At 43.7% G+C, this 288,358-nt stretch overlaps 13 protein-coding genes, 1 long non-coding RNA gene, 1 other non-coding gene and 1 pseudogene across 21 annotated transcripts in view; 6 read left to right on the forward strand and 10 right to left on the reverse strand.

Moving 5' to 3' along the window:
• Nucleotides 1–71,530: 71,530 nt before the first annotated feature.
• On the reverse strand, nt 71,531–72,523 carry LOC112263574. Its single transcript, XR_002955511.2, has 2 exons — nt 72,332–72,523; nt 71,531–71,841 (listed from the first exon to the last, which is right to left on the reverse strand). It is a non-coding gene; the product is annotated as an uncharacterized LOC112263574 (long non-coding RNA).
• Nucleotides 72,524–72,693: 170 nt separating this feature from the next.
• On the forward strand, nt 72,694–79,801 carry LOC112263573 (G1/S-specific cyclin-D1). The gene is made up of 5 exons (XM_024439986.2): nt 72,694–73,138; nt 74,516–74,731; nt 75,112–75,271; nt 76,277–76,425; nt 76,564–79,801. Exons 1-5 carry the CDS (start codon nt 72,941–72,943, stop codon nt 76,717–76,719), a joined length of 879 nt encoding a protein of 292 aa, XP_024295754.1. The 5' UTR covers nt 72,694–72,940; the 3' UTR covers nt 76,720–79,801.
• Nucleotides 79,802–83,306: 3,505 nt separating this feature from the next.
• lto1 (LTO1 maturation factor of ABCE1) lies at nt 83,307–85,890 on the reverse strand. 2 transcript variants are annotated; one of them, XM_024439990.2, is made up of 5 exons: nt 85,646–85,890; nt 85,426–85,531; nt 84,541–84,611; nt 84,304–84,421; nt 83,307–84,048 (listed from the first exon to the last, which is right to left on the reverse strand). In XM_024439990.2, the coding sequence occupies exons 1-5, from the start codon at nt 85,696–85,698 to the stop codon at nt 84,031–84,033; spliced, it is 366 nt and encodes a 121-aa protein (XP_024295758.1). In that variant the 5' UTR covers nt 85,699–85,890; the 3' UTR covers nt 83,307–84,030. The 2 variants fall into 2 exon arrangements, with proteins under 2 accessions (XP_024295758.1, XP_024295757.1); XM_024439989.2 differs by having other exon boundaries at nt 83,307–84,076; nt 85,646–85,885.
• A 5,789-nt stretch (nt 85,891–91,679) lies between these two features.
• On the reverse strand, nt 91,680–91,752 carry trnaf-gaa. Its single transcript has one exon. It is a non-coding gene; the product is annotated as a tRNA-Phe (tRNA).
• Nucleotides 91,753–92,635: 883 nt separating this feature from the next.
• Nucleotides 92,636–95,934, reverse strand: ciao2b (cytosolic iron-sulfur assembly component 2B). The gene is made up of 5 exons (XM_024439996.2): nt 95,697–95,934; nt 95,470–95,549; nt 95,209–95,334; nt 95,029–95,074; nt 92,636–93,310 (listed from the first exon to the last, which is right to left on the reverse strand). The coding sequence occupies exons 1-5, from the start codon at nt 95,821–95,823 to the stop codon at nt 93,204–93,206; spliced, it is 486 nt and encodes a 161-aa protein (XP_024295764.1). The 5' UTR covers nt 95,824–95,934; the 3' UTR covers nt 92,636–93,203.
• Nucleotides 95,935–106,318: 10,384 nt separating this feature from the next.
• Nucleotides 106,319–119,167, forward strand: cdh31 (cadherin 31). The gene is made up of 16 exons (XM_024439991.2): nt 106,319–106,587; nt 107,013–107,127; nt 112,279–112,517; nt 112,716–112,856; nt 112,955–113,110; nt 113,202–113,346; nt 113,447–113,619; nt 113,723–113,851; nt 113,960–114,145; nt 115,532–115,776; nt 115,901–116,043; nt 116,157–116,381; nt 116,468–116,686; nt 116,817–116,947; nt 117,999–118,139; nt 118,327–119,167. The coding sequence occupies exons 1-16, from the start codon at nt 106,537–106,539 to the stop codon at nt 118,531–118,533; spliced, it is 2,646 nt and encodes an 881-aa protein (XP_024295759.1). The 5' UTR covers nt 106,319–106,536; the 3' UTR covers nt 118,534–119,167.
• A 2,683-nt stretch (nt 119,168–121,850) lies between these two features.
• Nucleotides 121,851–125,210, forward strand: snai3 (snail family zinc finger 3). The gene is made up of 3 exons (XM_024418762.1): nt 121,851–122,993; nt 123,870–124,481; nt 124,615–125,210. The coding sequence occupies exons 1-3, from the start codon at nt 122,795–122,797 to the stop codon at nt 124,794–124,796; spliced, it is 993 nt and encodes a 330-aa protein (XP_024274530.1). The 5' UTR covers nt 121,851–122,794; the 3' UTR covers nt 124,797–125,210.
• A 5,453-nt stretch (nt 125,211–130,663) lies between these two features.
• Nucleotides 130,664–148,014, reverse strand: LOC112249111 (E3 ubiquitin-protein ligase RNF166). Of its 3 annotated transcripts, XR_006084710.1 has the most exons (7): nt 147,263–148,009; nt 137,506–137,662; nt 136,338–136,450; nt 135,077–135,191; nt 134,762–134,869; nt 131,892–134,342; nt 130,664–131,843 (listed from the first exon to the last, which is right to left on the reverse strand). XR_006084710.1 is itself a non-coding variant. In XM_042330865.1 (6 exons), the coding sequence occupies exons 1-6, from the start codon at nt 147,430–147,432 to the stop codon at nt 134,177–134,179; spliced, it is 729 nt and encodes a 242-aa protein (XP_042186799.1). In that variant the 5' UTR covers nt 147,433–148,014; the 3' UTR covers nt 130,664–134,176. The 3 variants fall into 3 exon arrangements, 2 of the variants coding, with proteins under 2 accessions (XP_042186799.1, XP_042186798.1); XM_042330865.1 differs by having other exon boundaries at nt 130,664–134,242; nt 147,263–148,014; XM_042330864.1 differs by having other exon boundaries at nt 130,664–134,342.
• A 66-nt stretch (nt 148,015–148,080) lies between these two features.
• On the forward strand, nt 148,081–155,038 carry ctu2 (cytosolic thiouridylase subunit 2 homolog (S. pombe)). 2 transcript variants are annotated; one of them, XM_024418761.2, is made up of 15 exons: nt 148,081–148,428; nt 148,576–148,650; nt 148,859–148,937; nt 149,019–149,078; nt 149,249–149,309; nt 149,433–149,542; nt 151,034–151,329; nt 151,469–151,604; nt 151,793–151,924; nt 152,038–152,129; nt 152,845–152,945; nt 153,136–153,334; nt 154,060–154,126; nt 154,237–154,289; nt 154,449–155,038. In XM_024418761.2, exons 1-15 carry the CDS (start codon nt 148,373–148,375, stop codon nt 154,528–154,530), a joined length of 1,599 nt encoding a protein of 532 aa, XP_024274529.1. In that variant the 5' UTR covers nt 148,081–148,372; the 3' UTR covers nt 154,531–155,038. The 2 variants fall into 2 exon arrangements, 1 of the variants encoding a protein (XP_024274529.1); XR_006084709.1 differs by lacking the exon at nt 154,449–155,038 and having other exon boundaries at nt 153,136–154,126.
• Nucleotides 154,799–229,526, reverse strand: piezo1 (piezo-type mechanosensitive ion channel component 1). The gene is made up of 50 exons (XM_042330863.1): nt 228,521–229,526; nt 206,863–206,958; nt 189,680–189,802; nt 188,784–188,826; nt 188,321–188,477; nt 178,829–179,027; nt 177,794–178,007; nt 176,746–176,920; nt 176,549–176,653; nt 176,247–176,423; nt 175,780–176,040; nt 175,269–175,374; nt 174,804–174,985; nt 174,285–174,433; nt 173,890–174,048; nt 173,566–173,672; nt 173,214–173,377; nt 172,859–173,035; nt 172,315–172,440; nt 171,808–172,008; nt 171,485–171,689; nt 170,854–170,958; nt 170,496–170,652; nt 170,030–170,273; nt 169,801–169,897; nt 169,490–169,655; nt 169,227–169,316; nt 168,789–168,868; nt 168,504–168,575; nt 167,438–167,538; nt 167,163–167,292; nt 166,967–167,050; nt 166,660–166,832; nt 166,436–166,557; nt 163,456–163,629; nt 163,031–163,289; nt 162,394–162,582; nt 161,961–162,264; nt 161,712–161,835; nt 161,323–161,470; nt 160,835–161,049; nt 160,495–160,653; nt 160,209–160,356; nt 159,913–160,101; nt 159,622–159,714; nt 159,219–159,391; nt 158,979–159,101; nt 158,793–158,872; nt 156,504–156,702; nt 154,799–156,342 (listed from the first exon to the last, which is right to left on the reverse strand). The coding sequence occupies exons 1-50, from the start codon at nt 228,582–228,584 to the stop codon at nt 156,078–156,080; spliced, it is 7,653 nt and encodes a 2,550-aa protein (XP_042186797.1). The 5' UTR covers nt 228,585–229,526; the 3' UTR covers nt 154,799–156,077.
• A 1,457-nt stretch (nt 229,527–230,983) lies between these two features.
• Nucleotides 230,984–234,999, forward strand: LOC112236972 (DNA replication factor Cdt1-like). The gene is made up of 10 exons (XM_024405586.2): nt 230,984–231,684; nt 232,153–232,305; nt 232,513–232,745; nt 232,930–233,124; nt 233,213–233,358; nt 233,464–233,558; nt 233,646–233,837; nt 234,129–234,272; nt 234,376–234,577; nt 234,683–234,999. Exons 1-10 carry the CDS (start codon nt 231,154–231,156, stop codon nt 234,844–234,846), a joined length of 2,055 nt encoding a protein of 684 aa, XP_024261354.1. The 5' UTR covers nt 230,984–231,153; the 3' UTR covers nt 234,847–234,999.
• A 233-nt stretch (nt 235,000–235,232) lies between these two features.
• On the reverse strand, nt 235,233–238,124 carry aprt (adenine phosphoribosyltransferase). The gene is made up of 5 exons (XM_024405588.2): nt 237,964–238,124; nt 237,609–237,712; nt 237,120–237,253; nt 236,894–236,972; nt 235,233–236,699 (listed from the first exon to the last, which is right to left on the reverse strand). Exons 1-5 carry the CDS (start codon nt 238,086–238,088, stop codon nt 236,560–236,562), a joined length of 582 nt encoding a protein of 193 aa, XP_024261356.1. The 5' UTR covers nt 238,089–238,124; the 3' UTR covers nt 235,233–236,559.
• Nucleotides 238,125–240,204: 2,080 nt separating this feature from the next.
• LOC112236975 lies at nt 240,205–264,592 on the reverse strand (annotated as a pseudogene).
• Nucleotides 264,541–266,004, forward strand: LOC112236977 (trafficking protein particle complex subunit 2-like protein). Its single transcript, XM_024405592.2, has 5 exons — nt 264,541–264,634; nt 265,249–265,421; nt 265,512–265,599; nt 265,718–265,797; nt 265,883–266,004. Exons 1-5 carry the CDS (start codon nt 264,602–264,604, stop codon nt 265,926–265,928), a joined length of 420 nt encoding a protein of 139 aa, XP_024261360.1. The 5' UTR covers nt 264,541–264,601; the 3' UTR covers nt 265,929–266,004.
• A 32-nt stretch (nt 266,005–266,036) lies between these two features.
• LOC112236976 (embryonic polyadenylate-binding protein 2-B) lies at nt 266,037–269,158 on the reverse strand. Of its 3 annotated transcripts, XM_024405590.2 has the most exons (7): nt 269,021–269,158; nt 268,707–268,934; nt 268,070–268,172; nt 267,652–267,722; nt 267,394–267,500; nt 267,141–267,228; nt 266,037–266,986 (listed from the first exon to the last, which is right to left on the reverse strand). In XM_024405590.2, exons 2-7 carry the CDS (start codon nt 268,773–268,775, stop codon nt 266,666–266,668), a joined length of 759 nt encoding a protein of 252 aa, XP_024261358.1. In that variant the 5' UTR covers nt 268,776–268,934; nt 269,021–269,158; the 3' UTR covers nt 266,037–266,665. The 3 variants fall into 3 exon arrangements, with proteins under 3 accessions (XP_024261358.1, XP_024261359.1, XP_024261357.1); XM_024405591.1 differs by lacking the exon at nt 269,021–269,158 and having other exon boundaries at nt 267,652–267,719; nt 268,707–269,014; XM_024405589.1 differs by lacking the exon at nt 269,021–269,158 and having other exon boundaries at nt 268,707–269,014.
• A 2,168-nt stretch (nt 269,159–271,326) lies between these two features.
• The window catches only part of LOC112236970 (protein CBFA2T3), a 64,770-nt gene continuing 47,738 nt past the window's right edge, over nt 271,327–288,358 (reverse strand). The window contains 9 exon segments of the mRNA XM_042330867.1: nt 271,327–277,143; nt 279,403–279,593; nt 281,416–281,469; nt 282,210–282,278; nt 282,640–282,874; nt 284,372–284,457; nt 284,803–284,923; nt 284,926–285,076; nt 287,098–287,279. Of these exon segments, the coding sequence (XP_042186801.1) occupies nt 276,793–277,143; nt 279,403–279,593; nt 281,416–281,469; nt 282,210–282,278; nt 282,640–282,874; nt 284,372–284,457; nt 284,803–284,923; nt 284,926–285,076; nt 287,098–287,279 (1,440 nt within the window). The 3' untranslated portion in view covers nt 271,327–276,792.

A 288,358-nucleotide genomic window follows, 5' to 3' on the forward strand; every position in this document is an offset into this window, starting at 1 on the left:
GGCTTCTTAACAGCTTCTATCCCCAAGCCATAAGACTCCTGAACAGCTAATCAAATGGCTACCCAGACTATTAGCATTGTCATCGTCCCCCCCTCCACCCCCTCTTTTACACTACTGCTACTCTCTGTTTATTATCTATGCATAGTCACTTTAACTCTATCTACATGTACATATTACCTCGACTAACCTGTGCCCCTGCACATTGACTCTGTACCGGTACCCCCCTGTATATAGCCTCGCTACTGTCATGTTACTGCTGCTCTTAAATTACTTGTTATTTTCATTTTCATTTTTTACTTATCTTTTTTTTACTAAACACTTGTTTTTTTAACTGCATTGTTGTTAAGGGCTTGTAAGTAAGCATTTCACTATAAGGTGCATGTGACAAATACAATTTGATTGGATGAGTTGATGAGGGAAGTGAGGACTGGGAGAAGGTCTCCAGAGACGGTCTGGAGAAGCGAGGAGGGGATGGAGTTGAGCGGGCAGGTTGTCGGGCGCTGATCAAAAGTGTGCATTAAATAGGGAATAGGGTGCCTTTCGAGACGTAGACATACAGTCTTCTCAGTAGTGAGTGCCTTGCCTTGGCCTTGCCACTCTGCATGCTCAACTCCCTAATGCAGGAGCCTGGTTGGAGGAGCCTCCGCTGCCTTGAGCTTTGCCTGTTTCACTCACTAACAGCCTCCATGCCTGCTCCTTGTCTTGATGCCAGCTGCAAAAACATACACCACCCATTAACTTCATGGCGGAGAGATCAGATCTGCACTTCACCCTAGAGGAGAGCTTAATTGACTGATTGTTGTGAGGCAATCAGCTTTGATGTGTCAATCATTCAGCATCTAGCAACAATGAGTGACCGGAGGTTATTGTGGAATGTCTGTCATAAAGGAAAGGCTGTAAACCTCTAAAGGTGCCCAACCTTCTGCTAAGTAATATCATAAACAACATCTTCATATGCATGCAATGAATGACGATCGTTGAAAGAGGAGTGGGTGTGCAGACTTAATCTGATGACTTGTACACAGCCGCAGATAAGTTGATGCTTTCGATTTGCTGTCCAGGTTCTCACATGCACATCTCAAGGAAGTCAATTGTGTGTTTGTTTAGGGACTTCTTTGTGCGTGATGTACTGTGCCATGCAGCGAGCCAAAAAAGCAAGCCTATACTGATATGCATGTCTATATTACTCTTACTCCTATTTTGTTTGAATACAAATAAACCATTGTTTTATAACCTGGACTTGTTCTCTCATTTCAATAAAAAAAAATAGAACCTTCAGTCCCTGTCAATCTGCCAAGCACGATTGGGGGGCCAAGCTGTCACTTTAGTCATTTTCTGTAGGTAAAGTTCCATCCGAGCCCCCATCGCTACAGAGCTGACTGATTACCTTCCATTGGTTATGTAAATCCCTCCCACTAGTTACGCTCCTCCTTTTCTGCCGGGAGGCAACCAGGGCCTGAAAAAGGGATCATGAATGTTTACAAAAGGCAGTCATTTTGAATCAATCCCATTATATTGCACTTAAAGGTTTGCCGCCTTGTTTGTTCCTGTCTGGAGGCCATTTTAATCTCCTTGATGAGCTTCAATAAAAACGTCAGTTTGTCATCTATAAATGCATTTAACTGCATAATAACATGGCGATAAGAGGAATAGGCCATACACTATTTTCCTCCATCTTGTAGATAGATACAGTGGAGTATGCTATAAGTTACGTCCCGAAAGGTCTCAGTAAAAACATGAACATCTGTCAGTCATCCATTGGCAGCCAGTGGAAGATTTTCTCACGTTTTCAAAAGGCCCTAAGAAGGCTCTGTTTAAATAGTTGTACCACCTTGAGTGCTGCACCGATAATTCATCCTTTGCTACACGTTTTCACAGGCCATAGTAAATACCTCGCTTGCAGAGACAAGCTCCCATCCCTGATGATAAAGTGGAGAGAAAGATGTAAAGCCGTGTCCCATAAAGATCAGAGAGACCCTGATAAACATTGATATTGGAGGCTCTAAAACAAAACCACAATACAGATGTCAAAAACAATACATTGAAACCCATCTGGAACGTTAGAATGTCTCTCTCTCTACAAAGATAGAAAGCAGGAATCATTAACCAGCCATGGAGTTTGACACTGTGACCAATTCAAAGCCACATTGGGGGGGAAAAGCCAACATACGTTTGTAAATGATCAGGGACCTGGACCTTGTGTTTTGGAGCAATCCCGGACAAAGGAGAGAGGTGCTGTAGCGAGGCCCATTTGAGCCCCAGTCCGGCAGCCAGCAGCAGTGGCAGTGTGGCCCAGCATTAAGGAGCACTTGTGATTGATAGCTGCGATTGTGGCTCACGCCTCGGCACACCGCTCCATTGGGATATTCATTCCTACTTCCTAGGGCCTTTGTGTTCCCGAAGTTGAGGAAGGAGGAGAGGGGGCCAGTGGGGGCGAGGGGCACCCGACCCGGAACATTAGCATGGCGCGGAGCCCCCCAAGAAGAGTGGCGCTACCATCTGCCGCAGTAATTCACCACCCGCATGCCAGAGCAGCCACGCGGCCTCTTACGCAACGTGCCAGCGGCCCCCCGTACAATGTGCAGAGACAAATAACACAAGCCGGATTGGAATTTTTAAAAGAGCGTCTTTTTCTTTTCGGGAGCCAGCAGTGCAGCGAGATCACCCCATTCAACACGTTTGTTTGTACTGCACCCCCACCAGCTAAACCCCCTTACAGCCGATGTGAGGTGATACCAATAAGAGAGACTTCAGTCCTCCTCTCCCCTAAAACTTTCTCAATAGCACAGTTCCCTTTCAGAGCCCGAGCCAAGACAACATTCTCTTAATGTAGTTGATTCATTTATCAATTCATTGTATTCTTTTTTGTCAGTCTCTCTCTGTGAAGGTTCCAGATGGTGCACTGGTTCATTACAGCCTGCTTATCCCTAGATGTACTTAAAGAAACGCATTCTACAGTACTGTGATTTACCACCAAAGCACAGAATGAGATACCACACTACATTACCGCCCTATATCCACTCCTGCTCTCTCTCCATTTTTCATTTTCCAGGATCCAAAAGGATGTAGCACAGACAGGAAGAGCTGGAGGTATCCTAGCTTGTGTAATGGTACCAATAGATGAGTCTCTTTGTCAAAGAAGAGGTGGCAAAGCATTCACGTTGTATGTGTGTCAAACTAAATGTTTCCCCGGTTTCACACGAGGCAGTCAATCATAGAAACAATCAATCATTGTTTTCAACTTGTGGAAATGTACAAATTAGTTTTTTTCCCTTATCCTGGAATCCTGGGTTTTGATTGATGACCCCTGAGTCGTCTAGTTTTTTCACATCTTTTCATAATAACTCTTTCTATCTACATTAAGGCACAACATGGACACACCACAGACGCATTGACTTTGTTGCTATCCATATTATTGTCCCTAAGTTTGAAAATTAAAAACTAGGTATGTTAATATAAAGTGGTGTAATGATAATGACATTCAATATCTAGTCAGCCCAGTGGTTGGCCTCTCTCATCACCGCCTGGTATGGCAACTGCTTGGCCTCCGACCGCAAGGCACTACAGAGGGTAGTACAAACGGCCCAGTACATCACTGGGGCCAAGTTTCCAAGCTACCTCCATACCAGGCGGTGTCTAAGACTCCAGCCACCCTAGTCATAGACTGTTCTCTCTGCAACCGCACGTCAAGCGATACCGGAGCGCCAAGTCTAGGTCCCCCCCACACACACACACACACACCCCCTCTTTACAACACTGCTACTCTCTGTTATCATCTATGCATAGTCACTTTAATAACTCTACTTCCATGTACATAGTACCTCAAATAACCGGTGTCCCCGCATATTGACTCTGTCTCGGTACCCCCAATGTATATAGTCTTGCTATTGTTATTTCACTGCTGCTCTTTTTCTGTCTTTTTTGAAACGGCATTGTTAGTTAGGGGCTCGTAAGTAAGTAATTCACTGCAAGGTGAAATACCTGTTGTATTCGGCACATGTGACTAATAAAATTTGATTTGATTTGATATTGGGCGGGTTCACCGGCCATTAAAGCCATGGCTATAGTTCCAGCCCCTGATCACAGCGATCAGTAATTGGATCTCCTCAGCCAATCCAAGCCCTGGTTATTTACCCTCACTGGTGCATGGTGATGGGATCCAGGCATGTGACAGGAAGCTAAGGGGAACCACATGTGCCGCCCTGCCCACTCGGCAAGGTCACGGTAACTCCAGGCCTACCCTTCCAAACTCAGGACCAAACTCACCTCAGGAACGCCAGAGAACAACTGTTTGGCAGGCGTTGAGTCCAGAGTCCACCATCATTCCCTGGCCTCATATATTGTAGCACGAGGAATGTCTTCTTGAATGACAGAGTTCATCACCTTTTATGTTTTGTGCATCAAGTTTAGCAATATAGAAATTCAAACCTAAGAGGCTAGTTGATTTCTTGGAAAACTCTGCCTTTCCTCTTATAGCCCTCTGTGGAGAAAGTATATTGTTCCTACAGTACAGAACTTATGAAACAAATCAAATCAAATCAAATCAAATCAAATTTTATTTGTCACATACACATGGTTAGCAGATGTTAATGCGAGTGTAGCGAAATGCTTGTGCTTCTAGTTCCGACAATGCAGTAATAACGAGCAAGTAATCTAACTAACAATTCCAAAAAAAACTACTGTCATACACAGTGTAAGGGGATAAAGAATATGTACATAAGGATATATGAATGAGTGATGGTACAGAGCAGCATAGGCAAGATACAGTAGATGATATCGAGTACAGTATATACATATGAGATAAGTATGTAAACCAAGTGGCATAGTTAAAGTGGCTAGTGATACATGTATTACATAAGGATGCAGTCGATGATATAGAGTACAGTATCAACGTATGCATATGAGATGAACAATGTAGGGTAAGTAACATTATATAAGGTAGCATTGTTTAAAGTGGCTAGTGATATATTTACATAATTTCCCATCGATTCCCATGATTAAAGTGGCTGGAGTAGAGTCAGTGTCATTGACAGTGTGTTGGCAGTAGCCACTCAATGTTAGTGGTGGCTGTTTAACAGTCTGATGGCCTTGAGATAGAAGCTGTTTTTCAGTCTCTCGGTCCCAGCTTTGATGCACCTGTACTGACCTCGCCTTCTGGATGGCAGCGGGGTGAACAGGCAGTGGCTCGGGTGGTTGATGTCCTTGATGATCTTTATGGCCTTCCTGTAGCATCGGGTGGTGTAGGTGTCCTGGAGGGCAGGTAGTTTGCCCCCGGTGATGCGTTGTGCAGACCTCACTACCCTCTGGAGAGCCTTACGGTTGAGGGCGGTGCAGTTGCCATACCAGGCGGTGATACAGCCCGCCAGGATGCTCTCGATTGTGCATCTGTAGAAGTTTGTGAGTGCTTTTGGTGACAAGCCGAATTTCTTCAGCCTCCTGAGGTTGAAGAGGCGCTGCTGCGCCTTCCTCACGATGCTGTCTGTGTGAGTGGACCAATTCAGTTTGTCTGTGATGTGTATGCCGAGGAACTTAAAACTTGCTACCCTCTCCACTACTGTTCCATCGATGTGGATGGGGGTGTTCCCTCTGCTGTTTCCTGAAGTCCACAATCATCTCCTTAGTTTTGTTGACGTTGAGTGTGAGGTTATTTTCCTGACACCACACTCCGAGGGCCCTCACCTCCTCCCTGTAGGCCGTCTCGTCGTTGTTGGTAATCAAGCCTACCACTGTTGTGTCGTCCGCAAAATTGATGATTGAGTTGGAGGCGTGCATGGCCACGCAGTCGTGGGTGAACAGGGAGTACAGGAGAGGGCTCAGAACGCACCCTTGTGGGGCCCCAGTGTTGAGGATCAGCGGGGAGGAGATGTTGTTGCCTACCCTCACCACCTGGGGGCGGCCCGTCAGGAAGTCCAGTACCCAGTTGCACAGGGCGGGGTCGAGACCCAGGGTCTCGAGCTTGATGACGAGCTTGGAGGGTACTATGGTGTTGAATGCCGAGCTGTAGTCGATGAACAGCATTCTCACATAGGTATTCCTCTTGTCCAGATGGGTTAGGGCAGTGTGCAGTGTGGTTGAGATTGCATCGTCTGTGGACCTATTTGGGCGGTAAGCAAATTGGAGTGGGTCAAGGGTGTCAGGTAGGGTGGAGGTGATATGGTCCTTGACTAGTCTCTCAAAGCACTTCATGATGACGGATGTGAGTGCTACGGGCGGTAGTCGTTTAGCTCAGTTACCTTAGCTTTCTTGGGAACAGGAACAATGGTGGCCCTCTTGAAGCATGTGGGAACAGCAGACTGGTATAGGGATTGATTGAATATGTCCGTAAACACACCGGCCAGCTGGTCTGCGCATGCTCTGAGGGCGCGGCTGGGGATGCCGTCTGGGCCTGCAGCCTTGCGAGGGTTAACACGTTTAAATGTCTTACTCACTTCGGCTGCAGTGAAGGAGAGACCGCATGTTTCCGTTGCAGGCCGTGTCAGTGGCACTGTATTGTCCTCAAAGCGGGCAAAAAGTTATTTAGTCTGCCTGGGAGCAAGACATCCTGGTCCGTGACTGGGCTGGGTTTCTTCCTGTAGTCCGTGATTGACTGTAGACCCTGCCACATACCTCTTGTGTCTGAGCCGTTGAATTGAGATTCTACTTTGTCTCTGTACTGGCGCTTAGCTTGTTTGATAGCCTTGCGGAGGGAATAGCTGCACTGTTTGTATTCAGCCATGTTACCAGACACCTTGCCCTGATTAAAAGCAGTGGTTCGTGCCTTCAGTTTCACACGAATGCTGCCATCAATCCACGGTTTCTGGTTAGGGAATGTTTTAATCGTTGCTATGGGAACGACATCTTCAACGCACGTTCTAATGAACTCGCATGGGGTTCATGAAACATGCACGGTAAAGACCAAAGAGTGTTAATCTTTAGGTTATTGGTTTTTGTTGATGGGTAATGTTTATTAATGGGTAATAAAACAATCTGTTTTCTGTGCTTTGATCTTTACTGTTGTTATCTTGTGACACAAATATATACTGGAGGGAGACTTCCTGTTAAATATACTCCAACAAATGTAGGTGACAGGGGTCATTGGCGTGATAAGCATACAAGGTTCAACTCCTTGCTTGATCTTTGTCAAATCTCTCCTGCATTGTTCAGTAATGTGGTGTTGAAGAGACGCACCCTTCTCTCTGTGTAGTTACATGATCCCTCTCAGCACGGAACTATGTGTTCACATGACTCCCCATACCAAAGCACACCCACGCAAGTCCCATCAACTCTCTCCACATTTTCCCCTTAAGTAAAGTGTGTGTGTGGGGGGTTGTGCCTGTTTGTGTGTGTTCCCGCGTGTGCATGTGTGTGTGTGTGTGTGTGTGTGTGTGTGTGTGTCTAAGATGAGCATCGAGTCTGTAATTAAATATACAGAGATAATTCTTCACACTGTCTACATACTAAATCATACCACACACCTCCATTGTGAAGACAGTAAGAATACTACCAAAACAGAAATCAAACATACTTCTGATGTATATACATGCATACTTTATGCATACACCACTCTATCTGCCATATAAGACCTTTCAAAAGAAGGGTCCGATGGATGAATAGAGCTTCCTGTTGAGAGAGCTGTTGCATAGAGGGCACATTTTCAGACTAAGTCAGGCCCTCTCAGACTTGATCCCCCTCAGTCAGAGGACCTTTGCTCCCCAGTCTGCTGTGTCAGTCAACAGCAGAGCCTGATGAGCTAGGGGTAGTGTCAGAACTCGGGACCTTCAGTTACATTTGCAGGTCACAGGTTTGTCTGTCTGTCTGGCTCTGGGTGGCCCCGATAACCTTCCGTAGCTTAGACAAAGCACAGCGTATCCACTGAGTTCCGTGTTCTCAACAAACAGACATCATTTCCTAATCTAATGTCTTCTTTTGTGTGGTCCTAAAGAGGTGTCGGAGTGACTGGGGGCAATCTCCATCTGTCTTGTTTTGGTTTTGTCTGCGCTCCGAGAATCTGAAGGATGTGCTTTCGGGACTGCTGTCATGGGGGTTCCACAAAGAGAAGGTATTTAGCAGAACTTGTGGCCCTGCAGCTCCTGGGGAATCAGCGGTGCCCATCGGTGCAAGCCCTCATGGAGGCACTGGTGCGGAGCAGCCTGGAGGGCTGTTCCACCATGGGAGGGTTGGGTAGAGCTCAGATTATGACTTCCGTCAGTGGGTTCACAAGACAGACAGGAGAATCATAGCTGGGTGATGAAATGTGGATTATGCTGGCTTTAGCCTGGCACAGGATGTCATGTAGGCTGCTGTGAGACATCTGTATTGCAGTTGCAGCATTTTTTCCACTTTTACATATCCCCTTCAGGATGGCAACGAGTCAGAGCCTAAAAGGCTGTAACTGCTCTGCTATAAATTACACTTGTGTTGACATTGGGACAGGGTTACTTCCTGCTCATTTACTTACAAGGTGATAAATTGTATAGTACCTGAAATGTAAATGTTACCTTGTGTTTGTGTGTGTGCATGTGCGTGTGCCTGTGTGTGAGTGTGCATTAGCATGAATCAGGAAACAGCTCTATGAATATGAAGGTTGGAGCCAGGTGTAACTTGGACACATCCTATCCGGTTAATATTTACAAATTAGCATATTTTCGGGATATAGAGTAGAGAACAGGTTTTAAAAAATGATCAACAAATTATTTCAAGAGATTGTTTATAGCATTGCATATTAAATCATTCTGACAAAAAGCAACATTCAATTGGCTCACCTTTCACAATAAACCTCCGCACATCTATAACACAAACTCATTGAAGAACTCGTTTGGTCACATGGTATAAGATAGCAATGTGTTTATACTGTTATTGAGGGAGCAGTGGTACTGCTTTCTGGAATACTCATATTTTCCAATATAAAGTACATTAATAAAAAGGTTAAAAAAGCCTGCAGGACTGGGCCAGGGGGCCTCATAAATGAGTGCCCTCTAGCTCTCTTTCTCTCTCTCCCTCTTTCACTCTCTCTCTCTCCCTCTTTCACTCTCTCTCTCTCTATATATATCTCTCTCTCTCCCTCTAGTTTCATAAGAGTGGGTCTTAACAAGCCCCTGAACAACACAGAGGCATGACGCATGTGGCGGCCCCAGAAGGCCCTTTAAAGTGCTTCATAAGCTGAGCCTATTAGCTGCAGGTAGTGAAGTTTCTGCAGGTAGAGTGAAGTCTGGAAACTAGTCCTTGGTTAATGTGCATTGATTCAGTGTTTGGGTCATTGTCACCAGCACCAGTCATTAAGAATAGAATGTTATAACAAGTCTATGCCAGGCGATGGTGGGTGAGTATGACAAAATTAGGCAGGGATTCGGGGAATAGGACTGGAGAACAGCTCTGTTCAAACTAACATACATTTGTTGTGGGGGATGATTTTGGGTAAGGAGAAGTATCTGACATTTAATCTAACAGACAGGCGTAATGGGACTTTAATTGAGTTATAATGGTCTATAACACAGCCAAAGTTCATGCATGCTCATTATGAGTCATGCGTAATGAATCATTACAACTCATGAATGCATACCTGTCAGTTAAGTGTTATCAAAATGTCCTCCTAAGTACAATTAGTCAATGACCTTATCCATGTATATGCTAATTAACATTGCAGTTCCAGACATTTGACAAACAGTCCTCATGTTGATATGGGCTTGTCACACCTGAAGTCTTAACAAGATAAATGAAATTCTGTGACATTTGTTATTTATGACAGAAGGAGACTTCATAAACATATTTACCTGCATATATGAACTAGAGACTATGCAAATGACGCAGCGACCACAAACCGATGCTGGCACTAAGACGGCACTCAACGAGCTGTATAAGGCCATAAACAAACAAGAAAGTGCTCATACAGAAGTGGCACTCCTAGTAGCCGAGGACTTTAATGCAGGCAAACTTAAATCCATTTTACCTCATTTCTACCAGCATGTCACATGTGCAACCAGAGGAAAAATAACTATTTTTTTGTCATTCTTGTGGCAAATTTTGTATGTCTGTTTTTGTTTTTGTCTTTTTATTTTCTCGTGAGCACACACAAAGATGCATACAAAGCTCTCCCTCGCCCTCCATTTGGCAAATCGGACCATAATTGTATCCTCCTGATTCTTGCTTACAAGGAAAAACTAAAGCAGGAAGTACCAGTGACTACCAGGCGCTCAATACGGAAGTGGTCAGATAATGAGAATGCTACACTACAGAAATGTTCTGCTAGCACAGACTGGAATATGTTCCGGAATTCATCCAATGGCATTGAGAAGTACACCACCTCAGTCATTGGCTTCATCAATAAGTGCATCGACGACGTCATCCCCACAGTGACATTACACACATATCCCAACCAGAAGCCATGGATTACAGGCAACATCCGCACCGAGCTAAAGGCTAGAGCTGCCGCTTTCAAATAGCAGGACACTAATCCAGATGCTTATAAGAAATACCACTATGCCCTCAGACGAACCATCAAACAGGCAAAGCGCCAATACAGGACTAAGATTGAATCTTACTACACCGGCTCTGACACTCGTCAGATGTGGCTGGACTTGCAAACTATTAGGGACTACAAAGGGAAACTGAGCCGTGAGCTGCCCAGTGACGTGAGCCTACCAGATGCGCTAAATGCCTTTTATGCTTGCTTCGAGGCAAGTAACACTGAAGCATGCATGAGAGCACCAGCTGTTCCGGACAACTGTATGATCACGCTCTCCATAGTCGATGTGAGAAAGACCTTAAAACAGGTCAACATTCATAAGGCCGCGGGGCCAGATGGATTAAAAGGACGTGTACTCAGAGCATGCGCAGACCAACTGGCAAGTGTCTTTACTGACAACCTCTCCCTGACCGAGTCTGTAATACCTACATGTTTCAAGCAGACCACCATAATCCCTGTGCCCAAGAAAGTGAAGGTAACCTGCCTAAATTACATAAGAAAGCATTCATCCCGGAAACCCTAGACCCACTCCAATTTGCATACCGCCCCAACAGATCCACAGATGACGCAATCTCAATCACGCTCCACACTGCCTTTTTCCCACATGGACAAAAGGAAAACCTATGTGAGAATGCTGTTCATTGAATATAGCTCAGCGTTCAACACCATAGTGCCCACAAAGCTCATGACCCTGGGACTAAACATCTCCCTCTGCAACTGGTTCCTGGACTTCCAGATGGGCCGCCCCCATCTGCCACGCTGATCCTCAACACTTGGGCCCCTCAGGGTGCGTGCTTAGTCCCCTCTTGTACTCCCTGTTCACCCACGACTGCGCGGCCAAGCACGACTCCAACACCATCATTAAGTTTGCTGATGACACAACAATGGTAGGCCTGATCACAGACACTGATAAGCCTATAGAGAGGAGGTCAGAGAACTGGCAGTGTGGTGCCAGGACAACAACCTCTTCCTCAATGTGGGCAAGACAAAGGAGCTGATCGTGAACTACAGGAAAAGGAGGACCGAATAGGTTTCCGTTAACATCGACAGGGTTGTAGTGGAGCAGGTCGAGAGTTTCAAGTTCCTTGGTGTCCACATCACCAACAAACTATCATGGTCCAAACACACCAAGACAGTCGTCTGCCCCCTCAGGAAACTGAAAAGATTTGGCATGGGTTCCCAGATCCTCAAAAAGTTATACAGCTGCACCATCGAGAGCATCCTGACCTTTTGCATCACCACCTGGTATGGAGATTGCTCGGCATCCGACCATAAGGTGCTACAGAGAGTAGTGCGTACGGCCCAGCACACGACTGGGGCCAAGCATCCTGTCATCCAGGATCTACATATATACCAGGCGGTGTCAGAGGAAGGCCCCAAAAAATGTCAACGACTCCAGTCACCCAAGTCATAAACTGTTCTCCCTGCTACCGCATGGCAAGCGGTACCGGAGCGCCAAGTCTAGGTCCAAAAGGCTACTTAACAGCTTCTACCCCCAAGCCTTAAGACCAAATGGCCACCCAGGCTATTTACATTGACAACCCCCTCCCACCTTTGTTTTTACACTGCTGCTACTCACTGTTTATTATCTATGCATAGCCACTTTACCTCTACCTACATGTACAAATTACCTCGACTAACCTGTACCCCTGCACATTGACTCGGTAGCAGCACCCCCTGTATACAGCCTCATTATTGTTATTTTATTGTGTTTTTATTTAATTGTTAACTTTAGTTTATTTAGTAAATATTTTCTTAACACTATTTCCTGAACTGCATTGTTGGTTAAGGGCTTGTAAGCAAGCATTTCATGATAAGGTCTACTACACCTGTTGTATACGGTGCATGTGACAAATCATATTATATTATATTTGATGCCAACTTAATGACTTACTATAACTTATTATCCTCCAACGAAGGCTCGCACCACCTTTCTTCTTGACATTAACGTTGGCACAGACCTCAAACACTATGACTGCTCTCGTTTGGCCCTGAAAGATCTAGGTGGAATGGAAATGTTAATTCAGTCCCATCCACCATTGCACTATCTATGCCATTTGGCAATGCTATACTGTTGTTACTTGTGCTGATTGCCAGGTCTTGTCCCAAATTGCATCGTCAGTTCTAATGGTTTCTTTAGAATGAAAATTGAGTGTTGGCTATATGTTGCTAGTTTGGTCATGTGGGGAGAATTGGGCCCCGGGGCTGTTTACACAAGTCCATTCCGATTCGTCTGCATAGAAATACTGCTTTAAACTCCAGCCAATCAACCTTTCTCATGTAGTGTCTTTTACTTGTGCATTTATTCTGCATTGCGGTGTTAGCAGTAAACATGTAACAATCCTGGTGTGGCGATTGACACCTTCGGCACTTTCAGACTACAAATTTCGCACATTAGAGTGTGGCCCGAGCTAACTATGGTATTTGTCAAGAACCTGTGAGCATTTAGGACTTAGGTAAGAGAAGATTCTGCATCCTCCATAAACAAAGGCCAATTGACAAGCATGCTGGCCTCTGACCACATTTCTCCCGCTAGACCATGTTATAAAAATAAGTGGTCCTCGTCTTCCTATTTTGTGTCAGGGAGAACGGGGGAGGGCAGTCTTTGAGGATGAAGGTTGCGCGTGCATGTTTGGAGGGAAGGAAGGAGTGTTATTTATAGCTATTCCCATTGTCTGTGAGCACTGTGGAAGGCAGGCAGGAAGGAAGAACCTTCTGAACACAAATGGGGGACCAGTCCGACCCGACCATCCTCCTCAGCTCGGTGATAATGACTAGGCTAGTGGACCTAGGGGGTTCAAGAGTGCAGCTCCTAGCACAATGTAACGGATGTGCACCACCTAGCCAGGCCCTGTCCCCATCATATGATAGAGACTGCTTAGGCAGTCATTGTATTGTATGCTAATATTGTACTGTATGTTGTTCCAGACTTATTTGTGTTGATCTTCACGCTCGTTGGGCACTGCAATAAAGGGCTGCAAATGACTTCCTCACAGCCGTCAGGACAGAAATGTTTCATTGTGTTTGGCCTCTGAGGGCAGACATAAGAGTAGACTTTCCTTTTCTGATGTTTTCATTGTCTATGAAGAACAAAAGCAGTGGAAGTGGAAGGTTATTGGTTGTGTGTGGAATCAGTACACTGAGCTCATTTACACTGTCCTTGCTAAATCCGGTTCTGGTAAAAGGCAGTGCAGGCAACTTTTTCATCATGGTCCAGATCAGTGTGTTTCATTTTCGTTTTTGCTTTAGCACAAATTTTACCGGCCTCAGTCTGTAGCTAAAGTGGCCTGTAATGGTGAAAAGAACAGACACAAGTTTAGTCTGCGAAGTTCTGGCGCTTTCTTTGTTCTGAAGAATGTTTTTTTTTCTCTTGTTCAATTGTCTACTTTCTTGTTCGCACTTTTAAAACATTCACATTAAACAAGTGCACGCTTTAAATTACACAACATAACTGCACTTTACTTAAAGCAGAATTCAAAAAATGTTCCACAAATACCATGTCTTACTGAAAATCAAAAGAAATCAGTCAAGACCTCAGAAAAATAATTGTAGACCTCCACAAGTCTGGTTCATCCTTGGTAACAATTTCCAAACGCCTGAAGGTACCACGTTCATCTGTACAAACAATAGTACGCAAGTTTATACACCAAGGGACCACACAGCCATCATATCGCTCAGGAAGGAGACGCTTTCTGTCTCCTAGACATGAACATACTTTGGTGCGAAAAGTGCAAATCAATCCCAGAACAACAGCAAAGGACCTTGTGAAGATGCTGTAGGAAACAGGTACAAAAGTATCTATATCTACAGTAAAGCGAGTCCTATATCAACATAACCTGAAAAGCCGCTCAGCAAGGAAGAAGCCACTGCTCCAAAAGCGCCATAAAAAAGCCAGACTATGGTTTGCAACTGCACATGGGGACAAAAATCTGGTCTGATGAAACAAAAATAGAACTGTTTGGCCATAATGACCATCGTTATGTTTGGAGGAATAAGGGGCAGGCTTGCAAGCCAAAGAAAACCATCCCAACCATGAAGCACGGGGGTGCCAGCATAATGTTGTGGGGGTGCTTTGCTGCAGGAGGGACTGGTGCACTTCACGAAATAGATCGCATCCTGAGGGAGGAAAATTATTTGCATATATTGAAGCAACATCTCAAGACATCAGTCAGGAAGTTAAAGCTTGGTTGCAAATGGGTCTTCCAAATGGACAATGACTCCAAGCATACTTCCAAAGTTGTGGAAAAATTACTTAAGGACAACAAAGTCAAGGTATTGGAGTGGCCATCACAAAGCCCTGACCTCAATCCCATAGAAAATTTGTGGGCAGAACTGAAAAAGTATGTGCGAGCAAGGAGGCCTACAAACCTGACTCAGTAACACCAGCTCTGTCAAGAGGAATGGGCCAAAGTTTACCCAACTTATTGTGGGAAGCTTGTGGAAGGCTACCCGAAATGTTTCACCCAAGTTAAACAATTTAAAGGCAATGCTACCAAATACGAATTGAGTATGTATGTAAACTTCTGACCCACTGGGAATGTGATGAAAGAAATAAAAGCTGAAAGAAATCATTCTCTCTACTATTATTCTGACATTTCACATTCTTAAAATAAAGTGGTGATCCTAACTGACCTAAGACAGGACATTTTTACCAGGATTAAATGTCAGGAATTGTGAAAAACTGAGTTTAAATGTATTTGGCTGAGGTGTATGTAAACTTCTGACTTCAACTGTAAATTTAGACAAATACTTAAACAAATTGGTTTAAACAAAAATAATAAAGGGGTGTCTGTTTTTAGTAACTTTGTTTTCAACCCATTACACTAACACACTTGATTCAGCTAATCAACTCATCACCAAGCCTTTGATTAGAATCAGGTGTGTTAGACGCTACAACAACCATAACAATGTTCATCTCTTTGGGTCCCCAGGACCAGGGTTGAGAAACATTGTGTATGAAGCAACATTTTTTAATTGAAAACACTCACAATCAGCCCAAAACATCAATGTGACAAAAACGTAATGAGACCAGGTTGTGACATTCATACTATCTAACCTCTGCTCCCATGTTTCCTAGCTGAGCCTGGCCCCCTGGAAGGCAACCAATAGAAACTAGAACTGGTTTTCCCGATAACTTTATTTGAAACCTTGTCAAGAATCTAGTGAACTGTTACACACTATCTGTCGTTGTCTGTGTGAACATTAAACAAATCATATAGACATACGTTATACAGTTGTCCTTATCACATAACCCATTTCCCGTTACCCTCTATCTTCTCATCCTGTCCACCCACTATGTAAATTTAAGAAAACTCAAGCCATTGAGCCTAGCTGCAAGTGTTAAAGATAGTGAATGATAAATTACTTTAAGGGGTGCGTAACTGGTGGCAGGGAAGTTAGACGCAGGAGAGCAGAACTGGGTAATAACAGGAGCAGTTTAATTATCAAAACCAACGGCATCCAGAATAACAAAATATGGGTACAAAACCCATCTCGCATCAGTCAAAATGTGCACAAGCACTTACAACAAACAATTTCACACACAGACATGGGGGGAACAGAGGGTTAAATACACGACAAGTAATGAGGAAAATGTAAACCAGGTGTGTGGGAAAACAAGACAAATCGAATGGAAAATGAAAGGTGGATCGGCGATGGCTAGAAGACTGGTGACGTCGGCCTCCGAGCACCGCCCGAACAAGGCGGAAGTAATGACAATTACAAAGTGAAAATGAATGATAGTCCGACAATTGAATATTTGTGAAAATGAAGGCCTCCATTGACCACACACATGCACACACACACACACACAGAGACCCCTCCTCACCTCACCCCACCCACCAACCCAACCCGCTTGGCCACAATAATCTCAATGGGACAAGTTTATTCTGCATGTGGCCTATTACCAATGCACATTTCTGTGAAGCCCTGGGACAATGTGTGTCAACACATGAAAGTAATGCCTGGGCCTGCCAGAACAGTGGGGCTGGGGGGTGCGCTGCAGGTCGCCCCTCTGGAAGGGCGCCTGCACTTGAACTGCCTCCATTCATGGGCCCTTCTTTCATGTGTCCCCTGGCAGGGCGGCCGGGGCTGGCCTTTAATTCTGCTGACCCCTCTGTGATGTCCTACATTGTCGCCTAATCTTCTTTCTTTTCCTTCCACTGCTGCACCCCAGTCAGAGGGGTTGACTTCTTTCTCTCTCCCAGAGTCCCCTTCTCCTATCCCTTCTGGCTCTCTCTCTACCCCCCAAATCATTAAGCCCCTCCTCCCCCTGTCTCTGCTACCCCTCTCCCCCTCTTTCCTTTGCATTTACACCCCCCAACATTCCATGGCTCTTCCTGTCACACCCCCCCCCTCCCGGTGTGTCCCTCGGGGTTTTAGGAGGTGGGGGATTAAGACTGTGGCCTTGCGTTTTTTTGAGGGATGGAATACAGTGGACAGAGCCAGGGGTTGGTGGTCACAACAGGAGGACATGAAGGGAGAAATGGGAGAAACTACTGGTTTAGACAAGTGGTGTAAGAATCCTGAAGGCAACTGAACGATAAAACTATGCTTGTATCAGGCTGCTACTGTATGATACTGCAATGCACTTCATATATTTAGAAATTATGTGTTTGTACATTCTAGAGAGTTATCCTTTCATGACAGACCATCTGATAACTGATATTCTGCAGCTGTTCATGGATGTCCTTTTGACACATTCTACCGTTTGACAGGAACTTCCATGGAAGTAACTCATTTGCCCCAGACCATGACTTGTAAGTTAGAAACCACAGCCTGAGTTGTTGTACCATGACTTTGCAAATTGGTCGCATTATTCAGCATATTCGTGGTCAACTGACTGAGACTTTGGAATTCCGTCTCTGTAATCAAAATCACTGGTGTATTTTGCCTATCCTTGAATAACCAAGTTATTGAATCATCAAGTTGAAGCCGCGGAAGGCTTCATGCCCTTGTGACACATGCTGACTTACCGTCTGTGATTCTCCATGCCCGGGTGACACACTGATGGTTTATGAGGGTTGGCACCATGGTTCTGTTACTGAATTGCCAACAGTTTACTTGTCACTGGCAGAATACTGTAGCTGGTTGTTACACATTAGGGATTATGATACAAGGAAATATTGAGTCACTTCCCATAACTAAAATGCAGTGGTCAGTTTAATATCAAGAGATGGAACTGTGGAATTGAACAAAATAGTCCTCGTTTTGAAATAGTTTAAACTTCAAGCACTGGAATTGAAACTGATGGAAACTGAGTGTTGTATGAAACTGTCACCCTCTGAAAGTGACTTTCTTCAGGCATTGTGTGTTCTCTCTTTCCCTCTTTGTCTCTGTCTATATCTCACTTTCTCCCCCTCTCCTGCCTGTTTCTGCTTGAGCAACTATCAGTGGCCAATGGACCACATTCTTGATCGTCCACACACATCTGCCCTCCTCTACTCACCCCTCTCTCACACACACACACACAAGATATCCCCCTTTCATGTGTTGGGGCCCTGGAGTACAAGCTGAGAGGGGGGGGGGTATCCCCTGCTTGAGTGTGGGACCAGCAGCTGTGTCTAGAGAGGCCTTCCATGAACTCTTGATCAGTGATGTCACAAATGGGGCTCTCAGAAACACTTGGGCCACAGGGGCCACCTAGAAACTCTGTCATCTCGCCTCTTTCTCTGAATACAGCACTCTACAACACACTAGTGCCTAAATCGTGTTAAGAATTCAAGAAAACCTATGCCACGCCACTGAGCTTAGCTGTGGTTAAAGTAAATGAAAGTGAAGGATAAATGACAAGATGAAAGTGAGTGATAGTCAGACAATGGATTACAGCTACAGGCTCCACTAAGAAACCCTGCCATCTCTCTGATTACAGCTACAGGCTCCACTAAGAAACCCTGCCATGTCTCTGATTACAGCTACAGGCTCCACTAAGAAACCCTGCCATCTCTCTGATTACAGCTACAGGCTCCACTAAGAAACCCTGCCATCTCTCTGATTACAGCTACAGGCTCCACTAAGAAACCCTGCCATCTCTCTGATTACAGCTACAGGCTCCACTAAGAAACCCTGCCATCTCTCTGATTACAGCTACAGGCTCCAATAAGAAACCCTGCCACCTCTCTGATTGCAGCTACAGGCTCCACTAAGAAACCCTGCCATCTCTCTGATTACAGCTACAGGCTCCACTAAGAAACCCTGCCATCTCTCTGATTACAGCTACAGGCTCCACTAAGAAACCCTGCCATCTCTCTGATTACAGCTACAGGCTCCACTGAAACCCTGCCACCTCTCTGATTACAGCTACAGGCTCCACTAAGAAACCCTGCCACCTCTCTGATTACAGCTACAGGCTCCACTAAGAAACCCTGTCATCTCTCTGATTACAGCTACAGGCTCCACTAAGAAACCCTGCCATCTATCTGATTACAGCTACAGGCTCCACTAAGAAACCCTGCCATCTCTCTGATTACAGCTACAGGCTCTAAGAAACCCTGCCATCTCTCTGATTACAGCTACAGGCTCCATTAAGAAACCCTACCATCTCTCTGATTACAGCTACAGGCTCCACTAAGAAACCCTGCCATCTCTCTGATTACAGCTACAGGCTCCACTAAGAAACCCTGCCATCTATCTGATTACAGCTACAGGCTCCACTAAGAAACCCTGCCATCTATCTGATTACAGCTACAGGCTCCACTAAGAAACCCTGCCATCTCTCTGATTACAGCTACAGGCTCCACTAAGAAATCCTGCCATCTATCTGATTACAGCTACAGGCTCCACTAAGAAACCCTGCCACCTCTCTGATTACAGCTACAGGCTCCACTAAGAAACCCTGCCATCTATCTGATTACAGCTACAGGCTCCACTTAGAAACCCTGCCATCTCTCTGATTACAGCTACAGGCTCCACTAAGAAACCCTGCCATCTATCTGATTACAGCTACAGGCTCCACTAAGAAACCCTGCCATCTATCTGATTACAGCTACAGGCTCCACTAAGAAACCCTGCCATCTATCTGATTACAGCACTCTGGAATGCATGCTTCTCCAGTGTCCACTTTCCAACTACCTTCATCAGCAGCTGTTACCAAGGCAGACTTCATACTAGTATCCTGGTCTCCCCAGCCCAGCAAGATGTCTCTCTGCCTCTGCCATCTCTGCTTCAGGAGGACAGCAACACATTCGGCCTTATATTCTGAAAACTCCTGTGATTTCTGTTTTACGTTGTGTAATCGCTTACTGCTTGGACCCAACCCAGCAGCAACAGACAGACAGGAGCAGACGGACAGTGTGCAGATGTTGTCACGGATTTACACACGACAGCTGAACAGAGGACAGGAGATGAAAGGAGAGGCCCTCTGGATCCCAGGGACACAGCAGCAGCAGTCTCCACCAGCTGAACAGAGGGCAAGAGATGAAAGGAGAGGCCCTCTGGATCACAGGGACACAGCAGCAGCAGTCTCCACCAGCTGAACAGAGGGCAGGAGATGAAAGGAGAGGCCCTCTGGATCCCAGGGACACAGCAGCAGCAGTCTCCACCAGCTGAACAGAGGGCAAGAGATGAAAGGAGAGGCCCTCTGGATCACAGGGACACAGCAGCAGCAGTCTCCACCAGCTGAACAGAGGGCAGGAGATGAAAGGAGAGGCCCTCTGGATCCCAGGGACACAGCAGCAGCAGTCTCCACCAGCTGAACAGAGGGCAAGAGATGAAAGGAGAGGCCCTCTGGATCACAGGGACACAGCAGCAGCAGTCTCCACCAGCTGAACAGAGGACAGGAGAGGCCCTCTGGATCACAGGGACACAGCAGCAGCAGTCTCCACCAGCTGAACAGAGGGCAGGAGAGGCCCTCTGGATCACAGGGACACAGCAGCAGCTGTCTCCACCAGCTGAACAGAGGGCAGGAGAGGCCCTCTGGATCACAGGGACACAGCAGCAGCAGTCTCCACCAGCTGAACAGAGGACAGGAGGGGCCCTCTGGATCAAATCAAATCCAAATTTATTTATATAGCCCTTCGTACATCAGCTGATATCTCAAAGTGCTGTACAGAAACCCAGCCTAAAACCCCAAACAGCAAGCAATGCAGGTGTAGAAGCACGGTGGCTAGGAAAAACTCCCTAGAAAGGCCAAAACCTAGGAAGAAACCTAGAGAGGAACCAGGCTATGTGGGGTGGCCAGTCCTCTTCTGGCTGTGCCGGGTGGAGATTATAACAGAACATGGCCAAGATATTCAAATGTTCATAAATGACCAGCATGGTCGTATAATAATAAGGCAGAACAGTTGAAACTGGAGCAGCAGCACGGTCAGATGGACTGGGGACAGCAAGGAGTCATCATGTCAGGTAGTCCTGGGGCATGGTCCTAGGGCTCAGGTCCTCCGAGAGAGAGAAAAAAGAGACAGGGACACAGCAGCAGCAGTCTCCACCAGCTGTGCAGATCTGTGGAGGGACATAGGGGGAAAGAACATAACAATGTATTGGTCATGTCTATATCACTCCCTGCACATTTCCCCACAGGCAGCTCAGGGTTTCAAACCGGCAACCCGCCTGATACCGGCCCACCGCTCTAACCTTGAGGCTACCGCTGCGCCCCAAGTACTCTAACATGGGTTGGGTTCTTCCATTCCTCCTCAGTCTTTCTCTAGGTAGTAAGCTGCTTACACTGAGTTTGTTGCCCTGCTGGACAAGAGACTCTTGTAGTAAAGCAGATCAATCTTACTGGAATAAAAACCATGTGACCAATAAATGTTTCATAGCCTCGATTGGTCTATTGTCTTGTTTCCCACCCTCTGTTAAAAGCTTTGTAAGTGTCCCAATAAACTTGGGATCACTGTGGGAATGCTTTGGCAATGGTCTTCGGCCTGAGTGCTCACAAAGCAATGACATTCCTACCTGAAATTTGAACTCACCTTGCAGAACCATCTCCTCAAGAGAATAATTACATTACATTATGTCTGAAAAGTATGAGTGAATGTGACTTTTGACTCTTTGTCATTTCTGAGACTTTACTGCGCTTGCTGTTGTCATGCAACAATGGCTGGTGGGAATCTGGCCTAGGGCAGAGGATCAGTCTACTCTGGCTTAGAGGAGACAGAGTCCTTTTTTGCAGCGCTACCTATGAAAGCCCATGAGACTGAAGTCAATTGTTGCGGCTAGTTTAGCATATCCAGTGGTTGGCTGTGGTCCATAGTAATGGGAGAGGTTTGGATTTGCTACACCTTACAAGCTAATTGCGTCCCTTCTGTACAAATTGAATTGTAATTGAGTGGATCTTTGTATTCTCTCTCTCTCTCTCTCTCTCTCTCTCTCTCTCTCTCTCTCTCTCTCTCTCTCTCTCTCTCTCTCTCTCTCTCTCTCTCTCTCTCTCTCTCTCTCTCTCTCTCTCTCTCTCTCTCTCTCTCTCTCTCTCTCTCTCTCTCTCATGTGCAGTCCTCTTTTATGACAGCACATTCCAATGGAAACATTATATATTGAGAGAATGTTTTTTCTTTGGGGTCAAGTCCAGTAATTTGGCAACATAAATCATAAATATATTAGACACAGCCTCTGAGATTCCCCTGGACGGAAATACAAGACCTATAGCCATCCTGTCCTGCACTTTGGGGCTGGAGGTGGGGAGGGAGGAGGCCGTAGAGGCATTTCAGATGCAGCATTAAATCAAATTCCCCCACATCCCCCTTTTCCACTGATTTTCCGCATCCAGGTTAGAAGCACACAGACAATGAACTCATTTCCAGCCACCACGGGGAAACTGACGGGGAGGGGAAGTAGTCTGATCTCACTTTCACTGCAAAGGAAGTGCCAGGCTGCAGGCAGGCAGGCAGGCACCACAACCACAGATCAGAGCAGGCTGCTGGCACAGGGCCAGGGCCCAGGGAGCTCCATGCTGGGTGCATGGGATTGACGTATGGATGGATGATACCAAGGAGGCCTTTGTTTGGGCCCAATGGGGGAAGGGGGAGACAGGGGCATTCCTATCTGAGATTACAGGGGCATGGTGCCTTCCCCAGGGCCAGGCATCTATGGGACTGGAGAACAGCCAGGGGCAGGGTCCACTGTCAGACTCCTCAGTATTTGGGAACAGTGACCCTTTACTGAGAAGGTCATGAGGAGACGCAAGCCATGGAATTTCACCACACTCATATCTTTCTCTCTGCCAGTGTGTGCGTGCGTGTGTGTGTGTGTGTGTGTGTGTGTGTGTGCGCGTGCGTGCGTGCGTGCGTGCGTGCGTGCGTGCGTGTGTGTGTGTGTGTGTGTGTGTGTGTGGGGACTGAAAGGTATGAGCCAATGAGAATATCCCCCATTCAGCTGAATCAGCAGGCTGGGTGACAGCAGTTGAGGTTATCAATGGAAGACAGAGTAAAGGAGCAACCCCCTACTCAGCATCCCACCACTGCAGGGTGCCTGAGCGCGTCAAGAGAGTCGAATGGAAAATGTACCACTGAAGCAGCTTTGGGATTCTCACCACAGACCCTGAACCTGGGGGTTTAACACTCCATAGTCGCCTAGTTTATGTCATCGTTTGTTTTCTCCACTTTCCATATGCAAATAGCAATAATCAATCTTTATCAATATGTAATAATTCCATCACCATTTCCACACACTTGTGTTGACTGACATACAGTACCTTGCAAATAAAACCTGAGGTATTTCAGTGGAAACCTCGTTGGATATCCGAAGATCGAAACAAGGCTGCTATTTCCTCTGTCCGTGGGATAATCAACTGTGTAGTGCTTTCTCCTTCCCTTTTTGTGTGAGAGGAATTTACAAGTCTTTTATCCTTTGTGTCGCACACTTTCTTCCACTTTTACCACTGAGGGGAAGGGGGGGGCAGAGAAAAATCAGTTTGTCATTTAAAGTGGAAGCAGTGTTTTAATGAGCAGGCAGTGACTGGACAGGTTGGTCTTTGCAGTGTTTTGGCACCCTTCAGCAGCTGGGTTAAATTCGGACATCCTATATATGGACAAGGGCACTTAACATAAATAGACCTACTAAATATACCGGAGGCTTCAAGCTGGACTTAGAGCACCAATATTTTAGAGTGCTTTTATTTATGTTATGACATGAACAAGAAATGGGCATTTTCAAAAGTCCAGTACCTTCCTTCTTGGCGTAGGTGACACGCTGCATTTGATGACCTTTGCACCCCCATCCACATTACTTCCCAGGACAAAAGACTATCTCAGTAACATACATATTTTCCCACATGCAAGGCCCGAAATTAGAAACTTCCTCTAGCAGGCTGAGACTCTTTTTGGACGTCATGAAAGGCCAATGTGGGAGGTGAGGAAGGAGGGAGGTCATTCACCCTGCCGCTGCTTCGGCCTGAAAGGACTGAGAGCAGCTCCAAGCCTTTGTTTATCACTCTGGTTTCATTGAGTGAATCCAGTCTTTTGGTCATGTGTATTTATTTGAGTAGTGATATGTACGTTCTCAAGAGTAGTTTTCTTTATTACTGCAATGTACACTCTCTGGCTGGTTTTCTAAGTATACTGCAACATTGCACATACTACTGCCCTCTGTAGAGCTAGCTAGTAGCCCTATCTTACATTTAGCCCCCTAGTTTTGAATCATGTTGCAGGGTTAAGAGTAACCAGGGGCTCAAGAGGTGGGTAACATCCACAACTAGGGGTGACAGCTCAAATATATGTCCAGTTGAGATAAGCTCATCTGATCGTGGCCAGGACCTTAATCTGCTCAGCATTTTGTCCATCTTATTGGATAACATTCGAGCTTCAAAGCTGCAGCACAAAAAAGTTCCCAAACTGAGTGTACTCCTCGCCGATCAGGAGACACAAAGTTCCTGTTCTGATAGAATAACCCATATGACAGGTTGTTCCCTACCAAACACTGTAATTGGAACTAGATATCTAAACAATGGCAGCATGCCATTGGTGGAGGGAGTGTTGGACCTCAAAGCCTTTAATGGTTCCAGTCTTTAAAATGTGTTCTCCCACACACCATACCAAATCAGTAATAGCATCTGAACAAATAGAAGTGCAGGTGTTCTACATAGAAACAGAGAGGTTTCTAAACGGGATTTCCAGTTTTGTCAGATAAGGCGATAGCATGGCTAATCTGTAGAGGAAGTAAACATGACTTCACATGAAACAAACCAAACCACATTCCTCATGGGCTCTAACTGGTCTCTTTAGGGAATGGATCCATTAGTGCTAGAAAACATCCATATAATGCTTTCTTGAATCAGATTATTTTTTATATAGGAATTTATGCATATTTTCACAATGTCAGGGAGCAACTCTTCACTTGAATTGTTCACCTTATTTGATTACTTCAAACAGACTTCCTGTGATAGGGTTGTGTAACCTCTGGGGTTTAATTAAATTTGTTGGCCACCTTCCTTACTGGTGGATCAGTGAATGTAAGGTAAAAGGCTTCCCAGCAGAACTCCCTGGGTTGCCTGGGTTTTAACAAAACACTTAAGCTGCTCAACAGTGGGGGAGACGGTAAAGAGTTAACTACGGCCCACAGATGAGAAGAGGGTCAAATAGCTAGTGGAGGCAGTGGTATTAGTGTCCAGGTGTCGTCCGTGTTCCGCAAATGGTCGTCGCCTCTCCTCCCAAGTGACAAAAGTCATTCACATAGTTAAAACATAATTATGACTTCCACGTTTTATCTATTTTCCTCAAACACATTTTAGGTTGAAGAAATGTTTCATTTCAGACGTTGGAAAGTGATTGGGGGACAGAAAAGAGAAGGGGGTGGAACTAAACTCAACGCGGGCGGTGGCGTGTTACTAACTGCAGCGGTGCACAGTCTGCAGGCTAAAATAGATCCAGGAGTGTGGCCGTGATCGCATTCTGTGCAGCACAATCAAAGCATTCTCTCCCAGTCGTCGCATGTGTCTGTGATTTGGGCCTGGCCCGCTCCAGCCCAACCACTAAGCCTCCCATGTGAGAGCGAGGGGCGCCCAAAGGGGTGCAGCGGTTGAACTGGGGGACAGCTGTACCCTGAGGGCTTCCATCAACACAGCCCTCTTCATCCCCCCACCTCCAAAATAAAGGCCTGCACCACATCTAAGAGGAAACCCACTCTGGAAAAAATGCTTTTCCTACTCCATCTTTTCCTCCCTCCTTCAGTGTTTCTCTTCCTCGATCCCTGTTTCTCGATCTGCAGTTTCAGGCTTTTTCTCACCACTTTCAGACTTGAACTATGCTTAGCCAACATTTTGCACCGTCAATTGTCCTCCATCCTCCTTCATTGTTTCCATGTGAGTAATTATACAACAATTCATTATAAAAAAATATGTGTCACTTTACCACAAACTCTATCAGTTCAGTCCTGCCCCCCCCCTCCATAAAGGACCTTAAAGCTACCCCCTGACATATCCGTCTTACCGGGACACTTTTCTCACCCTTACCTCTGCCCCATGTCTGCTGTGCTGGATACACACCAGCAGTGTTCCCAGACTACCCCATCAGATACACTGACCAGAGGTCTCAGCTTACCTCTCAACTGCTGAGGAACATTGTACAGGTTGATGATACTCAATGATACTTCCAACATCCTGTTGAAACCTATGTTCCAAAGAAAGTACTTTTATAAATGTTTGTGGTTTTCAAATGAATACTTTACTTAACTGCGTGATGCTCCTCAGCTCCGCTTCGCCAACAAAACAATAATAATGGGGATTGGGCAGACAGTGGTGATGTTTCACCCTACCGCGGATTCCATCTTTAAAGGCAAAAAACAAACGTGTACTTGACATATCTCTCTTCTTTGTATACACCACTTAAACAGGCTAACAACCTCTGAAAGGAGGTAATATGCTTTTAATTACTCAAGCACATTGCGCTGTTACAATCTGTAAATGCAAAGAATGCAGCCGTCCCTATTTCTCTCAACACTCTGCTCAGGGCCATTTGTTGGAGTGTTGTTTGTTGCAGGAGAGAATAAAAGGACACCCTGCATAAGCAAACACCCCTATGCTTCTCTATCAGGGCTCCAGGTGGTTGCACCTCTTCATCGCCTGATTTTCCCATTCCTCCTACACCCTTCCACCCTTCCATTTTATCTACTTAATCCTAATGAGTTTGCTCAGTCCCAAATCAAAAGGGGGACTCCCATCAGGCACATCTTGGCCTATCTTGGCCCATCAGGCACACATGTTCAAATAAACGATTTGTCTTTCAATAGGTAACCAATCAAATGCAGGCTCCACATTTTAAAGGTCTCCCACAGGGTGGTCCCTAGCTTCTTCATCTTCTTTTTAGGGGTCCTACAGGGGTGACTGGGCAGTGGGGGTTGGTTAGTGGAACGATTTGGGGTTTTGGGTTTAGGGTTAGAGAGGATGAACATCAAGGAATTTGTCATTGCTTCCCTCTCATGTTTTCCTGTGTGGCTTTGGAAAGCAAGAACTAGATTGTGGTTCTCATATTACTGCTTTACCTGGACCTTGACGATGCAAATTGATTAAACTCTCACTGGAGACATTGTGTGACAAAATGTGGTTTGGTAACGATAATGGAAATTTATATCACACACATTTACAGTACATACCGTCTTTCTCTTAATACTGAATCAGGAATTTGAATAACTGAAACTGAACCATAGGTTTATTATAAACCAGAAGCATCCATGAAATACTATTAGCATATTAATACATTTGCATATTTCCTCATACACTCCACAAATGTAAAATTCCCAATATTGGAAGGAATGTTTCTTCAAACGGGAGAAAACATACTTGGAATAAAATACAGCAGGTGAAGCCCTATAGCCTTTTCTAGGCCCGAAACAAATCATTTGATTATATGTTATTGAGCTATTGAATCAACAAAATTATCTTTCCTGTGTCATATCAAACCTTTTGCCTTTTACATTTCGATGGATAAAAACTCATTTGAAGAATCTGACAATGACAATGGGGTCACACCGTCCATTGGACATTATGATAGAGGAAAACAATGCTCTCTCTGGTCTTTCTTCCCTGAGTGAAACAGAGACTGTAAACACACAGGTTATGGTGGGATAACAATGTGGCCCCCTCTGCCATAGATTATCTCTCTCTCTCTCCCCACCCCCAGGCTTGGCGAATATTCAGAGACATCCCTGGAATTCACTAAAGCCCACTTGGCCAGGGCCATTCACGCCACGTCTCCCCTTTATCTTTTGTGGGCGCTGTCACCACTCCTTCTCCCAAGGCCCAGAGAGGGGGAGCCATTCATCCCTTAATGAACTTCTGAAATCATGCAAACAGCCTCGTTTAATGGAGAAATGGGGGAAACAGTTGTGTTGTATTTTTTTTCAGTGGGAGAACGTGGTGCAGCGTAGGGAAAACCAGTTACGACAGCGATGTTTTATATTCTGTTTGAGGGTGAGAACACTTCAAGCAGCAAACAGAATGAAAAATAGATCAACTATCATATTGAGGGAGGAATTTTTGGGCACATTTGATATCATAGAAGCTCAAAGAGGATAAAGATATTTGAGAAGTGATGCTGGTAACACGACTTGGATAGTCCATCTGTTGATGCTCCACAGACTATCAGTAACATTTCAACTACTGTAACTACAGTTGAAGTCAGATCACCACTATATTTAAAGAATGTGAAATGTCAGAATAATAGTAGTTAGAATGATTTATTTCAGCTTTTATTTCTTTCATCACATTCCCAGTGGGTCAGATGTTTACATACACTCAATTAGTATTTGGTAGCATTGCCTTTAAATTGTTTAACTTGGGTCAAACGTTTCGGGTAGCCTTTCACAAGCTTCCCACAATAAGTTGGGTGAATTTTGGTTACGTTTTAGGACCACTATTTTTTTCACTATATATTTTACCTCCTGGGGATGTCATTCGAAAACATAATGTTAACTTGCACTGCTATGCGGATGACACACAGCTGTACATTTCAATGAAACATGGTGAAGCCCCAAAATTGCCCTCTCTAGAAGCATGTGTTTCAGACATAAGGAAGTGATAGGCTGCAAACTTTCTACTTTTAAACTCGGACAAAACAGAGATGCTTGTTCTAGGTCCTAAGAAACAAAAGAGATCTTCTGTTGAATCTGACAATTACTCTTAATAGTTGTACAGTCGTCTCAAATAAAACTGTGAAGGACCTCGGCGTTACTCTGGACCCTCATCTCTCTTTTGAAGAACATATCAAGACTGTTTCAAGGACAACTTTTTTCCATCTACGTAACATTGCAAAAATCAGAAACTTTCTGTCCAAAAATGATGCAGAAAAATGGATCCATGCTTTTGTAACTTCTAGGTTAGACTACTGCAATGCTCTACTTTCCGGCTACCCGGATAAAGCACCAAATAAACTTCAGTTAGTGCTAAATACGGCTGCTAGAATCCTGACTAGAACCCCAAAATTTGATCATATTACTCCAGTGCTAGCCTCCCTACACTGGCTTCCTGTCAAGGCAAGGGCTGATTTCAAGGTTTTACTGCTAACCTACAAAGCATTACATGGGCTTGCTCCTACCTATCTCTCTGATTTGGTCCTGCCGTACATACCTACACGTACGCTACGGTCACAAGACGCAGGCCTCCTAATTGTCCCTAGAATTTCTAAGCAAACAGCTGGAGAATGGGCTTTCTCCTATAGAACTCCATTTTTATGGAATGGTCTGCCTACCCATGTAAGAGACGCAAACTCGGTCTCAACCTTTAAGTCTTTACTGAAGACTCATCTCTTCAGTGGGTCATATGATTGAGTGTAGTCTGGCCCAGGAGTGTGAAGGTGAACAGAAAGGCTCTGGAGCAACGAACCGCCCTTGCTGTCTCTGCCTGGCCGGTTCCCCTCTTTCCACTGGGATTCTCTGCCTCTAACCCTATTACAGGGGCTGAGTCACTGGCTTACTAGGGCTCTTTCATACCGTCCCTAGGAGGGGTGTGTCACTTGAGTGGGTTGAGTCACTGATGTGATCTTCCAGTCTAGGTTGGCGCCCCCCTTGGGTTGTGCCGTGGCGGAGATCTTTGTGGGCTATACTCGGCCTTGTCTCAGGATGGTAAGTTGGTGGTTGAAGATATCCCTCTAGTGGTGTGGGGGCTGTGCTTTGGCAAAGTGGGTGGGGTTATATCCTTCCTGTTTGGCCCTGTCCGGGGGTGTCATCCATCTCCTGACCCCTCCTGTCTCAGCCTCCAGTATTTATGCTGCAGTAGTTTATGTGTCGGGGGCCTAGGGTCAGTTTTTTATATCTGGAGTACTTCTCCTGTCCTATTCGGTGTCCTGTGTGAATTTAAGTGTGCTCTCTCTAATTCTCTCTTTCTTTCTCTCTCTCGGAGGACCTGAGCCCTAGGACCATGCCTACCTGACATGATGACTCCTTGCTGTCCCCAGTCCACCTGGCCGTGCTGCTGCTCCAGTTTCAACTGTTCTGCCTTATTATTATTCGACCATGCTGGTCATTTATGAACATTTGAACATCTTGGCCATGTTCTGTTATAATCTCCACCCGGCACAGCCAGAAGAGGACTGGCCACCCCACATAGCCTGGTTCCTCTCTAGGTTTCTTCCTAGGTTTTGGCCTTTCTATGGAATTTTTCCTAGCCACCGTGCTTCTACACCTGCATTGCTTGCTGTTTGGGGTTTTAGGCTGGGTTTCTGTACAGCACTTTGAGATATCAGCTGATGTACGAAGGGCTATATAAATACATTTGATTTGATTTGGTCATCGGATGGGGCCACAGTGTCTCCTGACCCCTCCTGTCTCAGCCTCCAGTATTTATGCTGCAATGGTTTATGTGTCGGGGGGTCTAGGGTCAGTTTGTTATATCTGGAGTCTTTCTCCTGTCCTATCTGGTGTCCTGTGTGAATTTAAGTATGCTCTCTCTAATTCTCTCTTTCTTTCTCTCTCTCAGAGGACCTGAGCCCTAGCACCATGCCTACCTGACATGATGACTCCTTGCTGTCCCCAGTCCACCTGGCCATGCTGCTGCTCCAGTTTCAACTGTTCTGCCTGTGATTATTATTATTTGACCATGCTGGTCATTTATGAACATTTGAACATCTTGGCCATGTTCTGTTATAATCTCCACCCGGCACAGCCAGAAGAGGACTGGCCACCCCACATAGCCTGGTTCCTCTCGAGGTTTCTTCCAAGGTTTTGGCCTTTCTAGGGAGTTTTTCCTAGCCACCATGCTTCTACACCTGCATTGCTTGCTGTTTGGGGTTTTAGGCTGGGTTTCTGTACAGCACTTTGAGATATCAGCTGATGTACGAAGGGCTATATAAATCAATTTGATTTGATTTGATTTTGGCCCATTCCTCCTGACAGAGCTGGTGTAACTGAGTCTGGTTTGTAGGCATCCTTGCTCATACACGCTTTTTCAGTTCTGCCCACAAATGTTCTACAGGATTGAGGTCAGGGCTCAATACCCTGACTTTGTTGTCCTTAAGCCATTTTTCCTGCAGCAAAGCCCCCACAACATGATGCTGCCACCCCCATGCTTCACTGTTGGGATGGTTTTCTTTGGCTTGCAAGCCTCCCCCTTTTTCCTCCAAACATAACGATGGTCATTATGGCCAAACAGTTCTATTTTTGTTTCATCAGACCAGAGAACATTTCTCGAAAAAGTACCATCTTTGTCCCCATGTGCAGCTGCAAACCGTAGTCTGTCTTTTTTTTATGGCGGTTTTGGAGAAGTGGCTTCTTCCTTGTTGAGCGGTTTTTCAGGTTATGTCGACATAGGACTTGTTTTACTATGGATACAGATACTTTTGTACCTGTTTCCTCCAGCATCTTCACAAGGTCCTTTGCTGTTGTTCTAGGATTGATTTGGACTTTTCGCACCAAAGTATGTTCATCTTTAGGAGACAGAAGGCGTCTCCTTCCTGAGCGGTATGACGACTGCGTGGTCCCATGGTGTTTATACTTGCATACTATTGTTTGTACAGATGAATGTGATATCTTTAGGAGTTTGGAAATTGTTACCAAGGATGAACCAGACTTGTGGAGGTCTACAATTCCTTTTCTGAGGTCTTGGCTGATTTCTTTTGATGTTCCCATGATGTCAAGCAAAGCGGCACTGAATTCGAAGGTAGGCCTTGAAATACATCCACAGGTGCACCTCCAATTGACTCAAATGATGTCAATTAGCCTATCAGAAGCTTCTAAAGCCATTACATCATATTCTGGAATTTTACAAGCTGTTTAAAGGCGCAGTCAACTTAGTGTATGTAAACTTCTGACCCACTGGAATTGTGATACAGTGAATTATAAGTGAAATTATCTGTCTGTAAACAATTGTTGGAGAAATTACTTGTGTCATGTACACAGTAGATGTCCTAACCGACTTGCCAAAACTATAGTTTGTTAACAAGAAATTTGTGGTTGAAAAACAAGTTTTAATGACTCCAACATAAGTGTATGTAAACTTCTGACTTCAACTGTATTTACTAACCCTAACCCTAACCCTAGCTCCAACCCTAACCTTAAACCTTATCCAAACCCTAAACTTAACCCTTACCCTCACCCTTGTTCTAAACCTAACCCTAACCGTAACCTTAGCAAGCAGTTCCATATCAACAGATATTTGTTGATAGTATGACCATCTGCCGAGCATCTACAGATGGAAAATCCGGACTATTCAAATAAAGTGTGACCATGATTTATTTATCCATACACAAACACTCACTCACAATTGGTCATGGAGGGACCCTGTTGAAGACATCCGCTTACAACAACAGGTAGAAAAAACAACAACAAAGCAAACCAACTCTGCTGCTTTTTCCCCAGAGTTCCACATCATGGAAAGACATGCCTCATAAAACAGTACCGCAACTAGAACATCAACATGAAAAACAACACTCATTAAAAATATGTCAACCTCCACATCGGTAGTTTTATTTTCATTATTCCCTACATATTTAAGAAGCACGTTCTTCATAGTTGTTGCGTGTAAAATACCATGAAACATGTACACCCATTGCCAACTGTGAAAGCTGTTTCTTATCTGTGAAGCAGGGAGCAGCCCAATTGTTCCTCATGCCAAGGGTGTTAATACACGTATTCTTGATACTGTGTTTCTGCTGAATTTAGGTGGGCCTGTAACTGAAGCAGACATTGAGAAATGCACTGTCATTGTTTACACCCCCACCCACAACCTACAAGGTTAACCCTTTTTAGGTTAAGACCTCAAGAGTAGAACAATTGTTGATGGTTTTCAAATTGTTTAAGAGCAGCTGAACCGACAAAAAAAACGACATCTCTGGTTGAAAAAGGCCTATTGGTAGTGGTCATTAACATCAATTCTAGTCCCACAATTTACTAAAAAAGTGTAGGATAGCTTTGGTCATAAAGTCAGTATTTTCTAAAACTAATATTTGTGAGATTTAAGAAATTCATGACGTTGCCGATGTACTTGGATATTTGAGGGTTCACTAACACATCACAGCGTTTCAACCGGTTTCAACAATTTCTTAAGGAGGAGGAAAACCAAGGTGCAATTCAGCTCCCCCTTTTAAGCTTAACAGAAAGTTTCCCACCATTTATACCTTCGAAGGATCATCCACGGTGCTGATCTAAAACATATGAAAATGTTTCATCTCTTGCTCAACATAAATATGTTTAACATTCATTGACATTCATGACTCATCAACACAATAAAGGCTACCTAAACACTCATCATAGAGTTCATCCGACTTTTTGGTTGTTTTCTCCAATTGAGAGTGCACCTCTCAGACAGGAAGAACCGGACATAAAGCATAAACACATCTGAGGGAAATAATACAAAGAGTTTCTGGTCTGACAAATCCTCCCTTCCACCTCAATGCCTTCTTTCCTCTGCCTTCCATTCTGCTAAATCCTCCTTCTATCCCTACTGTCCTCCCCCATGTGCCAGCTGCTGTATTTTCACTGCACCAGCCCATTTCCTTTGCGAGTTCCACGCAGCAAAACCTGTATACCGACCACATGCGAAGAGCGGAATTTATGGCCATTTAACTGCTTTTTCCTGTCATGCCAACAGAAACCTTCGGAGGCAGAGAAGGAGACTTGTGGGACTGTCTATAGCTAACCGCACATTTTCTCAAGAAAGACACTCTTCCATCACTAAGCTGTCAGGTGAAACTTTAAAGCACGATTAAAGAGAGAGATGAGAAGGCAATAAGTGAATGGAGGAAGGTCTCTTCTCAGTAACCTATTAAAAGCAGGCAGCAGTATATCTGAAAGAGCAGAGGCTTTTTCACACTGTGTAGACACAATCCCTCCTTGTGATTGGGTGTCAGCCCAGCCAATAGGCGGGCCCCACTCTGCAGCCATTCATGAAAATCCAGAGGCACATAGTGACTGAGTGAGAGCACAGGAAGTACAGCGAATGTGGTGGCTATCACATCCCAGCACGCCTTCCTCTGCAGGCATCTCATTCAACCCCTCAAGGTTTCACTTCCTACTGTCCGTTGCCTAAATCGTCTTTATTTCTTAAGAGGCAGAGCACTGGCCGATGTACGAACTCAAGACTCTCTCACTCTCTTTATTGACATAATCTAATCTGTGAGGTCTTTGAGGAATTCACATGGCCTTACGGTGTTGTGTCTAAAACATATTCAGACTATTGAGTTGGGAATTTGACTCATGTCTCTAGCTGCACAGCATCAAGCATGTTTCTCAAAAGACTCTTTTATAGACCGCCAGGGTATGCTCATGGGAGGGTGAAAGGAAATGGACTTTAAATGTAATGATTTAGTCAGTGTGTGTCCCTTATCCGCACTCTCCTTTCAACATACTGTATATACATTTCATTCTTAACTGATGGTCTGAGCTCAGGAAAACACCCACCCTGAATTTCCTCAATTGTTTCCACTCTTCACTCTATTCACCTGCCACTCACATTTTTTCAGAAAATCTTAAAGGACATCTGTCCATAATCTATATCTAAGATTTCCCATTAGGGTTTAGTATTAGTTGCGTAACACTGGCCATACACAACAAACAAACAAATGATTTGAGACTGGATTTGGAATTTAATAGTGGCCTGTTGGGCGATTACATTGCAGTGTTGCAGAGCAGGTTAGTACTTGTCTTCTTTTAATTCCTTTACGGAATGAACTGCCATAGGACTGTATAACCTTGACCCTACGTAACCCCCTTACCCTAACACCTTGTGAATAGACTGCTAAAGAAGCATTTTATTTGCTGTTTTTATTGCAGAGCAATTTCACTGAAAATGAGATTCCTTACTAAATGAATGAACTGGTCATTGTGGTCCAGTCGGCTGACCCTTTTAGACATTAATAGAAAGGCTTTTCTGTGGCATAAAAAAATCCATTCTTTGAATGTTTTGGTCAGAGCTTCTGTGCAGTGATAGGGACCATGCTTCTTGAGTCACACAGTGTTTTTGTCTTGTTTATTTTCATTTCATTCTTCGAACAAGAGGCATTATTTGATGTCTCATATGACCCATTGAGATCTGGAAACGCCTCTGAGACAATCTAACTCTCTTATCTTACAGTACAATGTATTTTCCCTGATTGCAAGTTTATTATTGTCTGTGCCGTTTCTTTGTCTGTTTATACTATTCATTTGAGAAGTCCCCTTATTGTTTTTGTATCATGTTTTTTATTTCCTTATTTTAGTGGGGTCCTCCCTGGAAATCCTGTGTGCTGAATACAGCTGAATACATTGGGTTTTGAATGAGAGTGCGACAGATTGCTCAAGACCCTCCTCAATAAATGTGGTCTTATGCCCAAATGTTAGTCATTGTCCCCCTTGAAAAGGCAGATAGAGGAGTTTTGGGGCAGTTTCCTGTAGATACGATACTGCATGTGGTATGTATTGGTATGGGGTAGCGCAGAAGCAGTTTGGAGGATGGGTGGGTGGGTGGGGCATTATGTGGGGCTTGCTCTTTTGGCCCATCAAAATATTTGACATTCAACTGGCATCTAGCATTTAGTGGTGCCCTATTAGAAAACAAGTGTCTGGCTCATGGGAGGTCTAGTTAGATGCGTTGAGCCTTATAATAAAAGTTCTGTTTTTCAGTAATGGAGTTGAGTCACAGTGACCTTACAGCAGTCTGATTAACGACACAACAAGTTTGTATGATACGACTATGTCTTTGCAGCTTAGAAGAGTGTAATGATTTGCTCCTGTTTACTGTCTCTCTGTCTGTCTCTCTCTCTCTCTCTCACACGCACGAGGACACACACGCACACGCACACACAGGTACTATAAACCTGCCCTTTGGACAATATGACTCTAGTAGACAGTCTAACATGTTGACATCTTGTCTACCTTGGTCTTCTGTGCTGAAACCAGTTTGATGACCTGCCCTGTAATATATTTATTTTTATAAACTGGTTGGTTCAAGCCCTGAATGCTGATTAGCTGACAGTCATTGTATATCAGACCTTATACCACGGGTATGACAAAACATTTTATATACATTTTATATTTATACTCCTCTAATTTGTTGGTAACCAGTTTATAATAGCAATAAGGCACCCTGGGGGTTTGTGGTATACAGCCAATATACCACGGCTAAGGCCTGTATCCAGGCACTCCTCATTGCGTCGTGCATAAGAACAACCTTTAGCAGTGGTATATTTACCACATCCCTCAGGCCTTATTGCTTAAATACACTTTCTAGAAAAAAGGGCTCCAAAAGGTTAATTCAGCTGTCCCTATAAGATAACCCTTTTTGGTTCCATGTAGAACCTTTTCGGGTGCCATGTAGAACCCTCTGTGGAAAGGGTTCTATATGGAACCCAAAAGGGTTCTACCTTGAACTAAAAGTGTTTTACCTGGTACCAAAAAGGGTTATCCTACATCGGGACAGCCAAGGAACCCTTTTAGGTTCTAGATAGCACCTTTTTTCCCCTAAGAGTGTACTTTCCCATGTAAGCAGCCTGATGATCTAATCTACGCTGCTTTGTATCCAGTGTAAAAACTGAGGTCAAAGGCAGCGCTGCAGTCTGGAGCTGTTAACAATGCAGCCGCAGGATTTCATGAGCTCTGCCCCCTTTTGTGTCATAATTATCTGCAAACGCCTCCAGATGGTGCAAATGCAGACACTCCGCAACCATTGAAAACCTCTAGTGTTGGTGTCTAAACATTAGCATCAAACCAGCACCATATCCTCTCCATATGGAAACATGTCTAATAAACAAACGTGAACTTGATGTCAATACATGTGAAACAATGGCCACTTCTTTCAGCTCTGCAGCGGGCTTGATGTTCTTTTATGGGCCTGTAAAGCGAGGGGTCGTGGCATTGTCTCAAATGAGATGCAGACGAGCAGAGATGCTGGTGTACGGAGGAGGCCGAACAGACTCACACAGTGTTCCAGTGTCCCTGGCTGTTCAGACATAATCAAGCATAAGTGGATCAATAACCTCACTGGTCTTAATAGACGGTCTTACTGCATCTTCCAAGAATGGAGGGAACCCACCCCCCAGTCCCCCCGCCTCCCTAACTCCCTGCTGCATACATCTGACATCTTACATCCAAAAACCGCCAAAAATCCACCTGCACCACCCATTCTCATACGCCCCAGCCTTGGCCTTACTGAAACAAGCTCCCAGTTGTCTTCAGGGGAACACAGCTCCCTCTCCCTCCACCCCTCAGTACTCATTAGTGGGGGTGCATGGCATCCACCTGTCAGACTGTGTAACTGGAACGGGGACAGGAGATGGAGGGATAGGGGACAGTGAAGGCACGTCTCAGCTGGGACCTCTCGGCAACACATGGCTGGTGGTCTGGGCTGCGGGGATCAGGGCTAGGGGGGTTCCTCTTAAAGGGTGGTGCCATTGAGGATGGACCACAGACTGGCCTCCCATGCAAACTGGCCTCAGCCAAACTGTCGGGGTGCACGAATGTCTGCAGGTTTGGGTCCTTGTCTATTGTTCATGGAACTAGGCCAAGGTGCTGAGCTATCAAAATCTATTTGGCCTGTGGAATGATTGGAGAACGGGGCAGGGCAGAGCAAGCTAGGGGGAAGGTGGCTGATCACACTTGTTGATATAGACATAAAATCAGCATTATTAATCTGGGCCACCTCCTCTCAGGCTCTGAGCCAGTAGATGAAGTTAGTGGAGCAGGGCATGTGGAGACAATTATTATGTAACTACACTACCATCCACTTAGTCACTGTATAGATCTGTCTCAAAGTTGGACAATTCACTTGGTGTATTAGAATTATAGAATTACAATTGAATCAGAATATTAGAAATATAACAAGTCATTGTTTTATTAGTACTGTAACTACTAGTGATGGGGGGAAACATTGATAGTTACATATTGGGATATTCATTTTGACGATATATCCGTATCGATCGTTTTGACAATATCGCAATATTATTTTTGCGCTAGTTTGCTGTACACTGTCCCCTATCCCTCCATCTCCTGTCCCCGTTCCAGTTACACAGTCTGACAGTGCTGTACCTGCACCAAAACTCCAGAATTTTTCCTTCATAGCTTGTTCTTCATCTCCTTTTTAAATAGGGAGCCAATTTGTTTTCAGCACTTATTTCCATGACTGATCCAAACTTGTTTTCTCATGGCTCCCTCTTGTCCCTCTGCAGCAGACATGAGCAAAATGTTTGGAACATCAAATCGCAATAAAATCACAGTGTCGAATCGCAATACATATGGAATCCTGAGAATCGCAATACATATCATATCGGCACCAAAGTATTGTGATAATATTGTATCGTGAGGTCCCTGGCAATTCCCAGCTCTAATGTCTACAAAGCAACTAGCTCAAATTTTCAAACACCTGATGAGAAGTCGTAGTGCCATTTAATTTGTCAGAGTATATACCATTCAAGAAGAAAACCTTGTCTAGCTACACTATGTATACAAGAGTATGTGGACACCTCTTCAAATTAGTGGATTCAGCTATTTCAGCCACACCCATTGCTGACAGATGTATTAAAATCGAGCACACCGCCATGAAATCTCCATAGACAAACAATGGCATTAGAATGGCCTTAATGAAGAGCTCAGTGACTTTCAACCTGGCACTGTCATAGGATGCTACCTTTCCAACAAGTCATTTCGTCAAATTTCTGCCCTGCTAGAGCTGCACCGGGCAACTGAAAGTGCTGTTATTGTAAAGTGGAAACGTCTAGGAGCAACAACAGCTCAGCCGCGAAGTGGTAGGCCACACAAGCTCACAGAACGAGACCGCCCAGTGCTGAAGCACGTAACACATAAAAATCGTCTGTCCTTGGTTACAACACTCACTACCGAGTTCCAGACTGCCTCTGGAAGCAACGTCAGTACAATAACTTTTTTTTGGGAGCTTCATGAAATGGATTTCCTTTTCCAAGCTTAAGATCACCATGCGCAATGCCAAGCGTCGGCTGGAGTGGTGTAAAGCTCACCCCCATCGGACTCTGGAGCAGTGGAAACACGTTCTCTGGAGTGATGAATCACACTTCACCATCTGGCAGTCGGACGGACGATTCTGGGTTCGGCGGATGACAGGAGAATGCTACCTGCCCCAATGCATAGTGCCAACTGTAAAGTTTGGTGGAGGAGGAATAATGGTCTGGGGCTGGTTTTTATGTTTTGGGCTAGGCCCCTTAGTTCCAGTGAAGGGAAATCTTAACACTACAGCATACAATGACATTCTAGATGATTCTACGCTTCCAACTTTGTGGCAACAGTTTGGGGAAAACCCTTTCCTGTTTCAGCCTGACAATGCCCTGTGCACAAAGCGAGGTCCATACAGAAATGGTTTGTCGAGATTGGTGTGGAAGAACTTGACTGGCCTGCACAGAGCCCTAACCTCAACCCCATCGAACACCTTTGGGATGAATTGGAAAACCGACTACGAGCCAGGCCTAATCGCCCTACATTAGTGCCCGACCTCACTAATGCTCTCGTGGTTGAATGGAAGCGTCCCCGCAGCAATGTTCCAACATCTAGTGGAAAGCCTTCCCAGAAGACTGGAGGCTGTTATAGCAGCAAAGGGGGGACCAACTCCATATTAATACCCATCATTTTGGAATGAGAAGTTTGACGAGCAGGTGTCCACATACTTTTGGTCATGTAGAGTATATAGACCCAGATTAATTTGCAAGAGCTTTACACAACACTGGGTGATTTTGGCACCTACATAAGGTCCTAATAACCAAACCGATTACATCTCTTGCCAGCCAAAACAAGCTGCATGTGCTTGTAGAAATCCTGAATAGCCCTGCTGCGTCCTTCAGGCACAACCTGAATTAGCTCTCTCACTGCATTGTTTCTGAGGGCTAAGCCCAGTAATCACAGCAGCCTATTGGGCTCATTGGCCATGCATTATTTCAGGAGTTTGGTTAATCCCTTATGCTCATGTTCCTACCCCGTTGACATATGGGACTCTGAGATTGATACTTGGCGGGACTTACTGGGTTGTTCACTAACAAACCCGTTGAAGAGTGAGACATGGATCTCGCACATTAGGTTACGTTTTTAATAGTGTATTAAGTATTTAACATAATAGTGTAAGTATTAAATGACGTATTTATGATTTAATTTCCACCCCCCCAAGGCAAAAAATACATAAACTGTTAGCTTTCTTGTTTGACACGGTCATATAAATATAAAACGCTCTGCCGTGCTGCTTGTGGATTTTCTCATTATGTTATCTAAATGGTTATTGGTAAAGGAAGGGGTCCGGTGGGGGAAAGCCACTGGAAGGCTAATTGATAGACGTGTGATAATCAATGTGTCCAGCATCTGTGGTTCGAGACGGAGCTCATAGATTTAATCTAACAATATGGATTACTGTACATCACGCCCAGTTCTACCACTCAACGTGATCGTAACGGCGCTGATATTTCTAATTAAAAAACTATTGCCTTACATGACCCTTGTTTCACCCACTAAGTATTGGAGCCTGCGGCGAAATACTATAATCTGGACATTAATGTGATTTGATTGATTCCCTCCAGTAAGCCATTGCTTGAGCAGCACAGATGGTATGTGTAAAGCTTATACATCTCCAACAACAGGGTTTAATGAAGTCTAATGCTGTAAGAAGTATTGTTCTGTGTATCAGCAGAACTTCCAAAAGCCTTCATCAGAACAGTCTGTTGTTGTTGTTGTTGTTGTTGTTGTTGTTGGGTGACTCTTCTGTACGTATGGCATATAGCTGCTAGCAGTAATCCTCATGCTAGTTGTTCATTCCTTGGACAAATATGTACAACAGAGTGTCACATACTTTAGCTCAGGACCAATTGAAATAAAGATATTTCACCAAGGTAAAGTGATGTGTCACGTCGTAAGATAATAACAGTATTGTCGTAACTACAGTTTGGCGGTTTGATTACAATGGAAAATCACTGTTCATCAAATGTGTGTGGCCTCTTGGGTTTGGCAGGAGAGGAATGAGGAAACTATGAAAATATTTGTGTAACAACGTGTGCTTTGATAAAACATGAAACTCAAATATATCATGATGTGTCCTGCCATGGCCACAAACATTATATATTGTGTCCATGTAGTTTTAGTTTTCAATAGAATAACAGCCGATGACATAATCACTTGATTATTTAGATTTTACAATGAGATTTTATAGTAAAATGATTGTTTTCCTTTGACTATTGTTTCTTTGGTCGATAATGATTTGGGATCTTAAATATGTGCACAAAAATACTTGGCAGCCATGAGGTAAAAAAAGATAAAAACAACAAAAAACAATAAGCATTACATCATAGTACCCTACAAAAACATTTCCTCTACGCTCCACATTGATGTCTGGGTTAACTGTATGACCTCACCTCACAATATCACAAAATGTTGATTTGTTTATTTGAACAGTTTTAGAGTTGTAAAGTTGTACGTTTTTATTTATATCATGTTAGTAGATTAAGTTCAGTTCAGTTCAGTTAATTCCCCTTGATAATACACTGGATCCTTGTCTCTCCCAAGGTTTCCTGGGATCTTTCCACTCTCTTGGCTTTATTTGCAAAGGTTTTTATCCCATCCTCCATTCAGCTACCTGTATAAACCACATATCTAGTGAGGAAGCCACTGGACAAGATGTTTCACCTTCCTTTCATTGTCATACCGGGGTTCTTGGGGTCATATGATGTCAGTAACCAGAGTCATAACTACTCCTACTAACTGAAAGGTTCTCGTATGACCACGACCATGATTTGGCAGCCCTGACGATTGTGGTTCCGTCGATATGTAAGATTTCTTGATGGTCATGAGGTTCTGTCTGTCTGTCCATGGACAGCTGAGGCCCAGGGGCCCATGAAGAAGGCTCTGCATTGTTCCCCCTGGCCTGGTTGGAGCGTGGGCTAGAAGAATGTGAACCAAACACTAGCAGTTCACGTCTGCAGGATGTTCTTTGAGATAGTAATATGGGGCAACATGTGGTGCCTTATTCGCTCTTCGTTTCATATGGTCAAGCACTTACTGTGTTAAGCGTGATGTACAAGCAGCCAGTTGCCTTCGTCATGTAGCAGACAGGAATGCAAGCTGAGCGGGAGCAGTGCATGGCTCCGGAAGCAGAGAGACGTGTCATTGTTCCCCGCAGCCACTCCCAAGTCAGAACTCCCGCTAAAAGCCTGCTCCCAAGTCAGAACTCCCGCTAAAAGCCTACTCCCAAGTCAGAATTCCCGCTAAAAGCCTACTCCCAAGTCAGAAGCACCCATTACATCTCCTCATTAATAAAGACAGAAGGAGCCAGGATCACCTTCGTTATGTATTTGAGTGATTTCATATTACTCCAGAGAAGTCTCACTCTCCACAAAAAAATGTCCGGTGAAGGACAAAACATTTGCATTTTTTTTTATTTTTTTCCCCTGCTTCCAACTAATAGGTCCTATTACCACCTACCTACTACACTACTCTTGGTCACTTCCCATCTCATTAAAATGCTTGATTTGTTTCCTTGTCTTTGTCATCTTCTGTGTCGTGTTTCTTTTCCCAAATTGTCGGATTTTGTTACAAGGGCTACTAGAGATGTAGAAACTTGCAGAATCAGATGGGATGGGAAAGAAAAGGAGAACCATAATTGTCCTTCCCCTCTCTTTTATCATCTTCTAGTGGGCAAGTATGCGATAAAGAGAGAGAGAGAGAGAGAGAGCATTTCAGAGGCACCCGAACTAAAAACACTGAACACAGGCACAAAGAGGAGGGTCAGGGGTCACATAGCACTGCAAGGAAAAAAGCACTAAAGAACTCCAGACAATTGTCAGGGACCGGCCAGCGACGAGGGGTCTTGGAGAGGAGAAGCAAGACCAACTCAAGTTGACAAATGTCCACTTTTCCTGTCCTCCAGCCCACTCATTCTTTCTCCTTCTGTCTTTCTAACTATTAAAAAAGTGTGTTGTTCATTAACATGAGAATATTTTGGGTCTCTGATTGGGAAACTTGTTGAACAATGTAGAATACAAAAACCATCTGAATACAATACAATCTAGTTTATCTGTAATTCTCAGAGTCACACAAACACCTCTGTGCACAATTTCCACTTGTGTTGACTCATTTCTATTCAAATATGACCGGTAGATGGTCCTTGAATAACTTGCCAGCAGGGCAGTATTTCTGGTAATTAGTTGTCTGCCATTTGAGCGCCATAAAGGTCTATCCTGCTAATCAAGTAGGGCCACAGTCCAGGGCCTAAGTAGTTAGCTGGGTAGTGTGCTCCCTGGGCCCAGATGGAGCAGACACAAGGACTGTCCCCATCTCCGGATGCTGGATTTGTGGCTATGAGGGGGGATAATCCACCTGGATGTGTCACCTCGAAAGTCAAAAACAAACAATGGAAACTTAACTAGGGATCATCTGCTGTGTAATTACATATCATCCATACCCATCCGCACTTAGATGGACACCCCCCGCCCAGCAACAAAAACACCAGGCCCAACACACACCTAATCCTCGAGGCGACCATTCGGACCCCCTTCTGGGGCAGATGGGCCAGGGTGGCGCGCGTTCAGCATTAATGCCCAGGAAGATTTCGGGCCATGACCTTTTTGGTTTGATCCTATTAGCAGCTGAACGGGGAGGTGGACATTGGAGTGACAGGTGCCCCAGTCCCAGCCAGTGGACTGGAGCTCTGGAAGACTGTGGCCCCTGACTCATGTACTCATTAAGCACACATACGCCATCTCAAACCTGGCATATTGCAAAGACTTTGGATAAGTTCATGATGCATATAAAAAGTACATTCATAGATTAATAGACGATTACTCACTATATAGATTTAAAGCTTAATAATATGGTACTGGAAGGCCCCCTGCTTTGTGGGATAAGGACAAAAATAGAATTAACTAGCTTACAGTCCACTATGTAGTCCAGTAGCCAACACGCTTATAAGGGGTGATGTTTGTAGCAAAACCCAACTCTCATTCCTACCAATGAATTTGTGGAAGTGAACACAGTATCTTCTCTAGATTAATGGAGGACTTTTACGTAACATTAGACCTTATTGATGAGTGCCAGAACAGGAACAATATTCCCCCATGACAGGAAGTTCCAGTGATGAACATATTCTGGCTTGTGGTCTGAGGCCTCTTTTTTCATGTCTGAGCAGAAGCAGTGATCATAAAAGAGGTCTGAGAAGAAAGGACTGTGTGAGGGACATCTTCACCCTTGTTTGTGTACCTGAACTAATTTCAACAGTATTATAGTAGGGTGTCCACCCACTCTGCCCACTTTTATATAAAATACAAGACAAATATATGTATTAATGTTTTGAATAGTGGGGTCTTTCTCTAACATATCATTAGCATTATATCCAAAAAGTGGGATTTCGTAACCTAATACATCCGATAATAAGCACCGAGCTCTGTTGACATTGTGGTGCAGGTGTCTTGTAACAACTTTTGGGGATTTTACATTTTGTGGTTGTCGTCTTCAAGGTTGTTTCTGAGGGTATCAAAATTAGCGTGACACGAGCTGAATTAGATGTAAAAGGCTTTGGGGAAAAAAGCTTGATATGTACTCAGTGTTCCATTGACATTTCACAAAGAAGCACTTGTTTGTGTGAGAAATCCTCGAATCTTCAAATTAATACGAAAAGCGTATACTAAAATACTACATATCATGTTTCAAAATCGATATTTATCGGACGAGTTCAACGGGAAAGTCTAAAGTAGCCTTAATTCTTGCACAGAATCCAGCATAGCTGATTCGCTGCAATGTTCTTGATTATCTGACCACTTTTTCTTCTTCTTTGGCCTCCATTGATTTAGTCACTCTAATTCTGGACATCCTACAAGGGTAAAAACTCCCATAACTTTTGAATGGATTAGGATAGAGACATGAGGTTTGGACTATTAGTTTTCTTAGAGGATGATTATTATTATCTGTTTAGCCATTGGTCAAAAGATACGTTTTTGATTGGACAACCTAATTATAGTATACAATGTATTAGCAATGCTGGACCTCCTGATGTATTCCCATTCTATGGAATGACTGCAAAGAAAATATTTTACTGTCTGTAAAAAGTGTGTGTGCATGGTGTGAATGTGTATGTGCTTGTGTGTCTGTGTGAGAGAGAGTAGGAGTCTGATTATGTGACTGACTGCATGTGATGTCACTGTTAGTCTAGCTGCCAAATGTGTGTGAGTGTGTAAGTGTGTGTACATATAGGAAGAGAGCAATGGCTGGCTGGCCCCCCAGGCTGGCAAGACTGCTAAAACCAGAACACAAACCTCCAAAAAACACACACACACACCAGCCCCTCTGATTAGGGCCTGTGCTCAGATGAAAGGCGGTAGGGCCAATCAGTGATGAGTTAGGGGCACCGAGGGAGGAAGTGAGCCCGCCACAGGCATTCTGGGCCGTCTAGCTGTTACTATTGAAACAGTTCCCAGAAACAGAAACAAATCATAAAAATGGATGGTGGCGGTGGCAGGAGGAGGAGGACTGTGGAAAACTGTATTATAATCAACTTGACTTTCTTAGACTACAGCGTCTCAAAAACGCTGAATGAGAACAAGTTGTCTTTCAGAGGACCAATGTTCCAGTAGAAACTATGTTTGTTTGCCTTCCCCTGGCCTGTGGGAGAGAAATTATGGAGTTACCTCATGGTATGGCTTGGTAGCAAAGGTCTTGTGAACACTAACTGGTTGTGACACTCTTCAATCATGAAATTAATTAAATACAATTGCATTTTTATTGAATTGTTGTTTATCATTATTCAATCGAGCTGCTTTTCCAGGAACGTTGTATCTTGAGTCATGTCCATTTTCCCATAATTCATGGCAACATCCGACAGTTATTTTGAAACTGGCAATACCTCAGTAGGCCCATCAGGATCTTGAAGACAATGTAACAAACAGCAATTATCTTCCAAAACGTTGAAGTCCTTGCTAAGATGCTTTTGAAAGACCAATATAAATCCTGAAGTTGGCCTTAATGTCGTCAGCTGCAGTGTATGAGTCTCCTTTGTAGAATCATTGGCCGGACAGTGACAGAATGAGCATGGGACACAAGGTCTGTGTAGCGTGGCTATCAGATCGACCTCATCACAGAGACACAAACAGGACACTTGAATGATAAAGAGAAAGTATATAAGGAAAGATAACTTATTTAATTGGTTCCTGAAGATCAGTCTACCAGATGCATGGTAGAGACCTCCCTTTTTTGATGATTCCCAACAATGTTTGACTCTCACTTAGCTCCAAGTATTGAAAACTCTGAAGTTGTTTACTCCTTGAGGAGCAACCTGTTTGGCACCTTTATAGTTTGTTTGAATTTGTTTCTTTCCACACATCAGAGCGATTGAGCGTTATGGCTTACCGGGATGTAACATGCTTTGTGCATTTCCTGTGCTCTTGATGTGGTGAGGGGCACGGAGAGACAGGCCGAAAAACTGACTCACAGGACAATGGAGGGGGAGAACACGCTTGGAGGGGGAGAACACGCTTTGAGGGGGAGAACACGCTTTGAGCGTGTGCCACAAAATAGTTGCGGACGAGGCTCACGAGGCACCCGCGCTCTTCGATAGAGTAGACACGGTCTGGCTATTTAGTTTTCCACTGGTCTATGCTGTCTGTTCCAACCCCTCCTCTTCCTCTTCCTCCTCCTCCTCCTTTAACGTCACCATTTCATACTGACTCTTGGTGGGGTGGTTGGTGGTCCGTTCATGCTCTCTCTCTCCCCTCAGAGTAATATCTCATCAGACAATCATTATAATCTAAAAGTAAAAATATGGGCCGGGGGATTTCAAACTTCATCCTACTGAATGATCCCATCCCAGCCGCACTCAAAGCATCTATAGAAAGCTATTGCAAACACCACCTGAGTGGAGCATGCCCCCACCTTGAACATTTCCCTTTCATCTTCCCTAGAGACACAGAGTGTTTATTTGTCCTTGAGGGGGGAAGCAAAGCCAGACAAATGATAAGGGGCCTATATAAATGCTGCGGTTAGCAGGAGGCTGGGAGCACAACTCTGTCATGAGTTTTCAATTTCTATTGGAAATGGGTTTTTAATTTCACTGTGTTTGCCTTTTGGTCTTGAAAAGAAAGATATATATTGGCCTTCACAGACAAAAACACATGAGAAGCATAACATTCATTGAGTACTGTTACTGTACTGAGGTTCTGAAATTTCAAGGGGGGGAAAAATCAAGGACATGGAGTTCCAAGCTTTTTGGGGGGGGGGATTTTCAAATTGATATATCTGTTGTTGTGAAATATAATGAACTGTGAATACAATATGTATTGATCTGTTTCCAACATAAGTAACTGGATTTAGCCCAAAGCTCCTTACTATGCAATCACCTCTGCTTGGGAACAGAGGTCAATGACCAAGCCCGCCTTTTCTTGACAGCAAATGCCCTTCTCAAAACCAGCAAAGTCCAAGACAAATATTAGTGGATGATTAATCAATAAGGACAAAGCATACACCCAATTATCCTGATTATGACATAAGCAGAGAAACGTAGAGACAGACCATGTGCAGATTGTCAGAGGCCAAGTCGATGAGGCGACTGATGCCATAGATCAATAAAGAGTAGAACTCTAAACATGCAAATGCTATCTGACAGCCAAGTCCATATTCCCCTACCCTGGATAGAAGCTGAAAAGTCATGCATTTTCCCTCCAATGACCTGTATTTGCAAGGTATGGATTACATAGGGCTTCTTAACATCTAACATCCTTCTATCTGTTTGCAATCTAGTTGTTATGATTACAAAGCATGCCTTAGCAATTTTTGATAAGCAGTAAAAGAGGCTGTTCTGGTTTCCGCTAGGTATCTCATCCTCTCAGGGTAGATACAAAATAGTGACAGTGGCTGCCATGAAACTGGGATTCATTATTGGCCATTCTAAAATACTATTGGATAAATTGAATATGGTAGGCAGAACTATTCATCAGGAAATGATTTGTTATGCATCAGTGTAGCATCCTGCAAATATTACAACTGCCACACAGACCGGTATCTTTTGTAAACAGGAAAATCAGGGCACATAGCTAGCTAACTAGCATCAGGCAGATAAAGTTTGACTAACAACCCCATGTATTAAAACATGGAAGGCATGGTAGTTAATGATAGAGCCCTTTGGCAGATGGACAAACAGTTGAAGTCGGAAGTCTACATACACCTTAGCCAAATACATTTAAACTCAGTTTTTCACAATTCCTGACTTTTAATCCTAGTAAAAATTTGCTGTCTTAGGTCAGTTAGGATCACCATTTTAATTTAAGAATGTAAAATGTCCGAATAATAGTAGAGAGAATTATTTATTTCAGCTTTTATTTCTTTCATCACATTCCCAGTGGGTCAGAAGTTTACATACATTCAATTAGTATTTCGTAGCATTGCCTTTAAATTGTTTAACTTGGGTCAAAAGTTTCTGGTAGCCTTCCACAAGCTTCGCACAACAAGTTGGATTAATTTTGCCCCTTTCCTCCTGACAGAGCTGGTGTAACTGAGTCAGGTTTGTAGGCCTCCTTGCTGACACACACTTTTTCAGTTCTGCCTATACATTTTCTATAGGATTGAGGTCAGGGCTTTGTGATGGCCACTCCAATACTTTGACTTTGTTGTCCTTAAGCCATTTTGCCACAACTTTGGAAGTACGCTTGGGGTCATTGTCCATTTGGAAGACCCATTTGCGACCAAGTTTTAACTTCCTGACTGATGTCTTGAGTTTTTGCTTCAATATATCCACATCATTTTCCATCCTCATGATGCCATCTATTTTGTGAAGTGCAACAGTTCCTCCTGCAGCAAAGCACCCCCACAACATGATGCTGCCACCCCCGAGCTTCACGGTTGGGATGGTGTTCTTTGGCTTGCAAGCCTCACCCTTTTTCCTCCAAACATAACGATTGTCATTATGCCCAAAGAGTTCTATTTTTGTTTCATCAGACCAGAGGACATTTCTACAAAAAGTACAATCTTTGTCCTCATGTGCAGTTACAAACCGTAGTCTGGCTTTTTTATGGCGGTTTTGAAGCAGTGGCTTCTTCCTTGCTGAGCAGCCTTTCAGATTATGTCGACATAGGACTCGTTTTACTGTGGATATAGATACTTTTGTACCGGTTTCCTCCAGCATCTTCACAAGGTTCTTTGCTGTTGTTCTGGGATTGATTTGCACTTTTCGCACCAAAGTACGTTCATCTCTAGGAGACAGAACACGTCTCCTTCCTGAGCAGTATAACAGCTGCGTGGTCACATGGGGTTATACTTGCGTACTATAGTTTTTACAGATGAACGTGGTACGTTCAGGCGTTTGGAAATTGCTCCCAAGGATGAACCAGACTTGAGGAGGTCTACAATTTTTTTCTTAGGTCTTGGCTGATTTCTTTTGATTTTCCCATGTTGTCAAGCAAAGAGGTACTGAGTTTGAAGGTAGGCCTTGAAATACATCCACAGGTACACCTCCAATTGACTCAAATTATGTCAATCAGTCTATCAGAAGCTTCTAAAGCCATGACATCGTTTTCTGAAATTTTCCAAGCTGTTTAGAGGCACAGTCAACTTCTGACCCACTGGAATTGTGTTACAGTGAATTAATTATAAGTGAAATTATCTGTCTGTAAACAATTGTTGGAGAAATTAATTGTGTCATGCACAAAGTAGATTTTCCAAAACTATAGTTTGGTAACAAGAAATTTGTGGAGTGGTTGAAAAATGAGTTTTAATGATTCCAACCTAAGTGTATGTAAACTTCCGACTTCAACTGTAGATAGGCCAACTTTGGGCAACTCTTCTATAGTACAATATGTCCCCATGCAGCAGACAGCTCCAGGGCCGTGTGGTTGAGCCGGAAGTGGTGGTATGACAGGTGACCTTGGCCAGGGGCCGTGGTGTGGTGGCCCCTGCTTCCTGGGGACCTGATGGACAGGAACCCCCTGCCTCTGCTCTGAGGGGAGAGGAAGTGCCTGACATGCCTCAGTCAGGGTGGTGAAAAATAACCTGAACTGTAATTATAGCACTGTGTCATGTTAGACAGAGCCCCAAGGTACTACCCAATCTATGAGTGTCAAACATGCATGCTATAATTGTGTTGAAGCCTTTTTGTAAAGGTCGGGGGTCGTGTCTTCCATCTACCCCCTTATACAAAATTAAGATTGGAAATCATCATTTTATATTTCTCTGTAGTACAAGTGTGACTTTTTAATACGGACATCCTCATTTGCCATCACAGATCAGTTCACCAGAGACCACATAATAGTCATCTTACATACGCTGCAGTTTACAAAGAGAAATCAGTGAGTGAAATGTCCTTCATTGTTGCTTGATTGAGAGGAGTTGGTAACGCTCTAATTAGTTCATCAGGGGTTGGAGGTCAGTGGTATGCCAATTAGTCTAATTGGAGTGTGACTTTCTGTCTAGGTAAAGTGAGACCGCTGATGTTGGCATGAGTTCAAAGTGGCACTTTAGGTCAACAAGTGAAGTGCTTTCATGGGCACTGACCTAATGATTCATGAGTAAAACTCCATTCATAAAGATCTTTGGCATATGTTGCTGCCATTATGAAGGTTGCCTGCTGTTTGTGATAGAGGTCTGAAGAAGCTGTAAAATCAACTAAACTAAGTCCATTTTCCTACTTGTGCATGTGTGTGTGCACATGCGTGTGTGTCTACTTAGTATGTTGAAATGTGTTAAAAAAGGCATACTAAAGCAATGCAAATAATGTGTTAGAACCTGCATTTCAGGCGCTGTATGCAGCCATGGGGTAAAAAAAAAGGGAGGCTTTTCAGTGGACAGCCATCACAACGGATAATGGGTACAACATAATGGGTACCAGACTGTGCACACAGACATTAAAGCTGTGATTTTCTATGCATTTACCTGCTATTCTCAGGGCAGAGCAACCCCCTGCGCCTCCAACCCAACTTAGCACATGTTGAGATGGTGCCCAGGACATGGTATAGAATCTGAAACCACTTAAAGACGCTTTGTGAGCGAGCGACTGAGGGTGGGAATATGAGAAAACGAGTAGGGTTCCCCTTAAACTCAGGGCCAGATGAAAAGCACCCTCCCCCATTAAATACCCATCAAACTCTGGTGGAGCGCTGAACTCTTTTGGGGGGGTAGAACATGTCTGGCTATACCGCCACAGCCCCCCTTATTCAAGTCCTCCAGGATATAGTAAGATTGATCGTGATGGCCAAACATAACAACAGACCTGTTCCTATGGAGACAGGGGGCCTAGGTGCACAGACTTTGGAAGTTATGGCTTTCTTTTTCTCTCATTCTTGAAAATTATTCATGTTGATGTCATTCGTCTCTTTCGGAACACACATGTGGAGAGGAGAGGCACCGGCGAGAGAGACCAAAAAAAATATATCCGAATATACATCTTATGATGTTAGATTGCTTTTGTTTATAGCTTCATACATGTGTGTAGGGCATGCGTGTATGTGTGTGATTGTTGTGCTGATAAAAATGTGTCCATCTAGTTCAGAACCCCAGGGAATGTGCACGTCCAGTCAGTCGGTACGGCAGTAGTTTGCGGTAGCCATATTCAGAGACCTCAGGGGAATCAGATCAGGGGGCCCATGCAACCATCATGCACCATACTGCTACAGTAATATAGAGTGTCCGGTGGCCATTTATTGCAAAGTTCCAGTGGAGGAATGCTTAACATAAGGTTAGGTATAGGCTATGGGTGAGGGAACATTGAGCCAGTTGAGTACATTCGCCTGAGGAGTGCAATAAGAGGTTTTCAAACGGTTTTTGCATTTACCTCCTTTTATGTGTTTGGGAGATCAGGGGAAAGCTGAGGCAGACCTAGGCCCAGGGCAGTGACATTTCAGTACAGCAAAAACCAGTCACCAAAGCGCCCCTAATTTCATAATTGAAAGCATGAGTGTATGGGGACCCCCATTCATCGAGATGAGTGTTTTGATAAAGTTCAGGAAGTAGGAGGTGGGTTTGTGGAGTTTCTTGGTTTCGTTGAAAAATGGCCTTTGAGAATGTAATGCAATGGGCTAGGTAAGTAGGCTACTGTAGGTAAATACTGTACTGTCATTGGCATAAATCCGAACTCTGCTGTCTACCTTCACAAAGACTGACATTCATCATTCAACACACAATGTAACTTTTTTATTTTATCAACAACACACAAATGCAGAAATGTTGAAACGTGAGTTCTGATCTTTGTTATTTTTGGACTGTCTGGACATTATCTAAATGGGAATGGTACCAGCAAACACACTCTACAGTGGAGTTGAACAAGTCATAGGATGGCTTTCTGTGATATGAGCCTAGACTGGGGTCTGAGGCATAGATAGGACATATCAAAGATACAGGCGCTACTTGTTTCTATCGAAAGAAATGTAGAACACATAGTCCTACATGTAACACAAGCCTACATCTTAATGTTCATATGTTAGCTACGGGGTGTATGGAGGTAAACATCTATGTGCTTGATTTATAAAACATTGCAACAACAAGCAAAAATAAGCTGACAGTAGTATAATACTGAGCACACAGCCATGCAATCTCCATAGACAAACATTGGCAGTAGAATGGCCTTACTGAACAGCTCAGTGACTTTCAACGTGGCACCGTCATAGGATGCCCCCTTTCCAACAAGTCAGTTCGTCAAATTTCTGCCCTGCTGGGAAGTGGAAACGTCTAGGAGCAACAACGGCTCAGCTGCGAAGTGGTAGTCCACACCAGCTCAGAGAACGGGACTGCAGAGTGCTGAAGCGTGTAAACATTTCCTGTCTTCGGTTGCAACAGTCACCGACTTCCAAACTGCCTCAGGAAGCAACATCAGCACAAGATCTGTTCGTTGGGAGGATCATGAAATGGGTTTCCATGGCCGAACAGCTGCAAGATCACCATGTGCAATGCCAAGTGTCGGCTGTAGTGGTGTAAAGCTCGCCACCATTACACTTTGGAATAGTGTAAACACGTTCTCTGGAATCACGCTCTAACATCTGGCAGTCCGACGTACGAATCTGGGTTTGGCGGATGCCAGGAGAACACTCCCTGCCTCAATGCATAGTGCCAACTGTAAAGTGTGGTGGAGGTGGAATAATGGTCTGGGAATATTTTTCATGGTTCGGGATAGGCCCCTTAGTTCCAGTGAAGGGAAATCTTAACATTCTGTGCTTCCAAATTTGTGGTAACAGTTGGGGAAGGCCCTTTCCTGACAATGCCCCTGTACACAAAGCAAGATCTATACAGAAATGGTTTGTCAAGATCGGCGTGGAAGAACTTGACTGGCCTGCATAGAGCCCTGGCCTCAATTCCATCAAACACCTTCGGGATGAATTGGAACGCCGACTGTGAGCCAGGCCTAATCGCCCAACATCAGTGCCCGACCTCACTAATGCTCTTGTGGCTGAATGGAAGAAAGTCCCCGCAGCAATGTTCCAACATCTAGTGGAAAACCTTCCCAGAGTAGTGGAGGCTGTTATTGCAGCAAAGGGGGACCAACTCCATATATATTAATGCCCATGATTTTGGAATGAGAAGTTCGAGGAGCAGGTGTTCACATACTTTTGGTCATGTAGTGTATGCAGTATAGAGCTCACCAATGAGAAAAGCAGTTATAGCCAACCCTATTGAATGTTTTTTGATCATATTGTTTTCTATCATTGTTATCATTCAGAATACCTTCAGGAATGTGCCTATCCATACTAAGTGGCATTCCAATGATGTGTGGCAACGCCAACTGTGGAAAAACCTTAACTCCAACTACATTTCAAATTCAATACATATTATTAGATGTTGATGGAACACTGGCAGCAGACGTGGATAGAAGTGAACAGCTTCAGTGGAATTGTTAAGTCAATGCCAATACTTACCTCAATGGCAGCTCATGGGCCTTCTGTTTTGGCTGTTGTTCTGCGGCTGCCATTGTTAATGTTCTCCTGCAGATTCTTCATCGGGACTGAGTGAAATGTCCTAGGGCACCTTCACACACCACAGGCATTCTGCACATCTCAACAAGCACCCCGTAAACAAACATACATTTTATTTTTTCACTAATGTGTTTGCTTTGATTTCATAAATGGGCCCCTGCACCACTACAATGTCAGTTGTGGTTGTTCAGAAATGCAGTGCTACCAGCCTTATGAAACTGAAGTTTCCGTGTGTGAGACATGCTGCAGGCTTGGGCAAGAACAGACTGTCTCTAAGCCTTCTTGCTCTTGTCGTTTGGCATCATGATCCCTGTATAGAACCTTGAAGCCTGGATCATGGGAACGGCACATCCTCTGGCAGCCGAAAGATCAAATGGAGCTGGAATGACATGGAGGCGTTTCAGGTATTTTCACTACATGCTCCCCATGTTTTTCACTTCAACTCCCTGAAACCTTGTTTGGTTTAGAGGGTCGGGGTGAGGGGGATGCCCCGGTTGGCCCATGATGGCTTTAGCTGCTGCTCCGCTGGAGCTATGGAGGTCGTAAATGTCCGTCAGGACGGCCTGTTAAAGTTGTCCCAACCACTGGTTTCAAGTGCCTGCGGTGGTGCCTTTTGACGTGGGCTTGGGTGACGTCAGCCAAGGAGGCTCGTCCTCTCTCCTCAGGAACTTTTACCCCCCAACAAAACAAGCACCTTCACCACCAGCACCGCCTCAAAAAACACAATAGGGGCACTTACTGAAACACAAATTAATGGGTGTTCCAACCAACAGACAGCCAGAGCTCATTGTCCCCTGGCCCATTATTAAGGATCAGGATCAGGATGGGGGAAGTTGGCAGGAGGTTGGGGAGAAGATGGTCAACGGGGGTTTAACTGGTTGACTTAGGACAGGTCTTAAGGAGAATAAAGAAAGAAAGTCTGCAATAAAAAAAAAGTTGAAACTCAAGTGTTGAATTTGAGTTTGATACCATACTCTGCATCATTATACTTCGGGCGGCAGGGAAGCCTAGTGGTTAGAGCGTTGGACTAGTAACCGGAAGGTTGCAAGTTCAAATCCCCGAGCTGACAAGGTACAAATCTGTCATTCTGCACCTGAACAGGCAGTTAACCCACTGTTCCTAGGCCATCATTGAAAATAAGAATTTGTTCTTAGCTGACTTGCCTAGTTAAATAAAAAGATATCTCTGTCAACTAATTTGCATTGTTCTAACTTTTAGCTACACTAATTGCCTCAGCCACTAAGTGACTATCCACTGGTTGCAAGTGTTACATTATGCATGTCAGCCCAATGTATGCAGACTCAATGATGAGCCAAATGGTCTTGATTGCTAAACTCCCAATGACTGCGTTAGAAGGACCTGTTTCCCCCATGCCTCTATATTTAAATGCTCAACAATCAAGTCTCTATTGTGGACATTCCAGAATCTCTATGTAAAAGGTGGTGAGACCAGGCCCTATTACTAGCGGGAAAGAAGAGTAAATAAACAAGCTTTTCATTTTCAAGAACCTCTGTAATACAAACCACCATCCTTAACTGCTGACTATAGTGCCTGGAGTACCAATTGTTCTGTATAACAAATGAATCCACTTTAGCTATTGCTTAGCCGTATGGCTGCTTCAGTTGAACAATCCCATGAGAATAAAAACGTTGTAGGCCTGGAAGTTTTCTTCTATAGTTTCTTCTACAGTACAGATAACTTTGGGTTTTCAGAGGGAGACGGCGGGCCTCCAAAATGCTAGTCGGATCACTTTGAACTGGGACGCATTGTAAGCTGCTTGAGGAAGATCTGTTTAAGCCCCAGCAAAAAGGTCACATTCCCTGGCCCTTGGATGGCACAATTAATATTTATAAGGATTTAATGCCAGAGACATCCTCCTACCAGCACACACACACACACAAACGCATACCAGCACTCACACACACGCACACACATCACAACATGCCGTTGGTAAGAAACATTCCGTAAACACTGTTGTCATTCTGACATTTCTTGTTGTCATTCTGAAATGATGAACAAAATTGAGTTCACTGGCAGCTAAACCCTAGTCAGCACTGTCTATTGTGTACACATTGAGTATGATTTTAGAACATAAAGAGGGATGGAGCAGGGAATGACGTTCTGGATGGCCGTCCTGACGGTTTCTGCTGCCGGCGGATGGAGCAGGACTAACAGGGCTAACCTGATTGGAGGCTCCCATCGCTCCTCTCTTTCTTTGTTTATGCTCAGTTTTGTCCCTGACCCGGGCAGCAGTTACAATGGGATTACGTCCTCTTTTGCAAGGGGAACAGAGGAGAAGACGGAGCATCCTAAATGGCAGGGCGGCTAACCCAAAGGAGAAGAAGAGAGACTGGGAAGAGAAGAGAAAGGATGAGAGAGGGTCCAAGTCGGCTCTTTATAATAAGCCTGTCCGATGTGGTTCTGGTACCCTAAAGGCATTCAAAAGGACAAGAGCGTGCGCTCCCAGCACAAGAATGTCATATTGTGTACAGAGACAGACAGAAAGAAACAGAGAGAGAGGCAGGCATGCAGGCAATATTTTGTGTGATTTAACTGATGGGGTAACATTGGTGGGAATCCTCTCCCTTCCTCCCACACATCATATAAGCTATTTGGTGCTGCTGTAACATGTCCTTCTGACAGTGACATCTGACCTTAAGTATTGTTAGGAATGTGATATCAGGTTTTAAATACTTGGATCTATGTACAGAGAGAATAAAATGGAAGTAAGAGTCACAATGCATAATAACTGTTGCTCACTCTTAACTAAGTAGGATTTTTTCTTTAACTATTCCTTTGAAGCTTAAAAGCAAACAAAACAGTTGAAAGCTCCAGTCTTGTATTGTAGACCATTTAAAAAATGTGTTAGCGCCAGGACAGATCCCCCCCATTCTTTAAGTTTGAGGTATTTTGTTATGACCAACTTTTAAATGTTTAACACACTAATTCGCCTACCACTTAAACCATAATAACAATTACAGTGCTTTCGAAAAGTATTCAGACCCCTTGACTTTTCCCACATTTTGTTACGTTATAGCCTTATTCTAAAATTGATTAAATAAAAACATTCCTCCTCAATCTACACACGATACCCATAATGACAAAGAGAAAACTGGTTTTTAGAAATGTTTGCTAATTTAGTAAATATGAAAAACAGAAAGACCTTATTTACATAAGTATTCAGACCCTTTTCTATGAGACTCGAAATTGAGCTCAGGTGCAGCCTGTTTCCATTGATCATCCTTGATATGCTTCTACAACTTGATTGGAGTCCACCTGTGGTACATTCAATTGATTGGACATGATTTGGAAAGGCACACACTTCTCTGTATAAGGTTGACAGTTCACGGTTCATACCAGAGCAAAAACCAAGCCACGGGGTCGAAGGAATTGTCCGTAAAATTATTTATACACAGACTCCTTTTAAACCACATTCACTATTCAATGTCAGACCACATTGCCTACACATGATCATGCAGTACTTATGCATCGAAAAACACAATATGCTGAATATTTTTTTCATGAAATGGTGGTGTAATAGAGGGATTCCAAGTACTTTTCTGTACATTTGAACAATTCAAACAATTCTCCTTGACCTGAGTAACATATCGAGACGAAAAGGAACCTTGCTATGCTTTAGACAGCCAATGCAAAAGTAATTCAAAGTTATGCAAATTAACAATGTGGAACGTGTCACATCGAGACCAACATTTTCATGAAAGCTCCAAAGAATCCCTGAACGAACATGCTTCCCTATTTTCTTCCTGGTTTTGCTCATGGAGTTTCCTGATCCAAAATGTGAAATCCGATTTAGCTTTCACTTGAATCACAATGGAATAAAATACACAAGAATGAAGCTATATGCAGGGGGTACCAGATAAATGTGCAGGGGTATGAGGTATTTGAAGTAGATATGTACATAAAGGCAGAGTAAAGGGCATCAGAATAGATAATAATAAGAGTAAAAAATTAAGAAGGAGGGAATGGTGCACTTCACAAAATAGATGGCATCATGAGGTTGGAACATTATGTGGATATATTGAAGCAACATCTCAAGAAATCAGTCAGGAAGTTAAAGCTTGGTCGCAAATGGGTCTTCCAAATGGACAATGACCCCAAGCATACTTCCAAAGATGTGGCAAAATTGCTTAAGGACAACAAAGTCAAGGTATTGGAGTGGCCATCACAAAGCTCTGACCTCAACCCTATAGAGAATTTGTGGGCAGAACTGAAAAAGTATGTGTGAGCAGGGAGGCCTACAAACCTGACTCAGTTACACCAGCACTGTCAAAAGGAATGGGCCAAAATTCACCCAACTTTTGTCGGATGCTTATGGAAGGCTACCTGAAACGTTTGACCCAAGCTAAGCAATTTATAGGCAATGCTACCAAATACTAATTGAGTGTATGTGAACTTCTGACCCACTGGGAATGTGATGAAAGAAATAAAAGCTGAAATAAATAATTCTCTCTACTATTATTCTGACATTCTTAAAATAAAGTGGTGATCCTAACTGACCTAAGACAGGGAATTTTTACTCAGATTAAATGTCAGGAATTGTGAAAAACTGAGTTTAAATGTTTTTGGCTAAGGTGTATGTAAACTTCCGACTTCAACTGTATATCGTGTGTATATACAGTCTTGTGAGTGTTCATAGAGTCAGTGCAAGATAGGGTCAATGCAGATAGTGTGGGTAACCAATTAGTTAACTTTATTGAGCAGTCTTATGGCTATTTAGCAGTCTTATGGCTTGGGGGTAGAAGCTGTCTCGGAGCCAACCTTTGTAGCTCTTTGCGGTCTAGGGCGGTGCATTTGCCATACCAAGCGGTGATGCAGCCAGTCAAGATGCTCTTGATGGTGCACCTGTAGAACTTTTTGAGGATCTGAGGGCCCATGCCAAATCTTTTCAGCCTCCTGAGGGGGAAGAGGAGCTGTTGTGCCCTCGTAATGACTGTGCGGGTATTTGTGGACCACGTTAAGTCCTTAGTGATGTGGACGCCAAGGTACTTGAAGCTCTCGACCCGCTCCACAAATGCATCGTTGATGTGAATGGAGGTGTGCTCTCCCTTCTTTCTCCTGTAGTCCACGATCAGCTCCTTAGTCTTACTGACATTGAACGAGAGGTTGTTGTCCTGGCGCCACACTGCCAAGTCTCTGATCTCCTTCCTGTAGGGTGTCTCATTGCTGTCGGTGATCAGGCCTACCGCCGCCGTGTCGTCAACAAACTTGATGATGGTATTGGAGTCGTGGGTGAATATAAATCAAATCAAATTTTATTTGTCACATACACATGGTTAGCAGATGTTAATGCGAGTGTAGCGAAATGCTTGTGCTTCTAGTTCCGACAATGCAGTAATAACGAACAAGTAATCTAACTAACAATTCCCCCCAAAAAACTACTGTCTTATACACAGTGTAAGGGGATAAAGAATATGTACATAAGGATATATGAATGAGTGATGGTACAGAGCAGCATAGGCAAGATACAGTAGATGATATCGAGTACAGTATATACATATGAGATGAGTATGTAAACCAAGTGGCATAGTTAAAGTGGCTAGTGATACATGTATTACATAAGGATGCAGTCGATGATATAGAGTACAGTATCTACGTATGCATATGAGATGAATAATGTAGGGTAAGTAACATTATATAAGGTAGCATTGTTTAAAGTGGCTAGTGATATATTTACATCATTTCCCATCAATTCCCATGATTAAAGTGGCTGGAGTAGAGTCAGTGTCATTGACAGTGTGTTGGCAGTAGCCACTCAATGTTAGTGGTGGCTGTTTAACAGTCTGATGGCCTTGAGATAGAAGCTGTTTTTCAGTCTCTCGGTCCCAGCTTTGATGCACCTGTACTGACCTCGCCTTCTGGATGACAGCGGGGTGAACAGGCAGTGGCTCGGGTGGTTGATGTCCTTGATGATCTTTATGGCCTTCCTGTAGCATCGGGTGGTGTAGGTGTCCTGGAGGGCAGGTAGTTTGCCCCCGGTGATGCGTTGTGCAGACCTCACTACCCTCTGGAGAGCCTTACGGTTGAGGGCGGTGCAGTTGCCATACCAGGCGGTGATACAGCCCGCCAGGATGCTCTCGATTGTGCATCTGTAGAAGTTTGTGAGTGCTTTTGGTGACAAGCCGAATTTCTTCAGCCTCCTGAGGTTGAAGAGGCGCTGCTGCGCCTTCCTCACGATGCTGTCTGTGTGAGTGGACCAATTCAGTTTGTCTGTGATGTGTATGCCGAGGAACTTAAAACTTGCTACCCTCTCCACTACTGTATAGGGAATAGAGGAGGGGACTAAGCATGGGACCCTGAGGGAGGTGTTGTATTTCAAGTGATCTGGGATCACAAGGGATCCTGGTCAATATAAAAACTTTCCCTGAGGCAAATGACCAATTCTGGATCATCATTTTACTCTTTCTATAATTACTCTACTACTTTTCCATTCTCAATGTTCAAGGTCTATGCAAATTACTTTTGAGGGACGTAAATGGTGTTCTTAGATAGAGATATTGTAAGTATATGTTTAAGGATAAATGGCACACATATATTTAAAGGTGTTCATGATTATGTGTTTCATGAGTCAAGCAAGAGATCCCCCCCCATCTACACACACAAACACACACACACACCCTACCCACCCCACCCCACCCCCAGTATGCATTGCTTTGTCTATAACAAGATAGGAGAATGGGGAAGAAAGGAGCGTTATTCAGAAGCAAATGAGCATCAGTCTTACAGCTCTGAGACCATCAGACAGAAAGGATCTGGGATCCTCCTTAAGCCACCAGAAGCTTCAGAAGACAATCCTGCCATCAGCACCATGGACTTTATGAATGGCTGTCAGGATGGGGGCTTATTGACACATAATTGTCAAAAGAGCAACCAACTGACTACAGATTGTTGGATGTGTTTATTTCTGTTCAAACCAAAAACTATGACTGTGTGATGTGCACAGTATGTATATGTGTACACGTACATGCACGCTTGTGAATGACTTTGGGGGCCCATTAGGCTCCAACTTTCTTCCATAGCAGATATGGGCCATATAAGTAGAGGTTTTTCCTTCATTATGCTCATCCCATTCCTTGTCTGGAGTCCCCAATGTTCCAAGGCTCTGTAGGCCCCCACATAGCAGGGACAAGGTCCTTCTCTCTCCCAAGGGCCTCCATTGTTCAGGGGAACTTTCCTCTCATTGCTGCCCTTGGCCGGACATGGCCCCCAACCACCCACCCAAGCCAGTGGTGTCAGGTCAGGCACGGTGCAGGCGTGCCCTCCAGACTGGACCCCCACCTCTCCCAGTTTGCGGATCACTAAACAGGACAATCACTCAATCCATCTTTTCAGGGGGCATTGTGGAGCTGCCTAGAGTTGAGAAAGGGGCTTCTTTCAGTGGGAAATCTTTTCTCTCTTTTTTTCGTTACGCTTTTTTGGGGTTGCGGATGGGTTAAGTCTCACAGACTATGTGTCTCTTATTGCAAGGCCTTCTCCCTTTTTGGAGCACATATCCAGGATATGAAGAGGAATCAGGACATCAAAGCTGGAGAGAATGCCTCCCCCATCCTCAATATTCAAACCAACTGTCAATATACCTATCAAGGAGTACATTTGCATGCATAGTAACAATATTAAACTGACTATGGCAGTAGGCTGAGTATGGCATTAGTCATGTAAACACCTTACTGTACTTATCTTAATCAGCGTAAGGTCATTAAGAAGTAAGCATATGCTGGTTAAAACAGCTGTTTTTCTGAGCAATATTTTGAATTATTGGGACATGTAAATAGCTTAATGGGAGTTGCAGCGGTGTATTTAAGCTGTGCACGTGCTAGCACCAGCAGACCAAGACTCCCTGTTTTGTGCGAGTGAAGTGAGTTCGGATTTTTTTTTTAAAGTATGCATCTTAGAAATAGTTTTCACATACAAACTTTATATGTCCGAACTCAAACAAACTTCATGTGGTCGCTGTGGTAGAATGTTTATTTTGATCTGCGATTTTCTTCAGTTATCAAAGTCCCATCAGGTAGCTTTATTTCAGACGTGTCCATGTAAACGGGATTATTAGAGAAATCGTAGCCCTGCTTCCACCAGATTTGTCATTGCTATTGACGCCCTGCATTAAAGCTACAATATCTAACTTTTTGGGCGCGTATTACAGACGTGTCATTCTCATTGAAGACAAGTCTAAGAAGTTAGTTCTATCAAAATCTATTTCTATGCTTCTTGTTCTTGAGTTTCGATTTAGCATCTTTTACTTTCGTACAACTGCTTCAAACAGCTGAAAATACAGTATTTTTTATAAATATATGATTCTCTATACAGTGACTGCTTGTTGATTTGGCACATAAACTGAAATTAGGCGAACTATTAGAATTTTAGCAACCAGGAAATGTTGCATCTTTAAGTGGCACAGCTGGTAATACACTGGTGTCCCCCAGCAACCGGTTCTTACATAAAACATCTTCTATTTAGGCTGCAAAGGTGTCAGTTTCCTCCTTAATTTTGATTTAATGATCCGCTGGTCTGACAAAAAAACAAACAGAGAAAATGTTGTACTGTCTTGATGTTTGTACACCACCATTTTGATGTTGCACACCATGTTCAGCCAATCAGGTTACACCCGTCTGTTTTCTACCTCTGAACGTGGTGCGCAACATCAGGAAGTAGCATTTGTCACTCTAGCACGGTGGTGACTGTGTTTTATTAAGACAGTATGCATATTTACCCTGTTTTTTTTAGTCCGGCGGGCCATTAAATTGAGTTAAGGAGGAAACAGACGTCTTTGCAGCCTGAATGGAAGATGTTTTATGTAACAACTGGTCACTGTTTTGGTAAACAGCTGAGGGATGGGGCTGGAGAAATGTAACCACTCTTAAATTCATAGACAGGGCTATGGATGCAAGGACTGACCATCCCTGATATCACCATTATAGTTTTAACCATGTTTTGAGGCTATACATTGTTTTTCAAACAATGGAGTAAAATTTGATATTTTGGGTTATGGAGTACGACAATTGAATTCATCTCATGAGGCATTTATAAGTTATATTCCTAGAGAATCAAACATTTTAAAGTCTAAAAAAATGTATGTACCAATTGCTGGTTGCCCTTTTAAAGTTATTTCAGGACATTAATCAGTAGTCAGTTATCAACAGAAACTTGTCAAATTTGATGAAATTATCCTATTACATTTCAATAATGATAGTCATCTTACATAAAACAAGTAAAAACAATTTAGGTAGAGTTGTCAGAGACAAATTATATTCCGTGATTTGTAAAGCAACAGACGGTTGTTGTGACAGATAAACATAAATATAAAGTTATTCAATTTAAATCAGCTGACACAATAACTCAAATTTCATTCATTGGTGTATGCAAAGTCATTACAATTTAAGAATGCCAAATGTGCTTTCAGTAACTGAAGATTCACTGAAAAGTGTGAGTAAATCATCTAATGATAGTGTTTTTGCACCGTTACACCCATAATGTGGGAGGACACTATTGTTTGTTAAATTGACAGATATGACACAAAGCTGTACTGACAGTAGTGGCATTTTCATCAAAATGTCACAAACTGGTTTTTTGAGTTTGAGGCCAATTTCATGACTCACTTAACAAGAACTTGAATGAGCGACATACCCACTCCAGACCCTTAATTTAAAGGCAAGTTCCAACAATATGAGACAAGATCATAAAAAATGCAATCTGCTAAATCCTGAGTGAGATGATCATGGTAGATATTTAAAGGCATATTTCTAGTTTTGCAGTTCAAAATCACACACACACTTCTATCACAACACACTATCCATTTCACCACTTACGCAACACTCTGTAACGGAAAACTGTCATTTAAACATGGTAATGCTGGGTATTATCAACAGTAAAATACTGTGAAACATAATTTGTTGGCAGGGAAAGAGTTGCTGTGTTTCGAATGGTACTATAATTCCATCCCACAGAAAACAGTACCGTACCATATTTTTGAATGGCAAAAACCTTTTGACCATTAGTGGTTACATGGTATTGTTGTTTCTGGCTCATTAACATATTTTGAGGTGTGCCTTGTAAGAGGCTAAATTTGCTACATCCGTTAGTGAGAGTGCTATAGGAGTTAGTTGGTATGGGGTAGTAGTGCCCCATCAATTTAAAATGTATAGGGGACAGATTTGAGTGGCAGCAAGTCTTAAACCATTAAAGCGCAACTGCCCCTAAAAAAATAATATTGTTTTCAAATTAGCCTATGCAGTATTGATATGAGTCAATCAAAATTGACTACAAAGTGCCAATAGAATAATTTTTGTCATAAAGTCAGTCTCGTCCAAAGCGGAGATTTGTGAGATGATAGGTAAAAAAATAGTATGTCTAGGAATGAAGGATACCATAAACGTTTTCCATGGGTTGGGTTTATTTTAATCCTGCCCACATCCCCACAGCTGGGAGCACTCAAGTAATCTTCAATTTGGAGCGCTGCTGCATAAATGCCGATGGTCAATTTGGTTTCACATTCGATATCCCTATGGGGTTAGTTAGGGGCCATCAGTAAATTACACAATGTACATGGGACAATATTTTAAAAACCTCAAACCAACTACACATTGTAGAAATGAATCTATAAATATTGAAAGCATTTAATGAGACAACTAAAAAATGTGCAACATGAAAACATTGCCCAATTTACATTGTGTAATTTATTGACGGTCCCTAACTATCCCCAGAGATAGGCTATCCAAAGGCAAATCAATTTTGCCATGGTAAAACACCAGCTGGCTGAAGCTATTTGGCAAAATAATTTGGGTAACTCCTCCCACCTGCAAACACACACACACACACACACAAGACACACCCAGATTTAACCACACCCAGAAACCAACTCACGTTTGAATTCAATCATGTCATGGCCGTTAGCATTTCTTAATGAACCAAATCTAAAATGACGCCAAATCAGGAAGTGTTATCCTCCTTTAATGGTTTAGCATTTTGCCATGTGCTTTTGATCTGTTTTTCCCTGGAGTCGCTGCCAATTTAGAAGTCTTTGTCTTTGTAGAAGTTGCCTGGCTACCCAGACTCCTTGTTCTGGCCAAACGCCACGCCATGACCAAAGACGTTGCTTTCTTCTCTCCGAAATGAGTCTGGAGCTGAGTATCTCCTGGACCCTTCACAAAATGTGAACACATTGGGGCCATCTGATTGATCCAGAAACCGATGGGTTGGGCCAGAGCCAGAACTCACGTGGGTAAAGCAGCAGTTTGGAAATCAGTAATTTACTTTGATACTCTGGTTAGAGACTATTCAATCGCTGATGACTTTGTTTTGTACAACGCCCCTCGTGCCCCTTGTCACCACAAATGACTTCAATGATTGCAGTCTCAGACTAAAGTATATAGCGAACGACAGAGGAGCGGAAGAATTTAGTGTGAGTCGTCAGGCTATTCTAGAAGTGCAAGTGATATAAAACACCAAATATTCATTGATGTGCTGTATGTGTAAACACATTACCTAGCAGCCAACCTGCTTGCACCAATCCCATGTAATTACAGTAAAATACTGTGAAATACAAACCCTACCTCCCCACAATGAATTTCATTCATCCATTTATTCACACATTCATTACGATTACAGTAGCATTTTTTTTGCATTGATACTGTATTTAGATTACAGTAGGTATACTGAAATATGAAATACAGTAACTTACTTGCCAATGAGCTGCCTGTAAGTTACTGTCAAATTCAATACAACCCCTTTACAGTGTACATTATAGTTTTAAATCAGCACGAGTTGACCACATGAGATGGCCAACATAAATGTCAGGCACGCAAGCTTCCTCTGACCCTTAAACCCGGAGATACTTCTGGTGTCAACCATGCTCTGTATGAATGGACCGACTGACTATCAAATGTGTTCCCTGTGGCCTTTTTGCCAGAGCCCCTGATCGAGAACAGAGATTCCTGTCTTTCTCAGTCTGATGTACGGAGTCAGAGCATCTCAAAACTCATTGAACCGTTCAAGCAACCAAACTTCTGAGAAACAGCACTTTGCAGAACTGTAATTCTTACTATGGTAGTCCCATCAGTAATCTATTTACTATTATTGGTTTGATGTCAAACCAAACATTTGAGTTTTACTCTTTTTTGTCTTTGAGTTGTAGAGATATGGATGGGAAACATCTGACCTGACAAGGGCTATAGGCCTCCTTACAGACATGGACACAAACAAGCACAGAGAGACAGAGAGAGACAGAGAGAGAGAGAAAGGGAGAGACAGAGAGAGAGAGAGAGCGAGAGAGAGAGACAGAGAGAGAGAAAGACAGAGAGAGAGAGACAGAGAGAGAGAGAGACAGAGAGAGAGACAGAGAGAGAGAGAGAGACAGAGAGAGAGAGAGAGAGACAGACAGACAGACAGACAGACAGACAGACAGACAGACAGACAGACAGACAGACAGACAGACAGACAGACAGACAGACAGACAGACAGACAGACAGACAGACAGACAGACAGACAGACAGACAGACAGACAGACAGACAGACACAGAGAGACAGAGAGACAGAGAGAGAAATAGAGAGAGAGCAATCTGCCACATCTCCATTAATCTCTGGGGCCTGCTTAGGGTTTGGCCTCCACTGGCAGTGAGTTGGGAATTCTTTTGACTTCATTTGGCACCAAATTCATCTTGATCACCATAAGCCAAATAAAAGGTGGCTTTGAGGAGAGAGTGTCTTTGGGAGTGGTGGAGATGGATCACAGAGACTGGTGTGGGGGAGTGTTGGGCCCCTCAAGATGAAGATCAATCTTGTGAGTCTCATTGTCTAATTGCATGCAAAAGTGATGATGTAATTTGTGTTGAATAAATATTATTTCAATAATTGAGAGGCCATGTATGTTAATACATTATGTGTTAGTGAAAAAACAGTGGAGAGTGGAGAGTGGAGAGTGAGAAAGAAAGAGAGATGTATGTACAAATCAAATCAAATGTTATCGGTGGCATATTACACATATTTGGCAGATGTTATTGCGGGTGTAGCGAAATGCTTGTGTTCCTAGCTCCATCAGTGCAGTAATATCTAACAAGTACTTAACTAAACATGGTGGCTTAATTCTGTGGCAGCCAAACCAGATCACCATCAACATACAAAACGTGTGTTTAGTTTATAATGATGGTGGAAAACATTCTAACCAGACCCAATTTATGACAAATTACTTTTGATGACCTTTTTAAATTGAGCTTTCACTTATTAACAGTGTTATGTGGAAGATATTCAGATTCCCCATTCAGGTTTTGTGAAGTGCAGACTTCAGAGCTGTTCTTTTGATTTACAGCAGGGGTCGTGCACTACCATAGCCCAAAGACTGAGAATGCTGCCCATTAATCTTTGATACCTGTTACACAGTACTTTAGCACTCCTTGTGTAGTTGGTTTTCCATTATAGGTCTGTGATTTATTGTGGCATCAGGGTGTCCCTGAGGTGGTCTGTTTCAAAGGGCCACGATTTATACTTTCAGAGACGTCGCAACATAGGACCAGCCCCTCTAATGAAGGAGAGGCCTGGACTTCCATGGACCAGCTGGTTCTGAACTCCGTAGTACCAGGTCCCCATACTAAACTATTACTCACTAAAGAGTAAGGCACAGAGAGTTGATCCATCAATGGAAATAAACAATCTACACTAATTCACATATTCACACAACAGAGCCTTTAACTAACAGTTGCCTATTAGTGTAAAGTCTTCCATTTTCACAGCTCAATATGCCAGAAATCTCGCTCGGTAATGTACAATAGAAACACACAGCTACACTTTAACCCACATTACTAAAACTGAAACTTCATGACCAGCAAACTTTTGCAGAAGTTTACCGAAGCACATTTCACAATCCATAGGCTATACTGAAAATGTTGCCCCGCCCTTGGGTGGTTAACCTCTATAGGTCAAGGACGTTTGAAGGGATGACCCTGTATTAGCATAGGGCGACACCCGCTTAGGAAAGAAAGTGAACTCAATGCATCTGAGTCCATGGGGGGAGGGGGGGTGGACGAGTATCAACATGGAGAAATCCTCAAAGACAAAGAGAAGTGGGAGGAGGCAGTGGCTGGGAGATGGTGGGAGGTGGTCAGGTGGACGTTGTGTTAAGTGATTGACAACCTGTAATCCTCTCATTAGGCAGCTATTTGTTTTGGGATATGCAGCAGCGCAGGTTGGAGGCAAGACACCAGCACTCGTCACCCGGCCTACAGCTGATTTACTGCACACCTGTGGGAGGGAGTTGCAACAGCAGCAGGGCCTCGGGACACACAGCCAGGCCACCCTCAACTATAGAGCAGCATTCTAATTCCTAGAGAATCGCTCTGTGTTTTCTCTCTCTCTCTCTCTCTCTCCCTCTCTGATAAATAACTGAGGTCCGTTCAGACAGTGAGCATGTACTCTTTAAAACACACATATACTTCATATATTAACATAAACACAATACAACATACAGTACCTGCTATATACAATAGATAATACCACCCATGTTACTAATAAAGCAGAACTCCTTCAACAGACTACAGATCATCTCACTTCTACGGCTATAAAAACGGCATTGCTTTCTTTCAGAAGGGGAGAGGCACATAATTGTAGCTTTGCTATCACATAGAATGAGAAAGGAGTGAATTCCTAGTGCTCATGAAGCATTAAACCAACAGAAGGGCCATGCCATAATCTACCACAAAGCTCTGACATGTGAAAATGAAGTATGCATGTCAACCAGTGTGAGATCATGCTAACAAAGAACGGAAGGAGTGGTAGTGTGTACTGCAGCTGCAGAAGGAATTAACTAGAGTTGCCTATGGATGTCATCATCATTCATGAATCCAAAATTTGCCAATGATGGGCCCCATTGTACAATAAGTGTCTCAAATACCTGTGTATTTATGTGGTAGTAAAATGTATTCACACCCCTTTACTTTTTCCACATTTTATTGTGTTACAGCCTGAATTTATTAATGGATTAAATGGATATGTTGTGTTACTGATCTACACACAATACACCACATAATGTCAAAAGTGGAATTTTGTTTGTAGATTAAAAAAAAGAAAAGAAAAACCTGAAATGTAATGGAGGCAATAGGTATTCCAATGTCATTTTAGAGAATTTGGCAATACGTCCAACCGGCTTCTCAACCGCAGACCACGTGTAAGCACACTAGCCCAGGATCTCCACAGCCGATGTCTTCACCTGCGGGATCGTCTGAAACCAACCACCCAGCTGATGAAACTGTGGGTTTGCACAAACAAATAATTTCTGCACAAACTGTCAGAAACCGTTTCAGGGAAGCTCATCTGCATGCTTGTCGTTCTCACCAGGGCCTTGACCTGACTGCAGTTCTGGTCAGGGACTTGACCTAACCGACTTCCGTGGGCAAATGCTCACTTTCGATGGCCATTGGCACGCTGGAGAAGTGTGCTCTTCACGGATGAATCCCAGTTTCAACTGTACCAGGCAGATGGCAGACAACTTGTATGGCTTTGTGTGGGCGAGGGGTTTGCTGTCAACATTGTGAACAGAGTGCCCCATGGTCGTGGTGGGGTTATGGTATGGGCAGGCATAAGCTAAGGACAACAAACACAATAGCATTTTATTGATGGCAATTTCAATGCACCATAACGATACCATGATGAGATCCTGAGGCCCATTGTCGTGCCATTCATCACCTCATGTTTCAGCAAGACAATCCACTGCCCCATGTCGCAAGGACCTGTAAACAATTCCTGGAAGCTGAAAGTCTCCCAGTTCTTCCATGGTCTGCATACTGAACAGACTTGTCACCCATTGAGCATGTTTGGGATGCTCTGGGTCAATGTGTACGACAGCGTGTTCCAGTTCCCGCCAATATTCAGCCACTTTGCACAGACATTGAAGAGGAGTGAGACAACATTCCACAATCAACAGCCTGATCAACTCTATTCGAAGGAGATGTGTCGCATGCCTTGGAGGCAAATGATAGTCACACCAGATACTGACTGATTTTCTGATCCACGTCCCTACTTTTTTAAAAGTTATCTGTGACCAACAGATGCATAACTGTATTCCCAGTCATGCGAAATCCATAGATTTTATGAATTTATTTCAATTGATTGATTTCCTTATATGAACTGTAACTCAGTAAAATCTTTGAACATGTTGCATGCTGCATTTATGTTTTTGTTCAGTGTATATTTAGTCTCCAAATGTTTATTGAAAACATCAATACATTTGAACAATGAGCACTTTCTGTCCCTCAAATGCATCTTTACAGTTGTTGGTTAGCTAGCTTGCAATTTTTTGCCATATTAGCATGGACATGAAATGATTCAAAACACCGCAAAACAATACCAGAGGGGTATCCTACGAAGCAGTTTTAAGGAGTAAGCGAGCTAACTTTGGTCAACTCTGAGTTCAACTCGGGATAACCGGTCATACGAGTGGCTCACCTTTTAGCCAAGGTACATTTCTATGGCTATGAATCCTTCAGAACTAACTTGCTCCGGAGCAGGCTAACTCACGGCTAACTGATTAAATATTTTATTAATTAAAATGTTTTTCTGGTGTGTTAATAACTTGTAATGTCACACACAGTATGACTCAATGTGCTGGTGGTTGTGCATTGATAAGCACAACAAAGCACACCGAAGTTGGCATTAACGATAAGCAATAAAATGAAAGGCCATTCTAAAAGCCTATTTTATATCATCTCATGTTGAATTTGCAAACAACTTTTATTTTGGCACAAATGAAACTGTGGCACTGACTCGTCCGTGGATTTAGTTTCAGCATTGTCTCAATTAAGAGTTTGACGTTTGACTAGCCATTTGCGACATGCATGTGCAGTTACAAGCCTGCTAGAGTTAGTGGCAGGTGGATGAGCAATATCCACCATCATAGTACTGAAGAAGCCTGAGCTGGAATGTAACCTTTCAGTTACTGGCCCAATGCTCTAACCACTAGGCTAGCTGCCACCCCATGTAATGGCTGAGTGTTGGAGTGTGCCCCTGGCTATCAGTACATTATAAAAACAAGCAAATGATGCCATCTGGTTTGCTTAATATAAGGAATTCTAAATGATTTATACTTTTACTTTTGGTACTTAAGTATATTGAAAACCAAATACTTTATACTTTTACTCAAGTAGAATTTTACTGGGTGACTTTTACTTTTCTATTACAGTATCTTTACATTTACTCAAGTATGACAATTGGGTAGAGGTATCAAGAACAAGATACAACTAGCTGAAATGAGCCACCTACCATTCCCCACATGGCAGCTTCTTGTCATTGTTGCTAGCTATCTGACCATTCAGAAATCATAACAAAGCAGGGCTTCTGGCCCTATCCATGGCTGCGCATTATTTTGTGACTTTGTCAGCCAAACAGCATGACTTTTCTCTCAAAACAGTGCAGAGGTGGAAGATGGCTGTGGTAGGAAATCCCCCACTGTAACTTTGCCATACCCTACATTTAGCTGAAGCCCCTGGTCAAAATATGTAGGGATTTTGTCACATGGTTTTTGCATAATGTTCAAGAAGTATGAAGAAAGTTGAAAATAGTGCAATAATGTGCAACTTGGGTGATAAGGATAGTAGGCCTTCCTTATAGGCCATATGGGTTAATGGTAAAAATCGATTTTTATTGAAAATAAGTTTTGTTAATAAACTTGTAAATGTGAAAGAGTGTAGATGAAAGAGTCACCCACATTCGTCAACAATAGCAAGTCTTGACAAAAAGAAAACTTATTTTGGTAGTTTTACAGTAGCTATTCAATAACCTGTTGAGAGGAATGTTAAGAATGCAAAAAAACTCATATTCCTATTGAAACGACTGAGATTAAACGTTATTGCGACTCTTAGAAAAAGTGTGATAAATCTGATTTCGACTATTCACAGAATTGATCCTTTATTTAGATCCTCTTTCACACAACAATAATATTGATAGTCCACTCCCATGACTTGCAACTGTTCTAAAGGTAAAAGAACATACCATTCTGTTCAAACTTGTTTTGTTATTGTTCTAATGTTATATAACAGAACGTTTAACATGGCTTACAGCCAATGATATTTTAATGAATCACATGATTATCGATAACTTTAATTTGAATACAACATTTCAACACTCCCATAAATGCTTGATCGTCTTCTGCCTGGTAACAGCAATTCCTCCTATTGGTTAAGACTCATTTCGGTCTCCTCCCTAGTCAGAGAGAGAAAGAGAACTTGTGTGAGAGTGTAATATTTACTGTACATTTTTTATTGTTTATTTCACTTTTGTTTATCTACTTCACTTGCTTTGGCAATGTAAACATATGTTTCCCATGCCTATAAAGCCCCTTGAATGTATTGTAAAGTCAGCTAGTGCACTTTTGTTGTACCATGTTTAATGACATCAAATTAAACTCAAACCTGAAATCAATGTTGTTAACAAGCTACTTTGTCTAAATTAGAGATGTTTATAATGCTATTATTATTAGGTTAGGCTTTAACGTAAACGTCGTTGCACGTCGTATTTTACTTTTGAAATATTAAATAGCCTGCCTTACTCAATGGCTCTGATAGTAGCTTTTCACAGGTTTTGTGATGCATAGGTATATTGAATATGCCTGCATGTTAAAGTGACTTTTAAAAAAAAGACATGTCCCACTGTTAAATGTCTTTGTGTGGTAGAAGCTTGCCCATGTGCTCACCTCATGTTCGACTTGGTGACGAGAAGAGAAGCCGGGGCTATTCTTTGAGATGGCTTTTTCTAACAGGAACGTTTCGTGAATGTGTCTATACCGCCCCCTATCAAAATGGAACCATTTCACATTCATCTCTGCATAACCAACTTCCCTATACCGACACTAGCCTTTACATCCCTCCGCCCTCAAACCCCCACCACTCAGCGTCCGTTCTCTTCACCCCCTCCTGACTCCCCTCGGCTGTATAGGCTACGCCACCCAGAATACTGGGACCTCCCATTTCCATACCTATAGGAGTGGTTCAGCAGCGATTGGAAGGACTTGGAACTTTAGAGGGGTAGTTCTTTAGAGTCATCCTCCTCTCGCTATAGACTCCTTAGCTCGGCTCTCTCAGACTCGCTATTGCTTTGATCCCCTCCTTAACAACAGTTAACGTCATCGCATAGCCATCTGAAGGAGAGTTTTGTCTAGAAGCGTGAAGAGTTGGAGCTCTCAGAGGGCTACATTGTAGGAACAGCCAAGCAGCATCCACGGAGCCTCACTCACTCCTAACAAGAAGCACCTCTTTTGATTATTTATTCAGCTCAGAAAACGCAAGCTACTACCGCAAAAGATATGGAACACCAGCTGCTGTGCTGTGAAGTGGAAACCATCAGAAGAGCTTACCAAGACGCCAACTTACTAAATGACCGAGTTCTACAGACAATGCTCAAAGCAGAGGAAAATTACCTTCCGTCTCCGAATTATTTCAAGTGTGTCCAGAAAGAAATAATACCTAAAATGAGGAAAATTGTGGCTACATGGATGTTAGAGGTGTGTATATTTATGATGTCTAAATGTATTGCTGAAAAGTTTGTCCAGACACTAACCATGCCCTTTGGACGCAATGTATTGAATTGGTCGTTTTATGCATCGTACGTTTATTCTTTCCAAGCATGATCATTCATATTATGTAAACTTACTGACATATAGTAGGCTAATGTTTCATTTGTGTACGGTTGTCCAAGTAGGCTAAAATAGATTTGGAACACGGTTGTAGCCTATTAGGCTATTTCACAGGTATCGTGTGTGTTCAGTAATTACAACACTCGCAATGTAGCTGCTCGATTATTTTCTTTTGTCGGAGACTTATTTAATGTAATTTTGTATTTAGATGTAATTTCCCCCCCCAAATTAATAGCAATGTACACGTATGCAGTCTTACTCTTGCCAGTATTATGCGCCATCTTTGTTGTCGTATGCGTAGGTTTTTAATATAATTAAAAATATTTAATAATGTCAGCTATGACAGTAACTGAATCAGCAAGTCGAAAAGTATATCTTGGGTATGCATGTGTAATCCTGTCGCATGGATAGCGAAAAATGATTATATAAAACCGTAAAGTTTTGTTTCGGTTACTGATCAGGCTGCTGTTGCTGCAGTTTATGAAGGTCGCTCTGGAGACATGATCGTTTTCACAAAAAATGTAAATAAGAATGCATTTTAGATGGTCGGCTATGATACTATATCGATGAATCAACATTTACATGTAGTTAGAGATTGAGTCTTATGTCGACATACATTTATTATTAATTTCAGAAATTGAGAGTCAGCACAAGATCTAAATGTCGCAAGCTCCACGAGAAAGAGCGTTGACTTGTAAATTCAATTGTTTTCATGGGTTTACTATGAAAATTCGACATTTCATGAAACTATCCGATAAGGTATACCATAAGGATCATTTACATGCTAATTTGACAAACAGGGACAATTTTTACGTATTTTTGATTCTTTTTTGAAAAGATGACGAACTAGAAATTTAAGGGGAAAGTTGCATTGACGCCACCTTTGTGTCTTTCCAAGAAGCGACTGAAAAGACGAAATTCTCAACTATTTCAATTTCCGTTTTAATTAGGCCTAAGCAACTTTCAGCTTTTCGAAATACATGATTTTATGTTCATTGCATTGGCAGACTATAGCCTACTCTGCGCCACCTGAAGCCTATAATTAAGCCATAGCTATTGTTTTAAGGACAGCCTTAAGAAATAGAAGGATAATTCAATAAATATGTTGTCATTACAGTATTTCGTTTTCACTCGTGGACAGGCCTATTTATTGGTATATACAACCGACCTGAATGCACTTATAGGCCTATATTATAGGCTACTGTAATTTGAGGCTATAGGCTAAATTGCTGTTTTCACTTCTAGGTCTGCGAGGAACAGAAATGCGAGGAGGAGGTTTTTCCCCTGGCTATGAACTACTTGGATAGATTTTTGTCTGTGGAGCTCACAAATAAAACCAGATTACAACTCCTGGGAGCTACTTGTATGTTTTTGGCCTCAAAGATGAAGGAAACGGTCCCTTTAACTGCAGAGAAGTTGTGCATTTACACCGACAACTCCATCCGGCCCAGCGATCTATTGGTAAATGAGCAATGTGAATCTTCTAAATAGATACACTGTATATGGTTGTAGTTGTAATCCATTTAATATCGTCCAGACAATTGTAATGAGCATTTCCATAATATAGGCCTATAGATAGCCTACTACTTGTCTTAGTTTCTCTTTGACTGGATCTAAATCATTATTGCATAATTTTTGTTGTTAATTTGAAAGAAAGTTTGCATCAAAGAACGTTTGGTTTCTTATACATTTCAAAAGATAGCCTAAAGCGGTTAGGCCAGTGTAGCGCAATGACATGAGGAGGGCGATATCTCCCTCTAGTGGATAACGTAGAACAAATTATGTGAAGCCACTTGTGAAGTTCGATTGTCTCATTGCGCACATCTGTCTTTTTTTTGTAGCAAATGGAACTACTGACTCTAAACAAGTTGAAATGGGATCTAGCATCAGTAACACCGCACGATTTCATAGACCATTTCCTCTCCAAGCTACCAGTCCATCAGAACACGAAGCAGATTCTGCGCAAGCATGCCCAGACATTCGTGGCTCTCTGTGCAACAGGTAGGCCCACATATGAACCACCTGTTTCCTGTCACTGTTCCATAACCAATTTTTCAGGGACCAATGTCTAATATATGTGTCAGATTTTGTCTGCATTCTTTTCCCACTTGCCAGGATAACTCTTCCTCCTTGAAGGACCCAGGTGGCCAATGGTCAATGTAAACGGTTGGGGGTATGGGCTCTGGTGCAGGAATGTTTGAGTGTACGAGGCCTAACATGTTTTATGGGGGGTGTCTCAGTCACTGTGTAGTGTGGACAAGTAGAGGAGATACTGGAATGGAGTCGGTGATCTCTTTTTCACCAGATCAGTTTTATGTGATTATGGGTTTGCTTCTAACATTGCTTTGATGTTTCTCCCCAAAGTCAGGGTTTGCTCAATAGATTTTGAATCTGTTGTTACTGGGGTATGTTTTAGGGCTATTGTGGAAATGAAATCGGTTGTGCTGTCGATGCATTTATTTGTGAAAATATATCTACTGCATGCATGGGGGGGATGGACACTGTCCACTCTAGATTCATGGTCACCTTTCATGCACTTGAGTAGGAAATGGGATGCTAACCTCTTTAGAGGAGATGAGCTCAGTGGGGATTAAAACTATAATTTATATGAGGGAAATGGGTAGGAAGGAGAGTGGTATTTCCTTCTTGGAAAAAGTTTTACGTGGTGTACCCATTGAATGCGTGTGCTGGAAGTACTTTTGTACCTGTTCTATTTTGTTCATGAGTTAGATTTATTGTTTTTGGAAGTGTGTGCATGCGCACCGGTGTCCTGTCAGTGGCTGGTCATGAAATAAGGCACATTCAGGATATTGTGAGTGGAAAGGAGCAACAGGATATCCATTGTCCCCTACATCATTATGCCACAGCCTAGAATGGCCTCCCTCACATAACCTCCACATTACTCTTATTGAAAGCTCATGTGTACTATTTAGTCAATGATCTGTTTCAGATGTTTTGCTTTATGACATAAGTACTTACCGTCTCTTTCTTTTGCCTTCACCGTAGATGTCAAATTCATCGCCAACCCTCCCTCCATGATCGCAGCGGGCAGTGTGGCAGCAGCGGTCCAGGGGCTGTACCTAAAGAGCAAAGACGGTGCACTGTCATCCCAGAACCTAACCAACTTTCTGTCCCAAGTCATCAGGAGTGACCCGGTACGTCAAACACAGCTCCCCCGGGCCTTTACATTGCACCACACACATGCTTGCATTGACTATTTGTCACAAACCCTTTCGCTACTATTGTCTTTCAGATATTTTGCTTCCTTATGCTGACAGTATCTCTCCTCACAGGACTGCCTGAGGTCGTGCCAGGAGCAGATTGAGTCTCTGCTTGAGTCTAGTCTGAGACAGGCACAGCAACATAATGTCTCCACAGAAACAAAAATGGTAGATGAGGATGTGGACCTGTCCTGCACCCCTACAGATGTGAGGGACATTAACATTTGAGTGGCATCCTCTACATTTTTTGGGAAATATCTTTGAGGCTCTGGCCTTACTAAGAGGCCATCTGGGAAAAGAGGACACCAGCGCACCCTTGAGTCGTCACCCTCTGAACACCCTCTGGCAAATGCTTTTGTGCCACACCTGTTACGGTGCCCCGGCCTGTATGGCCTCCCAGTGACGTGTGGCCGCCCTCAGCCAGGGCTGTCAAGAAAGGACTGAACACCTCACTTTTCTGAGACCACCACCAGTCATATTCCCTCTCACTCTCCCATCCTGTCCAGCTCAAGACCTAGACAAGGATGATAGGAAGATACACAACTACATTGATGAAACAAAAACATTAGTTTATGTGCAAGATTAAGCCACAGAAATATACATGGTTACCACCCAATGTTGAACTAGGATTTTTAAATACCATAGACTGACTTTACATGCTTACTTAAAACATTCAAAATAACAAGTAGGTATTTTTAGTCTGTCTTTGTCTAGGTTTTTATTTGAAGTATAAATTCATTTATTAAAGAGAAGGGGCATTTTTGTTCTCTAATAGGCATTTTGCTTGCCATCAGAGTTCCGTTTTTTTTTTTTTTTTTTTTTGCATCTAGGCATCTGTGTATCCCTGCTTGCTTATGCGTTTAGTCACTTTATTATATTGTCTAGACTTCTAAAGAAATTTTGAGCCCCTAGTTTTGGCCTCTTCTCTTTTTAACTGGGTTGTATAACTCAACAGTATACTTTTAGTATATATTGCTCTGTTTTTATTGTTTAGATGATTGTGGATTGCTGGTGCTGAAGTTTGGCAAATAAGTTCATTCAATATAAGGACATTTACTTTATATTCCATTAGGAGTAAATTGAATGAACCAGCATTGTTTGGCTGTTGATTTGACTTATTGCCACAAATGTACATATTTCAACAGCTATGACATGATAAACTAAAACCTAGCATTAATTGCAAACCTTTACCATGCAATCCACAGTTTAATTTTTTTGTGGTTATATCTTTCTAATACCATTCCATTTTTAAAAGCACTTTTAGTCAGTTCTTTTCTGACTCCTAAAAAATCACATTGAAAAAAAAATGGAATGGAGTGGAGCAGGTCTCTTTTTAACTATGGTGTTATGTGTGTTACAATTTTGGGTACAAGTCAACGCAGCCCAGCAGCGATCCTGTGTCCCCTTGATGTAGACGGGTATTATTTTGGAGATTGTTATGCCACAGTTCTTACAGGAGAGGTCTAGAGTGAGACGAGCATTGGGTGTGGCATGTTTCAGCATCCTGTATCCCATCGCTTGAACGGCATCCAGAGCATTTGAAACACTAAAGTATCGAACTTGAAAGCTAAAACAAAGATTTAGGTTGTTTATTATTGCAGATTTTCCTATTGGAGCCAGTACAGAGTAGAAACAGGATGCCAAAGTCTGTCTCTATGTAACATTTTGTACACAACTATTTACCATAGTGCTTAACACATGCCTGCCCTACAAATCATGTATGACAGTGTTTTCTCAATGCAAAACTGAAAGAAAACACCATAGTTAAAATGCTGTTTAGAATATGTGTAGTTGAGGGGATAAAAATACAAAAAAAAATTGTTTCGGTTTAGAGATGATTTTGCACAAACCTGAAGACTTAGGCTATGTTTGCTTGCCTAAGATAAGAGGGAAGGGTAACGTTGAAAAGTGGGAGTGGGGGAAAAAGGGAGGCAAAAAGGGTGAAGGCATGTTTTTGTTGACTTGCTGAATTAAGGTGTTTGACTGTACATTGAGAAAAAGATGAGAAAACAGGATAATGGAAGAGCACACTCCTCCTTTTGAGCTGCTATGGAAGAATTCCCAGCAAAGTGTACAACAAGAAAAAAACTGCTTTTTCTCCTATTGTTTGCTGCTATTATTTTTTAATATCCATATAAATGTTGATATACTGCCATGTGATAGGTCTAATTTTCTATGAGAAAATTGTTGACATCTTTGTTTTTATAGTTGTCATCAGTTTTTACTTTGATTTCAGTGCTATTCCAAAAACAGTAAAAATGAGACAATAGACATGGTTTTTATCAACAATACCTCATATTACAGTCAAGACATCTTTAATCTATTTTTTTCTTTTTTTTTTTACTAGTTTGTTCAGTGGCTGACAGTCCTGTTTAAACTGCTAATGGTAATGCATTGATCATTACCCAAATGGGTCCTGATGTGAGCAAGTAATCTGGATTGTATAACTCTTCTGAGTGTTAAGCTGTCTCATTGAGAGTCTTTATCCCCTTTAGGCTCCTGAAGGCCCTCCTATTTTATATTTATAAAACATTTGCTCGAGTTCAAGCCCGTAATGAGTTTGAGTTTGTTAAATACCAAGCCATAGAATTACTTTCAAATCATCATGCCGTTATTCCACACAGTTCAGTTCATGCTATTCTAGATATCTTGTCCTCCCAAGAAGCATAGCATATTTATGTCAACTGCACAATAAATGGTAAATAGATTTAAATCTTGTAACACTGCAGTTTTTTTCTTAACTGAACCGCTACTGGTACATTGAAGCCAAAATAATGGGCTACTGATATTGTTGGCACACTTCCATTTGACCCAGACATCCTTCAATCAGAGTTAATGAGTGTGAGAGCCAACAGTGGTTCACTTAGCCATAGACATGATGCTGCTATATGTTCTGGTTGTAGATGTGAGGTAGGCCTAGTATTTGACAAATGATGTTGCTGCTCAAATTTCTACTCGCTAACACAGGACCCAGGATGGAATTATTGTTTTTCTGTCTAGTGTAAGAAATACTCGTTACCTCAAATGGAGAAAAAAATACAAGTTGATGCCCCTGTGAGATGACATTACATATTTATGTCATATTAAAAAAGTGCTGTTAGTAATTTAAAAAAAATCTTTGTCCAAACAGAATGTGCTACAGTGCCCCCCCCAAAAAAGCTAAAATGGTCAGCTTTTTACCATTGCTTCTATTGTTAATGATGGTCGGGTAGGTCGCCCCTCTTACTGAACTGTTGTTTCAGGATCTGTGTTCATTGCAATGGATCAAAGGTCATCTGGGGTCCAAGAAAATAAAGCAAAGATTCTGAAATGTCTGCTTTATGTCTGTTTTGTGTAACAGTCGCTGGTCTGTTTACTTGCAGATTCATTCTATAAACATGATTAACATCAAACTAAACCAGAATTAAGTGGATTAAACACATCCTGTTTTGTCTCCTTGATGGAAAAACAAAAAATGTTCATGTCTTTTACAATGTCACATGATACATATTTCTTTCTAAAACAAAGTTGTGTTCCATACATACATAACCATACATCAATTATGATCAGTGATCATACACTTTGAATAGGAAGTTATAGATTACTGACAGTGACTGAATCGTTTTCCAAAAAAGCAACATTGACATACATAATGATATTAAGGACATTTTACAAAATCTAAAGTTGAAATGCTTTGTGGGACTAATGATTACCCATGCTATTGGTCAAAGCATGAGTGTGTGACAGCACTCATTGATTTATTATGCAAGGAATTCCTTTGATCAGGGTTTTCTGTAAAGAAAAAGGTGTAAAATCCTAATCCTTTCCCACAGCCCTGCAATCGTGAGCTGGACAAACAGTGGATAAAGGGTTTCAGCACATAAGACAATGCGGCACCAAATCCCTGCTGGCACATAGACATCTCTCTCTCTCTCTCTGAACATCATGCCACAAAATGCATCTTATAGCATTTGTAAACTAAAGGACTAATACAACTGCAGCCATAATGCTCACTATTTAATTAACAAGCACCAAAACAACTATCCTAAAATGCCTAATCTAACCCTGGGTTATAACTGTTTTACTAATGATTTATTAACCCTAGCCTTAACACTAGCCCTAGTTTTAACCTGTTGTTGATTATTTGTAAACTTTCTACATCCATATCTGACCAATCAGATCAGCTCTTTTGCCAATTATCAGCGCTGCATTTTATCACTGGGGAAATGTTCGTACACATCACTACATAAGGCTGGGAGTCCCTGACTACAAGAAGGGTCCAGCACTGGCTACTTTTTGTATATAAAGTTGTTCTTCAGACACTCCACAACAACCTCAGCTCACGTATTAACTGGAGATCCAGCAATTTTCCGACCCGCTCTCTGGACTGGCTTGTTCTGGAGGTCCCGCAGGTACCCATCAGGCCACCTTGAAATTAGACTTGCTTGTCTCCACTGGACAGCTTAGATTGAGTTTAAGGGAGGTGATATGTGAGAGTTGTGATTGTTTTGATTAATCTTATATTTATTGTATTGATATTGTATATGTACATGTTTTGTATTTATTAAGGATCCCCATTAGCTGCTACTTTTCCTGGGGTCCTGCAACATTAAAGCAGTTATATACAATTTCAAAATAGTACATTTCAATAACACTTTTCACATGTTCACTGGGCTCCCTTGCAAATGAGACCCTGGTCTCATTGATGACCCCACCTTATATAAATACAAGTAATTGACGGATAGCCAGGGCCACACTCCAACACTCAGACATAATTTGCAAGCGACGCATTTGTGTTCAGTGAGTCTACCGACGACAGGCAGTAGGGAAGACTAGGAATGTTATCTTGATAAGTGTGTGAATTGGACCATTTTCCTATCAAAATGTAATGAGGACTTTTGGGTGTCAGGGAAAATGTATGGAGTAAAAAGTACATTATTATCATTAGGAATGTAGTGAAATAAAAGTTAAAGTTAACAAAAATATAAATAGTAAAGATACCCCCAGAAAACTACCTAAGTAGTTTTCTGGGGGTATTTTTACTTAAGTGTAAAAGCAACTGATTGTTGGGTACTGTAGGTCACAATAAAATGTCAAAGGCTTTCAGATGGGCCAGAGTAAAGAAAAAATGGTACCCACTGGTCTAAGGCCCTGGGCATTTGTGAAGGAACTCTTGAGTATTTCACATAAACCTGTGGGCATCTGAGGTTCGCATTAATAAGGTGTCCTCAACCTCTGACATCTTAGCACTTGCGGTTTCAGAGGAAGGATCAACATTGCTCCCCAAGTGACATCAAAGGGTACAGGGATGGACTCGTCAGGACATGCTACCTCAGTGTGGTATCCTTTCAACATTTTTACCCATGGTTGTAGCTGTGATGCAGATGCAGAGCAGCTTGTGACATCATGCATCAAGGTCTTTTAAAAAGTTATGAAATCACTTGACTTCCACCGTGATACCTATCAACATTAAAATATTAAACTGAGTAGCTGATTCTGGGTGCCAAGATTAATTGTAACTGAATGTTCAAAAAAACAAAAGCATGAAAATATATACTGGCATTCTTCAGACATACTGCATAATGGGCTAGACAGCTGTTAAAACTGAGCTGATAGCCATCTGCCTCCAGGACTGGAATGGGGGGGTGCATGAGGCACCAAGGCAGGGAAACACTATGCCACAATTTAGTTTGGGGCTTTTTCCCCTCGAAGTGCCTGGCGGTTGCATTTGTCACGTCTTCTTTTCATGTCACCACTCGCCACCTGCTCCAGAAATTCCAGAACATTCTCTAAACCCTCCAGTGCCCCCATATCCCTCTCTGCCTCCTCCCTTTCCTTGGCCCCATCCACTCTGCTTGCCCAACACAAGGAATCAAAGAAACAGTGCAGCTACAACTTTCATTCACTGGCATACCCCTCTCTCCCTCTGTTCTTTTTGCATTGGACTCAAACACACACAAGTAACTACGAATCAGGTCAGACCGCACAAAGATGAGCAGTGCACTGGCAGTTCCTTCTTCCCTCCAGCTCATTTGGGATTTATCTGTCCCGCTCAGAAGGTGCCTCGGGGCAGTGTTCACCTGCTGCTGCACAGTGCATCAACCAGCTGCCACTGGCCCCCACCTCCCCATCTGGTTTTGTCTATCTGAATTTATCCGTACAGCGAATAGAAAGGGGGGACCACGAACAAAAAACAAGCGCTCCGCAGCCCCTGCCATCGCTGGTGCCCCTTGATACCATTGTTACAGATAGAGGCCAATCCCACACATGACTCAGGAGAAGGGGCTGAACATTAACTGACTGCTGACCACCAGTGAAATGAGGCTGAAAGGCCCAGTGGTGGAATTTCATGGGGATGGAGTTGGTTAAACAAAACCAACAGACAGTGATTGCTTTGTGCCTCTGGCAGGAGAATCCACCCTCCTGTCATACTGTATATAGTCATTTTACAAACAAAAACAAAGTGACTTAGAAACACATACCACCTCAGTTTGTATTGCATAGTAAAGAATTGTGGTTTTGATCACTTATTTCATATAATGTTGAGTTTAATTCATGCCTGTAAACTAATACACCATAGCCGACAAGGAGATCCATCTCCATACTCTTCCACATTATCTCAGCCTGAGGAGCTCACTAAAACATGGGTGTGATATTTTTCATTGGCCACAAGGTGGGGATGTTGAAGTTTTGGCTATCCATATGATCTCCTACTACTTGATCATTTCAACCACTGAAATGATGCATCTTCTTGTGACCATTTATGTTTTAGCAAGTGTGAATAGAAAAGGAAACAAATGTATTGGAATATGCTAACATACATACTTCACAAGTACTTGAAATAAATAGCTTTTTATTATTATTTCACATCAACCAGTAGTTTAAGCAATCCCTCATTCTCAACCAGGTCACTCAAAATTGATCTACACTATTAGAAAAAGTGTTCATTGGGGTTCTGTATAGAACATTTAGGGGTATATATATAAAGCAAGCAATAGACTCCTTATTTATTGGTTCCATTTGGAACCTTTTTTTTCTTCAAAGTGTAGATAAAAAAAAAAAAGAAAATCACTCATTTATCTAGAATCATTAGAATTACAAAATAATATGATGCAACTCAGCTCTCTCTTACCACCCAGACAAAGCAGTAAACATCAAGGACTATAGAACACCAGTTAGGCCTATGTAGCACTTCCTGTTCACTTTGTGTTCTCAGTAGCACTCCATATTTCAAAACTAGACTGATGCCCCACCAATTGATATCCTAACCTTTGTCATTCAAAAACACCAATTCTTCATAATACCAACTGATAGCATACTTTATGCTCCACCATTAAAAGTCAGTTAACTACACTACAGACCAATTCAGGACCTCCTGTTTACATAAGGGCAGGCCCACCTGCAGGTTCCACCTCCTCAACTGTTCTCCTATCTTGTCTTCAAAGCCACAATGCTTCACAGGAAAGGTTGCATACAAGGATCCCCCTTCAGATCCTCAAGCCGTGGGCTTTAGAGTTGCCAGTTCCCTTCAGAAGGATATTCCTCCAGACCCTCCAGACTTCACATAATCACTGAAGTCTGTTGGCACATTTAACAGAGAGCAGACCTAAAGGTGAAAGAAATTAAGAGGAGCTAAAGACCAGTACCTAGTTTTTCAGTTGACATTAGTTTAGACATCAAAATAAGAGCATGAAAAACACTGCTGGCCAGTGGCCAGTTTAGGTCATGGATAATCTAAAGGTCATGAACCTTTACAATGAAAAACGTTTGAGTGAACCATGTTTGTTTCCAAGAGCTTATTCACACAATTGACTTGTGGTTTGAGTGAGATACCTGTCTAAACTTGGCCCGAACCTTCTCCATGTCTTCCTGGAGATGTTCATATTGAGGTTCTTCATGGGGGAACTTCTGAATCAACCCAAGTAGAGATTCCAAAACTTTCAGCCTTTTTCTGAAACATAAAAATAGACAAACTGACGATCATATTATTTGCATGAAAGTCAACAGGAACAAGTGACCGATGAGTAGATGAGCTATAGGCATTTTATTACTGCAGATGAGAGGTCAAACCTGGCTTTCACGTCTGTGTTGTTTTGAAGAAGGCATTTCCAAGTGATTCCAAATCCATAATAGAAGGAAACCTATAAAAATAGGTGAGTGGAGTAGTTGGGGAGAAATTAGTTGTAAAACACAAAATCACACTTATTTAACAAAGCTTTTTTCACAAACCAGTAAGCCTATACATGTAATGTGCGTGTAACAAAACCATGTATGACTTTTGTGAGTAACAAATCAGCTGCGGTAACAACACTGGCTTTCCATGCCTGCCCTGGGGGTTTTGACTAGCTATTAAAAAGTGCCTAGTCAGCTTCCCGAGTGGTGCAGTGGTCTAAGGCACATTTGTTTGTTTCTAAGAGCTTATTCACACAATTGACTTGTGGTTTGAGTGAGATAGTCCTACCTGTCTAAACTTGTCCCGAACCTTCTCCATGTCTTCGACATTTTTGCGTATCAAGTTCAAATCATCTTAAGTGATTTTGTTGAGCTTCACAATCCATTTTAGATACTTTTGGAAGATTTGAACATGATATGCGAAAAATAACTCAAGTCACATGACGAATGGGATTTGTGACAAATGCTAAAACGTTAGCACGTGGAAACAGAAACGTTAACAGCGAAACTAAACCAACGCATAGCCTGCTTACTACAGGGTAAGGAAACTAATATGTCATTTTGAAATTTGCGTAAACTATCCTCTTAATAGCTAGTTTTCACTAGATGGTTTACAGCTTGTCAGAATTCACTTTTTGTAGCATGTTAGAACTTATGCAGTAGGTTAGGATAATTCGGTTAAGGTTAGGAAAATCATTATGTTTTGCTCAAATGCAACAACAAAAAATATCAACTTTTGACGTCAATTTAGACATGACCCTGGATAAGTGATGCTCAACTTGCCTCCATTGAAAGCTTGGCACCATGTGATGCCCCATGTTTCCGACCATCAATCATTCCTTGTCGCGTGCCTTCACCGAACCCCTCGCGGTACCCCTCTACATGGAACCTGAAATCATATAAAACTCATACGGTAATCACGAAACATTGCTACAACTCTAGCTGACTATAAACAAACAAGAGTCATGCTAAATAAGCTAGAGCAAGGCAGTATTTAGCCTACCTGTCGTCCGCCATGAGTATACAGTCAAATAAATCTTCACTTTTGTGGGCCATTTTCGAATATTATTAAAAGAGTATCGCCTAATACAAATATTACTTGGCTATATAGCCTAGCCAACAGCTCTCGCTTCCGCAAACATTAGTTTGTGGCTACAGCATTGCTTTGGAAAGCCCAACAGTTAGTTCGCGCATCACTGCCATCTACTGTGTTGGAGTTTGTTGTCCTTCGATTAGGTATAACGGCGGTTGGCATCCAATGTTAATGGTGCATTGCCGTTACCAGCTGGACGGGGTATTAAATAAAAAAACGAAAAAATATATTCCGGAAAAGGGGTAAAACGATATCATACAAAATATCTAAAAAAACAAAACCATCATACTTCTTAAATCACAGTCCACTACAAAATACATCTGTGATAAGGCTACGTTCACCGACAGGAACGTTCAGCGGCATTCACAATGATTCCAACTTCTCTGCTTGTGCTGTACAGTTTATGACCATTGCAATAAATAATACAAAGTCCACCTTTTTAACATGCAGCATTTCACTATCTCTCAGTTGATGAAAAAACTTCACTGGTATTGGTGGCTCTACTACCATTGCTTCTTCCACGCCACTCGTTCCTTCCCATTTTCTCACCGCCTCCAGATAGGTGATACGCTGGACACTCCATGACTGTATAGTTCCCTTAAGGAAAAGCACCTTTAGTAAATCCGCTTTCTCTGTGAGAGCTTCCCATGTCTGGAATACACTGCACCACATATCACACTTTCACAAAATGCATGAAGACATGGCTAAAGGTCAATCATATTTGTGAACATAATCCCTAGCTGTGTATTGCTGCTTTCCATGTTGTCTGTAGCTTGTGAGGTGTAGAAACACTTTATTGCTTTTATGAATTTGGTCTTGCTGATTTTTGTGCTATGTTGCTTTGTCTTGCTTGTCTTATGTTGCTCTGCGTGTGCTCACTGCTCAATGATTGTCTATATTGTAATTGTTTTTAATAACTTGCCCAGGGACTGCTACTGAAACGTTGATTCATGTGCACTGTCCCTGTAAAAAAAAAAAAAAATCAATTCTCCTTCAACAGGGCACTCCAAGAATTCAGGTGTATGTACACATCGACAGGTGCAGCATTTTCCTTCATCTAGCATACAATATTCTTCCCTTCTGCATGCACTTGACACATGACCAAATATTTTTACATGTATGACACGGAAGGGTCTTGTGCACAAGAGCTCTTACAGGGTATCTCATGAAACCTAATTTTGTATGAGAAGGGAGAGACTCAGTAGCATGGATGAAGTGAACTTATTTTCTCCGTCCACCATACAAGTCAATCGACTTGCACAAACCACTCCATCAATGTATTCAGTTATACCCTCTGCCTTTAGTTTGCACCACCACAGAAATAACCCCCTTGAAAGGCACCCTGCTACGAAAATCCATGCAGGAAACATTCCACTCCGATATCTTTTTGAGTCTTAACACACATTTCTTCTGCTCCACAGACACACAAAACATCTAAATGAGACCACTTCTTGTGACTCTCCCCGACTCCACACTTTCTTCCAACACATTCCAGATTTTCCTGGAAACGTTAAATGGATTTCCCAAGTAGCATTCATCCAAAACCCTGACTCCGACCAAAAACGAGTCTAGTGGTTTCCTATTTTCCAACATAGATTTACTTCTTTTGTTTCCCTTTTTCTTCACCACTCAGCACCCTCCCCAGTGCAAGCAGTGGTGTAAAGTACTAAGTTAAAATACTTTAAAGGATTACTTAAGGAGTGTTTTGGGGTATCTGTACTTTACTATTTATATTTTTGTCAACTTTTACTTCACTACATTCCTAAAGAAAATAATGTACTTTTTACTCCATTCACTTTCCCTGACACCCAAAAGTACTCGTTACATTTTGAATGCTTAGCAGGACAGGAAATTGGTCCAATTCACACACTTATCAAGAGAACATCCCTGGTCATCCCTACTGCCTCTGATCTCACAGACTCATTAAACACAAATTCTTCATTTGTAAATTATGTCGTGTTGGTGTGTGCTATCCATAAATAAAAACAATTGTGCTATCTGGCTTGCTTAATGTAAGGAATTTGAAATGATTTATACTTTTAATACTTAAAAAGGTCATAATGATGAGTGAATGGCTATTATTTAATCCAGTAGCCTATAATTCACTTTAACTTTTCAAGACCTCAAATTACACAGGGCTATAAATCAAATGGAATATACATATTTAAACAAAACATAATACATTACAATCAATGTTTTGACTTAGATAACTTAAGGCCTAATTCTCTTATAAATCATTGGTCATGGCATGGCCAACCAGTCACCTAGGATTTTGTTGTTCCCAGGATTGGCTATGGGAAAAGGGTTATAATCGTACTGATAAGCTTCAATTGACACAAGGTATGTTGAACAGTATAAAAAGCATTTCTGGAAAGCTTTTGTAAGAGACGAGGCACAACAGTAAATAACAGTATCATCAGCATAAAAATGAAGTTGCGCATTTTGGACATTTTTGTATAAATTATTTCTATAAATAGTGAATAAGAGAGGACCAAGTACAGAGGCTTTGGGCACACCATTACAGACAGACAATTTAACAGACACGAGCCTATCAAATTGAGTACACTGAGTTCTATCAGACAGATAGTTAGCAAACCATGCAACTGCATGCTCCGAAAGACCTACACTCGACAATCTCTGCCTTTTAGTATAGCATGATCAACTGTATCAAAAGCCTTAGAGAGATCAATAAAAAGTGAGACACAGTGCTGTTTTTTGTCAATGGCTGATATCATTTAAAACCTTCATGGCTGCTGTAAATGTGCTATGCTTCTTCCTGAAGCCCAATTGGTACATTGATAAAATAGAGTTAGTAAATAAAAACTCTTTTAGCTGTTCACTTACAAGGGTTTCAAGTATTTTCACCAGGGGTGACAGCTTTGAGATTGGCCTATAATTATTTAAAAGAGTTGGATCTCCCCCTTTTAAGAGTGGTAGGACAAATGCTGATTTCCAGATCTTTGGAATTTCATTGCATTCCAGGGTTAGATTGAACAGATATGTAAGTGGTTCAGCTATGGAATCAGCTGCCAGATTTAAAAAGCAGGGATCCAAAAGATCAGGACCTGCAGGCTTTCTCTGATCTAAGGATTTCAGGGCTTTCTGTACCAAATGCACTGAGAATGGCAAAAAACTGAAAGTTTGACCAGCTCTCACTGGTTCATCCACACAGGGTTGTACAGAGACAGAGGACACTGAATCAAACAGCCTACCAGATGAAACAAAATGCTCATTGAAACAATTCAGCATTTCAGTTTTGTCATATATAGCAACAGAGTCCTTCAAAACACATGATGGTAATTCATTAACATTACTGTTACCAGACATAGACTTAATAGCCTTCCAAAACTTTCTAGGGTCATTCAGGTTATCAGTGGTAACAGACATATAAAATATTCAGACTTGGCCTTCCTGAGAAGAAAATAACACTTGTTTCGTAACTGCCTAAAAATAAGCCAATCAGCATCAGAACATGATTTCCTTGCTTTAGCCCAGGCTAGATTACAGTTGTGAATAATACAAGACAGCTCAGAAGAAAACCATGGATTATCCCGCCCTTTAACCCTGAACCTGCGGAATGGGGCATGTTTGTTTACTATTTGGGAAAAACCATCATGAAAGAATTTCCAGGCAGTTTCCACATCAGGGATAAGCTCAATCTTGCTCCAGTCAAAATAAAACAAATCATGAAAGAAAGCCTGCTCATTAAAACGCTTCACATTTCTCTTACGAATAAAACGTGGGTTTGTCTTTGGAACCTTAGTATTTCTAACAGCAACAACAGCACAATGGTCACTTAAATCATTACAAAAAACACCAACCGCAGAATATTTATGTGGAACATTTGTCAATATCAAATCAATCACGGTAGATTTTTCTGGGCATTTAAGATTTGGTCGAGTTAATCAACTGGGTAAGATTCATAGAATTACAAAACATTTTTAAATCATCAGACACCAGCTTTAACCAACACCAGTTGAGTTCACCAATCAAGATCATTTCACTGTAAAGAAGTTTAGACATAAGGTTCATCAGAGAAGAAAATGCATCACCGAGAGCAGAGGGGGGTCTATAACAGCCAATCACAGTTATAGAGAGCACTGGGGGGTCTATAACAGCCAATCACAGTTATAGAGAGCAGAGGGTGGTCTATAACAGCCAATCACAGTTATAGAGAAGCCCTTTGAAAACTCAATATTCAAAGCAAGAAATTACAACTGTTTACAAATAGTTTCAGACTTTGCCACACTTACAGGGAATTTAGATTTTTACATATATAGCCACACCTCCACCTTTCTTAACCCAATCAGTGCGATAAACATTGTAACCACTTATACAAATATCCTTATCAAAAACAGACTTGCTGAGCCAGGTTTCAGAAAACACAATTACATCAGCATCAGTTGATTTAGCCCAAATCCTAACCCCATCAATTTTTGACAACAGGCTGTGTACATTTAAATGAAAAATACCAAAACCAGATCTTGATTTAAAATCAGAGGGGACATTTGGAGACATTGCATATCAGGGCCAGGGTTAGGTGCACGTTACCTGATATCAACAAAAGAAGAATAACTAGGCACCTCTGTTTAATAACCTTGCACGGCTTCTCTTTTTTAAGAGACCTACTGCAAGCGAAATCTACAAGTGAGTTTCTAGACAATACAAAGCAGTCATTTAAAACCATTAGACTTTGGTAATCCATAGGTTTCATTAATGTAATTCAGACTGTTTTGAAGTTGATACAACTGGTTATGATAGCTGAGGTTCATAGCTAGGTTCTGAACTAATATGTATACCAAATGTTTTATGGACCATACACAGATCGGCTACATAACTAGCTACACATCCATAGGCATACAGGTATTTTTTTTAATCCTCCACTGCACAATAAGCAAGAACATAGCTAGCTACGTTATTTAATCTATCTCCATTGCATGGCAAATATCAGCAAGGCAAGCATACAAAATTGTACATTCAATTTGCAGTAAATGCTTTAGCTAGCTAGATTCTTTACATCAGAAGGTATTGACAATTACATGTTTCACAAGACGACAGTCTGGTTTGCTGGTTGTTTCAGGAGTCCCTAAAACAGAAAAAAACCTGAATTACAATTTCATACTCATGTCTCAACACCCATAAAATTAGCCAGCTAGCTGGCAAATGTTAGCTAGGCAGCAAGCTTGTTAAATTGTGAATTTTGTAAAAGTAACTTTACGATAAAAAAATATGCATAATCTTTGTCTACATTAACTGACATATTCCTGTCAACTGTACATTTTTTGCATGATTCGTTATTACGCTATAACCACTTACATGTGCTTCCATCATAGCATTTTTGTCAGCCATCTTTGCTGAAGAAAGTCTCCAAGCCTTGGGTAGCGTGGAGTCAAATTCGTCATGGGAACCAATCGATATGATTGGTCATCGCCCAGCGGTCGCCGCTAGCGATTTGCATAAAGTTGAAAAACGTTGATCTTTTTCACCGGCTCCCACGCCACCTTCGCACCGCCCAAAGGTCCCCCGCCCTCTCCGCCTCTCACCGCTTTCCTTCCTTTGGAAATGAATGGGAAGCTGTGTTTCACCGCGCAGCACGGTGTGCTAGTAAACACCGGGCAGCTCATTCTCCACTCACGCGTCATCAGGTAAATTACGTTTATACAGTGTTGGATCCCAAAATAAATGTGTAAAGTCATAAAAACAAATGAAGTCATTTGTGCAAGACAAATTTGAATTAGTAACATCATACGTTTTGCGAAATCTTAACATATTGTACATTTTGCTAATTCGTTACATTTAGGAAATTCGTAACATATCATACGAAAGGGATGATAGACATCAACAAATAATACATACAATATGAAACTTAACATATACTAAACAGGTTCTCAATGTGAAAACTCCGTTTTCTGGTCTAAATTAGAACAGTCTCAAAAATGACGCCTGCCGAAACCCGGGATCGAACCAGGGACATTTAGATCTTCAGTCTAACGCTCTCCCAACTGAGCTATTTCGGCTACACTGTAAACTAGTCCCATAAGAATTAGTCATACTTTTCTAAGGTCTGTGGTTGTTCTTTTCAAACTGCCAGAAAGACAGTGCTTCCACCGGCTCACACATACTTTCAGTTAGAATTTTTATTAAAATGAGGCTAACCTTTTACTGACTACTGGTACAAAAAGGAGCCTCAGTTGATCTGGAGTCGTCTTGCTAACAGACACAGGCTCTCAATGTGTAATGGAAGTTCTAGAACTGCTCAGATAAAATTACCTATTATTTTATCCATTGTCCATGAGAGTGTGGTAGTGAGCACATCAAATTTGCACGTACCCTTCTGCATGACGCAATATTAATGTGGTCTAACACAACCATCTATTAGTCACAGTTTATGTATTGTAATAACTTATAGTATTGTTTATAAACATTTTAATACATTCTTTGTAAAGAAAGCTCTCGTTTTATTTTGTCTAATCATAACTGTATGTCGGTATTGCATAAAGGCCTTTTTACATTATATTTTTAAGTTGTGTTTTTTTCCCCCTGCTGAAATACCGACATGTAAAAAACATAGCAGAGGATGGTTTCGATCCATCGACCTCTGGGTTATGGGCCCAGCACGCTTCCGCTGCGCCACTCTGCTACCTATATGGCTAGGAGAAAAGGTAGCATTTGATCCTGTGAGACCAGCTTATTACGTATGTACGCACTGAAGTTCTTAAAAGCTCCCTAGAGAGAATTCGAAAATAATACTTCTTCCACTGCCATAGTAAAAATAAATGTAGACTAATCTAATGACAAAATTAATATCATTAAACATTAATTTTCTGTCTAAAATGTTTTTGTTCATTAAGTCATTTAATTTATTTACAACCACACTAAAAAAACACAAATCAAATGCTATTTCACAGATTGTATACTATTTTATTTTAGACAAATATGAAACAAGGCATCTGATGGAAATCCAATGGCACAAGTATTATACTATATATAATTTCTCCCCAAGACATATGTTATAAACTAAGGCCTTTCTTATTCAGTGTGCCCAGTGTTTGGGCTTTCATGTCATTGTGTACGTTGAGATTGCTTCATTTATAAGAGACGTATGCACTTTCTTTGTTCTCTTCCCAAATGCCATGAATATTTAGGTATATTTTCAATGACATAAGATATAACCCTGTATTTTATTGCTTTACTTGTATAATAAAGGATATAATGCTTCTCTATAATACTGTTAAACTGAATATGTCAGGAATATAGTGAAGACATACAAAACACACAGTATAGTTATCTCTGCCTATAGCAGAACTACATTGGAATTGTTAGATTAAAATAATACAATGGCAGCATACATGATACATTTGCCATTTACTCAACATAATCTGAACAACCAGTCCAGTTAGCATGTAAGGAGAGAAACATTAAGTCTAGTCCTGGACTAAGGAGAATTTAATTGATCCATCAGGAGGGATCAGCCTGTCCTTGCATTGGATATCAGACACTGGTTGACCACCTCCAGAAGCTGGGAGTTCTCGAGTGCAGCAGCCACTCTCTCTTTGTCTGCCAGTTGTTTGTTGACTGGAACAAAAGCAAAAACAAAGGGTTTAGTTATAGGGGCAATTCCACGGTAACTGGATGATGCTGACACTCAGATACTTCACTTTAAGATATACACTACCGTTCAAAAGTTTGGAGTCACTTAGCAATGCCCTTGTTTTCTATGAAAACATACATGAAATTAGTTGCAAAATGAATAGGAAATATAGTCAAGACGTTGACATGGTTATAAATAATGATTTTTAATTGAAATAATTGTGTCCTTCAAACTTTGCTTTCGTCAAAGAATCCTCCATTTGCGGCAATTACAGCCTTGCAGACCTTTGGCATTATAGTTGTCAATTTGTTGAGGTAATCTGAAAATATTTCACTCCATGCTTCCTGAAGCACGTCCCACAAGTTGGATTGGCTTGATGGGCACCTCTTACATACTATACAGTCAATCTGCTCCCACAACAGCTCAAAAGGGTTGAGATCTGGTGACTGTGCTGACCACTCCATTATAGACATAATACCAGCTGACTGCTTCTTCACTAAATAGTTCTTGCAGTTTGGAGCTGTGCTTTGGGTCATTGTCCTGTTGTAGGAGGAAATTGGCTCCAATTAAGCACCGTCCACAGGGTATGGAATGGCGTTGCAAAATGTACCCTGTACAAATCTCCCACTTCACAATTAGCCTTTTAAAATTATAAACTTGGATTAGTTAACACAACGTGCCATTGGAAAACAGGAGTGATGGTTGCTGATAATGGGCCTCTGTACGCCTACATAGATATTCCATTAAAAAAACTGCAATTTTTAGCCCTCCCGATTGGTCTAAGGCATTGCATTGTAGGGCTTAGCTGTGCCACTAGAGATTCTGGGTTCGAGTCCAGGCTCTGTTGCAGCCGGCCACGACCGGGAGACCCATGGGGCGGCGCACAATTGGCCCAGCGTCGGTCGCCAGGCGTACAGTGTTTCCTCCGACACATTGGTGGGGCTGGTTTCCGGGTTATGTGGGCACTGTGTCAAGAAGCAGTGCGGCGGGGTTGTGTTTCAGAGGACGCAGAGCACTAGACCTTCACCTCTCCAGAGTCCGTACAGGAGTTGCAGCGATGAGACAAGACTAACTACCAATTGGATACCACGAAATGGGGGATAAATGGGCAAAAAAAAATCAATAATAATAAATCAGCCCTTTGCAGCTACAATAGTAATTTACAACATTAACAATATCTACTGTATTTCTAATTATTTTAATGTTATTTAAAAGAACAAAAAAAACAAGGACATTTCTAAGTCACACTACCGTTCAAAAGTTTGGGGTAGGTAAAACAAAATCCAATAATTGCAAAGTTAAACAACCCATACAACTCTACATACAAGGACTACTTTGAACAATTTCCACAAAAACACATTTACTTCCGTAAAAGAATGACAGCAAAAAAGCACAAACGGTCATTCTGTTAACAAAATTCTCTTCTGCACTGTTGTTCTAGTAAATGTGTTTTTGTAAACATTTGTGGAAATTGTTAAAAGTAGTCCTTGTGCATAGAGTTGCATGATTTGCTTAACTTTGTAGTCATTGGATTTTGTTTAACATACATTTTAAAGTGAAAATTCATAGTCTCAGTATCACTGTTACTGTGGAATTGATGTTAAGGGCTTCTCAAAAAGGGAAGTCTACAACAGTCGTCTTGAAGGTGTGATTGTTGGTCTCAGCCTCAATGTTGAGTTACTTCAGAGGCATGTCACTTTACCTGCATCTTCTGAGGCATGCGTCCCAGGAGTGATGTGCACATCAATCTGCAGAGATATGATTAGGCATAGATGGACATGACCCACCATGTTAATCTTAAATGTCCAGACAATTAAATCATATTAAAGCTTGTTTTCCTCTCACAGCTCACCAGGAAGCAGACTTCATTTATTTCACCCACCTTAAACCTTTCTGGCAGGGACCGCAGCAGTTTGACTTTGATGGACAGGCCTATGAGAGTTGCCATGCTGCAGTGGGGTATAGTGGGGGTGAACTCCACACCCACTGTGTTCTCTTGGTCATCTACCTATAAAGAAAAATAAAGTTGATGGTTTTATTAGGCTAACACAGTATGGACTATCTGCTGTCCTTAGTAGCTACACAAGTGTGTCTGTGTCGAACATCTAACTGGGGAAAAAGTTGTGAAAGGAGTTTAACTCACGCGCACTCGCACTTGTTCCACGACATTCAACTCCTCGAGGGACAGTGGGTGTTCAGGATCATTAATGGATCTGATGAGATGTAGCACGGGTTAAGGTGAAATCTGATAACACAATGTTGAGAAATTAGCTTTCTTATTAAAGAATTAAGCATAATATGGTAAGTTACTTAGTATGACATTGAAAGCTCAAGGGATGTATCCTTAAACTAGCAACACAGAAAGGATATCAAATATTTCTCTGTCGTCGATGGGATCAGCAACATCTTCGTCCTCGTCATTTGCGGTCTGAAGTCTCTCGCCTGTTCGTTGAAAAATCAAGGGATTCGCGTTCTCTAAACGGGCCCCACCTGACATTTGTGATGTTGAAATTAAAGAAATACGTTTATTTGTTTGTGCTATCGTTTTTTTACTCTGAACCACGGGCTGAACAATCCACTTCCGGAAACTGTAGACGTCAAAATGTACGCAGGCGCAGCCCACCGATTTAGTGTCATGTTGGATTTCCAGATGTATCCGGCAGGTGGCAGCATACTCATCTTAAATTCTGAAATGTGACTGAACTACAATGTTAATATACAATTGAACTACAATGTTAATATATAATGGTTATGCTACACAGAAGCATGAAAATAATGATCCATGTACAAAATATTGTTTATGCAAAAATGTTTATTAAATAAAACAGCAATTCATTTAGCCCTCTTACACATGTGAATTGTGAATCCAAGGCAAAACAGCATTTTACCAGACTCAAATGATAAGCTCTAGCTAATATCTTTAGTAGCAGTATAAGTAACATCTGATGACTCAGAATACATCTGCATTGCACCATTTCAAAGTCAAGCCTAATCCATAATTGTACAATTAATCACCTGTGTCTGTGAGGGTTGCACATTTTGGGGAATATCCAGAGGTGGAAACTTCCCGTTGGAATTAACGGGAATATATGGGAATTAACGGAAATATACGGAAATTCATATTAATACCATTTAAATGTAGATGTTTTTTGCATTGGATATATTTACAATATCATATGGAGACAGAAACATAAACCTTTTACCTTATGTAGACATAATTGCAAATTATTAAATCCTTCCAATAGAAAAAAAAACAATTTAGTTACGAATTTAACTTTATTTAAATGAGTTGACTCTTCAAATGGGAGAGTCACCAATTTTTCAACCCTTGTATTGGTCAGCCTGTTGCGTGCTTTGGTGTGTGTGTTCCCAAACAAGGACCAATTGCGCTTTGAGGCAGCTGATGTTGGTGGGATTTGGAGGATGATGGAGGCAACAGGGGAAATAGCCTCAGATCCACAAAGTCCCTTACATCAGGTGGCTGATGAGATATGTTGGCACGGCTGCCATATTGCATCTCCATCTCAAAGCCATGATTGGAAGTGTACTTCGCCAGACTGCCAAGAACCTTGTCTTCATCCAGGCCAAGGTGGCGAGACACGGTAGTGATGATCCATAGGGCTTGTTGATCTCTCCACCAGACAGGATGATCTTGCAAGCATACTTGGGGTCCAACATGTACGCTGTGGCATGTATGGGCTTCAGGGAGAAGTCTTCATGCTTTTTGATATATTTCAGAACTGCAGTTTCCTCTGCTTGGAGCAACAGTGAAGTGGGCAGGGCAGTACGGATTTCTCCTCTTACATCTGCAAGCAGAGTCTGAACATTAGACAGGATGGCATTGTCTCCTTCAATCCGCGCAATGGCTACTGCTATAGGTTTCAGGAGTTTCAGGCTGCTTACCACTCTCCCAAAATACATCATCCAGACTGTGACATGGCCATTTCTTGGAAAGACTCCTAGGCTACTATTTACTAGTTAACAAAAATAATGTATGGCATATCAAATATATTCACCCAACCCAGTATTGTAATCAAAACTTACCAGAAAGAATGTAGTCCTTAGCTCAGACAGTATAGTAGTGTGGGCTCAATAGCATTCCATTAGTGTGCAAGATCTTGAGAAGCCGCTGTAGATGTGATGGAAGAATGCATTGTGTATGCAGAGGGTTGCAATTCCATTGAATTATGGATAGTTGAACCAAAATATGCCACAAGACATAGAATTGCCTTATGTGTATCCCATAAAAAAGGCTCACTGTTTGTTATAAGCTAACTTTTTTGATGAATTTAAGCAAAATTCTCCAAATTCCAGGGTTTAACTTCCCATGGAAAATTACCAGAACAATTCCGGAAATGTATCGGAAAGTTTCCGACGCTTTGCAAACCTTGTGTCTGTTGGAACGGTTTATAGTCGGTTTATACTGTACTTTCACTATGTACACTACCGGTCAAAAGTTTTAGAACACCTACTCATTCCAGGGTTTTTCTTTATTTTTTGCCTTTTCTACATTGTAGAATAATAGTTAAGACATCAAAACTATGAAATAACACATATGGAATCATGTAGAACCAAAAAAGTGTAAAACAAATCAAAATATATTTTATATTTGATTTGAGATTCTTCAGCATGGCTACCACAGCATTCTGCATCGATATGTCATCCCATCTGGTTTGCACTTAGTGGGACTATCATTTGTTTTTCAACAGGACAATGATCCAACACACCTCCAGGCTGTGTAAGGGCTATTTGACCAAGAAGGAGAGTGATGGAGTGCTGCATCAGATGACCTGGCCTCCACAATCCCGACCTCAACCAAATTGAGAGGGTTTGGGATGAGATGGACAGCAGAGTGAATGAAATGGGATGAGTTGGACCGCAGAGTGAAGGAAAAGCAGCCAACAAGTGCTCAACATATGTGGGAACTCCTCTAAGACTGTTGGAAAAGCATTCCAGGTGAAGCTGGTTGAAAGAATGCAAAGAGTGTGCAAAGCTGTCATCAAGGCAAAGGGTGGCTATTTGAAGAATCTCAAATATAAAATCGATTTTGATTTGTTTAACACTTTTTTGGTTACTACATAATTACATGTGTTATTTCATAGTTCTGATGTCTTCACTATTATTCTACAATGTAGAAAATAGTAAAAAATAAAGAAAAACCCTTGAATGAGTAGGTGTTCTAAAACTTTTGAACGGTAGTGTATGTTTATAGTATCAATAGCAGCTGACAAAGTCAATGTTGTTTTGTCCAGATTTGGAGTGATACATGACATAAATGACTGTCTTGGGTGATTCCTTTTACTGTGCCAAATAATCTAAATAGTTGAAAGACATTAACTCTTAGAAATACTGGAAACGCACTATTGAAATACCCCAAACCCATTTGTTGAGTGTCACCAACGCAAACAATAACATTGAAAACCACTACTGAAAAACCTTGGTAATATATCACTAAGGACTTCCTTTAATCTGAATGCAAACAATCCTTCTCTCTGTCTATCTTGTCAACAGCTGTTGAAAAAATACCTGGTTTGCTCACTCCAGTACACAATGAGCCTCCATTGTACCCTAAAGCCTGTCTCAACCTGAAATACCTGTTTAGATGGAGCCTGATAGCACACCTTCCTTATTCCATTTGCATGCGCCCAGCTTGGCTGTAAGGAGGCAGCGGTATCTTGTTGAACTTTATTCAACCCCTATAAATGATCAGAGTGTATCCTAATCCAACAAAAAATGTTCACTTGAACTACAAGAACTGTGACTGTGCATGTATTTCAGTATCAAAGCTTGTAAAGTATAAATACAGTGTGCCAACTGAACATTTTAAACTAGTCCTCACCCTCGTTTAAAAAAAAAAAAAAGTTACTCATTCATCAGCACAGTCAGAGGGATAGTTCAGTGGGGCAGTTAGCTGAACGACCCACATTCGGTGTCAACAATAACAATTAAGGTAAAGACAGGCAGGAGTTTTGGGTGTGGTTAGCTTGCTCCAGGCTAAGTGCTGGGCTGCTAGCCATTCCTCCAGGGACATTTATCAGCATGCTATCCTTGCCCTAGTCTTTGCCTACCCAGGCAATACTATGCACAAGTAACTTTTCACCTTACAAAGAAAGAGAGGGGTCAGGAGACTGTCAAAAAGGTGAGTGAGCATCGGTGCGCCATCTCTCTACAGGTGATGAAGCACAAGGAAGGAAACACAGACAGACAGGGTAAGGATATATTTTAGCACCTACCAGCATAAAATCCTTTTAGCCCTGGAATGTGGAGTCAGGTAGCATGTGTGAGGGATTTGTTTTCATCCCAATGACCCCACCCTTTCAGAAGGTAATGAGATGTTCAACAGTTTCTGCATGACACTCCACAGTGACATCACAACAGCTTTGAGAACTGGTTGAGAGTGCCTTGGGCCTCACACAGTTTGCTGAAACCCCCGTGAGCCTGGAGCCCTGCAATTGAGACAGCATGGGTCCTGTCTGGGTGCAGTGTTGCAGGGGTGCCATTTCATCTCAATACTTAAGAGTGTGGAGAGGAGGGGTAGAGTCACAGACACCCCCATGCCTGAAGCCGGGAAGCTTAATGTAGCTCTCCTGAAGACGGGAGGTCCCATCACCAGACATTCCAGGAAAACAAAAACCCAGGCACAACACAAGACAGGTCTTGTCTATCCCCAGCCCTGGCTGTTGCTCTAGACAAATCTGAACATGCTGTAAAGCTTGGGGCTGGTTAATCCGGGAAAGATAAGGATGGCTGGCTATTTAGAAACATGATTCCATAACCTAATCAGATTGTGGAGGATATGCATGCATAAACATTTTATAGAGTTTACTTCCGTCATCATGAAGTGATTTGAGAGACTAGTCAAGGATCATATCACCTCCACCCTACCCGACACTCTAGACGCACTCCAATTCGCTTACCGCCCCAATAGGTCCACAGACGATGCAATCACAATCACAATACACACTGCCCTAACCCATCTGGACAAGTGGAATACCCATTTAAGAATGCTGTTCATCGATTACAGCTCAGCATTTAACACCATATTACCCTCCAAACTCGTCATTAAGCTTGAGACCCTGGGTCTTGACCCCGCCCTGTGCAACTGGGTCCTGGACTTTGACGGGCCGCCCCAAGTGGTGAGGGTAGGAAACAACATCTCCCCCCGCTAATCTTCAACACTGAGGCCCCACAAGGGTGCATTCTCAGCCCTCTCCTGTACTCCCTGTTCACCCACGACTGCGTGGCTATGTACGCCTCCAACTCAATCATCAAGTTTGCAGATGACACTACAGCGGTAGGCTTGATTACCAAAACGAAGAGACGGCCTACAGGGAGGAGGTGAGGACCCTCGGAGTGTGGTGTCAGGAAAATAAACTCACACTCAACGTCAACAAAACAAAGGAGATGATCGTGAACTTCAGGAAACACCAGAGGGAGCATCCCCCTATCCACATCAACGGGACAGTAGTGGAGAAGGTGGAAAGTTTTAAGTTCCTTGCCGTACACATCACGGACAAACTGAAATGGTCCACCCACACAGACAGCGTTGTGAAGACGGCGGAGCATCGCCTCTTCAACCTCAGGAGGCTGAAATTTGGCTCGGCACCAAAAATACACAAACCTTTACAGATGCACAATCGAGAGCATCCTGTCGGGCTGTATCACCGCCTGGTTCGGCAACTGCTCCGTCCACAACCGTAAGGCTTTCCAGAGGGTAGTGAGGTCTGCACAACGTATCACCAGGGGCAAACTACCTGCCCTCCAGGACACCTACACCCCCCGATGTCACAGGAAGGCCAAAAAGATCATCAAGGACAACAACCACCCGAGCCACTGCCTGTTCACCCCGCTATCATCCAGAAGGTGAGGTCAGTACAGGTGCATCAAAGCTGGGACCGAGAGACTGAAAAACAGCTTCTATCTCAAGGCCATCAGACTGTTAAACAGCCATCACTAACATTGAGTGGCTGCTGCCAACATACTGACTCAAATCTCTAATCACTTTAATAATAAAAAATGTATCACTAGTCACTTTAAACAATGCCACTTTATTTAATGTTTACATACCCTACATTACTCATCTCATATGTATATACTGTACTCTATACCATCTACTGCATCTTGCCTATGACGTTCGGCCATCTCTCATCCATATATTTATATGTACATATTCTTATTAATTCCTTTACAATTGTGTGTATAAGATAGTTGTTGTGAGATTGTTAGATTACTTGTTTGATATTACTGCACGGTCGGAACTAGCACAACCATTTCGCTACACTCACATTAGCATCTGCTAACCATTTGTAAGTGACCAATAAAATTGGATTTAATTTGATTTGAAAAGCCTCACTCCGCATGGATGGGCTTTTAAGGGCCGATGGTGTCGAGAGGAAGTCACTTACTGGACAATGGAGGGATATTGACTGATCACAGCATTTAAATTGATGTCCACTGACTACTTCAGGTCAATGGGTGAGATCATTAGGAATGTACAGTATACAATTACCAGAGTACTGCACATAGGCCTACACTGAAAAAGTGTCATATCTCCAAAGAGCATTTCCCTTCAATCTTGATCCCTTGATCTTTGTGGGAGGGATTTAATAAGGATCTTGTCATGCTAGATCTTTGATGTGAATGAGCACAGAGACGAATGAGTGTGCTGGCTGCTACTGTGGAGACTAAATACAGGAAGAGTAGGTGTAAATACAGAACCAGGTCGCTTCTTTGAACATATAACTTACCCCTCCCCCACCGCCTCACCTTATTAACTGCTGTCGCCCAACAGGCTCTATCAGCCCTCTTTCAAAAACCACAAAACACAACATCAACATATAGAATTCATGATCAACACACTGTAACTAGTTTGCTCTCTGGTTGGTAAAACTTGGCAGATGTGGATAACAAATGCTTAAAACTTTATTGTTGTATTAAGCCTAAGTGGCAAACATATCCCATTAGACAGATGGACAATCGTTAAAGATAGATGTACTATAATAAGCAAATGCTTTAATCAGGAGATGTACAAGTCTTTGCTAATTACAATGCTTTAAAAATGATTTCCTGAATGTTTTGCGTAGGTTTCAGCCTCTATCATTTCAATAGGGACAGTAAGGTCGAAACCATTTACATTCTTTACACATTGGTAAATAAATGACAGACTGCCCCTATAACCAACCAGCCTTGACAGAACCCTTCATGAGAAATCAGCTAGACTTGTTGAAACCATTGCGCATCTGCGGAAAAACCCTGTTCCATTCCTTCAAAATTATAATCTTTGATTCTTTAAACTCATATGTAGAATAAGGGAGACAACGTTCTTATGGAAAACCTGAAACAGTAAACTTTTTTAAATGAATAATTCAAGCGTCAATTGTCATTCATGATTTTATACTCCCAAGGATTTTAAACAAAGTTACTATGTGACTTTTGCTCCAGTACTTCTTTAACCATTAGGCAATGTCTCTATCAGGATAGAATTCCCCAGAGATTTCCTGTTAACAATATGACCACATTAACAAGTCAGGGCACAGTCAGTCTCCCAGCCATACAGAGTAAAATAAACCAATGAGATCCTGAATGTCAGACTGTGTAACGGGATGGCAGTCTAAATGCAAAACTAATACATAAAACACATTATCTCGTTATAATATAGTCTACACTTTCACTCCTGTGAGACCATCTGAAGGGAATCTGTGAACTGAGCTCCAATTTTGCATTCAAAATGGATGGCCAATCCAATTAAGAGGAACATTAAAGTCCAATGTACTGGTGGTGATGATATAATGAGCATTCACTGACACACATGCAGTACTGAGTCTGGGAACTCTCTCCTAGAGCATCCTCACAGTCACGTGTTATATCACAGTTTACTTTACCACACTCATTGGAGTATTTGTCCTTTGGGGTTAATATACAAGCACAGATAGGCACACAACCAAATAATGATTAACAAGATTCCCGTTGCCTCCTTTCCTCTTGGACTTAAAGAGTTGGGAGTCTTCCTCCTAATTAGCACAAAGTCAAGTCCAGCTAGGGAGTGTAGTTCTGGAGAATCTGTTATACATTCCAGCATAGATAAGGAAAACTGAAGTAAATACTGTCCTTCAGTGGAGGCGAAAACATGGTAACATTTACAAGGACGTCTCATATGAGACGTGAGTCTCACACAATGGATAAAAAGTGTATGATATGTCTATCTAGGACTGCAGTAGCAAATTACCCTGTAGTGTGTTAATGTATTCATTATGAGCAAGAAGTTCAAATGATTTGTGATGTTCCGAGTCAGAAATGGGATGTAAAGCCTAAAAATATATTCCATCAAACAATACGCCACAGTATCTATCTGCTGGGTCATGAAGTGAGGCATGTGATTAAGTCAGCTGTTAGATATGGACTACATACCATGTCATTTCTGATTGGCCACCACTGTTCATACTTACAAAACACAGACACGATCATACAATACCAGCTGCTGTTTATTCAGTGGATCTATACAACACAAAGAAGGGAACTGGAAGAGAGAAGATAAGATCATAAAATTGCTTCTCACCATTTCCTACTTTCATGTCAAGTGACTGTGGACCTGTGAGCATCAGATGATTTCTAAATAGAAGTTCTGATAACTGTCAAATGGTTTGAGTGGAGACAACTGGATTATATTTCATATGGTGTCATTTCCTCTTTTAACACCACTTTGTGTGAGGATAATTTCCTATTCCGAAACATCACAAACTGCTCAATATTACTTATAAAGCAAGTATAAAGCAATGCATTACTTGTCAATTGAATTATGGGACCTACCGAGGTGAGACTTACAAAACATGGCGGAAATAGAAACAGACAAAAAACGACATGAGGTAAAGAGATAATTAGATGTAAAAATACAGTAACTAATCATCTGAAGCGCTCTAATATAGAGCGCGAATTTATCACATTCGCACACGCCAATCTCAATTCTGCTGCTAACGTTACTGTCATGCTTTGCAGTTATCTATTCAGGAATTATAGCTAGTATAATAGTTAATAACAACAAGAATAGTAGAGCACATTATTCAAGCAAGTGGTAAGTGAATTTCAAACCAAAACAATCTTTTCCACATTATCAATTGTTGTCAGACTTGACTTGTAACTTTTTACAGGGTAAATGCTAGTAGTTAGCGAGTTAACGTTAGTTGCCCCATGGCAAATGGGCCAGTTCCACAGGTTAGCTAGCTAGTAGCTCAACTACAGCATGCTTCTGACCTTTTCAAAACAGTTGTCGGAAATGTAATGGTAGCGTCAATTCACTCAACCAACTTGTTGGATTGCAGCTTTCTGTAGGCTATTTAGCAACATTATGCCACGCACATTACCAACTCACCGGATGGCATGCAAAAGATCGTGGCTAGCTAACGTTAGCTCGTTTGAAAAACATGCTCTCATGTCCAAATACATCTTTTTTAACGGCCTCAGACATTCGTAGTTTGACTCTTTGTGATATCACTCAACATTTATTGAGAATAAAATGGAAATTCACTTACAGTGTTGTTGTTTTAGTGAAGACTAGTCAGGAGGGTTTAACATCCAGTTTGGCTTTGATATTTGAACTTTCGGCGCCATTGAAAACAGCATCAGTTCAATTGCAGTCAGTAGTTTTGTGCCTATACTTATGCCATTGGCAATCATGGATAAACAGGGGAGGGACTGCTAAAACCAATTTGGAGCTTATGATTATGCTAGCTAGCAATGTATACCAATATTGTGAATCATGAGTAGAAGCCTTAAAATTGAAGGAAGTGATGTTTGGATGTGGGTCACAAACTGATTACATTTGAAACTCATGATCCACAATATTATCTGTACTCGTAAGGTCACTGACTGAATGGATAAAGAAATATCTTGCATGTCATAGTTTCCCTTCCCTTTGGAACCCTCAAGCACTTTTATTTTCTCCAACAGGCCAGTCTCTCCATATCTTAATCATTTAATTGCTATTATATAGGTTACTTACTACCAAAGGCTAGGTCTATAGGACTTATTTAGTTCTACAAGGTGACACCATAGACTTGTGAGTCAACTCACGTCATTCAACCATTGCTTCACAAGGCTGCTGGGAATCCAAAGCAAGCAGGGTCTGTAATGTTGATCTGCCACCATGTCTAGGGTGAGGATAATGGAGATGTGATAAAGAGGATGCATGGAGGAGTTCCTGCTGCAATTTTTCCTGTATTTGTAGCCAATCAGGTCCACAGAAAACCTCAGGTAGCAGAGTAAAGCCCATCTACAATACATCATTTTTTGTACTGATATGTTATGCTGACTGGAGATGTTTAGGCTACTCATTGTGATTATGTTTAGCTCAGTTGTGTAGGGCAGCCATATAAACTACAGCAGTATGAGCGTTGAGGAGTAAAAGTGAGCTCAACATAAATAGTATTTAAGTACTATAATGGTTTTATGAAATTGGGTTGTTTTTAATAAAGTGTCTCGTTCCCCAACTGGACAGGCTTTGGGATCATGCAGTCTGTGGTCAAACTAGCAAAATGAATGTTTCCTTTGAGAGAAGTGGTAGTGGTAGGATAGCACAGGGTCTCTCACATTGACACACAGACTTTACTACAAGCTGAGGAAACATATGGTGAAGAATATCTACAGCATTTATTTCGACTAGGCTAAATGGAGTAATGGTATATGTTTTTTTTTTTAACCATGATTAATATAAATGTATTTATCAGTCATTTGTTAAAATGTAAAGTTTATTTTGACAAATTATAGCTTTTGACAAATATAGACAACTCTTGCTGACTGTGTTTGGTTTGAAACTATTTTGATCATGAAATGGAATGACTGACATCCGTGTTTGATCCTGAACCCACTCTTCCTCATCAGTGCTTCTCCTCTCGATCGGAATTCTCAAATTATTGTGAAATAATTTGGCACATAGGACCCTGCTGTGGGTTTCTGGATTATGACAATTTACCTGTGTTTCATAGGTGCGGGTATAAGGAGCCGTTCTCCTCCATGACCATACTTGGAGCGAGCGGATGGGCGAGGTCACCTGCCTGCACACGGCACTCACCAGAAACTACCTGCTGAAACTCATTCCTCCAATTTAACCGACAATCAAGAAGGCACACTTTTGAACAAGAGAGACTTTTCCCCATCTACGCGTAAACTGATTACTTTTTACTGTTGGTGGAACGACTTCTGAAGTTATTCAAAACAAATGGGGGCCTTTTGGTTCGTGGAGTTGGGGATATTAACATTGTTTCTCCAGGTAAGATTTTTTGTTTCTACTCTGAAAGTAACCTGCAATGTAGGCTACGCCATTTACCTGGGAACACTAACCTACAGATACTGATTCAGCCTAACGTTACTGGTCTTATTTAACTGATTACTTTTTCATGATTTGTTGGGTATATTTGTTTTAGCCAGCGTTGGTCGATTATTTAATTAACGTTACCAGGTTAACGCACCCGGATATTTGTTTTGTATTATTCTTAGCTTTTATTTATACTTGTTCCACATTTCGCAGTAGGGTGCTGTGGTATTTGTAGAAGGTCAACAACAATAGTAATGAGTGGTAATTATGATCGTATAATAGCATTTCTAAGGTAATCTGGTGAATATTGATTTCATGACCTTGTGTAGTTGATTTTTAAATAATAAAACTGAAGTTATTTGCTTTTTCCTTTTTGTAAGGCTTTCAATCCAGGGTCGTCGGAGGAGTCAAAATGTCTGCCGGGTTTCAATTCAGAAATGTACATTTTCAAAGTAGAAAGAAATCACTTACAAAGTGGCCGGAGACTAGGAAAAGGTAAGAACTAACTTAATGGTAGCTTAAACGCTCTTAGCATATGACTGAGCAAAACATGTATAACGCCGCGTTCAAAACAACTGGGAACTCGGGGAAAAAATTATCTCCGACTGAAAGAAACATTTTGAACTGTCATCCAACAAAGAATTCCAACTCGGGTCTCTTTCAAGAGCTCAGACCTGAAGATCAATGGCGTCATGATTTGACCGGTGTTTTTTCCCGAGTCGCAGTTTTGAATGCTGCATAAAGCCAACAATTTAAAAAATAAAAAAAATTAAATGGTGTCATCACTTCAGATTACATTTTAGTTTCTGCTTTGAATATTTCAGTACGCATTGATAAATGTTTATCCGTTGTTCAATTCGAAGTATTTTGTGTTTCAAGATTTGGGTTGGTCTCCCCTGATTCCTAATCAAACTGCCACCGTTCTACATTGTACAGACAAACCATTACTTTGCAAATATGGCATGGCACTGACCTTCCCCTGTTTTGTTAGTTTGTTTACGATAACATTGTGGTGTGTTGTCAGTCTAGCATTGGGACTAATGGAGGGATTTTTCACACCTTTGCTTTGCTAAGAAAGCAACGTGTCACAATTGTGTGACCAATTTAGTAGGCTAGATTTGCATTATGGCTTTTAATTATGTTTTCATCAAGTTGTGACCTAATTGAAGGCTGTTTTTGTCTTTGTATAACGGTTGACTAGACAGGGTGAACTAATTGATGAGACATGCTACATCTCTGGTAGTTTAACTGGGCGTGTAGGCACAAGATCTGATCAGTAGAGTGAAACTGGTTAGACTTCCTGGAAACAACCATTAGGCTGGCCTAGATTCCTCTGAGTGACTTTGATTGTCATTCACGTCAACTGACAGCATATGCGTTATTCATTTGTAGTATCAATAGGAAATGAGAAATCCCTTTGTGTAGCAACCTATTTCCCATGATCATGTTTCATGATTTAGTACCCAATATTACAGTAATAAGGAGGTAGTCTTAGTCATTGCTTTACAACTATTCCTCCTCCCTTTGGGATATGTTACGGGAAGACATCTACAGACTCTCAGTATAATCTACACTTGTCTCTTATGATACAGAAAGTTTGGTACTTTCATCTACATGTTGTGGCAAGGTCAGGAATCCATTCTAGTTTCACTCCTAATCCATAAGATTGACGTCAGTGTCTTGCTATTGTTGGGCAATATTATGCGGGTATAGCTAGGCCTGTGGGGATCATGAAATGTCAGGTGGATATTTTCATGCAACTAAGTGCTGTTCTTAACTTAGTTCTTAACAGTGTGGTTCCATATGGGACCGAGATGATCATCTCTAAACTTAAAGTGGGAATCTAAAGATGCAACAACTAGGATGGGTTCACTAATATAACTAAGATTGTGCCTTTTGGCTTCTCGACAATGAAAGAAAGTTTATGGAAACCAATAAAACAGGAGAGAAATGCTGGTTTCAATGGCATATGAGGAAGTCTATATAAAATAATTGCCTCCGCATTTCTAAGGTGGAATTTTGGCGAGGCTGCTTTGAAGCAAGGTAAGACATGCCCCATAATATGGAGTAAAATGTTCGGGTTTCAAACATCAGTATTAAAATGCATAGGCCTATAGCCTCCAGCTCCTATTGCAAAGTGGTTGAGACATGTGATAGCCTGCCTACCTTTTCTATACACTTGTCTGCAAAGGCAATAGAAAGCTGGGATCCTCTTATTAATCGTGGCCACCAAAACCATGTTTTTATCACACAATTGCATTTATAATTGTTGCGCAGTGACTAGCAGCATCCAGCTGTATTGCAGGTGATATTCCCTGAAACTAGGCTCTATGCTGTGCATGTGTGATAAATAAGATGCATGACGACTAATGAAATAGAAACATCAGCAATAATTTACACTGAACAGAATAGAAATGTAACAATTTCAAAGATTTTACAGTTCATATTAGGAAATCAGTCAGAATAAATCAATTCATTAGGGCCTCCCGAGTGGCACAGCGGTTTAAGGCACTGCAACTCAGTGCTAGAGGAGTCACTATAGACCCTGGTTCGATTCCAGGCTGTATCACAACCGGGAGTCCCATTGGGAAGCGCACAATTGACCCAAAATCGTCTGGATTGGGGTTTGGCCCGGGGTAGGCCTTCATTGTAAATACGAATTTGTTTTTAACTGACTCGTCTAGTTAAAAAAAATAAAAAATAGTCCCTAATCTATGGATCTCAGATATGCATCTGGTCACAGATACCTAAGAAGGTAGGGGCGTGGATCAGAAAACCAGTCAGTATCTAGTGTGACCATTTGTGTCATGCAGCGTGTGACATCTCCTTCACATAGAGATGATCAGGCTGTTGATTGTGGCCTTTGGAATGTTGTCCCACTCTTCTTCAATGGCTGTGCGATATTGGTGGGAACTGGAACAAGCTGTCGGACACCTCGACCCAGAGCATCCCATACATGTTCAATGGGTGACATGTGTGAGTATGTTGGCCATCGAAGAACTGGGACATTTTCAGCTTTCAGGAATTGTGTACAGATCCTTGGGACATGGGGTTGTGCGTTATCATGTTGAAACATGAGGTGATGGCGGCGGATGAATGACACGACAATGGGCTTCAGGATCTTGTCACAGTATCTCTGTGCCTTCAAATTTCCATCGATAAAATGCAATTGTGTTTGTTGTCCGTAGCTTATGCCTGCCCATACATAACCCCACCGCCACCATGGGGCATTCTGTTCACAATGTTGAACTGAACTGCTCGTCCACATGATGCCATACACACGGCCTGGTACAGTTGAAACCGGGATACATCCGTGAAGAGAACACTTCTCCAGCGTGACAGTGGCCATCGAAGGTGAGCATTTGTCCACTGAAGTCTGTTACAATGCGAACTGCAGTCAGGTCAAGACCCCAGTGAGGGCCATGAGCACACAGATGAGCTTCTCCTTTTGAATCTATTTTTTACTTTCTCTACAAAAAATTATCTTTTCCCCCTCTTTTGTGGTATCCAATTGGTAGTTAGTCTTGTCTCATTGCTGCAATTCCCGTACGGATTCGGGGGAGGCGATGGTCTAGAGCTGTGCGTCCTCGGAAACACAACACAACCCAACCAAGCCGGACTGCTTCTTGACACAGTGCCCACTTAACCCGGAAACCAGCTGCACCAATGTGTCGGAGGAAACACCGTACACCTGGCGACCGTGTCAGCGTGCACTGCGCCCAGCGTACCACAGGAGTCACTAGTGCGCGATTGAACAAGGACATCCCTGCCGGCCAAACCCTCCCCTAACCCGGGCGACGCTGGGCCAATTGTGTGCTGCCTCATGGGTCTCCCGGTTGTGGCCGGCTGCAACAGAGCCTGGACTCGAACCAGGATCTCTAGTGGCATAGCTAGCAACTACTACGCAGTGCCTTAGACCACTGTGCTACTTTGAAGGCTAGATGAGCTTTTCTGAGATGGTTTCTGACTGTTTGTGCAGAAATTCTTCAGTTGTGCAAACCCACAGTTTCATCAACTATCCTGGTGGCTGGTCTCAAGACGATCCCGCAGATGAAGAAGCCGGATGTGGCGGCCATGGGCTGGCATGGTTACACGTGGTCTGTGGTTGTGAAGCAAGTTAGTCGTACTGCCAAATTCTCTAAAATTATATTGGAGGTGGCTTATGGTCAAGAAATTAATGTTCAATTCACTGCACTGGGTTTTGAAAATGCAAGTTTCTGAAATCTAAAGTGACCCCTGATGTGACTAGGCTATTCATTATTTGAAAAAGTTGCAAAAAATAGCTTCTCAGGCTGCACACACGTTGGTTGTTCTCTCAAGTGATCATATTTTCACCCATCAGACTATTCTCAATTTAATATTGTCTTTACTAATATGTACAATTAGTTTTAATTTAGAATGGTTTATCAAATTGGCAGGGGAAAAAGACATGTCATCCGTATGCACTAGAAATGCGACTGGAGCATTGAGTCATGATAATCTCCATTTAGCCCCCTCCTGTACTTCCTGTTCACCCATGACTGTGGCCACACGTCTCCAACAGCAGAATCGAGTTTGCAGACGACAACAGTGTTAGGCCTGATTTACCCACAATGACGAGACAGCCAGTTGTAAAACAAATGTTTGTGTGACAGGTGGTCTGATTATTTATTGCTCTGCACTTTACCACCTACAGCTTTCTTTAATTTGTTCAAGACTGTTGACAACCGCCTTCTGGCCTAAAGAGTGGTAGTTGCTGTACCTCTACCTACCTGATTCTCTAGTACCTAACTATCAATAGGATAAGCAGAAGTGTGTGTACTGGGGCATACCACAATTCAGTTTTACTTCTCAACCCCACCGTTTTTGTGTAATTACAGAGTTTCTGCATAACATCTAGCTAGTTCATTAGGGTTCTAAACAGATATGTTTTATGGGCAGTCTAGGCCTAAATGAAAACTATAGAAAGATGTGAGGGGAAAAACAGAATTCTAGGTCCTTAAATACTATTTTGTTAACATAATAGGGGCATAATGAGCCACTCACACCTGAGTGACTCAGACTTCTTTTGTAGAGCTAGGTCTGCCTCAGGATGTTTAGAAGTAGTAATGTGAAACCAGGGGCTGCTGCCCACCTGTCCTTAAGTCTTAACCCAGGGCCTGTCAACTCTGCTCTTTCTCTGTCTACACAGGATGATTATGGTAGACCACTTGTATACAATGACAGCTTCATCTCTACCTGGTACATTGTATATTGTTCTAAGTTGCACAGTACTAGTTATACATGTAATGTTAGTTACATGAGGATATCGGTCAATTTACTCCTTTGCAAGTCAGACATGTTGGAGATTTTTACATTATGCAGGGCTTATTTGTACAATGTCTTTGCAGCAGATCAGAATTGTGCTCATGATGTGATTTAGGCCTAGCTTGTTTTTTTTAGAAGGCCATTTACTGCTTTGTTACTATGAACAGTATTCCATTCATAAACTGCCACCAGACTCACTCAGTAAATTTATCTAGAAAGTACTGATGGAATAGGGCTTTTTGTTATGAATTTGAGATTAAAGCAACAGTTCTTTAAATATGCTCCTATTGTTGAATCACAACCACATACGAATTATGGTTGTGATATTTTTTAAATGATATCTTCTCACCACCTTTTCAGTGGTTTTTGATGACTGCACCAGCCGCACCAGCTTTCTCTTTCACTCCGAGGATTCACGCTTCAAAGTAGATGGCGACGGGACGCTGAAACTGAAGAGGGGGGTGACTCTGCATAATGGACATAAGGAGTTCTATGTCTCTACCCAGTCCAAGGGCAAGAAGATCACGGTTCCAGTCAGAGTGCTGCATGAGGCCAGACACGGCCACCACCATCACCATGAGATGACCACCCAGCCCCAGGTATATGACTGGTCAAATTAACATTGACTATGCTGTCCTCTAGTGGATAGATGGGCATTGAAACTGATTATTATTATTTTTTTCAGGTCAATTGATGACATTTGCTGGCAGTTTTTGTAAAAAATATTTGTTTTATTTTAGTGCCTGTAAACCAAACCATATACTTGATATTTCATGGTTTTTGTTTCAATTCCACAGCCTGGATCAAGTCTGTCTCTACCTGTTCTGAACTTCCCCAAGTCTTCAGGAGGTCTGAAAAGAAGGAAGAGGGACTGGGTCATTCCTCCCATCAACTTCCCAGAGAATGGTAGAGGCCCCTTCCCAAAACATATGGTGCAGGTAAGTGTCTTGTAGGTTAAGGATTGTTCTTACATTACTCCAATATCAGTGTTGGACATTTTGTAATTGACGTGAACATTATCATCCTTGTAAACCAGATCAGGTCCAACAATGATAAAGAGGTGAAGATCCTGTACAGCATCACTGGTCCTGGGGCTGACCAACCTCCTGTGGGACTCTTCACTGTGGACAAAAACTCGGGGTTTCTCTATGTGACCCAGCCTTTGGACAGGGAGAAAAAAGACAAATACATTGTGCGTTTTGTGTATCCTAATTTTCTTCCCTTGACTTAATTGAAAACTGATTTATATGTAGTTTTAAACTATCTGTTACTCCTCTCTGTAGCTCCTAGCCCATGCTGTTGCAGTGGGTGCAGGTAAGGCTGAGGCGCCCATGGATATCATTGTGAAAGTCATCGACATGAATGACAACAAACCTGTATTTACCCAAGATCCATTTACGGGAACAGTCCCTGAGGCATCAAAACCAGGTATGTTCATACACACACTCAGTATTTACAATACTTAATGATGTGATGTTTAAGGAAAATAATGCTAGGATGATTCTGCAATTTTTTTCACTCTGTTCAGGTGATGAGGTCATGCAGGTAACAGCCACTGATGCTGATGAGGAGGGCTCTGCCAATTCTGATGTCAGATACACCATTCTCAGTCAGGAGCCTCAACTACCAAGCCCCAACATGTTTGTCATCAACCCTGTGACTGGAATGATTCGGGTTAACGCAGCTGGGTTGGACAGGGAGGTTGGTCTCTTTTCAAATCGGTAGTCTTGTTGATCATTTATTCATTGTGTACATTCTACATGCGTTACGTTTGTGATTTAGTTTACTACTTAATTTGTTTCAGAATATTCTTAAATATACTTTGGAAATCCAAGCTGCCGATTTGGAGGGAAATGGCCTTACCAGCTTTGGCAAAGCCATCATTACAGTAACGGACAGCAATGACAATGCGCCACAGTTTGTGACGCCTTCGGTAAGCACATTTGTGAAGACAACATTTCAAATTGAAGCCTTAAAACCGTGTTAATGCATAATGGAATTGCCCTTTGCTGCTTTATAATCATGCTTCTCTCCTTTGCAGTACACCGTGTCAGTCCCAGAGAATAAAGTGGATGCCTTGGTGGTGAAAATGCCAGTGACTGATGGGGATGATCCTCACTCCTCTGCCTGGGCCACCACCTTCAAGATAGTTGACGGGGACCCTCAAGGCCTTTTCAATGTGAGCACAGGCCCTAGCAAGATGGAAGGCATCATCACGACAGCAAAGGTATGTTGAAATCCTCTCCTTTAGATGTATTTGAGCTGCTACTTTGGAGGTGTAGCAGAAGCAGCCTGTCACTAGCTTTTTAGCTTCTACTCTAGAATGGTATCCTGTAGGAAGCTATTTGCACTCCCCTTAGTAATTTATTTGGATAGTGAAATTGAATTTGGCTCTATACATTTTTTTTATTTGAGATTAATGTTTCATATGAGGCGACCATACACTATCACTTTTTTTTGAGAGTATTTTCATACATATCGCCCCCGCAGGAGGCCTTTTGCCTTTGGTAGGCCATCATGGTAAATAAGAATTTGTGCTTAACTGTCTTGCCTAGTTAAATACATTTAAAAAAAAAAAAAATAAAATGTTATACCGTTTAGAAATTAAAGTACTTTGTTTCTAGTCCCCCTATTTTGAAGGTGTCTTAAGTATTTGGACAAATTCACTAATGACAGAAACATTATATTAAGCAGCACATTCATGAGAGGCTTAAAATCCAATTATAATACAAAAGTAGTGTGAAATGCACAACCCTCCAACCATTGACGAGAGGATGATTTAAGGTCTACATGTACACTACAAGCAACATGTGCGTATCACCAACTTATGCGTATCGCTCTCGTGCAGCAATGTTTGCAAACACAAAAATGCATCGGTAAATAATGTATTATCATTTTGGAGTCTTTTATTGTAAATAAGAATGTTTCTAAACACCTACATTCATGTGGATGCCACCATTTATTATGGATAATCATGAATGGCTCTTGAATCACGATGAGTGAGTTCGAGGGATAAGTATCATACCCCCAAAAAATGTTTATTGGTAATGGTGAGAGGTTGGCATGTTTTTGGGGGTATGTGCTTTCTCACGACTCATTATTTACGATTCCTTCAGGATTATCCATAATCATGGTAGCATCCACATCAATGTAAAATGCATCAGAAGCATATTCTTATTTACAGTAAGTGATTCTTATTTACCATTCATTTCTATTGGGCACAACAATCTGAAAATGCGTCCAGGAAGTTTGTAGCCGCAAGCTTGATGTGGTCATTGCGTGCTAGGAATATGAAACCAAATACTAAACTTGACAACTTTTAATACACTGATAATACACAAATACCTATGACTCTTTCAAATGGGGGCGACTAGATGCATAAAGTGCTTTTATTTATAAATGGATATTTATGAAAATACCTGTTATGTACCGTTGCTTCATATGAAACATTTGATCTAAAATGCTGTAGTATAGAGCCAAATTAAGTTCGGGCTACACTGTCCAAATAAATATGTAGGGGAGTGTATGCTTGTAGATATAAACACCATTATCCTGATTCTATAATGTCTGACGGATTCCTATTCTGACGGGTTTTTCTGTTCTTTCATCACAGCCGCTTGACTTTGAGAAGAACAACAAGTACACTCTGCTGGTCACTGTGGCAAATGAAGTCCCATTTGCCGTCCCCCTGCCCACCTCCACTGCTACTGTTATAGTGAATGTGGAGGATGTGAATGAAGCTCCAGTCTTCAGTCCAGTGGAGAAGATGATCAAAAAACCTGAGGACCTCCCTGTTGACAGTGACCTGGTTCTGTACACCGCCACAGACCCAGACACTGCAAGGAATCAGAAAGTCACGTAAGATTAGTACTTCATTTACAATTTATTATATTTTTTTGTAAGATTTGAAGAGGATAATTTTTTGACAACTCAACAGGTTGTAAGCAATGCATATATTAATTTTTGTACATTTACTAAACAGATACAAGATACGCAATGATCTTGCTGGATGGCTCAGTATCAACAAAGACACTGGGCTGATCAAAGTCAAGAGCCCCATGGACAGAGAATCCACTTTTGTCCAAGACAACAAATACTCTGTTGTTGTTCTGGGCACTGACAATGGTATTTCAATTAGCCCTTTCTCTAATATTAACTGTTAAAAATATTTCAAGTTTAGAAGATGACCACAACCTAAACTTGACTTTGAGTGACAGTGCTCTAATTTGGATTTGCAGATGAAATCCCAGCAACTGGCACTGGCACCCTTATCATAGAGCTGGAGGATGTGAATGACAACCCTCCAACCATCGACGAGAGGATGATTAAGGTCTGCAACAAGGAGTCCTCCCCACAGCTGCTGTCAATCACTGATAAAGACGGAGCGGGCTTCGCTGCTCCATACACAGTACAGCTTCAGGGGTCGTCCCTTTCGAACTGGACTGCCAGAATGAATGACACAAGTATGCGTTGATTTTTCCCAGAACTACTGTACTATCCCCCCCTTTAAAAGAATTGCGTTGTTTGATGTTAACGTTTTCCATTTCAGAAACGGGCATTATCCTGACACTGAAGACTATGTTGGACAGTGGAGATTACACGGTTGTCCTGAGAGTGTCTGACAACCAGGGCCTGCACCAGGAGAGCACCATCCAGGCCTCTGTGTGTGACTGCAAAGGAGCTGATGTCCAGTGCATCGATAAAGCTGTAGCAGGCTTCGGCCTCTCTAGCATTCTGGGAATTCTAGGAGCCATTTTACTACTCCTATGTAAGTTGTTCATTTGTTTAACCCGGCACTAAAGTGTTTGGTCATTGCTGTCCTTGAAGCCTACATGTGTAGATAACACACTTGCACTTCATTGTGTATTAAGGCCCTGTGTGTTTGTTGTGCTCCACAGTGTTGTCTCTTCTGCTGCTCATGTTCCTGAGGAAGAGAGGTGGTGAGAAGAAGGAGCCTCTGCTGCAGGAGGACGATGTCAGGGACAACATCTACTACTATGATGAGGAGGGAGGTGGCGAGGATGACCAGGTGAGGGAAGAGCACACCAGACTAGGGCTGCGGTTCAGCCTTCTAAGACACACCCTCGTCCACTCACCTTCGCCTTATGCCCTTGGGGGAATCTCTGTCGCCGTCTTGGAGGGCGGTTCAAATGACTAGCCAAGCAATGGAAGTTTGCAATGTAAGCCCCTCAGCCCTTGTTTTTAGTCGCGTTTGCGAGTGTATAATTATGTTCTCTCCGGGGCCTGAAACTCTCCATAATTCAATTTGTGACGATTGTACATCTGCTAAGAAAAGTCGGCGAACACTTAAACAACATCAATGGAGAAGTCAACCTACAAGTATAAGTAAAAACGAATGCAAATAAGTTAGAAATTGTGCTAGTAATGCAAACGATGACTCAAACGTCTCGTAAATGTGTTTTTTTTGGTTTGGTTATCTTTTGGAAATTGTAGAAATAAAACATTTTCCAGTTCCAGCTAGGCAGCCTAATGTTAGTTATCTAATTAATTTGCTAGCTTTCATACAGTAGGTGTATATTAATAATATATTTAATGTGTAGACATGCACTCATAATTGACTGTAGTGCATATAAAGCTACCGGCGGCTAAAAACACCATTGTGGGATGAACGAGTGATGATTTTCCGGCAAGGGTGGTCCATTTTTAAAAATCAATCCTTCTACCCTTGCCCTGCAGGTGTACACTCGTCAGATGTCATCAGAAGTGTCCACTTAATTTGAGAGCTCAGGGGTTAGTGTGTGTCTTAAGTGTTTGGACTGCAGCCTAGCTCAGAACAAGCCCACTAGACTCTCCCATCTCCCAAGTGTCAATTTTATTATTGGGATATGCAATAACACATCTAAGGTTTCTGTGTCTTCTGATTGATTGATTTAACCAGGTAGGCTAGTTGAGAGTTCTCATTTGCAACTGCGACTTGGCCAAGATAAAGCAAAGCAGTTTGACTTACAACAGAGTTACACATGGAATAAACAAACACACCATCAATAATACAGTAGGAAAATCTATATACAGCATGATCTTGTAATATAATGCGTGTCTGTACATCTTTCCACCTTCAGGATTTTGACTTGAGTGTTCTGCACAGAGGTCTGGATAACCGTCCTGATGTTTTCCGTAATGACATCGCTCCAACCATGGCCCGGCCAGAGTATCGCCCACGACCCGCCAACCCAGCCGACATTGGCAACTTCATTGATGATGTGAGTAAAGTCTTGAACTGATTAATAATGTGAGTGGAATGCACAGTTAAGATCATATCAATGTCTTCTGGGGATGATTTGTCATTCAAGTAACTGGATTTGACATGGATAATGTCAGTTTATGCTTGTTTAGAATTTGTGCTGTATATTCACCAAGGTGGTAAAATGTAATCTTTCTGTTGACCAGAACCTGAAGGCAGCTGACAACGACCCCACTGCTCCTCCCTACGACTCCCTCCTGGTGTTTGACTATGAAGGAGGTGGCTCTGAGGCCGGCTCCCTCAGCTCCCTCAACTCCTCCAGCTCAGGAGACGACCAGGACTATGACCTCCTTCAACAGTGGGGCCCGCGCTTCAAAAAGCTGTCTGACATGTACGGAGGAGGAGAGGATTGAGAAGTCAGTCAGCCTCTCAACCTTTTTGCTTGGAAAGTGTCCAGTTCTCCACACTTGGGTCTGTAGGCTGAAGACACTTTCTTACTTTATTTCCCCTTTTGTGTGTTTCGGGCACATTTACAGTTTGATTTGTGCAGACGTGGGAACATTTTAGAGAATGGTCTTCAATGCTCGTCTTCAGCATGGGGAGGGTGGCACACTCTTGGCTCTGCACTGGCAGGATGTTGACATGGATTTTACACAATTCAGCAGTGCTTTCTAATGGACTCTTAACAGCCCCAGATTGTACTTGAATTTAATATGCATTGTTTGCTGGTTCTTGCTTCCATGTTGGTGTCGTATCATAAAGTTTCTATAAAGACTATACTTTGGCATGAAATGTAAGTTACTTGAAATCCAAATCAGCCTTAGGATTTTTTTTGTTAACTGAGATGAATTATCAAGCTCAAACGCTTTTTAAAACATGTAAGTTTGGGTGTTTGTATTCCTTTTCATTTTAATCATATTAAATGTTTGTTTTTTCTTTGTATTTGCTTCTGAAGAAGCACACTTGTGAATTTTGTTTTTTATAAAGGATATCCCTTTGGTACATTGATGGCCATGTGAATAGTGTTATTAAATAAATTACAACATATATTTTTTTATTTGAGCCAAATTATTCAAATTCACAGATGAGGCACTAGATGGCAATGATTGAATGAAACAGGTCTGGGTCAATGAATGATTGCATTTCCTTGTTCCACAGAATAGATTGTACAAGTTATATTTAAGCAATAATATACCGTGGCTAAGGGCTGTTGAGCACAATGCAACGCGGAGTGCCTGGACACAGCCCTTAACCGTGGTATACTGGCCATATACCACAAACCCCAGAGGTGCCTAACTGGTTACCAATGTAATTAGAGCAGTAAAATAAATATTTTGTCATGCCTGTGGTATACGGACTGATATACTACGGATATCAGAGATACTCTTAATGATCGGCTATGAAAAGCCAACTGACATTTACTCTCGAGGTGCTGACCTGTTGCACCCTTGACAACCACTGATTATTATTTGACATTTATGAACATTTGAGCATCTTGGCCATGTTCTGTTATCTCCACCCGGCACAGCCAGAAGAGGACTGGCCACCCCTCAGCCTGGTTTCTTCCTAGGTTCTGGGCTTTCTAGGGAGTTTTTCCTAGCCACCGTGCTTCTGTACCTGCATTGATTGGTGTTTTAGGCTGGGTTTCTGTACAGCACTATGAGATATCAGCTGATGTAAGAAGGGCTTTATAAATTGATTTGATCAGCCAATCAGCAGGGCTTGAACCACCCAGTTTATAATGTGTCTAGAATCACATGTACAAGAATCTGTGGCTAAAGTAGCCTATAATCTCCATTAGAAACTGGGTGGTTCCAGCCCTGAATGCTGATTGGCTGACAGCCATGGTCTATCAGACTGTATACCATAGGTAAGACCATATGTATTTTTACTGCTCTAATTACGTTGGTAACCAGTTTATAAACAAGATAGAACTGCCAAAGGGGGCGGTGTTGCAATCTACTGCAAAGATAGCCTGCAGAGTTCTGTCCTACTATCCAGGTCTGTACCCAAACAATTTGAACTTCTACTTTTAAAAATCCACCTCTAAAAACAAGTCTCTCACTGTTGCCGCATGCTCTAGACCACCCTCTGCCCCCAGCTGTGCTCTGTATGCCATATGTGAACCGATTGCCCCCCCATTTATCTTCAGAGCTCGTGCTGCTAGGCGACCTAAACTGGAACATGCTTAACACCCCAGCCATCCTACAATCTAAGCTTGATGCCCTCAATCTCACACAAATTATCAATGAACCTACCAGGTACCTCCCCAAAGCCGTAAACACGGACACCCTCATGGATATCATCCTAACCAATTTGCCCTCTAAATACACCTCTGCTGTCTTTAACCAAGATCTCAGCGATCACTGCCTCATTGCCTGCATCTGTAATGGGTCAGCGGTCAAACGACCTCCACTCATCACTGTCAAACGCTCCCTCAAACACTTCAGCGAGCAGGCCTTTCTAATCGACCTGGCCTGGGTATCCTGGAAGGATATTGATCTCATCCCGTCAGTAGAGGATGCCTGGTAAAAAAAAATGTATGCCTTCCTAACCATCTTAAATAAGCATACCCCATTCAAGAAATTTAGAACCAGGAACAGATATAGTCCTTGGTTCTCCCCAGACCTGACTGCCCTTAACCAACACAAAAACATCCTATGGCGTTCTGCATTTAGCATCGAACAGCCCCCGTGATATGCAGCTTTTCGGGGAAGCTAGAAACCAATATACACACTCAGTTAGAAAAGCCAAGGTTAGCTTTTTCAAGCAGAAATTTGCTTCCTGCAACACTAACTCAAAAACGTTCCGGGACACTGTAAACTCCATGGAGAATAAGAACACCTCCCAGCTGCCCACTGCACTGAAGATAGGAAACACTGTCAACACTGATAAATCCACTATAATTGAGAATTTCAATAAGCATTTTTCTACGGCTGGCCATGCTTTCCACCTGGCTACCCCAACCCGGTCAACAGCACTGCACCCCGCACAGCAACTTGCCCAAGCCTTCCCCATTTCTCCTTCTCCCAAATCCAGTCAGCTGATGTTCTGAAAGAGCTGCAAAATCTGGACCCCTACAAATCAGCCGGGCTAGACAATCTGGATCCTTTCTTTCTAAAATTATCTGCCGAGATTGTTGCCACCCCTATTACTAGCCTGTTCAACCTCTCTTTTGTGTCGTCAGATTCCCAAAGATTGGAAAGCAGCTGCGGTCATCCCCCTCTTCAAAGGGGGGACACTCTTGACTCAAACTGCAAACTGCTACAGACCTATATCTATCCTAGCCTGCCTTTCAAAGGTCTTTGAAAGCCAAGTCAACAAACAGATTACCGACCATTTCACCATACCCTCTCTGCTATGCAATCTGGTTTCAGAGCTGGTCATGGGTGCACCTCAGCCACGCTCAAGGTCCTAAACGATATCTTAACCATTTCTACTTTGCACATTCTTCCACTGCAAATCTACTATTCCAGTGTTTTACTTGCTATATTGTATTTACTTTGCCACCATGGCCTTTTTTTTTTGCCTTTACCTCGCTTATCTCACCTCATTTGCTCACATCGTATATAGACTTGTTTCTACTGTATTATTGACTGTATGTTTGTTTTACTCCATGTGTAACTCTGTGTTGTTGTATGTGTCGAACTGCTTTGCTTTATCTTGGCCATGTCGCAATTGTAAATGAGAACTTGTTCTCAACTTGCCTACCTGGTTAAATAAAGGTGAAATAAAAATAAAATAAATAAAATAATAGCAATAAGGCACCTCGGGCGTTTGTGGTATATGGCCTGTATCCAGGCACTCGTTGTGCATAAGAACCCCTTAGCCATTGGCCATATACCACATTATTGCTTACATACGCTATTTTTAAACATGTTAAATAAAAATATTTGTTTTGTCTTACACTTTAGAAGTAGGTGGTTAAGGTCAGTATATTCTTAATTTGTTTTTCTACACAATGAACTGCTCAAGGAAGTGAATAGTTACACACCATCGTAAAAAAAAAGCTTTCAGTCCTCCACACCAATGACCTCTCCTCCTTGACCGGTAGTTCGGCTTCTTCAATAGGACGCACTTCACGGAATGGAAAATGACAGGTCTGGGAATGCGCTTTGTTTCCGAAGCTTTCAAATTGAGACATGGAAAGAAACTGAGAATAATAGACGAGGAACCTCTCTCGAAACACTTCAAATCTGTCTTTCTATACAAGTAAGCATAGGATACAAAAGTGCATTTATTCATTCAAATAAACACCTATAGTTGGCCTAATCATAGGTCTGGACTTTGAGCACATTTTTAGGATGGAGGTGAATAACGTTTTTGACGGCTAGTTCAACCAACAAAAAAAAACATTTATTTGGCATTTTTTGCTATACCATGTGATTGTGCGAACGTCTGTAGAATAAAGAAAAATGTAGAGAATGAAATACCGGTATGCCGATATTTTTTTTTACTAATAAAGCCAGTCAGGCAGGGCAAATTCAGATCGCCTGTCTACGGGCTTGCAGACTACTGTATACAGTGTTTTGCGATGCACCTGTTTTGTTGGGGTATGCTGATCGACGCAGAGGTCCGCCCCGGTGCACTTGTCCTTTCATTCTAATTGGTCCGACAGGGTGTGTATGCAAATTTTTAGCGACCCCTGCACCTGACTCTCCACTCCACTGAAGAATGCAAGGCAAAAGACAGCCTCCAAGAGCTATTTATTCAACAGGTCATCCTACTAGCACTCACTTGTTACATTATTGCGGCGCTGCAGACTCATTAATAACTCAGAGCTATATGATAAAGATGCCAAGGTCGTTTCTGGTGAAGAAACATCTCACTAATAAGAAGCCAAACTATGGAATTCTGGATTCAAAAGCAGACGGTACAGTTATTTTTTTAATCTACTTCAATTATATGTTTCTATCGTTGTGTTGTATATTCTCATCTACAGTAGTTCTATAAAAAAAAATTAAAAAAATATGTGAATACCTTTGCTATTTTGTCTGTTGGCTATAACTTGCATTATTTCAGAAAAAAACAAACAAACATATCCATTCATAGCCCATTTTATTCTTGCCGTGAGTAATTGAACACAGTAGGCCTATAACTCAAACAATATGATAAGAGCATAGTCTAAAATTATATTAGTTATAGGAAAGTAAATAATGATTGATTTAACTGATACCTTGGAAGAGGATACGACAAATGCGTTTCTGGAGTTTAGCAGGTGCAAAATCTGTCAGACAAAAGAAGAGTTTATTATTAGTCCCTCATGGGATCTGAAGGGTCCTATTAAACGCGTTCAAGAGGCTAATGTAGTGCCCTCCGAGGCTCCTTTTACCCCAAAATGTGCCTTAAGTCTGTGTTTTTGTTCCAATTCACCCCTTAAAGCGAGCTAGCCTCCCACCCTCCCGTATTGAACTGTCAAAGATTACCATTATAGAGGAAAATAAAATGTATGTGACTAAAATCTGATTATGATTATGATTATTTTTTTGTAAGGAAATTAGAACCGTGCCAGTTGGCTATGCTATGTGAATGCATTGGAACTTTGGATGTTATGCAAATCGATATGCACAATACAGTCCCTCTGTTACTTTGAGACTGCTCCTAATATTGTAAATTAATGTCAAATATTTAACTATATGTTTTAACTTATTACTGAATTCAACCTAATTATTATCATAGAGCATTATTACAACATTTGAGTGTACTTGTAAAACAGTTTTAACATAAAATGGTATTTGTGTCATTACAGATCTCTACACCAGCCTGGTCCAGCCTGAGGTAGCCTGTTACATCCCCAGCACTCCTCAGCCCCTGGAGGGTTGGCTGCCAGGGCCAAGTCTCATCCCCACACCAGCCTCCATGCACTTTCCACAGGTAGACAGGCTGCCTTCAAGGGACACCAGCTTGTCACTGCATAGCTCAACACAGGAAATCCTCTACCCCCTGTCAGTGTCTCACAACAATCTGCTAAGAGACTCACACTCCGGACTTGAGCCCCTGGGAACCATGGAACCCCAGACCTTCCTGCTCTCACAGGACTTCAGACACCTGGAGGAGAGGGGCAGCATGCCTAATCCCCTCATGGGCCTTGTTCACTCTAGTGTTAGTCAGGAGCGCTTTGAATGCTTCGACTGCCACAAAGCCTACTTCACCTTCTCTGGGCTGGCCAAGCACAGGCAGTTGCACTGTGAGTGGCAGTGTCACAAGTACTTCAGCTGCAAGTACTGTGACAAGGAGTACGTGAGTCTGGGAGCTCTGAAGATGCACATCCGAACACACACACTGCCCTGCGTCTGCAAGCTCTGTGGGAAGGCCTTCTCCAGGCCTTGGCTGCTCCAGGGACACATTCGCACACATACAGGTACGGACAGTAATGTACAGCCGGCAACACTTTTCACCTTTATTCACCTGTTTCATGAATTGAGCTTGACTTCACACTATCCCATATTCAGTTACCCACTAGGGCTCTGAGTTGATCAATTCCCTTTTTTCAGGTGAGAAGCCCTTCTCCTGCCCACACTGCAGCCGGGCGTTTGCTGACCGCTCCAACCTCCGAGCACACCTGCAGACACACTCTGACATCAAGAAATACCAGTGCAAGAGCTGCTCCAAAACCTTCTCCAGGATATCTCTGCTCTCCAAGCATGAAGAGTCTGGCTGCTGCCCACAGTCCTGATGCCATTTACTGCCTGTGCTGCCCACTCTGAACCTGTTGCCTACTTGCCTAGGCTACGCCTGGTTCTACTAACATCAGACTGCTGTGCCCTCACAACGCACTGGAGAAAGACTGCTATTAGTGACACGGAGCTCTGACTACTGTATGTTTTTGGTCTCTGACATTTCAAGCTCATGAAATATGGACTGTGTCCAAAGACGTTCTTATGTCATATATTTGATATATGAAGTAGTTGTTTGACAAAAAAAAGAGAAAAGTTATCGCATGCTGCCAAAAATACTTGAAATTTAAAAGCCTTGAAGTTTTGATTGTGTTATTGATGATTACCCGTGCCTTTTGAGGAAATGTATAGCGGGAGTATACAATTTTGTATGAACTTTGTTTGTTTAAAAACAATAAATACCTACTTTTGTACAATATGCCTAAATATGAAAACATGCATCATCATGGGAGACATGAACCACTGAGATGAAAGCACAAGCCCTTGTCTAAGTCAAGCCCTGTCTAAGTCAAGAAATATTGAAGAAACTCACTTTTCTAAAAATCAAAACAAAGACTGAGTGACTGCTGAAGAGTGCACAAGTAGAGTATTAGAACTAAATGTTAGCGCTTTCCTATCAGTGACCCGGCACGTTCCTACTTTACGACCATTTCTTGGCATTGTGAGATCACTGGCATACTGTAAATATCCTCATGGGCACACAGGAAACTGGAGAATAAAGTGATTAGGATAAACAGAAAACAGATAATGTGGGTGACTTTCTGGTAGTGTTCTTGTGACACCCCTATCCCCAGGCAGGATCTCTCAGGGGTCTCTGAGACGGGATCATTTAAATCACAGCCCCCCATTTTTCCTCAGCTAATTAATGTCTTTTTGGACGGCAGCTGCTGAAGGTGGATATTTTAAGAGTCTAAATAAAACCGTGATGTTTCCCATTTGTAATGGTGGAAAATTCTTATTAAATATATTGGTTTATTGGCAGGTGGAGGGAGGCCAGCTGCATGCCGCTGTGGCGCCATGCCAAGCCTTGCGGGAGGGGAGACGGTGGGGGCTTGGTCGACTCTTTCCAGTTGCTCAGCACAAGTGGAGCAGCTGAGTGGAGAGAGCTCCCTAAACACATGGCCAGTCACTGCCGGCTGGGAGAAACGCTGCTTTTCTTCAGCAGAATCCAAAACATGTCTGGCATGTCCCAAGGCACTCCAAACACGCGCAGGTTGGTGCAACTTGGCTGTCTGTTAGATGATTTGTAGAGTAGAAGGATGAATGGGGATTGGGTGCTGTGTTGGCACTGGCCGGCAATTAAATGTTTGTCAACTGTTTTACTTGTACACTGTTTCACATATTCGGCCACGGCAGCAATAGCCAGCTCTGTACAGTAGCTGCAACTGGAGATGGTCAACCCCTTTTGAACAATAAAAATGTTGTTTTTGTTGTTGTTGTTATAACTACCACTCATTTAATAAAATAAAAAAATTAAGAAATCCATAAAGGGTGAACAAATTAAAATATCTATGTGCTAAATGTTAAAATGTACATTGATTGCACATATTATGAATTGTCTGACAAATCAGGGTTCCCCAAACTCGTTTTTGTTTTTGCCCTACACAGCTAATTCAAACAATCAAAGCTTGATGATGAGTTGGTTATTTGAATCAGCTGTGTAGTACTCGGGCAAAATCCTGTGCTAAATGACCAAAATGTTAATATACACAGTAGGTGATATAGTTGTGGAAATAAAGAGACACCTGGATGTTTCTAAGTTGGGAGAGAAAGGGTATCTTGGGCCACAAAACCCATAACTTAGCAGGAAGCCCACGCAGAGCAGAGCTCATCGAGCCAGGCCAGTGTTTTCAGGATGCCAGATCCCATGGGGCAGGGCTCTGGCACCACGGTCACAGCTCCCTGGGGTGTTGCTGGGGGGATTTTAGTGGAGACTGACATGGCATTCCTCAGCATATCCTGCCTGGAGCCGTCTCGGCCCATCCTTCACCTTTCTGACACACTAAATGTATACCAACATAATTCTTTAGCTGCAGGACACCATGGACCCGGTCAACCATGGACAAGTTCTACTACTACTAAAATTGTGGAGATCAATATGAATGTAACCGTTTCGGAGGTCTGGTAAAAATGTTGACCAGCCTTACTAGAAAGACCCAGAGGATGAGGATGGTAAGACAAACACAAGGTTCCGGCTCCAGACGTGATCTTGACCTCTGTCACCATTCTCCATGACGTGTGCATCAGCTGACACAGCAGCAGCTCCTAACTATAGCCACTGTGACTCCACAAAAGACCACTCTCACCCTATAAATACCCTGTAGCCAGGGTAAGAGAGGCATGGACCTGATACCCTTACAGCAGCAGACAGGTCAAAAATAGAGGCAGTGTGGCTATTTCTGACCCAGTGTGAATTGGGCCTGGTCAAACTCTAGCTCCTGGGTTGGGTGGAAGAGTGGAACCTAGAGAGTCTCCAATGCTCTGCGCGAGTCAGTTAGCTTTCTCCAATTCCATAGAGCTGTGCCTGGCTGTTTCCCTTTGGAACAATCCCTGGGCCTGATCCAGGGATTCGCCTGCCAGTAACCCCCCTGCTACTCTGCTGGATACAGCCAGGCTCCTGCGATGATTTGATAGCATAAAGGTCAACGAGTTCCCGTCCATCGAGGTAGAGAAGGTGCTTTGCTTTGATATATCTGTCTTGAGGGTTTATGTTGATCAGTTGGCAGTAGTGATGGGAATCTACTGTAGATTAGTGGTTAAATAGTATTTATGTGCTTTGGATAAAACTAGTGACAGCTATCTCGCGATTATAGCTCATGTCACAGACCCAAAACATCACAGAAATCATGAAAAGCACATGTACTCTAGAGAAGAGAGTGAAGGAAGATAAATCAATTATTTGTCTGTAAAATGTTTGTTGAATGTCGAAAATTAGTCTGTGTTGCCGCCAACAGACACAAATGAAAATACATCCGTGTTGTATTTGAATATCATGGTCTTGATAAAAGCTCTTGCAAAAGTATTGTGGCCCCTTAGATTTATTCACATTTTATTGTTGTACAAAGTGGGATTCAAACGGATTAAATTGTCCGTTGTAGTCCAATGACAAGTAACCCTATTTCAAACTGGTTTCCAATAGGCCAACGTGGCATGGGGTCATACAGTATTAGTCTATTGGAAAATCTGAATCAAAGAAAAGACCATGAAAAGACCATGAAAAGACCATCTGGTAATAGATCCATTTAGAATAGCACTGTAAATTAGGGATAGTGACTACAGCCTTTAGACAAAAGAAGAATCCTGTATCTGCACCAGGTTTATGATTTGTGATTAGCGAGTGGATCAAAGTTGACGCCTCTACCTACACCGACCTGTTGCCATGGCAACATTGTCAAAGCATGAACGCCTGCAAGCTCAATTTGACTTCGGGGGATATCCAGCCAGGTCGTGTCTATATGGATATTAATACAAATGTTAGGCCTATAAATACTGGATAACCTGTTTAGAATAAGCATGCCACTACTCCATTGCTAGTATCATAGTAATACCATCCCAGTTGCCACTTATAGCCCCTGTGAAGACAAAGTGGGGCTATTTTTAGTCTATCCAGCGGATGCTATCTGGCCTGCTGGGATATTTTTGTGAACGACCTCAGCACAGCCTTGCACCGATTCAGAATATTTTCCACAGTGAGTGTTGGGCATTTATAAATATATCTCACTCCTGTAGCTCCCTGACACACTGCGTATTAATGCTATGTGTTGCGCTTGTTACCAAAACCCTGCCACTATGCTGCTGTGGACTGGGGATGGGAGGATTCAGGGGGGTAGTTATATCTGTCCACTTGTTGTGGAAAAAAATGTCCTGCAGGCCTGAACAGGTGCTGCTTGGTAACATTTAGCGGCCCGTCGAAATCAGCCAACGCCCCCGCCCTATTTTCCATCTGATATCTGAGATTGTTTTCGTCCAAGCGCTCCTGCTTGCTCACCACATTCGTTTTCCATGGCCTGACCTTTAACCCCAAAGTTCAAGTTGTCCCATTATTCAAAGGAGTCCATCTTCAGAGTGCATAGCGATAATAACTGTGAAACACCTATATCATTTTCAACATTTGATTAATGACCAGCCAACAGTAAAGGTCCTGATGTTCCAAAATGATTTGGCTTGCCATGCTAATTATGTTCTACTTACAAAACATTGTATTTATCAAGAAAAAAACATTGTATTTATCAAGATTATGAATATGTGTGTGCACTTTTGATGATAATCAGATGCAGCTTTGTTCAACAACATTGTTTCATATGAAAGCTCAACCGACAGAAGGGTATTTCTGCATGATCCCTCACTATCTTTTCGATTTAGTCTCTTTGCCTGTATGTGTGCACTGCCATTCAATAACACACTTTCTCTCTGATATAATGGCAGAGGCCTGCACCTCATCAGTGGCTGACCCATGCCTGGTTCCCAGGCCCCAGTACGAGGGTGGATAGGGAGGGAAGGGGGTTCAAGGGCCAGGTGTTTTGGGGACAGCAGAGCACTGGGCTACAATGGTGGTCACTCTCAAGGGTGGAAGATTGTCGGCTGATGCACTCAAAATGAATAATCCCATATTTAATGACAAGCGGCAAGATGATAAACTCATTATTTTCACAACATATTATTTCGATATTAAATAATTAGATAGGTTGATTATGAAAAAACGCCAAAGCCTTCTTTCTTCGTTATAAGGTCATTGTAGTGTCACTTGTCATTTCTTTCTCTCGGGGTAAGTGTATTTTCTTGACTGTTTTCACACTCTGTGACACCAGTCATCATTAAAACCTGCATAGAGGTGAAACACAAACAGAGGATCTTAGCGATAACAAACGGGTAATGAGGAGAACGTTTTGTCAACCGGTCTGAATAGTGTGTGTGGAGTTTGAAAGGTCTTTATAACCAAGCCTCAGTTATATTAACATAACACAACAAACGCCACCAATCCACAGCTCAATCAAAACATCCTCCAGTGTGGCCCAGGTCACAAGGGGCTGCCCTCTGCTCTGTTTACACTGTGGTTAATTGGACCACTTCACCTTGAGTAACTAATGTGTAGGACCCTCGTGTCGTCTTATAACCTATCCCAGACTATTGCAACACCTCCACACTTGCTCAAAACACAAATGCCTAAACTTAACAACTGGACAAGGCCATATCCATTCACCTGGCACCCAGCTTCTGTCCCATGTAGGAAGGTAGACAATGACATTATTAATATTGCCAGGGGGCTAATCACAAGCAACAGAGAGAAATTATTGTTGGGTGAAGCGTTTAAAGTTCTGACACCAGTCCAGGCCCCACCACAGAGTAAAGGTCTGAGTGGGAGAGCAGTTTTGCTTCAGATGCCAGTCTCCAGACACCACACCGGTTTGGAGGCTCTGCATGCTTGCCGCCTGTCTTCCGTCACCTCGGCGCTGCAGTGTTGTCACAAAGGCCCCTGTCGCCTTCCATTTTAGAGCACCTCCAAAGCCAGGCATCTCCCTGGCAACCAGTGGTTGTTTACAGGCCTCTTGGGTTCACAGTGAGCTCTGGGTCCCCCATTCTCCAGTTGAAAAAGGCCCCCACTAAAGGAGATTGTAAGGCCTCTATTCACTGCCAGTAATTACACGTTGTCCCCAAAGTCTCACACCACCCTGTGTACTCTACTTGTTACATACCAGCAGAAGACCGGGATCTTCTGACAATACTCCTGATTAAAATTACATCTCTAATTTCAGTTCAAAGATCACAACACAGTAAATATGTTACCCATTCAATGTGAAGTTAGTCGTGGGGGTATCAAATAAAAAAATCTAGCGACAACATATCAGGAAGGAAAAAGAGAGAGTGGGATGGGTCAGTGTTTTTATTGAGGGAAAGAAAGATCTGCTACAAATACAATATCTTATTAAACTTCAAACAGTGTTATAACTTGAATATCCACATTGTTATTACTGGTATTATTACTTTTTTTCAAGAATGCATAAATCACATTTAACACACACAGGCCCTGACAGTAGGGCCAAATCCCCAGGCTGGGTCTCTAGGGTACATTGGCCCTGAAGGAAACTTCCTGGTTCAAGTGACTGTAGCGCAGACCCCCCTGGGGAGGACAACATCCGCCTGTGTCTATACGGAGTGACATTACATACACTCTCAGGGCAGCCAAGTCCTGGGGGGGACACAGTCAGAGACACAGGCTCTGTCTTCTCTGATTGCTGTGATACGGCTCTATATGGCAGTCTATTTCCTGTCAGCCTTACCAAGATTAGAACAGACAGTCTCAGTAAGGCCCTCTTGAGAAAAATGACCCAACAAAGTTCATACAAATACTTTCCTTTTCACCGTCCTGTTTTTGGTGTATGTCTTTGTTGCAGGTGGTCTATCAGTGTGTGACCTGCAACATTGAGTTTATTTGACAGAGATTGGGCTGGTTTTGACCACAAGCAGGACATTTGGGATGATGATGCACAGTACAGTGGCATTATGCATGGATGCAACAGTACACAAAGAGTGAAAAGTATACATTTGAGGTATACTCCATACAAAATCTACATTGGGCTACAGCTGTGCACGTGAACACTGATCTAAACATACAATACCTTTGACCTTACATTTCTAAAATAGCATCATTATTAGGCAGTAAAAAAGGCTGAGTAAGTGATTAAATTAAAGATGCGTGACAATTCCTTGGTGCTCCAGAAGAAACTCAGGACTTCTCAAGGTGACGACAGTTTTTCTCTAATGGCTACAGCTGTCAATACTGTGCCACCAACCAGTACATTACATTTAAACACCGAAAATATAACATGTCGATGTCTTTCAAATAAGGATGCATTATCTCCAGGAACACTTGCGACTAAGCCGAGAGTCCATTTTGATATGCCACACTATTGTGCATCTGGGATGGTTTTCTCAGTTGATTCTGCAATCTATACCCATCTATAAAATATTAATGACACAACAGACAAATACATTTTATACCAGTCCAGTACTCCAAAACAACATGTTTGACTGAGATCATACTTAACCTTCCCTCTGCTCTTACACAAAACCTTCCCTCTGCTCTTACACAAAACCTTCCCTCTGCTCTTACACAAAACCTTCCCTCTGCTCTTACACAAAACCTTCCCTCTGCTCTTACACAAAACCTTCCCTCTGCTCTTACACAAAACCTTCCCTCTGCTCTTACACAAAACCTTCCCTCTGCTCTTACACAAAAACAGCCACAACTTACATTGTCATCCACCATGAAATGGACACATTGGAACTAATTAAAGTAAAAGAGAAAAAAAATGACAAAATTCCTACCCTTCAAAATATATTTCGGAATTAAAGTGCAATATTTCAATGCATTGCTCTGGGAAAAAGATATAACTTGTGAAACGTTAGACCTAAACCTAAATGTTGCATTCTCTACCGTATGTACAATTCCCCTCGGAAGCAAGGAAAAACACAAATGGACAGACCATTATACTTCTACTAGTCAGCCTAGTAACAACTAATCACAATACACAATATCTTCCTCCATTGCTTGCTATATAAAGAACAATCAAACCAGTTTCCCATAATGCATCCTTCATCAGAGTGAACCTAAGCATTCTCTTAAACCTCCATATATCAATGCTAGCTCAACAGGTACACTACTACTCAAACATGGCTTATAATTGGACATTTACTTCGGGGCAACGTACTTTTATAATTTTATCCCTTTGAAGCAAAGTGCTGTTAGAGAAATTGATCTCATAAGATTGAATATGCAGCTGTTCTGAACAGTTCTGTTTCAATCCAACTTGAATAATTACTGCGCTATCAGAAAGTGGACGACTTTAACAAACCATTGGAACATAATGATTCAATCTCCCGTACACATTCCAGGCCTGTTACAAACAGATTTTCACAGCTCTGATGACCAATGGGTTTTGGGGAGACCCCACTGAGATTGGAGCAGTGCGGATCCTGAAAGGTAAATGGCCTAGGAACATTGGTGTTCAAGACAATAATTAACATAAAACTGGACTCTTATGGGACAGCATCCAACTCAACCACAAGGATAGACTTATCCAACAGTACTCACGTCATAATATTGCACTTCTCCTAGTGGGCACTAAACCAAACAGGTCATATATTTAGGCAACACATGGGCATTCTTCACAATACTGTGAATGGGTATAAACATGATGACTTGGAGTAACACTGACTGAAGAACATGGCTTTGAATGACTATTGCCAGGTCTATTTTGAGAGTGGGGCGCCCTCTTGTGTTTGAGAGCGTATTACACATGGGCTCTAAGCTCCTGCTAACAACTGATGCCAGCAGTACAGTACCAACGGGTACTTAGAAAAAGGTGGTAAAACAACGAACACCTCTCCAATAAACACGTTTCTTATTGTTAGTACACCATTTGAAACTGGGACATTTTCCAAAAATATATTTTTTATCTTGTCTGGTGCTTCATAAAAATATCAGCAGAGTGAAGAATGAATGGAGTACTACAATTCTGTTTCTCAACTGTGAAATAAGAACAATCTATAGTTCAATTATGTAGAAAAATGTGACAAGTGCAAGTATTCACACGAACTCTGAATACAAAAAGGGGATAGTTTGAGAGTTTGTTTTGATTCGCGTTGCAAATGTTAAGAGTGTGTTGTTGTCGTGATGGGGGTGTAAGAATGTCCTCACTGTCTGTGTTCAACTGGTCATGTCTAGACTGTCACCCAGCGGTAAGATTATCACACTGAGAATGGGGTCAAGCCATTCAACTGTAGTCCCTCAATCAAAAAGCCATCAAACTATGCACTTGAGAATAAACTTTAACAGAACTAATCTGTGGTACTTTTACCAGAACGTGTGTCAAGTGATGGCATTTTCCTGGAGTTTGAAAAAGTTTCATTTGAACAGTGAAAAACAAAGAGTAAAAGAAAATACCTTAAATCATTCTTTTTGGGAACCCTCATACTTCCTGCAGAATAACAACAATGTCCATGCAGTACTCTCTGGTTTGCATTGCAGTGGTTTTAAATTGCAACATTTATTGGGAGGCCAAGCTCCCCTCCTCCCCAGTATACAGGAAGTGAAGGGGCTGCTGCCAGCTGAGAGTATGATGTAATGGGACGAGTTAAGCAGGTGAGCAGAGTGGATGAAGGGCCAGGCAGAGGATCAGGGACAGGGTTAGGAGATAATCTCTCTGTAGCTCTCCCAGAGTGGGAGTCTTGGCCAGGGCCAAGTCCTTCCAAACGTTCCCTGTGAGGAGACAGTGGAGGGGGCTGGATATGGGGTGGATCCAGAGAAAGAAAGAGAGCTAGTGGGGTGTCGGGATGGAAGTGAGTCCCCAGACAGCAGAATGGGGGACTCAGAGGACTCTCAGTTCTCTGCCATGGAGAGAGCCAGGGCTGCCTGTAGTGCCGCCTCTTCATCGATACTGTAGTCCTGTAAACACAGAGTCAGACAGTCACTCACTTTAACATTTGATTTGACAGGACAGGGCCATGGCTGCCTGCAGTGATGACTCCTCGTCAATGCTGTAGTCCTGCAAACACAAAGTCACACAGTCAACCACTGAGCAAATAATGCCTGACACCAAATAAATAAAGCAGACTGCTTTGAGATATGCAGTGCATTCATGTTACAGTACTAGGATATCACAGTGACAGTACTAGGATATCACAGAGACAGTACTAGGATATCACAGAGACAGCACTAGGATATCACAGTGACAGTACTAGGATATCAGTGACAGTACTAGGATATCACAGTGACAGTACTAGGATATCACAGTGACAGTACTAGGATATCACAGTGACAGTACTAGGATATCACAGTGACAGTACTAGGATATCACAGAGACAGTACTAGGATATCACAGTGACATTATTGACAACAGAACTGCTCTAGTCCTATGTAAAAAAACAGACGACACAGAGCCCAGATCCCAACCCTTATCCTCACCACAAATGTGTCGTAGGAGAACTTGTGCCGGTGGAGCAGGTGCTGGAGGAAGTTGGAGCTCTTGTAGCTGGGGTCCCCCCAGGGCATGGCTGAACATACAGGACAAACCTGGAGGCACACCAACCAATCAACAACCCTGTCATTACCTCACCAGTACACCAAACCAGAATGCAGTAGAATCTCTTGCAGTGACATCAATGTCGCGTAACACTTCATATCAGCACATAAATGCTTAAGGAAATTCAGACTAGGACAGAGTCCATAGTTCCGACTACGACAGTGTCCATAGTTCAGGGTATAACATAGCAGACTGACCACTTTGTTGGGATCGTTGCGGTGGTTCTCCATACAGTGTTTGACCAGCTCCTGTTGGTCCAGATTGCGGGCTCCACAGAACGGGCATGAAAAGGTGGAGCGGTTTGGAACATTGCTGCAGGCAGGGAGAAAACACACATTTAGTAGGAGCCATAATGGATAAAACATGGGTATGCATCACACACACACGTTGCCAGACACACACAGATGGTGTGTTGTTGTCTGTGTGAATATAACCCCAAAGTCTGAGGCCCAGTTTCCAGACATTAGCAGGATGCCAATCATGTCCAGCAGCACACCTGGAAGGACAGCTGGTCTGCGTGGACATGAGGGTCAGAGAGCAATGTGCTGCAGTGACAGTTACGCTAGCCGAGCAACACACACACATAGAATAGGGTCCTTAACAATGTGTTCATTAACTCACTGCTTCATCAGCACCACACCAAGACAACAGGGCCTATTCACACACTACCCTCCACAGCTGACCAGGGGCAGCCCATTAGAGTCCCATCAGACTTAAGGTTGACAGGTCTCTCAGGTAGGACACAGTCTACTAGCTAATGGGAAACGTCCATTTGACAGACGTCTATTTGATAAGCCAATAAGGGTGCACACTATACTGTAGACTTAATGGAACAGCAATGTCCTCAGAAAAACTCCACAAAATATACCAACCAACCATAATTGCAGCCTTGGGCTAAAAAAAAGAGTGACAATTTAGTCAGAATAATGACTTTCTGACAAGTAGAAAACACCAGCAGATGGTCCACTGTGTTTCCTGGGCCTTCGACTAGATGAGACTCTGCCTTTGTGGTGCTGGCAACATCGCCCAATTAAATTGTGTTTTGGAATGTGGTAAAAACAACAACCTTGAAAAGACACAGATAAGCTGTTCTGTGTTCACTCGTGAGTTCCAGATGGTCACTATGGACGTCACAGAACCTGATCACAGCACTCTTCCTCAGACTAGTAGCTCAGTGCTTCTAGCACACATTGGGAGTGGGACCTCCTCTGGCTGAGTTGTTCACAGACCCTCCAGACAGAAAGACCCTATCCCAGGTATTCCCAAACTGGGGTATGTAAAAGTGTGATTCATATTTTAATTATTTTTTAAATCTCTCTTCACATTTTCAAATTGTCCATTAATAAGCCACGGGAGGTTTTTGGAGCGAGAATTAAGACAACCTTCGAGTAGTAAGACATGTATAAAAGCAAGATACCATTAATTAGAATTAAATAGAGCGAGGCAGACAGAGATTACCTGGGAATGGGCTGTGAAGTGGGGACCACAGGCACAAACTTTGGGCAGTTGGCCATCTGTTCCTGGACTTTTGTGCAAGAGGAGATGTGTGACCTCATTTTGACCAGAGACACCTGGAGCCCGCCAGTGGAGAGAGGATGAGAGAGGGGGGGGGCATAGAAAGAGAGCGAGAGAAACAGAGGAACAGGAGAGCGAGAGAGACAGAGGAACAGGAGAGAGAAACAGAGGTAGAGGAACAGGAGAGAGAAACAGGGGAACCGGAGAGCGAGAGAGACAGAGGAACAGGAGAGCGAGAGAGACAGAGGAACAGGAGAGCGAGAGAGACAGAGGAACAGGAGAGCAAGAGAAACAGAGGAACAGGAGAGCGAGAGAAACAGAGGAACCGGAGAGCGAGAGAGACAGAGGAACAGGAGAGAGAAACAGGGGAACCGGAGAGCGAGAGAAACAGAGGAACAGGAGAGAGAAACAGAGGTAGATGAACAGGAGAGAGAAACAGGGGAACCGGAGAGCGAGAGAAGAGAGACAGAGGAACAGGAGAGCGAGAGAGACAGAGGAACAGGAGAGCGAGAGAGACAGAGGAACAGGAGAGCAGAGAGAGACAGAGGAACAGGAGAGCGAGACAGATGAACAGAGGAACCGACAGAGGAACAGGAGAGAGACAGAGGAACAGGAACAGGAGAGAAAACAGGGGAACCGGAGAGAGAGAGAAACAGAGGTAGAGGAACAGGAGACAGGAACAGGAGCGAGACAGAGGAACAGGAGAGAGCGAGACAGATGAACAAGAGAGAGCGAGACAGAGGAACAGGAGAGAGCGAGACAAACAGAGGTAGAGGAACAGGAGAGAGACAGGAACAGGAGAGAGACAGGAACAGGAGAGAGCGAGAGAAACAGAGGTAGAGGAACAGGAGAGAGACAGGAACAGGAGAGAAAGACAGAGGAACAGGAAAGAGAGACAGAGAAACAGAGACAGAGGAACAGGAGAGAGAGACAGAGGAACAGGAGAGAGAGACAGAGGAACAGGAGAGAGAGAGCAAGACATGCTATTAAGTGAATAAATGGGCAGGGAGATGTTTTGAGAGTGTGTGTGAGTGGTAGTGTGTATGATCAAGTGTGCGTCTGTACAGTATGTGTGTTGGACAGAGTGGCAGGCCATAGTAGTGTAGTTCACCTTCTTGCTGCAGCCCCGACAGGGGGCCTTGTAGTTGGACAGCTGTTTCTCCACACTGGAGGACTTGTCCACCTTCTTTGGGTCAAAAGGCATGCGGCACAGAGGGCAGAGGGGAGAGGTGACCTGGAGACAAGGCTGCAGACACTCCCCACAGAACCTGCACACACACACACACACACACACACACACACACACACACACACACACACACACACACACACACACACACACACACAGAGACCGAGTGGCAGTCAGTCGTTGAATGATACGTAAAGTCTAAACACAAAGTGAATCCGAGCGATTATTCGGAGCGAGTGTTCCCGAAAAATGTGTGCAACGTGGGCACCGCTGGGTGCTGGGCCTTCGAAATGCCCCTGTGGTGGCATGCAAACAGGCTGAGTGATGGGCCAAGGTGGGGCTTCGAAATGCCCCTGTGGTGGCATGCAAACAGGCTGAGTGATGGGCAGTCACCTCCCATGATGACATGAGTCAGCAGTCAGCACTGCCAGGGGGACCTAAGGGGGGCTAGCATAATGCAGGGAGGGAGACATCAGCAAACAGAGGGCCCAGAGAGCTGGTCCAGGGCTGGCCGCGAAACCTCCCCTGACAAATGAGCCAGGGGTTTATACTGCCAGAGTACTGAATCATTGCGGATTTTTACAGCGCTGCTGGATGCTTTATGGCCCTGTCAGCCTGATGGCGAGCGGGTAGGGTAGGGAGGGGTCAGATATGTAAGGAGCCATGTTGTACTTCAGAATTCAGATCTCGCTGCATAGCCACAAACCAGTCTTGGTTCTAACTTTGCGGGTCTACTACTGTTCTTCTCTTTCGGCTGGTGACCAGAACTCACCGCTTGTGGAAGAAGCCGTGCAGTCTGCCCTCAGGCAGGCTAACCAAGTGGCTAATAAACTCAACACAGAGGAGCGCTACATAGCGTCAGTCTATTAAAGTAATGGCCCTGTGTTTAAGCACCTTAGTTATCACATTAGCATGGGCCTAGTTTTCATAGCTAAACATCTCTCACTTCACTCCATCCATACTCAACCAGCTACATGACCCATGTGACCTCCTCTGGAGTCACTTCCTTCTTCCCAGTCACACAGGAAACCCCGAAACACTGCCAGTCTTTCAGTCAAAATGCAATCTAGACAAAACATGTTCATAATATCCACAAACTCTGTTGTTTTCCATCCGCCCAACAACACTGTTGAGCTGAGAAGTGGATGAAGCACAGCCTATGTGCCTACATTAACATTCAAAATATGCTAATAAATTAGGCCTCGTGAGTAGGCCCAGACCAATTCTCAAGAGTCCACAATACTTGGAAAGACATTTCTTTGAGAAATTATACATGAGTGCGGAGGCTGCTAATAATATTCTCTGGGGCGATCATTGCCTCGTATTCAAAGGTATACTCAGCTAGCCTAGGCTATAGAACTGCAGCACATCTCAATATCGGAGCAGTACAAGTCGTTTGCCGTCCTTTTCTACTACCTTGCTAAACCAATAGCATCATGAAAGACGCTGGCCAAATGATTGCTACAATGCTGACACGAGGATCCAAAAACATAACATGTTACTGTTTGTGTGTGTGTGTGTGTGACTCAGCTAGCATAAATGTCCCTGGAGCACATTGCTTTCTGAACCTCATGTCAGAGTCAGTTGCTCCGTGAGGTGTTGTTCGAAGTGCGGGCCTGTGTCTACCCTGCAAAGTGTGGTGTCTATCAGGTTAGATCAAAATAACGTTTGCAGTCTGTCCTCATGCCTATTCACGTTCCCAGACACTCCAGAAAACGATCCCAAAAACCTATTTATAGATCAATAAAAACACATAGGTGGGAGGAAGGGACTCAAACTTTTTTGCAGCTCCCAAACAGATCGTTTGGGGACCCGTTTGATCATATGAGATGTAGTGAAGCTCTCCGTCTGGACAGTGATGAAGGACTGTCTCGGGTTGATACGGTCTCAGAGACTAGAGAGACCAACTTGAGAGGAGCAGCACTGAACAAAGCACATATTCAAACAGCACTGATGAATACTAAGAGCCCACAGTGCTAAAACACCATCATTTTGGCCTGTCACACTGACAGACAGACAGACAGACGTAAAGAGAGAGTACAGGACAGGCAGAGCTGCGACAGTGTCGAACTACAACGGTCTGCAGGACATGCAGCGAGCAACACGAGCCCCTTCAAAATGCTCATCTCCCTCTCCTGCACAGTACAACTCCTCCACATAAACGTCTGTGGGGAAACTTATCTCCATATCAATGAAATACAAATCTGTCCCAAGTACCCCAGCGGCAGCAGAGGTCTTTCAAAGTAAGCATCCTGAACGGCTTGTAAGCCAACTTATCTTCTAGCCTCGTCTGTCATCACTTGAAAGATGCCTGGGTTTAGTAGACTGCTATTAGACACTTAAATCACCGCCACTATATTTAACATTCAGACAGCAGAACGCCACCACCTGCAGGCTCACACACACACACACACACACACACACACACACACACACACACACACACACACACACACACACACACACACACACACACACACACACACACACACACACACACACACACACACACACACACACACACACGTCTAACTGAGAAGGGGCTAAAGAAAGAGTTGTGGTCAAGTGTGTGGTGACATGGGATTGACAAACACTCAAGGGTGAAAATGGCGTTGTTGATATACTGTTCTGTACTGCCTAGTTGTACACATTTTGGCCATGCCCAATATGCTTCCTGAGTATTTACATGAAATTCTCATCCATAGATAAAAGACAGGCAGTTGCCTACTATTTAGAATATGACACAGGAATGTGATTATTGGGCTACCTAAGGGAGGTGTTAAAGGAGAGGGTGAGGAACGGCCTATTCCCCCAGGAGTCAAAGAGAGTCACCAAAGAGGCCTGGCTATGTGTAAAAATAGTGCCATCTCCCCATTAGAGAGCGATAGCGAGAGAGACATTGGCCTCGCCTGCCGCCACAGCGCAGCACACACCTGGCCCAAGGATACCGGGATGACTTGCTGATGCATATGGATTATATGATGACGTATGGTGTTATAAGGAGAGAAGCTCCACAACTGTCTATGTTTGATCTCCCCTCTCCACCTCCCTCCCTGAAGGAATGAGGCGAGCTGACCATATTTCCTGTGCAGAGAATGGAGAGGAAGCTTTCGTGGAGATACTTGCTGCCATTTCAGGAGCTGCAGAGGTAGGCTAATGAGCGCAAATGAAGCCAGGTGCTACTAGAACACAGAAGCCTCAGGGTCGGCTCCACGCCATCTGCACCTCAGCTCAGTTCAATCTACTTCTCAGAACTACAGGAAAGTAGACACTGCAGAGCATAGAGTAGGAGTAGGAACTCATGGGTGTTTCTCCCCCTGAACAGACACAGTCTTCCACCTTAAAACAATCGGATTTAACAGAGCAGAGAGGGTATGAGTTTGCGAGGGCCTTTCACACATTCAGCAAGTTTGACATGCCAGAACATCTTTACATGTGACTTTCAGAAGCTTCGTTCTCCGCTGAAATGAGGCTCTTCTCACACGCCGTCAGATGGGCTTGTCACTGTAACGTCACAGGACAGAATTAAAGGCGTGACATCACAGAAAACCAGCAGCAGAAATGAGGGAAAGCATAGAGCTAGCCTGTATAACCTCCTGCAGTATCAGAGGAGACTACTGCCCATTCCAAACAACCCCTTGCTTATACATCCCCTGCCAGCCCATTGAAACACATGGCTTATGTGACACTCCACTGGGGTGGGGGTGAGGACAGTTCGTTTTGACATGACACACCTCAAGGTTCTCTCAGCTGGACATCCTCTGAATGCACCGTAACTCCAAAGTCACTGTATCTCAACGCAGAAGGAAAAGCTTCAACGTGCAAGCGAATCGCTCCCATGGATCTCAACAGTATAGCCTAGAAGACTGTAGTGGAATGTACATCATTGTGAGCACTAGGAATGAAAATCCAGCAGTAGGCTAGGTTGTGAAACAAACATTTTTCACAGCGAGTGTCACGTGTGCTCCCTCTCCGGCCTCTAGGTCACCAGGCTGCTCATTATGGTGCACACCTGTCACCATCGTTACGCGCACCTGCACGTCATCAGAACTCACCTGGACACCTCAGCGCACATCGTTACAAAATAACACCTCGCCTAAGGAAGTATAAGGGATTTTATATATATTTTTGTGTCAGGTGAAATGACGTCGGGTTCGGGAGCCGCTACAGGCTTTCATTCCTCCGCCGGTTCGCCAGGCTCCCCTGCCATAGCCGGTTCGCCAGGCTCCCCTGCCATAGCCGGTTCGCCAGGCTCCCCTGCCATAGCCGGTTCGCCAGGCTCCCTGCCATAGCCGGTTCGCCAGGCTCCCTGCCATAGCCGGTTCGCCAGGCTCCCCTGCCATAGCCGGTTCGCCAGGCTCCCCTGCCATAGCCGGCTCGTCATGCCTTCACTGGATCGCCAGGCTGCCCTGCTTCCGCTGGCTCATGCCTCAGCTGGATTGCCAGGCTCCCCTGCCTCAGCAGGGGTGACCTGTCTGCTCCTGATCCCCGGGATCGTCCCTTTGGTTGGCGTCCTGCGGCTGAAGCCACGCGTCGGGGAGGGGGTACCGTCAATAATATTCTCTGGGGCTATCATTGCCTCGTATTCAAAGGTATACTCAGCTAGCCTAGGCTATAGAACTGCAGCACATCTCAATATCGGAGCAGTACAAGTCGTTTGCCGTCCTTTTCTACTACCTTGCTAAACCAATAGCATCATGAAAGACGCTGGCCAAATGATTGCTACAATGCTGACACGAGGATCCAAAAACATAACATGTTACTGTTTGTGTGTGTGTGTGTGTGTGTGTGTGTGTGACTCAGCTAGCATAAATGTCCCTGGAGCACATTGCTTTCTGAACCTCATGTCAGAGTCAGTTGCTCCGTGAGGTGTTGTTCAAAGTGCGGGCCTGTGTCTACCCTGCAAAGTGTGGTGTCTATCAGGTTAGATCAAAATAACGTTTGCAGTCTGTCCTCATGCCTATTCACGTTCCCAGACGCTCCAGAAAACGATCCCAAAAACCTATTTATAGATCAATAAAAACACATAGGTGGGAGGAAGGGACTCAAACTTTTTTGCAGCTCCCAAACAGATCGTTTGGGGACCCGTTTGATCATATGAGATGTAGTGAAGCTCTTCAGCCGCACCTGGACTCCATCACGTCCTTGATGACCTTCCCTATATATGTCACTCCCTTTGGTTCCTTCCATAGGAGTCATTGTTTCTGTTTCTTGTTTTGTATTATGTTGCGTTTACTTATTAAAACACTCCCTGAACTTGCTTCCCGACTTTCAGCACACATCGTTACAGAGAGGAAGCCAAGAACAGTCTCAGTAATGGCTTAAAAATATCCACCTGCTCTTTGTAGAAGAACCAAAATAGATCTGAGGACATTTAAGGACTGTTTCTGCAAATTATCATCTGCATGAGAGGCAATACAAACCCTTCAATTCTGACACTGTACTGAGACAACTAAATGAAAGACACTTAAGTCAGCCTTTCAGGCTACCGCCCACCCACACAGGAAGGTTCAGCTAAAGGTATCCTGATGCAACATCAGACCACACAAAGTGCACGATCAGTTTTCTGCCAGGTTGCAATGCCAATCGTGCTTGGCAACAGTCTTTAGTAGTCTACTGTTTTTGTTGCTACAATAGTTAAACAGCATATTGCCCTTTTCCACAGACCCATTTAGCAGAGTGGAGAGCTGATTAGAAAGCCATATTGGCCAGAGGAAACAGACTTCAAATCCAACAGTGGGATCCATGCCAACGCCACAGGGGGCAAAGCAGGTGCACGAGTCCGTGTGTATGTGATTGTGTGCAAGTGAGACTGCATGCTTAAGCAATGCATGCACACAGTAGTGTAGAAGGTAGTGAGTAGTCTCCTCCATGGCCTGGGGGAGCAGTAAGAGGCTCTCATGTGAGATCTTTGTTCAATCTCCCCAGCAGCAGCTGGGCTAGAGCAGGGGAGAGAGAAAGAATGGAACGAGAGACAGCGAAATGTATGCCGCCACACTGCATAGCTGAGTGAGAACGTGAGAATGCAGAACAACCTTGAAGGAATAAGAGCTCCTGTTTTGCTCCTTTCCTCCCTCTCTCAACGGGCAAACTTCATCAAATCACCCCAGACAAGGAGGGAGGTGGGGTAGGAGTCAGACTGCCTTGGGTTCAGCCCACTAACAACACCACGTGGGGAAGAGAGGGATGGAGGGAGAGAGATACAAAAAAGAGATAGTAGGCGAGGGACGAAGCTTAGGTAAAGGCTTTGAGCAGGTGTTACTGGACGGTTATGCTGATGCACACTGTATGAGATGCACCCATTTCTCCATTGAAGCTTTTGTCTTATGTTCAAGAGAAGATTGGGGTAAGGGGTTGAAACAGCCAGATGGAGACTTTACCACTGAGTGGGATACGGATTAGGTCTGGCCTCTGAGGTTTCAACAGATTGGGGTTTGCGATGAAGACTAAAGTGCATGCTCTGGAGAGTCTGAGTGAGATAACGTTGGGATTGTGGAGCAGTCCTTTTGGGGGAGGGATTTGGAATTGACAAAATGATATACGGTTCCTATCTCAAATCAAATTTTATTAGTCACATGCGCCAAAAATACGGATAAGAATAAGAAATAAAAATAACAAGTAATTAAAGAGCAGCAGTAAAATAACAATAGCGATACTCTATACAGAGGGTACCGGTACAGAGTCAATGTGCGGGGGCACCGGTTATTTGAGGTAGTATGTACATGTAGGTAGAGTTATTAAAGTGACTATGCATAGATGATAACAACAGAGAGTAGCAGTGGTGTAAAGGGGGGGGGGGCAATGCAAATAGTCTGGGTGGCCATTTGATCAGATGACTTGATCTTATTCATAATATTGTCTATAATGCTGATAGACCGGAGTCTCTCAGTTTTGTCCAGGGCAAGGTAATACAGACACCTGTTAAAAGTCATCTCATACCAAGATCAATGGCTAAAAATGAGTTGTCCACATGGATACAAGCCTGTGAGTCACTGGAGGCTTCAGAGGAGAGGACGGCTCATAATAATGGCTGGAATTGAGCCAATGGAAAGGTATCAAACACCTGGTTTCATGTGGTTGATACCATTCCATTGACTCATTCCAGCCATTATTATGCCGTGAGTAGGCCTTTAGCGTCACCATGACAATAAGCAGCGCCAGGACATGTGCGTGCAAGTGTACTTTTCTACTCAGCTCTGCGTGTGTGGTAGTGCAATCATGACAACAGTGTGTAATTCCATCATCCCCAGCCCTGTTTTCTCCCACTGGATTACATCCATGTACATTCCATGCTTCAAGTGTTATTGTCGGATAATAGCACAGACAGGACCTTTAGTTCTGGGTTCAACCAGAATCACTGACCTCAATAATGAGGTTTAATAGAAAACACATTAATTCTCCCTGTGGTTATTTCTATAATTAGACTGACTGCATGCATATGTCCCCAAATGAGAGTTATATGCCCCTCACTGGCACAATGCTGTATGGATACAGAGCAGAGAACAGGTTTTTGTACTTAAGAGACAACGACATGACCACTCCGAGTTGAATTAACTTTAAACACAAAATAAAAATGTACAGCATTAGCCCATATTACACAATGTCATGTTTTCTACACACTTTCATGGCTGTTGATATCTGCTTGGACACAAACTCCTGACGAGGAAGAGGATGGCTCGTGTAAGTGTTAACCTCAGCAGTGGTGTGTGTGATGTGAGATGTTGACATCCACAGAGCCGACCTCACACAGATCGGACTAGCCTACATGCATGTCAGATAGAAGTGAGCCACAGAAAAGCCGTATGTCACTGGAGGGAGCAGGCAAATGAAACTCGAGAGGAGTTGCTCTGAGTACCTCACCCAAATGTCATCAGCAAACTCAGTACTGCTGGTGGGACAGGCTAACAGACAGCCACACAGCAAACAACATCTAGAGCAGACTATTCAATCCAACCACCAGACCCACATTACACCCCTTCCTACAAGACAGACCAACAAAAAACAAAAAAAGATGGGGCTCTGAGGTCTGTCTGACTCACGTCTTTAAATGAGCGGCCATATTAGCGCTCCCACTGTCAGAAAAATGCAATCCTCAAAAGGGCAGGAGGAACGGTTTGTTTGGCGAGTGACAATGCAGTCAGCTTCAAGTCAACCCTACACATTCATTCCTGTAGACACACAGAAGGTGTCAAAAAGGAAGAATAGAAGGGAGCTGTTTTCTGTTTTCAAAACGCCAGTCATCTTTAGTGTTGACAGCACAAGAATGGGCATCAAGTTGCCCTCAAAAAATAACATTTTAGAGTAGACTACATCTAGACCTTTTCTGTGTAACTGTTGGTGATGAAATTCACAAGAGGCAAAAAAACAAAAAAACACAGGTGGTGTTACTTCGGCTACAGCCCTACACAGATGTTCATTCATGTTCAGATTAGAGGAACTAGGCACAATTGGTCAATAACGGGTGAAGATGTGGCTCCTCCAAATAGCTTTTTTAAACTAATTCAAATGGCTTATAAAACTGGAGCATTCAGACCCCTTGGTTTTCAACCTTGTGGTGTGTGTTCCTACCAAAACAAGTGTGGCCTAATGATTGTAAAAATGTGTGTTATTGAGGAAAATTAATGCCATGTTCTCAACCTAACTTTTACAACCACTATTCAGGGAGCTTCCTTTCACAGCTGCAGTCTTTTCGTGTACATGTGAAATGTGAATTGATCACAGTGAGAGAATGGTGCAGGCAGAAGCTCCGCTCAGTGTTCCAGCTCTGCTCAGTGTTCCAGCTCTGCTCAATGTTCCAGAGGCAGCACCTCACAGATCAAAGGCAACTGTCATGTGCCACACTGAGGTTGCATTACCCACGTTCCCGAGGACTAGTCAAGGACATTGTGGCAAGCTTATGCAGTGGTGGGAAACAAACATGAAAAATAAAACCTTAATAATTCGGCTTATTCTCTGACTGAGTGCTAAAACGCTACAGAAACATGATAGATCAAACAATGCAATGAGCATCATGAGGATCCAAAACATCCCATTCAACATTTGAATATTGTTGTTTCCACATATCCTAGTGCTGGCTTAAAGTATACAAAACGGTCTTCCTCTTTTCGACAACACGTCTCATTTTAGCCTAGGCAGCCGATCGTGGGCACCATCTAGTGCCTACTATCAGCTGCCTCGGCTAATCTAATTTGTGTTGAGTTAGCCACGCATTTCCTCTGTCTGTAGCTATTATGTCTTTATTGTGAAAAAGCTGTTTGTCCAACATTTCTCATCAAATCCGCTATAATAGCTTAGCTAATATTTTACGTCGATATTGCGTTTCGAGAGGCACTGAACTACCACCGCTATAGCCCGCTTTGTTCTGTCTGAGCTCCCTTGCATTCCCTTTGGCAAGTTGGCATCCCAAGAAAAACAATAACATTATCCCTATCCCAGTATCAGTGACGTTTTTTCTATCATAGATGTGCCATTTTTGCTGTGAATCATAAGCATTTTATAACAAAACCGTTACTTTAATTGACAAGCAAAAATAAGATTGACAGCTCAGTATCTGCAGACTGATAAGTGACAACAACTAATACAAATACGAGAGACTATATGCTATATACAATAGCACGTTGTTGTTGTTTAAGTGAGAGACTTGTCTGAGAAGCAAGCGATCACAAATCCGTCAACTTACGTGTGGGCACATCTTCCAATGGTGACAGGTTTATGATACACCTCCAGGCAAATTGGGCAGGAGAACTGGCTCTCGAGACTCTCGCCAGTGGCAGCCGCGGCTGCCCCGTTTTGTTGATGCTGCCTGAGCTGATGAGTAGCCGACACAAAACTGCGAAACATCGCCATCATGAACGAGGATCTTGCTCGCACTTCGTTCTCGACTATGGCTGCAACTACCTGGGTGTATTCACATCGAGTATTTTCATCGATTGTGCACGATGGACATCCTTCGTGTGAATAAAGCGTATGAATAAAGTTACCCAACCTATGAACTGTTTGTGTCAAATAATTTAGCAAACAGACACTACATCAGTCCGCTACACAAGCGCTCGAGAGGACACGCCGAAGCACGAAAGAAGTAAACATTACAAGACAGTGCTGGTTGTCGAGAGGACACGAGCCGGGCGCGGAGCAGATTATTCGATCTTCAAATCATTTTGATTTACATACAACTGACCAAAATATATCCAGATTATTAAAAGATCGGGGAATTTGCACAACTACAAATTCAGTGCGACTCTCACGAACAAGCCGTACAGCTACAACAAAAAAAATACGTTTCTGGGCATTGAAGTCTCGTTCGCGATGTCACCAATTCAGTTTACAGCTGCTTCAAACTACAGTCCCAGAATACATTGTTTCATTGTGTTGTAAAATGTTTACGTTATTAGAGTTATACTTTTCTCTTTTAAATATGTGTTGCAACATTGATTAATGTGATACATCCACAAAAAGAACAGTGATCCAACCACAAAACGCTCTTCACATGACTATGGAAATAATCTATTACGTCATCAAAATGCGCTATGTTGTTATTCCAGCACGAGCCTTTTAACAGCTATAAGAAATAGGCTGAATTAAATACATCTCGAAATAGCTAAACGAATCTAATGAATTTCTTTTGCTAAATAGAGTTTCGAAAAACTCTGGTATCTGCTCACATAGTTTTAACTGGCTCGCAGGCAAGCTTGAACCGAAAACTCTGTTACAACCACATTCTGCAATTGTTAGCTAGCAAGCTACAATAAATTAGAGCTCCACATAGCTTGCTAACTCGCTCAACTCGACCATGTGCCAGGTTGATGAGGAATACAATGGACAGCTAGATCACAGAGTGACCCCACGGTAAATTATTTGCCCATTTAACAGCTAGATTACCCAGTTGCTTTAGCTGCAGTCAAGCTAATGTAGCTAACCTTAGCGTAGCTATTTAAAGTTTTGTCTGCTGTAGCAACTGCTTCCAACTGCTCACAATATTTTTTTTTATCGCAGTGTCTCCAAGAAGTGTGTCAAATGCAAAGAAAATACAACTGTATTGATCATCCGAGCTGGAGATGCATTTTGCAGGTAACGTTACTTGCAAAAATAAGTTAAATTATCACAAACTAGATGTATTTGTCTCAAGAACTGATCCCACAGAATGTACTGCAAAAATTAGTGCTAATTTATACTTAGTTGTGCATTTTTTGCTCTCATTGTCAGCACATATGCTCTTTGTAGCTAAGCTACCCAAGCTGAAAAGTAATGCATTTATTTGGGTATGTCTTCTGGCCAGGGGCTGCTTCAAGGAGTACTTCATACACAAGTTCCGGGCCATGCTGGGAAAGAACCGGGTCATTTTCCCTGGAGAGAAGGTATTGAATATCCATCTCTAACATGTTTGTAACGTCTTACATAAATCAAACAACTGAGTTGGCATTGTTTCTCTATTGTAGGTTCTTCTTGCAGTGTCTGGAGGGCCAGCCTCTAGCTCCATGCTGTCACAGGTTCAAGAGGTAGTTGGGTCAATGTCTTCCTAGATGTGTAGTCCCACTGTATGTTGCAATTACTGAAATATCACAGGGCTGACATTTTAGATGTAACTCATTAACAGTGTCTTCAAATTATTAAGGGTTTCAAATGGTTTTTGTTTTTTGAGTGCAAATTAACCATTTTCTTCTTTCAGGGTTTGAGTCGAGACGCACCCAAGAAGTTGAGATTTGTCCCCGGAATTATCTACATAGATGGTAATGCACAGATGATCATCGCTGCTCTTTGGCAAAAACATTTTTATTTTGTCACTTAGCAGGTGGTTCTGGCCCATTAGACTAGCTCATGTGTGATGATGGTCTATTACTGTATCTTGACAGAGGGCGGTGCCAGTGGTCAAAGCATGGAAGAGCGGAAGAGGGCAGTGGCTCAACTGGAGTCAGTTTTCAGAGCCACTAATTACCATTACCACATAGTCCACCTGGAGCAGGTGAGCTGCCAAAAGATGGGTCAGGATTTTTTTTTTTTGTACTTCTGTCTAGGATGTGAGACTGAGCTTTGATCATGGGAATTAAATATGTACCGGAATTAAATATGTACAGTGCCTTCGGAAAGTATTCAGACACCTTGACGTTTTCCACATTTTGTTACGTTAGAGCCTTATAATTGTTTACTCCATGTGTAACTCTGTGTTGTCTGTTCACACTGCTATGCTTTATCTTGGCCAGGTCGCAGTTGCAAATGAGAACTTGTTCTCAACTATCCTACCTGGTTAAATAAAGGTGAAATAAAAAAATAAAAATTTTAAATTCAAAAATGTGTAAAAAAAATTAAAAATCCTCAGCAATCACAGCCAAGACAACACAGGAGTGGTTTCGGGACAAGTCTCTGAATGTCCTTAGGTGGCCGAGCCAGAGCCCAGACTTGAACCCAATCTAACATCTCTGGAGAGACTTGAAAATAGCTGTGTAGCGACTCTCCCCATCCAACCTGACAGAGCTTGAGAGGATCTGCAGAGAAGAATGGGAGAAACTCCCCAAATACAGGTGTGCCAAGCTTGTAGCATCATACCCAAGAAGACTCTGCTGTAAATCACTGCCAAAGGTGCTTAAACAAAGTACTGAGTAAAGGGTCTGAATACTTATGTAAATGTAATATTTCAGTTTTTTTTAATATATATATACATTTGCAAAAACTTCAAAGCCTATTTTCGCTTTGTCATATTATGGGGTATTGTGTGTAGATTGATGAGAAGAAAAGAAAAAACGATTCAATCAATTTTAGATTAAGGCTGTAACATAAAAAGTCAAGGGGGCTGAATACTTTCCAAAGGCACTATATTATAGCTTGTCATTATTTAGAGCAGGTATTCCCCAAGTTTTTTGTTTTGTTTTGTAAAAAAAAGTCCATGTATATTTTCCAACAGGGCTATACATTTGGGTGTTTTTTTTTCTCCCTCGCCTGAGTAGCCTTGTTTCACTGCCAAAAATAAAATTAAACCATCTAGTGTTCAGCGAAATAACGGCACAATGTCAAATACAGACAGACAGCCTAGTCAAATAGTTAACATCCAATCACATTAACCGTTACTCTCTCACGGGAATTCCACTAACGGTCCGTATGTAGCCAAACGTAGCTGCTGCTCATGTTGGTATCTGTACTGATGGCGCAAAAGCCATGACACATAGTGGAGAGGTAACGAGCGTGCAAGCAGTTGTAAGAGCTCTTTGTCACTTCCCACGAACCGGGTTGTGACAAACTCATGCTCATTCTTATGTATAATAAATGTATCGTATAGTGTGTGTGTGGGAGGCGTACAATGATTTGAGAGTGCGCTGACCCTGGTGCTAGAGGGGGTACGCAGCTGGAGGTTGAATGTTTTGAAGGGGTACGAGACTATAACAAGTTTGGGAACCACTGATTTAGAACATATGGTTGCACCATCACGTCTTATTGTCTTTCACTTCCCATGGTGTTTCAGGTACTCAGTCTCCCCAGCTCCGTGCTAGAGGCAGGATCCTCGGCAACGGGAAAACCTCCGACTGGGTCGAGTTATAAAGCTGCTGTGGACCACTTAATCCCGACCAGGAAGAACCAGAACCAGCACCCAGACCTCTCTGTGGAGAATGCCCAGAGTCACCTGTCCAATCTGAGCATGCAGGAGGTCCAGAATGGAGTAACCAGCCCCATCACCCCTGAACACACCCAAGCCCTTAAGAGACTGTTTGCCTCTGTGAGGACGCCGACAGCCAAAGAGGATTTGCTACATACACTGAGGTGAGAGATTAGACAGTATCTCTGAGACATGCCATTTACACATCCAAGCATATGGGGGATGAACATGTATGAAATGCTTCTGAAGGTCTAGTTTGTGTAAAGGCCATTTCTGACAGGTGTAACGTGTGCCTTTGTCCAGGCAGCACCTGATTCTCCACACAGCGAGGACGCAGGGCTACACCAAGGTGATGATGGGGGACAGCTGCTCCCGCCTGGCCATCAAACTGCTCAGCAACATCTCTCTGGGGCGAGGGGCATCGCTGGCAACGGACACGGTGAGGGGGAAAAAGACCTCCCCTCTTTCAGCTGTAAAATAGTGAACATGATGTTTATGCCCCTCCGTTGCAATATTTAAAGTACCGTTCGAAAGCATCAATGTAGCATTACCCCACGTAGGCATACATTGTGTATTGAGCTCTGGCAGCAGCAGCTGTGTCATTTTGAAATGTTGCTATGTTCACAGGGCTTCTCAGATCCTCGCCACGGAGACGTGGTCATTGTCAGACCCATGAGGGACTACTCCTCTAAAGAAATAGCCTATTACAACAGAATGTTTGACATCCCCTCGGTCTTCATCCCTGGCCTGGACTCTAAGGTGAGAGTCGGCTGTGTTCTGATTACTACCATTGTTATCCAGGGTGGCACTGTGTGCCCAGCCAGTATTTTTCTCAAGAGTATTTTAAGAGTTTTCCTCACCGCCTCTTCCAGGCACAAGACAAGGCCAGCATCCAGCGCTTGACAGAGAGCTTTGTCACCAAACTCCAGACGGACTTCCCCTCTACTGTCAGCACAATCTACAGGTGAGGATGGGTAGCACAAGAAGGCACACTAGGAACCAGTTGTAAGAGCGACTTCTATATGGTGCAGTATTTGTAAAGAAAATAGTGGTTGTGTAGGGTTAAAGTAGATTTTTGGGGGTCTTCTAAAGAACCCCACCATTGATTGTTGTTATTAGTTTGCTTACGTGCCATTGTACTTATGCTCACTGTATAGCTGAATATTGAGGCCTTGGTCTGTGTCTCTGCCAAAACCCACAGCCCGGCGTCTGTGAGAGAAGGGACCGAGGGGGATAGCGAGACACAGAGAGACAGCGTCTGTTTTTCTCTGAAACAAGGGCAGATTTGCATACTGCTGAGACAGGTTCTCAGAAACCTTGTGTTGAGAATAACTTGTTCTTTGAGCTGCACATTCAGGTTTTGACATAGGAGATCCTTTTGTTTGGGGCAGAACTCAGGAGAGACACCAGTTGTATGTTTGATCTTTGACTTCTGTCTACAGCTCTATTTTGATCAAAATTGTTATGATTTATAAGTGCACGTTTTGCGTGTTCCTTATTTGTTAAGTAAATAACAGAGACCAGAAAAGTGGAGCCAACAGTTGAAAGGGGATTTTGTTAAAAGAAGGATACTATATCAATCTTAAGTGAGCCTGTTATGCATCTAGACCCGTGTGAAGAAAGCTGTTGATAATGTTTGAGGATTTTGGTATTGAACACCTGTGATGGTTGTCCTCCAGGACCAGTGAGAAGCTCCACACAGCATGTCCCCCTCAGAATACCAACACACAACTCTCTGCTAAGTGCCTACTGTGTGTCTGTGCCTTGGACACTAAACTAGGTGAGTCACACTGCCAATGTACTAAGATGGCATCACATCACGGAAATGGACTGTACTCACTAAATAAAAATACACGTCATTTTGTCCTGAAACGAGTTGTATTTTTCATTTAAATTGTAATACCCTAATCACGTAAATATCTCTTATCTCTACCTATCCCCCCCTCTCTCTGCCTCCCCCTGTACTGTAGAGGAGTTCTCTGCCTACCAGGCCACACTGATCTCAGAGCAGCTGTCTCAGAGGCGGGGCCCAGGCCCTGAGTTCACCCCTGGTACAACAGCAGCTCCAGGGTCGCCTCCAGCCTCCTCGGCAGGCCAGGGACACTCCTCTGGAGGGGGCCAGAGTCAGGGGTGTGAGACTGGAGATGGGGGCTGCTGCTCCTCTGCTAAGTCAGTAGGCATTCATGTCTCCTGTCCCCAATGTATACGTCTCCAATGTTTGCATTACTGTACAGCTGGATTATGTACACTGAGTGTACAAAACAATAACACCTTCCTAATATTGCGTTGCACCCCTCCCCCTTTTGCCCTCAGAACAGCCTCACTTTGTCGGGGGCATGGACTCTACAAGGTGTCGAAAGCGTTCCACAGGGATGCTGGCCCATGTTGACTCCAATGCTTCCCACAGTTGTCAAGTTGCCTGGATGTCCTTTGGGTGGTGGACCATTCTTGATCCACACGGGGAACTGTTCAGTTAGAACCCAGCAGCGGTGCAGTTCTTGACACCGTTGCGCCTGGCACCTACTACCATACCCCGTTCAAAGGCACTGAAATCTAGTCGTGCCCATTCAGCCTTTGAATGGCACACATACACAACACATGTCTAAATTGTCTCAAGGCTTAAAAATCCTTCTTTAACCTGTCTCCTCCCCTTCATCTCCACTGATTGAAGTGGATTTAACAAGTGACACCATTAAGGGTTCGTAGCTTTCACCTGTTCAGTCAGTCAGTCATGGAAAGAGCAGGTGTTGTTCATCTTTTGAACACTCTGTGTATATTCACGTGTTTACATTTTAGGGTGAAGTGCCAAGCAACAGCTTGTACAATAAGAGGCTGTGTTTAATTTGGGATGTTGATCCTATTGAATGAATAGAATACTGTGTGTGTTCTTTCAGGGAGCCAGAGACAGTGGATCTTAAAAGCCTGTTGTGTTACAGTTGTAGACTGACCATCAAAGACATGGTAAGGGAAAGGACATTCATCACTTCACATTACTCCTAAACATGACCAAGATCATCTTTACAAAGACTACAGCAGGACAATGTGAACCATGGCCTTTCTCTGTTCTACAGACTGCATTAGATGCCCTTCCCCAGTACATACTGTCAGAGGCTGAGAGGAGAAGGTGAGATTAAAACTACATTCTTTACTCAAAAACAAGAAAAACTTGTGAAATAGCTATTTTTAATTTCCCCGTAATGTCTGCATAGAATATTGAGTTATTACCAGTAGAATTGCACATCCTTCTATTTACCTTGTTACTTCTCTTTATGGACTTGTCTAGGTCTCAGATGAGGGAGGAGATCAGTGAGTTCCTGCTAGATGAGGAAGAGGATGAAGCCATCCCGAGGGTCAATGGGTCATAGTGACTGGACACTGTCCATCGGCACTGCAGTGACACTGTTCCCTTGGCAACTCTACAGCCAAGGCTGTTTGTCACAATATAAACGAATACCAATTGCTTTTCTTATTTATTTTCAGTCAGTTTATTAATTATTTGTCTATAAGACAACTATAGACAGTTTAAATCAATCTTAACTGCACACAAAATGATTTGTACAAGGCACTGCTTGGTGGTGAATCTAACATTGATTCAGGTCTAACTAACGAATTGAATATATGATGCTGAAACAATTTGTTTTTCCATGTCAGGAATGAGAAGGATCATTTATTTGTACAGATGAACAATATTTTCATTGGTTTAGGAGCTGAATCACATTATATTGGAAATAGAAATGATTATTCTTCCACAACAGAGATCCCATAGCAACAACCTACATGGTTCTACATTAGAACTCCCATCAGCATCACACAGGTTCTCTGAAAATGAGAGCAAACATGGCAATAAAGTAAAACACATGTTTATTAAAGTTAGTAAAGGTTTTGGTTTTACGTTTTTGCATATAGATTTATGCATATTGGCAACTACTCAAGCAATGGTTGAACCATATTGTAACAATTCAGAAAAAAAGATTTAAGGCACAATGGTAGATGTGTTTCCTGTATAGAGTCACAATTTGTCGAACTACTCTAGCACAACATTTTCTAGAAATGGGGCTAATGTTGCCTTATGCGTTAGTCCAGCATGGAGACATTTTGTATGCTTCAGTCTTTACTCTGTACAGTGTCGCTATACTCTCATTTAACCACAATACATTTTACACTTGTAAAAAAAATGTAAGATTCAAGTCTTGCCATCAATAAGCCTGTAACTTGTTGCAATGTACAAAGTTAGCTTTCCTCCCAACTGAAGTGTTTCAATTTGTAAACAGTTTGAGTAAGATTCAGAGATTTGGCTGAATATGATCTAATAATGTTTTGATTAGATACAAACACCCTACTTTGGGTCCTTTTTCTCTCAAATTGGCCCCTTTGGCGCTGCATTAGTCCACACTGTGCTGGTCAGCGTAGTGAGGATCCAGCCTCTGACCTGTCTGGTGGCCTGGCTCTTCATTAAGGGGTAGTGTCTGTAGGTCGAGCCGGCCATCACACCTCATTCAGAAGCCGATCTTTCTGTTGGAACACAGGCAATAAGACAAGAGGAGCCTGGCTTTTGTCTGTGGGCAAAGTGCAAAGCATCTAACCTGCCCTTCTGATTGGAGAGGCCTAGCCAACCCTTCCATAACCAGGGGACAGGCACTGGAACAGACCCTTGGCCGTCACACAGCCTCTGGCTCACTGTCTTCTCAGTACAGCCCACCAGCAGAGGCAAATAGCACTCTTTAGTGTACAGAAACAGACAAAACATCCCTTTCCCCCTGGTTAAGAGAAGGGGTTAGTGCACAGTGAAACTAGACCCACTGGAGCTAGCATTGGGTCTTTTAGAAGAAGACCAGGTAGAGGCACCCCTGTGTGTGAGACAGCCCCAACCAGGGGTGCTCTGGATGGGACAGGACAGCTGGGGGGAGGGGGGCTAGCGATTGTCACTTGATAGCTTGTCTCTTGTCCACTTAATCATAGTCTCTGGTGAGCGGTAGAGGAAGATGAGTTTGGAGTAGAGCTCCTCTTCCAGCTCTAGCTCTCCTGTCTCCCTGACCAGGAAGATGTCTGTGCACAGCTTGAGGATACGGTTAACACAGGGCAGCTCCTCAAACATAATGGAGTGCGAGATCTCACTGAAGAAGCCCCTCACAAACTTCCCGATCACCAGCACCACAGACACGTACAGACCCATGATCCTGCAACGGAGAACAAGTGTAGACTGAGCATAATTGAACATAGACCTCTCTTCTATTCAAAATACAGTAATTTCCCACTCAATAGTTTGAATGTAAATCTAGTGTATTAGATTAGCTGGACTTGGCTACCATTGAGAAGACCGGTAGGCACAGATCCTTACCCATATCCTGCCAGGAAACCTAGGCTGGGGGGGCTGACTTTGTCGTTGAAGATGACCATGGGCAGGACGCCGCAGGCCCCTGTGGACGGAGGACAGTCGGCGATGCTGATGTCCCACCACTCCTGGGCCCCACGGGTGCTGTTCAGAGAGCGGTCCCTCATCAGAGACAGTGTTACATCCTGGTAGCCCTCCTCGTCACCTGCAACATAACATGGTGTCAGAGAGACAGTAACACAGACTGACTGCCTATGTTTCAGCTTTGAGCTTCCTTATAGACGGGTTGGTTGTCTAGTAACATAACCGATGCGTGCGCAACTATGGGGCAAAACAGACGGAGTTGGCTTAGATTGTTGACACCATGTCAACTATATACAGTGCCTTGCGAAAGAATTCGGCCCCCTTGAACTTTGCGACCTTTTGCCACATTTCAGGCTTCAAACAGTGGAACAACATTTATTGGATATTTCAAACTTTTTTAACAAATCAAAAACTGAAAAATTGGGCGTGCAAAATTATTCAGCCCCTTTACTTTCAGTGCAGCAAACTCTCTCCAGAAGTTCAGTGAGGATCTCTGAATGATCCAATGTTGACCTAAATGACTAATGATGATAAATACAATCCACCTGTGTGTAATCAAGTCTCCGTATAAATGCACCTGCACTGTGATAGTCTCAGAGGTCTGTTAAAAGCGCAGAGAGCATCATGAAGAACAAGGAACACACCAGGCAGGTCCGAGATACTGTTGTGAAGATGTTTAAAGCTGGATTTGGATACAAAAAGATTTCCCAAGCTTTAAACATCCCAAGGAGCACTGTGCAAGCGATAATATTGAAATGGAAGGAGTATCAGACCACTGCAAATCTACCAAGACCTGGCCGTCCCTCTAAACTTTCAGCTCATACAAGGAGAAGACTGATCAGAGATGCAGCCAAGAGGCCCATGATCACTCTGGATGAACTGCAGAGATCTACAGCTGAGGTGGGAGACTTTGTCCATTGGACAACAATCAGTCGTATATTGCACAAATCTGGCCTTTATGGAACAGTGGCAAGAAGAAAGCCATTTCTTAAAGATATCCATAAAAAGTGTCGTTTAAAGTTTGCCACAAGCCACCTGGGAGACACACCAAACATGTGGAAGAAGGTGCTCTGGTCAGATGAAACCAAAATTGAACTTTTTGGCAACAATGCAAAACGTTATGTTTGGTGTAAAAGCAACACAGCTCATCACCCTGAACACACCATCCCCACTGTCAAACATGGTGGTGGCAGCATCATGGTTTGGGCCTGCTTTTCTTCAGCAGGGACAGGGAAGATGGTTAAAATTGATGGGAAGATGGATGGAGCCAAATACAGGACCATTCTGGAAGAAAACCTGATGGAGTCTGCAAAAGACCTGAGACTGGGACGGAGATTTGTCTTCCAACAAGACAATGATCCAAAACATAAAGCAAAATCTACAATGGAATGGTTCAAAAATAAACATATCCAGGTGTTAGAATGGCCAAGTCAAAGTCCAGACCTGAATCCAATCGAGAATCTGTGGAAAGAACTGAAAACTGCTGTTCACAAATGCTCTCCATCCAACCTCACTGAGCTCGAGCTGTTTTGCAAGGAGGAATGGGAAAAAATGTCAGTCTCTCCATGTGCAAAACTGATAGAGACATACCCCAAGCGACTTACAGCTGTAATCGCAGCAAAAGGTGGCGCTACAAAGTATTAACTTAAGGGGGCTGAATAATTTTGCACGCCCAATTTTTCAGTTTTTGATTTGTTAAAAAAGTTTGAAATATCCAATAAATGTCGTTCCACTTCATGTTTGTGTCCCACTTGTTGTTGATTCTTCACAAAAAATACAGTTTTATATCTTTATGTTTGAAGCTTGAAATGTGGCAAAAGGTCGCAAAGTTCAAGGGGGCCGAATACTTTCGCAAGGCACTGTATATCGCCTCCAATGTTTATTGAAAAAAGAAAGAAAGCTGAACAATGAGCACTTGTCTGTCAAATAAGTCGTCACAGCTAGCAAAGTTTTGCCATATTAGTTGACATCAGACAAAACATGACATGGTATCAAGAACAATATCAAACAAGCTGAAACAAGCCACTTACGATTCACCACAGGGCAGTTTCTTGTCATTGTTGCTAGGTATCTGGCCATCCAGAACCACAACACACTGCCTTCTGCCCCTTTGAAGCGTGTGCATCGTTTTCATGACGTTGTCAGCTAACCCGTCTATATTTCAAGTACTGTATGGCAAGAAGGATGTTTATACATAAAACCCGCTCTGACCTTCATACAGCTGGTCGACTGGTTTGGCCTCGGCTCCGTTCGGTGCTCGGATATAGTTGGGGAACATGTGAGGCACACGTCTGATAAAAAAACAGTACAGATCATGTCAAACAGAATTCAGGACAGGATTTCAAACAACAGAAATGTAAATACTACATTTGACTTTGAACGGAGAGCAGAACATACACAGGGTCTGTGCGGTTCCCCACTAGCAGTGAAGCCAGGTCTGCTCTGACCGGGTTGCCTGGATCCAGATCGATGGAGTACTTGTCAGATGTGTGCTCCACAGTGCCACCCTTGCCAAGGTCCCTGAAGAAAGAGACAGACAAAAATATCTGAAATATAGAAAACCACACACAAACAGGTGCATACACATACAGGTGCACACACACCCGTGCACACACACACACACCACACCCAGCTGACCTCTGGAAGGTCCAGGCCAGGCGTAGGGTCATGTCCACAGGGCTGCCCAGCAGCTCCTTGACCACCTCCTGTCGACTGGGTGGGCTGATCCTCCACACTGACCCTGAGCTGCCCTCGATCTTAGCTGTCACTATGTCCTCATAGCTGTAGAGGGTGATGAACTGCATAGCCCTCTGCAGGGGACACACACAGACAGTCAGAAGTTACAACTGCCTACCGCAGAGGCAAATAGAGAGCAGCAGAGCTCAAGTCCATGTTTGCAGTATTCATCATCCAACAGGGATCACTTACTCACAGTCACACAGTTGTACACAATTTGTTTAATTATACTCTAAAACAGGGCGCCCGAGGGAAGGAAATTAGTTGAGCTCTTTACAGTAGAGTTGGAGGTATTATTACGTACAGCATTGTCATAGAAGTTGGTGGTGAGTTTGTTGTAGTCCTCCTCAGTGAAGGACTGAATGGACTGCTGCTGGACACTCATGGTGAACAAGGGCTATGGAGAGGGACAACGGTTCACGTTTCAGTACAACAACTCTAACATGAGCACATATCAAATGTATCTTCCATAGATTCTCCATTGCTTGCTTTTTAGTGCTGGACTAGACTTGCTGTTGAACATGACCATGGGCAGTATGGGTTTGCTGCCCTTAGAGTGTAAACTGTGCTCACTATAATTCCCCCCAGTAATTACCTCATATCCTCCTAGCTTGACGGTCACTGTGACATCCACAGGGTGATTGACCACGCCCACAACCGATCTGACCAATGAGATGAAGAGCAGCGGGAACCAGATGATGCAGATGAGGAAGAAGATGATGAGTCCTCCCATCCCATACTTCACTATCTTCTTCTTCTTCTGGCCTTTGGGCTGAGGGTATTTCTGCAGATGAAGAGGAACCAGCTGTAAAAACCGCTGGCCTAATCACATACTACAACAGATGGCAAGGGATTTTATCAACTGCATTTGTAACCTAGAGGTCTTTGTACCTTCTCTGTCTCACGGCTGCACTTGATGATGAAGATGTTGGCGTAGATGTCTTCCACACACATCCAGTTGGAGAGGGACAGAGTGGTGTCAGTCCACACCCAGTCCATCACTGCCCGGAGCTCCACCAGGAAAGGCACCAAGCGGAACCTGAGACAGACAGACAGACAATATCACCCTGTACCAATACCCAACCTCATCCCATCACCTCCCTGAACAGGGAGACTCCCTGACACAAACATATTATATGGTGTGGCAGAGTAGGAGATTATGAATGGACAGACTCACCCTTGGAAGAGGAAGAGGTTGAGGTGGTTGAACTTCTTAGTGAGGAAGTTGCCCAGGATCCGGGTGGGGTAGCCACAGCGGATCTGATAGGCCGATAGGGCAAAGTAGATACACTTGAAGAAGTACCAGAGCTGAGCCACCGAGTTTTGACTGAACATCCTGAGAGGACAGAGAGAGGGAGACACCTCAGTACACACCTCAGAGATATGATGCAATCGGCACAGCGCTTAAGGACTGTCGAACATCACGAAGATAGACAAACATATCGTCCTAAGGGTGATTAAATAGACCAGATGTAATGAGGTGCATCACTCTGCGGACACACCTTCCTCTTCCTCACCTCTCAGTGACAGCAGGCAGGATGAAGAACATCCAGAGATGGATGCCGAACACCAGGATGATCTGGAAGATGAGCTTGCCCAGGACGGTCTTGCGGAGGTAGAGGGCTCGGTCGATGATCATGGTGCTGAACTGGATGAGCAGCATTACCAGGAAGGCCTCGGGCACCTGGTCCTCTGACAGCGTGGAGGCAATGTCTGCTGCGGCCGAGTGTTTCTGAGGCACAACGGGCGAACCGTTAAGTCCACAGAATGCTGTTATAGTGTCCTATGACCAAGCACAGAGCTTCTAAAGATGGCGTGTTGATGGTTTCAATCGGAATAACATGTAGGTGGTGACGCAACAATGAGTAATACAATATCGGAATTGTTTTGAGAGGTTTGAAAAGTTTGAGAGATTTTGCCGGCGCAGGTATAGGAATAGGTTGTGGGCCAAGAGTGACCTCGTACACAAAGTGAATTTCATTGCAGTCATGTAAACAGTACTCACTCCAAAGGCCCAGAACCCGAAGACAATGATGATGAAATCCACCACGTCAGTGAGGAACATGAGGGCGTAGACATCAGTGGCAGCACGGTATGGCGCATGTAAAATGTCACTGATGAATTCGTGACAAGGCTTGTAGACATCCCGCACACTACAAAGAGGATTGGGAAATCAAATCACCGTCTCATGCCCAAATACGGCAAGATTATAGAGGTCCACTGATTCGTACAGCACAGTAATCGTGTCACAACCAACTACACTTCTAAATGCAAATCAATCCCCACAGAATGATTTACAAACAATAATAACATGATAGAATCCACTTGTTATGTAATTGTGTGACGTCTGTATTGTCTGACGCGCTCTCCAGTGAGTGACTTCTGTGTACTTACGTGGTGATGGTGAAGTGCTTGATCTTCTCTCCCACTGCTATCAGCTTCTTACTGGCTGCCTCTCTACGCTTACCCTTCTGTTTCTTCTTCTGCTCCTTCTTCTCAGCCTTGATATCTAAGGCTTCTAGGATACAAACAGAATACAAATCATTTCACTGTAACTCAGAGGAGGGCAGTCATAAGGACACACAAGCCCTTAATTCATGAACGTCTTCATTCTCCCTTCTACTGCTAGTTTCTTTAACTCACCTTTGCTTAGTTGTTTTTTCTTGCGGAAGCGCATGATGCTGCCTTTCTTCTTGGGTCCCTCCACAGGCAGGCTGGGGGGTGGCTCTGGGGTAGGGGCTACGCTGGTGCTGGGCTCTGGTTCAGGCTCTGGTTCGTCCTTTTGGTTCTTGTCCGGTATGAGTTCCTCCAGGTCCATGAGGCTGGGTCCTGGGCTGGGATGGACAAGGACCTCCACCCCTTCTCCTCCCTCCTTCTTGTTGGCCTCCTTTGATGGCCGCGAGGGCTTCTCCTCCAGAGCACATTCCTGGTCCCACAGGCCATACCGCTGGTGAGAGACAGTGAAGAAACAAAACCGTTATGAGTATTGAATCCAAATCTTGTGGTAAAAACGTATGATTATGAATGCCAAGGCCAACAGAGTCACGGCTGAGAGTTCAATGGTGGGCTGGTATACCTGTAGCAGTGAGCGATGGAAGAAGAGAGCCAGCAGCTGCAGCAGATCATAGCGGATGTAGTTATCCGTCTTCTCCAGGCCCAGGATACGAGGTGGGAAGAAAGGCTTGTCCTCGTTCAGCGTGAGCTCATATACACTGTTCCACGGGAAGAAACCAAACTGGAACAGGTACTTTACCACCACCATGACCTGAGTAGAACCGGAACCAACCAGAACAATGCAGAGGGAAACATAGTTTAACATAAAGAAACGTATCTAATACATGACCATCTGTTAAATGTTATTTGTATTTATTTTTGTAAAAGCTAACAGCCTGGAACGGGAACAGAGTGGAATAAAGCCCTAAATTAGGCCTGGAAATCTGGAATGCAATTTGGTTTCTACCGTTGGTTTACACCAGGTGTTCAATAAAAAAACAGTCTTACACATGACATACTTCACATCTTACGCATGTTTACACAACTTTAGCCAACGAAGGCAAGAGGAGGGAGAAGAAAGCATTGCACAGGTGCAGACGCTCACCATGTCTCAACAGGCTTGCATAGGTGTGCACTACCATACTATATCGGTGCAACAATAACAATCCATAAACCAGCTCTGTCTTGATACCAACATTTTCAAACCAACAACGACCCACCTCAGTATAGACAATAGCGGTCATCCAGAACTTCTTGGTGGGGCGTGGCACGGCCAGCATGGCCCAGAGGAAGATGAGGATGGGCAGCACCACTGAGATGACAGAGGCCGTCACCATGTTGTTGAGCACGATGATGAAGTAGCACACCAGCTCTGAGTTGGCAGCCAGGAGGTTGTACAGGGCAAACTGCAGCTTCAGCAGACGGTTCTGAGAGGAGTAGAACTCTCTACACTGGACCAGCTCCTCCACAAAGAACTGCCTGAGTTAGAGGTATAGAGACATTGGGGTCAGTACAGTTCATACACGCAGGACATACACACGTGGGGAACAGTTGGCAGTCTTGAGTCGATCAGGCTTGAAGCTGGAGTCTGTAGCAAGTCAACTGTAAAGATCTTCTGGGAACATTGTAAGGTGTATGTCAGTACCGGTCAGTGAGCATCTCGCTGGCAGTCCTGGAGTGGCGGTAGCGGCTTATGCGCTGTGGTTCTGGCTCCACCCCCAGCAGCTCCAAAGTGGGCTCTGAACAACACAGGGTGGTGCCGCTGTGACGCTCACGCTCGCTCAGCTCACGCTCGCTCAGCTCCTCCAGCTCCAACCCACTACAACATAACACACAGGTAAGCAAAACACTTAACACTGACTGAATTATATACTGAACAAATATATAAATGCAACATGCAACAATTTCAAAGATTTTACAAAGTTACAGTTTATATGAGGAAATCAGTCAATTGAAATAAATGTATTAGGCCCTAATTTGTGGCATTGTGTTGTGTGACAAAACTGCTAATTTTATTGTCCCCTGCACAAGTTGCACCTGTGTAATGACCATGCTGTTAAATCAGCTTCTTGATATGCCACACCTGTCATGTGGATGGATTATCTTGTCAAAGGAGAAATGCTCACTGACAGGGATGTAAACTAATTTGTGCACAAACTTTGAGAGAGAGAAGCTTTTTGTGCTCATGGAACATTTCTGGGATCTTTTATTTCAGCTCATGAAACATGGGACCAACATTTTACACTTTGCGTTTAAACTTTTGTTCAGTGTAGATCAGGTATTCCCAAACTGGGGTACGCACAAAGCCGTCGGGGCTACGCCAAATAAAAATGTGATTAACATTAAAAAATAAAAATAATAATTAAATGTTTATTTTCTTCACAGTTTCAAACAATCCATGTATATTTTCCAACGGGGTTATACATTTGGGTGAGTTTTTTTTCTCTCGCCTGAGTAGCATCGTTTCCCTGCCAAAAATAAAATCAAACCATCTAGTGTTCAGCAAAATAACAACACAATGTCAAATACAGGTAGCCGAGTCAAATAATTAACATCCAATCACATTAACCGTTACTCTCTCGTGGGTATTCCACCAACAGTCCGTATGTAGCCAAACGTAGCTGCTGCTCATTTAGTTTGCTCAGAAATGGTTCAAAAAGTAAGGCCCACGTCCATAGAGACACATACCAGCTCTACTGGTGGTACTGCTACTACCAGCAGTACTACACCTGCACCTGTCGACAACACAAGTTGTTCTGCTTCCACGAGCACATCCAATGCTAGCATTGGTAATTCTACATTTGTTGTTAGCCCAGCTAGCATGGACACTGACAATTGTGAATCTGATGCAGCCGAAGAGATGCCATTAATAAAAAGGGGCTAGAAGCGTCTTATATGGTGAGCTACTGAGTGGCTTTTGTGGAGGACTTTATTCTTCCTGCTGCCATGGATATGGCTGGGACAATGCCGGGGGAAAAGGCCCCCAAAAAATACTGCTTAGCATACAAGCCAGTGAATTCTATGCGTTATAACTGGATGAGTCAACAGACGAGGCGGGCCTGGCACAGCTCCTGGTATTTGTCCGTTACGTTTATGGGGGGGTCAATTAAGGAAGACATCCTCTTCTGCAAACCACTGGAAACCAGGACAACTGGAGAGGATATTTTTAAAGTACTGGACAGCTTTGTGACATCAAATGGGCTTTGGTGGTCAATATGTGTTGGTATCTGTACTGATGATGCAAAAGCCATGACAGGGAGACATAGTGGAGAGTTAACGCGCATGCAAGCAGTTGCTCCTGATGCTACTTGGGTACACTGCAGCATCCCTTGAGAGGCTCTTGCCGCCAAGGGAATGCCTGACAGCTTGAAGATGTTTTGGTAACTACAGTGAAAATGGTTAACTTTGTTAAAGCAAGGCCCCTGAACTCTCGTGTATTTTCTGCAATATGCAATGATATGGACAGCGACCATGTAACGCTTTTACAACATACAGAAGTGCACTGGTTATCAAGGGGAAAAGTATTGATACGATGTTTTGAATTGAGAGACGAGCTTAAAGATTTTACTTGTCTGACCACTTACATGATGACTATCTGGGTGATGTTGTTTCTCGCCTAAATGATCTGAATCTAGGATTACAGGGACTCTCCGCAACTATATTCAATGTGCGGATAAAATTGAGGCTATGATTAAGAAGTTGGAGCTCTTATCTGTCTGCATTAACAAGGACAACACGCAGGTCTTTCCATCATTGTATGATTTCTTGTGTGCAAATGAACTCAAGCTTACAGACAATGTGAAATGTGATATAGCGAAGCACCTGAGTGAGTTGGGTGCGCAATTACGCAGGTACTTTCCCGAAACGGATGACACAAACAACTGGATTCGTTTCATGCCCTGCCTCCAGTCCACTTACCGATATCTGAACAAGAGAGCGTTATTGAAATTGCATCAAGCGGTTCTGTGAAAATTTAATTTAATCAGAAGCCACTGCCAGATTTCTGGATTGGGCTGTGCTCAGAGTATCCTGCCTTGGCAAATCGCACTGTTAAGAGACTGATGCCCTTTGCAACCACGTACCTATGTGAGAGTGGATTCTTGGCCCTCACTAGCATGACAACGGAATACATTGCAGAGTTATGTGCATCCTTTCAAGCACACCCTTCTCATTAACCTGTGCTGAGTTAGTCACAATTTTCGATGAACAAATAAGGTTTTATATGTAAGATGGCTAAATCAAGACCCAAATGATTGATTATTATTATATTATTATTTGTGCCCTGGTCCTGTAAGAGCTCTTTGTCACCTCCCACGACTCGGGTTGTGACAAAAACTCATTCTTATGTTTAATAAATGTATCGTATAGTGTGTGTGTAGCAGGCTTACAAAAAAACAACATTTGAGAGTGCGCTGACCCTGGTGTTAGAGGGGTCATGCAGCTGGAGGTTGAATGTTTGAAGGGGTATGGGACTATAAAAGTTTGGGAACCACTGGTGTAGATGATTACAAACTAGTAAGAAAAGGACATATAAATTCTGTTAAATTCTATTCTGTTCCTCCCTCGAAAGAGATATTCAATATTAATGTGCCCAATAGGTTAAATGGGCCATCACCTTTACCAACCTGGTGGCACTGGTTCTATTCACGTGGTCCATGTCTCCCTCTATGTCACCCAGACAGGTCTCCATAGTGGGGCTCTCGCTGCCCTGGGACAGCTGATCCTCCATGGGCTCCCTCAGAGATCCCTGTAAAACACTACAGGGTTAGGGTCCATCACTGGTCATACTGAGACCGTGGCCCACTAGAAGTAGATGACTTCTGCTTGTGGGAGGTACTTTATAACTGACCTGGCTGACGTTGTGTATGAGGTGGTAGCGTTCGTTGCACAGCACGGTGGAGGTGTCCACGTACTGCTTGGTGATGAGGTTGAGCCACTCTGTTAGGCCATCCACCATGGCCAGGAACACGATCCACAGCAACATGAGGATGTCCAGGATCCTCTGCACGATGTCTGCCTTCCCTGGAGCACAGCATGAGATTACATTGCACTAGGTCATACAGACAAAAAAAATGTGTGAAACTTAATGAATAAATGGCACTATATAAAACACTGGGAATATAGTGGGCAAAATATGAAATAAACCCCCAAAATACCTGAGCCCTCTCCTTCAAGTTCGTCATTGTCGTCTATCTCTTCGTGTGAGATACTTTCTTCAAATTCAAGACTACCTTCATGACCTGCAACAGAAAAAACAACAAAAAGTTAAACACTGTGTATGTGTGTGTGTGTGTGTGTGTGTGTGTGTGTGTGTGTGTGTGTGTGTGTGTGTGTGTGTGTGTGATCTCTGACCTGATGCTGGAGAGCTGTCCTGTTCCCTCTGCCGTCTCTCCTCTCTTTCCAGCCTCCTCTGTTCTTTCTGTCTCTCCTGGCGTTCCCTCAGTGTTGCCTTGGCGCTGGTCACCCACGCCCGGTACGCCAGCTGTGAGGGCACAATACTGCATTGTGAAAAGCAAGCTTTGGAGTATCTTGAGTAATATTGTTGTTTTTGCACATTTCAGTGCAATTTAACACTGTCACAATGCTGTGGTGGCAGAGGCTGTGTTTACTGTCTAAGGTGAACTCACCTGAAAGGCAGTCTGTTTCTGAGGCTTTTTTTCTTCTGAAAATAGTTCTTCTTCCTCCTCACTGTCTGACTCAAACAAGTAGTAATCCCCAGAATGCAACACTGCAGAGGTAAACAGAAACCATCCAGATGATATCAATACACGGGGACAGGACAGACCATGGGTAGTGAATAATGCATTCTCCGGTAGTACACCTAGTCATAACTCATATACACCAAGACCACTTCAAACCCAGGAGCGTTTAGTGCCTGATTTTCAAACAAAACTGAAACTAAGGAAACTGACTAGCAGCATTGGACAATGCCGTTCTGTCTGAGGAAGGAAATACTGAAAACAGATGTGGGAAAAGACAGGCCAAATAGACCGGGAGATTACAATCCTCTACTGGTCTGCAGCTGCAATTCGAAGAGTATAGAGAAATATGTGTACTACCCCCATGTGTAAGACCTATTCCATTATGAAACACTATAGGTCTGCTAATAAACTGTGACAAACTCTGATTGGTTTTGTCCTAAGGCAAACTCTTCCAGATTTCAAACTGTGCATGTAAACAGTGCAGGCCGGCTCATCACTGACAGAAGACATCAGATGCAGATGCCGCTCACCGCAGGAGAAAAATACTCCTATTTCAATATCAAAGATCCCAGACAAATCTAATTTCCGGGCCTCCTGAGGCAGACAGATGGAAGGTATTTTATTTGAGCTAAGGGCATCTTGGGACACATCCCAGCCTCGAGTAATGACGTGATTCTAACTGACTGCATGATCTTCCAGAAGAAGTCTCTCAGACACAGTTGCATTACAGAGGATAGAGAGTGTACAGTCACATAAACATATGCAATATTATATACATGGATGCTCATAGACACACCCGGAACATGCACATACAGGCACACGACAAGCAGCTGCATGCACAAACACATGCACAAACACATCCACTTAAGAACTTGGTGTGAGATAAATGCGGGGTCAGATACTGTGGAGATGGAGGGATGTGGAGAGAGTCAGTCTGGCACTGACATATACACAGACACAGGGCTATATAGTGGTGGGCTATGGAGCAAACCTTTAGCATGGTCCAGCCAGGGCTCTTGCCACTTCTTGCCACGCTTGTGGCTTCTCTTTTCCCTCTGTGGCTCTGTGGGGTGAGATGAAGGGCCTCAGGCTTTACCAAACAGCAAACACACAACACAACCACCCTCAAACCATAATCTGTAGCGGTGGGTTGTTGAATTTCTTCCAAAAAATTGATTAACGGTTAATAGGATGATTCATGACAGCGAGAGCACAAGTCCAAACCAAAGCTCATTTCATGCCTGCTGGATTAGTACAGAGTAATGAAGTTGAGTACCTGATGCCGGATCCGCCTTGGTGTCCAACTTCCGATGGCCCTCTTTGCACTTCTCCTGTTTGGAGCGGATCCGTTCCATCCTGAGGGGAAGGGCAGACGTAGTCTGATGTCATCATGACGAGCACTGACTACTTTACCCTCTCTCTCTCGTTCCTCTCTCAGTTTTTCTACATTACTTGTATATAATTAAGCGGTCATATATGGCACTTGACCACACTACAATCTTGGTTTTGGACATGTGTTTTCCAGAGATCGTTCATCTGCTGTCACATTCATCAGACATATTCAGAGGGAGATTAATGGCCTTGCTAGTGGACATTCTTGGCTATTGGTTAGTTATGAGAGCTGGCTCTCTCATTAGCCTGTTTTAGCGTGATACATGAGGAATGGCTCAATGTGTTGAGAACATGGAAAGCGGTCGTTTCTATGGCTACTCACGATCTCTTGAGCTGTGAGAGGGACTTCTTCTCTACTTCCTGGTGGAAGCGCATGTTCTTCACAATGCTGGCCCTGAACAGCTCAAAGCCCCTGTCCCAATCAAAACATCAGGTCAACATAACATGTTTCCATACAGTACATACAGACTGAACACACAGCAAAACAGTATCAGAGTGAGTCCATCAAAACTCTGTGGCAGTTGCAGGGGAATGTCATGGCTTTTAGGGTGCCCTCCAGGGGGTGCTGTGGAGACCAGTGCTCACCGGGAGGCTTGGCGGGCAGAGGCCTGCAGGTCGGCTGTCACGTGCAGGAAGTAGCAGCTGAGGAATACTCTCCTTTGCAGCAGGAGGAAGAAGAAGCAGATACTGTCCCAGATGATCCCTGCCTCCTCTACAGGCAGAGTACACGCCTTATCGCTCACACTCTTAGCTGTAGAACACACACACACACAAGCATACAAAGTCCGCTTTGGTTATTCTATAATATCATTGTTTACCTGCCAATTTGGAGGGTGACGTGTGTTCACTCATAGAGATAAAATAACTGTATCCATCTGTATGTGTTGAGTACTCACGGTCATAGTAGCCCTTGACTGTGCAGACCAGACTGAAGAGTTGGATCACCCAGCAGAAACCTCTCTGCATCTCCACCACAAACACACAGGCCAAGATCTGGGGACAACACACACTCTCACTTAAAATGTACGCAAGCCTAGCAGTTCACCTAACCAGGTTCATTTCCACCCTGTATAGGCGTATGGTTACAGTATGTGGTTGTCCACAGCGAGGTGCATAGCCACTCACAGACAACATGTTCTTGGAGATGATTACGGCCACATTGTAGATGATGAGGCAGTCCCACATGACCAGGCGCGTGCGGGAGGGCTTCCTGAGCAGCTTGGTGCCGAAGAGCAGAAAGAAGAAGCAGGCCAGCAGGTAGCCCAGGCCGAACACACTGATCCTGGTGGCCCCCGTCACAAACACCACCGACAAGACAAACCAGAACATGTGACGGAACACCAGCACCTTGGCCATGTCCAGGTAACACCTGGCGGAGAGGGGGAGAGAGAGAAGAGAGTTAATGTTGATACTGTATACTGGTAGGTGTAGTTGAGGATGTATAATAATTAGTGCAGAGTTTTTCCTGGTCAGGTCGCATGGTCAGGAAAAACTCCCACCCCTCATAATAATGCCTGAAGGGTATAAAGAGGAGGAGTGTGGTTATAGCTGCTGTTAGGTCAGTTGTTATCGGTGTCTGGTTATACAGTACCTGCAGTTGATGAAGTTGGGGGCAGGGTTGAAAGGTCGCTCATCCATGGGGTTAGGGTCGTCTGTGTTCTCCCCAGCCAGAACCATCCACTCCTCCCTCTTCTCATCCTCAAACACCTTCCACTGCTGAGAGGCACACATCAGGAGGACAAAGTCCGCTGGAGGGACCAGATACAGACACAACCATCAGCATCAGACAGGAGGAACACTACAGTAGAACATCAGCAATTTGCTACTTAACCATTTTTTAGATTATGCATCTATGACCAGGATATTTTGAGGTCAAACAAACACAGGTCGTAGCGTTAGTAGGCCACAATATCACTGAGGTCAGGGGTCAGATGAGACAGGAGACTCACCAATGAGGTTCTTAGAGTTGGGGATGGTGTAGAAGTCTGGGAGGTAGATCCATTTGATGAGTGCTGAGTTGATTATGATGGGGGTGTTCCATCGCCAGGGGTAGTCTATAGAGGGAGGGACATACACTGTCAGGTACTGTAGGTACCAGGGGTAGTCTGAAGAGGGAGGGACATACACTGTCAGGTACTGTAGGTACCAGGGGTAGTCTATAGAGGGAGGGACATACACTGTCAGGTACTGTAGGTACCAGGGGTAGTCTGTAGAGGGAGGGACATACACTGTCAGGTACTGTAAGTACCAGGGGTAGTCTGTAGAGGGAGGGACATATACTGTCAGGTACTGTAGGTACCATGAGTAGTCTATAGAGGGAGGGACATACACTGTCAGGTACTGTAGGTACCAGGGGTAGTCTGTAGAGGGAGGGACATATACTGTCAGGTACTGTAGGTACCATGAGTAGTCTATAGAGGGAGGGACATACACTGTCAGGTACTGTAGGTACCAGGGGTAGTCTGTAGAGGGAGGGACATACACTGTCAGGTACTGTAAGTAAAGAAGGTGATGTTCTTGTACAGCTACTGGGATGCTGGCAACAATGGTGATACGTGGAGATTAATGAACCCCACTCACCTATACAGAGTGCAGGGGGAATGCCCACACACAGTATGTACTGGTAGATCATGAAGATGCTGAGGAACAGGCAGTACTTGGGCCAGATCTGAGCGATGGCCGCCCGGCGGCGCCGTACCATGATGGCCACCAACCAACAGCTATGGATTATGACTAGGAAGTTCATCCGCTGGCCAATCACATTCACCGTCATCATGAAGCAGATCTTGGAATGATACATGGACAGAAAAAGACATGGTAAGATATGAGAGGAATCCAAAAGCATCGAGAGATACACCAACATGCTTTTGAATAGTAACTCCAAACAGCAGCAAGAGGCCTACCTCCAGGCCAAACTTGTAGAAGCTGTAGTTGAGTAGGTACTTGATGCAGGCCAGCAGGCCCTGGTCCAGGGTGTCTCTGGTGGCCTGGGGGAAGATGGCTGGGATGAGGGGAGGGGACCTCTGCTGCTGCCTGTAGTGGTGGTCCTGGTGGCGGTTCACTGTGGCCTCAAACACCAGCAGCATCAGCACCAGCAGGTGGTTCTAGAAGGACACAAACACGACAGCATGAGCTAGGTCCAGTACACTTGTTATTTGACCTAGTACCAAAGTTGTCAATTCAATTTCAATTCCAGTCAATTTAGAAGGTAAACAAAATTCTAATAAAGAAATGTTCCTCATTGAAAAGCAAAGAAGAATTGGAATTTCAGTGCTCTTCCTGAATTGAAATCGACCCCAACCCTGCCTAGTACACATATAAAAAAAATGAATCATGAAGACGAACATAGCTCAATGACATTTCCTTATAATCATAGTAAAAAAAACTGTCCCGAAGAGCATTGATCTCACCTTGCTATAGCCCAGCACGGTGGCATCCTTCCTGAAGCCAAACCAGTTGGCTGGGTCTACAGGCTCTCTGTACAGAGTGGAGTTCAGGACCTCAGCATCTTTCAGATTGGTTTCATTCGCCAAGGGCTATGATGGAAAGAAAGAGAAATGGAGATGGAGCGAGAGAGAGAAAGAAAGAAAAAGAAAGAAAGAAAGGGAGAGAGAGAGAGAGAGAGAGAGAGGGAGAGAGCGAGTATATATGAGACTGAGGAACTGCAGCCAAACGTCGCTGCAAATCACAGAAAAATAAACAAAAGGCTGTTCTCCACTAAATGGCCGTAAAGCAGGTAGACTAAACACGTCAACAGAATTCGCACATGAAACTGCCTGTAGTTAGCACCAAGGTATTAGCTTCTCACCAGGGGTAAATACTAGCATAGCGTGCACTCAGCAGAACGCTGGCAGCAGGAGTGTGAAAATGCTATCAATATAAACAGAGAGCATAGCTCTGTACACTTTCATCTGTACTCCACTGTCTGTGTGTCTTTCCAGACTGGTGTCTCACCACAGTACAGTTGTTGGAGTACTCGACAGGGTCGACGATGCTGAGCTGGTAGAGCATCTTGCAGACGATGATGATGCAGACCCAGACGGTGGACAGACAGCAAGCCATGTGACGGAAGCGGGAGTAGGGCATGGCAAACGCCCAGAGCACCACCAGAACCAGGTTCATCACAGACGGCTGAGACAGACAGACAGACAGAAAGAACGAGAATAAGACAGAAAGAAATAGAGAGAGAGTGCGAGAGAGACAGACAAAGAGAGAGGCAGTTTAGAAAAAGAGGGGGGGATAAGGGCTTGCTTCCAAATTCACAAGGTGCATAATAGACTTTAACAGATGACGGCTGTGGACTACTGACCTCACCCAGAGCCACCCAGACCACGAAAAAGGCCACCATCTTGAGGATGTGCAGCTCCAGGACCCTCCAGATTAACACTTGGATCTGGGTCAGCGTGTCAGATAACTTCCTGAACAGAACTACCAGCCTGTTCACCACCAAACCCCACTTACTGGGCATCATCTCTGTACAGCAGAGAGAAAGAGAGCGAGACACCATTATAGACACGCCACATATGAAGAGACACTTGCCTTGTACTGTTTTTGTTTGTACAATTGTAAGCGGTCTTTGGGTCCTAGAGAAGCACCATACAAATCCAATGTATAAAGGGTTGCCCGGAGACTGCATGAAGCTCAACAACACCTGTGCTCACCATCATCCTCTGATTCGTCATCCCCCAGATCCGTCACCAGGTCATCCTCCTCAAACACAGCCCCATCATCACAGCGGCGGACCTCTGGTCTGTGCCTGTTCCTCTTCCTGTGGGATCAAAATAATGTCATCATATAGGATATTATTTTCTGCAGAGGTGGACAACGGCTCTGTCCGGCAGTGATGTTAAATGAGATGGACGGCACACGACTGAACTCTCATTCACTATGGACTCTATTACGTGGGCATTTGAGGAGCATATTCTCGATCATCCTCTGTCTGGCAGTGAGTCATACTGTGTGGGAGGAGCCCGAGAGGAGCGTACCTGTGTATGGGCGTGACGTGGTCCAGGTCTGTGATCCTCATAAAGGGTTTGTGGAAGTAGTGCAGCTGCAGGATGCAGGCCAGCAGGAAGAAGCCTGGGATCAGGATGCTGGTGAACAGCTCGGTCAGCTTAAAGGTCTCCAGGCCGATGTCAGCCAGCCTGCAGGGAGACAGAGGAGCAGGACTCGCTAGAATTTCCAGAGGTTTCTACTATACTCATTGTACACCTCAAACCCAGATGGGAGTGATCAGGACACCATAGAACATCTGGAAAAACCACATCCATGAACCCAGATCGATGTTAATATAGGCCACTTCATCATCAAACATAATGACAAACCTAATAAGAAAGTGTGTATTAGTCTTGACCACACAGTGAGGTGGGGAGGAACGTACTGCTCTTCAGTGAAGCCGGTGAAGTTCTTCCAGTAGGCAGGGAAGTCCTCAAACTGGAAGGTATAGATGGTGATAAGGACCAGCATGGTGTAGGCCACCACCAGCCACCAGAAAACCTTGAGCAGCCTTCTCCACAGAGAGTAGTACACCTGACGATATAGGTTACAGTGACAGTCAAGGTGGGGGTGGAGAACAACAACAACATTCCTTAACATGTCAATGACCAGTCAGTTTGACCACAGGTCAAATCGAGGTAACTGAGTTATCCCCAGTGCGACCAGAGGCAATTTGCCGCATAAAAGCAGTTTGTTGTGTGCTGCACTGAAGCTGACCCTGTGTTACACTAATGTTTGTTTCTGTGTGGAAGGTTGAGAGCAGAAGCAGAAAACACACGTACGAAGTAGCAGTTGGACCAATAAAGTAGTATTGTAATATGGAAATCACAAGGAGTTGATGATGGGGGTCATAGTTTAAAGGACTTCAGAGTGTGACCCCCCTGGACTGATGGTGCCTACCTACCTGGTAGAGACAGAGGCAAAGCAGGAAGAGCAGCATGTAGATGATCTTGTAGCCCACCAGCTTGCCAGCGAAGCTGACCATGATGAACATGCCTCCACACACGTAGATCCAGTACTTGGCATAGCAGCTCATCACCAGTCTGCCCACAACCTTCAGAACCGACTCGTTCTGCCCGCTCCCCTCTGTGGACCCAAAGGGAGAAGGAGCACCTTGTTACTAACCAAACTGAAGACACTGCCATAGTGCACGGCGCACATGATTCGCAGTCAGTGCGAAAATGTATGCTCTCACTACTGTAAAGGTCGCTCTGGATGAGAGCGTCTGCTAAATGACTCAAATGTAAAATGTAGATAGTGGGAGAGAATGTTACTGGGCCAGACCATACTAAAGCACACACCTGGGAACTTCACAACTTTCGTGAAGTACTTCATTTTGTAGAGAGAGTGTGAATCGGAAGTGTCTCACCTCCAGTGGTGACCTCCTGTAGAGGGGCAGACCCGCCCTTCTTCCTGCTGAAGTTGTCCTTCACTGACTGGCGCAGGAGCAGCCAGAACGTCAGCGTGTACAGCAGCTGACAGGATCAACAAAACAGACCGAGGGAGAGAGGAGCGGAGGAGAGAGATGAGACACCATCGGAGTCTTGACACTGTTAGGGAGATTGACTGCAGGATCGCACTTTTAAGTGGTTCTACACCTTTAAGAAAGTGCAGGAGCATATACTGTTAAATAGCCTATTCAGCATATGGGACAGGCATGTTTTACACATAAAAGATTTGCTGAGTGGTTGAACTTTTCAGGTACGCACTTAATGATACCTTGTGGACATGTTTCCTACACCACTTGAGTCTTCAGAATACAGACTACTGCACTGTCAATTTCCTGTAGGCACTTAACAGGCTGCATTCATTGACATTTCCCAGCGCCTTTGTCCCACTGCTGACCCTGTCCCCTCCACCCCTACCCCCTCTCTCCTCACCATGGCCCCCAGTCGGAGGCAGGGGTACTGGGCTCGGTCCAGACCCAGCTGCCTGAGGCTCATGGTGCCCACGGTGCGGGGCAGCTCCGGCTGCAGGTCCATGGCCCAGACGTACTGCAGGAAGCAGAGGGCCAGGACGTAGAGCAGGATGAAGGGAGAGCACAGCATGGCGAAGTGGCGCCTCGCACGCAGCATCCAGATCAGACAGGCCCACAGCAGCAGCACGAACGTCAGCCAGCTGTGGTAGGTGATGCTCCACACCTGCAGAGGGGCATCATGGGAGATGGAGTTCAGGTAAAGACATGACATACCCTCACTGAGAACTGCGGTCACAGAATTAAGGCATGGTTCCAATATCCCATGCATTCTTAGTGGTATTCTAGTGTGGATATTGGAACATAGCCTAATGTACCCATAGGGCTCACAGAGAGGATACATTTAGAATGTGAATAAGATTTCAGTGTTACCATCATGGCGATGAGAGCACACACGTAGCTCTGCTGCATGACCACTCTACCCAGCAGGTGCAGAGGGTGGTCCCCGTGCTGTCCATCAGGGGCGCTACTGAGCCCTGGGCCAAAGTCCTGATGACTGGAGCCATTGGTGACGCCGTCTACTGTGCTCTCTATAGACTGAAGCGTGTTCTGGAACACATACACAACACACCTTTATAAATAACACCACCAACGCACAGTCAGAGAATGGCGGACAGTAGTACATTGGAATGCATGGAGCAGGGCAGGGATGCTATCAGGTATCTCATGCCCACCTCAGTGTCGCCCTGGCTGGGTCGTCTCTGAGCGGACCAGGGCTTCAGTTCCACCTCTCCTCCTCCAGCCTCTGTTCCTTTGACTAGCTGGGCCCCCTCCTCACCCTGTCATATAAGCAAGTACTGATTCAGTAAGCAGCACATGTCAATCAAGACAGACAGGTGTGTTTCATGCCTCGGAGTGCTGATGTCAGTACCTTGTCAGCCGATCCATGGTGGCTGCTGATCTTCAGGACCGTCGCCACGGTGATGTACAGGAGAAGCAGGATCCCGGGGTTGACATACACCGGCCAATCATGCTCCGTGTTAAGGATGAGGTCATAGGAGGCGGAGCAGTTGCCAGGTTTGATGATATCCTTGAGGCCAAACAGTCTGGGGGTTGAGAAGAGGGGAGAGGGAATGTAACAGAAGCCTGTATATGGAGTTGAGGAAACATGGTTTCTCTGTGAAACGGCATCAAACTTTAACGCACAGTTTAGCCCTGGGTTCACCCTGCCGTGACACCCATTGGTTATAGTTTCAAGGCAGGGGAAATGTCTGGTTAGATTTGTGAGCTGGAACTGACTTCTAATGTTGATGGCTGAGTGTGGCTGAGAGCCAGAGGTAGAGAGGTGAAGATAGAGAAGGAGAGATAGAAGGAAAGATCACAGGTGTTTCCACCTGGGAGGCCTTGATAACAGCAGTACATATCTCTCTCCCTCTATCTCTCTTTAGCATCCTATGCCAAAACCCCAAGGCACCGAGATAGAATGCTACAGGACGGCTTCATCACACCCACCCCATTTGGTAATATTCCAAAAACAACTTGCCAGTATTTCCTCACATAGCTTTCACACTCTCCCTCCACTCCTCCCCTCTCATTTCACTCCATTCCTCTTCTTCCCCCTCCTTCCCTCCATTGATACTTAGAACTATGACACAAAACTGAGAAGTTTCTCATTTCCATTCATCTGCTGTTAGGTAATAGTGCAGTCTGCAACTGTCTCAACAAGATCACAACCCCAAAAAGATGATATGTTTAAGGTTATCAGAACCATGTGAGCCAAGGAGTCATTGCATACAAATCACTTCTGAATCTATATGTTTGAATCACAATCTTGAGCTAGTGTGCCAACCAGGAGCATCGCTATGGCTGTGGCCAGTCCCTGTGAGAAGTAAAGCTGTGTAGGTACTAGAGACATGGAAAACAATGACTAAAACAGAATAGAATGACTTATTTGGGTCGAGGTGGGGTGGGGCACTGACCTGGCCCACAGGCTGGCAGGGGGGAAGATGCCCTGGGCAATGGGGCACTGGTACAGGTAGAGACACACCAGGTGGCCCGCCGTGAAAAAGCCCACCATCACACACAGCACGTTGAAGCCTAGGTGGCTGATGGGAAAGTGGCAGGCCCACCACGTGCACACGCCGATGAAAAGCAGGAAGTAGATTGCAGAGAAGGCCGAGGGTAAGGTGATGCCTGGGGAACAGAGATACAGACGAGGGACTTAATCAACACAATACAACAATACGTTGCATGTCGTCTCTCATATACAACAGATCATACATGGACATCTTAAAGCAGTTCCCCCCCCCCCACTTCAATGCAGGGATGGGTAACTGCCGGCCCCCTTTTGAAGGCCCTCCAATAAATTTCCCACCAAAATTAAAAATGTAAATACATTACATTTTTGGGGGGGAACTCAGTCAGGGTCTCAGCTTACTGTTGCGAGGTAGAATACAAAAGGTGCAATTTGTTGTGCATCAACTGTTTATATCTTGTTATGTCAGTCACTGTTAGTCACTCAATTAGCCCATATCAGCAAAAATGTTTTGGAATGGTAAGTTAGTCGAGTGGCCAGCTAACTAAACATGTAGTAATCAAGGTCGAATTAGAGCCTGGGGCGGGCATTGATTTTGTTAGTCAGTCTCACTCAGATATCATATTAAAAACTGCAAAAATTTCTCTCCACCCTATGTGAAAATGTGTAGAATTGCAGGAAACTAGCTGAAAACAGCTCATTTTCTCTTCTGCCCCATGGCAAAATGGGTAGAATTGCACGAAATGAACTCTAAAACAAACAAAAAAATTATCTCTACAACTGCGGACCGTCATGATGAGTTCAGAATTTTTGTGGCCCCCACCTCCATCAAAGTTGCCCATCCCTGCTTTAATGCCTCCATGATTTATTTAAATCAATTATTACCAGTATATTAATTTCCTTTTATAATTAAGCAGTAATACAGAGGTTATTCCCTTGACTCCACTCCACTCTACCCTCTCCTCCCTCCAGTTCTCACCAGCCAGGGCCAGCAGGGTGATAGCCAGGATCCGGCCCAGGTCCCTCAGGACCTTCTGGGCTGTGGCTCGGAGCCGAGCCGCCAGGTGCTTGGCACGAGTTGCTGCAGAAACCACGGGGTCACTGGGAGACGACATGCCTTCCTCATCTCCCTCCTCTTCCTCCTCTTCACCCTCCTTTGTCTCTGACTCATCCTCGGTCTGGAAAGAACCAAAGCATGAGCCAAAAGTAAACAGATATTCGTAAATGGAATTCATACTTTTAAAAATTGAACCTTTATTTAGGCAGAGAGTCCCATTGAGACCGAGGTCTCTTTTGCAAGGGAGCCCTATTGCACAAGGCCAGCAGCAATTGAACAATAAAACGTGAGAACAAATACTTCAATAAAGTGCCATGTCAACAGAGCGGTAAATCTCAGATCCAATGCCATCTGTATCCCCGTTATCAAAAGCACTTAACTTCCATGACAAGAACCTGGCGCAAAGCATAACCGTCAGACATAGATATGCAATACTATTCTTGTCATCTATAGTTACGTGCATACAGTAGGTCAACATTGTAAAAGGTCAAACTGACATGGCACATTACACACTCATAGAGATCACTTTCTGACTCGGGCACTAAGTTCATTACAATCCTGTACACACTAGAGTCCCAGAGTGGCCAGGGAAAGCATACAGCGTCTGTTCCAGCTTAGGGAAAAAGACTTGCACAGAAACTGGCACCACGGATAAGATAATAAACACGAATTACAGAAATGATAACATAGGGAGCGCATAGGGAGTGTTGAATCTGAGATAAAACAGCTCAACTTAGAGCTCAGTTACAAACGTAATATGCCTGTCCAGGCATAACAATGTTATGCTTTTATGGTGCAATACTCAATAAAAGTGTTTTCAATTTTACAACATATAATTTTATGGAGAGACCTGCCAAGCAAACCCCTCAAAAACACAATGATGATGTGACCTTTGTGACGATTCTGTAGAAATCAGGTGTGTCATGAGACGTTTTATAAAACTAACCAGTGAGACTGTTTACCAGGTTCTGTGTTGTTACCATGGTGACTCATGTACTGTCTGTCTTTTCTTCTTTTTGGCAGTGCTTGTCACTATTCTCAGTAGCGGGCCAGAGGCATCTTGACCTAGACCGGCGGCTGCTACCATGACGGAGAATGTTCCCACTGAGAGGATGAGTACACAAACGAGACGACAGAGTGGCCCTGAGCACAACAGAGTGGCTATCCTGTCACTCTAACCCCAGGTTATCAGGAGGGACCAAGATCTAATGGGGTGTGGAGGAAACCACCTGTCAATCACAGGTGTTAGGTTGGCACACTGTACCAACGTGAGAGAACGAGAGGGGGACCGCGTTTGTGTGTTTTGGGGGTGCATTCATAGTTCCTTCCACAAACTGCTAAGAGCATGCCCTAAGGGTGCTGTAGCACTCATAGCAGTCATTTCCCTCTGATGCTGAATGATGTGGTAAATGTATTTGCATCACTGACAGGAGTGTGTCAGAGGGTCAGATGTAACCGGGACATTAGTCACATGATACTGAGGTCAAAGCATCATTCAAATCCCTCCCTGCTCAGCACCTCAGCCACAAGGAGATAACACAAACACCGGGCCTGGGTGAACTAATACTGTGATAGGGTTTTTATAACTTATAGCTTTACAAATATACCCAGCATCTCATCTGTCACAGCACATTAACGTGCCACCAACAGGTGGCATCTGTTGCCACATTGTCACCCTGGTTATCCCTTGGCCTGAGTAGTCACGTCCTGTTGCTCATATAACTAATTCCACTGTGTTTCCCCTCGTAAATACACTGGACCTGGTATCCTGTCTGTTCACTGCTCTTAACCTTGATGTGTAAGAGTGTATTTGTGTTTGTACTGTACTCTAAGTACATGTGTGACATTGATTATCATGAGGGTCATGAACAGATGCAATACAAAAACCCACCCACCCACCCACCAACCAACCAACCAGAGGGAAGAGTCTCAAACATGGTATCTATCTGCTCCATAAGATTCTGTGTCATTGACTACAGTTCAGGACACCAGGACTTATTTCATAGGTCACAAGAGGTTGGGGTAATGTGACACTATAAAAAGGTTAGAAAGACACTTGAAAAGATAAATGAAAAAGATTTTTCCAGCCTCCCGAGTGGTGCAGTGTTCTAAGGCATTGCATCACAGTGCTAGCTGTGACACTAGAGAGCCTGGTTTGAGTCCAGGCTCTGCTGCTGCCAGCCATTGGCCCAGCGTATTCTGGGTTAGGGGAAGGTTTGGCCTGTCCCATCGCGCACTAGTGACTCCTGTGGCGGGCCGGGCACAATGCACGCTGTCAAGGTTGCCAGGTGTACAGTGTTTCCTCCGACACATTGGTAAGGCTGGCTTCTGGGTTTAGCGGGCGTTGTGTCAAGAAGCAGTGCGGTTTGGCTGGGTTGTGTTTCAGAGGACACACGGCTCTCGACCTTAGTCTCTCCTGAGTCCATACGGGAGTTGCAGCGATGCGACAGGACTGTAACTACCAATTGGATATCATGAAAAAGGGCTACAATTTTTTTTAAAGACACAAAGAAAATACGCTACCGGACAAAAGTTTTAGAACACCTACTCATTCAAGGGTTTTTCTTTATTTTTTACCATTTTCCAAATTGTTGAATAATAGTGAAGACATCAAAACTATGAAATAACATATGGAATCCTGTAGTAACCAAAAAAGTGTTAAACAAATCAAAATATATTTTATTTTTGAGATTCTTCAAATAGCCACCCTTCGCCTTGATGACAGCTTTGCATACTCTTGGCATTCTCTCAACCAGCTTCATGAGGTAGATGAATTTAATTCTTAAAAGTTAATTTGTGGTATTTCTTTCTTTCTTAATTCATTTGAGCCCATAAGTTGTGTTGTGACAAAGTAGGGGTCCAGAAGATAGCCCTATTTGGTAAAATACCAAGTCCATATTATGGCAAGAACAGCTCAAATAAGCAAAGAGAAATTACACTCCATCATTACTTTAAGATATGAAGGTCAGTCAATACAAAACATTTCAAGAACTTTGAAAGTTTCTTCAAGTGCAGTCGCAAAAACCCATCAAGCGCTATGATGAAACTGGCTCTCATGAGGACCGCCACAGGAAAGGAAGACCCAGAGTTACCTCTGCTGCAGAGGATAAGTTCATTAGAGTTACCAGCCTCAGAAGTTGTAGCCCAAATAAATGCTTCACAGAGTTCAAGTAACAGACACATCGCAAGATCAACTGTTCAGAGGAGACTGTGTGAATAAGGCCTTCATGGATGAATTGCTGCAAAGAAACCACTACTAAAGGACACCAATAAGAAGAAGAGGCTTGCTTGGGCCAAGAAGCATGAGCAAGGACATTAGACCGGTGGAAATTTGTCCTTTGGTCTGGAGTCCAAATTGGAGATTTTTGGTTCCAACTGCCGTGTCTTTGTGAGATGCAGTGTGGGTGAATGGATGATCTCGCATGTGTATTTCCCACCGTGAAGCATGGAGGAGGAGGTGTTGTGGTGTAGGAGTGTTTTTCTGGTGTCACTGTCTGTGATTTATTTAGATTTCAAGGCACACTTAACCAGCATGGCTACCACAGCATTCTGCAGCGATACGCCATCCCATCTGGTTTGGGCTTAGTGTGACTATCATTTGTTTTTTAACAAGACAATGACACAACACACCTCCAGGCTGTGTAAGGGCTATTTTACCAAGAAGGAGAGTGATGGAGTGCTGCATCAGATGACCTGGCCTCCGCAATCCTCCGACCTCAACCAAATTGAGATGGTTTGGGAGGAGTCAAACTGCAGAGTGAAGGAAAAGCAGCCAACAAGTGCTCAACATATGTGGGAACTCCTTCAAGACTGTTGGAGAAGCCGAATGAATTAATGAATGAATTAATGAATGAATTAAATGTAAAGTCCTAATACAATTTTTAATTATCCCTCTTAGACTCTGTGCTGGGTTGTTGTGTTTGGTTTCATTAAATGCTGCTATCTAAGGTTCTCACTGGTTAACTTGGCTGGCATGAGACAACCAGCCACCGCCTGGCCGTCTCACCCCGTTACACTCCCGAATAGAATAACAAGCAGTGGGAGAGAGTTTATAATGCTGTTTTATGTGTCTGTTTGAGTCTGGCAAGAGGAAGATAACTATTGATGTGTGGAATAAAGAAAAGGGGAAACTCCCTGACAAACACCTGCACCAAAACACATCTCAACTACTAGTTACCCAGTGTGCCCATACACTCTTAGAAAAAGGGTTATTCGGCTGTACGCAGAGGAGAAACATTTTTGGTTCCACATAGAACCATTTTTGGAAAGGGTTTAATGTGGAACCAAAAAGGGTTCTACTAAGGTTTCTCCTATGGGGACAGCTGAAGAACTGTTTAAGGTTCTAGATAGTACACTAGATAGCTATCTACAACTTTCCATTACCAAAAATGCATTATCGTAAGCATCAGCAACATTATTCTCGATGATGGAATACTGTATAAGAGGCAGAGTGTGTGGTGTGTGTGTCTGTGTGTGTGGGATTCCAACTACCCGGAGTCCCTGTAGTCTTCTGTTTAACCTAGAGCGTTTGGGTTAGTCTGTGTGCTGCTGACTGTTCAGTGGTAGAATGATCAAAAGACAGACACAAGGAAAGTAGGCCTCTCTCTCCCCACTCTCCCTCATGTTTCATTAATACCGCTTTTCTTATCTCATCCTATGACCAGAAGTATCTCTAGACAGATGCTTGCCTCTCACTAACTATTCCCTTCTTTCAGGCGCCTCTCTAACCTTCTAATGAGGACTTGTGAGAGAAGTATTGCTAGGAGGCAGAACGGTCAAGCACCCAGAACATTCCTTCATCTAGGATTCCTCCCAAGAGATCATCATCAACATCACTCTCATCACGCTCCATCTCCCTAATACACCCTCTCCGTCTGTTATACTCTCCCTCTCTTTCCCTCACATACCTCCCTATTTCCCTCCATCATGTCCCCTCTCTTCTCCTGACTGTCCAGTGGCTCCTCTGCGGTCTCAACTGCTGCTCTGATGACTGCCTGGCCTTCATGACTCCAGCCTCCTCTCAGTGTGACCTGTTCCAGGGGAGTCGTTGACACCCCCAGCGTGTGAAGTCAACCGCTGACCACGGGAGTCTCATCACTGAGGAATCCTGCTTAGGGTGGGCTAAGAGGGGTGGCATTCCTCACACATACAGTACATCATCCCTTAACTACGCCATCCCTCATACACATGCACAACCTGTCACCCGCACGACATCCCTCCCATACACCCTGGATCAACAGGGGGGACAGGGTCATGGGTTAGCCACGTGCACAACCAAATGTGATTCTGTTTCTGGAGCTGCACATGGAGTTTTCATGAAGACTAATCCTCCTCTACAAAATAAGACAGGAATGTTTATGTTACTGACAAACCACTGCTGACTCCCCTGGCCTCCCTTAGATGTAGTTCTGAGTGAAACCATGGGAGCCAGAGGGAGAGTGAACGGCGTATGATGAGAGGGTGGGGTGAGGTATACTGTATGTGTTAAAGGATGTGACTAAACTGCCCACTTCACAAACACAGTCTCCCGTTTCCCGGCCACATTAAAGACCATTGTCTAAGCCTCTCTGGCTGGAGGCAGCCGCTCGTTCCCAAACACAGGAACAGACGCAGAATGTTGCGGTTGGAACGTTACAGCAACATCACAGAGATGTTGTGAGAATGTTGTTTTTGATGTGTGTGCAGGTCTGAAAGTGGGCGCGTGGGAGAAGAGAGCGCTGCTCAACTGGTGTTGAGTGTACTGCACAGCCAGGGAGAACTGCAGTGCACCCGATGGCAGGGCTCTAGTGGTCGTCTGTCTGAACGACGTATTGTCTGAGCAGAGCAGAGGGGCAACCCCTGTCACCCAGTCAACACATGGCAATCAATCTTCAGAGTGCTCCCTCAATCAGCACAGCACTTCTGAAGCAATGTAATAGAGAGTGGACAAGAGGCTCAACAGCAGTTTGGTTGCGTTTGATCATTGATCGAGTCATGGCCCTTTTTTCATTTTCTGACACAGATTGGGGCAGGCTGTGTTTGTTTGGATGGTTGCCCTGGCTACGACAGGAGTAGAAAACTGTTGCTCCGGGCAGCTGTACAGGGAGTGTGTTCGGATGGCACAAGGCAACAGAAAGAACGATAAGAGAGAGAGAAAAAAACTAGATTGAGAGTAGAATGTAGTCTGGAGAGTGAAGAGCAGCCGAGACTGTTGGCGACAATGAAAATGGAAGAGAAAAGCTTCCACTAATAGACTGGCGAAACGTCAGTGAGTGTGTGTGTGTGTGAGAGAGAGAGAGAGAGAGAGAGAGAGAGAGAGAGAGAGAGTGAGGCCCATGCGTTGGAGGCAGCATTACGTCTGGGGAGCACCTCTCTTTCCCAGGCAGGCTGAGGATGGGCTAGCCTCCCACACTGTGGAGCAGAGCAGGAAACCAAGTCAGCTGGTGGAACAATACCTACCTCTGTCACCAGCACCAGGTCTGAGGGAAACTCCCCATTAACTCCCTGTGTCTCTCTCTGCTCCAGTAACACCACAACAAACACTAACACACCAGAGAGCAGTAACACTAAACTACTGTAGCATACCACAACACTGTTTCACCACAAGATACAGAGAATAATAATCTCTCTCTTACCAGCAGTGATTGCGCAACAGTGCTATCAGCATACCGCTGTGCGTCTTCTGTGAATATTCTGAATGTGATGTCCTATATAATCTGCAATTTTGAAATATGTTTAAAGGGAAGTAATTATACACAAATTTGTTTGTTACTCAAGAATTCTTTCATTTAAGAAACGGTTGTGCACAAAACATGAAATTAATATGAACAGTGTGGAAGGGCTTGAGGCAAGCGCGGACATGGCCAGCCCAGCTCAGACATTCATTCCAGCACTGACCTCAGCCATAACCCTCCTCTATAATCAGAGACAAGACATTGGGTGCCATAACGTTCCATTAGAATGTACTGTTCTAAAGTTCCATTATATATAGCAGCCCATGCAGCAGTGACTCAACCACTTCCATTTCCTGAGTGGTGGAAGCCAGGAACACTGCCTATTATTTGTGACTCACTGATTCGCAGCACAAGACCATTGCCACTACTCTATATATGGCTCGGAGTATTACCATATAAGGAGTGCTTTAATTTGTAAATCGGGAGGTGCCGGACCAAAAAGTGAGCGCGAGAGGGGTGTGACGAGATACCGGAACGTATTTTAAAAAATCACACTTATAATAAAGCATTGCATGCATATCATCGCATTTGCATAGTGGCATCGAGCAGTAGAGTAGAGGCATTTACAGAAGTTGCACACATGGGACATTTTTGGGGGACTTTTATAAACGCATTTCATGCAATTCTACGTCATTTTACATGACTGGAGACTTTGGCAGAATATTTTTTAATACTGCACAAATGATCGAAATGGCTGGCTACTTTGATACGGACAAACTGAGATAAATAAAAACGACCTTGTCTTGAATCCAGCAATAGCCTAGGTCTAGGTGTGGAGACAGATCGAGGAGGAAATTATAGTCCTTAAAATGGTTCCCACTTTCACTGACTCACCCAATGATGTGGAACTCAAAGCATCTCTTTCTCTTTTGTAAAACAATATTTGGAAGTTGATCAAATCTTTTGGTAGACTACAGCATAGAGTGTTCTCTTCTCAGCAGGAGGCAGTTGCTTTCCAACCTGTATTTTCCCTCGATTGTACTTGAAATATTGCAAAAGACCTGTTTAATCTGCATGCTGTTTTTTCACTGACATATTTGCCGCGCGTTCCCGACTGCATGCTTTTCAACCATTCGCTGCCGGCACCCGCCTGCCCGACTAGCATCACTACCCAGGATGGTTCTGATCTAGAATATGTGGACAACTATAAATACCTAGGTGTCTGGCTAGACTGTAAACTCTCCTTCCAGACTCATATTAAGCATCTCCAATCCAAAATCAAATCTAGAATCGGCTTTCTATTTCACAACAAAGCCTCCTTCACTTACGCTGCCAAACTTACCCTAGTAAAACTGACTATCCTACCTATCCTCGAATTTGGCGATGTCATCTACAAAATATCTTCCAATACTCTACTCAGCAAACTGGATGCAGTCTATCACAGTGCCATCCGTTTTGTCACCAAAGCCCCTTATAGCACACACCACTGCGACCTGTATGCTCTAGTCGTCTGGCCCTCGCTACATATTCGTCGCCAGACCCACTGGCTCCAGGTCATCTATAAATCTATGCTAGGTAAAGCTCCGCCTTATCTAAGCTCACTGGTCACGATAACAACACCCACCCGTAGCACGCGCTCCAGCAGGTATATCTCACTGGTCATCCCCAAAGCCAACACCTCCTTTGGCCGCCTTACCTTCCAGTTCTCTGCTGCCAGTGACTGGAACGAATTGCAAAAATCACTGAAGCTGGAGACTTATATTTCCCTCACTAACTTTAAACATCAGCTATCTGAGTAGCTAACCGATTGCTGCAGCTGTACATAGTCCATCTGTAAATAGTCCACCCAATCTACCTACCTCATCCCCATATTGTTTTTATTTACTTTTCTGCTCTTTTGCACACCAGTATCTCTACTTGCACATCATCATCTGCTCATTTATCACTCCAGTGCTAATCTGCTAAATTGTAATTACTTCGCTACTATGGCCTATTTCTTGCCTTACCTCCTCCATTTGCACACAATGTATATAGACTTTCTTTTTTTATATTGTATTATTGGCTGTATGTTTGTTTATTCCATGTGTAACTCTGTGTTGTTGTTTGTGTCACACTGCTTTGCTTTATCTTGGCCAGGTCGCAATTGCAAATGAGAACTTGTTCTCAACTTGCCTACCTGGTTAAAAAAAGGTGAAATATATATATATTTTAAATAAGGAAATGCATGAAGTGCAACGCTGGAGAGATGACAGTTGCAGGTTCATGCCTATCAGAGCAGAGAGGGATCATGGAAAGTGAATCTCATTCTAGTTATGTGAGAGATACTGGCGCACTTCTCACACAGCCACGGCCATGCGTTGGTCTCAAACATAGGTTACGGTGTTGCGCAAACCATAAACCCGGCCCGGCCCAACCCAAATCAACTCTTATTCTACTTTTTCACATTTTATCTGGGCACAGGAGAATAAACAAATAAGCAATTCGAATGAACTTTAATGGCTTTTATTCAAATTTTTATATTGCAAAAAGTGACAATTATTTTTCATGACACGAAAGATACCAGATCTAGCCAAATAGGTTGCGGAACAAATCAGTCCAAAATGGAGAGAAATGTAGCACTGGATATAAGTGTTCCTGGGGTATTTTACCTAGCACTTGCATGAGAAATGTGTGGGGGTGTGCATGTCCCACATATGTCCCATATTATTAGCAACATAGCGGTGAGGCCCAGTCTGTGTCTATAGAGTAGATAACCACTCACCCCCTGTATTGAGTCTGAGGCTACGGACAGGAAGGTGATGTCATCTCTCTTCTTGACCAGCCGGTTACACACCACCAGGGTAACCAGGGAGATCACAAACACCCCCAGGTCAGGACTCAGCAGACGCACCACACCCCACGGGTCATCCAGGGGCAGCCTAGAAGAAAGAGACACATGCAGAGGTCAAAGGTCATCAAAGACCTAACGAGGAACTACAAAGTGTACATTCTCACACACTTACACAAAGACAGTAAAGAGGGTACATGAACAATAACATGTACCACAACCAGTGAGTCATAAGATCAAAGAACAAACAGAAAGAACAAAAAGAGATGTAAGAGTGAACATTGGCTAAATTCTGCAAATAACAGTAAATGATCTCCACACACAGTTCAGGGAGGCATGATCCTCAGTGACAAGATACACAGACCCAATGTGCTGTTTCCAAATATTCCTCACATACCTGGATACACCGACGTGCCTCGCTAGCGTCTCCCACAAACTACCTGTAAAGACAGAGAGTGTTAGGACTACCAGCTCTCCCCAGGCCACTCTGTCTCTGCCACGGAATGTTGTTTAGGGAGGGGGGGGGGGATGTCATACAAGGCAAAGACTCTACAGAAAAACTACAACATAGCGTACAGCTACCATAGATGTTCCCATGAGCCCCCAGTATCTCTGGGAGTAAGCCACCGTGTCGGTATTTGAACGGGTTTGTGAGGCATGGGCAGACTGAAGCTGGAGGCAGCATGGTGGACTAGCTCACAGAGAAGCAAATAATATGACATCAAAGAACACTGCTTTAGCTATTAAAGCTCCTTGAGGACACATTTATTTGGGTTGGCCAAAATAAGCGCAGACCACAAAACAAAATCCACATATTCTACAGTCGGACGGTTGTAAGCATGGAGCCTTCACAAGCATCCCTTATAGCATTCCACGCTGGTGGCTAATGACAGAGCAGTCGACTGAGCGTGAAGAGAGCTGGACTTAATATGTCAAAATAAATCAGAGGTGGAGGCTATGATTTCATGGAGTTTCTTTCGACTAAGTCAGGGGTGTCAAACTCATTCCAAGGCGGGCCTAGTGACTGCTGTTTTTTTGTTGTTTTTAAGACCTAGACAAACAGGTGAGGGGAGTTCCTTACTAATCACTGGCCTTACTTCATCAGTCAAGTGCAAGGGAGGAGCGAAAACCCGCAGACACTCGGCCCTCCGTGGGATGAGTTTGACACAAGGTCTAAGTGATTGATTGAACCTAAACAAGCCCCTTATGTATGGCACGGGCCATTGTTTAGATATGCGGACTGAAAACATGGCAATGGAACGGCCTGTGTCAAAGACGTCTATATTAACTCACAGTTGTTTCCCAGCGCATGGTCCAGGTCAGGGATAGTGTACAGGCAGATCTGGAAGGAGACATGGGCTAGCAGGAAGAGGAGACTGGTGCAGAACAGAGCCTTGATGAAGCGTCCAGTATGTCCTGGAGAAAAGAGAGAGATGGAGTTAGAGGAGGGGAATGGGGGAGGGGGACCATGTAGAATATGAAAGGGAGGATAACATAACAATCAGTTCCTCCCATCCCTCAGGTTAAATAGGTTCAGGAAATAGCAGGGTGCACAGTACTAACTGAGCATGAACAGGACAGCGGGTCATTATAGAGGGTGTGGGTTGAAGTGTTTTCCAAGGACCTGTCCTGATCTGACTGAACTAAACATCCTCAACATCATCCCACCTTCAAATGATGCTTCATTTTCCACCAGTCAGAACACATACTGAGACCATGGAGGCACTAGTAATCACAGCAGTACATTTATAGTCTAAGCAGGAATTGCTTGTAACAGTTAATTGCCCGTTTTTAAACAAAATGGGAACATTGGACTATTATCAAGCCTGTGGATGGCATGGAGGTACTGTCCGTGCCGAACTGTGCTGCTGACCATAAAATGCCCCCCTGCCCGCTCTAGCCCTGAATCCCCTCCTCGCCAAAGGTTTGTGTGAGGCAGCTTTGATTGGTCTCCAAATAAAGCTGTCAGCTCCCATCGCTGGTGTAAAACAGGCCACAGTTAAGACAGGCACAAACTCCCAGTGTAGTGAACGAACGCTGCAGGTCCCTGTGGAATCCTGGGGGATTTTCCTTTACAGGCGTTGACTGGCTCAAGAAAATTAGCAGCTACAAGTCAGTGTTAAGGGACGCGCTTAGGGCTTTGATTGTGTTTTATAGGGCTGTTTTTCTCTGTGGCCTGCAGGGTGAAGGGCAGTTTAACGGCTCAGTGCTGCTCTACCACCCCCTCAATTACAGCAGACAGGAGGCTAGGTACTGCATTTACAGGCCTATCCCTGATCCCAGATTTAAGTTTATTCCACGAACATCAATTTACATTTATGACTAATACTAGACCTGAAGATGAAATAATATTCAACGTGGCATTGCTAGCTAGAGGTAGCACACCAGAGCAGTGAGAGAGTATTATTCATGAACCTGCTTTCTGAGCCTCATCCTTTTAAATCATTTCACGCATTGTCAACCATTCACGTTTGATTTCACGCGCACCACTCAGTGATGTGAACTTTGTGAAAAGGTTAAGATTGTCCCCCCCTCTTTCCAATTGTGCTGGATCAAGATCCATCACAGCCACTCTCTGTGTTAGACATGTTTATCTTTCCATGTATGAGATGGAAAGAAAAAGAGAGAGACGTGACAGAGCTGATCAAATGTCACACACACAGCCTGCCTACTGTAACCACACATGCTAATAACATCTCAGTGTGTGTTTTGGAAAAGAAGGGACCCGTCCAAGAGAGGAGTAAATAATATGGGAGGCGTTGTACACAACCAAGACCACCTGTTGAGGACGAGGTCATCCTGACTTACTGCAGACAGCTTTACTCAACCGCTGCAACCCAAACCCCTGCACATAAGCTCATCTGTCCCCAAGTGTGTGCGTGTGTGTGTGTATGTGTGTGTGTGTGTGTGTGTGTGTGTGTGTGTGTGTGTGTGTGTGTGTGTGTGTGTGTGCGTGTGTTTAAGTTAAGTTCACTGCACCATCTTCCCTCTCTTCAATCCCCTGGCTCTCTACCCCTGCTACTGGAAAATCATGATGTCATTGCCATTACATGGACAGTCTCTTTAAAACTCAACTCCAAAACAAATTCTGTAACAGCCTTGCTAATCACCAGCATGTGTCCTGTGTCACAGTATAGTTGAAGGCTATAATATGCACGCCTAGACCCACCTACCTGTATTTACACTGTCATTGCACAACACTAAGTAATCTGCGCCGTAATCGAAGTTTTGGGATCGTTTCCTCTTCCAAGAGATAAAGTAGGAATGGAATGTGGAGGTGCATTCCAGTATCTTAATACAAGGCCAGAGGGAGACAGCTCCTCACAGGGAACCAGAGCATGGTATGTAATGTTCTTTCCAGATCAGGTTTGATATAATGGCGATCTCTCTGAGGAGAGACCAGCACAGCCACCAATGTGGAAACGACATCTGAGACCTGCAATCGCTATGCCTAAAGTACTACCAACACATAACACAAACATTATATTAAAATCACATCCACCTTCACACCAGGGATTTTTAAAATGTATTTTATTTATATAACCTTTATTTAACTAGGCAAGTCAGTTAAGAACAAATTCTTATTTACAATGAAGGCCTACACCGGCCAAATCCAGGTGACGCTGGGCCAATTGTGTGCTTCCCTATGGGACTCCCAATCACGGCCGGATGTGTTTCAGCCTGGATTCAAACCAGGGACTGTAGTGTCACCTCTTGCACTAAGATGCATTGCCTTAGACCGCTGCGCCACTCGGGAGCATGACGTGACAGCCATTGTAATCAGGGCCTCATCATGTCTCATCAGATAGTGAACTATCTGAGAAGGTCTGGTTTTGGATCTGAGTGGGGGCAGCAGCGTTCTAGGTGAAAGTCAGAGGTGAGCAGAGGCCACTGGGTAGTGTAGTTCACTACAGGGAGATCAAACCCAAACTCAGTGAATTGCAGGACCTTTTCTAGGCCATGTTCGCCTTTTCTAGTTAATATTTTCAGAGACAGGCAGAAATTTGCTCTGGTGACTTCTTTTTTTAAAACGGTTTCAGCGGGCGCCCTCCTTCCCCACTCGCCCTGGTGCTGTATGCGTCATAACCTCAACTAAAACCTGCAATCTGGGGTGACATTACTGGATTTTCCATGAAACAGTGTCATTTGGAGGAATTCTAACATTTACGAGAGTAACTCTGAACATTGTTCTAACAAGTCTTGTGACTGTAGTGCACCTAACATGGAGGGGTGCAGCAGGGTTCCTGGGCCTGGGTTAGAGTGGAAAGAATAACTGTGCATGTTAAAAGAGCAGGGTATTATGTTTAATTCTCAGGCCGCTAAACAGCCACACAACTTTCACAGTTTGGTCTGGAGGTTATCCTGCAGCTGTTGGGTTTATTTATTCCTGTACACAATTTAGACTGAAGGGAGATGGGAATAATAGTTACAAGTAGAAAAACAGAACCTAATTAAGTTTCATCCCTGAGAAATGAGCCGACTCCTGCCAGGTACTCTGAGTAATACTGTGCTGTGTTTGTTTTAATTCACACAAAAAAACGATGTATTTTCTTTAATTGCATTGACCTAATTTGTAAAAGGGGGAGATTTCAAAAAAGAGGACCTCAGACATAATGGCTTATTTTTTTCCAGCACATCGTAAAAAGCTGGTTTAGATGGCCAGTGTAAACAGGGCTGTTGTGTAGAGAAGTCTGCGGGGCCAGCCTCCGGACACAACAGTTCAGGGTACAGAGGGCGTTGTGGTTTAAATGAGGGCACTGTGGGCCTGTTCTTTTCTGATGATTATTCCCTAATGGAATTTGGTCTTTAGGTACCCTCTCTAATGCTAGAGGTCACTGTAAAGCAGGACTAAGTAACTGCTATCTGGGCCCTTGAGCCATAAAATCAGCCATAGGTGTCCTTAAGCGATTAAGACGTTTCAAATGTATAGTCTATTCAACCCCAAGGTCTCAGCCTTGATTTAATGCTTTGGCACCAGGCACGGAAGGGTGAAACAACGCAGAGATAAGGCAAGAGTATTTAGGTCTGCCCTCCCCTCTGGAGGGGGAGAGATTTGCTGTGAAACTCTCAAAGTAATGACTTCCTATATCTATGCATGTCTATTTGTCTCTGTCTGTCCGTCCGGTTGTCTGTCTATTAAACCTTTAAACATAGAAGTTGTTCGCCTTGTATTTTGCTTCGTGCATTTCTCCACACCTTGACCGGTTTTCAATTCCTAACACCATCCACTGACTGGAAACACACACACTGCATCTCTGGCCTACACCACCCGTACGGTACACACTGCATCTCTGGCCTACACCACCCGTACTGTACTGCTAAAATATTAGAGTGAGACAACACACTCCCCCTGCTAGTTGATCTGCTTACTAGAGGGATCTCATTCACATGTTCTATGTGTGTAAACTCATTACACTAAGCTACATTTGTTTAAAAACCTCTGCCAATCAGCAACAATAATCAGCTACCCGAAGAAACAGCTACCCGATAGTAAACAAAAATGACTGACAACACCGACATTTCTGTTTTGTTGGTTGCATTACGTGTTTGGATCTTACACCATGTCCTGCTGCCTATGCTTATCTGGGCTGTTCTCTGGCATCCTGTCCTGTCGCAGTGCTGCGTTGGTGTGAGAAAAGCTGCCGTTTGCGTAAGAAGACTGCTGAAATAACAGTGGTGTGTGGAATCCCAGTTCCTGTCGGGGGCAGAGGAGCGGAGGGCACATAGCAGGTCTGCCTCTGGGAAAAGCTCATCTCTGGCCCCATGGCCTCTCACTCTCAGGGCACTAATCAAACCAGGAGAAATAACCAAACAGGGGTCCACCGGCCCTCACTCCTCCCACCATGGTTGGGGTCAATTCCATTTCAATTCCAAATGTTCCTCATTGAAAAGCATTAAAGACAACTGGAATTGAAATGGAATTGACCGCAACCCTGCCTCCCACATAACTCCCAGCAGCAGAGGCTGCTGAGGGGAGGACGGCTCATAATAATGTCTTGAATCGAGTGTAATGGCTGGAATGAAGTGAATGGAATAGTATTAAACAGATGAAAACCATTTGATACCATTCCATTCCAGTCATTATTATGAGCCGTCCTCCCCTCAGCAGCCTCCACTGCCTAGCCGGTAAAGGAAAGGAAGGGTCAAAGCTGGGCAAATATCCATAATATAGCCAATATGTTTGTAGGTGTACTTTACATGCCAATTAATGAAGATAGTGTTGTAATTTGTTTTCATTATTAAAAGGATTTACAGGTTGACATGGTTTGTGATGAAATATGCAGTCTCTTTTCAGTGCACACTAGCAGTAGATCATTTTGTCCCATGTGGCAGTGGACAGATACCTTACATACTGATGCTAGATCTCTCTCATTATTCAAAATGCTGGACTCTATTTTCAATGGCTAAACCTGCCTCATTTCTCCATAGGGGAAAATGACAAATAGTCATCTGTATCTGAGAACAGACAGCTGTCCGGTCCAATATATCAGAATTGGAACAGAAATCATCTGAAATCACCTGCAAACTAGTTGTCAACGGCATTTACGGCCCTTCCCTAAGTTTTTTCTCTGCCCAGTTTAAGCTGTGGTCGGCTTTGAGTACTCATTTAGGGAGGCCTGGCCTGGTGTGCATTTCCCTCACAAGCCCTCATTTATCAGCATGACAGTCTGTGACAGTTGGACTTTTGGGCCTTTGAAAGCCACATGACGCCTTCCTCAACAAATGACACACAAAACAAAAACCAGAGGGGACATTCAACCCTCCATGTCTCAAACTGCTGTTACCCCGGCGACATGAAAGCTGTGGATATGGGCGATGTCTAGACAGCAGTGCTTCAGGAAGGGACGTTGTAAAGCCCCAGCAGGTGTGAATAAAATACACAGGGGAGGAGATTTGACGCAACAACCTGCGAGCGTCAGACCTGAATACCAGTGAATAAATCCCCCATCTTTTTCCTATGTTGGGAACAGTGTAACCCAGCAGGCTCCAGACAGGTGTTCAATATTTGTCCTTTTTTATCAGCTCTGGGGAAACGACAGTGTGTCCAGATTGTACAATACGGGGGATTTAGATAATAGGGAGCAAGCAATGGAAAATAGTCTTTTGAAGGGAATGTCAAACACGGTGTATCAGGTGATGTGTATTTGGGCTGCGGAGGAGCTGAAAGGGACTATTAAGGCTTATCACGGTCCTCTCTGTCAGTGGCCTCAATGAATCCAATGATACCATCCCTTATGGGCAATACAGTTGGTGAGATCCACTTAATTGAGTCTTAGCTTACGTTAATGAATGAATGACAACAATATGGGATCGATTCAATTACACAAACGGGGAAAGCAAGAGCGCACATGCATGTGGTAGCCTGTATTAATTGTAACGCATATGGAATAAGCTTCCTCTCAGTCCCCGGTAACAGTCATAGTTTCCTTCTAGACAGGCCAGAGCGTCTGTAACCAGGTCAGCTCTCAGGGCAGTATGACATAAGACGGCTCCTTTAACCACAGAGGAAATTGTGACCATGGCTAGTCTCAACCCTAACATGCCCCCATGCTCCACCACATTCACACATCCACATTCCCCGGAAAGGAGGAGCACGTGGAGGTGAGGCGAAGGGGTCGTTTCTGCTTGACGTCTCCAGAATCCTCCTGGTTCATCCATCTGCCCCCTTTCTTAAATGCATCTGGTCCTCCCATGGCGGCCCGGACCAAGAAATGTGCTGATAATTGGAGGCAGGGAACGATTCAATATGGTTTTCATTAAAACCGTTAATCCTATTCTCTGTCAGGCTTTATTTTATAGAGGCTGGCAGACTCTGGGATTTTCCTACAGGGAATCATCTCCACCAGCGAGTTCCACTGAAATAAACCTCTCACCATTTACACATATTCAGTTCCCCCTGGAACAGTCATGTGACCCCGCACAGTTTATCATGCTCAGATTTCCCTCCTTTTCCCCTCTAAAAGAAACATGGGTTATTGACCCTAAACAGCACAGAGACAGAATAGTATTAAACGCAGCTTGTTGATATAATCTCCCATCCTTTCATCGATGGGGGAAAAAAAGAACAAAAGAGAGAGAATGGGAGAATTCAACTGTTTTAATTATCTATAATAAGCGTGCTTCCGGTTCTGTGTATATTTTCCCAGAGGTGGCAGGAACGGGGTCTGGTTCACTGTAGACCAGTACAGGAACTGATAATGCCCATTGGCTCTCAGGAGCGTGAGCCAGTTGATATGTTGGATAAACAAGCCTCTGGGGGTTAAGGCTGGGTGCAGGGTGTGTGTGCTTATCTGTGCTGTTAAAAATTAGTCCCATTTCTATTGTTCGCTCTACAGCCACCATAGACCATTAAACTGCTACCACAGACAGGGATGTGGGTGGAGGATAGGGGCAGGATGTGGAAAGAGCGGATTTTCCAGACCTGAAATCATATCCACTGTTTATTGCTATTTGATTAAGAGCCTCATGCTAATCACATTAGCCTACGTTAGCTCAACCGTCCCGCGGGGGACCCACCGATCCTATAGAGGTTTTAAGAGCACACCAGGAGATTTGCCTGTCTAAAATAGAGCAATATTTATGTAGAGTAAATCAATGAAACCACTTGGGTTTTGCTGAGCAAGAGCAGCGTCGGCAAAAAAAGAATAGAGCTGTCATGAGGTTAGCTCTATACTTCTGTACACCCTCTTTACTATAGAATAAGGACGTCGTTGAGCCGTAGGTTTGTGCTGCTGACAGAATGTTTCTTTGTACAGTTCTGAAAAACAACATCTGCTGTGTTTTTATCATGTCCGCAGGAGATTAACACAGACTGCAACTAAATACGGTGAAATCTGAACTTTATATCGAGGGAAGGCTGAGGGAAAATACCGTACCATCAAATCATGAGAAGGTAGAGATGGAAAAACTCTGAGTCTATTGCGGTAATGAAGTTCGGCTTCCAGAGCAGAGTCAAGAATAATAGGTTTCTGTACTTTTCAGATGAATTCCTGTCTCGTTGCCATCGCAGATTACTGACCATTAAGGTTTTTCACTTCCCACATTAATATCAGAGCTATTTCTCTGCAAATGAGATTTTATTCCTAACCAGACCACACATTTGTACACATAAAAGTAACCAGGAAATAGAACTAGAGCTTGGGTGGCCCTGTGTGTTATAGTCAAAAGGCCCAAATTCAATCAATCTTTAAAGGGGTAATCCGGAGTTCAAAATATGACAAAGCGGGTACCCCACCACTTGTTTTGGTAAACAGCTGAGGGATTGTGCTTGAGAAATAGAAACCACTTTCAAATGAATAGACAGAGTTATGGATGCCAGGACTGACCTGACCATCTATGAGATAAAAAAATATTTTAACCATGCTTGTTTACATTGACTTTGTTTCCAAACATTGGAGTAAAAAAGCTTATATTTGGGGTTCTGATGGGTATGACAGTCAAACTAAGCTCGAGGCAGTTATAAGATACACTACCGTTCAAAAGTTTGGGGTCACTTAGAAATGTCCTTGTTTTTGAAAAAAAAAGCAACCTCCTGTGTTCCAATGGCACGTTGTATTAGCTAATCCAAGTTTATCATTTTAAAAGGCTAATTAGAAAACCCTTTTGCAATTATGCTAGCACAGCCGAAAACTGTTGTTCTGATTAAAGAAGCAATAAAACTAGCTTTCTTTAGACTAGTTGAGTATCTGGAGCATCAGCATTTGTGGGTTCGATTACAGGCTTAAAATGGCCAGAAACAAAGAACTTTCTCCTGAAACTCATCAGTCTTTTCTTGTTCTGAGAAATGAAGGCTATTCCATGTGTACTACTCCCTTCACAGAACAGCGCAAACTGGCTCTAACCAGAATATAAATAGGAGTGGGAGGCCCTGGTGCACAACTGAGCAAGAGGATAAGTACATTAGAGTGTCTAGTTTGAGAAACATACGCCTCACAAGTCCTCAACTGGCAGCTTCATTAAATAGTACCCGCAAAACACCAGTCTCAACGTCAACAGTGAAGAGGTGACTCCGGGATGCTGGCCTTGTAGGCAGAGTTGCAAAGAAAAAGCCATATCTCAGACTGGCCAATAAAAATAAAAGATTAAGATGGGCAAAAGAACACAGACTCTGGACAGAAGAACCCTGCCTCGTAGACCAGCATCCCGGAGTCGCCTCTTTACTGTTGACGTTGAGACTGGTGTTTTGCGGGTACTATTTAATGAATCTGCCAGTTGAGGACTGGCAGCTGCTGAATGCCTTTTAAAGACTGTCAGTTTGTCCGTTTGTCAGTCCATACATTTGACATGAAATATTCATAAAATTCAACACCTCCATTCAGCGGAAGTGCATCATTTGGGCAATATCAAAAGGGAGCTGGTTTTAGTCACCTGCTGTGTGTTTTGGCAGGCCCCAGGCTCTCACTCAAGACCCATACAAAGCTGGATGTAAAGCCCTCTGTAAGTGCCCGTCTACCTGCCTGGCTAACCTGGCATCATCCCGACACCGCCCAGCCCAGCGGGCACACAGCTGCCAGCCTCCACAGAGGAAATGAGAGAGGACAAAGCCACACACCTGAATCTAATCCATGGCTTAATATTGCATAACACCCACAAATATCTCCTCCAGCTGTCTAATTGAGATTACAAACCGGGTAGTTTGGATACGGGATACTGATTGGCTAAAGCAGCATTCAGCCGTGTGTATGTGACACCGTATACCATGACTATGATGTTTAGCCTTTCCCCCTTTATATTATTGCGCCTTTTCACCTCGATAAAATGGCTACATCAACAGTAGTTCGACATGCCGATGTAGAAAATAAGCGTTTAGATTCATTTGAGAAAAAACGAAAATAATATTGTGAAACAAAGTGGGCACCTACCTGCTTCACTGACTGGTGTGCAGACAAAGGGACACATTGTGAGTTTGGGAAAACAACAAAAACGGAGCTGAACGTCATTCTATGGGACTTGTATGGTTCAGTGAGAAACATGAATGGCGAAGAATATGGGATGAGCAGCTATGCAGGTTTGAACCGACATATCAACGACCCGCCTCTCAGTTTGGCATGGAGTGTACAGAAGGACACCGAATTCACAACGAGCAACAATTTGTCTGTCGGCGTAATTAAAAAGTTGAGGGAAGAGGGGCATGACAAAGCTGCCCACCAGTGAATGGCTACATATGGTATGTAACTGTTAGCTAGCTAAATCATTCTAATCAATAAATATTTCTTTATAAAGCCCTTCTTACATCAGCTGATGTCACAAAGTGCTGTACAGAAACCCAGCCTAAAACCCCAAACAGCAAGCAATGCAGGTGACTGGCTCGGTTTTAATGTACCCTGACAATATAACTGATAGCTATGTATGCCTAACTATTACTATAACTATGCTGCAATAGTTTGTGTCAGGGGGCAAGGGTCAGTCTGTTATATCTGGAGTATTTCTCATGTCTTATCCAGTGTCGTGTGAATTTAAGTATGCTCCCTCTAATTCTCTTTCTCTTTTCTCTTCTCTCGGAGGACCTAAGCCCTAGGACCATGCCTCAGGACTACCTGGCCTGATGCCTCCTTGTTGTCCTCAGTCCACCTGGTCATGCTGCTGCTCCAGTTTCAACTGTTCTGCCTGCGGCTATGGAACCCTGACCTGTTCACCGGACATGCTACCTTGTCCCAGACCTGCTGTTTTTCGACTCTCTCGCTCTACCGTACCTGCTGTCTCTAACTCTGAATGATCGGCTATGAAAAGCCAACTGACATTGACTCCTGAGGTGCTGACCTGTTGCACCCTCTACAACTACTGTGATTATTATTATCTGACCCTGCTGGTCAAATATGAACGTTTGAACATCTTGGCCATGTTCTGTTATAATCTCCACCCGGCACAGCCAGAAGAGGACTGGCAGAGGACTGTGACATTGGCTGATGTAAACAGGGCTTTATAAATAGATTTAATTGATTAGCTAACGCTATTGTCTTACATTTCAGGTCACACAAAACGGCAGTTAAAAGAATGGCATCCATTCCCAGCAGCATGGAGCCACCAAACGACAACATGGGCAAACCAACAATAACATGGGACAATTTTTCCATTTGTGCACAATAAATGGCAACATTCAGATCAACATTAATAAATAATGTGTTAGTCACTCTGAAGTGGCTGGCACTAACGCTCGGTTCTTGCATACATTTAATGTAAGCTTGCTAGCTAGCCTGTGGTTGTTGCCTGTGGTTGTTGCAAAGCAACAGTCTAGTAACGACCGAGGATAGCAGCGAGGATAGCAGACTTGTTTACGTGTTGCTGTGCGTTTTGTTGCCAACCTTACTTTGCTACCTGACAACTTTAATTAACTTTTTAATTACCGTTTATAATTTTGGTTTTTCCCTCAACTTTTTTTTCACTCCGGACGCTTTATCTGGACATGGTTCTACATGACCTCCAACAGCCGAAGCTAAGTAGTAACATTAACATGATGCCTTCTAATTGCAGTCGCTGTACTCATAATATACAGGAGAACGATCGCTTTACGGCGAGGATAGCTGTGCTGCAAGCCCAGCTTCAGACGCAATCGTTAGGCAAGGGTAATTTCAGTGTAGGAAAGGATGAAACAGTGTCTGTGCCACCAGTAAGTACAGATAGTAACGTTAGTATAAATCCCCTCGTACGGTCCCCGCAGCCGGACAACTTTTTCACGGTTTCTGGAGGGAAATGCTGTAGGAATGCTCAACCGGTGTCGCTTATTCAGCCGACAGAAACTTTCAACCGGTTTTCTCCATTAAGCAACGAGTCAGAGTCAGAGTCAGAGGCCGAGCCTTCTCTTGTCTGTACTCCTCCCATTACGGGGTCTGAGACGCCGAAGCCTCCCACCATTAGCTCTGACAAATTGAAAACTCTAGTCATTGGCGACTCCATTACCCGCAGTATTAGACTTAAAACGAATCATCCAGCGATCATACACTGTTTACCAGGGGGCAGGGCTACCGACGTTAAGGCTAATCTGAAGATGGTGCTGGCTAAAGCTAAAACTGGTGAGTGTAGAGAGTATAGAGATATTGTTATCCACGTTGGCACCAACGATGTTAGGATGAAACAGTCAGAGATCACCAAGCGCATAGCTTAGCACATAGCTTCAGCGTGTAAATGAGCTAGAAAGAAGTGTCGGCATTGAGTAATTGTCTCTGGCCCCCTCCCAGTTAGGGGGAGTGATGAGCTCTACAGCAAAGTCTCACAACTCAATCGCTGGTTGAAAACTGCTTTCTGCCCCTCCCAAAAGATAGAATTTGTAGATAATTGGCCCTCTTTCTGGGACTCACCCACAAACAGGACCAAGCCTGACCTGCTGAGGAGTGACGGACTCCATCCTAGCTGGAGGGGTGCTCTCATCTTATCTACCAACATAGACAGGGCTTTAACTCCTCTAGCTCCACAATGAAATAGGGTGCAGGCCAGGCAGCAGGCTGTTAGCCAGCCTGCCAGCATAGTGGAGTCTGCCACTAGTACAGTCAGTGTAGTCAGCTCAGCTATCCCCATTGAGACCGTGTCTGTGCCTTGACCTAGGTTGGGCAAAACTAAACATGGCGGTGTTCACCTTAGCAATCTCACGAGGATAAAGACCTCCTCCATTCCTGTCATTATTGAAAGAGATCATGATACCTCACATCTCAAAATAGGGCTACTTAATGTTAGATCCCTTACTTCAAAGGCAATTATAGTCAATGAACTAATCACTGATCATAATGTTGATGTGATTGGCCTGACTGAAACATGGCTTAAGCCTGATGAATTTACTGTGTTAAATGAGGACTCACCTCCTGGCTACACTAGTGACCATATCCCCCGTGCATCCCGCAGAGGTGTTGCTAACATTTACGATAGCAAATTTCAATTTACCAAAAAAAAATGACGTTTTCGTCTTTTGAGCTTCTAGTCATGAAATCTATGCAGCCTACTCAATCACTTTTTATAGCTACTGTTTACAGGCCTCCTGGGCCATATACAGCGTTCCTCATTGAGTTCCCTGAATTCCTATCGGACCTTGTAGTCATAGCAGATAATATTCTAATCTTTGTTCATATGGAAAAGTCCACAGACCCACTCCAAAAGGCTTTCGAAGCCATCATCGACTCAGTGGGTTTTGTCCAACATGTCTCTGGACCTACTCACTGTCACAGTCATACTCTGGACCTAGTTTTGTCCCATGGAATAAATGTTGTGGATCTTAATGTTTTTCCTCATAATCCTGGACTATCGGACCACCATTTTATTACGTTTGCAATTGCAACAAATAATCTGCTCAGACCCCAACCAAGGAACATCAAAAGTCGTGCTATAAATTCACAGACAACACAAAGATTCCTTGATGTCCTTCCAGACTCCCTCTGTCTACCCAAGGATGTCAGAGGACAAAAATCAGTTAACCACCTAACTGAGGAACTCAATTTAACCTTGCGCATTACCCTAGATGCAGTTGCACCCCTAAAAACTAAAAACATTTCTCATAAGAAACTAGCTCCCTGGTATACAGAAAATAACCGAGCTCTGAAGCAAGCTTCCAGAAAATTGGAAGGGAAATGGCGCCACACCAAACTGGAAGTCTTCCGACTAGATTGGAAAGACAGTACCATGCAGTATCGAAGAGCCATTACTGCTGCTCGATCATCCTATTTTTCCAACTTAATTGAGGAAAATAAGAACAATCCGAAATTCCTTTTTGATACTGTCGCAAAGCTAACTAAAATGCAGCATTCCCCAAGAGAGGATGATTTTCACTTCAGCAGTAATAAATTCATGAACTTCTTTGAGGAAAAGATCATGATTATTAGAAAGCAAATTACGGACTCCTCTTTAAATCTGCCTATTCCTTCAAAGCTCAGTTGTCCTGAGTCTGCACAACTCTGCCAGGACCTAGGATCAAGAGATACACTTAAGTGTTTTAGTACTATATCTCTTGACACAATGATGAAAATAATCATGGCCTCTAAACCTGCATACTGGACCCTATTCCAAATAAACTACTGAAAGAGCTGCTTCCTGTGCTTGGCCCTCCTATGTTGAACATAATAAACGGCTCTCTATCCACCGGATGTGTACCAAACTCACTAAAAGTGGCAGTAATAAAGCCTCTCTTGAAAAAGCCAAACCTTGACCCAGAAAATATAAAAAACTATCGGCCTATATCGAATCTTCCATTCCTCTCAAACATTTTGGAAAAGGCAACTCACTGCCTTCCTGAAGACAAACAATGTATACGAAATGCTTCAGTCTGGTTTTAGACCTCATCATAGCACTGAGACTGCACTTGTGATGGTGGTAAATTACCTTTTAATGGCATCAGACCGAGGCTCTGCATCTGTCCTTGTGCTCCTTGACCTTAGTGCTGCTTTTGATACCATCGATCACCACATTCTTTTGGAGAGATTGGAAACCCAAATTGGTCTACACGGACAAGTTCTGGCCTGGTTTAGATCTTATTTGTCGGAAAGATATCAGTTTGTCTCTGTGAATATTTTGTCCTCTGACAAATCAACTGTAAATTTCGGTGTTCCTCAAGGTTCCGTTTCAGGACCACTATTGTTTTCACTATATATTTTACCTCTTGGGGATGTCATTCGAAAACATAATGTTAACTTTCACTGCTATGTGGATGACACACAGCTGTACATTTCAATGAAACATGGTGAGGCCCCAAAATTGCCCTCGCTGGAAGCCTGTGTTTCAGACATAAGGAAGTGGATGGCTGCAAACGTTCTAGTTTTAAACTCGGACAAAACAGAGATGCTTGTTCTAGGTCCCAAGAAACAAAGAGATCTTCTGTTGAATCTGACAATTAATCTTAATGGTTGTACAGTCGTCTCAAATAACCCCAAAATAACCCCAAAATTTGATCATATTACTCCAGTGCTAGCCTCCCTACACTGGCTTCCTGTCAAGGCAAGGGCTGATTTCAAGGTTTTACTGCTAACCTACAAAGCATTACATGGGCTTGCTCCTACCTATCTCTCTGATTTGGTCCTGCCGTACATACCTACACGTACGCTACGGTCACAAGATGCAGGCCTCCTAATTGTCCCTAGAATTTCTAAGCAAACAGCTGGAGGCAGGGCTTTCTCCTATAGAGCTCCATTTTTATGGAATGGTCTGCCTACCCATGTGAGAGACGCAAACTCGGTCTCAGCCTTTAAGTCTTTACTGAAGACTCATCTCTTCAGTGGGTCATATGATTGAGTGTAATCTGGCCCAGGAGTGTGAAGGTGAACGGAAAGGCTCTGGAGCAACGAACCGCCCTTGCTATCTCTGCCTGGCCGGTTCCCCTCTTTCCACTGGGATTCTCTGCCTCTAACCCTATTACAGGGGCTGAGTCACTTGGTTACTGGTGCTCTTTCATGCCGTCCCTAGGAGGGGTGTGTCACTTGAGTGGGTTGAGTCACTGATGTGGTCATCCTGTCTGGGTTGGCGCCCCCCCTTGGGTTGTGCCATGGCGGAGATCTTTTTGGGCTATACTCAGCCTTGTCTCAGGATGGTAAGTTGGTGGTTGAAGATATCCCTCTAGTGGTGTGGGGGCTGTGCTTTGGCAAAGTGGGTGGGGTTATATCCTTCCTGTTTGGCTCTGTCTGGGGGTGTCCTCGGATGGGGCCACAGTGTCTCCTGACCCCTCCTGTCTCAGCCTCCAGTATTTATGCTGCAGTAGTTAATGTGTCGGGGGCTAGGGTCAGTTTGTTATATCTGGAGTACCTCTCCTGTCCTATTCGGTGTCCTGTGTGAATCTAAGTGTGCGTTCTCTAATTCTCTCTTTCTCTCTCTCTCTCGGAGGACCTGAGCCCTAGGACCATGCCCCAGGACTACCTGACATGATGACTCCTTGCTGTCCCCAGTCCACCTGGCCGTGCTGCTGCTCCAGTTTCAACTGTTCTGCCTTATTATTATTCGACCATGCTGGTCATTTATGAACATTTGAACATCTTGGCCATGTTCTGTTATAGCCTGGTTCCTCTCTAGGTTTCTTCCTAGGGTTTGGCCTTTCTAGGGAGTTTTTCCTAGCCACCGTGCTTCTACACCTGCATTGCTTGCTGTTTGGGGTTTTAGGCTGGGTTTCTGTACAGCACTTTGAGATATCAGCTGATGTACGAAGGGCTATATACATACATTTGATTTGATTTGATTTACTCCAGTTTCAACTGTTCTGCCTGTGATTATTATTATTTGACCATGCTGGTCATTTATGAACATTTGAACATCTTGGCCATGTTCTGTTATAATCTCCACCCGGCACAGTCAGAAGAGGACTGGCCACCCCACATAGCCTGGTTCCTCTCTAGGTTTCTTCCTAGGTTTTGGCCTTTCTAGGAAGTTTTTCCTAGCCACCGTGCTTCTACACCTGCATTGCTTGCTGTTTGGGGTTTTAGGCTGGGTTTCTGTACAGCACTTTGAGATATCAGCTGATGTACGAAGTGCTATATAAATACATTTGATTTGATTTGATTTTGAACGATGTAACGAGTGCGCTGAGAGTCAGGAAGCAAGTTCAGGGAGTGACTGTTTAATAAATAAACACGAAACACAAACAACGCACTGACATGAAACAGAGTCAATAACACCTGAGGAAAGAACCAAGGGGAGTGACAGATATAGGGAAGATAATCAAGAAGGTGACGGAGTCCAGGTGAGTGTCATGAGGGGCAGGTGCGCGAGACGATGGTGACAGGTGTGTGGGATAATCAGCAGCCTAATGACCTAGAGGCCGGAGAGGGAGTATACGTGACATTAGTTTTGACACTACTTTTTCTGGCGGAATCTTTTTATTATGAATTAATTTATTAAAGCAACATTTTCAATTTAGATGTGTAGTTCCTTGCCTTACTCTGATGGCAACCGGTTTTTATAAAAGCAATAAGACACCTCGGGGGTTAGTGGTACATGGCCAATATAACACGGCTAAGGGCTGTATCCAGGCACTCTGCGTTGCGTCGTGCATAAGCACAACCCTTAGCCGTGGTATATTGGCCATGTACCACACCCCCCCGGGCCTTATTGCTTAAATAGCTGAGAGGAAAAAAACAATCACTTATAAACCCCCAAAGATCCTGTATTTACTGAAGTGTATCAGAGTTGCAGCCCAGTCCTCATAGGTTTGGAGGTAAAATATAGATAGAAGTTAGTGGTTTAGATTTTGCCATGTAATCTTCAGAAGCGGTCTGTCTGAAAGCAACTACAACACAGACACTGTGGTATGTATGAGGATGTGAACCATGCTCTGAGAACCTGTTTCGTTGTTTTTAAACCACAATTCATTTTGGATCGTATTACAAATGTTTGGTCAGGCTTTTCTGTTATATTGCACAACTTCCAAACACCGCACCATTTGATCAACATCAATCTCAATGCTGCGGTGAGACCTCTGAGTTCCTACTTACAACCACACCTACCCACCCACGCCTGAAACTATTAAAACAAGCAGGAGTTGCCAAATGAAGGGAAGGACTGGCGTGTTGTCTTACCTCGTAGTGTGTGTTTGTTGGGCCACAGGAACCATGGCAGTAGCAGCAGGTAGAGCAGGTAGACCAGAGACAGGGCATTGTAGCGAAACAGGCAGGCTGGGGACACACAGAGGTCAGAGGTCAGAGGAGAAGCACGACGCAGACAAACATTAGTCAATGACTAATACACAGCAATTTTTCTGAGTGGTTGAATGATCTGGGTACAAATCTGTGAATTGAGGTCACAATGATGTGTGGACTTTTCAATTAACCAGAGAGAGGAGAAAGGGTGAGGACTGAGACTGGGGTTGAATTGCTTGAGAATGAACGTCTCTGCCTTTCATCACCAGGCCTCCCTGACACCCTCTTGGTTTGTAACCGCATGCCTCATACATCCACACACACCTCCCCTACTGGAAAACAGTGGAACATCTAATGAGTCTACATACAAGCAGGGCTCTCTCAGGTCCCTGTGAAAGCAGCAGCGCTGGACTGTGTTAACAGTAACACAGAGCTGGATGGCAAGCCAACAGTGGCCTGCTCTGCACTAAACATTCCTTTAATAATGATGATGATGATTATTATGCTGATAATATAGCAGACCCTGTGATTGTCCAGGCATAAAGCTGGTTACTCAGCCTGTGTTCAGTGAACTAGCTAGCTGCTGGTCATTTGAGAGTCTGCCAGGGGACACAAGGGTTTTCCAGACCGCCTGCTGGGGCCCTGGGAGGGCTGCCTTCACACCCCCGCTCCTCTTCTCTCTCCGCTCCCTGGCTGAGCTCTAAGACTGGAAGGGGGAGCTGGGAGCCCAGCGCTCTGATTCCCCTATGCTGTGTTCTGCTCCTTGGGCTCTGGATCCAGGCCTGTTAAGAGTCCTGCCACAACCATCCGTCTCACAGCGTTTCATCCTCACACAACCAACTCTCCTCTGGCCCTCTGGGTTTGACCCTCAGTAACCTAAAGTAGCAGGCGTAAAAGAAACGGCTGAGCAGGGTCGGAAGAACCCATAAGCATCCGGTTCAGGCTTCACCTCTTCTCTGCTTTACCTCTGAAAACCGGATGCTTCCGGTTTCCACCGACCCCACTGAGGGTGGCCCCTCAGAGACCCAGCAGGGAAACGCAGCAATGCACCGCAGTGTCCACAGCTGACGGCAGAGAGCCCACCCTACACATCACAACATATCCACCATAATAATGCCCGGCAGTCAGTCACCCAGTACAGTACTGTGTCCCAGCCCCGCAGGCGCTCCGCCCCGGCCTACAGTCTGCTACAGATCTATAATTAACACAACCAGAATGAGAGAACAAAGACAGGCTTTGTCCTATAAGTGAGAGTCAATGAGCTAGCTAGCGTGTGGCCCACAGCGCTGTTTGTTCTAAGGATTTCACTGGCCCACTCCAGGGAGCCTTTCTACTAATTCTGGCTTAATTGTTAGCAAAACTTCAACAGCTCTCACTCTCTCCTTCTTTCATGTGGATCATATAGGGACAATATATATATATATTTTTATATAACACGTGTGCAAAATGTCAAGTGTCATGTGCAGTGTAATGTCTTTAGCAAACTCACAGTGGCAGAACCTACCAATGATCTTGAGGATGGACCAGCTGGCTGACAACATTGGCTGAGGGGCGAGTCACTGCGACTTACTGTTTTGACTTAATGTACATATTCCCATGGTTACCTCACCCACGCATGATGTAATGTGACATGAGCTAACTCGGTCCTGCCCCCCCACCCCCCGTGTGCACGTTTCATTTCCTGCCATAGCACTACACAACTGAATCAAAGCTTGATGATTAATTGGCTATTTGAATCAGCTGTGTAGAGCTAGGGCAATAAACAAAACATGCACCTGGGAGGGGGGGGGCAGCATTAGATGGGCTGATAAAAGTGACAATGTCGACTCTAGTTTATTGGGTCTCTAGTCCCCGCCCAGCCAAGGGTGAGGTCTACCTCAGAATGTGTGTGATTCGAGTTCATCTTTTCAACACTGACCACAGACTGCTGCAGGGAGGTTCTATGGTCAAAGACCAGCAGCCTTGTGTCTGTCTCTAATCAGCTGGTTCTGGATCAGAGAGTGAGGTCATCAGCTTCTCATCCCACAATCAACAGGCTTTGGCAGAGAGGGGGGGAATGCCCCTAGTCTGCTCTTATTATACTGTAAATATGTGCTGCTAATAGGCAGTTTATCCTTTCTATCAATCTTTCTCCCTGGCATTGAATCCCGAGCACCCTCAGCTCGCATGTGCACACATGCATTCATACCCACACACGCACTCATACCCACACACTAAACCAGTCTGTGACACAGTGCCGAAAAATGGGCCGCAACTCAACTGAAGCAAGGAAAAGTTCAACAGTGTGAGGAGTTCATCCTGTGTTTCCTTCTTCCTTTCCATCGCACTTCATCCATCTCTCTGACTGGCTGGCCGTCTGTTTACCTCCTCTGTAGCATAACCCCGGTGTTTCCATTCCCCTGCCTGCCTGGCTGCCTGACTGCTTGAGCAGCTACACTACACTACTACTACTGCACCCGGCTAGGAATGTAGAGGTCAGCAAATCAGGATTACTGTAAGTCAGGGGCTTTAATACTGTATGAACAATGTCCACTGTTCAATTACTGAAGAATCTCCTTATTAACAATCAATGAGAGATGAGCGGCTCGGATGAGTAGCAGTATTAGATGTTCTCAAACAAACACACGCTTTCACACATACCAAACATCTGTCAATCAGGTGTGGAGTGAGTGGGACAGACAGAGTACTGAGATCAGAGATCCTGTGGTGCAGAAAAAGAGAGAAAGGCCATGTGATCAAGGGGGCAATTAGCCATCCAGAGAGAGGAGTGGATTCCTCCTCTCAAAAAACAGCACTACCTCACTCGGTTGTTCCTATAGGGTCAAAGCCCTAACATCCCAGCCTAGACTCCCACCACCAACGACTTTAAATAGCAGAGCCCATAGACTCTCAAACTATGCATCGGATAGATTCAGGAAATTATGGTAATCGAGATTGGAAAAATCAACAGCATGCTGCAGAGCTGGGGTCATGACGCATCTCTGAGGAACACGCTCGGGGTGTGTGAGTGTGTGCGTGTCCCAGCTTGGTCTGTGCCCTGTGCAGAGTCAAACACGGTGAAAAGCTGTTCTCTTATGACCAGGGCCTTCTTATGCTCTATGGTAAAACACCTTTGGATTACACATACTGTAGCTGGCTCATTTAGGTACCATTTATACTCCGCAGACATCACACTGAATTAAGTCTCAAGCTCTAATTTGTCAATAATAAATCTGCCAATGTTTGTCCTTTAGAGTTGCCTAGCTATTTCTGGGAATAGTTTACAAATGGATACCTGTGTGTCTCTGGAGCACATCTCACCACCAACATATATTTCAATTTGATTCCTCTTAATTAGAGAAAATAATAAGAATGGTTGTTTCTTGAGGGTCTTGATCACTGTCAATCCTTTACCAAACCAAACCATGGACCAAACTACTGACAAAATGAGGCATTGCAAACTGCAAAGGCTAACAAGCGTTTTACATGTTACTCTCTCAAATATCTAACCATTACATAGTTGTTGACTCAACAGTAGTCTAATCCTTAATGTCAATAGACAGTCACACTTCATATATACAACACCTAGTCCAACTCCACCTAGTCCAACTCCACCTAGTCCAACTCCACCTAGCCCAACTCCACCTAGCCCAACTCCACCTAGCCCAACTCCACCCAGTCCAACTCCACCCAGTCCAACTCCACCCAGTCCAACTCCACCTAGTCCAACTTCACCCAGTCCAACTCTAACTCCACCCAGTCCAACTCTACCCAGTCCAACTCCAACTCCACCCAGTCCAACTCCACCTAGTCCAACTCCACCTAGTCCAACTTCACCCAGTCCAACTCCAACTCTACCTAGTCCAACACCCAGTCCAACTTCACCTAGTCCAACTCCACCCAGTCCAACTCCACCTAGTCCAACTTCACCCAGTCCAACTTCACCTAGTCCAACTCCACCCAGTCCAACTTCACCTAGTCCAACTCCACCCAGTCCAACTTCACCTAGTCCAACTCCACCCAGTCCAACTCCACCCAGTCCAACTCCACCTCGTCCAACTTCACCTAGTCCAACTCCACCCAGTCCAACTCCACCTAGTCCAACTCCACCTAGTCCAACTCCACCCAGTCCAACTCCACCTCGTCCAACTCCACCTTGTCCAACTCCTGGCCAGAGAGGCTCTATGTTTCCCATCTGGCACGTTATTGTTTTATGGCTCCTGTGTTGACTGAGGGAGGAGATGTGACTCCTTATCTCCACTGACTTACAGTCAGGGACTCTCCTGTATTGAAATGTTCTTGCCAATCTTTCCAGGGCTTTGGCAGTTTTTCCTAAACTTGAGGTTGTTTACTGTACGGCAAATAGAAAGGTCTCCACAGAGTAATCCTGCTAAGCTGACTGAACATGAACCTGCAATGGAAGAACACTGAAGAGGGAGCTGACCTTTTACACTCAAAATGGTTGTCATTTTCTGGTGGACACTCAAAATGTCATCATCTCCATGAGGCAAAGACTATTGGGAGAGTCCAAGCTGCTGATCTGATCGCCGTTCTGCTACTTTAAGATTATGTTTAGAAAAACTAATTTGTATCGTTTCTAAAATAGGCTTCAGTAGATAGTGGTGATTACATTTTTTGAACTGTATGGGCCTGTCTGTAAAGCAGATTGTCACGTGGGATGACACTGGAGTGACGAAGCAGGTACGGGGAGTAAAACATTTAATAAAGAACGGACATGGATAGAGACAGGAACAGCGTCAGCAAACTAATAATACAGACAAAAAACAATTAATGCAGCAGCGGGGAACAGAACAAGGGAACTGACAAATATAGGGGAGGAAATAAACAGATGATGAGTGAGTCTAGGTGAGTCCAATATCGCTGATGCGCGTGATGAGGGAAGGCAGGTGTGCGTAATAGATGATAGGAGTGAGTGATGCAGGGCAGCCTGGCACACTCGAGCACCAGGGAGCGGGAGCAGACGTGACACAGATCAGCAGTGAACCATCTCAGATCACAGTTTTCAGTGTTTACTGCCAGAGCCAAATCTGATTAAAATACATTTCCAATGTGCGTAATTGCCACAGGTCATGAGCAACACACACAGTGGATCTGTCTAATATCAGAGCTAATGGATCGCAATACTCTCCACCCTCCAGGTATTTACAGTGTTTTCAGTGTAGTGTCGTGGTGCTTCTGAGAACACGTGGCAAGACAGTGACTGTGACAAACAGTGTCCCAGAGAAACCAACCCAGTCAGTTAAAGGCTCCTCTCGCTCAGGCAAAGCAGTGCTTTGACAAATACTAAGAGGCAGTGGCGCCAATATGATCTCTGCAGTCCGCTGCAGCTTTCCTTCTCCGGTAGCGCGGCCAAATGCCTGTTTATCAGATGGGCAGACGCCCAGTTTTCAGGGACCTCACCTTGGTCCTGACAGCAGCTCCTCAATCACATCTTAGCATCTCCCTGGAGCTAGCTGAATCATAGCGGAGGCACGGCAACATGACCATGTCACCACATGTAACGTGAGAGAAAGAAAATCAAATACCTAAGGCATGTCCTGCCAAAAGGCAGACACACCACAGAACACTGTCAACAGAAAGTGCCATGTGACTGCAGCTCACATGTGCATACAGAATAGAGCTACCCCACCGCAGAAACACTACACACACCCCAGATGGTTCATAGCAGTCACATCAAAGGCAATTGAAAATGACAAATAACCTTTAGCAGCAGAAAACGGAGGGAGGAAGTTGAGAGAGCGAGGGAAAACATAAGAAGCAAGGCCAACTGCGATCACTCGTTTGGGTCTGTGAGCAAGTGTGTCTGCCTGCCAGGCCCAGTGAAGCCAACAGCTACATGACTCCAGGGGCCCACAGCTGGCCCTCACAGTGACCTCAGCCTACAGGTATGTGAACACAGCTCAGTCCGGCACGGGTCACAGAGACAGGAAGAGAGACGGCTGGAGAGGGACAGAGGGGGAGGGGAGGAGAGAGAGGAAAAAAGAGACAGATGGAAAGGAAGAGCAAGGAGAAAAGGAGGATATAAAGAGAGGGAGAGGTGGGGGAGTGAGAGAGATGATATGGGAGAGGAGTGGGTGAGTAAGCATCTTGGATGAGCCAAGTGGGTAAAGGGTAGTGAGAGGAGGGATAGATACTGGAACATGGAAACATCTTCGGAATGAACAGCGGGGTGCTGATGTCAAGCAAAACATCTGGGAAAGTCTAAACTGGCAATTGCGTAACCGTCCTCGTCAACAGTGGCTATGAGTAATCCTGCACTATAATTGCCGCTGTAACTGGACTAACGCTATGACGCTCAAAGAAGACAACACTAGATCAATGTCTACATGTTAAAGTTTGTTAAAGCACACAATGATCCCGAGCGCAATCTTATGTTTCTTTCAAATTCATCACGATGGCCTGGTTAATACTGGGCATAATTGTAGTCTTAAAATGTTCTGCTACATAACACAAGGTCAGATCTTTAATATGGATAGTTGAATGACATGTAGATCCCTCACAGAAGTTGAGTGGATTATGTACGTCTCTCTCATACAGCGGTGTGTGTTCAATGGGTCTCTATGGATCCCTGTGATTCCTCCTGACTCTTTGGCTCTGGTTAGAATGAGTCACACAGAGGTCTTCCATTGCAACGGTCCCAGATCTGCCGTCTTCAACATGTCTTGTGTTTTCACTGCTATACAGCTAAAGGACCCTCTTATTCAACTCACCAGTGGAAAGTACCCTAACTAGGCTCACTACAGTCTATCAGTCTATCACCTCGGCACTCACTCTGGTCTTATTATTCTGCTGGAGCCTGCGTAGCTGAAGAGAGAGGGGCTTAAGGGGAAATGTAGGGAGCCGTTTTCCATAGACGCCCCCAGTGTTCCATGATGTCAACTGAGCTCAGGGAGAGAAACAATGGCTCATGGAAGCCATTAAGTAATCAACTGCGTGTTTAAATATGACCCAATCTCCATGTGGACAGTGGAGCGATCAACTAATGAGGACGGCTTTATGTGATAATTAAAATAAAATGGCCAGTCTGGATGTGACAGGGCTCATGCAGTTTTACATGCATGCTCTACTGCAACTCTCCGGTACAGTGGAGAAAAAGCCAAGTCCACAGTTGTGGATCCACGGCTTAAAACCATATGATAGCAGCTCTAGATTGCCATATTGCGGGATAGCCTCCCATTCTAATCCATTCATATCTACTAGGGCGAATGGGTTGTTCCTGAACTGAGGCCGGCCCAGGGAGCCTGATCCCAGCTCTTCTGTTCTGACGGAGAGAGGAGATAGTGGGGAGCCAGAGTCAGGGCAGCTCTCCCAGCCAGACACAGAGCTGGGTTATAGGGGTGAGTGGAGAAAGACAACCCCTCCCTGGAGCGCAGGCCGTGAATGGCTTCCAGGATGATGAATCCCATTGCCAGCTGCTAAAGCCTATAGATCTGGCAGGCCCTGCATGAGGCCTAAAGCCAGAGACAATCCCCCTTCCTCTGTCTTTCCCACACACACTGCACATACTGTTTGCTCAAATACTGAGCTTCCCGCAAAAATCTGCTTGTGTGCCCGCGAGGAATTGGAAAATAAAAAGCGAGGAGAACTGAGAATCTGAAAGCAACCAGCCCTCCTGTCAGTGTCTGTTCCTGGAGAATTAGCGGCCACTGTGACCTCCATTCTCGCTCATTTTCATGTTTCCAAACAGAGGAATTCCTTTCGACAAACAAGAGTTAATTTACTTCACTCTCAAACTTTCCCGTTTCTGCATGCTATTACTGTTATCATTTTATTACTGTTATCATTTCAGAGAGAGAGAGAAAGTCAAGAATCATGCCCTTAAGGGTAGCAATTTAAAAAGGATACAAGCCATTCATGTGTGCTCCTCAGGACAATAGTAGGGCCTAAACAGAGACAACTAGACAAAACTAAACAAGCCAGAGCAACGGAGGGGAACTTCGTTAACTAGAATCGCTCTCTGAAAGACACCTTGCCGCAGGAATGAAAGATTTGCAAGCGCCATTAAGTATGTGTGGTGTGTGAATAAGAAATGGGGAACTTGGATATGGAGATAATATGGAGACAATTCACTCATATAACCTACTGAAACCTGAGAACATTTTTCAACAAATCTGAGTCAACTCCAAACAAACTAGCTGGCATGGCAAGAAGTGCATGCTGCCAAGTCAATCTCTATCCATTTGTCCATGCACATTGCAGCTCTATGAAACAATGCTCATTCTTCAATCCTCTAAACAATCACTTCCCCTTTGGTTTCCCTTCCCTCCGTGATGGGTGAAACTGTTCTACTTCTGTGCCAGCAGACTGGTCTCATAGATTAGACATAGTAAATGTAAATCCGAGACACTGAAATTAGTATATGTTACTTTTGGTACGGTTACATAAAACAGGTTACTTCAAACAAAAACGAAAGTAGGGCAGTTGGTCGGGGTGGATGAGTGAGCGTAGAACGCAAACATCTAGCAGCCTAAAGGTTGTGTGTTTGAATCTCATCAAGGACAACTTTAGCTACTTACTATTTTTTAGCTGCTTTGCAACTACAGTACTTAGCGTGTTAGCTAACACTTCCCCAAACCTTAAACCTTTTAGCTAACCTTTCCCTAACCCCTTAACCTAACTCCTAACTTTAACCCTCACACTAGAGCTAGCTAACGTTAGCCACCTAGCTAACGTTAGCAACAACAAATTGGAATTCCTAACATACCAGTTTTGCAAATCCGTAACATATTGTACGAATTGCTATTCGTAACATATCGTATGAATTGTAATTCATAATATATCATGTGAATTGTAATTTGTAACATATCATACGAAACGGATGATGGAGATCCACAAATTAATACATACCATACGAAACGTAACATATCATACTAAACGGAGTGTCTCGGATTTATGTACAGAATAATACGAAATGCTCTTGGGTGCCAGGGGAGGAAACCACTTGGGTGCCAGGGGAGGAAACAGCTCTGTGAGAGAAGTTTTGCCCTTAAAATAGAAAATAAGCATCTAAGACGTGCCCCTTTCAAACACTATGAATATTTCCATTAGTATGAATGCAGTATCTTGTGACAAACAGCCAGGTCTGCCCTTTGGAGGTCTGAATGGCCATGCTGTGCTCAAGGGGGTTATTACTATTTCTGCATACATAATAACCCATCTATCACCCTGTTCTAAAGGATAAAAATGAACACCACTCTCCACCTATTGGTGGGAGACTTCTCCACCCGACCGACACAGAGAGCAAAGGCGTGTGCCATGTGGCCCGAGAAGATAACGGCGCTAGCCAAGCAACCTGAACAGACTGCACTCTTACCCTTCACTCCCTCCCTCTTTCTCTCTTTGACCAGTAAAGGCAGCGGAGGCTCTGATAACATGTGTGGGGAGGATATTGCACCACCACCTCAATTCAAATCCAGAACCAAAGCGGCGCAGTCAGACGACGGCACGAGGAAGCAATTTCCCATAAAACGGCCCATAACAGAAGTAGCATTCAGCGTGAAGAACAGAATGTGGACCCTGTGGTAAAAGTCAGAAAGACTTTTGATATGCCCAGTTCTCACCTCAGCCTGCAGCCTGCTCTTCAACACTTCACAGCCCTCTCCCTGACTCTGTACTCTGCCCTCTCATCCTCATCATCATCATCTGATGCTTGCCTGCCTCCCCTAACAAGCAGGGAGATCAGGGTCATTTTGTAATCCAGTTACTGGAGGAATGGAAAGTAAAAAGCACAAGACTTGTCAGGGCAAGTGTGTGAGGAATGCTTACAGAGAGGAATAATCTAACACGTTGAATGGTGAGAGTTTTAGCTTGTAGTTCCCACTTGGCTGTCATTTCTGCTTCGGGAGTTTGCTAGGCCATATGGCCTAGTTACAGTTGCAAGAAGCGATATAGTTTGAAGTGCAATTATTTTGAAATTCAGAAGAACTACATTTCCCTACAGTGTTGACTCACAGACTAGCCTCAATCAGGTTCAAAACCATGAATGCAGAATAAGCATGACTGGACAGAACACAATTAATACTATTGGTATGACCCATACCGTTTGGAACAGACATACAACACCACACAAACATAGGAGCACCTACACTACATATTATCCAATCTAGTGCCCTTAATCTCGGAGCTTTCACCTTTGAAACCCAACGTAAGTCAAGGTATTCATTTCAAAAGAAATATATAGATTTTTGCGATTTACATTTTCAGAGAGAGAGACAAATCCTTTCCATTGCAACAGACCTCGTAATACTTGGCTTGACAGCTCAAAAATAGCTTAACATTGAATTGCATTTAGAGCTGGTGAAATGCTCATCATTCATTCCCATGAAGATTAGATGAGGAGTTGAAGATCATGGCGAGACCTTAAAACCCCATAAGTGCATCACTCACTTACATGTCATTGGAAACCAGAGAGTGGGCTGAGTTACAGTGAGAAGACCCTTCAAATGCGTCATCTATCCATGGGTCTAGGGCCCCTCGGCAATATAGTAGTTACTGTTATTATTAGTGCCAGAGATAAGAGACAGCTGTCATATGGCTCAGACTCAGCAGCAAGCTGTAACACAATGTCCAATATTCATAACTATGTAGACCGGCAGTGTCACAAATGTCTCTCATATCACAAAATCGCAACTTAATTAAAACAGTTTCAATGAATCAAATCAGGTTTTTATGAGCTATATCCTAAATAGAAGCTAAAAAAGAGATGCCTTCCTGCCAAGCAGATACATTAACCAGCTGTAATATCATCTTGCTTAAAGATGTATTATAAAAGGTGTTGTATCATTTCAGCCAGTAGTCTTGAAAGTAGCGCTCACAAGCCAAAAGTAGGTCCCTGAAAATGGTGCACAATTGTGTACAGTCATCCATTTCGCACGATATGTTACGCTCTGCAAAAAATAATTATATGCCATGAGAATAGTATAATAATAGTGAAGTCATCACAACTATGAAATAATCATGTAGTAACCAAAAAAGTGTTAAACAAATCAAAATATATTTTTGACTTTTTGCCTATAGAAAGTAGGCACCCTTCGCCTTGATGACAGCCTTGCACACTCATGGCACTCTCAACCAGCTTCACCTGGAATGATTTTCCAACAGTCTTGAAGGAGTTCCCACATATGCTGAGCACTTGTTGGCTGCCTTTCCTTCACTCTGCGGTCCAACTCATCCCAAACCATCTGAATTGGGTTGAGGTTAGGTGATTGTGGAGGCCAGGTCATCTGATGCAGCACTCCATCACTCTCCTTCTTGGTCAAACAGCCCTTACACAGCCTGGAGGTGTGTTGGGTCATTGTCCTGTTGAAAAACAAATGATAGTCCCACTAAGCCCAAACCAGATGGGATGGTGTATCGCTGCAGAATGCTGTGGTAACCATGCTGGTTAAGTGTGCCTTGGATTCTAAATAAATCACAGACAGTGTCACCAGCAAAACACCCCCAAACCTCCTCCTCCATGCTTTACGGTGGGACCCACACATACAGAGATCATCCGTTCACCTACTCTGCATCTCGCAAAGATATGGCGGTTGGAACCATCAGACCAAAGGACAGATTTCCACCGTTCTAATGTTCATTGCTCGTGTTTCTTGCCACAAGCAAGTCTCTTCTTCTTATTGGTGTCCTTTAGTAGTGGTTTCTTTGCAGCAATTCGACCATGAAGGCCTGATTCACGCAGTCTCCTCTGAACAGTTGATGTTGATATGTGTCTGTTACTTGAACTCTGAGAAGCATTTATTTGGCCTGCAATTTCTGGGGTGCAGTTAACTCTAATGAATTTATCCTCTGCAGCAGAGGTAACTCTGGGTCTTCCTTTCATGTCCTCATAGCGCTTGATGGTTTTTGCAACTGCACTTGAAGAAACTTTCAAAGTTCTTGAAATTTTCCAGATTGACTGATCTTCATGTCTTAATGTAATGGTGGACTGTTGTTTCTCTTTGCTTATTTGAGCTGTTCTTGCCATAATATGGACTTGGTCTTTTACCAAATAGGGCTATCTTCTGTATACCACCCCTACCTTGTCAACTGATTGGTTCAAACTCTTTAAAGGAAATAAATTCCACAAAGTTACTTTTAACAAAGCACACCTGTTAATTGAAATGTATTCCAGGTGACTACATCATGACGCTGGTTGAGAGAATGGAAAGAGTGTGCAAAGCTGTCATCAAGGCAAAGGGTGGTTACTTTGAAGAATCTAAAATGTAAAATATTATTTTATTTGTTTAACACTTTTGGGTTACTACATGATTCCATGTGTTATTTCATCATTTTGATGTCTTCACATTTATTCTACAATGTAAAAAATAGCCTAAATAAAGAAAAACCCTTGAATGAGTAGGTGTGTCCAAACTTTTGACTGGTACTGTATATGTTCTTCATGCAATTCACATGATATGCTACGAATTTGTAAGTGCTTAAGATCCATTTTCAATCTCTAATTAATCTCTTCATAAAATAACTCAGTGAGGTGAGGAAGCTCAACTTCCTCTCCCTTACTCACTCATGCTGTGGCATATCCTTTTGCTTGGAGGGACTGGACCACTGGGCCTATGGGCAGTTGGCCTGGCTGCAGGCCCAGCTCTGCCCAATGCCCTAGATATCCGAGAGGGTTTTCTCTGGCTGTGGTCAGCCAGCCTCAGCCCCAGGCAGTCAGCTAGTTCAGCACATCTAAATGTGTGCCCGCAACAGGTGTTGGGCATTGGAGCTCCATGCTCCTCATTAAAAAACGCATTAGCACTCCTGTCTGTGTCTGTGGTGACTGGCCAGCATGAGGCCAGTACGGTGGCGGTCTGTTATCTGGTTACAGGTCAGCCAGAGGCAGTCAAATTCTCATTTAATGAGTTATCTCCATCTGTATCATGTTTTACTGCAGCCTGAAAGACAAAGCTCTGAAGCCGGGCCAGTCCCACACCTGTCCTTGGCTCACTGTTAATTCTCCAATAATGACTTTGGATGGCGCTGGCTGTTGTCAGATTCCGGATCTAACATACAAACTGAGTGGTTCTGGGCCCTAACAGAGAAGCTAGTCTTCCCTGACTGAGTCCAAGTACTGTAGATAGATGCGTGAGTAATAACATTTAATTGAGCGTTCAAGCAGTAAGTTTATCATTATGGAACTATGTCTTGTTGAAGTTCAACATTCAACTTCCTCCTACTCATCTCAATCCAATTACGCTGACAGAAGCAGCACCTACATGGAGAATTATGTCCGAGTTCATTCAAAGGACACTCATGACAGCACCTTCACAGCTGTGTGTGTGTATGTGTGTGTCAAAGAAAATAGTGAGGTAAACCGCTGCCCTAATGAAGATAAGCACAAACGAATTATCCAGGGCCTCCCGGGTGGCGCAGTGATCTAAGGCACTGCATGTGCCACCAGAGATTCTGGGTTCGAGTCCAGGCTCTGTCGCAGGCTGCCGCGACCGGGAGGCCCATGGAGCGGCAAACAATTGACCCAGTGTCGTCCGGGTTAGTGAGGGTTTGGCCGACAGGGATATCCTTGTCTCATCGCGCACTAGCGGCCCAGGCCCGCCACTGGTGTTTCCTCCGACACATTGGAGCGGCTGGCTTCCGAGTTGGATGTGCATTGTGTCAAGAAGCAGTGCGGCTTGGTTGGGTTGTGTTTCAGAGGATGCATGGCTCTCAACTTTCTTCTCTCCCAAATCCGTACGGGAGTTGCAGCGATGAGACAATACTGTAACTACTACCAATTGGATACCACGAAATTATGGAGAAAAAAGGGGATTAAAAAATATGATTATCCAATAGAAATTCCCGATCACACTTGTAGGCAATGTTATTGCTACGATAGCTCATGCGCAGAAACACTTCATGTCAAACCAAACCGCCTGTACTTGACAAAATTAAACGTGTCAGTTTGTCACTTTCATGTGCTTTAGTAATGGCTAAATCATCGGCTCGAATCTAGGTTTTGCCTTTAGAATTTGAGAAAATGAACAACTAAGGATGCATGTTTCACCTCTCCCATTGACTTACCAAACCCCAAGTCTGGTCTGTCTAGTCTGCTTGGCAATGCGTTCCTGGAATTATCCCGATGTTGCGCCTCTGGGTTTGAAATCTCTGCTAATACAGTGTTTCCCGAATACCTACACTGGCCAGAATGTGTCTCACTTATAAAATACTTGATCAATTGCTCATAGTGAACAAAAGTCACTGGCAAACAATACTGATGATGTATCTCCGGCATTGTTTGAATATATTTTGGTAATTGATTAAGGCAATAGCACAGATCAACATACACTTGCTTGGGGCCAATTTGAACTTTGGTCTTCCAATGCTACTGATCACATCATACAGATGTTAACGACCCACAGATAAAAAAATATATGATCAAGATCATTCAAATTTCAGACGTTTTTCATCATTAATTTGGTTTTATAGTCGTGAGAAGTGTTTTGGGTTCGTCTGCAAGAAGACGACGGGAAAGTGGATCTTCAGATATAATGAACTGTCTGTCCCCTTCATGATTCAGTAACTCTACTGGGGCAGTTCATCTGTATGGGACGGAAATTTTCAGTATTTTCTCCATGGAATTTGAGGGTAGATTTAACCTAAATACATATGTAGCTAGAACTGACTTAGGTATTTCTGGCTGAGCAGCATTTCTTCAAGTCTATATTTAATTTTCACAAAGCACAGCAACCAAAGGCGTGTAACTTTCCAGAATGCTGCTGTGTCTAAGTGAGTTTTACGTCAGAGTTAGGTTTACAAACATATCATAAGCATCTTAGCCCTAAATTAAAGGCAACACAAAAGCCATGGCCTTATTTTCTTCTCTAGACACTTGGATCCCAGTCAAACTTCGACACTGAGAGAAACACTGCCAAGCAGTTGAGAGCACTAACCAGGATGTGTGTGTGATATGTGATTATCAGTTTAACTGTCAGTTTGTGATGTTTGGGAAACCTTGACATACACTACAAAAAGTATGTGGACACCCCTTCAAATTAGTGGATTCGGATACCACTTTGCAGCTGAGCCGTTGTTGCTCCTAGACCTTTCCATGTCACAATAACAACACTTACAGTTGACCCGGGTAGCTCTAGCAGGGCAGAAATTTGACGAACTGACTGCTTGGAAAGGTAGCATCCTATGGACGGTGCCACATTGAAAATCACCGAGCTCTTCAGTAAGGCTATTCTACTGCCAATGTTTGTCTATGGAGATTGCATAGCTGTGTGCTCAATTTTACATGTCACATACTTGTATGTATAGTGTACATATGTGCACCGGGAAGACAGTCAGTCAATAGACTCCACCACAGTTCTGGCACAGCCTGATAACCCTTTAACCCTGCCAAGTTTATCAGTGTTCTATGTCAACTTCTCATTAGTAGTGCAGCTATGAGATCATTGTGGTTCCTCAGGTCATTGTGCCCACGGTGACACACAGGTTTTGTGTGTTAAACCTGCAGCGTAAGCAATGAGCACTCTAACAAACAGGATGTGACACAATGAATATCAATGTGAACATCCAGAGGAAGGGAACACACGGTGGCCCGCCATTCACATCCATGGCCATCATCCAAAAACTGATACACACCCGTTTCTGGTTGACAATGCTTCCATTTTCACTCACTATGAATTTAAAAAAATAAGAAAACGTCAACATTGTGTGAGGTTGAATGGTAAAAATATTTTTATTTTCCTCTCTTCAAATACTAGAGTATCTTAAATCATACAGGGGTTTTCCTCAGTCTTTGCTGCGAGTACTGCACTAGACGTACAGTATACCAGATCTGGTCTCAGAAATGGCTATCTCTGGAGATCCCTTCTATCTCCACTGAGTTAGGTAAATCTGCTTTCCGTTTTTTGGCACCTGCCTTGTGGAATGATCTCCAAGGCTCTCTAAACTTGGATGAATTTGTGCCTCTATGGCAATTCAAAAGGCCGATTGAGGACCTTTTAACTGAAGATTGTGTTTGTTTTTGATGATTGTGTTTTGCTTTTAGTGTATTGGTGTGAATATTAATGTATATAGTGTATATTGACGTGTTTGGTGGGTATACAGGGCTCATCTGAGAAAGAGACCTTGGTTAAATAAAAATACAAAACCACAGCTAATACACATTCAAAGTGTGACCCATCTGCCATTCTCATCACTGCCCCAAAGACAGACACCATGCACAGTGTACGGAACACTTACCGAATTGTCTCCTCAGTAGCAAGGCAGTTAACCCCCAACAACAACTGCTCCCCAGGCGTCGATGACGTGGATGTCGATTAAGGCAGCCCCTCGCACCTCTCTGATTCAGAGGGGTTGTGTTAAACATGGAAGACACATTTCAGTTGAATGCATTCAGTTGCGCAACTGACTATGTATCCCCTTTCCCTATCATCCATTTTCTTCTTCATGGTTAACATACATGGGATGGAAAGGGCATTTACACTCAGGACTGTGTGTGTGGGACACATTTCTGCACTTGGGAGTAATAAGCAAACTGAACCGTGGCATCTATGGCAGGTTGTGCGTTCTCTAAAGGCGTTATTTGATGTCTGTACTGCACTTGGCCAAAAAGTCTTACTTCCTCCTTTTAGCAGCAGTGAGACTATTGCACATTACTCATCTTTCACGTGAATATTGTCCTTCCTTCACTTTATGAATCATCAAACTCAAAGTTGTGTAAATGCAAGAAGACACATAGGACTTTGTATTTAGTTGTACTGGTGACATGAACTTTCTGAGAAGTTGACTTGCCAGTCTAAAGGTGGAAGCACGAGATTCATCTCAGGATGTTGCCATGGCACTCATCTTTACCATGGTAAACAATCTGAACGTCTGGGTGAGGTCGAGACACACTGAGGGCCGTAGCTACAGCTAGTGGAAATGACAACACTCAGTTTATTCACAAAATAAACTTCACTGAGTAACGGAAAACCATTACATGCTTGGATTCAACTTCAAACTACCATACATGAACATGTAACTGACTTCATGTATACTGAACACAAATATAAACGCAACATGTAAAGTGTTGGTCCCATGTTTCATGAGCTGAAATTAAAGATTCCAGAAATTCTCCATATGTACAAAAAGTTGATTTCTCTCAAATGTTGTGCCCAAATTTGTTTACATCCCTGTTAGTGAGCATTTCACCTTTGCCAAGGTAATCAATCCACCTAACAGGTGCGGCATATCAAGAAGCTGATTAAACAGCATGATCATTACACAGGTGCACCTTGTGCTGGGGACAATAAAAGGCCACTATAAAATGTGCAGTTTTGTCACACAAATCAATGCCATAGATGTCTCAAGTTTGCAATTGTGCAGTTGGCATGCTGACTGCAGGAATGTCCGACAGAGCTGTTGCCAGAGAATGTAATGTTCATTTCTCTACCATAAGCCATCTCCAATGTTGTTTTGACGGCAAGAATTTGGCGGCAAGTCCAACCGGCCTCACAACCACAGCCCAGGACCTCTACATCCGGCTTCTTCACCTGTGGGATGTTAACGTTGTGAACAGAGTGCACCATGGTGGCAGTGGGGTTATGGTATGGGTAGGAATAAGCTACAGACAACAACACAATTGCGTTTTAATTGATGACAATTTGAATGCACAGACATACCGTGACGAGATCCTGAGGCCAATTTTTGTGCCATTCCTCTGCCACCATCGCCTCATGTTTCAGCATGATAATGCACAATCAACAGCCTGATCAACTCTTCGCGAAGGAGATGTGTCATGCTGCATGAGGCAAATGATGGTCACACCAGATACTGACTGAGGTATCTGTGACCAACAGATGCATATCTGTATTCCCAGTCATGTGAAATCCATAGATTAGGGGGTAATGAATTTATTTCAATTGACTGAGTTCCTTATATGAGCTCTTACTCAGTAAAATCTTTGAAATTGTTGCATGTTGCATTTATATTTTTGTTAAGTGTATAACAAAGCCTTTCCATTGTTGGTGGAACATTGGTGCTGCTGGCTGGGCTCACCTGGCTCAACCTCCTTCCTGTTTTTGTGCGTAGGAATGGGGGGGGGCTGCGGTACCATTGACTGTGGGCCTGTGTCCAGGACATAGTAAAACAAACACTCGGCTTTGGGCTACGCAATCAATGTGTGGGTGTTAAAGGTAATTTAAGGGCAGTGGTTCTGCTTGCCGGCTCCTGTAAACAGGCGTGCCTCCTGTGGGTCGTTACTAATGCGGAGCTAGATGAGCCGGGGATAGAGCCCTGCCCTCCCCACAAGGCCTGTGCCACATTTCAGACTAGACTGTGAAAGCTGCTTCAACAGTCTCAACTAGTTCTGACTCACTCAGACTGAAACACATACACACACACACACACACACACACACACACACACACACACACACACACACACGTGTAGCAGTGTGTGGGTAAAATCACTGGGGAAGCTAGAAAAAAGAATCTGTTGAGATTGTGTCTATAACCAGATAGTTCATATGCCTTGCGTCCGTGATATATAGGCCTAAAGGCCGAGACAATAGGAAACAAACAGTGTCAGAAGAAAAAACATGTTGACCCACCCTACTCAAATCAAATCAAATCAAATCAAATTTGATTTCACTTGTAGTGAAACACCGCTGACATCCTCCTCTCCTTCATGTTGACGAAATGGTATATCACTCTGTCATACTGTACACACTTCTAGTTTTGTTGTCCTACCTGTTGTCCTACCTGGCTCCTACCAGGCTACCTGGCTAAAATGCTTGCTTTCATGGGCAAAGTTAACTAGTTAACATTAGCCTTCTACATCTAGCTACATATTGAACTGCCATCCTCTCAGGCCAGGGGCACAATGTATAAATGAATGGTTGGATCAGAATTGCCGTGATAATCAAAGGCCAGTACGGAGGATTAAGTAAGTAAAACCAAGCATATACCTTTTATTCCCCAACTTGCTGTGAGACCACTGTGAATCTCTAAACACTAAAACACACCAGACACATCTGCGATTTAGTTTAGCCCAGTAAGCCCACCCCCATTCATTCTTGGGAATGGGCATAATTGTCTCTTATTAGGTATAAAAACAAATGGGATTAACCGAAGTAATGCAATGTATTCACACAATTTAGCGAGCAGGCCAACCATACTGTTTATAGCTTTGAACATGAGGTAATGAGCAGCAAGCCAGGACTTAAGGGTGAACTATTTTCCTCGCCCACTTTGCCAGTCATGTCCTTCTCACATTCTCTTCTTATAGAAGCAGAGTCTCAGCCCAGAGTAGGGCCCTAGAATAGGCCTCTTGCAGGTTTACATCTCACTGACACTAACTCGTCTTTTTGGCAGTGAGTGACCAAATAAAACATAGATCTATCCTTGGCACCGGACAAAAGGAGAACTAGCATAGATCGATGCTATCTTACGTTCTCAAACAGCTCTTCAACAGAATAGCACTTCAAGGCTGTGATTTACACTTCAACCAGTTGAATCAAAATCAAAAGGTAGAGATTGAAAATCATGTTTTAAACCCCTCTCTATATTAGCTGTCTCCTGGCTGTGTAATGTTAACAGTGTTTGGAGCATCGTTCTAGCTAATGGGTGTATTTAAGCTGTGCTGGAGCGACAGGCTACAGGTGTTTTCACTATGTAACGCAGCTGGAGACTCAAACGCACGGTTTATCAGACCTATGCAGCAGACACACATGGGCTTAACCTCACACACAACTGTCCTCACACAGCACAGGGCCCATGTTCCATTCTCCTCTTTTACTCCACTGCTACTCTCTGGTTATTATTTATGCATAGCCACTTTAACTCTACCTACAAGTACATATTACCTCAATTACCTCGGTATTTGTAAAGGTTAGTTGAGGTATTTGTTTTGGCACTGCTGTTTATAAACTCACTGTTTATTATCTATGCATAGTCACTTTACAAATACCTCAACTAACCTTTACCCCCTCAAATTGTCTCGGTACCGGTACCCCGTATATATAGCCTCGTTAATGTAATTTTCTTGTGTTACTTTTTGATTTTATTTATTTTTTCACTTTATTTTATTTTGTAAATATTTGCCTAACTCTATTTCTTGAACTGCCTTGTTGGTTAAGGGCTTGTAAAGTAAGCATTTTACGGCAAGGTCTGCAACTGTTGTATTCGGCACATTTGACAAATAACATTTGATTTAATTTGATTTATTGTGTTTGTCCTCTCTTCACATATTCCACCCTGTTCTAAAATCTTTATTCCACTAAGATACAGGTTCATTATCTTCTCATTGTCTCACTTTCAAACGGTAGTAGTAAACACACAAGCCAACCATGTGGTCTTGATTAATCAGGCCCTATGTGGCCTCATGTGGAACAATGCACTGGTCAGGATGACCCACTGTCTGGAGCATTTTTATTGCCCTCAGTGATGTGCACCTTCCAGCCTTGGATTGACCACAAAGATGGCAGGGTTACTTTCTGCATCCAGATGAGCACCAACAGATCTTGCTGACAAAAAAAAAACAGAGGACATGTATGATGACGCCTGCAACTTCTAAACCACATGTGAAGAGCAACTTAATGCTGTCACAAAAGGGAAATCAGGCGTGTGGGTGAGACATAGACCTTAGATTGAAACAATTGCAGCCAATGAGTGGAGATTGGAGCCAATGAGTGGAAATGAGTGGAGATTGGTTGGCCACGTGTAACGGGTAAGGAGGCTCGCGAGACACTTTCTGTTTCCTGCGAGCCCCGGAGAACCCATGTGACAAGAGATGCCACATCTTCTACCAGTATCCTGTCAACAGTCTGAACCATATCTATAACCGCCACAGAGCTCTTAGTAAGACCAGTAGGAGAAAATCTGGATTTTAGTGCCTTAAAGTTGGCTGGTGGAATGGAAAGTTTCAGGGACAAGAAGGCTGAGATAGAAAATAATCTTTAGAGATGACACAACTGAGGACGGTTTCCTGTTAAAACACTTACATGATACTAATAGTCCTCAGTTCATTTACCAAGTCATAGGCCTACTACACTTGAAGCTTCAAATACAAACCAACTTTTCATTTAAACTACCATTTACACTTGCGTTGTCCTGTGGCACAGCATCCTACCATTATATAGGCCAAGAATGAAGTATGAACAATGGTGTGCACTCTTTGAATGGGCACTAAATCTAAAACCTAAAAGCATTCTTCGGCTGTCCCCCTAGGATAACCCTTTGAAGAACCCGTTTTGGTTCCAGGTAGAACCCTTTAGACTTCCATGTAGAAACCTTTCCACAGAGTTTTACATGGAACTCAAACGGGTTCTACCTGGAAGCAAAATGGGTTATGCTATGGGGACAGCCAAAGAACCCTTATATATATATATGGTATACTTAACCCATAATAATCCTATTCATACAGAAGTGATTCCAATTTCAGATGATGTGATTTTTATCTGCTCTATCATTGTCATTCTGTCAGTGTTCTGTATGTTCATGTTTTTATTGTAGCCTACCCCTGCCTGAAATGACATGAACAAAAATACAAAAAGGTAGACAACAATAAATAATATAGCATGACATGCAAATTGAATATGTAGCAAAATAACATAATATCAATCATTTAGACCTATTGAGCACTAACATTGAATTCTGTCTTAATTCAATTCACAATGGAAACACTGACAATTTACCTGCTAACAAGAACGTCGGCAAAAGGAAGCAGTAGAGCAGTCCACATACCACCTGAAGCTCCATGAGTGCGCGTCCCAAATGCACTGCTTAACTCCAGTCTACAGCCTCGCTGACATTCCACGACGGAACGTTACATTCCACCCAATCAATTTGAATAAATCCAGTCCGCAATAATTGTTCATGGTTTTAAAACAGTCTTTTAAACCGAGAAAATTAATCGGTGCGGTCATTCCACTAGACAGACATATGACTTCCAAAAGTATTTTTCAACTTTTTCAAGTTTCCAGAGTGATGGACCAATGCGGACTATTGCGGTTCTTGTTCTGTAAATCCACAAGACATCTTCCCCTCCTCACATTGCGGAGGTATAAAATGTATTCTCACAAAATTGTAAACAAAAGTAACTACTAGCTCTCCCGTATTGAAACAACTCTCCTCTCTTGCCGCCCCTTGGACTGAACATTCCCTGTAAAGCAATATCTTCCAGGAAAAAGTGATTCACCAGTAGGCCTACTGCAACAGATGAACTGTTCTTTCAGTCGCTGTAAATCCAATTCACTCTCACTGGGTTGGTACTTCCTCTGAATTTTTTCTCTCTTCATAACCTAACTAACAATTTTAATGTGTGTTTTCGAAAGCAACCTGTCCACGTGGAAGACTATCCCACAAGCATACCCAATTAATGTATGGTAATTTCGAAAGAAACATATTCATTTTCAACCTATTCAGCTATTCTATATCATAGTTAACGCATGTTTGAAAATCTCTCACTGACAGCACCATCGCCTGCGATTTTCCTACTTGAGCACATCGTCGTTTTGCGTTGACACATGACACTTACAAACTTTAGCCTATGGTAGGAAATTATAGGTGAAATATCACTATGTGACACTCCTACAGCAACATGCTAATGAATAACCCTACCTTAACCGCGTAGTAAAACCAGTAGCCTATGAATTTTGAGATTATACACCCGAAAACTCGTACTCGGTAATCTTTTGAAGAAGTTTCACACTGCTGTAATCTGCTTGAAATTGACTCTACATTCTTCTAAATAAATATTGTCTGGTAAATCATTAGCGTCATCTAGCGGTACACCAAGCCCAACTCATCACTCTCTCAATTCAATTCAAGAGGCTTTATTGGCATGGGAAACATGTGTTAACATTGCCAAAGCAAGTGAGGTAGATAATATACAAAAGTGAAATAAACAATCAAAATGAACAGTAAGCCTTACACATACAGAAGTTTCAAAACAATAAAGACATTACAAATGTCATATTACGTATATATACAGTGTTGCAACGATGTACAAACGGTTAAGGGTACACAAGGGGAAATAAATAAGCATAAATATGGGTTGTATTTACAATGGTGTTTGTTCTTCACTGGTTGCCCTTTTCTTGTGGCAACAGGTCACTAATCTTGCTGCTGTGATGGCACACTGTGGAATTTCACCCAGTAGATATGGGAGTTTATCAAAATTGGGTTTGTTTTCAAATTCTTTGTGGATCTGTGTAGTCTGAGGGAAATATGTGTCTCTAATATGGTCATACATTGGACAGGAGGTTAGGAAGTGCATCCCAGTTTCCACCTCATTTTGTGGGCAGTGTGCACATAGCCTGTCTTCTCTTGAGAGCCATGTCTATCTACGGCGGCCTTTCTCAATGGCAAGGCTATGCTCACTGAGCCTGTACATAGTCAAAGCTTTCCTTAAGTTTGGGTCAGTCACAGTGGTCAGGTATTCTGCCACTGTGTACTCTCTGTTTAGGGCCAAATAGCATTCTAGTTTGCTCTGTTTTTTTTGTCAATTGTTTCCAATGTGTCAAGTAATTAACTTTTTGTTTTCTCATGATTTGATTGGGTCTAATTGTGCTGCTTGTCCTAGGGCTCTATGGGGTGTGTTTGTGAACAGAGCCCGAGGACCAGCTTGCATCTCTCTCTCTCTCTCTCTCTCCCTCTCTCTCTATCTCACACACACACACACACACACACACACACACACACAAAGAAAACCCTCTTCAAATAATTTCCATTAAAAAAGAGGAAGCAGTCAGATAATCACACTACTTAACTCATAGACATCCAGAATGCATGACCTACAATAATCTCAAAATTACATGGCCAGATAGGAAACCATCACCAACTCAAAAAAATAATAAATGTTTTGGAATTTTTGCTAAACCTAACTCTTTTCCTAACCTTTAACCTAAATCTCCAAACCTACTTTATAATGCTCCTAACATACTGCGTAAATTATCCTAAACCTGCTACGGCTCAACTCTAAAGCAATCAACGCTAATCATGAATATAATCCCATCAATCACACAACAGTTTTTTAACTACATACTGTACTGTCCTTTGAGACAGCCTTATCACAACTGATTCGTTCAAAAAAGGTGAGGTACTAGGCACTGACCAATCATTAAACAAATCTATTTGTAACGGGGCGGGAGGAGGCTTTGTGAAGGTCACATGTCCATTTCGCGCGAAAGTGTGTTGATGTTCTGGTCATAGCGACTTTGATCAAGCCTGCATATATACCTCGATGGCAGAAGCTGCTGAGTTGTAATTTTATCGTTCGTCTTTCCGGACCAGAAGATAATTGTGTGGTTCTAGATTTGACATCATTATGTCTCAGGCGCGGGTCACCGATTTTTACGTCCAGAGAAAGAAAGATGCTAGTGGGGCTGCGCATGGTGATGGCAATAGAACCCAAGTTGTGGACAATGTAACAAGTCATCCCAGCACAATATCAACTCGGTCGAAAAGCAAGAATGCAGCATCTACAACAAATGTTATGATAACGACTTCAAAATCCACATGTTCTGTAAACAGTGTACAAGAGGAGTTTTGGAGGGTTATTGACGAGGCGACTTCGGTCAATAAGGTGGAGAGCGTGTCTCCTGTGCTGGCGAGGACTAACTCGGAAAAACAAACCCTTTTCTCCAGCCCTCGTACTCCCAAGAGGACCTCTACAGATGCTGAGTTCGATCTTGGATCAGCTGTATTTTCAGCCACTGCTGAACATAAAATCGCAAAGAAGCGTCTTCGGATCGAGGCAAGAAAACATGGCATCGCTGCAGGGACAAGTCCTGGGCCGGTTAAAGTTGTGAAGGAGGCGGTCAGGAAGAAATTGATTCTCTTCGAAGACGACGAAAGGGTAATGTTGGCTTAATAATGGCATATTTTCGTAGGCCGCCATGGTGTCATTTTAATGTTTGTATTTTGATAAACTGCGTAAATTAAGGTGTGTGTGGTAAACACAGGCTTAGATCTCATAACTACGTGTTGTTCTAAGACAATCTTCATCAAAATAACGTCACTCTACGTAGGCTAATCAAAACAAGTACAACGGCGTAATAAAGGTCATGTTAACTGACTGATATTATAGTCATAAGCGAACACCATTTACAGCTTTTAGGGCTACAAACTGGCGACCTATTTCTAGAAATAACAACTTAGCAAGTCTGGTCCAGAATGGTTAACTAGCTATTTATCATAAGCTAGACACAACAGACCTCACAATTCATTTTTATTTTCCTAGTTTGGCTACTAGTAGCTAAATAATTTGAAGACATTGAAGGGGGCTGAAAATGTACAAGTCACTACTTAATCTTTTATTTTTTAGGCAACCCAGCCTCTGGCTAAAGATGTCCTGCGGGTACCCTATTCACTACCTGTTGATAAAGAATCAAAGAATTTAGTCAACTGCAGTGCCAACCATTCTCCAACGGGCAAACCACATGTTCAGGGCAGCTCAAAACCAAAAGAGGGGCACAAGGTACAGTATTGTTGGTGGCATATGCTTTCACCTCTGCTCTTTGCTGTTAAGTCTACACACCTGGCCACAATTCAATTCTATGGGAGAATGTTTCATTTTATCCCCTCAAGTTACTCCTTAGTCATACCGTAATGGACAGCATCCTCACATGTTTCAATGGTATTGATTTATTTATTTTTTTAAATGTTTTTTTCCCTACTACATCAGACTTTCTCCAAAGAGGATGTTGCAGCACTCAAGTTCCAACTTCAGAAGATCAAGGACCAGACACGGAAAGCTGAGAACCTGCCCTCTACGGCCACAGGGTCTACTGCCCCAGACCTGAAGACAAAGCTAGCCCGTGTCAAAGAGCTTGCTGCTAAGGCACAACATCGGAAGGCGGAGAGGTTGGCAGAGGCCAGATCTACTGAGGAAAATAATTGCCCAATAACCGAGGATGGGTGAGGATGAAACAATTATTTAAATGATAGACAATCTTAAATTCAGCCAGGGTGGGTGAAGCTCAAAATAGTGACATTTGATGTGGGTCTTTGTTGGGAAACAGTGTTATTTGAAAAGAGGCTGCTGTAGTGGCTTTGACTATAACTCATCCATTGTCCTGATCTGTAATATGCTCTTTTTCAGAGATAAGCTCCCAGCCTATCAGCGGTACCATACTCTTGCCCAGGATACTCCCCCTGGCCTCACCCTGCCCTTCAAGTACAAACTGCTTGCTGGAATGTTCCGTAGCATGGACACCATAGTGGGAATGCTTTTCAACCGCTCAGAGACTGTTACCTTTGCCAAAGTGAAGCAGGGTGTCCAGGACACGATGCACAAGTATGGAGCAAACTACACTTGTCTAATTGGATTAGTAGAATTCCATGGGAAAGAGCAGCAGAAATATTCATCACTTTTTATTTCACAGGCGTTTTGAAGAGACCCATGTGGGCCAGATTAAGACGGTCTATCCTACTGCCTACCATTTCCGCCAGGAGAGAAACATTCCTACCTTCAGTGCTACAGTGAAGAAGTCTAGCTACCAGCTCACAGTGGAGCCTGTCATTGAAGCTGGTGAGGGGATGGTCTCATGATGCTTTGTATTCTTTCAACACAGATGAGTGTATTTTAAATAACTGCCGATCTGAGTCTCTCTTGATGTCTGTTTTTGTTCCTCAGATAAGAGCAAGGCAGTGCTGACTGCTTCCCGCCTGTTAGAGAGGCGACGTATCTTCCACCAAAACCTAATCAGCATTATGAAAGGGCATCACAAGGTAGGCACCATTTATAAGATAATATTTTGTAACTGTATACTTTGAGTTGACCTGACTTGGGAACCAATCTGTATATGTTGTCTTTAGGCGTTCCTTGCCAAGTTGAATCCTCCTATTAGAGTCCCAGATGACATGCTTACCCGCTGGCACCCTCGCTTCAATGTGGATGAGGTGCCCAATGTCCTGTCCGGTGAGCTACCCCAGCCCCCACGGGGAGCTGAGAAGCTAACCACTGCCCAGGAGGTTCTGGACAAGGCCCGCTCCATGATGGCCCCCAAGGTACTTACTGACCCATCGGTCCTAAAATCTCCTTTACACATCCAACCCTTAAAACACAGTCAATGCTGTTGTTTTATCTATATAACTGTATGACGAAGACACTAGCCACTTTATATTGTGTACTTCCATTTTATTGCACTGTTGCAGGAGCTTGCAAGTAAGCATTTCACTGCATATATTATACTTGCCGTAAACTCTGTACGTGCTGAATAAACCTTGATTGGATTGGGCTTTACTTTGATGGGCATTCATTTCAATGGCATCGTTTGGTATTCATTTTGCTTTTTCCAGGTGGAGAAAGCACTGGCCAACGTGGTTCTGAAGACCGCAGAGAGGGTCTGTATAAAAGAGCAAGAGCCTGTTCCACAAACCCCCGTAGCTGCTGCTGAAACTCACAGTGCCCTCAAAGGGGTGTCTCAGTCCCTGCTGGAGAGGGTAGGTCACCTTCCTGTTTGACTTAGGACACATAAATGTGTGTATGTAGTACAGTATGCCCTATGCAGTGAGGACTGGGACTGACCCCTCTCTTTTGTTGTAGATCCGAGCAAAGCAGGCGCAGAAGCTCCAAGCTGCCCTGACCCGGAACCCTCAGCAGGAGGAGCGCCTTGTGATGATGTCACGGCTGGAGGAACTGGCTCGGATCCTGCGTAACGTCTTTGTGGCAGAGAAGAAACCCGCACTGATCATGGAGGTGGCCTGTAACCGGATGGTCTCTAGTTACCGCTCTGCCATGAGCATGGGTGAGTCATCTGATGAAATGCCTGATGAAATCCTATATTAACTTTTAAAAACATCCATTGGTTTTCAGTGCATTCGTTTTGACATTGGCCAACATTTTTTTTAAGGTGATATGGAGCTGCACCTTTGCCTGCTGGCAGAACTGACTTCTGAATGGCTTACGATTCACACAATTAGAAAGGACTTCTATCTCAAGTTGAACAAGACCATGGACCTGAATGTGGTACTGGAGAAGCTGAAGCAGAAGACCAAAGAGGAAGAAGGCCTTTGAAGCTTAAAAGCTATGATTTTCAATGTGTAATTTGAATAGAGACATATTGTCCTTTGTGTGTACGCATATATATATATATTTGTGACTACGTTTTTGATTATTGTACAATGCATGGCTGGTTTTAAGCAAGTAAAATAACTTGTACCAATTCAATAACAATGTGTAATTTTTGTATAGATTAACACTGCAATGATTTTGTCAATTTTAACAGACTCATTTTGTGGGTGGTTTTACAGTTGCGGGAGACTGTTTCTGGTTGATTAGGCAGTATGACACTGTTGTCTTACTTCTGTAACAAAACCTTTCTAGTTACCCTTGTCAAACTGCCTTTTTTGCTTGCACAGATTTCCAACAAGCAGGTTCTTATTCTGTAGTGCACATGTTTCTCCAATGTGAACAGTTCATTTTTATTCTGCAGAAGTTTGAAACAATTAGCCAGTCATGGTGAAACAAGTATACTGACAAAATGACTCATAATTGCACCAGTACATAACAGAAGGCATCTTTAGACATGGATACTTATTGCATATAAATGAGGACTATCACAACTAATGGTTATAGATGAAGACAGTAATGAAAATAACAGCACATTGATGGGTACACGCAGATGGTCTATATTGACAAAGCTGTGACTGCTCAAACAATAGAAATGCCAATAAGGAAGATACGCGTGCAACATTAAGTTTCTCAGAATGCCACATTTAGATCATTTAACCCTTATTCTACCAGTTAAATTGGCTGAGAACACATTCTCATGTACAGCACCGACTAAGAGGAGAGGTGAATGATTAGGTGATCATGGTGTGAGGGCCAGATTGGGAATTTAGCCAGGCCACCGGGGTTAACACCCAATTAACGATAAGTGCCATGTGCTCTTTATAGTGACCAGAGTCAGGACACCTGTTTAACATCCCATACAAAAGACGGCACCCTTACACAGGGCAATGTCCCCAATCACTGCCCTGGGGCATTTTTTAAGACCAGAGGGAAAAGTGCCTCCTCCTGGCCCTCCAATACCACTTCCAGCAGCATCTGGTCACCCATCCAGGGACAACCCTGCTTAGCTTCAGAGGCAAGCCAGCCAGCTGGCACTTCCTTTTGGCAATTTTTTGTTATTTCTCTCATCTACACCTTGAGGGTCAGTATTTTGAACCAATGTAAGAGTAAGTGGCTTTTCAATTGCACATTGTTATCAAAGAAGCCTCACGTAATTTGATAAGAGTTCCATACAAAAAAGGGTTAATCTCACATGAACCGGTTTTGGGAAGAGAGAATCCTCTCGCCTCTTTCTCTATGGTATGCTTCCTGCTTTCGCCAGTCCACCCATTATGCCATCATTGACTTGAATGGGGACGCCCGTTCTATTCATATGGCGGCATGTGGAGGAGAGGAGAAAAGTGTGTGTAAAAATGTTTTTGTTGTTGCTGCTATTCGAACAGTTATTACAGTGACCGTGGTCATTTGAAAGGCCAAATAGTCTTCCAAAATTCCATAACCGTCACAGACGTACTATGTATACTTATAAATTGAATGGCATTTGCTTTATAGTTCCAAGAAATGCTTTGGAAAGTTTACCTGTAACAAAAATGTAACCCAAAAAAAAGGTCTCCATCACAGTTCATTACAGTTGGGTAGGAACTGTAAGACAGTAAACTGCATCAAAGTGGTGTGTTCAAAACAATTCCAAGTGTTCCATTCAGTATGGTTTAGACCTCAATACTGCACCAGGGAGAAGAGGGTATTTGGCTTCAGCTTTTCAACCCCGTTGAGCTCTTTGAGCTCAATGATCACCATGCAGCCCATTACCTCTGCATTCTGTTTCTTCATGAGCTCACAGGCAGCACACAGGGTTCCTGACAAACAGTAGAGAAAGTTAGGTAGAGTACTACTGAGTAATATGGAGGCATTGTCATCGACACTGGTCTCGAAACAAAGACGGGTAATGCCAATGAAACAGTTCCCTTAGTTAAATCAATATACATTTTTATCTGCCATACTGTCCACTTATTTGTACAAACTACATCCCATGAACAGTGAAATGCCTCACCTCCAGTGGCTAGTAGATCATCGATGAGCAGCACTTTCTCTCCTGGAGCCACTGCATCCTCCTGGACCTCAACCTCAGCCTGATGAAGGAATATTCATTGAAAAGGAATGTTATAAACAAATAGCAGGTTCCAATACATATGTACTTTTCAGAGGCTTGGAGCTGTGATATGAAAGGACAGAAGGGTGTAGGAGGTAATACAGCGGTCATCATCAGCCAATTTCACCTCTCCATACTCCAGTTTGTATGCCACAGACACTGTAGGCCCTGGGAGCTTCCCCTTCTTCCGGACCAGCACAAATCCCACTCCTAACCTCTGGGCTAGAAGGGGTCCGAAGAGAAATCCCCGAGCATCCAGACCTACAGGACATAGATCCCGCTGTTAGAACACAGTGACCATCCATGGTGTTGAAGGAAATATGTGGTTAAATGACAGCTGCAACCTTCGATGAGCTCAGAATTGCCTAATTCCCAGACAGCAAGAGAACTGGGGAGCTGCATGGTGTCCTCTGTGACACATGCGCCAGCCCCATTGCTTCTCATGTCAATGTTCCTCAGGAGCTGCATATGACAGTGACTGCTTCTACACAGGCAGCCCAATTCTGATATTTTATCCACCAATTGGTCCTTTGACCAATCACATCAGATCTTTCTCAGGACTGATCTGATTGGCCAAAAGACCAAATTGGGCTGCCTGTCTAAACGGATGACTCACCGACAATCAGTTCTACTTGGGGATGAGTCTGCCTCACATGTTCCTCAAAAAGATCGATGACTGCGGTCAATGCACCCGGGTCTTTGAGAATTGGACAGATGTCTCTGTGACACTCAAAAACACATTCACATTAGCTGTTGAAATAAATATTCGAACTAGCTCTCTCGTAAAATGTATCTTCTATCGAGCATTTCAACATAGCTAGTTAGCTACTACAAAATAGTATTACACGCATGCACGTTATTTAGAATAGAAAGCTAGCATTGCAAAGATGGCTAGCTATCTAACTCAGCACATGAACGAAACACTAGCTAGGTTTATCGCGATAATCTATCATTCACTACCTAATAGTTACCTGAAAAGTATTCCTTTGCTTGGGAAATCAGGAAAAGGTTTTATGTGTTTGGTGATCAGATCTAATTTAGCTTCTCTCGTGTGGACTGCCATGGCTAACTGAGCGTTAACTTCCTGTGGAATCATCTGTGTGGACTTTGAGACAAAAGGTCAGATGCCTGGTAGTCATGCGACAACATCCGGGTCTTGACTAGTTACCACAGCCACAACGTCAGAAACTCAGCCTGTTTGTACAATGTATCTTTTTAAAATCAGACGTTGAACCTAACTACACTGCTGATCGTATGCCTAACCTTAAATTAAATAGATATGCCATCTAGTGGAAACCCCAAACCCGTGCTGTCCGTTGACTTCGACATCAATTGGGTATTCACTAGATTCCCCAGCCACATAGTCAGAATAAACTGCATTTATCGTAAAACTGTATGACAACAAAAATGACCTAATTTAAGGTTAGGATTAGACATACGGTTAGCAGTGTGCTTAATTTTAAGGTTACGTTTAAAAAAAATAGAGAGCTCAAAAAAAGGGAACACTAAAATAACACATCCTAGATCTGAATGAATGAAATCTTATTGAATACTTTTTTCATTACATAGTTGAATGTGCTGACAACATAATCACACAAAAATTATCAATGGAAATTAAATGTATCAACCCATGGAGGTCTGGATTTGGAGTCACACTCAAAATTAAAGTGGAAAACCACACTACAGGCTGATCCAACTTTGATGTAATGTCCTTAAAACAAGTCAAAATGAGGCTCAGTAGTGTGTGTGGCCTCCACGTGCCTGTATGACCTTCCTGCAATGCCTGGGCATGCTCCTGATGAGGTGGTAGATGGTCTCCCGAGGGATCTCCTCCCAGACCTGGACTAAAGCATCCGCCAACTCCTGGACAGTCTGTGGTGCAACGTGGCGTTGGTGGATGGAGCGAGACATGTCACAGATGTGCTCAATTGGATTCAGGTCTGGGGAACGGGCGGACCAGTCCATAGCATCAATGCCTTCCTCTTCCAGGAACTGCTGACACACTCCAGCCACATGAGGTCTAGCCCAAACCTGCAAGGTGTTGGGCTGTAAGCACAACCCCCACCTGTGGACGTCAGGCCCTCATACCACCCTCATGGAGTCTGTTTCTGACCGTTTGAGCAGACACATGCACATTTGTGGCCTGCTGGAGGTCATTTTGCAGGGCTCTGGCAGTGCTCCTCCTTCCACAAAGGCAGAGGTAGCGGTCCTGCGGCTGGGTTGTTGCCCTCCTACGGCCTCCTCCACGTCTCCTGATATACTGGCCTGTCTCTTGGTAGCGCCTCCATGCTCTGGACACTACACTGACAGACACAGCAAACCTTCTTGTCGCAGCTTCTTGCCATCCTGGATGAGCTGCACTACCTGAGCCACTTGTGTGGGTTGTAGACTCCGTCTCATGCTACCACTAGAGTGAAAGCACCGCCAGCATTCAAAAGTGACCAAAACATCAGCCAGGAAGCATAGGAACTGAGAAGTGGTCTGTGGTCCCCACCTGCAGAACCACTCCTTTATTGGTGGTGTCTTGCTAATTGCCTATAATTTCCACCTGTTGTCTATTCCATTTGCACAACAGCATGTGACATATATTGCCAATCAGTATTGCTTCCTAAGTGGACAGTTTGATTTCACAGAAGTGTGATTGACTTGGTTACATTGTGTTGTTTAAGTGTTCCCTTTATTTTTTTGAGCAGTGTATATATATATATACTGCTCAAAAAAATAAAGGGAACTTCTGTATATATATATATATATATATATATATATATATATACATACACACACACTGTAGAAATAGGCGGGATTTAGCTATAGTATAATTGTCATCAATAATAATTATATTAATATTCCTCTCATAATAGTGAGAGGAATGCCGATCCCAAGTAGATGCTTCAAAGAGTGGAAGAGAATTCCAGTGGCTATAGAACTCGGGCTGGTTCAGACTTGCCCTGTACAAGATCATCAGCAGACTTCATCACCATCATTTACCATCGTCTGACCAGTTCCCTCCGCTCAAGCCACGAACTGATGACCCTCTCCATCTGCAAAGCATGAAGCAAACACTTGGCCTCTATTGGTTGATCTGTCATGATATATTGCTTGTTTATTTGTTTGCGATTTCTATTATAAAAAGCGCTCAAAGTTTAATAAATGACTATTGATATGACTTTGTGACAGTGGAAGCAAGTGACGACCCATCGATTAATGCAGAAATCTTCAATCTGCTGCCCACTAGAAAACATCTGTTAAGATTAAGAACATTTTGAAAAACAACGTTGCATAAAAATGAAACATAGTTTTATTCTAGTTAAAACAGTTTGTTGTTGTTGCCCTATTTCAATGTCTTCCACAGTAGTGTATAAGTAAGTAAAGAGAGAGAAAACATCTACAGAGATGGCATCATTAAAAAAAAGCTATTGCAAATCAGCTTCATTCAATTAATAATCATATGGTACCCAGAAAGCATTCATCCCATTTTAACATCCTCCATTCAAAGCATATGTTGTTCTGTTTCAACATTACAAGTTAAAAACTAATAGAAATTCAAGTTGAATTCCTGAAAATGACTCTTCATCAAGGCAGCATCTTCGCTGACATCCTCCCTTTTCCCAGGGTGGCGCTGAAACAGATAGCTAATGCGGCCAGTCACACTTCCACGGCTGTGACTTGGGGGCTTTAAGGCATTTTCCTAACTTTTCACATCCTGGAGGTGCTCAGTTCCGTGAAAGAAACCACAGAAAACATTCTTACACATTCATGCACCTGAGCTGAACATGATTAAAATGATGTTCTCCAAGGAAACCACATGGGGGAGCTGCTGCTACACTCGCGATACACAGATCTCAGAATCATGGACAAACTGCTTCAGCAATGAGCATACAAAGAAAGCAATTTTAATTTTTAGCTGTTTTGTAAAAACCAAAACCAATGTGACAGACACTCCCTATTTTCTTCCAAAAGCAGCTTAAAACCCACAGGAACAGTTGCTGAGACAAAAGGTCCAAGAATCACACTGCTGTGTTTTTCCACAAATAACAATAAGATAGTCTATTATTTTACGAACAAAGGGAAGAAAAATAACTCTGGTAAACAGATCTGAAATTGTGCCCACATAGTTTACTGAAAGCATTCAGCATTATAAAAAGATAAAGGAAATTAGAAAAGGAGTCACTACAGCAAGATCTTAATCAATTTCTTTTCTAAAATAATTTTCTTTGAGAAAGAACACACAAGTCAGAGATGTTAACACTGAAAACAAAAGCCACAGAACAATACTATGAAACAAAATGTATTATATCAAACAAGTTAAAGGAGGCTACATGGGGAATGGACATTCTGTGTAGTATTGATCTTACCATGACAGCCATGTCACACATATTGAGCTGGGGCACACCTGGTACCAGACCCTTCTTATGCTTCTCCACCACTGCTGTGATCCGACTCAGTGCATCCTGGTACTCCTTAGTCACAGCACTGCAGAGAAACACACAGACGTAAGTAGTCGTGCAAAACACTCACCACACATACAAACATAACATTCAGTCAATATTGGCATGTGGTCACACCATCCAGAATTACAACAGCGCAGTAAAGGCATACGGCTACATCTTGTATTCACACAGATTCACCTAAAATGTCTGAACAGGCATGAGGCTCTCCAATCAGAGCTTGGTCAAGGACAAACACTCAGGTTTTCACCTTCTCCCAAACACACAACACACCAATAGCGTGGTTATACAATTTAACATAGAGAATAGATGTCAGTCACAGCACATACACAGGAGGTCACTGCTCACACAAATGCACATTCACACACAAACACAGTAGGCCTACAATATAGACCAGTGTATAACAATGTATGATCAGTAAAACATTTTTCATAAATCAGTTTCATAAATCTGCAGCTTAGTCTGTGCTCTGCAGCCTAAAATGACTATTATCATTGTATGACACCTGCCTGCCTTTAAACAACTGATGTAATCCATAGCGAATGTACACACTAATGACTGAAACAGTTTAAAGCCGACAAGCTTAACTCATACGAGAGCCTTTTGAAAGCATGCGCGCACGCACACGCACGCACGCGCACACACACACCCTTTGGGGAGCCCTCTCAGCAGGATTGGCCATGTTCCCCATCCCCTGTCTCTCAATTATTCTTGTTGGACACGGCGGAGCACCTCTGTGCATTATTATATTCAGTGTGTAAAACGCAGAGGCCCTGAAGTGTTTCAAAGGAACACTGCTCTGTCTGCTCTCAATAGGACCTGTAGGGTTAATGGGCTCTCTGTGTTTGGGGGGAGTGGGCGGTTGGTGGCGCGACACGTGGATAGACAAATATCACCAGTGCAATTACACCCATAATACAGTCGCAAGCAGCACCTGTGCCAGCTCCATCCCCCCGCCCCTCCCCAAAGCCAGCTCTCTGATTGGCCCCTGGGGAGGGTGTGCGTGAGGTGAAGTGTCAATTAGTGTAATAACCCCAGGCCCTGTCCGGCTCACACCGCCTATCCCCTCCTTCTCCACCTCCCCTCCACCTCCCTTCCTCCACCTCCCCTCCACCTCCCTTCCTTCCCCCTCCACCTCCTCTCAACCTCCCAGAGGGCAGTGGGGCTTCTGACACACAATAGCACCTGCTCCCCTATTCCTCAGCCATGTGCTACTCCTATATTCACACCCTCTGCTCTCCCACCTTCACTACTCTACTGCCCCAGTGTTCCCCACCACAACTCATCCTTTAGGTCCTTAACAAGGCCATGGCGGTCTAAACTTACCATCTGCTCTCTGCCTTGGCTTGGTGGTTATTTCTTATGGTTGCGTGGTGCCGCAATACTGTGCAATGACCCAGAATCACAACATACCACGGCCTTGATCATATCTTTAATGAGTAAAGGTTTCTATAGAAACAAGTGTTTCATTTCAGATTAAATTTGACTATGTATGTATTTGAAATCACAAACTCAGCTTCCTGGACCAAAGACAATATCTTGATCAAAATGATGGAGATTTCATTACCATCCTATCTGTTCTCTGCTCTGTATTGATCACTGTGATTCGTTTTCAGATAACTTCTGAAGCTGCTTTATCTCACTAAATATTAGAACCATACATCAGAGCGGGACCAAACACAGTGTGCAACACAGGCGGCTGGTGGCACCTTATTTGGGGAGGAAAGGCTAATAGTAATGGCTGGAACGGAATCATGTAATGGTATCAAACTCATCAAACACGTGGTGATTTCCAATTGTTTGACAACATTCCATTAACTCCATTCCAGCCATTATTATGAGCCGTCCTCTCAGCAGCTTCGTGTGGTGTGCAAAGTGTACACTCAGCCCTTTTTGTGTCAACAGACTATTCTTTGTCTATGCATTGAGCACCCTAACCCTAAAAATATATAAATAAAAACATATGTATTTCTCTCCTCCCTCTCCACAAATAAACAAAGAAAACTCCAGTCAGCACAGCCTCATTATCATTACTAGAACCCTTAGCCCACTGGTGTTAAAGCAAAAACTGGAATAATAATAACGCTGCATGCAAATTAACTCTTTTGATTTATAATGCATGACACCCAGGGGGAAGGCGGCATTGCTCAGGTGTGTCACTACACTCTGATTAGTGATTCATAACCCCACTGGTAGAGTGAACACACACACACACGCGTGCGCACACGCACGCACACAGCAGCAGGCATCAAGCAGAGGGATTGAAGAGACAATCAAATACCTCTGCCCTTTTTCCTCCTCCTGTGGAAATTGAGCGAATCGGTGAAGACTATTGATTGGGGGCTGAAGTGCTAGTCGGCAGCAGATGAGGCCAGAGTGTGCAGGGCTGCCTGCTACATTAGCCCGAGGCTGGCTGGGACTTAAGTGCTCAGCACAGGGTGACAAGGGCCCAGGGGAAGTGATCCGGAGCAGCAGGAGGCAGGGCTAAGTCTCAGTCCCACTGGGACACAGGCAGGGAGAACTGGGCTGTCCTACTATACACTGGACCCAGTCAGCCACACCTTTCCACTGATCTACTAACCACAGGAGGAGTCATCTCCCACACCAATAGAAGAGGACCAATAAGAACAATTTCATGTGCTCATGTTCAGTCTGAAAACGCTTAACCGTAAATTCACTGACAATCTGAATAAATGTTTTGTCTAAATCTCACAGCGGTAGAATGCTGATCTCTGTGTGCTTGCGATTGTCTTGTTATTGTATATCAATGAGATAAAGACAAAATATGAAATATCCTAACTCAGATATGAATGGAAAAGCATATTCTATATCCCCCTGGATTCATGCAGCAGGTCTCTAGTGAGTGTGTCCATGTATCCTAAGAGGCTGGGACAGTGGAGCGACTGCCTGGGCAGCGTGTGTTACTGCTGTAGTATCAGCCTGCCACACAACTGAAGGTATGCGTGCAGACAGGCCCTACATCATCTTAAGTGGCTCTTTAGGTGCAGACAGAGATTAATGACGGCCATCCGGTCCAGCTGGGTGCCCAAGGAGCACATGGCCAGCAGCCTGCCTGACACACAGACAGGAGAGAAGGAAACAGAGAGAGGGAGGAGATGGGAGGGATGGCAGTGGGGGTGGATGGTGGCTGGGTGTCATCACTGGGGCTGGAGAGATGGGGCTGGAATATTGTGACCTCACGGTCCACCCCAATGAACCCCACCCACTTGGAGTGGGGAGAGGGGACACAGGGTCCTCTCTCCAGGTGCCAAACCAGCTCCTCCTCTCCATAAGTCTGGGACACGGCCAAATTAACTCTCCAACACAACACTACTATAGATTTTTCTGTTTTTAATTATGCGGCTTGAATGGAAGAGAGCAGAGATGAGATGGGCTGATCAAAAACAACATGAATGTTTAATTATTCCATCTCCCTTCAAGTGAGAAAAGGAGTAAGGGGAGATTAAGAGAGGAGAGAGTGATAAAGTGAGAGAGGAAGAAAGAGAGACGTATAGAGAGATGGTGAGGGAGGGAGCCAGAGGGTGGGAAACAGCCTGGGGGACAGGAGCTAATCCGACTGAAGAAAACATTAAGGAGAATGAAGACGGATCAGAGAGAAAGCTAGATAATAGGAAATTGTATTCCCCCATCAAATCATTATGGAAACTATATGAATGTGTGTCATGCTTTTGTTCATCTCTGAGTGTCTTTGCCAATAAAAAAGTAAAGAAAAAAATGAATAAAAAAAAAATATATATATATATATATATACGAAACAAGTATTTGATACACTGCCGATTTTGCAGATTTTCCTACTTACAAAGCATGTAGAGGTCTGTAATTTTTATCATAGGTACACTTCAACTGTGAGAGACGGAATCTAAAACAAAAATCCAGAAAATCACATTGTATGATTTTTAAGTCATTAATTTGCATTTTATTGCATGACATTAGTATTTGATACATCAGAAAAGCAGAACTTAATATTTGGTACAGAAACCTTTGTTTGCAATTACAGAGATCATACGTTTCCAGAGATCATACTCCAGGACCTTGAGATGCTTCTTACGGAGCCACTCCTTAGTTGCCCTGGCTGTGTGTTTCGGGTCGTTGTCATGCTGGAAGACCCAGCCAAGACCCATCTTCAATGACCCATCTTCAACAACAAGGTTGTTGTTGGCCAAGATCTCGCGATACATGGCCCCATCCACCCTCCCCTCAATACGGTGCAGTCGTCCTGTCCCCTTTGCAGAAAAGCATCCCCAAAGAATGATGTTTCCACCTCCATGCTTCATGGTTGGGATGGTGTTCTTGGGGTTGTACTCATCCTTCTTCTTCCTCCAAACACAGCGAGTGGAGTTTAGACCAAAAAGCTCTATTTTTGTCTCATCAGACCACATGACCTCCTCCTCTGGATCATCCAGATGGTCATTGGCAAACTTCAGACGGGCCTGGACATGCGCTGGCTTGAGCAGGGGGACCTTGCGTGTGCTGCAGGATTTTAATCCATGACGGCGTAGTGTGTTACTAATGGTTTTCTTTGAGACTGTGGTCCCAGCTCTCTTCAGGTCATTGACTAGGTCCTGCCGTGTAGTTCTGGGCAGATCCCTCACCATCCTCATTATCATTTTTTTTTTTTTTGAATTTGACCCCTTTTTCTCCCCAATTTCGTGGTATCCAATTGTTGTAGTAGCTACTATCTTGTCTCATCGCTACAACTCCCGTACGGGCTCGGGAGAGACGAAGGTTGAAAGTCATGCGTCCTCCGATACACAACCCAACCAGCCGCACTGCTTCTTAACACCCGGAAGCCAGCCGCACCAATGTGTCGGAGGCTACACCGTGCACCTGGCAACCTTGGTTAGCGCGCACTGTGCCCGGCACAGGAGTCGCTGGTGCGCGATGAGACAAGGACATCCCTACCGACCAAGCCCTCCCTAACCCGGACGACGCTAGGCCAATTGTGCGTCGCCCCACAGACCTCCCGGTCGCGGCCGGTTACGACAGAGCCTGGGCGCGAACCCAGGGACTCTGATGGCACAGCCCTTAACCACTGCGCCACCCGGGAGGCCCGTCCTCATGATCATTGATGCCCCACAAGGTGAGATCTTGCATGGAGCCCCAGACCGAGGGTGATTGACTGTCATCTTGAACTTCTTCCATTTTCTAATAATTGCGCCAACAGTTGTTGCCTTCTCACCAAGCTGCTTGCCTATTGTCCTGTAGCCCATCCCAGCCTTGTGCAGATCTACAATTGTATCCCTGATGTCCTTACACAGCTCTTTGGTCTTGGCCATTGTGGAGAGGTTGGAGTCTGTTTGATTGTGTGTGTGGATAGGTGTCTTTTATACAGATAACGAGTTCAAACAGGTGCAGTTAATACAGGTAATGAGTGGAGAACAGGAGGGATTCTTAAAGAAAAACTAACAGGTCTGTGAGAGCCGGAATTCTTACTGGTTGGTAGGTGATCAAATACTTATGTCATGCAATAAAATGCAAATGAAATTCTTAAAAATCATACAATGTGATTTTCTGGATTTTTGTTTTAGATTCTGTCTCTCACAGTTAAAGTGTACCTATGATAAAAATTACAGATCTCTACAATGTTTGTAAGTATGAAAACCTGCAAAATCAGCAGTGTATCAAATACTTGTTCTCCCCACTGTATATATATGTATTTAACATTTATTTGACTAGGAAAGTCAGTTAAGAACAAATTCTTATTTACAATGATGGTCTACTGGGGAACAGTGGGTTAATTGCCTTGTTCAGGGTTTTTACAGATTTTTACCTTGTCAGCTAGGGGATACGATCAAGCAACCTTTCGGTTACTGGTCCAATGTTCTAACCACTAGGCTCCCTGCCGCCGAATAATGGTTCTTTTGTACAATTAAGGCCTTTTTTGTCCACATTTTTATACCATCACAATTACATTTGTATAGAGAAAAATGAAAAGGTCTTCTAAATAAAACACCCAACTGTTTTTTACACCACTAAAGGGGTCATGTTCGAAGGCACACAAAAGTCCATGACACAGCCCTCCCTCTCGATTTATATGAGAACAATTTGTCTTGCAATTTTAACTTGTAGCAGTGGGTCTGAGGCAAGACAGCGAGATTTAAAGAGCTATTTGCAATCACAAAGAAAAGTGTTTAATCAGCCAGTCTGGGGCTGCAAAGATCAATCTTCAGTCCTCACCGCGCCTCTTTCCCAAAACTGGATCAGTATTGATCTCATAGATCCTGTCCACCAACATCCTACAACCCCCTCCTCCTCCTCCCTTGTCTTCTCTTATTTAACCAGAGGCTTGCAGTTTGTTGAGCTGTGTGGAGATTGGCTGACCAACCCCAAGCCCTGTCTATATTTCCCTTGCTTTTCACTTTACGTTCAGTACAATCTAACAGTACACCAGGGAATCTTTGTATGTTTTAGTGAGCATTTCTCCCAGGGGACCTGCCCCAGGTGGAAGATGAGTGGCTGCATTGTGTGCTCCTGTTGGGTGTGGGTGGTCACGCCTGCCATCTCTTGGCCTGGACAGAAGTTAATGCCCTGTTAGAGTAGACACACATACACACAATTGATCTTTAGCTTCTAACGCCCACTTCACAGAGGACAATGGAGACTGTTGTGGTAACAGATAACCTATTTCAACTGACCCTGAGAAAGTGCCCTTGAAAAGAAAATTCAATTAAAAAGACTGTCAATGATGTCCACCTACAGACCGAAACTCTCACTGCACACCTGAACCTGATGCCGTCTCTCTGTTTGAGGATATGGAGGAATCTGTCCAAGGGAGCGGAGTGTAGATGTGTACAGTACATGGTGTATAATGTGTGTGACTATATCTGTTTGGTACATAATATCATGTCTTCCTCATAACAAACCTGTCAACCTGTTCTCTCTGCCCTGGGGTTACGGTATGCCTGTGAGAGTATGCCTATGTGGCTACTCTATCTGCCAGTCAGAATGTGGGGGCATGGCCTTTACGATTGTCCTGTCGACCCCCAAAAGTGTGCAGGCTTGCTCCTCTATACCTTCCTCCCCTCCACCCCTCCTCTGGGGTAGCAGCCTGGCTCTGACAGAGGCTGATTGAGTCACAGCCCCCTCCAGACCCCCTGGGGATACCTCTCAGGTGCCCTTGTGAGCAACACGACTAATATTGAGAGAGCACTCATCTGTAAGGCACTCTACCTACCCCCCTCTGGGACCACAAGCAGTCACGCTCAAAGGAGCACAGGCACGAGCGCACACACCTCACCTCAGTACACTGCATAGCCCACTATGATCCAGACTTGCCCACATAGTGTCCTGAAGCAGTCTCTGTGCTTTGGACTTTGAAATGTAAAAGAGCCTAAATCCCTTTGGACTGTGAGAAAGCCCTTTTAATCTCTATCAAAGAAAAAGACACAGCAGAACTCCATATCTCTCATGGTATTAAGATAGCAGATCGTACAGCAATGTTCTTTTAAAGATGGAGTAAAGTAACCAACATTATAAGAAGAATCAAGGGACATAACATGGAATGCAAAAGTAGAATTTTGGTTTCATATTTTCCTCAAAGAAAAATATTCTATAAAGAGTCATATTAAACGTATGCTACCCATCAAAGACAAGTCCGAGCAGATAACATCAGATACAGACCGTTCCCATTCCCAACGCAATATAATACCTCACACCATTACCACACCATCCAACAAGAGCTTCTAATGAAAACCACTTAACCCTGTGAAATGTCTAATTTTGCACATCACTGAATCTCCTGGAGTTCCCCAGAAAAATCACAGTAGAGCTCATGGCTATTAAGCCATGATTGAATTTCAAGTTCAGAAAAGACACACCATCCTTGTTTTATCTTAAATTTAACATAAACAGTAAATACACCACATTACTTACAACTGGTAAGAAAATAGTAAGCTTGAATGATGGATCAACGTTTCAGCACAATATTCAGACCCGTTTAAAACCGCTTGAAATAAAGAGTGGTTTTTCTGTGTGATGGATGCTCTCGGGTGAGATGTGAGGGTCAAGCGTCATTGTAAAGCTCTGAATGCCTACAGCCCATTCTGGTGAAGAACCGACACATTAACTCTCAGAGTCACAGCTTTGGAGACCCAGAGCCTCCCCTTCAAACCATCCTTTGCTCGCAGACACACACATTTACAAACACGCTCACGCACACACCAATCGATAGGCAACACACAGGCAATCAGACGCCATTATTTGTGAAGTTCCACTCCAGTTCACATGAGCTGATAAAGGAGGCTGCTATTGATTCAGCGGCCCTCTAGGAGAGAGCAATTTAAGCAACCGATGGGGCATAATGCAAACTTGCACGTTTGAAACAGAGGTTTCTGAGGGAGAGGAGCAGGACACATTTTAAAGGGGGCCAAGAGGAGGAGAGAACACATTCTCACTCCTCAGGGCATAGGAGGAGTGGGATACTCAGCAGGAGGGGAGAATGCTCCACCAGCGACAGCCAGTGCTGATGAATGATAGTACTTTGGTGAAGTGGGGTGTCCTCATTAATATTCATTAGCCACTGATGCACACAACAGCCACTTGATGAGCTGTTTTCAAGATAACACTGACTACCAAATGTGTGTTTTTGGAGAGCACTGTGGATGGCTGGTTGAGGGTGTGGGGGAGAGAGAGAGACAATGAGAGATAAACTGCAGTCAGAGAGACAGCGAGAGAGACAATGAGAGATAAACTACAGTCAGAGAGACAGCAAGAGAGCGAAATACACACTACAGTCACTGAGAGTGACTCGCTTGGTTAAACTCCTCCCACGAGTTGCTCCACGTCCAATAGTGGGCCTTGTAAGGCCCAACCCTCTCATTGCCGTGGTAATAGAAGATGGGCCTGTTGGGTGTGAAATGGGATTGGTGACTGCTGGATTCCTGTGATAAGCAGCAGCCCGCCCCTCAGCTCCAGCCCCCCCCGCCTCCTCGCGCCCCACCACCACACTGCCATGGCTCATCCCATTATGTGCTTGGAGGAACACCTTATCCACCAGGGTGGTCCCTCTCCCTGGGCCCCAGCCAGCAGCCTCCCTACAGGGGGCACCGCTAACACCTCTCCCAGATGCGAGTTCTAACCTGTTGATGAGTGTGTTGTTATGGAGGACAGGGCTGAGGTCCAGTCCATCTATGAGACTGTCGTCTGGAACGCTGAAGCCAGCCACAGACAGACTGGTGCTGAACAGATCCACCACAGTCCCCAGCTGCTGGCTCACCTGGAGATGGGAGAAAGAGTCCTGGTATTGAACCGTAACACACTGGAATTCAAACCCAGATAGAATCTCATTGTCTAAGGGTGCTGACATGAAAGTTTAACAGCGATTGTTGTAGGGAGTTAGATAGCTTGCATGGGCATCCATATGCGCCAGAACAATGCACAAACGGATCAATTTAATTACAAATCTTAAAAACTTTGTTCCCAAATTACAACACTTTATTTGCTTTAATCAATGAACATCCTGTCAAAATGCATGAGCGTCTCCTCCAAAGCCGCAGTGAGTGTCCATGTTAGGATCCTGAACAGCACAGCGCGGCAGCCTTGTGAAGCGCCGTGATCAGAGCAGGGCTAGGGAGCAGAGAGAACCTCTCCTTAGAGCACAGTGATTCACACTACTGGGAGGCTGTGATACACCAGCAGCCTGATCCAAGGGATCCCTCTCCATGCATGAAACCCAACACGACAGCACAATGGCAAACAGCGTGCACGCGCCCCCTATGAAAGTCCACCATTACAGCGGATGGGATGGAGTGAGGGTGGGGTGGGGGGGTCCTGATGATGCATTTCTTCAGTCTCCTCTATAATCTGCGCTTGCAGGTTTATTATAAACCTCACAAACGCCTCTGTAAATTAGGAGAAAAAGGGGAATGAGGAAAAAGAGGGAAGATGAGGCCCGGGCTAGCGCTAGCTGTTTTATCTCCCTTCCCCAGTCCCTGTGAAGAGCTTTATTTTATTTATAAACTTTGAACTATTTTCAGATAAAATGCAATTTTTTTTCACTGTCATCCTTGATCTTCCATTCCATTCTCTCCTGAGCAGCCCTTTGAGGGAGACGGCATGCTCACAATCAGATAGTGCTATCAGCCCAGAGCAGCTGCGCTGCCATGTGCCTCCATGCTCCTATCAGCTGCCTGCACACACACCACCAAAATGAATTCCTTTTTCTCCCGCAGCCACTGCACCAGCCAGAAAGGGCCCTGCAACACATTCCATTATCTGCACTCTGACTCTTAACACACACACGGCATAGAAAAAGGACAATTAATGAAGTTGACTACCAGGTAACCCTAAATTCTCCACCAAAAAATGCAAACCATTTAAATCTAAATATTTGAAAGAGACCATTTCACTATCTCCCATTTATTTCCATTTATACTTTTCCCTCCATTCGGTACATTTCTTTCTGTATTTTCTCTTTTTGTCAGCCTTTTGTCTATGTGGTTCTTGGTTAAACCCTGATGGTAGTTATCTGACGTGGCAGACTTGCTATCCCTGTCTAATGCACTCAGGCTCCGTGTCGCCCAGCTGATAAACACAACAAAGGGGATTGTGACAGTGGCAGCAGCGTTTTGGGGGAAAGCCCCCCCTTTCCCCCACCATCCCAGCCAGCAAGTCTCATCCCACCGCAGCCCCTCAGTCACCGGGGGAATTTGAACCTGTGCCCGGCTCCCGCCGTCAACCTCTTCTCTCTCATGCCAACACATCTCCCAAAACTCTCTCTGTCACTCAATACTAACAAGTAACACTTTCATTAGAGCTACAGTTGAAGTCGGAGGTTTACATACACTTAGGTGGGAGTCATTAAAACTTGTTTTTCAACCACTCCACAAATTTCTTGTTAACAAACTATAGTTTTGGCAAGTTGGTTAGGACATCTACTTTGTGCATGACACAAGTAATTTTTCCAACAATTGTTTACAGACTGATTATTTCACTTATAATTCACTGTATCACAATTCCAGTGGGTCAGAAGTTTATATACACTAAGTTGACTGCGCCTTTAAACAGCTTGGAAGATTCCAGAGAATTATGTCATGGCTTTAGAAGCTTCTGATAGGCTAATTGACATATTTTGAGTCAATTGGAGGTGTACCTGTGGATGTATTTCAAGGCCTACCTTCAAACCCAGTGCCTCTTTGCTTGACATCATGGGAAAATCAAAAGAAATCAGCCAAAATCCAGATTTTTTTTGTTGTAGCCCTCCACAAGTCTGGTTCATCCTTGGGAGCAATTTCCAAATGCCTGAAGGTACCACATTCATCTGTACAAACAATAGTACTCAAGTATAAACACTATGGGACCAGGCAGTCTTTATACCGCTCAGGAAGGAGATGCGTTCTGTCTCCTAGAGATGAACATACTTTGGTGCAAAAAATACAAATCAATCCCAAAACAGCAGCAAAGGACCTTGTCAAGATGCTGGAGAAAACAGGTACAAAAGTATCTACACTGCTCAAAAAAATAAAGGGAACACTTAAACAACACAATGTAACTCCAAGTCAATCACACTTCTGTGAAATCAAACTATTCACTTAGGAAGCAACACTGATTGGCAATAAATTTCACATGCTGTTGTGCAAATGGTATAGACAACAGGTGGAAATGATAGGCAATTAGCAAGACACCCCCAATAAAGGAGTGGTTCTACAGGAGGTAACCACAGACCACTTCTCAGTTCCTATGCTTCCTGGCTGATGTTTTGGTCACTTTTGAATGCTGGCGGTGCTTTCACTCTAGTGGTAGCATGACACGGAGTCTACAACCCACACAAGTGGTTCAGGTAGTGCAGCTCATCCAGGATGGAACATCAATGCGAGCTGTGGCAAGAAGGTTTGCTGTGTCTGTCAGCGTAGTGTCCAGAGCATGGAGGCGCTACCAGGAGACAGGCCAGTACATCAGGAGATGTGGAGGAGGCCGTAGGAGGGCAACAACCCAGCAGCAGGATCGCTACCTCCGCCTTTGTGCAAGGAGGAGCAGCACTGCCAGAGCCCTGCAAAATGACCTCCAGCAGGCCACAAATGTACATATGTCTGCTCAAACGGTCAGAAACAGACTCCATGAGGGTGGTATGAGGGCCCGAAGTCCACAGGTGGGGGTTGTGCTTACAGACCAACACCGTGCAGGACGTTTGGCATTTGCCAGAGAAAACCAAGATTGGCAATTCGCCACTGGCACCCTGTGCTCTTCACAGATGAAAGCAGGTTCAAACTGAGCACATGTGACAGACGTGATAGAGTCTGGAGACGCCGTGGAGAACGTTCTGCAGCCTGCAACATCCTCCAGCATGACCGGTTTGGCGGTGGGTCAGTCATGGTGTGGGGTGGCATTTCTTTGGGGGGCACAGCCCTCCATGTGCTCGCCAGAGGTAGCCTGATTGCCATTAGGTACCGAGATGAGATCCTCAGACCCCTTGTGAGACCATATGCTTGTGCGGTTGGCCCTGGGTTCCTCCTAATGCAAGACAATGCTAGACCTCATGTGGCTGGAGTGTGTCAGCAGTTCCTGCAAGAGGAAGGCATTGATGCTATGGACTGGCCCGCCCGTTCCCCAGACAATCCAATTGAGCACATCTGAGACATCATTTCTCGCTCCATCCACCAACGCCACGTTGCACCACAGACTGTCCAGCAGTTGGCGGATGCTTTAGTCCAGGTCTGGGAGGAGATCCCTCAGGAGACCATCCGCCACCTCATCAGGAGCATGCCCAGGCATTGTAGGGAGGTCATACAGGCACGTGGAGGCCACGCACACTACTGAGCCTCATTTTGACTTGTTTTAAGGACATTACATCAAAGTTGGATCAGCCTGTAGTGTGGTTTTCCACTTTAATTTTGAGTGTGACTCCAAATCCAGACCTCCATGGGTTGATAAATTTGATTTCCATTGATAATTTGTGTGTGATTTTGTTGTCAGCACATTCGATTCACATGTAAAGAAAAAAGTATTTAATAAGAATATTTCATTCATTCAGATCTAGGATGTGTTATTTTAGTGTTCCCTTTATTTTTTTGAGCAGTGTATATCCACAGTAAAACGAGTCCTATGACGACATAACCAGAAAGGCCGCTCAGCAAGGAAGATGCCAATACTCCAAAACCGCCATTTAAAAGCCAGACTATGGTTTGCAACTGCACATGGGGACAAAGATCGTACTTTTTGGAGAAATGTCCTCTGGTCTGATGAAACAAAAATAGAACTGTTTGGCCATAATGAACATCGTTATGTTTGGAGGAAAAAGGGGGATGCTTGCAAGCCAAAGAATACCATCCCAACCGTGAAGCACAGAGGTGGCAGCATTATGTTGTGGGGGTGCCTTGCTGCAGGAGGGACTGGTGCACTTCACAAAATAGATGCATCATGAGGCAGGAAAATTATGTGGATATATTGAAGCAACATCTCAAGACATCAGTCAGGAAGTTAAAACTTGGTCGCAAATGGGTCTTCCAAATGGACAATGACCCCAAGCATACTTCCAAAGTTGTGGCAAAATGGCTTAATAAGGACAACAAAGTCAAGGAATTGGAGTGGCCATCACAAAGCCCTGACCTCAAACCCATAGAAAATATGTTGAAAAAGTGTGTGCGAGCAAGGAGGCCTACAAACCTGACTCAGTTACACCAGCTCTGTCAGGAGGAATGGGCCAAAATTCACCCAACTTATCGTGGGAAGCTTGTGGAAGGCTACCTGAAAAGATTTGACCCAAGTAAAACAATTTAAAGGCAATGCTACCCAATACTAATTGAGTGTATGTAAACATCTGACCCTCTGGGAATGTGATGAAATCAATACAAGCTGAAATAAATCATTCTCTCTACTATTATTCTGACATTTCACATTCTTAAAATAAAGTGGTGATCCTAACTGACCTAAAACAGAGAATTTTTTACCAGGATTAAATGTCAGGAATTGTGAAAAACTGAGTTTAAATGTGTTTGGCTAAGGTGTATGTAAACTTCTGACTTCAACTGTATGTACAGTACAGTCACGATGGCATGCTAGGTTTACCTACACACTGATTAACTTTTTTTTGTTACTTTAATCTATCAAATCACTGTGCAGTAAGACTGTGGCGATCACATAGATTGTAATGGAGTCTTCATCCTCTGTCGGCGATTCTTGTAATGAGTGTGAGAATGTTAGAAGATAACTTTACAGAGCCTAACCTGAAACTGGACCAACCAAACCTAGCTGTAGTTTTTAATCCGAAACGATTTAGAGTAGGCTTTGTTAATGTTTGCTGGCCTCTGTACCAGCAATCCTCCTAACAAAAGTGACGTGGCACGTGTGGCTGTTCATTATGCGCAGCGTTTATGTTCAGGGCTTATGAAACTGTTCAATGTGCAGATGAACAGAGAGATTTCAGTGCCGTACAAAGCAACAGAGAGGGAAATCATATTTTTGGCCCCCAACAGCAGGGAGATGAAACGAAACCCATACGACAAATCTGCTTTGTCATATTCTCACAGAGGAGCTAGTCCCATGTATTCCTGCCCGATCCACAGACTAAAAACACAGATGGCTTTCAGCATGGTTCCCCAACTGGTGGCCCCGCGGGCCAAATGTATTATTATAAATTATACATTTGTAAAAAGAATTTTAAAAAGACTGTAAAAACCACAACAAATCAGCTCCAAGTGATTTTAATTTTGGAAATCTGTTCCCAAGTATTCCCACGTATAATAGAGAGATGTATGAGATCGTATACAAATGTAAGCGAGGTTTGAAATTGTTATCTTTTAGTCAAATATTATATCTGTTTGGGCTTCTTGCGGTCAATTTGCCGTCTACAAATGATTTGCAATTATGTTCCGGCCAGCTGACCATCCACTCAAGACAAAAACATCCCGCGGCTAAATCTAGTTGATGATCCCTGTTCTTCAGCATAACAGTGGTGCCTCATTCAAAATACTCCATTCTCAGAAGTGTTTCATCGGCAGTAATTTCTCTAGTTAACCCACCAGCAGGTGCTACAGACAAACGTACACACAGAGGTTGAGCTGTCATGGCACTGCACCAGCACACCAAAGACCCTGCATACAAAACCCTCCCTAGCTCCCTGGCACTGCCATCTTTTCCAGAAGCAACCCTGTAGAGCACTGCACCGGGTGCACCCTTCCCTCTCTTCTCCCAACCACCCCTTTACTTCTCTTTTTTCCTGTCCTTTATCCTGTGCGCCTGGCATATTCAGATACAGAAGTCCTCATTACAGCTCAATCCAACCTCAGCAAACACACAAACAGATTAGCCGCTTAACACGCTCCCAATCCCCCTCTCCCTCGCCACTCTGCAGCGCTATCAGGCCACAGCACACCCCTCCGAAATGAGCCGGGGGCAGGGCTTACTTCAGCCTACAGACTACTTCCTCCGCTCGCTCCTCCAAAAATCCCTCTGCGCCACAGCCCCGTGTCACAGCTGCCCCTAATACAATTAAAAGTCATTTGCAAAACGCACAGGCTTAGCGGATCAGGGGGAAAGTCCTCCTCACAGGCTCACAGAGGAGGAAGACAGGAAAGGGGGGGGTTATGAAGATGAACCTTGCCACCTCAAAAGTATTTGAAAACAGTCTGCACACACACACACACACACACACACACACACACACACACACACACACACACACAAAATGCCAGCACCTGAGGAGAGTTGAGTTGTGATGATGTTGAGGACATTGATACACAATCGAAACAAAGAACTACAATGATATGAGAGAGACAATTACTGAAAGGACAAATTGTAATTACTTTCTAATGTGGTACCTGCTTGAAAACCCAGCTGCTTACAAACAGATAGCACTACAGTGACTCACAGCTGTGTGTAAATACCAGGAGATGTTCCCTAACTCCAGACAAGTAGAACACCAAGAACATATCTAGAACACCTGGAACCTGGAGATGTTCCGGACAGGTAGAACAGAGAGAAAGAAATCATTCTCACCGTGCCTGCTGGGATGTGTTTAGGCCACCAGGTGACGGCAGGTTCCCTCATGCCCCCTTCAAATGTAGTTTATTTCCCACAGAGAAACGGGCCGTTACTGCCACCTCGGGGGACAGGAACATCACTCACACGCTAAGCACCATGATAAAGAGATTACTAAAACAACTTACTTTATACACAACTGAAAGGAGCCCCAAACAAAGAAAATACCCACACATACTACTCATAGAGATTGAGTACATTACTCACATCTATCCATACAGGCATGTATACAAGAACTGTAAGAAAACAGCATGGAATTGCATTTGTTGGTATCAGGGGATGAGTTGAGACTAAATCATGGCGTGTAGCGCTTACTTTGCTTGGGGCCGGACATCACTGCGGCCCCGTTGTTTGAGGTGAAGAACACAAAGGTGTCTTTTTCGATGCCCAGAGCACGCAGCCAGGCCAGGATCTGTCCAACAACGTAGTCCAGCTCCATCACTGAATCACCGTACTGTACCTGCAGTACACACACAAGCCATTCAAACTACAGTATCTCAGGAACTTCAAATGCCCAATCCCAACTCACCATAGAGACAGACAACCAAGCTGCAATATCCTAGAAAACAGGGAGGTAAATTAGGTATTTACTATCAAACATTTGGTTTTTAGCAACAAGGGTTTTCATACAAAAAACATGGACTAAAAGCCTGTTGGAAAAAATAGAAAAGTGTTCCATCTCTTGCCACCTATCCCAAGCACCTGGCTAATACTTTTCATCTCTGATCCATTTCTCTGTCAACAAAAACCTAATTTGGCATTCTGAAGAAATGCCTGCTTAGTGAGGCCTGAGTATTCACAGAGACTGAGAGGAATACTAAGTGACCTGAGCCCAGATGAGCAACACATCCATTCACCCTCACCACAACGACAGAGGGGCAAAGGGGTGTGAAAAATCTACATTTAACAGACAAATATCCTCAGAGCAGGAAAGAGGTTTTTTCTTCTCTTCATTATTACAATATTTTTCTGATTTTCGATTTTGAATCTTCATGTTGATACCGTGAGTCTTTTTCCAAGTGGCATCGAATTCCGCTCACGTTTCCAGGTGTGAGATGGGCAATAGATCACCTAGTAGAATACGGAGTGCCTCATGCTAATGACTTTCCCCACGTTGTAACACTGCTGCAGGCACAGAAAATCCACTTCACACATTCACAAAGCCCCTACATCAATGGCCTAAGACACAGAGATCCAAGCAGAGTTTTAAAACAACAAGCCAGTTTGGTAAACATTGTTCAAAAACAGAAATACTGTACCGGGGTAGAAAATCATCAAGAGACATGTACTGATTATGGCCTTTAATAGCCAGATCAACAAAGCCAACAATGATACAGGTTAATAACCAAGATGGTGTCCAAACCCTCTGTTCTGGGAGAAATGCTCCGTGCTTTATCAGCAACACATCACATGTCTCTGTGTAAGACTTTGCAGTGTCAGTTTCTATATATGACATTATTATTGACATATTATAATTGTAGATTCAAGTGTTGTGATCCTTTTGGGTGGGAATGGTGACATTTGCTCAATCAGTTTTCCATCGCTCATTTGCATGTCACGTCATTGATATCATGTCACCGTGTGGGACTGTGGGTCAATTAACCTTGTCGGAGTGGGCGCCCTGATTCTAGTTTGTGAGCTAGGCAGGCTACTGCCTGGGAAGGTCTCCCACTCAGAAGTACGAGATGGGGAGGGGGCGGGGGTAGGTTGACCTCAGGTCTCCCCACTGGAAGTCCGAGGTAGGGGGAGTGGGGGAATCTATCAAATAGCGCACATCTAACCTTGAACAGTACTAATTAGTCAAATCAGTCACACCACGAAATGCTACCAAATAAACCACAATTCATTCATAACTGTGAATATATAGTTTCAGACATATTGTTGCATTTTTTTCTGGTTTGTGTGAAATCGTTAGGAATAATATTAAACCAGTCTGCACACCACCAAGGTGAATTGGTTTGGTCTTGACTCTTGGTTGACAGTGTTGGGAGATGCATTGACGCTCGAGTGCCAAATCAACAAGTTTGTTTCTATTTGTGGTTGTAACTTATTTTTTTATATTTATGAGTCTTATATATATTTTTATATTTACATAGTTGTACATGTTAAGATTATTTATTTGTGTTGTTCCAAATGTCTGGATAAAAATTACAGTTAATGCAGAATGGAGCACGGGGGGCAGCTAGAACAGCCACTGCTGTTGATAGTGATTGACGCTAGACTGGAGGTACAAAGACCGAGGACATTGATTGTTATTATTTTCTGTGACAGTGTGCGATTCTGTAGCAGTTGATGTTGTGACTTCCTACCTGCCTCTCAGGTGTTTACAGAACATTGGTGCTGTGAGATTAGAATATAAGGGCCTGCTTTGAAAAGGCCAGTTAGACATTTTCTCTGCTTCTGTGGTGGAGGTGTCTCCCTGTTGTAACTTGTAATTTAACTGGATTGGTTTTGATTGACTTCATCAATGACTGCTCTCCTTTTTGTTCACCTGGAAATTCCTATTACAATAAGTATTTGTAAGGAAGAACTGAGACGGACGTCTGCCACTCAATCACTTAATTCCAAGTAGATTTGTGTAAGGTTAGATTCTCCAATTTTCTTATCGATCCCAAACTCCCCATAGTATCTGGAAAACAAACGTGGTTCATTAGTTTCCATGTCAACTACATAAGTACAATAGTTATTAGTTATAAATAGGACTCATACACAACACTCACACCGTGGCTATTTAATAAACAATTTGTTTTATTCCAAAAACCCAGCAGCAGACATTGAGAAGCCCGTCCTCCCAGGCTGTGATTAGAGGGAAGTTTAGAGAAGCAGATTTGAGAAGTCTCTGAAGAGCAGGGGAACTGTTATGAGATAGTACTGAAGCGTGGAACGGTAGATGCAGCAGCGCCCGCCTTCTCTCTCATGCTCGGGCTGTTCCAGGTGTCCTCACACACCGCCAACGCAACCTGCCGTCTCCTGGGTGCGTGTGTGTGCGTCTGTCCAGGCTCAGGTACGCTATGCTGATTAAACCCACGGCTAAGCGCAAAAAGCGCCCGCCTGCTAGCGCCAATGACCCTGAATACACATATGGCTGTTTTGGGGAAAACAAATGGGCGGAAAATGGAATACACAAGCGCAGCTGGTACAGAGAAGAGGAGTAAAAAAAATATCCTCATTCAGAGGAGCAACCAGCCGAGCCAAACACTGAAAGAGTCCGGGAGAGAGGATTTTTATGTTTTCTGTTCTGTGTGAGTGAGGGAATGAGTGTTGGAGTGTGTGTGTATACCTTCCCACCATCTGAGAGTTGTTGTAGACCGGGACATTAGGCCTGTCACTGCTGTTGTAGGGACCGAAGTGGCAGTTTGGAGCACCACACCATTCATCAAAACCATGCTCCAGAGGTAGGTGATGAGCTATGTGACCAGGATGCCTTAGGCCAGGAAAAAAAGATGGGGGAAGGAGAAACACAGAATTAGAATTGTCACTATTGTTACCACTTCAGATGAGATAAAAATGAATGGTGCCCACCACTTGCCGATGATCTTGTTGACGTAACCCTTCTTCTTCAGTACCTGTGGTAATAGAATTTTATCCTTTGAGATCCCTCCTACTATCTCCTGGGGTGTGTAGGCTGCAAAGGTCAGGGGTTAGATTAATTTGTGGGGAAAAGCAGCAAGGAAAATATAACTCAAAAGAGAGACAGAGTGAGAGCTCACCATTCCTGGCATAGGCATTGGTGGTATAGAATGCATTTCTAACTGGTAATCGTCCTGTCAGAAGTGAAGCTCTGGCTAAGGAGTAATAGAATAAGAGACATCAACATCATGTTTAAATGATCAGCTGAATGCGTAGTTAATGTGGGAGAGGCTGTATGTGATTTTACATAAACTTCCACAGTATATAACTAGTCAGATCCGGGTTAAGCAAGCATTTTCTCAAGAAGCAGTGCAGCTTGGCGGGGTCGTGTTTCAGAGGACACACGGCTCTCGACCTTAGCCTCTCCCGAGTCCATACGGGAGTTGCAGCGATGGGACAAGACTGTAACTATCAATTGGATATCACGGAATCAGGGGGGAAAAAGGGGGTAGAAAATGACTAAATAATAATAAAGATATATATATATATTAAAAAAAGACTAATAAAAAAAATGTGTGCAAAGCTGTCATCAAGGCAAAGGGTAGCTATTTTGAAGAATCAAAAATCTCAGACATATTTTGATTCATTTAATACTATTTTGGTTACTACATGATTCTATATGTGTTATTTCATAGTTTTAATGTCTTCACTATTATTCTACAATGTAGAAAATAGTATAAATTAAGAAAAACCCTTAAATGAGTAGGTGTGTCAACTTTTAACTGGTACAGTATGTATGAACCGAGTTGAGCTTTGCATTTGGGTTTTGCGTCAGGCTATATTTTCAAATACAAATATATACACTGCTCAAAAAAATAAAGGGAACACTAAAATAACACATCCTAGATCTGAATGAATGAAATATTCGTATTAAATACTTTTTTCTTTACATAGTTGAATGTGCTGACAACAAAATCACACAAAAATTATCAATGGAAATCAAATGTATCAACCCATGGAGGTCTGGATTTGGAGTCACACTCAAAATTAGTGGAAAACCACACTACAGGCTGATCCAACTTTGATGTAATGTCCTTAAAACAAGTCAAAATGAGGCTCAGTAGTGTGTGTGGCCTCCACGTGCCTGTATGACCTCCCTACAACGCCTGGGCATGCTCCTGATGAGGTGGCGGATGGTCTCCTGGGGGGATCTCCTCCCAGACCTGGACTAAAGCTTCCGGACAGTCTGTGGTGCAAACCGGTCATGCTGGAGGATGTTGCAGGCAGCAGAACTTTCTTGCATTAGGAGGAACCCACCAACCGCGCATCTCCAGACTCTGTCACGTCTGTCATATGTGCTCAGTGTGAACCTGCTTTCATCTGTGAAGAGCACAGGGCGTCAGTGGCGAATTTGCCAATCTTGGTTTTCTCTGGTAAATGCCAAACGTCCTGCACAGTGTTGGGCTGTAAGCACAACCCCCACCTGTGGACGTCGGGCCCTCATACCACCTTCATGGAGTCTGTTTCTGACCTTTTGAGCAGACACATGCACATTTGTGGCCTGCTGGAGGTCATTTTGCAGGGCTCTGGCAGTGCTCCTCCTGCTCCTCCTTGCACAAAGGTGGAGGTAGCGGTCCTGCTGCTGGGTTGTTGCCCTCCTACGGCCTCCTCCACATCTCCTGATGTACTGGCCTGTCTCCTGGTAGCGCCTCCATGCTCTGGACACTACATTGACAGACACAGCAAACCTTCTTGCCACAGCTCGCATTGATGTGCCATCCTGGATGAGCTGCACTACCTGAGCCACTTGTGTGGGTTGTAGACTCCGTCTCATGCTACCACTAGAGGTAAAGCACTGCCAGCATTCAAAAGTGACAAAAACATCAGCCAGGAAGCATAGGAACTGAGAAGTGGTCTGTGGTCCCCACCTGCAGAACCACTCCTTTATTGGGGGTGTCTTGCTAATTGCCTATAATTTCCACCTGTTGTCTATTCCATTTGCACAACAGCATGTGAAATTTATTGTCAATCAGTGTTGCTTCCTAAGTGGACAGTTTGATTTCACAGAAGTGTTATTGACTTGGAGTTACATTGTGTTGTTTAAGTGTTCCCTTTATTTTTTTGAGCAGTGTATATATAATGGGAGCTCACCCTGGATATTGTGATTAAGCCACGTACCATTTCAGTATATGATTACATTTATAATTAACATTCAGTGGCTGAATCCTTTAATACCCTCTCCGTGGCGTTAATACAAATAGCCAGGTATGATGCACTTGGCTTCCTTCAGGCACTCACATCACACACACACACACACGAGATAAGCAATTGATTAGGTCTTATTTGCTTAAATATTAATTAGAAAAAAGAAAAGGGTCGATCTATTTTGCATAACACGTTCATTCAAATTCCCAAATTAGGTATCATTAGCATATTTCAATAGTGTATTATCCCTATTAGCATAATGAGTCTTCTCCCCTCTATCACCCAGGCACACACAGCTTAGGCTTCTGATGTATGCATCACATTGTTTCAAAAAGGCTTTTGAAGGATTCCTGGCTGCACCTACCACCAACCTCTCACCCAAATCCCACTTCATCACAGTGACGTTATCATCACTGCAACTATTCCTCTCCAATGACAATATTATTGAATTGTCATCATTGATTGTCGCACTGACAGTCAGGTTCTTATGCATGTGGTGCCAATTCCTATCCGGAATTGGCACCACATCAGCTTTCCAGACTATGAATTCAAGAGGATTGGGATTTTAATAAAGTATGACATGTATGTAGATGACACTGACATGGAGAGCAGAGGGGGTTAGCTGTGTAGAAGTTTGGGAACAGCATCCCCTGGGCAACCATGGAGTCAAGGTTTGGGGTCTCAGAGGGCTGGCCAAACACCCCCACATCTCCCCAGCCCATCTAAACATTAGTGGAACAAGCTGTCAAATGACAGTGGATCAGAGAAATGGTGGCCATTTCCTGACAGAGACAAAATACCAAGCACATGTTTGCATGCTGTGTAGTATTGTATGTCAATATGTGTCAAGTATACGTGGCATATAATCAGAGCAGACACAGCCTTTCCATTTGAGTAATCATGCCACAGGTTTTAGAAATCATTTTGAAAAAGTACCATGCCACAAAAGTAACACTCCTCAAACTAAACCTACATCAACATCTTACGTCATCCATAAGAATGATGACAATGCTCGGAGTCGACTTGTTTGAAGGATTATCTGCCCAGATACGACATATTAAACTACAAAACAATATCAAAGTTTGAATTGGACAGACATCTATTGCAGTGATCACATGATAACACATTCAGGAATCACATGACGATTTCTCATTGTTTGCTTTCACGGGCGTTTTTAGCGCAACACTTGCGCATATTCAAATGGCGAAGCGGACTTTACTGCCCGATGTAGTCAAGGTTGAAAACACATTTTTGTATCGATTAAAATATTTATAATAAGTCCCGTTATTTGACATAAACTGTTACACAAAATCAAAGTTAAGTTATCTTACTTGTGTTTATCTATCACAGTCACGTGATACGTCTTGGCAGGCACAGCAGACATAATTCCAAGATGGCGGTCTGTATTGCTGTCATCGCTAAAGAGGTAAAATGAAACAAGAACGCTATTTACATCGACATTTGAATTTCGTTTTTTGTATGTACTAGCCTATAAGGGGATACATAGTCAGTTTGTACACCTGAATGCATTCAACTGAAATGGGTCTTCCGCATTTAACCCAACCCCTCTACGAACCTGAGTGTTGACTGTGATGCTATAAGGCTAGGTAACGTTAGTAGCTAGCCAACTGGGCTAACTAGATACATTGAGTATGGTTTATCGTAGAGTTCATTTGAGACAAGCATGCAATAATAATACATCAAGTCAGACTTCAGGTGAAAGGTCCGGACGTAGATAGCTATTCTTATTCAATTAATATGCAGCTAGCTAGCAGATCACTGCTGTTCTTCAATCTTGGTCCAAACCACAGAAGGTTGAAGCTTGTTTCTAGCCAAACACACCCAATGTTAACAAACTAGCTCATTAAGCCCTCTGGTGTATTTGTATTGGGCTGGAACAAAAAGCTTGCGCACCCTCAACCTGTGGTCCAGTACCATAGACATTCTATCTGCAAGTATTTGGCCAGTTATATACATGATCTTTTGTGGTGAATTTAGGCTTTATGGAAGGTTGCACTAATTAATATCCTATTCTGTTAGAATTATCCTCTGTACATCCGAAGCGTACCCGTACAGAATGAACTGAAGTTCCACTACACGGTGCATACCTCTCTGGATGTGGTGGAGGAGAAGATTTCAGCAGTCGGCAAAGCTATGGCAGACCAGAGAGAGCTTTACCTTGGGTTGCTCTACCCAACTGAGGACTACAAAGTGTATCCTTCTCATATGATAATTGTATATTACACTCCTGTCTGCATATTTTTTCTCCTAATTGAAAATATTCTCCTTTACCGGCATACCAGATATGGCTATGTGACAAACTCCAAGGTGAAGTTTGTCATTGTCGTGGACTCATCAAACACATCTCTGCGGGACAATGAGATTAGAAGTGTAAGTCAACCCCTGACTCTGTATGGTTCTCTTATGTCATCTTAATGGCTTTCAGGGGAATCTGATTGCTTCAGTTTATGGTAATTTTGAAACTACTTGACACAGTTGTTTCCTTCAGATGTTCAGAAAGCTACACAACTCATTTACTGATGTGATGTGCAACCCATTCTACAATCCTGGGGACACCATTCAGTCCAAGTAAGTTATCCCTACCACAGTGTCAGTTATGCAATGGTGTATCTATCAAAATTGCTATTGTCTGATTGACCTTTTTGTCCTCCAGGGCCTTTGACAGCATGGTGTCTGCAATGATGGTGCAAGCTAGCTGATATTGTCCTCCTGAACATCTGTACATAATTTCCTGAAACCTTTGTGTTGCCTCATAATAAACTATGTCCATCAGAACCTCTCATTTACACCATTTCAAAGAAGCACTATCAAGTGTAATTCATTTATTAATTTCTAAAGCAAAAATTGTTTGACATTATATACAGTGATAAACATTGAGCTATGTACTTGAAGCAAACTGCCAATTGCATGTCAATATAGTTAAGCCAAAAGAAAGCCAATCACAATGCAAATTGTATCATTTGTGTTGTTTTTTTAACAACAACTACTTACAAGCTCAATAGCCACACCAACAAAATGAGTGATCTGATCAAAACATCCTTACAAAAAAAAGTATCTGACATGGCAAATGGCTGTGCAGTCAAACAGTTCTTGGGGTAAATAATTAAAAGTAAAACTGTGCTCAACTAAAATAAACCACCATAGGCACAATCTTTTACAGTAATAAGCAGCAAACCAAGGCTAGCCTCCCATTCCCCCTACAATAAGACAAAATGGCCATTGCAAAGTCTGACTAAGTCGCAATAAACTTTTTATGGAGGCTGTTAACAAAAGATGCCATATGACCTAATTCAATGTGGTGGAAATCTGTGCTTGTCTCAATTTCTGCCCATTAACATGCATGGAAAATTTGCAAATGAGTAGAAATGAGCAAGTCACGATTTCCTGAAATTCACATTCCATGTTTATTAAACAATCACTTGAATCCAGACGTGATTCAGTAGTGTTGCTGCGGGTGCATGTGTCCAGTGTGCCCTGGCCTCGAGTGGTCAGTGGGTGGGGTTATGAGGAGAAGGCATGGGTGCCGTTTAGGGCCCTGCTCACGGTGCTCAGGAACCCCCCAGTGTCTCTTCCCAGCTGGGGGCCCGTAGGGGTGTGGTGAGACTGACCTGGCGGGGCCAATGTTGTATCGGAACCTGCCTTGTTGATACCCATTGTATCTGGGTGGGTGGAAACCTCGTCCCCTGGATCGAGCACCTCTGTGAATCCCCCTGTCCGTGGTGCTGATTCCTGGCATGTTGGTCCTTTTAGGCAATACCTGCAATGCAAAGGCCACAGAAACAATCTAAAAGACCTGGAATCATTTACAGTTAACAGGAACACTTCATTCAGCTCAATTTATTAATGAATGTGCAACTTCATCAAATCAAGTGTGTTTTGAGTTTGGAATTCAGGTTTCCATTCCTACTAACCTTTATGACTCGGTCTCTGAATACCGTCTCATCCAGGCTCATGGCAGTCTGCACTGAGTCCCTGTCATGGAACTCAATATATGCAAAACTGGGAGAAAGAAAGTTGTCAACTTATACACAATAACATACTCAAATTGTAATCAGAACATACAAAATGTCCAAGAAACAAATAAAATGGTGCATAAACTATTTGTAATTGGACTTTGCATTAAAACTGGATGTCCCACGTGATGGAATGGATAGTTAAACTCACCCCTTGGGATGGCCAGAGAATTTGTCACAAAGGATGGTTACTCTGTTGACAGGACCACAGCCATTGAAATGGATCTCCAACTCATCTGCAGTGGCACCATACTCCACCTGTTTAACGTCCATAAAATATCATTAGTCTATGCATGAGGACCCTCAGTTACTTGGTGGATATCGTATCAAATATGAATTGTGTATAACATGACATGAATGCTAAAAGGTAAATTATAGACATTAATAAAAAATAAAAAGTTAACCTTACATTCCCCACATAGACAGATCTGTTGTCAGCGTCTATCCTTTCCTCATGGGTCATTGTATAGAACATTCCTGCTGTTTTGAACAGAAGAGAACACTGGAGCATATTGCACATGACAGAAATAAAAAAAAACAGCAAACACAAAGCAACTAATTACAACACCTAGAGGAACTGTGGACTAGTTAGATATATTTATCAAGAGGTGTTTGCAAGAAGACACTAGAGAGACAGCCCCATTCCATCAGAGGAAGGGATAACCTGAAATAGAGGCTGCCGGGCCTTGGGCAATGAGGATACCCTTCTGGAACGCTGCGGCTCACTGCTCATCTCATTGGGCAATGATGTGAGCCACACCGTGGCAGGCCAGCCCAGTAGACGGGCTCAGGTGTGGGCCAGCTGGCTAGGTTGAACAGGAGCTCACCTGCCTGGATCTGGCTTTCTGTTGCCTCATAATGCACTGCTCTCAGCCGCTCCTCCTCCTCCTCCTCCATCTCTTGCACCCGTGCCTTGATGGCTTCAAACTCCTATATGGAAAGGGAAATGCCAAAACATCTGAAACATGCAGTATCATAACGACTATGCAGTATGAGACAATACAAAATAAACTTTCAGACAACATGAAAACATGTCTGAAACGCATCAGATGAGCAAGTGCCTTGAGGTTTCGGGTTCTAATGTGGCAGCGGGCCCACATATGCCTTGCATCTCAGTGGCCTATATGAGCAGCTGTCTTAAGTAACGTTAGTTTGAGGATGCAATTATATTGTTCAGAACCACACATGCTGCTGCCACATTACGCAGGCGCGCCCCAGTGGATGGATAGATTGTGGCAAGATAATGCAGTTTAAAACATACAAAACTGCCATATCAATCAGGTAACATAGGTGGGACATAGCATGTGCTGCAGTAATAATACAATAGGCTACCTGGAATATCCCTAAACCCTACATTACGTAGCCTACAATCATTTGCGCATTCAAGAAAGAAAAAAAATAGTAGGCTAGCCTGCAAATTGTATCATGCAAGGCCGAATGCAATTGTCTTATGTTCTTACATACCGGGTCCTCCATGTAATGATCTCCCGCGAGCTCGCCTTCTATGTACATATCTTGCCTTTGCTCCGCCATATTCAGTGGTCAACAGCAGACACCAAACCCATGCCCGCGGACGCCACTTCAATGCCCGCGACGTCGCTCTCTTGTAGCCAGTCCAGTATAGGAGACTCCGATGCAATCGATGTTTTCTTTAATCACTAATCCGATTTTGATAAGGCTAATAAATGTAGCCTATATACAGAAAATTGTTTGGATTAAATAAAAATATCTTCCCGCGGACGGAATCTACCCACGCCTTGTCAATACTGGTTGCTTACCTGTCTGTCCAATATGACGAGGGGGAATGTCAATTAATTATCACCTGTCTGTGCATCACATGTTTGTGGGCTCGCCCCATCAGTTGTTGAATGGGCATTTTATAAAAATAAAAATGAATCTATAAGGTATCATTTTATTTTCATAAATGTCACCATGTAATTATCGTGTGGTTTCAATGCGAACTGCTATTGATTATAATGTCAGGATAAAGTGACTTGTCCAAATGCTGCCCATACCTCATGCTGGAACACGCTGTGAATAATCCCCCTCTATGGGCTATGTGAAATATAATGAAAATAACAGTAAAAAGCCTGCTGTGGTCTTTATCTACGATTGACCTTAATATTAACCTAACATTTGTTTCCGTCCCACAGAGGGTGTCTGAATGTCCGAAGTAGCCTAATCTTATTGGACTCAGTCACCTGTGTACTTCAATGATTCTGCTGGTACATATACAGTTACCTTTACAAATGCCATTTTAAAATCTATCAGATTATAGTGGCATTCAAACTCAGCTGAGACCCCATTTTTTCCCCAATAATTTCTCGCGACCCCACTCACCCCAAAAATAATAATGACACAACATATAATTGGGTAAATTTCGATTTTTACATCAACAAATTCATTGCAATTTCATTTCTTTTCAAAACGAAAAGAAACCAATAAATACATTTACTAAAAAAATGTATTTATCAAATTATCTTTCTCAAAAACGTTTGTATAGGCTTATTGTCCCATACAATGATCTGTACTCTTAAATGTTATACATGTACACACACAGTACACTGAACAAAAATATAAATGCGACATACAACAATTTAAAAAATGTTAATTATACCCTAATCTATGGATTTCACATGACTGGAAATACAGATATGCATCACAGATACCAACAACAACAAAAAGTAGGGGTGTGGATCAGAAACCCAGTCAGTATTTGGTGTGACCACCATTTGCCTCATGCAGCACGACACATCTCCTTTGCATAGAGTTGATCAGGCTGTTGATGGTGGTCTGTGGAATGTAGTCCCACTCCACTTCAATAGCTGTGCATAGTTGCTGGATATTGGCGGGAACTTGAACACGCTGTCATACACGTTGATCCAGAGCATCCCAAACATGCTCAATGGGTGACATGTCTGGTGAGTATGCAGGCCATGGAGGAACTGGGACATTTTCAGCTTCCAGGAATTGTGTACAGCTCCTTGCAACATGGGGCCATGCATTATCATGCTGAAACATGAGGTGATGGCAGCGGATGAATGGCACGGCAATGGGCCTCAGGATCTCATCACGGTATCACGATAAAATGCAATTGTGTTTGTTGTCCGTAGCTTATGCCTGCCCATACCATAACTCCACCGCCACCATAAGGCACTCTGTTCACAACGTTGACATCAGCAAACCGTTCGCCCACACAACGCCATACTCGCTGTCTGTCATCTGCCCGGTACAGTTGAAACCTTGATTAATCCGTGAAGAGCACACTTCTCCAGCGGAGGTGAGCATTTTCCCACTGAAGTCGGTTACGTGGCCAAACTCCAGTCAGGTCAAGACCCTGGTGAGGACGACAAGCACACAGATGAGTTTCCCTGAGACAGTTTCTGACAGTTTATCCAGAAATCTTTGACAGTTTCATTGTGGCTGGTCTCAGACGATCTCACAGGTGAAGAAGCCGGGTGTGGAGGTCCTGGGCTGCGGTTGTGAGGCCGGTTGGACATACCGCCAAATTCTCTAAAACAACATTGGCTTATGATAGAGAAATGAACATTACAATCTCTGGCAACAGCTCTGGTGGACATTCCTGCAGTCAGCATGCCAATTGCACAATTGCAAACTTGAAACATCTATGGCATTGATTGTGTGACAAAACTGCACATTTTAGAGTGGCCTTTTATTGTCCCCCAGCACAAGGTGCACCTGTGTAATGATCGTGCTGTTTAATCAGCTTCTTGATATAACCACCTGTCAGGTGGATGGATTATCTTGGCAAAGGAGAAATGCTCACTAACAGGGATGTAAACAAAATTGCACAACATTTGAGAGAAATAAGCTTATTGTGGGTAAGGAACATTTCTGGGATCTTTTATTTCGGCTCATAAAACATGGGACCAACACTTTACATGTTGCCTTTATATTTTTGTTCAGTGTATTTACAATTTGTTGACCCCACTGCAGTTCCCGGTCGCAACGCCAACTTTTAATACCACTACACCAAAATATAATTTTCCAACTTACCTGTGCAGCACTATTTCATTATGATGCTGAAATAAGGATTTTTGATTCAGAAAATCAGGAAACATGATTGATATTTCATTTCATTTTTAATTACGCAGTTACATAGCTCAACACAGACGATAACCTGAATTAGAATGTTTACAGCTTCACACATCCAACATAGCGCACAGTTAAAGAAGGGAAATAGCAAAAAGGGAAGGAAAGCATGCAATAAATAAATAAAAATCAGAATTAAATTATTCTGGCACAGTTCACTTCATCTAAAGAATGGTAATAGGACTCTTAAAGAGGAAAATAATTTTTTCTTCAAAGCGCCAACCTTTCGAACAGAAACTTTTTTTTTCTGTAATAATGTATTGCACAATACAGTATATAATGCTTCCCTACACATATAAAACCAAGTCTTTGTTTGTCTTGAAATAATAATGTAAAAAAAAAACTAATAAAAACACTTTCATCCCTACCATAACTTGGGGAGACCAAGTGCTGTATCAACTTTTGCCATCTCAGCTTTGTATCAGTGCGGGCTTCACAGGGCAATCAATCACTGAAATCAGATGAGCCAAGAAACTCCATTGATAGATTGGTGGTAAATGGTTAGGGAGAGGCTGATGCCAACATGCTAGTATTTGCCATCGAAAACACAGAATTTGCCCTCTTCATGTATGCCGTATTAAAAACCTAAAGAGATAATAAAGTGGTCTGTATATGTGAATAAATGACAGTCTTTATCTATATATAAGCGGTGGAGACCTCCAGGCTTTGTAGATTTCACATCAGAGGCAGGAACAGTCCTCCTATTACCCCATTATGACATCACAGGGCATGAATGAAATAGAACGCTCCACACACAGTTGGTCTTCCATTATTCCATGTCCAGAACATGAATCCTTTCCTCAGAGCCCATACCACTTTAGGAACCTTGTTTCTCTTGTCTGGTCATAGAAAAAGAGAATTAGTTAAACCTTCTCTAGAGTGGGAGAGAACAGGAGTTCAGCGTGCTACCTCTACTTCAGATGTCCTTTCAGTGACAGCTTACATGGCCAAATGTTCGACAGCACCAACCACTGTACAGACCTGCCCAAATAACATGTGCCCCAATGCATGGCTTAAAAAGGGACAGCGGAGAAAGAGAGAGATGGTGTGATTGATATTACAAACACATTTTTTTTTGGTCAATAAAAATAGTATTTGCCACAAGTTGTGACAAATTAAAGAGTTATTGTGTTTCAGGGTTGATTCGCAGACAAGCAAAGCACACAGAGAGCATTAAAGGATAATGTGTATTGAAATGTCATCAAAACCTACGGGTAATGTTGTGGATAATATGGTGGGTGAGTTCACTCTGTCTTTCCCTCTCAGTGCACTGCTACATCTTTAGAATTCTCTGCCATTATTCTGACTGAGATGTTTCATTAAAGCTCTGAAGGTTCAAGTAGTTTGTACAGAGAAACTGTGAAAAGAGAAAAACAAGTACACACACACACACACACACACACACACACACCATGCAATTATTACGTCTGTAAGCAAGGCTTAGGAAGAAAACTCAAAGCAATCATTACGCATTCCAGAGATGTTTCTGTAGTCTTATCTGAGGCATTAGATATGTAGAAACAAGCGCTTTGATTGCTTGAATAAATAATCTACAAATCTCCACCTTCACAGATGCGTTGGTTGTTTGTTTTTGTCTTGTGCTTTGAGCATGTGTTTATTTCAGACACTTTGGTTAACAGGTATAGTTGGCCTCAAGCCTCCTTATTTCTGGTCTTTTACTCGACACAATTTCAAAATCCACCGCCGTGCAGAAATACTTTGGTCTGTGCTTTATTTGTTTTGGACTACAAATGTAATGGTTTAACGTTCAGCTTGGGTATGGAAGGAATTCCTCTATATCGAACCCTGGACAGTGTAGTATACGTAGAGAGTCTCGAATCAAAATCATCTGAGTGTTCCTTCTTTGATCACTATTTCTGACTGACAGAGTTGAGGTGCGAAAATATACATATCGTAAAGTTATCAGTATTAGATATTTCGGGTTTGTTTCCTATTTGCTCTGATGTTTGTGTGAGTTTGCATGTCTGCTCGCAGCCCTGCTCCCAAAGCTCAGTGACCTCTCCCAGTCATGTGCTGCAGGGTCACAGGAGGTAGCTTGTGGTGGGTCAGGAGACAGGAGGGATGTTCAGGTGGGGGTTAAAGAGCAGAGGGCTGAAGGGTTTAGAAACACAACCAGGCTGAAGTCATTTCAATACACCGGTAATAACATACGACACACATATACACGCAGATGCAGGGTACCTCGCAGCTTATCACACTTGGAACGATTTATATATTACTTTTCGATACTGACATATAGGAAAATAGATCATGTGATAAATTAAACACACTGTCAACGCTAATAGACGTCCAATCGTTTCTCCGTCAATATGTCACTCTAGGTTTTAAATGCGAAAGAGCCTGGCAGACCATACTTTTAACAGTACAAGATAAAACAACACAAAAGCTCCTTCAAGTTTGGTCCATTTTAGAGTTATGTGGCCAATTGGTTCGGGATTATTATATCATTCATATGAACATGGCAGGTACAGTCCTTATTTAATGCTATGTTTGAAAGCCATTTGAGTGTGTAATTATAACTTAATGATGTTTTAACTTCAATATAGCTTGTGATGACATTACTGTATGAGATGGCATTCCTCCCTGTTAGTCTGTGATTGTGAAGACATCTGTTCCAACTCTCCCAGGTTCTGAGTCCTTTTTGCCTTGCTAGGATCCTAACCCTACATGAGGATAAATGCATCTTCACAAACGAATCTATGGACAGGGTAAGAAAAAAATAACCAGTGAAAGGATTGGGCAGTATCACGGTTAGGTTAAGCTTCAGACTTCCAGACCAGTGTGTAGGCTTTGTTTTGGGGGCAGCTCACACGGTTTTTAGTGTAAAAGGTGGCCCACTGCAGTGGCACTTCAGCCCAATGGATGGCAATGTTTCACAGATAACCTTTTGGGCATAAATCCTTGCGTTTTAAATCCAATATCCAGAGTAGTGGAGTAATTTAGCCTCATGCTAGGACGCTTTTAGAATCCATGTGTGATAAGCCTCTCTTTCTCCTCTTTAAAACCATCCTCTTGGGCCTGTCATGAGAGCTATAGCTGGCTCCTCCTGAAGGGAGTCAGAGGTGTACGCTGCCATCAATTATAGGGGGAGCTATAAGAACTGTGACTCCAGAAGAAAACCACTATCGCTGCCAACATCCCTCCTCATAACATCTTTTTGAGATTACTCACTCAGCAGACTTTGCTAATCTGGTAGAAAAGAAGGATTTATGAGAAATGAAAATGAACTGGAAAGAAATCATATTCTGGACATTGTACATTACTTTAAAGGTTTCTGTTATTTGGCAAACACATTTTTGGACCTCTTTAAATACTATGTACATTCACATTAAGTTACTGATGTTATTTTAAATATATTTATATGTATCTATATTATATGACCCCTATGGGTAGTTGCTGAGGTTTCATTCAGTAGCTGAATTCTCTTCATATTGCACCTCTGTCCTCTCACTGTCTTACAATGCGAGCAATATAAAATATTCTACAAGAGGATTTTCTTTTCATTGATAAAGATACAACAAATTGAACAATAAGTACAACATGGGGTTTTCTGTCCTAGAGTGTCTTAGCTCCTGCTTCAATGTTCAGCCCAAACTTAAAAAGAAGAAAAGTCCCTCTTTCTGAAAACGCACAAGGGCAGCACAGGTGGACACCAGATACAGAGACCATTTTTTGTTGTTGCGAGAAACAAAGAAAGGAATATCTACAAGCAGGTTTGATCCCTTCCCAGATATCTGCTCAGAGGTTATGTCCAAAGGGGGTAGGGTTGACTGAGGGACAAGAGAGTTTTAGGGAGGAACATACAGGAAAGTGGGGGGTGGGGGGGGAGGTAGAAAGAGAGAGAGAAGAGAACTGAGTCTACACCACTTATGAGGCTCGTTAGTCTGTTTGTCATGCTTTGGAAAAGGAGGGTGAAAATGTACGACTCACTGAAATGTATCCTCTTGACAGAGCTAAAAAACATAATTAGGAACAAAAGTCTTATCCATACTGTACAATGCTTGCTTGGACAGGTTCTCAGTTTTTTTAGGTTATTTTTGGCAGTTCCAATGCCTTTCATCTTCTTTTTGAGTAGCTGCTTCTTTGTCCATTCCGTTGCCATTCACATAAATCACTGTCACATTCAGTGGTTGGTCCTTCCATTTCAATTGTCTTTTGTGGCAGGCGTTTCCAAATGCTTGCTCTGGATTTCTCTCTCTGTGGATCACTGTGGGTATTTTCAGGCTGACAGAGGCCAGTACACTCAATATAGAGTTTTTGTGTGACTTGTTGCTCTATAGCCTTTATCTCCCAGGGCTTTGTTGCTGAGGAGGTGAAGTTGCTTGCGTTTGGTTACAAGATGAGTGCTTCTCCTTGTCTCTTAGTAACTTTGGCAGTGTAATAAAAAGGTTTGGATCATGTTTTTTCCCTTCCTCTTTGAATTCATTTGGGTTCACATCGGTACAGAGAGGTGAGTCCGGTGTCATTTTCTTGGCTCGCTAGCAAGGTAGTTAACTTTTTTTTAAAATCATTATTATTTGTTTTGAATATTTGGACTTTTCTTTGTCTTCCTAAAAGCCCAAAAATAAATCATTGGATAAATAATTAGCCGTATTATGTAAGAGCTTCTGAGGAATAAATCGCACCATGAGTGTATCTTATCCCCTCTCCTCCATCAGAAGAGGGGTTTCCTGACTGGTGTCTGGATTCTTAGATAGGGGACCTCAATCAGGACATGTCCATGGCCCAGTACACAGAGGAGCCTGTTCTATAGACGCATCTATCTATCCATCTCTCAGAGGTCTGGGCTGTTAGTGCACATGCTGGGGGTTAAGAGTCATCCCGCTCCTGCTGCGTTAAAGGGAAATCCTCTCCAAGTGCTAAATTTAGATATCTCTTCTTCACAATACGTGTGGTACCATAACGAGTCCCATGCAATGCAAGCCCCCGACATACACAGGCGTTGACTGGGCTTATGTCACTGAGGCCACGTGTTGGTCTGGCATATAACAAAGCGTATCTTCGCACGATATTTTCAGAGTTCAATAACCAAGTCTGGTGTGTTTTGTTGTTGTAATTTGACTTTAAGAGAGGGAGTTCTGCCTCTGCATTGGTTTATTTTGAGCATACAGTAAAGTAAGCCCGAGCCATGCTAAACACAACAGTGGACCCCTTGACCAGTTTTCGAGTTTGACAGGGAGAAAGTCTGTGCGGCTGAGAGACAGTCAGAACGTGTTTTGGGGGGAGGTTGAGGAGTTGAGAAAACAAGGCCTTCAGGTAGCTAAGAAGTAGTCGGCGGTGCAGTATTCATGGACCACTACAGATGCAGTACAGAAGAAGGAAAGGGCGCAGATCGATGGAGATTCCTCTGTTTGTAAGGATGGATGGCAGCTGTACTGTAGCGTCAGTGGGAGTGACTGGGCGTGGCAGGGCGGGGTCAGCGAGAGGTGGCCTCCAGCAGTGCAGGGGTCGCTGGGGTAGTGGAGCGTGAGGCACTGCTGGAGCTAGCCTCCTTAGGACTCCCGGAGAGACTGCCTCCCCCACCACCGCTGGTCTGGCCGGGCAGGGAGAGTGGACCAGGGGGGGTGCTCTCTGAGTGTGTAGGGGGTGCGCTGGAGGAGGGGGTGCCCAGAGGAACACTGCTGCCCCCGGGGAGGCCCTGTAGACCCTGGCCACAGACGTGGTGGTGCTTCTCCCAGTCTTTGTGCTGGCAGAAGGAGCCGCAGTAGCGTGCCGTGTTGCAGCCGCTGCACGTCTCACTGGCCTTGCGTCCACAGTTCCAGCAGCTCTGGAGAGACAGTGGGAAGAAGGAATAGAGTTGATAAAATAAATCTCTGGTCGTCAACCTGTTATATTATTATACAAATATCATTGTTACCACTTTTCAAATACTGTCATGCTATCCACAGCTGAAGTGTTTCATGTTCTGGGCAACAAATTCCCACATTTATTTTCTGGGGCTACAAATGCCCCAAACCACTAGGTGGACTGTCATGTCCTGGCCTGTCCTGTGCTGTCCTGTCTTGTCCTGGCCTGTCCTGGCCCTGACACTGTTGCTCCAACCATCCGCTTGTGGCTGCTGTTATTCAAACAAGCGGCTGGAGTCACTCTTTAATAATGAAATGAAAACATGGTGTTGACACAGACCAGGTGCAGCCAGCTGTGGCTCACATTAACACCACGACCAGACAGTGTCCTGTTTAAGATATACACATTCTGTGCAGAATATGGGATTTTGATAGAGAATTGATAGGTTGAACACTGCTCCAGGCACTGTGAAAATCTGTTGCTCTGTGCAGAATCTGTCTGGGTGGCCGAACACACACATACATTACATTGAGGACTCTGGCTTGTATAGAACTGGTGAATGAGCTGTTACTGAGAAGCAAATGTTGATGGTGGTGGGGTGGGGGGCATGTTATGAAGTGTGTGTGACTGTAAGTCATGTGAAGAGAAGGTGTGTGTGACAGGACTATTTTGAGGAAGTGTTACTGTGCGGTCTAAAAGAAGTGAGTTAGCTGTGTGACAGTTTGTTATGTAAAACGGGTGGTTGGTGGGTTGAGGAGACACGATTGATTGTGAGTTTGAGGTTTGGAATGTGACAGTGTGCTTTGTGATGCAGTGCAGCAGTGTGTGCCTCTGTTTACTGACAGTAGGGTGAGGAGTGTATCTCTCTTTATGCCTGCTGCTGTGCTGTGGTATGTTAGAGGGCACAGGGTGTGGGGCATGGGGTCCACTCTTGGGAAAAAGGGTTCCAAAAGGGTTATTCGGCTGTCCCCATAAGAGATCCATTTTTTGTTCCAGGTAGAACCCTTTTTGGTTCCATGTAGAACCCTCTGTGTTCTACCGGGAACCAAAAGGGTCCTACCTGGAACCAAAAAGGGTTCCTAAAATGGGGACGGCCAAAGAACACTTTTAGGGTTCTAGATAGCATCTATTTTTCATAAGGGCTATTTATACTCTGCGGAGACGGACCCTAAGGGTCGTAGCAGAATGTAGCAATGTCGTTTTTCATTGTAATTGTAACGCGCTGTATCATTCCCTGTGTAGTCATGGGGGCAATAGGCAATGAAGCTTGCTTGGTTCCTTGATTTGATCTATAGGCTATGCATCAAAGTAGCATGGATAAATTAGTATAATCTCAGCGACTGTTCAAACAATAAACCAAACAACATTATAGCCTTATTAGAACAAATTGGGATAATTTTGCAGGTTACAGAGGCAAGTATAAGAATTTTTGCCAGGGCTTATAATTGAATTATACATCTGATAATTTCACATGGCAATGTGGGAAGCTAAAAACCCAGATTGAACAATGAGACAGATATTTCTCCGGATGTATAAATGTGAAGCATCTGCTTGGCGTTTCCACTCACTTCCAAATATGGTATTGAGAGGAGGCCCAGTGGCCGGCAGTGGGAGAAGATGGAAGAAGATGGATCTGGCAGACATTCTGCAAATTTTGTCACCGATTAAACATTTGATATCAATAGATTTCTGTTCCCAAAACTACAATCTGTTACGAACAGTGTGCACAAAGTTTTATAGACTTTGTCAAAGTTTGAAAAAATTGCGTTGTTTAGAAGGAGTGCAAAGGCGAATTGAGTTATTGCATACGCACACTTCACAGAGTAGGCGCTCCCTAACGGAAATATGCACCTGAATGCTAGAACGCGCCAATAGGATCTCGCTAGCTCGTGCTTGGCTCTGCCTACCTCCATGCTTGCTCTACCCATTATAACTCCTTTGTTTACATTTGAAACGACCGGCTGTGGTCTATCTTGGTTTAGTTATAAAAAATCTTTGCTAAAAGGCTAGCTAGCTTGCAGTGTTTAGACAACTTGCTAGCAAGGGAAGAGACACTCTTCTTCTGCTTTCACAACAAATGAGAAGAGAACAAGAAAACCTTGATGAGGTAACATGTTACCAAAATAGTGCACGTTGCTCAAAAAGAAAATGTGCACGCATGTAGCTATATGCATGTTAAGTGTGTGGAAACCATAAGAGTGTGGAGGCATGGGGTGGGTGATAAGGCTGTGATGCTCACTTCGCTGGAGTCCTCCTGCTGGTTGATGACGGTCAGTGCATCCTCAGAGGCCTGTTTCCTGGCCTCGGCCAGCGCTCTCTCCATCTTGGACCTCTCAGCGGAGATCATCTCATGGGCCTTCCTCTCAGCGTCTGACACAGCCTTCTGTAGCTCCGACATGGCCTGCCTCTTCACCTCGTTCACTGCCTCCTCTGTGGAGAGAGAGAGACAGAGAGAGAGAGAGAGAGAGAGAGAGAGAGAGGCGTCAGTCCCCATGACTGCTCCTACTCTGTCATCCTTTATTGAGGCACTCTAAGATCTCCATTTGTTTTATCTCGGCAAACAGATGTACATCATCCAAGATTTAAAACATTCTGTCAGAAAAAGAAGCCTGTTAATAATTCATTAAAAGACGTCTGGTAACAATCATTTCCAGCGCTGACAACAGCAGATGTCTCCAAACTTTGTTCATAAACTTGCCTATTAACCCATTATCCTGTGACTCTCTGCTTACGATTTTTTTTTAAAATTCTGAGTGAATGAACAGAGAAGAAACAGATGTAAGAACTGAGGAGTGAAAATGCTTTCCATATCATTGATGCATAACTTTGCTAACAGGGGTTAACTGTGTTAGAGGTCCTATGGCCTTTGTTCTACAAATGCCAACTCATGTGAGTGAATAGGCAGTGTTTTTAGAAAAAAATAGACGCTAAGGCTGGTTCTCATTAGAAGACAGTGGTTATCCGGTTAGGAAGGAATCACAATCCCGCTCATTATTTTCTTCATGTTACAAGGAGAACAAAATACAACATCGGAGATTCATTTTGCTTTAGCTCTTGCACAATTCCATCTAAAGAAAACAGCTGCCCCACATAATACAACTAATTAAATCCTCATGTTCAACCACCAAATGTATATTTTATGGCCATGAAAAATATCATATCAAACTGCCAACTGGTACAGTATATGGGATAAGTAAATGTATTGTACAACCAAAAGGAGGGGAAGTTGTATTAGCAGATTCCCCTCTGTTCTACACACAGACATAGTCAGATGGTCCCCCAGGTGAGTGAGCCTCCTCTGGGCAGACTGGATGTGAGAGCCATACTGTGGTCTATTCTCCCTCCCTGATTCTTCCAGTCAGTTGGTGTAAAGGAAAGGAGTCATAAATAACTGTCATATTTCTCCCTCTGCTCCCCCTCTGGTCCAGCTGTCTGGGGCTGCTGTGCTGAGCTGGGGCGGGGGCACGGGGGCTGCTGTGCTGAGCTGGGGCTGGGGGGAACTGGGGTTGGGGCACGGGGGCTGCTGTGCTGAGCTGGGGCTGGGTGGCTAGTCCCGTGTGTATGTGCTGAATATGAGGACATGTGTGTGCGTGCCTGCATGTCTTTGTGTGTGTGAGTCGGTCTCCTCTCCTCAGAATCTGGAGAAGTAGTTTGTATTCCGTTTATCCTCTCAACACCTCCAGCACAAGCCTTCCCTGGCTTTTTTCACCCTGCCCGTCTCTACCTTCATCCATCATTTCAGTTCTACATGTTTTCCCTCCTTATTCGTGCATGCCTTTTCCTAACTATCGGTACAGTCCTCTGCTGCTCAATTATCAGGCTTAATGCATGCATCACTAAGATTAGTTTACAAATGTAATTAATTCTTATCAAGGAGCCTGCAGAGCAGATGCTAGGACAATTAGCACTTAATGCAAAACACGGAGGGGCAGCAATATTAACGTTTTAATTCCGGAGGGATTCGGCAGGTTTTTCACACTTCAGATCTTGTTTTTCAAAGGCGGCAGAGTCTCTCAACCCGACCGACACCAGAGAATACGTGTCTTTTTCTAATGAAAGAGATGGACTGCAGTTATGCTGTTTGCTGAGGGAGCAGTGGTAATAGGACAGAGGTGGTGCAGTAGTGAATACCATAGGAGGGGTCTCACACACACACACACACACACACACACACACACACACACACACACACACACACACACACACACACACACACACACACACACACACAGATGGGAGCTGTCATACTCACCCTGCTTGTTTTGGAGTTGCTTCAGTGCTGGGGAGAGTGGGATACTTGTAGCACCTGTATGAAAAACAACTGTAAATTAAAATAGTTCTTCCGCTGGTGAAAATGCAGCACATTATCTCAGACAGCAGCATCTTTCCCCCCACAGTATTTAAATATGACTGCAGCATAATTGTGTTGGTGCTCAGTGGGACCAAGGCTACGTCATAACTGACTCCTCTTATATGCTAGCTATATAAGGCCCAGGCACTGCAACACGCTAACCCACCCCTGCTACATCTAACTGAATCAGTCTGCTCTGCATATGATACTGACAGTCTTTAGTCTGAATAAGGGGCTTGGTCCCAGATTGCCAACAGTTATTATGATACAATTGGTCTGACTGGTTCAACTATACCTAAAACAATGAGTTAAAATATGTCACAATGAAAAGCAGTATTATATGAACTAAGCTTTACTTCTCCTAAGCAAAGGAAATCCCTCCTCCTCCTCCCTCTCCCCGGGTGAAGCTGCAGGCCCCACCTCTGCTGCATGCGCTGCTCTGGACAGCGCCAGGTTGGTTAGTGCATTTTCACTGCAGCTGAACTGCAGTCGCCGTTCATAGCAGGTTAAAGGTGGAAAGCACTTAGCACTAATGACACACATGACAGTCACAGGCCCTCCAATCCCATCCCTGTCCTTATGTAACTATGGCAACAGGACAGGCAGGGCCCTCTTCAGGGCTATCTGCAGTGGCGGTTGCGGTGAGGGTGACGGGACAGAGACAGTTCAGTCAGGGCGGACGTGTGGTTACTCACCAACCTTCCTCCAGATCTCCTCAGGTAGGTAGCCAGACGCAGGTCTGTGCAGGAAGTCCCTATGAATCTCTGAAACACAATCCAGACCAGAACATCAGTCAGTCTACCGCGCTCTCCACACATACACACGTTATGGGCCAAATCCTAACCGGAAATAACTCAATATTTTGCACAGATTTCCCACGAACGTCAGTGCATGGTTTAACCAAAAGCCCAAGCTACGTGCATAGATCTCGAGTTAGGATTCAGCCCTCTGCGTCCCGACCTCATGAACACACTCAAACTTGAGCTTCATTTTGCTTTGTAACAATTCATTTCATCCCCCAGCATGCTCCCCTCTTTCCTCAGAGCAGACAGAACCCACAGAGTGAGTGACGGTGTGGAGTGAGGAGTGACAGCCTGGTGCTGGTGTCTGCAGCGGTGGAAGTACCTATGGGCTGCTGTGTCTCGACGTTGTTAGGAGTGTTGGAGGAGGAGTTGTGAGGAGGTAGAGGAGGAGGAGGAGGGCGTGGCTGGCCGTTGCTCCCACCTTTTTTCATATCTTCCACGTCGCTGTAGCGCCGGATCCAGTGGTTCATCTCCTCGCGGTCGGCCTCCTGGCAACGCCGCAGCACCGTGAGAGACCGCCGTGTCTTCTCCACCATGTCCATGATGCAGTTGAGCAGCTGCAGGGGGGAGGAGGAGGGAAGGAGGGAGGGAGGGAGGGGGGGGGAGGAGGAGGAGGGAAGGAGGGAGGGAGGGGGGGAGACATGATCAGAGCGCCGCTCTTCTCCTACAGTTCAGACTCTGACAACAGGCAGCTGCTCTCGGTGGTGCTAAAGGATGGCGGAGCCTCTGCACCTAAAAGTGTACCGATAAATCAGGGTCGCATAGTTTTATTCGGAAGTACTGTATAGTGTGCATTCTGAATTTAGTCTATGAAAAACACAATCAGGCCTAACCTTCATCAAGATGTCAAATTGTATGAGAACATTTTCATTGATGGTAATTTGAGTGATTTTTTGGGGAGTAATCCAGTGTCTCTAGAATCAGTTCTTGCTGTTTAGGTGCAACAATACTTTCTAAGGAGCACTCAGGAGCGTGTGACCCTGTCACCGTTTTAGCAGCGAGAGTATGTGTGTGTGTGTGTGTGTGTGTGTGTGTGTGTGTGTGTGTGTGTGTGTGAATGAGGTTGAGTGATTATACAGAGCAGTGAAGTAAAAATGGCTGTAACAGCTGTGCTACCGATTGAAAAGGCCTAACCAATTCATTCCACCCCTGTGCTCCCTCCAAGCCCCTGTCTGCTAAAGCCTTTCACCCACACCTCCTCCCCTTGCCTTCCTCTTGATATTTTTCTTCACTAACTCTCTTTTCTCTCTCTCAACATTGTTTCTCTTTCTGCCTTTGCCCTATGCCTCCTCTAACCCCCGGTCTGCAAAATGCCCCCTTCCATACTCACTCACTCTCTCTCTCTCTCTCTCTCTCTCTCTCTCTCTCTCTCTCTCTCTCTCTCTCTCTCTCTCTCTCTCTCTCTCTCTCTCTCTCTCTCTCTCTCTCTCTCTCTCTCCTCTCTCTCTCTCTCTCTCTCTCTCCCTCCCTCTCTCTCTCTCCCTCTGTTATCTATATTTATTTCAGTAGAGTGTTTCTAATTTGGCAGAGGCCCAGCACAGGCCGGTTCCCTCCATGACTACAGCCCTTGTCTCAGCTGCTCTCCCCAGCTGGAGCTGTCCTCTACTGGGTCCCTCGCTCCATCTGTGGCCCTTTTTAGTGCCTGTGTGTGTGTGTGTGTGTGTGTGTGTGTGTGTGTGTGTGTGTGTGTGTGTGTGAGTGAGTGTTCCAGCCTTGGTAAAGGTAAGGGGAGCTCAGAGTGCTTGCTCCAGTATTAGTATGCTGGCCAGAGAGGCCTCGGCTGTCCATTCCTGACATGGACACAAGCCTCTACAGACCCCCTAAGGTCAGCTGTCCATCAAATGCAAACTCTGCTGAGGTTTCAGTTCTTAAATCTGTCAGCAGCACCCTGTCTCCCCTTGTCCCACCTCCCTTTATATCATCTACAGCACCGAGAGGTTGAAAGATTTCTACTACACACTTCTCTGTAGGATGGGGGATATTTGGGAGATATTTGGGAGATATTAGGGAGATATTAGGATAAAACCGGGGAGCCCTACCCCAGCAACACGTACATTATCGAGGTGCTTCCACTCCTCGGCCCACTCCCGATCTGTCAGGCGGTGATCGATCACTTCCTCCTGACGTGCTCCATGCACGGCTGCAACACAAACACACAGTCCTGCGTTCAGCACTTAGGCACCATCACCACATATGAGCCATTCTGGCTCCAGTCTCCTCCACATACAGGACATTAGGGCTCTAACACTTCCTTATACAGTGTGAGCCATTACGGCTCTAACCGAGGGAAGACATATTTGGATTCCTAGGGGGACATACCCAAGCATGTGTCACTATAGGCTTTTATAGATGCACTACCATGGGAATTTAACACCAAACTGTGACAACCTGTCATTGTTCTTTAGAGACGCCATGAGGCCCTCTCTCTTGCTCTCGCTCTCCCTCATCCCTCCCTCGCTCCTCTCTCATTCCCTCCCTCTCTCACCTGTCTGCCGGTGCCTGTCCCGAGCCTCGCGGTGCTCTGCTGTGTGGCGGTAGGCGTCGCGGTAGTGGTGGGCCAGGGCCATGTCCTCCAGCCGGTAGTGTTGGGGGCAGGGGGTTGGGGTGAGACAGGCCGTTGGGGGTGCGTGGGCAGGCCGTTGGGGGGCGGGTGGGCTGGCAGGCCAGTGCTGGGGCTGAAGCGCTGGCTGGGGCTGATGGTGCAGGGTCGCTTGGCCAGGTGCTCCGGGTGGTGCCCGTCTCTCTCTGAGTCTTTGGTCCTGAAGGATGAGAGCACAGGTCAACACGGTTACATTCCCTTTATACCTGTCACCACCAAATCAGACACTTTCACTCCCTTTACAATTGTTAACATCTCCTAGAATATGAGGAAAATCCATTATTGTTTTACTATGCCACACTGAGGAAGTTACAAGGGAACAGGAATGAGATGTGTTATATTCAGGACGTCCACGCATTCTGGATTTACTGGGCCGCTAACGTGTTGTTGTTACTAGAAGACATGAGCAGTAAATCTGACAGTGTTTCAGGAATCCCCCCTGCTGAGAAGCTCACTGTTCACTTCAGACAGAATCTACTCCAGAGTGTGTGCACAGCTGTACGCCATACGTAAAAAATACACTCGGTATATTCTGTGTCTCGAGCTGGGATCCAAACTCTTAATCCTAACGTCCCTCAACTCACTCTCGTAACTTGCAAGTGTAGCCTCTCCCACAGACCTACGGGGCCGTTGTGAGTCTGTGTTTGGCAGATGTTCAGTGGCGGTCCTGTTTTGGGAGCCATCTGGACAGTTTAAACGCCGGTGTTGATATTCATCTGTTTAGCTTGGTGAAACAGCCAGGCATTCGGAGGTAAATCGCTCTCTATCTTCCCCGGGATCAAAGGCAAATGCAAGGAATTTCAGTGCCATGTGGATGCGAGTGTGTTTCTGTTCACGAGTCCGTGTGTGTGTATATTACTGTCTGTCTGTCTGTCTGTGTGTGTGTGTGTGTGTGTGTGTGTGTATGGGTATTTGTCCCCTCTTTGTTTACGTGATGAATCCCCTCCCACCCTCTACCCCCAATCCCCTCTGCAGACCCTCTCCACCTCTGGCAGGCTGTGGGTCGTGGGGTGAGACTGTGGGGGGGGGATGTGTCTGTCTCTGTCAGTGCTCTAGCCCGCCACCGATATCTCACATATCTAAGCAACAGCTGGCCCAGCCCACCGTGACACTGTAAGCCAGGGGTTGGGAGGCGGAGGTGTGGAGATTACAGAGGGATTGCCCGTTCCTCCACCCTCTCTCTCTCTCCCCCTCCCTTCCCCCTCCCTCCCTCCCCGTCACGATAAGCTCAAGCAGGGGTTCAGCAGGATCTGGACACATCCCTGACATACTGACTAGCTGACTGAAAGAAAGGACAGGAGAGAAGAGAAGAGAAAGGAGAGAGGAGAGGAGAGGAGAGGAGAGGAGAGGAGAGGAGAGGAGAGGAGAGGAGGAGAGGAGAGGAGAGGAGAGGAGAGGAGAGGAGAGGAGAGGAGAGGAGAGGAGAGGAGAGGAGAGGAGAGGAGAGGAGAGGAGAGGAAGCCAAAGATAAAGGGATGGGGAGTGAGAGAGATGGGGAGGTGGAGAGTAGTGCTGTGGTTTTGTCTGTCTTAAATTCCAGATGTGTCTCCACCCGCCCCTCCATACGGCCCACTATGTGGGGCGGATATGGCAGCAGGCTGCTGTGGGGAGGGCAGGGAAGTGTATAGGACAGTGAGGGCATTGTCTGTGGGTTGGACTGAGGACATCTCCTCATACTGTACTGGGGCCGCTGACACAGAGCCACTGCTGCTGCTGTGGTTATAGCGTGACGTCCACAGCATCTGGACTTGTCCTCCTCCTCCCTCCTCCTCCTCCCCTCGCAGACAGCTGGCACAGCCTGAATCACCCTCCCTACCCGCCTGGCATCAGGGCTGCCCAGACTTCCGCCTCCCGCACAGAGGATTTATAACCCCCCCCCTTGTGGCTTGTCATTTCCAAATACCCAGAAATAATTCAATTATTTGTGTGTGTAAGCCTGTGTGTGTTTTTTCAGTTGTGTTTCTGCTGTAAGATGGAGGGAGAGGAGTGATAAGTTGTTTTCCAGCTGTGGCATGTGACGTGTCTGCATAGTGTGTATTTTGAGTGTGTGTGTGTATTTTGAGTGTGTGTGTGTGTGAGTGTTGTGTGTGTGTATTTTGAGTGTGTGTGTGTATTTTGAGTGTGTGTGTATTTTGAGTGTGTGTGTGTATTTTGAGTGTGTGTGTGGTGGTCACTCAGTACCTGTCGGGGGTCCTCCTCTTGCCATGCTCGTTGATCTCCATCATGATCTCAGAGGAGTCCAGGGGCGAGCTGGCGTTGGCGTCCAGCAGCAGCTGCTCATGCTGGGCCAGATACTGGGCGGGTGTCTGCTTGGCCATCCGTGCACAGTGGAGGAGCTCCCTCTGAAGCAGGGGCAGGTTCGCCTGGGAGAGGAGAGGGAAGGGGGAGAGAAGGGAGGAGGGACAGGAGGAGAGAAGGGAGGAGGGACAGGAGGAATGAAAGGAGAAGATATGGTAAGTGGAAAAAGGCGAGACGAGGAGGAGGGTCAAGGTGGGAGGTGGAGGATGAGAGAGGAGAGACAAGGCATAAAAATAAAATAGTTTTAGAATTAAGAGCCAGAGCATGTGGGAGGGAAAGACAAAGACAGAGAGAGAGAGAGATTGAGAGAGAAAGAGAGAGGATGAGACAGGGAGGGTGAGATAACACAGACCCACCACCACACATTCCTCCCCAGTGTCTGTCTCCCTCAGGGGTAGGAAGAGGGGAGAGAGGAGGGGTAAGTGGGTGCTGTCAGAGAGCTCAGTCAGGCCGTCACTTTGACAAAGCACAGCGCTAGCTGCCATGTCACAGATGTGTAACCTCATGGCACACCAGGCCGGCTGGAAAACTGTCCTCTTGACACAAGGTCCTGAGCCATCCTCTGGATGCTGCTAGAGGCACGCCACGCCACTCTCACAATAATAATAATCTCCACTAATGAGACAGCTAGCGCCCATCAGACACTGGCCTATCTCTCTCTCTCTCTCTCTCTCTCTCTCTCTCTCTCTCTCTCTCTCTATCTATCTATCTATCTATCTATCTATCTATCTATCTATCTATCTATCTATCTATCTATCTATCTATCTATCTATCTATCTATCTATCTATCTATCTATCTATCTATCTATCTATCTATCTATCTATCTATCTATCTATCTATCTAGCACACTGTGGGAATGCTGCCTGGTTGCTAGTTAACACCTTCCTATAGAGCAGATACTGTTTGCTTGTTCATCTTTCCCTCACTGAGCTAACCAAGATCTCCGTAGTGAATGTATTGTATGTATGTGAATGTATTTGTGTTGGTATGTGGTGTGTGGAATTACATTCCATCCACAACCGTACAAGCCACCATCATGTCTGCAATTATAGTTAATAACCAGGCATGACTCCAGCTTGGCCCGCCCCCCTGTTGTCCCCCATATGTCCCTCTGCTCTGGGAATAAACAGGAGGGACAGAGAT

This window comes from Oncorhynchus tshawytscha, linkage group LG12 (assembly GCF_018296145.1).
Source record: "Oncorhynchus tshawytscha isolate Ot180627B linkage group LG12, Otsh_v2.0, whole genome shotgun sequence".
Classification (NCBI taxonomy): Eukaryota; Metazoa; Chordata; class Actinopteri; order Salmoniformes; family Salmonidae; genus Oncorhynchus; species Oncorhynchus tshawytscha.

Coding starts and splice junctions, on each gene's coding strand:
- aprt (XM_024405588.2), bottom strand. CDS start 238,088: ATGATTCCACAGGAAGTTAACGCTCAGTTAGCCATGGCAGTCCACACG. Junction 237,254..237,608: donor CCAAGTAGAACTGATTGTCG/GTGAGTCATCCG, acceptor TATGTCCTGTAG/GTCTGGATGCTCGGGGATTT. Junction 236,700..236,893: donor TGATCTACTAGCCACTGGAG/GTGAGGCATTTC, acceptor ACTGTTTGTCAG/GAACCCTGTGTGCTGCCTGT.
- piezo1 (XM_042330863.1), bottom strand. CDS start 228,584: ATGGAGCTTCAGGTGGTATGTGGACTGCTCTACTGCTTCCTTTTGCCG. Junction 188,827..189,679: donor CCATGCGCTGGGAAACAACT/GTGAGTTAATAT, acceptor CTGTCTTTACAG/GTAGTTTGTGGGAGACGCTA. Junction 161,471..161,711: donor AAGCACTTCACCATCACCAC/GTAAGTACACAG, acceptor TCCTCTTTGTAG/TGTGCGGGATGTCTACAAGC.
- LOC112249111 (XM_042330864.1), bottom strand. CDS start 147,432: ATGATGGCGATGTTTCGCAGTTTTGTGTCGGCTACTCATCAGCTCAGG. Junction 137,663..147,262: donor ATTGGAAGATGTGCCCACAC/GTAAGTTGACGG, acceptor GTGTGTGTGCAG/GTTCTGTGGGGAGTGTCTGC. Junction 136,451..137,505: donor GTCGGGGCTGCAGCAAGAAG/GTGAACTACACT, acceptor GGCGGGCTCCAG/GTGTCTCTGGTCAAAATGAG.
- snai3 (XM_024418762.1), top strand. CDS start 122,795: ATGCAAGGCAAAAGACAGCCTCCAAGAGCTATTTATTCAACAGGTCAT. Junction 122,994..123,869: donor TCTGGATTCAAAAGCAGACG/GTACAGTTATTT, acceptor GTGTCATTACAG/ATCTCTACACCAGCCTGGTC. Junction 124,482..124,614: donor ACACATTCGCACACATACAG/GTACGGACAGTA, acceptor CCCTTTTTTCAG/GTGAGAAGCCCTTCTCCTGC.
- ciao2b (XM_024439996.2), bottom strand. CDS start 95,823: ATGTCAGGTGGGGCCCGTTTAGAGAACGCGAATCCCTTGATTTTTCAA. Junction 95,335..95,469: donor TGGAACAAGTGCGAGTGCGC/GTGAGTTAAACT, acceptor TTTTCTTTATAG/GTAGATGACCAAGAGAACAC. Junction 93,311..95,028: donor GCATGCCTCAGAAGATGCAG/GTAAAGTGACAT, acceptor CTTTTGTTCCAG/TCAACAAACAACTGGCAGAC.
- LOC112236976 (XM_024405590.2), bottom strand. CDS start 268,775: ATGGCGGAGCAAAGGCAAGATATGTACATAGAAGGCGAGCTCGCGGGA. Junction 268,173..268,706: donor ATCATTACATGGAGGACCCG/GTATGTAAGAAC, acceptor CTTTCCATATAG/GAGTTTGAAGCCATCAAGGC. Junction 267,723..268,069: donor AGAAAGCCAGATCCAGGCAG/GTGAGCTCCTGT, acceptor TGTTCAAAACAG/CAGGAATGTTCTATACAATG.
- cdh31 (XM_024439991.2), top strand. CDS start 106,537: ATGGGGGCCTTTTGGTTCGTGGAGTTGGGGATATTAACATTGTTTCTC. Junction 113,111..113,201: donor AGAAAAAAGACAAATACATT/GTGCGTTTTGTG, acceptor TCCTCTCTGTAG/CTCCTAGCCCATGCTGTTGC. Junction 116,382..116,467: donor TGCCAGAATGAATGACACAA/GTATGCGTTGAT, acceptor TTTCCATTTCAG/AAACGGGCATTATCCTGACA.
- LOC112236977 (XM_024405592.2), top strand. CDS start 264,602: ATGGCGGTCTGTATTGCTGTCATCGCTAAAGAG. Junction 264,635..265,248: donor TTGCTGTCATCGCTAAAGAG/GTAAAATGAAAC, acceptor CTATTCTGTTAG/AATTATCCTCTGTACATCCG. Junction 265,600..265,717: donor GGGACAATGAGATTAGAAGT/GTAAGTCAACCC, acceptor TGTTTCCTTCAG/ATGTTCAGAAAGCTACACAA.
- lto1 (XM_024439989.2), bottom strand. CDS start 85,698: ATGGCCCACAAAAGTGAAGATTTATTTGACTGTATACTCATGGCGGAC. Junction 85,532..85,645: donor ATACTCATGGCGGACGACAG/GTAGGCTAAATA, acceptor ATATGATTTCAG/GTTCCATGTAGAGGGGTACC. Junction 84,612..85,425: donor GTGCCAAGCTTTCAATGGAG/GCAAGTTGAGCA, acceptor CTATTTTTATAG/GTTTCCTTCTATTATGGATT.
- ctu2 (XM_024418761.2), top strand. CDS start 148,373: ATGTGCCAGGTTGATGAGGAATACAATGGACAGCTAGATCACAGAGTG. Junction 153,335..154,059: donor GGCTGCTGCTCCTCTGCTAA/GTCAGTAGGCAT, acceptor GTGTTCTTTCAG/GGAGCCAGAGACAGTGGATC. Junction 154,290..154,448: donor TCAGAGGCTGAGAGGAGAAG/GTGAGATTAAAA, acceptor GGACTTGTCTAG/GTCTCAGATGAGGGAGGAGA.
- LOC112263573 (XM_024439986.2), top strand. CDS start 72,941: ATGGAACACCAGCTGCTGTGCTGTGAAGTGGAAACCATCAGAAGAGCT. Junction 74,732..75,111: donor TCCGGCCCAGCGATCTATTG/GTAAATGAGCAA, acceptor TTTTTTTTGTAG/CAAATGGAACTACTGACTCT. Junction 76,426..76,563: donor AAGTCATCAGGAGTGACCCG/GTACGTCAAACA, acceptor CTCTCCTCACAG/GACTGCCTGAGGTCGTGCCA.
- LOC112236972 (XM_024405586.2), top strand. CDS start 231,154: ATGTCTCAGGCGCGGGTCACCGATTTTTACGTCCAGAGAAAGAAAGAT. Junction 233,125..233,212: donor GTCCAGGACACGATGCACAA/GTATGGAGCAAA, acceptor TTTATTTCACAG/GCGTTTTGAAGAGACCCATG. Junction 234,273..234,375: donor CTCAGTCCCTGCTGGAGAGG/GTAGGTCACCTT, acceptor CTTTTGTTGTAG/ATCCGAGCAAAGCAGGCGCA.